At 43.9% G+C, this 223,623-nt stretch overlaps 2 protein-coding genes across 6 annotated transcripts; one reads left to right on the top strand and one right to left on the bottom strand.

Annotated features, from left to right (window-relative positions):
* The first annotated feature begins 26,105 nt into the window (after positions 1-26,105).
* Positions 26,106-73,472, top strand: LOC132767918 (breast cancer anti-estrogen resistance protein 3-like). Of its 4 annotated transcripts, none has more exons than XM_067464109.1 (11): positions 26,106-26,355; positions 40,220-40,333; positions 48,836-48,963; positions 51,292-51,716; positions 55,579-55,676; positions 57,230-57,792; positions 60,987-61,102; positions 63,567-63,738; positions 67,346-67,457; positions 69,990-70,181; positions 72,652-73,472. In XM_067464109.1, exons 3-11 carry the CDS (start codon positions 48,856-48,858, stop codon positions 72,801-72,803), a joined length of 1,938 nt encoding a protein of 645 aa, XP_067320210.1. In that variant the 5' UTR covers positions 26,106-26,355; positions 40,220-40,333; positions 48,836-48,855; the 3' UTR covers positions 72,804-73,472. The 4 variants fall into 4 exon arrangements, with proteins under 4 accessions (XP_067320210.1, XP_067320209.1, XP_067320208.1 ...); XM_067464108.1 differs by having other exon boundaries at positions 40,204-40,333; XM_067464107.1 differs by lacking the exon at positions 40,220-40,333 and having other exon boundaries at positions 48,839-48,963.
* Positions 73,473-75,205: 1,733 nt separating this feature from the next.
* Positions 75,206-220,363, bottom strand: TRIP10 (thyroid hormone receptor interactor 10). 2 transcript variants are annotated; one of them, XM_060763339.2, is made up of 15 exons: positions 220,214-220,363; positions 138,561-138,676; positions 129,225-129,281; positions 122,812-122,959; positions 118,829-118,891; positions 115,025-115,129; positions 111,309-111,437; positions 105,041-105,187; positions 102,872-103,075; positions 94,103-94,282; positions 88,416-88,525; positions 83,538-83,670; positions 80,240-80,364; positions 79,663-79,793; positions 75,206-76,748 (listed from the first exon to the last, which is right to left on the bottom strand). In XM_060763339.2, the coding sequence occupies exons 1-15, from the start codon at positions 220,235-220,237 to the stop codon at positions 76,600-76,602; spliced, it is 1,821 nt and encodes a 606-aa protein (XP_060619322.2). In that variant the 5' UTR covers positions 220,238-220,363; the 3' UTR covers positions 75,206-76,599. The 2 variants fall into 2 exon arrangements, with proteins under 2 accessions (XP_060619322.2, XP_067320211.1); XM_067464110.1 differs by lacking the exon at positions 94,103-94,282 and having other exon boundaries at positions 220,214-220,351.
* Between the last annotated feature and the right edge of the window lie 3,260 nt (positions 220,364-223,623).

Here is a 223,623-nt window from a genome sequence, read left to right as displayed (position 1 = left end):
CCCTCCTCTCTTTCAGAAGGAAGTTAAAAACCTGGATATGGGACCAGGCCTTTGGGTAAGCTGGCAGATGGACAAAGACAATGGCGACCAGAGTAGGAAAGGACAATGACAATTCTGGATGGATTATGGATTTATGAATTGGCGAACGTTGACCACAAGATGATTTTATTGCTGCTATCGTATTAATTTGATTGTTTTAACTAGTTATAACTGTTGTTGTTATATTGTATTTTGTATATTGTATTAAGTGAACTGTTGGACATCAAATTGTGCTTTTTGTAAGCCGCCGTGAGTCCCCCCTAGGGGGTTGAGAAGGGCAGGGTAGAAGCACTCCAAATAAATAAAGAAATAAATATTCTTTAGCCATATGTTCTCCAATAGTGAGGATATCGGTTTGCAGGTGGAAGGCAGTCCTGGTCAGGGTTGGCTTGACGTGCCTTCTACTTGGCATGTTTCTTTCTTTCGCCCTCCATTCATGTCTCTCTAAATTTTGCAGCACTGCTGGTCACAGTTGACCTCCAGTTGGAGTGCTCAAGGGCCAAGGCATCCCAGTTCTCGGTGTCTATGCTACAGTTTTTAAGGTTGGCTTTAAGTCCATCCTTAAATCTCTTTTGCTGTCCACCAACATTAGGTTTCCCATTTTTGAGTTGGGAGTAGAGGAACTGCTTTGGGAGACGGGGATCGGGCATTCAGACAACGTGGCCAGTCCAGCAGAGTATAGGAGCATCACTTCTGAAGCAATATGACTGTGTAGAAGGATCCTAAATATTCTGGAAGCTAATGGAATAAGAACTTTCCCAAAACTCCAGCATATCAAGCACCTTTGTGCATGCATAATCAACTGTATCACTTCCTATTTCACCAAACCAAATATATCCATGGTAGGAGCCCCCGGTGGCGCAGTGAGTTAAATCCCTGTGCCGGCAGGATTAAAGACCAACAGGTCGCAGGTTTGAATCCAGGGAGAGGTGGATGAGCACCCTCTATCAGCTCCAGTTCTCCATGCGGGGACATGAGAGAAGCCTCCCACAAGGATGGCAAAACATCAAAACATCCGGTCGTTCCCTGGGCAACGTTCTTGCAGACGACCAATTCTCTCACACCAGAAGCGACTTGCAGTTTCTCAAGTTGCTCCTGACACGACTTATCCATGGTTTTACTTATTCATTGGAGCCCCCGGTGGCGCAGTGGGTTAAACCCCTGTGCCAGCAGGACTGAAGACCAACAGGTCGCAGGTTCGAATTGGGGAGAGGCGGATGAGTTCCCTCTATCAGCTCCAGCTCCTCATGTGGGGACATGAGAGAAGCCTCCCACAAGGATGATAAAAAATATCAAATCATCCCCTGGGCAACATCCTTGCAGACGGCCAATTCTCTCATACCAGAAGCGACTTGCAGTTTCTCAAGTCGCTCCTAACACGATAAAAAAACTTATTCATTCAGGGCAGACTGTACAAGCTACTCGCTCTTCTCAGTGACTCCATCATTCATCCCATTAAACATAATAGGGTTCACAATTCCCCATGGTTTTACATATCCACAGGTCCGGGAATTTATCATACTATATGCTGTCATATGGCATTTCTCCATTATGGAAAAAAGGCAAGCATAGGGCTCTTCTGCTGCAATGTTACCCTCATGGCCACAACGGTGGAGGTCCGGTTTGAAAAATAAATAGTGAATCATGAAGAGTAATTCCATAACACAAAATAATTTAAATAGTATGGTTCATTCTGTATTTTATGTAGACTTAATTAAATCAATTTTCTGGTTTCCTACATGGAGGCTGCAAATCCCTCCCTGCCAGTTATGGATGGGTCAGTTTGGTTGCTTCCACTATATCAGCTATTGCTGCAAGTGATGACTGTGACTAAATTGTCAAAATTTGCAAGTGATAGTGCTTGCAGTTCTGGAAGGGCTCATTTCACTTTTGCTTCTCATAGACTTAGCATGGGAATTTGATTAACCAGTTAAAATTCATGAGTAAACCGGGTTTTTTTTAAACCTGAAAATTTTCGGGGGGGGGGGGAGGGGAGGTTGAACCCCTAACCCTCCCTCCCTTGCTACAGCCCTGGTTATCCTGTTAATTTTGTTTTCTTCATAGTGTGTTATAGTGTGTCTTAGAATCATAGAATCATAGAATCAAAGAGTTGGAAGAGACCTCATGGGCCATCCAGTCCAACCCGCTGCCAAGAAGCAGGAATATTGCATTCAAATCACCCCTGACAGATGGCCATCCAGCCCCTGTTTAAAAGCTTCCAAAGAAGGAGCCTCCACCACACTCCAGGGCAAAGAGTTCCACTGCTGAACGGCTCTCACAGTCAGGAAGTTCTTCCTGATGTTCAGATGGAATCTCCTTTCTTGTAGTTTGAAGCCATTGTTCCGCATCCTAGTCTCCAAGGAAGCAGAAAACAAGCTTGCTCCCTCCTCCCTGTGGCTTCCTCTCACATATTTACACATGGCTATCAGATCTCCTCTTAGTCTTCTCTTCTTCAGGCTAAACATGCACAGCTCCTTAAGCCACTCCTCATAGGGCTTGTTCTCCAGGCCCATGATCATTTTAGTCGCCCTCCTCTGGACACATTCCAGCTTGTCAATATCTCTCTTGAATTGTGCGCAGAATTGGACACAATATTCCAGGTGTGGTCTAACCAGAGCAGAATAGAGGGGTAGCATTACTACCCTGGATCTAGACACTATGCTCCTATTGATGTAGGTCAAAATCCCATTGGCTTTTTTTGCTGCCGCATCACATTGTTGGCTCATGTTTAACTTGTTGTCCACGAGGACTCCAAGATCTTTTTCACACGTACTGCTCCCAAGCCAGGCACCCCCCATTCTGTATCTTTGCATTTTGTTTTTCCTGCCAAAGTGGAGTATCTTGCATTTGTCACTGTTGAACTTCATTTTGTTAGTTTTGGCCCATCTCTCTAATCTGTCAAGATCGTTTTGAATCCTGCTCCTGTCCTCTGGAGTATTGGCTATCCCTCCCAATTTGGTGTCGTCTGCAAACTTGATGATCCTGCCTTCTAACCCTTCATCTAAGTCATTAATAAAGATGCTGAACAGGACCGGGCCCAGGATGGAGCCCTGCTTGTGGCACTCCACTTGTCACTTCTTTCCAAGATGAAGAGGAAGCATTGGTGAGCACCCTCTTTCCCATTCACAGGCAACATACATCCCCAAAGATCATGCAGTGTCAACCTGCGGTTGGCCATGAATCCATAGCATGTTTAAGGATGCCTGACTGCCTCTCACATGATAAATATTACACTGGAAGGCCAGAGAAAGAAGAGAGGGCAATCTCACTTCTGCATAAGGCATGAAGCGGTTCTTAGATGTTGGAAACTGGGTTAGACACTATGTCTGCAGAAGTGTCCCTCTGTCGCAATTTTTTTCATGGTGCTTCCTCTGTTTTTGCTGTCTGTACTTATTCAGCATTATAGGCACTGAACGTACCTACATGCACATCCTCATATCAAGATTAATGTTTGAACTTTGGAAACAGTTTTGAAAGTTCCTTGTTTTAAATAATGACAACTATTTGGATACATATAGCTATACTAGCTGTCCCCTGCCACACTTTGCTGTGGCCCAGTCTAGTAATCTGGAAAATAAAGTAATGAGAAAGTGTTGGTTTCTAATTTATTTAATTTCTGTAGGCATGTGGGAAAACAATATTTCTTGTTGTTTCTTTGTCAGTGTTGATGTAGAGATTGTCTGGTTTGCCTATTCTGGAACAGGCAACATATATTGTCCTTCCTTAGGGGCCCCTTTCAAATCTATAATACTATATCTATGTGTGTGTGTGTGTGAATCATATATATCTATCTATATCTATGTCTGGATGGCTCTTTGTCAGGAGGGCTTTGATCATGTTTTCTTGCCCTGGTGAAGGGAGTTGGACTGGGTGACCTTAAGGCAGCATTTCTCAACCTGGGGGTTTTCAACTGGGGGGGGGGGCATTGCGAGGGGGTGTCAGAGGGTCACCAAAGACCACCAGAAAACACAGTATTTTCTGTTGGTCATGGGGTTCTGTGTGGGAAGTTTGGCCCAATTGTATCATTGGTAGGGTTCAGAATGCTCTTTGATGGTAAGTGAACTATAAACCCCAACAGCTACAACTCCCAAATGTAAAGGCCTATTTTCCCCAAACTCCATCTGTGTTCATATTTGGGAATATGGAGTATTTGTGCCAAGTTTGGTCTAGATCCTTCATTGTTTGAGTCCCCAGTGCTCTCTGGATGTAGGTGAACTACAACTCCAAAACTCAAGGTCAATGCCCACCAAACTCTTCTAGTGTTTTCTGTTGGTCAGGGGTGTCCTGTGTGCAAAGCTTGGTTCAATTCCATTGTTGGTGGAGTTCAGAATGCTCTTTGATTGTAGGTGAACTATAAATCCCAGCAACTACAACTCCCAAATGACAAAATCATAATTTTTTGAGTGATGGTCACTCCTTGTGTTGTGAGACGTTTTGTTGCCAAATTTGGTTTGATTTTGTCATTGGTTCTTTTGTTTTTAAGGTACTCATTATGCACAGAGCATTTATATAGATAGATAGATAGATTGGAGCGTTCATCTCGTATCATATTACAGTTGTTGCATATCTTGAAAAATTCACTTACATTCATCCATATTTTGAAATTACCATCGTTGTTAGACCCAATATTAAGTCACACATAAACACAGTCCTGCTATGTACAAACTATTGTGTGACATGCTCATACTGAGCATCTTAAAACTATCTGCTGTTATATTCTGAGAAGGGGTCTGTGGTTTCCACCTGACTGACAGAGGGGTTCATGGAGGGGGAAATGTTAAGAACCCCTGCCCTAAAGGGTGTTTTCCTAGTACAGTACTTATCTTACTTTGACTGGGCAAAGCAGGCACTTGTGATACATAGGAGGAGGAAAAGGAGCCAAATCTATAGGGCAAATAGTTCACTATTATTGGAGTCTTCAGATAGTGATTATTGTCTATTTGTGTACGTTTCTGTTTTTGTCTTCAATGTTGATACAGTCAGTGAACTAATCAATAAACTTTTCTTTGCTTTACAGGGCAAGTGAAGCACACATGCTTTAAGAAGAAACACACAGTATGCCCAGCCCCCAATCATCTCCTAAGGATGGGGCTCTTGTCTGAATGGTCATATGATTCACATGGCAGCCCCATCTTCAAGAGATGGGGCTGGGAATGATGAACTGGATCATCTGCCACTGCCATCACAGATGAACTTCGTCGCCAGTCTGATAGCGGCGGATCAGCGCTACTGGTACTTCTCGACCTTACCGCAGCGTTTGACACTGTTGACTATGATCATTAGATTCACCGTCTTGCCATGTCCGGAGTTCGTGGTCAGGCCCTCAATTGGTTCAACTCATTTCTCCGAAACCGGAGCCAATGCGTGGAGTATATGGATCAAGTCTCTGAAAGATCTCCCCTCCTATGTGGGGTACCGCAAGGTGCAATTCTCTCCCCTCTTCTCTTCAACATCTATGTTAGACCCCTTGCTAGTTTGGCTCGGAGTTTCGGCCTAGACTGCTATCAATATGCGGACGACACCCAACTCCTTCTGCGTTTGGAGTCTGGAGCAACGTAAATACCAGACAATTTCACCCTATGTCTGGAAGCTCTGTCGAACTGGCTACGTGCTAGTAGACTGAAAGTGAACCTGGCGAAGACTGAGATTCTCTGGCATGGCCACTCTATTGGTCTGACCCATTTGCTACCCACCTTCGATAGTGCTGCCCTATCTCCTTTTAAGAGCTTGGGTGTTGTTTTGGATTTGCAGTTGACAATGGAAGCTCAGGTTGCTGCTGCCAACAACAGGCCTTTTTTCATCTACGACAAGCGAGGCAATTGGCACTCTACCTATCTGATGAGGCTCTGGCAACAGTCATCCATGCCACGGTCATGTCTAGGCTGGACTATTGCAATGCCCTGTATGTTGGCCTTAGATGTCTATGACCCAAAAGCTCCGTATTGTTCAGAATGCGGCAGCCAAGCTACTCACAAGAACACCCATGAAATGCCATATAACACCAGAGTTGCGGCATTTGCATTGGCTTCCAACTGACTACCGTGGTCTATATAAGATGCTAGTTCTGACCTTTAAAATTCTTTACAGCCAGGGTCCATCATATCTTAGTGACCATCTCTCATTTTCCCATCATCGGAGGTCGCAACGACCATCCCAACGTGACTTACTCTATATACCGGGTCCTAGAGAAGTGCACTTGGAAAGGACCAGATGCAGGGCTTTTTCTATTTCTGCCCCTGCCTTGTGGAATTCCTTGCCGCCCTACATGAGAGCCATGCGTGACTTAGGGCCTTTTACTCTCGCACTTAAGACCTGGCTTTTTACTAGAGCATTCGATCTCTGTTAATTTTAAATTCTGTATGTATGTATTTTTATCCTTTACAATTTTAGCTTGTAAATCGCCTAGGGCATCTTGGATGGAGGGCGATTAATAAGTAATTAAATGATGATGATGATGATTTTTTTTTTGTCGTGTCAGGAGTGACTCCTGGTGTGAGAGAATTGGCCATCTGCAAGGACGTTGCCCAGGGGACGCCCGGATGATTTTGATGTTTTATCATCCTTGTGGGAGGCTTCTCTCATGTCCCTGCATGAGGAGCCGGAGCTGATAGAGGGAGCTCATCCACCTCTCCCCGGATTCGAACCTGCGACCTGTCGGTCTTCAGTCCTGCCGGCACAGGGGTTTAACCCACTGCGCCACCGGGGGCTCGATGATGACCATGACGATGATCTACCTCCTCGAGCTGGAGCTAGCCTGTGAACCTTCATACAGCAGCTGCGTCCACCAGTTGAAGAGTCCTCCCACTCATCCTCTGAGGACAGCAGGGCTGCCATATGAATGCTCGTGCACCAGCCACATCTTCAGGAGCAAAGCATGGTTCAGCAGAGATCCCTTACCTTTCAAGGATGTCCACATGGCAGACCCAACTTGGGGAGGCACTTGCAGTGGTACAAGCCCACAAATAACCAAAAACACAAAGTAAAGCTTGCAAACATGGAAGTTTGACTGTAATTTGTTAACTGTGGTATACAGGCCCGTAGCCAGGATTTTGATTTGGGGGGAGGGGGGGGGCTCAGGATCTACCCTAGCAAACCTTTTGCATCATTATCCCAATACCCCATGCGTATGGGATATATTGAGCATGGTGATCAGATCATGATATGAATAAACATAACAGTTTAAATCAGGGGTCTTCAAACTTTTTAAACAGAGGGCCAGGTCATAGTCCCTCAAACTGTTGGAGGGCCGGATTATGATTTGAAAAAAACATGAATGAATTCCTGTGAAAACTGCACATATCTTATTTGTAGTGCAAAAAACACATAAAAACAATACAATAATTAAAATGAAGAACAATTTTAACAAATATAAACTTATTAGTATTTCAATGGAAAGTGTGGGCCTGCTTTTGGCTGATGAAATAGGATTGTTGTTGTTGTGTACTTTCAAGTCGTTTCAGACTTAGGTTGACCCTGAGCGAGGGCTGGGTAAATGACCTTGGAGGGCCGCGTCCGGCCCCCGGGCCTTAGTTTGAGGACCCCTGGTTTAAATAATGTACTAGTAAGGCCTTCTCACGGACCACCCTGAGACGACCCAGGCTACGGACCTGGTGGTATACCTCTATAATACAAAGAGCAGTCGTAAAAGGAAAGTTGAAGATGTGCAGTTATGAATTGTTAGAATTTGGATGAAGAAGACTGAAATGCAAATTCAGTGGCATGATGGTAAATGTACTATTTGTTACATGCTATCTGCTGTTGCAAGAAACGTTGTTTCTGTTGCCGTGACCATAGACCTTTATTCTAGAAGGTTTCCCAACACTCCAGAAAAGGTTTTGAGGATGAAAGGCATGTGTGTAAAAGAGGAAAGCATCCCCCTTATTTCCACTAATGGAAACAGTTCTTTTGGCAGAATTAAAGCCACAGATTCCACCCCTTGACACTTGCACTAAATAACTTGAATGTTTAACTTCTAACTGGGGGAAAAGCAATGAATTAGGTATAGTTTATCTAATGACCTGCAGTGTATATTAGCTGAAATTGATATCGAGCAAGAATTTAGGGATCTTTGCCAGGAGGCAGAGACCAGCCAGCCAGACCCATCAAAGAGGGTCCTTTCAGCCCTGATGAGAAAAGAAGCACCCAATAGAGTTTTCCCTGATTTTCCAATAAAAAGTCTCACCAAGTTAAAGGACTTTGTTTAACTTTTCAAGCCATCTAAAGACCATTTCTTCAGGAAAATCCTTGAGGGCCTCTTTCGTGGCGCCTTGGCTTCCCGCTGAGCACAAGGTGCACGTCCTATTTCAAAAGACAATTATTACAGGCCCAATGCATGACCCATGTGTGGCTGAGTTCACAAAAAGGTGACATTTCATATTTTATACAGACATATATGGGGTTCCAGGCCCGTAGCGAGGGGGGGTTTTTAGGGGTTCAAACCCCCCCCGAAATTTTTCAGGTTAAAAAAAATAAACCTCGTTTACTCATGAATTTTAACTGGTTTACTAATGAACCTGGGCCCAGCTGGCTCTTCTCCTGCCGGCGGCAGAAGAAGGGGAGGAGGCTGCGGGTGAAGCAGCTTCGGAGCCGCTTCGTCCTCCGCCTCCCTGGGCCAAGCCGGCTTTTCTGCCTTAAGGGAAGGGGCCACGAGCTGCGTGCATCCGCAGAGCAAAGCCAGGCGGAGCAGCAGCCGCGTCCCGGGTATGGTGCGCCTCCTGAGCCTCTGCCTGTCAGGGCGGGGACTCCATGGGCTTCCCGGCAAGGCAAGGAGCAGAGGGAGGGGGTCAGTGCGGAGGGAGCGAGCGAGGGGTCTCCTTCCACCAGGGAAGCACCCTCCTCCTTCTCCTTCACTGGGAAAGAACCCCCTCCCTTCACTCACTCACTCACTCACTCTCTCTCACACACACACACAGAGAGAGAGAGATCATCTTTGATTTTGGGCTGCATGGCTGTGTTCCAGAAGCATTCTCTCCTGATGTTCTCTCTTTGGTTCCATCCTTCCTTGTCTTTTTCCTTCCCTCCCTCCCTCTTTCTCTTTTTCGTTCCTTCTTTCCTTCCTTCCCTCTTTCACTTTTTTATTTCCTTCTCTCCTTCCTTCTCTACCTTTCTTTCCTTTTCTCCTTCCCTCCTTCTTTCCCTCTCTCTCCCTCCTTCTCTCCTTCCTTCAGTCTCTACCCTTCTTTCTTTCCTTCTTTCTCTCCTTCCCCTTCTTTCTTTCCCTCTTTCTTTCTCTCTTTATCTCCCTTCTTCTCCCTCCTTCTCACCTCCCTTCATTCTCTACCCTTCTTTCTTTCCTTTCCTTTCCTCCTTCTTCCCTTCTTCTTTCCCTCTTTCCTTCTCTCCTTCCTTCCTTCTCTACCCTTCTTTCTCTCTTTCCTTCTTTCTCTCCTTTCCTCCTTCTTTCCCTTTCTCTCTCTTTCTACCCTTCCTTCTCTCCTTCCTTCATTCTCTACCTTTCTTTCTTTCTTTCTTTCCTTCCCTCCTTCTTTCCCTTCTTCTTTCCTTCTCTCCTTCCTTCCTTCTCTACCTTTCTTTCTTTTTCTTTCCTTCCTTCCCCTTCTTTCCCCCTCTTTCCCTCCTTCTTTCTCTCTTTCTCTCCCTCCTTCTCACCTTCCTTCATTCTCTACCCTTCTTTCTTTCCTTTCCTTCTTCTTCCCTTCTTCTTTCCCTCTTTCCTTCTCTCCTTCCTTCCTTCTCTACCCTTCTTTCTTTCCTTCTTTCTCTCCTTCCCCTTCTTTCTTTCCCTCTTTCTTTCTCTCTTTATCTCCCTTCTTCTCCCTCCTTCTCACCTCCCTTCATTCTCTACCCTTCTTTCTTTCCTTTCCTTTCCTCCTTCTTCCCTTCTTCTTTCCCTCTTTCCTTCTCTCCTTCCTTCCTTCTCTACCCTTCTTTCTTTCTTTCCTTCTTTCTTTCCTTCTTTCTCTCCTTCCCCTTCTTTCTTTCCCTCTTTCTTTCTCTCTTTATCTCCCTTCTTCTCCCTCCTTCTCACCTCCCTTCATTCTCTACCCTTCTTTCTTTCCTTTCCTCCTTCTTCCCTTCTTCTTTCCCTCTTTCCTTCTCTCCTTCCTTCCTTCTCTACCCTTCTTTCTTTCCTTCTTTCTTTCCTTCTTTCTCTCCTTCCCCTTCTTTCTTTCCCTCTTTCTCTCTCTCTTTATCTCCCTTCTTCTCCCTCCTTCTCCCCTTCCTTCATTACCCTTCTTTCTTTCCTTCCCCCTTCTTCCCTTCTTCTTTTCCTCTTTATTTCTCTCCTCTCTTCTCTACCCTTATTTCTTTCCTTCTTTCTCTCCTTCCCCCTTCTTTCCCTCTTTCTTTCTATTTCTCTCCCTCCTTCTCGCCTTCCTTCTCTACTTTTCTTTCTTTCCTTCTTTCTCTCCTTCCCTCCTTCTTTGCCTCCTTCTCTCCCTCCTTCTTTCTTTCCTTCCTTCTTTCCCCCTTTCTGTGTATATGTTTTGTGTGTGTGTATGCATAGATATGTGTTTGTGTGTGTGTGTGTGTGTGTGTGGTTTTGCGCATGTATTGTAATGTATTTTTTGGGGGAGGTTGCTTTTTAAGTCTCTTCCACTGTGTTTTTCAGTGTTTTTATGAGTGATAGTCACTTGTTGGCCTGATAGATGTATGTTGTCCAAATTTGGTGTCAATTCGTCCAGTGGTTTTTGAGTTATGTTAATCTCACAAACAAACATTACATTTTTATTTATATAGATTTTTCAAATTATAATCCAGCCCTCCAACAGTTTGAGGGACCGTGACCCGGCCCTCTGTTTGAAAAGTTTGAGGACCCCTGACCTAGAGCTTCGGATAGCTTCTGTTCAACCATCTCAAAGCTCCCTGCTTGAGCAGTAATGGCAGGATCATCAGCATAGATGAAACTTTCTGTCCCTTCTGGCAGTGGCTTATCCCCATGCTAAGTCTATGAGACGCAAAAAATTAAGAGTCCCTCCACAACTGCAAGCACTATCTCAAGCAAATATTGACAATTTATTCACACTGTCATTACTTGCAGCAATAGCCGATGTAGCAAAGCAACCATGTTGGGGGGGGGGGGGGGAGGTGTTGAATGCTCTTATTAAGGAGGCCAGACTTGGTGGAGGTGGTTGACAGGGGCGGAGCTGCAGTCTATTGAAGGCTGCTCTGCCCCTGCTGTGCTCTTTGCTTCAGCGTTTCAACTCCCCCCCCCCCGAAATTTTAACACCTCCCCCTGAAATTTTCAAAACCTCCCCCCCTGAAATTTTCAACCCACCCTGTGAAATTTTCAAAACTCGCCCCCCCCCCAAATTTTCAAAACTCCCCCCCCCCCGAAATTTTCAACCCTCCCCGAAATTTTTTTCTGGCTACGGCCCTGTGGGGTTCATAAGGTATACATTCATAAAAGAGGGAAAAGAAATCATATCAACCCATCCCACCCACCAAAAAGTCAATTGAAAGCTTAAAAATCAGATTGGACTACTGAAATGCGCTCTACATGGGGCCGCCCTTGAAGATGGCTCGGAAGTTCCTACTGGTCCAATGAACGGCAGCCAGGATGTTAACCGGGGCCTCTTACAGAGAGAAGTCAACCCTCCTGTTCAAGGAGCTCCACTGGCTGCCGTTTATATTCCGAGCCCAATTCAAGGTGCAGGTGCTTACCTACAAAGCCCTGAACCGTTTGGGACCAGCCTACCTGCGTGACCGCATTTCCATCTACAAACCCACACGTTCACTTCGGTCATCTGGAGAAGCCCTGCTCGTGATCCCACCTGCGTCTCAAGCGCGCTTGGTGGGGACGCGGGACAGGGCCTTTTCCGTGGTGGCCCCCCGACTCTGGAACACCCTCCCCAAAGATCTCAGACAGGCCCCTACATTGGCAGTGTTCAGAAAGAACTTGAAGACCTGGCTTTTCCGATGCGCCTTCCCAGATTAGGAAATCTCCACTACCAAGTCCCATAAGCACTTTACTAGAACCAATGATTGCTGCACATCGCACTTGCCCTAGAAGCCTCATATACACCTCCTGTCACATCAGCACTTTTAATTCTTGTACCCATTACTCCGGCCTAGCCCAGTTTTATCGTGTTTTAGTGTATTGTTTATTGCTTGTTGTTCTTTTTGCTTATTCTGTTTATAATTCTCTGATTTGCTTAGATTGTATTGTTATTTTGTGTGTTGAGGCCTCGGCCTATGTAAGCCGCATCGAGTCCTCCGGGAGATGCTAGCGGGGTACAAATAAAGTTTAATAATAATAATAATAATAATAATAATAATATCACAACAACAGTATCACAAACAATCGTTTAAAATCGTTTAAAATCACCATTGAAATCCACAAGCATGTGGACAATTTCAACAGAAAGGAAGAGACCATGAAAATGAACAAAATCTGGCTACCAGTATTAAAAAACTCTAAAATTACAACAGCAAAACAGCAGAGAGGAAACAACCAGGCACATCTTAACACCTCTCAACAAAAGATTTTCCCAGGCTCAGGCAGGCCTTCAAATGCTAATGAAGGTAGTCAGTTGAAACATTCACACCTAGCTCTAGCAGAGAAGAGCTCTTTGCCCCACCCCAGCCATTCCACAGATATATAAACCCATTGTCCTATTGCCAACAGACCTCACTACCTCTGAGGATGCTTGCCATAGATGCAGGCGAAACGTCAGGAGAAATGCCTCTAGAACATGGCCCTATAGCCCGAAAAAAACCCACAAGAACCTAGTGATTTCAGCCATGAAAGCCTTTGACAAGACAATCGTTTAAAAACATCACATCCCATAATACACTAAAACATTAAAATACAGTCATGTAATTACATTGGCCAAGTCGTCACAATAAAATCGTAGTTCCTCACCATCCGTCCATGTAGTCGCGAGTTATTGACTCACTCGTCAAATGCCAGTTTCCAGAGCCAGGTTTTCACCTGTTTTCTAAAGGTCAGGAGAGAAGGGGCAGTTCTAATCTCCAGTGGGAGAGGGTTCCAGAGCCGAGGGGCCACCACCGAGAAGGCCCTGTCCCTCGTCCCCACCAGATGCGCTTGCGAGGATGGTGGGACCGAGAGCAGGGCCCCTCCAGACTATCTTAACAATCTTGATGGTTCATAGGGGAGGGCATTGCCATGTGGGGCCATGGAAAGAGCCTTAGGTTCCCACATGGGGGAGAGATAGGGGATTATGGAATCATTCCAACCTGGTCCTTGGTAAAACTACGAACTCCTTGGTTTTGAACCATCTTTTACAGAGTCCTGGGGGGGGAGGGTCACCTCCGATATCAAAATCATGTCCTACGCCTTTCCTCTACACCTGTCTTTTTATACACTGTATTTAAGCACTAGCCATGGTAACTGTAGTCAATCAAGAATTTCATGCAGGAAAGTGAGTAAACTGGCAGATGAGTAGAAATGGGAAGGTGTTAAAAGTAAAGGTAAAGGTTGTCCCTTGACATTAAGTCCAGTCATGTCTGACTCTGGGGTGTGGTGCTCATCTCCATTTCTAAGCCGAAGAGCCAGCGTTGTCCATAGACACCTCCAAGATCATGTGACCAGCATGACCGCATGGAGCGCCGTTACCTTCCCGCCGAGCGGTACCTATTGATCTACTCACATTTGCATGTTTTCGAACTGCTAGGTTGGCAGAAGCTAGGCCTGAAAGCGGAAGCTCACGCTGCTCCCTGGAATCGAACCTGCGACCTTTTGGTCAACAAGCTCAGCAGCTCAGTGCTTTAACCCACTGCACCACCGGGGGAAAATAATGGTGAAAACTAAGGCCGCTTCCAGACAGCAATTTGTCATGGGAGAAGGCCGGTTAAAGTAACGTGTTTTCTCCCGCATTGCTGTCTGGACGGGTGCCCAAAACAAGTGGACTTTCCAGTGTGCTGTCCCACATTGCATAACAGCTCACAATGACTGGGTGTCATAGTGCAATAGAAAACATGCAGTGCACAGCTGCAATGCACAAAGACATTGTATGTGCAATTCTGCTTCTGCTGCTTTCAGCATAGTACATCTGTTGCAGTATGGAAGCACCCAGCTAATGACAAGTTTCACATGGTTGGACTTTGCCTCCTAGTGGTAGTACATCCGTACTGTTCATGAACAAAGGGCCGAATAATGTTGCTTCATGACAATTCATGGATGGATGGATGGATGGATGGCATCCTTGAAGTGACGGGACTGACCTTGAAGGAGCTGGGGGTGGTGACGGCCGACAGGGAGCTCTGGCGTGGGCTGGTCCATGAGGTCACGAAGAGTCGGAGACGACTGAACGAATGAACAACAACATGACAATTCATACTACTTAGTGTCAATGTTGCAACCTCTGTCGATTTGGGGGTTCTTTGGTGGTGTGGGTCTGATGCTCAAAGGGAGCTCTGGTCATGAACAGAAGAATCTCATCTTTCTGGCAACAGCAGGAAGAGGAATCCTGGCTTCAAAAAAAGGTGTAATCTTCCCCTTTTTGCCTCTCTTGCCAGACAGAAGGCGAAGGGAACAAGCTCAGGGATTAACAAAGGGATGAGTCTTTTCACAAGAATTTCTATAGCCTTGGCATTTTATTTATAAGACTAGCCATCCCCTGCCTCGCGTTGCTGTGGCCCAGTCTGGTGATTTGGAAAATAAAGTAATTAGAAAGTGTTGATTTCTAATTTATGTAGTTTATTTATGCTTGTGGGCAAACAGTATTTCTTGCTGTTTCTTTGTCAGTTGGTGGATTATGTCATCTACACATCAAAAATGTTGATTAAACATCTGCAGCAGCAAAACTTGGTCACTTCCAGTATGTTGATTATTGTTGCTATTGCAATGTAAATTAGATAATGATAATGTGAATAAATGATCAAAATTTTGGTTAAAATAGTGCTTGTAGCTCTAAATGATTTGGTTAACCAGTTAAAATGCATGAGTAAACCAGTTTTCTTCTTAATCTGAAAAAATGGGAGGGGGGGGTGAACTTGTAACTCACCCACCCACCCGTCCACACGGCTATGGGCTTGCCTGCTGCCTCTCCCTGTGCAAATTGTTTGTTCCTTTGGCTGAGAGTCAATTTTTTTCATTTCAAGAGCCAACCGGGCAAGTTATATGCAAACAGCTTCTTGGCACAGCGATATTTCACAGAGTTGTGCTGAAGACAAGGTGGGTCCGGTTGGCTGCCTTGAGTTACTTAATGAAAAGTAAGAAGTGCAGTTGAAAATAAAAGGTCTAACTAAATATTAAATATTGTTTTTTGTTCTTTTGTTCTGTGCCTTTGAGTTGTTTCTGATGTACAGCAATCCTAAGGCAAACCTACAAGTTGTTGTCCAAGCAAGGTTTGAGATTTACCTTTACCATCCTTTGAGGCTTGTGTGTGTGTGTGTGTGTGTGTGTCAGGAGCGACTTGAGAAACTGCAAGTCGCTTCTGGTGTGAGAGAATTGGCCATCTGCAAGGACGTTGCCCAGGGTATGCCCAGATGTTTTGATGTTTTACCATTTATGTGGGAGGCTTCTCTCATGTCCACATAGTGGACATGAGAGTGTGCCTTCCCAGAATAAGGAAATTCCAAGCAATATGTCCCAAATGAACTTTACTAGAGATCTAGAATTGCCTGCACGCTCCACCTATCCCTAAAATATCTATCCTATTTCACCTGATCATGCCCAGCACTTTTAAAGGTTTTAATTTTTACATTTGGCCTTGCCACAGGTTTTAATGCACCGTGGTGTTATTGTTAATGTTTTTGCTTGCTTATGAGTTTGTTGTTATTGTAAACAATCAGGCACATCAAATCACTCTCAACAAAAGATTCCCCCCAGGCACTTCCAAGCCATTAAATGCTAATCAAGGTGGTCAGCTGAAACATTCACACCTAGCTCCTGCAGACAAAAGTCCTTTGTCCCACCCTGGTCATTCCACAGATATATATAAACCCTTTTTCCTACTTCCAACAGACCTCACTACCTCTGAGGATGCTTGCCATAGATGCAGGCGAAATGTCAGGAGAAAATGCCTCTAGAACATGGCCATATAGCCCGGAAAAACCTACAATAACCCACTGTTATTGTATTGTTGTTGTTGTGTTTTACTGATGTATTTGGGCTCGGCCTCTTGTAAGGCGCACCGAGTCCTTCGGGAGATGGTAGCGGGGTATAAATAAAGGATTATTATTATTATTATTATTATTATTATTATTATTATTATTACCTCTGCCGGCACAAGGGTTTAACTTTTTACTTTTTAAAAACATTTTCAAGATATGGATGATTGAATCTGTAGATGCAGAATGAGTGGATACAGAGACTGTATACAAAGACTAAGAAATGTCTTGCTTCAGTTATGCAGTATGCAGATGATACCCAGTTACTCTTGCGTCTCGAACCTGGGACAACCGTGATTCCTGAGAACTTTAGGCTGTGTTTGGAAGCAGTGATTAGTTGGCTGCGAGTGAGCAGACTAAAAGTGAATCCTGCTAAAACTGAGATACTCTGGCCCAGCCAGCCGCCAGAATTAATCCAGTCTCTGCCTGATTTCGATGGGGAAGTTCTGGTTCCGTCTTCCACTGTTAAAAGCCTTGGGGTTGTGTTGGACTCATCGCTGACGATGGAGGCCCAGATCACTGCCATAAGTAAGCCGGCCTTTTTTCATCTTCGCCAGGCAAGGAAATTGGCATCCTACCTTTCGGTAGAAGCATTGGCAACAGTAATCCATGCAACAGTCACTATTGCAATGCCTTTTATGCCGGCCTTCCGAAGTCAACAACCCAGAAGATTTGGATGGTCCAAAATGCAGCGGCCAGGCTGCTAGCGGGATCATCTCTAAGATCCCATATCACACCGATTCTGCAACAACTGCATTGGCTACCAATAGAACATCGGATCTCTTACAAGATACCGATCCTGACATTTAGAGCTCAAAATGGCCAAGGACCTTTATATCTTAGGGACCACCTCATTCCTTTTCCCCATCAATGGTCACCTCGATCCACCCAGGAAAATCTCCTATGCATACCGGGCCCTAGGGAGGTACACCTGGAAGCTACAAGGCATAGAGCTTTTTCGACCTATGCTCCAATTCTGTGGAACTCATTGCCTCCATACATTAGAGCAATGTCGGAGTTGCGACCTTTTGTAAAGGCGCTCAAGACTTGGCTGTTTGGTTGTGCATTTAAGTAATCAGATCTAATTTGCCAAATAGTCACTGTTGAATGTTTTTATGTTGAATGTTTTTATATTGTGTAAATGCTATTTTAGATTGTAAGTCGCTCGGAGCACCTTGGTGGAGAGCGACTAATTAAGAAATAAAGTGAAGTGAAGTTAAAAAGTAAAATATTCTATTAATTAAGTCAGCCTGGGTATCGCTTGTTTAAATGAACAATGTATTAAGAAAAGAGGAGGATGGACTTTTCATTTTAAAAAAACATATGTAGGCAGGTGCTTCTGCTTCCTCCATGAAAGCATTTCACATATTTTCAATAGATTAATGATCAATAGGAGCATAGTGTCTAGATCTAAGGAAGTAATGCTACCCCTCTATTCTGTTTTGGTTAGACCACATCTGGAATACTGTGTCCAATTCTGGGCACCACAATTCAAGAGAGATATTGACAAGCTGGAATGTGTCCAGAGGAGGGCAACTAAAATGATCAAGGGTCTGGAGAACAAGCCCTATGAGGAGCGGCTTAGGGAACTGGGCATGTTTAGCCTGAAGAAGAGAAGCCTGAGAGGAGATATGATAGCCATGTATAAATATGTGAGAGGAAGCCACAAGGAGGAGGGAGCAAGCTTGTTTTCTGCTTCCTTGGAGACTAGGACGCGGAACAATGGCTTCAAACTACAAGAGAGGAGATTCCATCTGAACATTAGGAAGAACTTCCTGACTGTGAGAGCCGTTCAGCAGTGGAACTCTCTGCCCCGGAGTGTGGTGGAGGCTCCTTCTTTGGAAGCTTTTAAGCAGAGGCTGGATGGCCATCTGTCAGGGGTGATTTGAATGCAATATTCCTGCTTCTTGGCAGGGGGTTGGACTGGATGGCCCATGAGGTCTCTTCCAACTCTTTGATTCTATGATTCTATGATTCTATGATTAAAATAATTTTGACAGCATCTGGAGAGGCCCTGATCACGATCCCACCTGCGTCGCAAGCGCGTTTGGTGGGGATAAGGGACAGGGCCTTCTCTGTGGTGGCCCCCTAACTCTGGAACTCTCTCCGCAAAGACATCAGACAAGCCCCAACGTTGGCAATCTTTAGGAAGAGCCTGAAGACCTGGCTGTTCCAGTGTGCCTTTCCAGAATAGGAAACTCCTGGAATCATGTACCAAATGCACTTTGGAGATTTAGGATTGTCTGCACATTGCACCTACCTCCAAAAAACCTCTATATATTACCTGTCAAGTCCAGCACTTTTAAATTTTGTCAATTACATTTGGCCTGGCTTTTAGATTTTAAATGCGTCATGGTGTCATTGTTTTTAGTGTTTTATTGTTTTGCTTGATGTTTCATTCTTTGCTTATGAGTTTTATTTTTGTATTTGTATGCTGTTGTTGTTGTGGCCTTGGCTTTTGTAAGCTGCATCGAGTCCTTCGGGAGATTTTGTGGGGTATAAATAAAGTTAATAATAATAATAATAATAATAATAATAATTATTATTATTATTATTATTATATTTACTACTCTGAAATTGCACATCAACTCACTCCCTATATGTGTATGAATGTACAAACACACACACATTGAGTTGTCATTAAACGAACAACAACAAAATAAAAACCGTGGCCGCACCTTGTGCAGTCCAGTGTGAGAGAGTCTATGTGTCGGCACGCAGGAACAGGAATTTGTTTGTGCAATCGTTCATGCAAAACTGCAGCTCAGTCCAGCAACAATTCCTATATAATTTACCCTTTTTAAAAAAGAAAAGACAGCAACCTGCATATCGGCAGTTTCGGAAAAATGGTGGCAGGGGAGAAGAATCTGTTCCCTTGATCTTCTTTTGAATCAAACAATTGTTTGGTAGGATTTCAGCTTTTAAAAAGAACGCTGAGGCAGCTTCAACTGTTCTGCGTATGCCTTGACCACTGGATCAAAGCCAGTGCTTGCTGGCTATAACAGAAGTGTGATCCCACCTTTCATGTGAAGTTTTGCCAGAGGTTCAGAAATGATTCACTTCTGATGACTCTTCACCCCCCCCCCCCCCGCCTTCAATATATCATCATCCTTTTGGAAGTACACCTCTGAAAGCAGCAGTATATAATTGAAGCCTTCGGCCCTCTTGATTTGTAGGCATCGAACCCAACAATGTACACCACGGTGAAGTATTTTAAGTATCCAAGCTAGGACATTCTCCAGGGCTGAATCATCACTGTCCGTATTCAACAGAGGAGAGGATGCAACAGCTTGAAGGGCAGAGGTGGAGTGAGTCAGTATTCATGATAGCAGTGGCTGTTGTGAAAAAGGAAAACACCGAGGGAACCAGGAGCTCCAGTTAAACAACAACAAAAAAAAAAAACCAGTTAAACAGTTAAAGAAAGTGTGGCTGGATTTTTAGCCATCTACACAAGTCAGTCTGCGACCAGTCCCAGGCTATGTCCACATTGGGAATGTTAATCCAGTGCAGGCATGTAGCCGAAATTCTCATGGTGGTCTGCGAAAAGGCTTTACTGGTACATTATTTAAACTGTTATGTTTATTCATATCATGATCTGATCACCATACTCAATATACCCCATATGCATGGGGGTATTGGGGTAACGATACAAAAGGTTTGCTAGGGTAGACCCTCTGTCTCTCAGACTCAGCCCCCCCCCCGAAACAAACTCAGCCCCCCCCCCCCGAATCGAAATCCTGGCTACGGGCCTGATCCAGTGTAAATCTCTCTCATATATGCTGAATTCGGAGGGATAGCCAATACTCCAGAGGACAGGAGCAGGATTCAAAACGATCTTGACAGATTAGAGAGATGGGCCAAAACTAACAAAATGAAGTTCAACAGTGACAAATGCAAGATACTCCACTTAGGCAGAAAAAATGAAATGCAAAGATACAGAATGGGGGGCACCTGGCTTGAGAGCAATACGTGTGAAAAAGATCTTGGGGTCCTCGTGGACAACAAGTTAAATATGAGCCAACAATGTGATGTGGCGGCAAAAAAAGCCAATGGGATTTTGGCCTGCATCAATAGGAGCATAGTGTCTAGATCTAGGGAAGTCATGTTACCCCTCTATTCCACCTTGGTTAGACCACACCTGGAATATTGTGTCCAATTCTGAGTACCACAATTGAAGAGAGATATTGAGAAGCTGGAATGTGTCCAGAGGAGGGCGACTAAAATGATCAAGGGTCTGGAGAACAAGGCTTAAGGAGCTGGGTATGTTTAGCCTGAAGAAGCGAAGGCTGAAAGGAGATATGATAGCCATGTATAAATATGTGAGAGGAAGTCACAGGGAGGAGGGAGCAAGCTTGTTTTCTACTGCCCTGGAGACTAGGACATGGGACAATGCCTTCAAACTGAACATGAGGAAGAACTTCCTGACTGTGAGAGCCGTTCAGCAGTGGAACTCTGCCTCGGAGTGTGGTAGAGGCTCCCTCTTTGGAAGCTTTTAAACAGAGGCTGGATGGCCATCTGTCGAGGGTGCTTGGAATGCAATATTCCTTGGCAGGGGGTTGGACTGGATGGCCCATGAGGTCTCTTCCAACTCTTTGATTCTATGATTCTATGAATACAGGGCCATTGTCTAGATGAGCTGGGACCGCATTGTCTAAATGAGCGGAGCTGTCACCTTATCCTCTGTTACCGCTGCTACTCTTAGGCAGCCATGAAGCCATATTTCCTCCGTTGATATCATCCACTGTTTCTAGTATCTGTAAAATGTCCTGGAATATATTCCCCACAACTACAGAGTGTTGTTGTTGTTGTATTTTATTTAATGCACCTTTTAGTTGCCTGATAACCAATAGCTGTACTTCCTTTTTATATTTGACAGGAATAAGAGGCAAAAAAGCAGAATTATTTTCCCCCAATGATGAGTGATTTCAGCTCTGCAAGAATCATGGGTTTGGGGCCCATTGTGCCCTGCTCCAAAGACTGAATAAGACACAGATGGGTTGAAGGCAGTGGTTCCCAACCTGTGGTCCATGGACCACTAGTGGTCCGCAAGAACTAAAATATAGTTTATGGTCTCACTGTTAGTACACCAATGCAACAAAAGTGACTGGTCTTGCAAAGCCCTCAAAAATATGGTTTTCTGTGAGTGACAGATGGCAACTGCAAAGGTGTTTAGATTGACTTGTAGGTCTTCTTCTGAATGTGCACAGACGATGTTGTCAGCAGCATACCAGAGTTCTATAATAGATGATGTAACCTTGGTTTTGGCTGAGGGTTAAATCTATATAAATAAAAATGTAATGTTCATTTGTGATACCATCAGAACTCAAAAACCACTGGGCAATTGACACCAAAAACCACTGGGCAATTGACACTGGGCAATTGACACCAAAATGTCCCTAACAACCCAATGTATGTTCTCCACTCAAAAAAACAACGAAAACCAAAAGCAGAAAGGACTTCTAAAGTGCATGTCCACAAAGGAGAAACTGCATGTCTACAGAGACCCATGGTCATGCCCCCTCCTCCTCCTCGCGGGGGAACAGCCGCCCGTTAAAGCTAGGCGCACGTGCACGGCCACACACCTAAGCGAGTGGAGTGGAGGAGGTGGAGGCAGTCTCCTCCTCCTTTCCTTATTGGAAGAGGAAAGGGCGGATGAGTGCCAGCAGCAGCAACGGAGCAAGGAAGAAGGGGAGGGGGAGAAGGGGGAGGGGGAGGAGGCGAGGAAGGTCCACAGTGCTTGAATGAAGGACCTTCCTTCTCTCCCTTCTTTCCTCCCCTTCCTTCCTTCCTTCCTTCCTTCCCTCCCTCCCTCCTTTCCTTTTCTTCTTTCCTTCTCCTTCCTTTCCTTCTTTCCCTCCTTCCTGTCCCTCCTTCCTTCTTCCTTTCCTTCTTTTCCTCCCTTCCTCCCTCCCTTCTTCTTTCCCTTTCTTCATTTCCTTCCCTCCCTCCTTTCTTCATTCCCCTCCTTCCTTCCTTCTCCTCCCTCCCTGTCCCTCCTTTCTTTTCCTTCCTTCCCTTCTTTCCCTTCCTTCCTCCCTTTTTCCTTCCTTCATGTCCCTCCTTCCTTTTAAAAAAAATATTTATTATTATTTTTTATCGTAGTTAATACATTTGTTATACATTTGTTTTACAGCAGATACATATTATTCAATACACCTAAAATACTTTAACATTTATTATTCTGCTTAAACATATTTTCTATTCCTCACCACTGTGCTTCCCCCCCCCCCCCTTCCCCAAGCCACAACTTTTACATGTCGTCTGTCCAAAATCTCAATTCTTCTTGTGGCGGTAACTTTTCTTCTTTATTTTTTGATCCTTTTACAATAAATTTTCTCCATACATCGTCAAAATCACTTTGTTTCCATATACCTCTTTTAACTTTTAATTTACATGTCAGCTTATCATTTATTGCCAGTTTCCATACTTCCTCATACCACTCCTCTATTTGTATATTTATTTCTTTTTTCCAGTTCCTTGCTATAAGCAATCTTGCTATTGTTAATAAATTTGTTATCACTTCTTTATCCTATTTTTTCAATTGTTTATTGTTATATAATGATAATAAAGCTATACTAGGACGTCCCTCCTTCCTTCCTTCCTTCCTTCCTTCCTTCCTCCTTTCCTTCTCTCTATGTAAGATATAAATACAATATTAAATGGAAGGGACAGTCAAGAAGTAAGGAGAGAAGGAGGGAAAGAGGGAAGGAAGGAAGGAGAGAAGCAGGGAGGGAAAGAAAGAAAGATAGAGAAGTAAGGAAGGAGAGAAGGAACAAAAGATAGGGAAGGAAGTATATAACCAAAGAGCAAAGAAAGGGAGGAAAGAAACAGGTAGAGATGGAAGAAAGAAGAGAGATAGGGAAAGAAAATAATAATAATAATAATAATAATAATACTTTATTTGTACCCCGCTACCATCTCCCCAAGGGACTCGGTGCGGCTTACATGAGGCCGAGCCCAAACACACAGTACAAGCAATAATCACAACAATACAAGCAATTAAAATAAAACATAAACATATAACATTATCAATAAGACAACATACAATTAAAACTGTGGGAAGGCCAAATGTAAAATTAAAATTGGAAATAGTGCTGAACATGGATGAACAGGTGAAAGTGGCATTTGTGGAGAGACATATGGGCAGACCTAAAAAAGAAGAAAGGAAGGAAAGAGGGAAGGAATGAGAGAAAGAGGGAGGGAAGGTTGGCCACAGCAAAGCGTGGTGGGTACAGCTAGTAAATATTATAGAACTGTAGTGCATATGCACCAGATGAAACCAATTAATAGAATCATAGAATCCTAGAGTTGGAAGAGACCTCATGGGCCGTCCAGTCCAACCCCCTGCCAAGAAGCAGGAATATTGCATTAAAATCACCCCTGACAGATGGCCATCAAGCCTCTGTTTAAAACCTTCCAAAGAAGGAGCCTCCACCACACTCCGGGGCAGAGAGTTCCACTGCTGAACGGCTCTCACAGTCAGGAAGTTCTTCCTCATGTTCAGATGGAATCTCCTCTCTTGTAGTTTGAAGCCATTGTTCCGCGTCCTAGTCTCCAAGGAAGCAGAAAACAAGCTTGCTCCCTCCTCCCTGTGGCTTCCTCTCACATATTTATACATGGTTATCATATCCCCTCCCAGCCCTCTCTTCTTCAGGCAAAACATGCCCAGCTCCTTAAGCCGCTCCTCATAGGGCTTGTTCTCCAGACCCTTGATAATTTTAGTTGCCCTCTTCTGGACACATTCCAGCTTGTCAATATCTCTCTTGAATTGTGGTGCCCAGAATTGGACACAATACTCCAGGTGTGGTCTAACCAAAGCCAGGCCCGTGGCCAGGATTTTGTTTCGGGGGGGGGGGGGGGCTGAGTTTGGTTCCGGGGGGGGGGGGGGCTGAGTCTGAGCGAAAGGGGGTCTACCCTAGCACACCTTTTTGTATCATTACCCCAATACCCCCATGCATATGGGATATATTGAGCATGGTGATCAGATCATGATATGAATAAACCTAACAGTTTAAATAATGTACCAGTAAGGCCTTCTCACAGACCACCATCAGAATTTCGGGGGGGGGGCGAAGCCCCCCAAGCCCCCCCCCCTCCGGCTACATGCCTGACCAAAGCGGAATACAGGGGTAGCATGACTTCCCTAGATCTAGACACTATGCTCCTATTGATGCAGGCCAGAATCCCATTGGCTTTTTCCCCCGCCATATCGCATTGTTGGCTCATGTTTAACTTGTTGTCCACGAGGACTCCAAGATCTTTTCACACGTACTGCTCTCGAGCCAGGCATTGTCTCCATTTTGTATCTTTGCCTTTCGTTTTTCCTGCCTAAGTGGAGTATCTTGCGTTTGTCCCTGTTGAACTTCATTTTGTTAGTTTTGGCCAATCATCTCTCCAATCTGTCAAGATCGTTTTGAATCCTGCTCCTGTCCTCTGGAGTATCGGCTATCCCTCCCAATTTGGTGTCATCTGCAAACTTGATGATCATGCCTTCTAGCCCTTCATCTAAGTCATTAATAAAGATGTTGAACAGGACCGGGCCCTGCGGCACTCCACTCGTCACTTCTTTCCAGGATGAAGAAGATACAATTGCAAATTGTATGCTGTTGCCCCAAGGCCGGCCCGTCCATTGCGCGAAGTAAGCGGTCGCAGAACACTTTTTTTTTTACCAGGGGCGCAGAGGCGCCTCTGTAAATGCCCCTCGACCACCACTTGAGGAGCGCCCCCTCAGCTCACAACAGCCCTAGCAGTCCGGGGGGAGCCTCGGCTTTCTTGCCTTGCTGCCGGGCGATCCTCTTCCCAAAGGGGCCGGGCCCTTGAGCCTCGGCTAGCCCCTCTCGTTCCTGCTCCACCCGGCCACCGGGTGCGCGAGCAGAGCCGGCGCTCAATCGTTCTCCACGTTCGATCCCTTCCCCATGACCGGCTCCCTTTCCCGATCCCCCGACGCTCCACCCGTCTCCTCTCCCGCTTCGGGTCCGGAGGCGTGTGTGAAGACCCCAGCGTGCGCACCAAAAGTCGCCTCTTCTCCTGACTTCAGCCATTGAGACCAAGAGAGAGAGAGAGAGAGAGCCCCTCCGGCTGGAGGTATCTCCCACCTCCGCTCCCTCCTTTGTTTTTGCGCCTACCTTCAGAAAAGGTGGGCATCTCCACCTCTCTCTCTCTCTCTCTCTTGGTCCCAATGGCTGAGGAGAAAGTCAGGAGAAGAGGTGACTTTCGGTGCACATGCCGGGGTCTTCAGGCACGCCTCCGGACCCAAAGCAGCCCAGGCAAGGGAGCAAGTGCGGAAACTGTAGTTACTGGGATGTATAGTTCACCTACAATCAAAGAGCATTCTGAACTCCACCAATGATGGAATTGAACCAAATATGGCACACAGCACTCCCACGACGAACAGAAAATATATATCAATGATTGGTTGGGGGGGGGGGGCAAAATACTGTTTGCTTACATTTGAAAATTACCTAGGGCCGCCTCTGCTCCCAGGTATTTGGGTGTGCTGCAATGCTCCAGTGGGATTCCTTCCCAGGTGATCTCCAGAGCTCGGGATGCTTGTCTGTTCTTGAGATGAAAGGCACATGTCTGTGTTTTAGATGGGTTGGGGATCAGCTGGTTTTCCCTGTAATAGGCAGTAAGAGCACCTAGAGCTTCGGAGAGCTTCTGTTCAACCATCTCAAAGCTCCCTGCTTGAGTGGTGATGGCACGATCATCAGCATAGATGAAGCTCTCTGTCCCTTCTGGCAGTGGCTGGTCATTTGTGTAGATGTTGAACATGGATGAAGCAAGCACACTCCCCTGAGGCAGGCTGTTCTTCTGCTTCTCTGGCCCTGGGACTCAACAAAAAAGCTCCTGTTTTGTAGCAGGTTTCCTATGAGGCGGGTGAGGTGGTAGTCCTTTGTGATATTATACATTTTTCTCAGGAGGAGGCGGTGGTTCACAATATCATAGGCTGCTGACAGGTCTATGAAGACCGCCTTGGAGGGAGCCCCTGGATTTGGGCGGCCCAGGAGTGGGAGTGGCTGGAGGGGCCAGGAAGGACCGCCTCCTCCCCGGGAGAGCTCCGCCTCAGACCCAGCGCCTCAGGTGGCGGCAGGGCGGGCTAACCCGTAGGGAAGGAAGGAGGCTCTCTTTCTCGTGGGCAGAAAGCGGTGTCCCCGCGCGGGAACGAGCTCCCCTCAGTCGGACCCGCAGCACGACGCCCTCCCTCTCTTCCTGGCCAGAGGTTTTGACTTCTGAACTGCCTTTCCATTCTGTGGACCCGCCTCAGCCCGAAAGAAGAAGGTATGTTCGCCGTTTCCCTTCCCTTCAGGCGCTGGAAAGCGGAGAGAGAGGGAGGGAGGGGCCCTTTTGTGCGAGGCTGAGGAGGAAAAAGCAACGTTTGCCTCCCTTCAGGAGAGTTAAGGCGTTTAGTGTGTGTAACCTAAGCGCCCCTTCTACACTGCCATATAATCCAGTTGGAAACATGTAATACGGCTTTTATACGGCAGTGTAGATGGGACCAGAGTCTATACTGCCATATAATCCAATTCATACCAGATAATCTGGGTTTTAGATGGCAGTGAGTCTACACTGCCGTATAATCCAACTCAAAGCAGATAATCTGGATTTTATATGCAGTGTAGATGGGGCCTGAGTCTATACTGCCATATAACCCATCTGGAAGCACATAATCTGGATTTTATATGGCAGACCTGAGTCTACACTGCCATATAATCCAGCTCAAAGTAGATCATCTGGATTTTATATGCAGTGTAGATGGAACCTGAGTCTACACTGCCATAGAATCCAGCTCAAAGCAGATAATCTGTATTTTATATGCAGTGTAAATGGGGCCTGAGTCTACACTGCCCTATAATCCAACTCCAAGTAGATAATCTAGATTTTATACAGCAGTGTAGAAATGTCCTGAGTCTACACTGCCATATAATCCAGCTCAAAGCAGATAATCTAGATTTTCTCAGTTCTTGTGGGTTTTTTCGGGCTATATGGCCATGTTCTAGAGGCATTTCTCCTGAGGTTTCGCCTGCATCTATGGCAAGCTTCCTCAGAGGTGAGGTCTCCTGGAGCTGAGAAAAAAGGGGTTTATATATCTCTGGAATGACCAGGGTGAGACAAAAGGCTTTTGTCAGTTGGGCTAGGTGTGAATCTTTCCACTGACCACCTTGATTAGCATACAATGGGCTGACTGTGCCTGGAGCAAACTCTTCTTGAAAGGTGATTAGATGTCCCTGCCTGTTTTTCTCCCTGCTGTTTTTGCTGTTGCAATTTTAGAATTTTTTAATACTGGTAGCCAGATTTTGTTCATTTAAAATCTAGATTTTATACAGCAGTGTAGAAATGTCCTGAGTCTACACTGCCATATAATCCAGCTCAAAGCAGATAATCTAGATTTTATACAGCAGTGTAGAAATGTCCTGAGTTTACACTGCCATATTATCCAGCTCAAAGCAGATAATCTGGATTTTATACAGCAGTGTAGAAATGTCCTGAGTCTACACTGCCATATAATTCAGCTCAAAGCAGATAATCTAGATTTTATACAGCAGTGTAGAAATGTCCTGAGTTTACACTGCCATATTATCCAGCTCAAAGCAGATAATCTGGATTTTATACAGCAGTGTAGAAATGTCCTGAGTCTACACTGCCATATAATCCAGCTCAAAGCAGATAATCTAGATTTTATACAGCAGTGTAGAAATGACCTGAGTCTACACTGCCATACTATCCAGCTCAAAGCAGATAATCTGGATTTTATACAGCAGTGTAGAAATGTCCTGAGTCTACACTGCCATATAATCCAGCTCAAAACAGATAATCTAGATTTTATACAGCAGTGTAGAAATGTCCTGAGTCTACACTGCCATATAATCCAGCTCAAAACAGATAATCTAGATTTTATACAGCAGTGTAGAAATGTCCTGAGTCTACACTGCCATATAATCCAGCTCAAAGCAGATAATCTAGATTTTATACAGCAGTGTAGAAATGTCCTGAGTCTACACTGCCATATTATCCAGCATAAAGCAGATAATCTGGATTTTATACAGCAGTGTAGAAATGTCCTGAGTCTACACTGCCATATAATCCAGCTCAAAGCAGATAATCTAGATTTTATACAGCAGTGTAGAAATATCCTGAGTCTACACTGCCATATAATCCAGCTCAAAGCAGATAATCTAGATTTTATACAGCAGTGTAGAAATGTCCTGAGTCTACACTGCCATATTATCCAGCTCAAAGCAGATAATCTGGATTTTATATGCAGTGTAGATGGGACCTGAGTATACACTGCCATATAATCCAGCTCAAAGCAGATAATCTGGATTTTATATACAGTGTAGATGGGGCCTGAGTCTACACTGCCATATTATCCAGCTCAAAGTAGATAATCTGGATTTTGCATGGCAGTGTAGATGGGACCTGAGTCTACACTGCCATATAATCCAGCTCAAAGCGGATAATCTGGATTTTATATGGCAGTGTAGATGGGACCTGAGTCTACACTGCCATATAATCCAGTTCAAAGTGGATAATCTGGATTTTATATGCAGTGTAGATGGGACCTGAGTCTACACTGCCATATAATCCAGTTCAAATCAAATGATATGGGTTTTATATACAGTGTAGAAGTGTCCTGAGTCTACACTGCCATATAATCCAGCTCAAAGTAGATAATCTGGATTTTATATGCAGTTTACATATAAAATTACTCACATTTGCATGTTTTCAAACTTCTAGGTTGGCAGAAGCTGGGCCTAATAGCAGGAGCTCTCGCCACTCCCCGGATTGGAACCTGCAACCTTTTGGTTTGCAAGTTCAGAAGTTCATTGCTTTAACCCACTGCGCCACCGGGGTCTCCACAATACATATAAGTTTCCTACAATCTTTACTGTGTGAAGTTTGGGGACCCCTCCCATAAACAGTAGTGTTGAACTACATTCATTCTACAGTGTAGGATTCCATAGCATTGAGCCAAGGCAAGTAAAGAGTTGTAGGTTGGTGAGGCACCAGCACTCTTTCACAGAGCAGCCTAAAGACTATGTCAAGCTACAATCCCTATGATTCTATAGCAGTGTTTCTCAACCTAGGGGTCAGGACCCCAGGAGGGGTTGCGAGGGGAGCTTCAGAGGGGTCGCCAAAGACCATCAGAAATCACCTATTTCTGATGGTCTTAGGAACCCTTTGGTAGAGAAGGCTGAAGATCTTGCTGCCTGACCTTCTCTTCCTTTTTGGTGTTGGGGAACTACAACTCCCAGAATTCAAAAACATCCCCCAACCCCACCAGTATTCAATGTTGGTCATGTAGGTAGTGTGCCAAGTTTGATGCAGATTCATCACGGACGGGGTTCAGAGTGTTCTTTTATTGTAGGTTAACTATAAATTCCAGCAACTCCAACTCCTGAATGTCTAGATTCTATTTTCCCCATACTCCACCAGTGTTCACATTTGGGCATATTAAGTATCCATGACAAGTTTGGTCCACATCTATCATTGTTTGATGTAGGCGAACTACAACTCCCAAACTCATGGTCAATGTCCCTTCCAGTATTTTCTGTTGGTCGTGGGAATTTTGTCTGCCAAGTTGGGTTCAATTCCATCGTTGGTGGAGTTCACAATGCTCTCTGATTGTAGGCGAACTATAAATCCCAGCAACTACAATTCCCCAAATGACAAAATCAAAGCTCCCCCCGCCAAACCCAGCTAGTATTCAAATTGGGGTGTATTGGGTATTTGTGCCAAATTTGGTCCAGTGAATGAAAATACATCCTACATATCATATATTTACATGATGGTTCTTAACAGTAGCAACATTACAGGGTTGTTGTAGGTTTTTTCGGGCTATATGGCCATGGTCTAGAGGCATTCTCTCCTGACGTTTCACCTGCATCTATGGCAAGCATCCTCAGAGGTAGTGAAGTTGGTATTAGGTGACCCACCTCACTACCTCTGAGGATGCTTGCCATAGATGCAGGCGAAACGTCAGGAGAGAATGCCTCTAGACCATGGCCATATAGCCCGAAAAAACCTACAGCAACTCAGTGATTCCGGCCATGAAAATCTTCGACAATACATAGCAACATTACAGTTATGAAGTAGCAACGAAAATTATTTTATGGTTGGGGGGGGGAGGGTCACCATATTAGGAAGGTTGAGAAGCGCTGTTCTATAGCATTGAGCCGAGGCAATAGTAACACAATGCGTTAATTCTGCTGTGTAGATGCATTCAGCAACCACCAGTATGTTATTCTGGAGAGGTTAGCCATGCTATGGCCCTGAAGGGTTGCATCTGCATAAAAATGTGTCTTGGAAAATGTTCGTATTTTAAGAGTCCTTGAGTCAGATGGAAACAGTGGACATGACCAAATGTGGAAGCTTTCTTTTAGGCTGTAGGGAAATCTTTATATAGTTCTGCCAGTATGCATGTGAATACAGTACAATGAGCTAAATATATCTTTTGTGGCCTAAGAAGCATAAGATAGAAGTTGGTATTAGGTGACCGACTGAAATGGGGCCCTTCATTACAAAGTGATTGGAGACTGAGTGAAAGTGCAGCACATTTCACACATACCTGGGCATGCATTCCACACACAATGCTTGCTTTCCACACTGAGGGAGCTGTACCAGCTGCTTTTTTGCTCACAATCCCTGGGGTGGGAGAATGGCTGGAGGGCAGATGAGAAGGGGAAACTGTCACCATCATTTCTTCATTGATCCATTGCCAGATCCCATTTTAACCCTGAGTCTGCTACTGTTGCACCTGCTGTAGTTTTCCCATTTAGATAGGAAGAAAAATTGGTGGGGAGCTCCCCGTAGCAGCAAAGGTAAATGAAGAACAAAGTAAGCAAATACAGACAATCCTTTGCATGCATATATTCCTGTGCTGGTACGGCTGTACCAGGAGCTCCAACTTTATTTGCTTTGTATTAAATGTTTGCTTGCAGTCCTAGGTTTCAGGGGTTCTGCAGAAAGGTGGCTTCCTTTGGTTGCAGTCGTAGGGCAAGTCACCTGTCCATCATCAAGTTTTGGTTCCGCCCCTTGCTCAGGGCAATTGGGAAGGGAAGGGAGCCATTTTTAGTTAGTCTCAGCAAGGAAAGCTAATGCAAGCTTCCCCTGTACAAAAGCTTCAACCCTTAAGATTTTCCGGGGGAGAACAATCTTAAGAGCATCCAAAGATCTCCAAAGATTTCCAGGGAAACATCCCTAAAGCTTTGAGGAATTTTGGAGGGTTTTTTTGTCATGTCAGGAGTGACTCCTGGTGTGAGAGAATTGGCCGTTTGCAAGTACGTTGCCCAGGGGACGCCCAGATGATTTTGATGTTTTATCATCCTTGTGGGAGGCTTCTCTCATGCCCCCGCACGAGGAGCTGGAGCTGATAGAGGGAGCTCATCCGCCTCTCCCCGGATTCGAACCTGTGACCTGTCGGTCTTCAGTCCTGCCGGCACAGGGCTTTAACCCACTGCGCCACCGGGGGCTCCATTTTGGAGGGTGAACAGTTTGGAAGACCAAAGAACTCCAGCTGGAGAATCTACTGGCTTTATTGGTAGGTCCACTCGGTGTTCGAGACGCAGTTCGACCCAGTAGCAAAGCTCACATCAGTAAGGATTAGATTACAGTCAGCCTGGGAGAAGTTAAAAAGGGATTTTCCTTTAAAGTAAAGAATAAGTTATTGAAGACAATTGCCTGTCCTTCGTGGACAAGATTAGGAAGCCACCAGTTGCATAAAAACCTGGAATCATTTGTTTAACTTTTTGAAGATGAGAAGTTTCTGTTTGATTGTTCATTAATAAAGGACTTTGTTATACTTCGCAAGCCATCTAAAGATCATTTGTGGTGGAAAACCTCTGAGAACTTCTCTTTGGGGGCCCCTGGCTTCCCGCTGGGCTCAAGTTGCACGTCCTATTTAAAAACAATTATTTACAGGCCCAGCGCGTGACAGAACAATTCCTCATCCACAAATTGAACTATCCACAGCTTGAATATACTTTTTAAAAAATCCAAAAAGCAAACTTTGGCCACAGAGATGCACTTGAGGATCTATAGCAGGCAAGGGCGAACTTTGGCCCTCCGGGTATTTTGGACTTCAACTTCCACAATTCCTAACAGCCTCGGGTCAATTCCTCCCCATCCCTCCCCTCCTTTCATAATAGCTTGAAGACCTGGTGGTTTCAACAAGCCTTTGAAAATGACCAGTTCTAACTCAGCCCTACACATTGTCGAATACGTCCTTATTCTTCCTACCAATTACCCAGATCATTTCCTCTAATCGACCCCGGACTGAACAGCCACAGACCCGTACCTAATATTATTGTTGCCTGCCATAGCATTGCACTTAATTCCCAGCCCCCCTTGAATTTTTGGGCTTGCACAAATCTTGGCCCGGCCTTTTTAAATTTTTAAATTGCTTTGAACAGGCAGGATTCTTTTAATATATGTGTGTTATGGCGACAATTTTTATGCTTCTATCTTGTTTTGTTAATCTTATGGTTATGTTGGTTTTTTTTTACTTTGTATGTTTTGTGATGTTACCTGGGAACCGCTCTGAGTCCCCTCGGGGAGATGGAGCGGTATATAAATAAAGTTTTATATAATAATAACAACACTTTATTTGAACCCCGCTACCACCTCCCCAAGGGACTTGGTGCGGCTTACATGAGGCCGAGGCCAAACACAACAATACAAGCAATAACAACAACAATACAAGCAATTTAAAAAACATAGACAATAAAATACATGACATTATCAATAAAACAACACACAATTAAAAACAGTAGGAAGGCCAAATGTAAAGTTAAAAATGGAAATAATGCTGGGACAAGGACGAAAGGTGATACTAGTGTTTGTGGAAGGGCATATGAGCAGATCTAAAAATATGTAAAGTGCTTTGGAGGACAAAGTGCTATGGGATCATTATTCTGGGAAAGTACACTGGAACAGCCATGTCTTCAAGCTCCTCCTGAAGACTGCCAGAGTTGGGGCCTGTCTGATGTCTTTAGGGAGTGAGTTCCAGAGTTGAGGAGCCACCACCGAAAAGGCCCACTCTCTCATCCCCACCAATCATGCCTGTGATGCTGGTGGGATCGAGAGCAGGGCCTCTCCGGATGATCGAAAGGATCGTGTGGGTTCGTATACAGAGATGCGGTCAGTTTAAGCGGCTGAGGGGGTTATTTCCCCCCTCAGCCGCTTAAACTATACTGAGCGTATCTGCACATCTGAGTTCTTTCTAGGTCTGAGAGCTCAGGTAGTCAGAACTACAAGCTTGTGTAGGTTCTGTCATTCTAAGAACCAATCCTAAATGATACTTGACTCTGAAAGGAGAGAGACTCCAGTTTTTTTTCAATAGGAAACTGAAAACTGAATCAAGGTTAAATTATCAGTGTGGGAGCTGATTCAGACCAGTTGAGTGGCAGGGTGGGTGTCAGGAAGTTTACTCAACTCATTATACTCAGAACAATGTCTGGATTTAGTCCTGGAAGAACTGAGTTCATAAAAAAATTGGGAAGTGCCTTTTTTTGGTTGTAGATGCTTTGTCATGTGTGAAGTATTATTCGCAGTGATGTTAAAAACTACCCCCTCCCCTAACTCTGTCTGATATGTAATCTTCAGGTTGTGGTTTCCCCCTTAACACTGGTTCCATCCAGCTGAGATAGTTGCATTCCAGAAGATGGTGATGATGTTGATAAGGGATCGCAAAAGCCGAAGAGTGCGTAATAATGCTGAAATACGAGATTTACAAACTGGAATTTATTGCCTCAGGGAAAAGAAAATAACTGTGATTCCAGTGGTGATTATAGGTTTTCTGCAATTTCAGATATGACAAAAACATCTGGATGTAATTGCTATAGATAAGATCAACATTCACATTTAAAAACATAACATAACACTATTTGGAACATGCTGCATAATCTGATTTTTTTTGTCATGTCAGGAGTGACTTGAAAAACTGCAAGTCGCTTCTGATGTGAGGGAATTGGCCGCCTGCAAGGACGTTGCCCAGGGGACACCCAGATGTTTTGATGTTTTATCATGCTTGTGGGAGGCTTCTCTCATGTCCCCACATGAGGAGCTGGAGCTGATAGAGGGAGCTCATCCACGCTCCCCCTGGATTCAAACCTGCAACCTGTTGGTCTTCAGTTCTGCCGGCACAGGGGTTTAACCCACTGCGCCACTGGGGTGCATTATCTGATGTTACCTTAGTCATTCTTAACTTCTTTGATTGAACCTAAGTGGTTTAGTGGTGCAAGCATTAGATTACGGCTTTGGAATCTAGCAGTCGAATGTCCAGTTCGTGATGAAAATCCCCCATTGGGTGACCTTGGACAACTCAAACTCTCTTAGCCTCAGAGAAAGGTTTTGTTAGCAGGGGTGTGTAAAGTTATGACATCTCTGGGTAGCTGGATTGGTGTTTCAGGATGGGGACAGATTGACAGAAATATTTAACATCCTGCCTTTGGATATATTCAGGTTTTCAGGAAAGGAAGCCAGTGTATTTTAAGAATATTTGTTATGGCAATGTGTTATATTTTAAAAATAAGCAGAGATTTTAAATGCCTCTCTGAACACAGTGCATACAGCTTTCTGTGTCTCTTTTTTTGTGTCACCCTGGCTGAAGCTACACTGTAGAATTAATGCAGTTCAACACTCAACTGCTTTGGTTCAATGCCATGGAATCCTGGGAGCAGTAGTTTGGTGAGGCACCGAAACTCTTTGACCGAGAAGGCTAAATAATAATAATAATAATAATAATAATAATAATACTTTATTTATACGCAAAGTTTGGTCAGGAAGTATCTTACGTTCAATCATTGAAGGCACATTGGAATAACCAGGTTTTCATGTTCTTCCTGAAGATTGTCAGCATGGGGGCTTGCCTAATGTCTCTGGGGAGTGAATTCCAGAGTTCGGGGGCCACCACAGAGAAGGCCCTCTCTCTCGTCCCCACAAGTCGCACTTGCGATGCGGGCAGGAGTGAGAGAAGAGCCTCTTTGGAAGATGGAAGAGGTCGTGTGGGTTCGTAGATGGAAATGCAGTAAAATCTTTGTAAAACTACAAATCCCATGGAGCCATTACAGTTAAAATAGTTTCCATTTGCGTTCATTCTACAGTGTAGGTATGTCTAAATGATGCTGCAGCTAAAAGTTCAGTCCACACAAATGACCTTCCCGCACCTGCACCTTCTGATATGTCTGTTGATGTTGTGGCCTTCAAGTTGTTTCCAGCTCATGGCCAACTTAAGGCAATCTTGTTGCAGAATTTTCTTGGCCATGTTTGTTCAGCGAGAATTTGTCTGCCTTCCTCTAAGGCTGAGAGAGTGTGACTGTCCAAAATCTCCCAGTGAGCAGTCTCCACATCCCTAGCCCAGCACCCTCCACACTAAGTTGGTGGCTGATAATGGGAATCTATATAAATAAAAATGTAATGTTCGTAAAAATGTAATGTGGGATTAACAGAACTCAAAAACCACTGGACTAATTGACACCAAATCTGGACACAAATCTGTTAGGTGTCCAAATCTGGACACCTAACAACCCAATGGATGTCCTTCACTCAAAAAAAATGATTTTGTCATTTGTGAGTTGTAGTTGCTGGGATTTAAGCTCATCTACAATCAAAGGGCATTCTGAACCCCACCAATGATGGAATTGAACCAAACTTGGCACACAGTTCTCCCAAGACCAACAGAAAATACTGGAAGGGTTTGGTGGGCAGTGTCCTTTGGTTTTGGAGTTGTAGTTCACCTACATCCAGAGAGCACTGTGGACTCAAACAATGATGGATCTGGACCAAACTCTACACAAACACTCAATATGCCCAAATGTGAACACTGGTGGAGTTTGGTGAAAATAGAATCTTGACATCTGGGAGCTGTAGTTGCTGGGATTTGTAGTTCACCTACAATCACAGAGCATTCTGAACCCCACCAACAATAGAATTGGGCCAAACCTCCCACACAGAACCCCCATGACCACCAGAGTGGGCCACAGCAACGCGTGGCATGGGACAGCTAGTAATAAGTAAAATTTAAGAAGAATTTTGTGTGTGTGTGTGTGAGGAGTGACTTGAGAAACTGCAAGTTGCTTCTGGTGTGAAATAATTGGCTGTCTGCAAGGATGTTGTCCAGGGGACACCCAAATGTTTTTGATGTTTTACCATCCTTGTGGGAGTCTTCTCTCATGGCCCCGCATGAGGAGCTGGAGCTGACAGAGGGAGCTCATCCACATGCTCCCGGGATTCAAACCTCAATCTTTAGTCCTGCCAACACAAGGGTTTTAATCAATTGCACCACTGAGGGCTCAAGGAGAAAGTTGTGATGGAAGTATTGAGTGCCAAGAAGCTGCAACAGGGAGCATTTCCTGTCTGTTATGTAGCTCATCCTGTTTCTGTGTGAATTTTGGCTGGTGAGGTTATCAGGCTGAATATCGAGAGCCTGGCAGCAATAAAGATTCATGTTGTAGGAATTTGTGTGCAGAGTACCAAAGAGATAGATGTTAACTCTGTTTCAGGATACAACGGAATAGGAGATGGCAAAATGAAGAATTCGAGCAGCACTGATACATTTTATCATGAACTTTAGTGTATAATGCTCTGAACTTTCAGGTGCATTGATGGAAATGGAAACACAGAAACACGGCTGTATTGGAATTGCAAGGTTGTTTGGGTGGGATCAGAATCTCATAAGGTACAAAAAGATGCAAATTGTGACTCGGGTCATGAACCTTCACAGAGTTTGATGCAATGATGATTCATGTCTCTATTATAGTTGATGCATAGTACTGAGGCATGAAAGCAATGCTTGGAACAATGCTGAGGAAATACTTAAAGCAATACTGAAGAAATGCTGAAGCAATTGTTAAGGTTTCTTATGCAATATCTGGGGCACTGTGTAAGACAATTATTTCAAAAGTCAATCCCCAGAGGATGGGAAATGGTTTTGAAGTGGATCCTTTTGTCTATGTATATATATGTTGTGATGATCCAAATATTAATGTTTAGTAGGATACCATTATCTCTGTTGATACTTCTGCTGATAGATAGCAATTTGTAAGTGTATTCATATTCAGCTGCCCCTCTTGCTAACCCTTTCATGAAATTTGAGAACAGATACTTAATGGTTATATATCCAGGAAGTTTTCAGTATTGTCTTTTCTAATATTAGAAAATGGGGGGCCAGGGGACAGATCCACCTTGTCTCCTGTGCTATGCTAATTTATAATATATAATATAACTAGCCATCCCCTGCCACGCATTGCTGTGGCCCACATAGGAGTTCTGTGTGGGAGTTTTGGCCCAATTCTGTCATTGGTGGGGTTCAGAATGCTCTGTGATTGTAGGTGAACTATAAATCCCAGCAACTACAACTCCCAAATGTCAAGATTCTATTTTCCCCAAACTCTACCAGTGTTCACATTTGGGCATATTGAGTATTCATGTAGAGTTTGGTCCAGATCCATCATTGTTTGAGTCTACAGTGATCTTTGGATGTAGGTGAACTACAACTCCAAAACTAAAGGACACTGCCCACCAAATCCTTCCAGTATTTTCTGTTGGCCATGGGAGAACTGTGTGCCAAGTTTGGTTCAATTCCCCATCATTGGTGGGGTTCAGAGTGCTCTTTGATTGTAGGTGAACTATAAATCCCAGCAACTACAACTCCCAAAGGACAAAAATCATTTTTTTGAGTGAAGGACATATATCGGGTTGTTAGGTGTCTTATTTCCAAATTTGGTGTCAATTCATCCAGTGGTTTTTGAGTTCTGTTAATCCCACAAACGAACATTACATTTGTATTTATTTAGATATAATATAATATATTCTTTATACAAATAAAACTTATAATATTATAATGCAATACAGTATAATACTAATACTAATAGTAATAATATGATATTATAATTATCTATATTTATATTACATGTATTATTACTAATAATCTATATAAATAAAAATGTAATGTTAGTTTGTGGGATTAACAGAACTCAAAAACCACTGGATGAATTGACACCAAATTTGGACACAGTACACCTAACAATCCAATGTATGTCCTTCACTCAAAAAATGATTTTGTCATTTGGGAGTTGTATTTTTCTAGGATTTATGGTTCACCTACAATCAAAGAACATTCTGAACTCCATCAACGATGGAATTGAACCAAACTTGGCACACGGTTCTCCCATGACCAACAGTAAATATTGGAAGGGTTTGATGAGCATTGACCTTGTGTTTTGGAGTTGTAGTTCACCTACATCCAGAGATTACTGTGGATTCAAACAATGATGGATCTGGACCAAACTCTACACGAATGCTCAATATGCCCAAATGTGAACACTGGTAGAGTTTGGGGAAAATAGAATCTTGACATTTGGGAGTTGTAGTTGCTGGAGTTTATAGTTCACCTACAATCAAAGAGCATTCTGAACCCCACCAACAATGGAATTGAACCAAACTTGGCACACAGTTCTCCCAAGACCACCAGAAAATACTGGAAGGGTTTGGTAGGCAGTGTCCTTTAGTTTTGGAGTTGTAGTTCACCTACATCCAGAGATCACTGTGGACTCAAACAATGATGGATCTGGACCAAACTCTACATGAATACTCAATATGCCCAAATGTGAACACTGGTAGAGTTTGGGGAAAATAGAATCTTGACATTTGGGAGTTGTAGTTGCTGGGATTTATAGTTCACCTACAATCACAGAGCATTCTGAACCCCACCAACGATAGAATTGGGTCAAACCTCCCACACACAACCCCCATGTGGGCCACAGCAACGTGTGGCAGGGGATGGCTAGTATTACAATATAATTGTATAGTACAATATAGTGATGTATAGCGCTGATATTGTACTGTGCTCATGGTATAATGTATTGTGTGTGTGTATGTGTGATATATATATATATACACACACATACATATATATATCTCTTGTAAGCCACTCTGAGTCTCCTTCGTGGTGAGAAGGGTGGCATATAAGTAATGCAAATAAATAAATAAATATTAGTGTAGTGTGTATTTGGGAATTACTGACAAAGGATGGCATATATTGTGGGAAGAGCAAGTAAATCTATTTCTGATGTTGTGAGATATGTTATTAGGCCTGAAATGTTGATGGCAGTGTAGATGTACATGAACATGGCATGGCCAGACAATGTTACTGGATAACGTTTTTAACAGGATGACACTGATGATTATACGCTTTAATGGTTTTTATTTATGTTCTATATTGTGATGTTGATTGTTTTTAATGGCACTTTAATGAATATATGGCAAACATTCAATGCCAATTTTGACATACAAACATATACAGACATAGACAGAGGCTATTTAACTTTTTCTGGCCGGCAGGGGAGCTGTCGCTTTCATCGTCCATCTGCAACGCTGATGAAACACTTTCCGCATTCCTCGCATGCTTCCCCGCTGGAATGCTTTGCTGGAGTCTTCTTTATGGCCTCATGAATCAGTTAATTTAGCCTCCCCACACTTTAAGGTAGTACCTTATTTTCCTACTGGACAGATGCAACTGTCTTTCGGGTTGCAAAGGTCGACAACAGGCTACACATAATTGGTTGGAAACCCACTCCAACCCGGGCTGGCTTCGAACTCATGACCTTTTGGTCAGAGTGATCTTAATGCAGCTGACACTCAGCCAGCTGCGCCACAATCCCGGCTCTTGGTCAGGTTTCTTCTAATATCAGAGCTTGGAAGCGTTTTCTATTTTTTATTTTTTTTTGTTAGCACGGAAGCAGTGCGTACAGAAACATCTTGTGCTCAGATCCATTTGACCCAGCTGTCCTCTCCAAAGCATTCCACCAGATGCGTGTGTGTGTTTAGCTTAGCTGGAGGCATGTTTGTCCGAATCAGATCCGTTCAAAGTCTTGATCCTACAGCTTTAACAATGGATGTAGGAAGCGTATTCTCATTTCCCATTGAGGGAAGTGTTTTTGTATTGCAAACTTCAGTAAACAGTTGAGGTCTTGCCAACTCCCTGGAACAGCATCTAAACCCAAATGTAATCGTTTTCTACTGAGGTGGGAGAGTTCAAACAGAACTTCTGCTTTTTTTCTGACACATTTTTGTGACATCCATTTCCTCTCCCACTGACTCTTTTCAGTGCTTTTCTTGTCCCTTTAAAAGGAAATCCTTTCTACAGGCTATTAAGGTGCGAGTACAATAGTAGCTGAGTGACTGCCAGGAAGAAGACCCATTCTGTGCAAAAATGTATCTTAGTGGATAACTGCTGGGAGGATTTGTTTCCCCTAAGAAGGTATGTAACACCTCCTCCTTTAAAAAATCTCCCAAAGAAAAAAGGCTTGCATATTTTCTCGCTTATTTACCTAGAGATGTGTGGAAATGGTTGGAAGATAGCTTGTATCCTGGGTTTTCCAATGTCAAATCTCAGCGTGTCTGTATTTGTGGGCTCCTACATCAAGAATTAAGCAGATTTTAAGGGGAAAACATCCTAGTTTGCATTATAGTTTCTATGATCAACATGACCATTAGCCATGTTTACGGACTAATTCTGAGACTTGTCGCTCTGCCTTAAGAAAGTAATGTTTACAAGTTGTGGAAATGAGGTCCGCTCTCATTTGCCAAAAGATATTCGGTCTAGGATCAAGCTCAAGAGAAAGCAATTCTGTGTGTTTTTTCACCTTAGTATTGGGTTTATTAGTTACCTTTGTGTAGCTTGTTGTAAAGGCAAAAAAAAAAAAAAAAAAAGAACTCAGTGGGGAGAAAACGGTTTGTTTCCCATTTCTTTAAAAAATATATAGAAAAACTTAATTACAGTTGCAATTAGTGACTGAATAAACTGCAGATTTAATATAGGTAAATGGTAAAGGTTTTCCCCTGATATTAAGTCCAGTCGTGTCCGATTTGGGGTGGTGGTGCTCATCTCCATTTCTAAGCCGAAGAGCTGGTGTTGTCTGTAGACATCTCCAAGGTCATGTGGCCAGCATGACTCCATGGAGCACCATTAAGGTATTATTAATAATAATAATAATAATAATTATTATTATTAATAATAATAATAATACCTTAATGGTTATTATTTTTATTAATTATTTTTATTATTATTAACTTTATTTGTACCCCGCTAAAGACTCGGTGAGGCTTACAAAGGCCAAGGCCCTCAATAAAACAACAGCATAACAAATACAACAATAAAACTCATAAAGCAAACCAATAAACATTAAAGCAATAACAATAAAACATTAAAACAATACATCATGACACATTTAAAACTAGGGCCGGGCCAAATGTAATGACTAAAATTAAAAGTGCTGGACATGACAAGTGAAATGTAAGGATTTTAGGGTAGGAACGATGTGCAGGCAATCTTAAGTCTCTAGTAAGGTGCATTTGGGACATGATGCTGGGAGTTTCCTGTTCTGGGAAGGCACACTGAAACAGCCAGGTCTTCAAGCTCTTTCTAAAGACTGCCAACGTTGGGGCTTGTCTGATGTCCTTGGAGAGAGAGTTCCAGAGTCAGGGGGCTACCACAGAGAAGGCCCTGTCCCTTGTCCCCACCAAACGTGCTTGCGACACAGGTGGGATCGTGAGCAGGGCCTCTCCAGATGAACGGAGGGATCGTGTGGGTTCATATACGGAGATGTGGTCACGCAGGTAGGCGGGTCCCAAACCTTTTAGGGCTTTGTAGGTGAGCACCTGCACCTTGAATTGGGACCGGAAAATGAACGGCTCCTTAAACAGGTGGGTGGACCTCTCTCTGTAAGGAGCACCAGTTAACAACCTGGCCGCCGCCCGTTGGACCAGTTGGAATTTCCGAGCCGTTTTCAAGGGCAGCCCCACGTAGAGCACATTACAGTAGTCCAATCTAGAGGTGACCAAGACATGGACCACCCCGGCCAGATAACGACTCTCCATGCAGTCATGATCTTGGAGGTGTCTATGGACAACGCCGGCTCTTTGGCTTAGAAATGGAGATAAGCAGAAACCCCCAGAGTCGGACATGACTAGACTTAATGTCAGGGGAATACCTTTACTTTAATATAACAGACATGATATTTGAGGTCACCAATTTAGATATATTTTATATTTCTAAAGAAACTGTGATTTTCACTCGTAAAGAGTGTTGTGTTTGGTTTTTTCCAATTTTGCCAAAAAAATCTGTTTGCCCCCTCCTAATCTCGGCAACTAACTTTTCCTTTTCCTAGTTTCACGATTTCCACATATTTTATTTCTCACTTTGAACTCTCTCAGTGGGACAAATTCTCAGTTTAAAAGCTTCCCCCCAATAAATGTGATGTGTTTAATATGCACAATTATTCCTTTGTAAACAAAAAGTACAGAACATGCTGGAAAGAAAACCGAAGGTGAAATCTGATATGAAGTCAATTACAGGGTAAAAGGCAGGAAGGGAGAACTGGCCTCATTCCACAGGCCGAAACAAAAACATGCCAGATCCTGTTTTAAGGCACATCTCAAGATCTGTTTTGGGCAGAAAGAAGAGACTCAGTTTGAGTATCACCAGGAATGTAGCTAGAATTGGCAGCACTTTTTTTGAAGTATTGTTAACATATTCCCATTCAAGTCTGCTGAGAAGGTCATCTTATTAAATACCAGCAAAGCCCCCTCTCAAGTAGCCAGATAAAGGTTTGTGGTAATAATGTTTATACTAGATATTGCCTTTTTTCCTATGGTTCTTGCAATTAGTTGGACACATATTTAAAATAGCTGTTTCTCTAGTGACTTCATCTGATGCAAGAAGGTGCTATTGAGCTGTAGGTAGAATAAATTATAGAGAAAAAGTAGGTTTTAAGGCTAGGTTTAAGGAGGTGACTAGGGCAATAGACACAATTGCTCCAGAATGTCCCCTTACAAGTAGCTGAGCTAAACCATTTCCTTGGTTCAATGAGGAGCTGGCAGCGATGAAGCAAAGGAAGAGGAGGCTAGAGTGCGTGTGACATTTGGACCTGAGCGAGTCAAATCAAATACGGCTTTTGAGGGCATATGCTGCGGCAATAAAGGCTGCAAAGAAATCCTCCTTTACAGCCAATATTGTGTCTCCAAAGAACCGCCCGGTGGAGCTGTTCTGGGTTGTCAGAGGACTGTTAAATCCTGTTGTTCAGGACGGGGTCCCTGACAACTCGGCAGCACGCTGTGAAGCATTTGCTTGGTTCTTTGCGGACAAAGTCACTTGGATCCGTTCTTACCTTGACACCATGGCAGTCTCTGAGGATGTAACACGAGCAGCTGCTTGTCCGATTTTCTTGGATTCATTTCAATTGGTGCAACCCGGGGATGTGGACAAGATACTTGGAGAGGTGAGAGCGACCACATGCATCCTAGACTCCTGCCCATCCTGGCTGATAAAGGAAGCCATAGGGGGTTTGGCAGAATATTGCGGGATGGCAATATTTCAGACAGGTTAAAACAAACTTATAAAACCGCTGTTGAAAAAACCATCACTGGACCCAGGCCTGTAGCGAGGGGGGGGGGGTTAGGGGTTCAACCCCCCTGAAATGTTTCAGATTTTTTTTTAAAAAAACTGGTTTACTCATGAATTTTAAGTGGTTAACCAAATCCCCATGCTAAGTCTATGAGATGCAAAAAAGTCCCTCCAGAACTGCAAGCACTATCTCAAGCAAATATTGACAATTTATTCACACTGTCATTACTTGCAGCAATAGCCTATGTAGTGAAGCAACCAAGTTGGCGGTGTGTGTGTTGAATGCTCTCATTAAGGAGGCCAGACTTGGTGGAGGTGGTTGACAGGGGCAGAGCTGCAGGCTATGGAAGGCTGCTCTGCCCTCTGCTGTGCTCATTGCTTCAGCGTGAGTGGTGCTTGGGAAGAGGAATATATCTCTCCTTGTGGTTGTCATAACTTGCTAAGATCTCTCTCACTGCCAACTCCATATATGCTCATTGGCATTTGAATGCTGACCCTTCAACCACATGCAGCTTTCTGACTCAATACAGTCTCCCACTTCTGGTGTACATTATTTTGTTGTATAATCCGAGAGACTGCTTTGATGTCACACTGCCTTTTCGTAGCTTTGCTTATGTGGCAGTGGTAGAAAGTAGAGAGAAAGTTGGACCAGAGCCTGAAAATCAAAAGGTATTATTTCCCTTTAGAACAAACCTCTCACTTCCATTACAGATGTGAGAAAATAAATAAGCAGCTTCCCATCACTGGCACTGAGTGGGAAAAGATATGTGTTCCAACAAAAATCCAGGATAGACTACTGCAACACACTCTACGTGGAGTTGCCTTTGAAGACTGCTTGGAAGCTTCAAATAGTCCAACGAGAGGCGGCCAGGTTAATAACTGGGGCAGCATACAGGGAGCATACAACTCCCATGTTACGCCAGCTCCACTGGCTGCCAGTTTGCTACCGGGCACAATTCAAAGTGCTGGCTTTGGCCTATAAAGCCCTAAATGGCCCCGGCCCAATTTACCTATCCGAACACATCTCCCCCTATGAACTATTGTGGAGATTAAGATCCTCCGGGGTGGCCCTGCTTTCTGTCCCGCCATTGTCACAGACATGATTGGTGGGGACGAGGGACAGAGCCTTCTCGATGATTGCCCCCCCCCCCCCCCGGTTACGCAACTCCCTTCCTGGTGAGATCAGATCGGTCCCCTCCCTCCTGTCCTTCAGAAGGATGGTAAAAACTTGGCTGTGGGACCAAGCTTTCAGCACAGGACAATAAAGCAGCAATAGGAAAGATTACCAGGCCAATTAGATTTAATGCAGATGACCAAGACGGTTTTAAATGGTGTATTTTAATATTGAGATAAATGTTTTTAATATTTATGTATGCGCATATGAATGTTTGCCGTATATAAGCTGTGCTCTGCCCTGAGTCCCCTTCGGGGTGAGAAGGGCAGAATATAAATGTTTTCAATAAATAAATAAATAAAAATACAGGATATGTTACTACAGTTGGCCCTCCATATCCACAGGTTCTGCACCCAAGGATTCAACCAACTGTAGCTCAAAATATTAAGAAAATATTAAGCAAGGCTTGATTTTGCCTCCCACATAGTCCTACAGTGATGTGGAGGCGTACCCCATCATTCCTCAGATCCTCAGGGTCTTTCTGGCACTTGTTAGAGGTGTTTGCTTCTTTGTATACAGGGTGCCATTTTACTACACCATTAAATGTAATGGGACATTACCGTTCACAGTTTTTTGTATTGGTTGGAGGTCCTTTCATCAAGCATCACAGATACAGACGGCCTTCTATATATGTGGCCATATACATACCTAATCAAAATGAGAAACTGTGGGACTTTTGAGATAGGAAGATCATTTATGTTGTGACACCTACCGTATATAAGACGACTGAGCGTATAAGACGACCCCCAACTTTTCCAGTTAAAATATAGAGTTTGGGATATACTCGCCGTATAAGACTACCCCTCTTCCAACACACACCAAATAAATATTTTGAAAGCCTCAGATTTGATTTCAATATGGTAATTTTCCTATTACTGTACCTCCTTCTCTGCCTCTCAGATTTCGCACATGCGCACCTGTACCACTTCACTGCAGTCTTCAGGAGCGAGATCTGAGAGGCAGAGGAGGAGGTACAGTAATAGGATACAAGGGCAGGCCAGACAGGTAAAAGAGGTGTGTTTTTCTGGGCCCAGAGCCACTCTATCTCTTTTTTCCATACCCCGGGTGCCCCGGACGCCTGCAGCCCTTCACTTACACCTTCCCAGTGAGGCGCCCCTTCACCTCACCATCGGGACCGTATTAAGTCCACGGATCCTGATGAATGGATTTTCTTCTACCGTACTTGTACAGCGTCGCTCTTAATGCTTTCATACAGTTGCTGCATACGGCAGGGACGTGGCCACTGCCATTTTTGAGCTCCAACCACATGCAGCAACCACAGATTCTCCAATCCGAATTGGAAGTTTCAGCTCCCGCTCTATAAGATGACTCCCGGCGTATAAGGCGGCTTCCGCATATGACGACTCCCATACATAAAGCTACTCCAGCGTATAGGATGACTCCCGGGTATAAGACAATTCCCACATATAAGACGGCCCCTGACTTTTGAGAAAATTTTCTTGGGTTAAAAAGTTGTCTTATATGCCAGAATATACAGTATTTCTCACTCTTTTTTTCTTTTTTTGGTCAGGATGAACAATGATGGTAATACATATTTACAATGGAAGATTATTTTAACAGAGTCATATTGATAAGTAGGATTGGGCAGGGCATAGCATAACTGTTGGCTTGTGTTTTTTCACCTGCCTTGAGCATGGTTTTGTAGACTACATAGCCTAACTGCCCATGCTTTCCTGTTAATGATTAAATCCTTCCTCCTAAAATAGCTGGCAGAGTTGCACTTGCAAAGCTTGTCACTGCTGTTGCTGTATTGATCCTGCAAGGCCATCCTAGCTGATCTATTGTTATTGGGAAAAACCTGCTTCTTTGATTGCTTGAGATATTATGGAAGATGTTGAGTGCTTCATAAACTGTGTTTCAGACACCACAGCTTTCTGTGACTCCCAGGGGCATCTGTTGAATTTCTAGTTGAATTTCAAGAGAAAACCACCCTGTGCTTTGTAGCTGCTGTGAAGGAATTGAAAAAATCCTGAAACATCAAGATATATTATTGCATACTAAAATTTAGCTGAACCATGCAGTGTTATTTCTATATATGGTTGTGAAAACCAGACTTTTTTTCGTGTCAGGAGCAACTTGAGAAACCGCAAGTCACTTCTGGTTTGTGAGAATTGGCCATCTACAAGGACGTTGCCTAGGGGATGGCCGGACGTTTTACCATCCTGTGAGAGGCTTCTCTCATAGCCCTTCATGAGAAGCTGGAGCTGACAGACGAGAGCTCACTCCACTCTCCCAGAGTCAGAACAAGTGTTTAACCCAGGGGTCCTCAAACTAAGGCCCAAGGGCCGGATACGGCCCTCCAAGGTCATTTATCCGACCCTTGCTCAGGATCAGCCTAAGTCTGAAATGACTTGAAAGCACACAGCAGCAACAATCCTATCTCATCAACCAAAAGCAGGCCCACGCTTCCCACTGAAATACTAATAATTTTTTTATTGGTTAAAATTGTTCTTCATTTTAATTATTGTATTGTTTGTAAGTGTTTTATGCATTACAAATAAGATATGTGCTGTATGCATAGGAATTCATTCATGCTTTTTTCAAATTAAAATCCAGCCCTCCAACAGTTTGTGATCTGGCCCTCTGTTTAAAAAGTTCGAGGACCCCTGTTTTAAAAGATGTATATCCCATCTTTTAGGGTTGTGAATATAGTTCTTCCGAAATCAATTGTAGGTCTGTGAGGCTGTTTAGTTTGAGAGAGACTGGCTGACCCCAAATCACCCAGTGAGCTTGAGAACCTGACTCCTTTCCTTTTTAATTTTTTTAAAATGTATTGTATTGTTAACAACTATTTGTAATACATTTATTTATTATTATTTATTATTTATTATTTATTTATTTACTTTGCTTATATACCTCTGTATCTCAAGCCCGAAGGCGACTCACAGCGGTTCACAAACAGTAAAAACAGTAGAAACAGCAGTGGTTCCATACAACATATAACAATTGACTTAACACATTATCCATAAATTACCAATAATCAATTACAATGCACAATTATTACAAAAAACAACCGTACCCAATCTTCTCATCATCCAAGCGTAGTCCAGGTTCGTCGTCCATTGTTCCATTCCTATGTTCCATTACCAGATTGCACTAAATTACTCAAATGCCTGCACAAACATCCAGGTCTTCACCTTTTTGCGGAATACCATTAGAGATGGTGCTAGTCTAATGTCCGTAGAAAGGGCGTTCCACAGCCGAGGAGCCACCACCGAGAAGGCCCTATCTCTCGTCCCCGCCAGCCGAGCTTGGGAAGCAGGCGGGATCGAGAGCAGGGTCTCCCCGGAAGATCTCAAAGTCCTGGTGGGTTCATAGGCAGAGATGCAGTCAGATAGGTAGCTTGGGCCGGAACCGTTTAGGGCTTTAAAGGCCAACGCCAGCACTTTGAATTCAGCCCGGTAGCAGATCGGTAGCCAGTGGAGTTGGCGCAACGGGGGTTGTATGCTCCCTGCGCTCCGCTCCTGTTAAAATCATGGCTGCCGAGCATTGGACTAGTTGGAGCTTCCGAGCTGTCTTCAAAGGCAACCCCACGTAGAGAGCGTTGCAGTAGTCTAAACGGGATGTAACCAGAGCGTGGACTACCGTGGCCAAGTCAGACTTCCCAAGGTACGGGCGCAGCTGGCTCACAAGCTTTAGCTGTGCAAATGCTCCCCTGGTCACCGCCGAAACCTGGGGTTCCAGGCTCAGCGATGAGTCCAGGGTCACACCCAAGCTGCGAACCTGCGTCTTCAGGGGGAGTGCGGCCCCATCCAACACAGGCTGTAACCCTATGCCCTGTTCGGCCTTGCGACTGACCAGTAGTACCTCTGTCTTGTCTGGATTCAGTTTCAATTTGTTCGCCCTCATCCAGACTGTCACAGCAGCCAAGCACCGGTTCAGGACCTGGACAGCCTCCTTAGTAGCAGGTGGAAAGGAGTGACAGAGTTGGACATCATTCGCGTACAGATGACACCGTACCCCGAAACTCCGGATTTACATTTATTTTTACTTTACATTTCCAGAAATGTCGGTTGTGTTCTGTGTCGGTTACTTGTTTAATACCTCTCTTGCCCCCGCAATCGTCTTTTCAGGGTGAAACAAGTATTAGTCTTAGCTAGGGACTCCAGAATGCCTGTAAATATGAAATTTCACTGACTTTTGATCCGTTTTGATTTCTGCAGAAGGCGTATTTCAGTTGCAAATGGACCTGACCAGCGAGAAGCTAAGGAAGGAGCTTGAGGAGGAGTTGAAACTTGGCACCGAGCAGCTGCGCAGCCACGCTTGGTACCATGGCTGCCTGCCACGTCGGGTAATAAGCCCAAAGTTAGTGTGGGAAGCAGAGGGATAACTCTTCATAATATCTTCCTGAGGCTGAGTTGTTGAAGTATGCTTGAAGTACACTAATTGCTTTAAATGGGTAGGCCTGTTGCTGCCAGTGTAAACTCTCTGGTGTTGTTGATACTTGTAGTGCCTTCCCTATCCAACTTGAATCTTTCTGTTATAAAACATTACCAGAGATGGTAATGGTAATATACCATTAGTATAGCTTGCTTAGTGTGCACCTTCAGCTGGATGCTGGCTAATTATAGTATGGCCTGTTGTGTCGACATCTATTCCTTCAGCATCAGGGGGTTGGAAACGTTATCTGTACCATTTTGATGGTGATTTCCCAAGCCACCCAATGTCTAAAAGGATCCCTTCTCTCTAAGAACCAGCAGACATGGGTAAAATAGGCCACTGCTGAAATAGCTAACCTCTCACAGAAGCAGTATGTCTGTTAGTTAATTCGTGCTGTGCAATTGGCTGCATTCAGGTTTGTCATCATGACTCCTTTGCTGCTTGCAGGACATTGGATGCTGGCATGTGCACACAATTGGCAGCCAACTTGCTCATAGAATAGTCCACTACAGAAATGTGTGACTTTATTCCATGTTCTTTCTGCCCTTTGGGCACTCTGGAAAGATTAACTGTTCAAGCACTGGAACGTTTAAACCAAAACAGGGCAAAGTGTAATCCACAGATTGCCTGTGCACTTTCCCATGGCTGTTTGTAACCACAAGGGCCCCAAGGATCAAAAACTGCAAAAAAAAAAGAAGAAAAAAAAGAAGTTAAAAACCTTTTTTGTTCTAATATGTTGTCTAAGGTTGGGGACATATTTGCCACTTTTTGCCACCTATCTTGGCATTTCTAGGACCAAGACAGGGGACGTGCTGCTCTTCTATATCAATAAAAATGTAATGTTCATTTGTGGGATTAACATAACTCCAAAACCACTGGGCAAATTGACACCAAATTTGGACACAATACACCTATCAGGCCAATGAGTGACCACGACTCATAAAAACACACAAATTAACCCAGCAGAATGGACTTTAAAACCTTCCAAAATAAACCATATATACATACATACAGAGGCTGGATGGCCATCTGTCAGGGGTGATTTGAATGCAATATTCCTGCTTCTTGGCAGGGGGTTGGACTGGATGGCCCATGAGGTCTCTTCCAACTTTTTGATTCTATGATTCTATGATTCTATGATATACACATACATTCATATACATATACACATGCACACATGCATAAAGGCACACACACATATATATACACAAGCACACACAAATATACACATATACACAATATACATATACACATGCATACACACATATACACACATATCTGCATATACACAGGCACACACATATACACAATACACATATACACATGCATACATTCATATATATACACATGCAGACATACTTACACACACATATACATATATGCACGCATACACAAAAAACACATATGCACATACATACATATTTACCTACACACATATACATACACACATATACACACACATGCATATACACATACACAATATACATATACACATATAAACACAGAAATACACAAATATATCCACACTTATACACACACACACACATATATATACACACAAATACAGAAATATACACATATGCACAAATATACACATACACAAAACACATATACACAGACCGGGCCACAGCAACGCGTGGCAGGGGACGGCTAGTATATAATAATAATAATCATCATCATCATCATTATCATCATCATCATAACTTTATTTATATACTGCTCCATCTCCCCAAGGGAACTCAGAGCGGTTCCCAGGTAACATCACAAAACATACAAAGTAAAAAAATAACATAACCATAAGATTAACAAAACAAAATATAAGCATAAAAATTGTCACCATAACACACGTATATTAAAAGTAATCCTGCCTGTACAAGGCAATTAAAAAATTTAAAAGGCCGGGCCAAGATTTGTGCAAGCCCAAAAATTCTAGGGAGCATTTTTACCTTCATTTCACTTCTGCAGAAATGGTTTAAAGTGAAGCGAAACTAAGGCTTTTACATTTAATAGATGAAAGAGTTTTGATGAGTGAAGCTGTTCATATAGTGGTCGGAAAGCAAGGATTACAAAGCTTTAAAAGGTTCAGAAGTCCTGTGTTGTGCCTAATCATGTTGCTAACTATTAGTATCTTTCAGTTGACTCTTAAATCCCTCTTCATAGGCTAAAGTGCTCCTGTCTTGCTGTAACACCAACCCTAGCTTGTCAGCCATACACGTTCTCTCTCTTCTCTCGGCTGCAGGAGGCAGAATCCCAGCTGCAGGATGACGGTGACTTCCTCATCCGAGATTCCCGTTCCAGCCAAGGTGACTATGTCCTATCATGCTCCTGGAGGGGCCAAGCCCTGCACTTCAAGATCATCCGTGTCGTCCTCCGCCCCCGGAAGGGCTATTCCCGCACCCTCTTTCAGTTTGAGCAGGAGCAGTTTGACAATGTGCCTGCTCTAGTGCGCTTCTACGTGGGCAACCGGAAGCCCATCTCAGATGTCTCAGGAGCTGTGGTGTCCCATCCAGTCAATAGGAATGTGCCTCTTCGATGTATCAAGGAGCGCTACAGTGACACTGGCCAGCCCCCTGGACCAAATAAAGAAGATGGAGCACCCTTGAGACGGCTCAGCTTTCGTGCTGCCCCAGTTGGGGAAGAAACAGGAGAAGGGAACCTAATCCGGTGAGATGATTATAGTGAAGTTGCAAGAAAGTTGACAAATTGGTTAGCAGACTTCATGTTGAATTTGACTTATGGCAAGTCTGTGAATAAGAGACGTCTAAGCCAGCATATTCTTAACAACCTGGGGCAAAATTGTTATGATGGATATGCAAGAGTTTTCCTAACCAGTGAATCGATGCATACCAGGTACCATTGAAATAACTCATATCCAGGCTTCCCTTAGCATGTCTTTGGCCTCATCTAAACTTAGAATTTTTATGCTTATATATATATACTAGCTGTGCCCTGCCACGCGTTGCTGTGGCCTATAGTAAAACTTATCAAAGTTGAGGTAGATATCTGGACTATTATGAAAGAGAGGTCCCTACCTATTCCTTCCCCCTTTTCCTCCCCCTTTCTCTCCTTTCTTCCTTCTCTACCTCTTTCTTTCTTTCCTTCTTTCACTACTTGGTTTCATCCTTCTCTCTTTCCTTCATTCCCTCCCCCTTTCTTCCTTTGCCTTTCTTCCCTCCCTGTTTGCTTCCTTCTTTCACTTTTTATTTCCTTTTATTTCACCACCATCATAACAATAACAATAATGCAATGCATTGCCTCTGGGACCTGACACCTCTCCCATTCCCCCTAAAAGGGTCTCAGAGGAACAATAGCATAATAATAATAATAGAAATAACAACCTTTACCCGCCACGTGTTGCTGTGGCCAATCTTCCCTCTTTCTCTCCTTCTTTCCCTCCCTCCCTCCCTCCCTCCCTCCTTCCTTCCTTCCTTCCTTCCCATCTTTCCTTCTCCTCTTCTTTCTCTATCTCTTTCCTTCCTTCTCCCTTTTTCTTTCTCTTCTGCTGTCTCTCTTTTCTTTCCTTCCATCTTTCCTTTTCATTCCTTTTCTTCTTCCTCTAACTTTCCTTCCTTCCCCCTTTTTCTTTACCTCCCTTTCTCTTTCTTCCTTCTTTCCTTCCTTCCTGTCTTTCCTAGATTTTGACAGGGCGGGAAGGGGCGGGGTGGGGTTTGGAGGTGGCGTGAAGTAAAAGGAGGTAAGATTGGGGCAGGGGAGTGATGGAGCGTGGGGTTGCGTGTGTGTGTGCGGCAGCGGGGGGAGTGATGGAGCGTGGGGTTGCGTGTGTGTGTGCGGCGGCGGGGGAAGTGGGGTTGCGTGTGTGTGTGCGGCGGCGGGGGGAGTGGGGTTGCGTGTGTGTGCGGCGGTGGGGGGAGTGATGGAGCGTGGGGTTGCGTGTGTGTGTGTGGCAGTGGGGGGAGTGGGGTTGCGTGTGTGTATGCGGCGTCGGGGGGAGTGATGGAGCGTGGGGTTGCGTGTGTGTGTGCGGAAGGGTGTGTTTGTGTGCAGGAAGCGGCGCGGCGGGGCTTGGAGTGGGCATGGTTTCCGCAGAGGGAACGTTGGCCGGAAGGCCATGTGCGCGCGCCAGGGAACTTGCGGCTGGGCGCCAATGCGCATGCTCAGTTGTTTTGCCATTTTGTGAGTGTGTTGTTGTGTTGTTTTTCATTTTGAGTAGATATGTTTGTACCTTGTGGGTTGTGTTATGGGCATGGGAATTTTGGTTAAGTTTTGTTGGGGTTTTTTTGAGTTTTGTTGTTTTGCCGTTTTGTGAGTGTGTTGCTGTGTTGTTTTTCATTTTGAGTAGATATGTTTGTACCTTGTGGGTTGTGTTATGGGCACAGGGATTTTAGTTAAGTTTCGTTGGGGGATTTTTGAGTTTTGTTGTTTTGCCGTTTTGTGAGTGTGTTGTTGTGTTGTTTTTCATTTTGAGTAGATATGTTTGTACCTTGTGGGTTGTGTTATGGGCACGGGGATTTTGGTTAAGTTTCGTTGGGGGATTTTTGAGTTTTGTTGTTTTGCCGTTTTGTGAGTGTGGTGTTGTGTTGTTTTTCATTTTGAGTAGATATGTTTGTACCTTGTGGGTTGTGTTATGGGCACGGGGATTTTGGTTAAGTTTCGTTGGGGGATTTTTGAGTTTTGTTGTTTTGCCGTTTTGTGAGTGTGTTGTTGTGTTGTTTTTCATTTTGAGTAGATATGTTTGTACTTTGTGGGTTGTGTTATGGGCACGGGGATTTTGGTTAAGTTTCGTTGGGGTTTTTTTGAGTTTTGTTGTTTTGCCGTTTTGTGAGTGTGTTGTTGTGTTGTTTTTCATTTTGAGTAGATATGTTTGTACCTTGTGGGTTGTGTTATGGGCATGGGAATTTTGGTTAAGTTTCGTTGGGGTTTTTTTGAGTTTTGTTTCCTCGTTGGATGCCCCTAACAAATTTATATATATAGATATATATTGTTAATCTTATGGTTATGTTGTTTTTACTTTGTATGTTTTGTGATGTTACATGGAAACCGTTCTGAGTCCCCTCGGGAAGATGGAGCGGTATATAAGTAAATTATTATTATTATTATTATTATTATTATTATTATTATATTAGAATCAAGCCATGTCTTGGCACTACAGGGATTTGTTTTCACATACACTTTAAGTGCATAAGAGGAGCCTGGCTTGGTGAAACCAAAGGTCTGTCACATACAGCATTCTGTTCCCATAGTGGTCAACCAGATTCCTATGGGAAGCATGAAGCAACAGCACCATCTTGCCCATGTTTCTTGTACTGGATGTTAAAAATGCACACAAGCCATTGTGACCAATACACAGGTATAGCTTCCTCTTCTGTGCTAATCTGAGGTAAAACATGTACAACCATGTGCTTACACTTTTGAAATCTCATCAGTATGAGGTCAATGTTTGGGGCGATCTGGTTGCTGCCAGCAGTTCCAGAGTCAGCCCTTTTCTCTGATGGTTTTTTAAAGATAGGTTTTATGGAATAAGGTAGATCAATAAGAACACATAATGCGATGTGCGGGGCTTGGCGAATGAAAGGCTGGGGTAAAAATTGCTGGAAGAAACATTAACAACCTTAGATATGCAGATGACACCACTAATATTTATTTATTAATGTTCATGTTTAATTGTTATATTTGTTATTCTGTATTTATGATGCGGCATTGAATTATTGCCAATTGTAAGCCACCCTGAGTCCCCCCAGGGGTTGAGAAGGGCGGGGAAAAAATGTTCGAAATAAAATAAATAAATGGATGGCCGAAAACAAGGAGGAGCTGAGGAGCCTTCTAATCAAGGTGAAAGAAGAAAGTGCAAAAGCTGAGTTGCAGCGAAACATAAAAAAACCAAGATTATGGCAACAAGAATGATTGAAAATTGGGAAATAGAGGGGGAAAACGTAGAGGTAGTGACAAACTTTGTATTTTTAGGTGCAGAAATTACCACAGACTACAGCCAGGAAATCAGGAGACGCTTACTTCTTGGGAGGAGAGCAATGTCCATAAAATGGTGAAGAGTAGAGACATCACATTAGCAACGAAGATCCGCATAGTTAAAGCAATGGTATTCCCCGTAGTCACCTACGGATGTGAGAGCTGGACCTTAGGGAAGGCTGAGCAAAGAAAGATAGATGCTTTTGAGCTGTTGTGTTGGAGGAAAGTTCTGAGAGTGCCTTGGACTGCGAGAAGATCCAACCAGTCCATACTTCAGGAAATAAAGCCCGACTGGTCACTGGAGGGAAGGATATTAGAGGCAAAGATGAAGTACTTTGGCCACATCATGAGGAGACAGGAAAGCTTAGAGAAGGCAATTATGCTGGGGAAAATGGAAGGAAAAAGGAAGAGTGGCGACCATGGGCAAGATGGATGGGATCCTTGAAGTGACTGGATTTACCTTGAAGGAGCTGGGGGTGGTGACAGCTGACAGGGAGCTCTGGCGTGGGCTGGTCCATGAGGTCACAAAGGGTCGGAAACTACTGAACGAATAAACAACAAGATCAGTAACTTCTCTCTTTCTGTCTCTTCTCTCTTACAGAATGAAAGATCGAAGTGGAAGTGACCCCAGTAGCCTAGACCAGGTCGGACAGAGACCTTCCTTGCAGAGTGCCCAGTCGGACAGCAATTTACTGTCAGGTGAGAGCTGTGGAAACAAAAGAATGAAAATGAGCAGATTGACACAAGCAAAGACATCTAGTTTGAGTTCAGCTTCCTATTTTTTCTGAAACCCAGTTGTCACTAGACTGAAGAGCCATGTGGTTGGATTTTCTTAAAATCTCTGGAAACAAGACGGGTTCTGTTCTTCATGGGACACCTTGTTCCATTGACCTATTTTTCTGTTGGTTGTTTCTGCCTCATAATCCGTACTATTGAGTCTAATTTGAGCAGGGGAACAATGATCTGTGTGAAGAAACAAGTCAGCATGACCCCATAATTTCTCAGTGGGACAGGGAGAGCAGAACAAAACATTCATGAGTCATCTGCTTTGTTGAGTATGGCTAGCGGCAAAATATCGATATCGAGAAGCTACACTCAATTCAGGTTGAAAGATAAGGAGCCAGCTCAAGAGGTTTCATACTAGAGATCTGAGCCCCAGGATGCCAGATTATGCCTTTGAACCCATGCTCTGGCAAAAGATCAATTTCATAGGAATACAAACAAGTTGAGATTAAAGTGAGAGTCAGCATGGTGTAATGGTTTGAGTGTTGAACTACCACTCTGGAGACCAGCATTCAAATTCTTTCTCAGTTACGAAAACCCACTATGTGACCCTTGTAAGTAATACTCTCTCAAACCCAGAAAATGCTTCAATAGGATCACCATAGAATCATCGTAAGTGGGAAACAACTTGCAGACATACTAACATATACAAGTAATTTGGACACACCATTTAAAATATCTGCTTTACAGAAGGCATACTGCTGTGAGTCTCCTGCAGGAGAGATAAAGCGGGATAATAATAATAATAATAATAATAATAATAATAATAATAATAATACACTTGGGAAGTGTCCGAGGTGTGATCCAATTCAACAGCTAGCAGAGTGTCTGCTGTGGACTCATCTTGTTGTGTTTAAAATAATATAATTTACTTTAAAGGAAAATCCCCTTTTTAACTTCTCCCAGGCTGACTGTAATCTAACCCTTGCTGATGTGGGCTCCGCTACTGGGTCGAACTGCGTCTCGAAGCACCGAGTGGACCTACCAGTAAAGGCTTAGATATTCTCCAGCTGGAGTTCTTTGGTCTTTAGGGCTGTTTTCCTGGAAATCTTTGGAGACTCTTAAAACTGTTTTCCCCCTGAAAGTCCTCAAAGCTTTGGGGATGCTTCCCTGGAAATCTTTGGAGATCTTTTGATGCTCTTAAGACTGTTTTCCCCTGGAAAGTCTTAAGGGTTGAAGCTTTTGTACAGGGGAAGCTTGCACACGTCCTGTACATTAGCTTTCCTTGCTGAGACTAACTAAAAATGGCTCCCTTCCCTTCCCAATTGCCCTGAGCAAGGGGCGGGACCAAAACTTAATGATGATGGACAGGTGACTTGCCATACAACTGCAACCAAAGGAAGCCACCTACTTGTAGAGTCCCTGCAACCTTGGACTGCAAGCAAACATCTAATACAAAGCAAATAAAGTTGGAGCTCCTGGTACAGCTGTACCAGCACATAAATAAATAAATTTTCTTTGCTCAACAGGCAGCCCGGAAGCTTCACCTGGAACTCAGGACCGAAGCCAGCTCCCGCCCTTATCTCCTGCGTTCCGCACCGGGAGCGACCCTGTCCTGCGGGCAAATGCTCCATTGCCTCACCTGCTGGGAGGCCCGGCATTGAGTGGCTCTGAAGGGCGGCTCCACTCCAAGGCTCCTCCCAAGCCCCTGAGGGCCTTGTCCGTGCTGGTGAGCGACTACTGTGAACTGGTCCCCAGACCTCCTGATGGCCCACGAAGCCACGTGGAACGACTGCGGTTGGAAGAGAGGTGGCGTGGCCGGGCCCACATTACCGAGACAGCCTTTGGGTTCCTGGACACTGAGCCAAACCCTTCTCCCCTTCCCCACTTGGTGGAGGCTGAAGAGGAATCAGAATTTGAGAGGCCCCAGATGGATGGAGTTTCCTCTTTTCAGCCCCAAAACTTCCACTCGCTCCTTTTGAGTCCCGACAACAAGCCCCTAGAGTCCAGCACTCTCAAGCGCCTCAAGGAGATCTTTGCCCAGCACGATTGCCGCACAACAGCACTTCATGTTCTGCAGATGGACTGCCAGGTGAGGAGACATTTCCTGTGGCTCCCAAAGAGAGATGGTCTGCTGAAGCATTTGTTAAAATGTAACTCAGTGCAGAGGCAAATCTAATTCAGTAGGCTTACTAACTATAGGAGGCAGGCCAATATTCTTGTTAGACTCCATAAAGGGAATTCAGTTTGTATCCATTATACAGAGAACTGTAAAGTCTCACCGTGGAAACTTTAATCTTTTTGTGTTCTCTGCTGAGCAGAGGATACTCCTCCTTAAAACAGTAGGTCCAAGATTTGGCAGGGATAGAATCATAGAATCCAAGAGTTGGAAGAGACCTCATGGGCCATCCAGTCCAACCCCCTGCCAAGAAACAGGAATATTGCATTCAAATCAACCCTGACAGATGGCCATCCAGCCTGTTTAAAAGCTTCCAAAGAAGGAGCCTCCACCACACTCCGGGGCAGAGAGTTCCACTGCTGAACGGCTCTCACAGTCAGGAAGTTCTTCCTCATGTTCAGATGGAATCTCCTTTCTTGTAGTTTGAAGCCATTGCTTCGTGTCCTAGTCTCCAGGGCAGCAGAAAACAAGCTTGCTCCCTCCTCCCTGTGACTTCCTCTCACATATTTATACATGGCTATCATATCTCCTCTCAGCCTTCTCTTCTTCAGGATAAACATGCCCAGCTCCTTAAGCCGCTCCTCATAGGGCTTGTTCTCCAGACCCTTGATCATTTTAGTCGCCCTCCTCTGGACACATTCCAGCTTGTCAATATCTCTCTTCAGTTGTGGTGCCCAGAATTGGACACAATATTCCAGGTGTGGTCTAACCAAAGCAGAATAGAGCATGGGTAGCATGACTTCCCTAGATCTAGACACTATGCTCCTATTGATGCAGTCCAAAATCAATTATAGGATAGAGAGAACCAGTTTGAATCTATAATTTAGAAAATTTACTTTTGTAACTCCCAGATTTCACCAGCTAGTGTTTCCAAGCTCTGTTATAATTCATAGTATTAGATAGAGTTTGAGGTGACCTGCCTTTTTCTGTGGATTTTATTAATTTAAGAGTAACACTGTCACCTAGTTATGCAATGTAGAATAATGGGACTTCAGTCAATCATTTACTGGCCACCTTTCTGCTGCAATGGGGCCCAAGGTGGTTCATTAAAGACTAGGTTAATACCTAATAATATAGTTTTAAAAATAATTAACATAATCACATTTAAAACAGTATAATTGCAAAAGTTTGAAAATAAATAATCACACTCCAGTAAGAAGCCTTCCTATGATTATACATTAAAAGCCTGCTTAGACAAAATGTATTTGCCCGCCAGTGAAAAGAGAGCAGTTAGCGTGCCAGCCTAGCCTTCTGTGTAAAGGCATTTTGGAGCAGCCACTGAGAGGGCTCTCTCCATGTCCTCACCAAGTGAGCCTGTAATAGTGCTTGGCAAGGGAAATCACTGTTGTTCCACCCCGTGAAGACCCAGGGCAGGCAGAGTAACGGTGATGTTTTTTCTGCATATATGTGCTTAGTTCTTCCATATTAAGGCAATAAAACTGTGTTTCTTTAAAGTGGTAAGCTTCTCAAAAAGGTTTTTACAGAAACCTAGGAAATCCTTAGAGAAAATAAAACATGAATTGTGACCATGTGTGTAGATTATCACAGTGAGAAAGAAGCAGAGAAGGTCATCTGGTCAACCTCTGTTGGTTCATTTGGAAAGAGGATGGGGAATGTTCTTTGTTGCAGCTCTCTGTGATAGTCAGCAAAATAGTTTGCTTCCTAAATGTTTTGATGGCTCAAAACATCTTTGAATCAAAAATGGATATTTATGATGCCATAAGCCAGGCGTAAATACTGAAATTCACATTACTGCAACTGAGAGTCTACCCAAGAACCCACTTTAGAAGCCATTCATAGGGATTTTCAGCCCCAAAACTTCCACTCGCTCCTTTTGAGTCCCGACAACAAGCCCTTCGAGTCCAGCACTCTCAAGCGCCTCAAGGAGATGCCAAGCCAGAGACTGAGCTAAGATGCCTCGAACTTTCTCATGGCAGAAAATTATGTTGCTTATACCTGCTGGATCCAAAGTACCTTTCTGCTGGGAAGTGATAGCATGCTTTTTCACTTAGTTCCCTGCTCACCAGTGCCTCGGAAATCTCAAATTTGGTGCTGCCATCTAGTGTCCAAGGTGTTGCATCAGGAAATGTGTCTGTGACAAAGAACATCATGGCTATGTCACTTGATGCAGGATTTTGGTTATTTATTTACCATTGGTGCTTGAGGGATCACTTGATGTTTTTCTTTTGCAGCCGGCACAGCTGCTTTCTATAGCAAGCAGTTTTTCTAACTTACCAACCTTGTGGGAAGGATGTGCGCCAGCTGCGCCTGTACCTTGGGAAGTCTGACTTGGCCACGGTGGTCCACGCTCTGGTTACATCCCGTATAGACTACTGCTACGCTCTCTACGTGGGGTTGCCTCTGAAGACTGCCCGGAAGCTGCAATTAGTCCAACGAGCGGCAGCCAGATTACTAACAGGAGCGGGGTACAAGGAGCATACTACTCCTCTGTTGCGCCAGCTCCACTGGCTGCCAATTAGCTTCCGAGCACAATTCAAAGTGCTGGTGTTGACCTATAAATCCCTAAACGACTCCGGCCCAGTTTACCTGTCCGAATGGATTCTCCCCTATGAACCATCAAGGTTGTTAAGATCTTCTGGAGGGGCCCTGCTCTTGGTCCCACCACCCTCCCAATCGCGTGTGGTGGGGACGAGGGACAGGGCCTTCTTGGTGGTGGCCCCTTGGCTCTGGAACTCTCTCCCACTGGAGATTAGATCTGCCCCTTGTCTCCTGACTTTTAGAAAACTGGTGAAAACCTGGCTCTGGAATTTAGCATTTGATGAATGAGTCAATAACTCCTGACCACACGGATGGATGGCAATGAATTGTGACTTCATTGTGACGATTTGCCATTATGTAATTATATGATTGTATTTTAATGTTTTAGTGAATTATGGGATGTGATGTTTTAAACTACTGTTTATGAATCTTTTGTTGTGAACCGGACTGAGTCCCTCTGCGGAGGTTGAGAAGACCGGTATATAAAAGTTCTAAACAAATAGATAGATAAATAAATGTAAGCTGCAAGAGAAATTTCCCTGGGAAAAAGGTGGAAGGAAGGGCTCCACTATCTCCACTTCTAATCCATTGTCCCATCCATTCCTCAGGCTGCCAAAATCATTGGGGTCTCCAAGGAGCAGCGACGAGCAATGGGGGTGAGCTCAGGCCTGGAACTCATCACTCTGCCTCAGGGGCATCAGTTGCGCCAAGACTTGCTGGAAAGGTATTGCGTTGTGTATGTGTTGTGGCTGGCTATAGGTGTGTGGTGGCTAGTGACACTGCCTAAGAGGAGGGTGTAGTTTTTAGTTCAGTTGCTTCTAAGAATCAGTTTTCTGAGGCTGAGGTGCATGTCAGGGTAATCAGTTCAATGAGAATATTACAAAATTTCCAGAAGAACTTGTTGGGAGGTGGAGCAGTTATTAAAACACTTTAAATAATTAAAGGGGGTATCAAATTCTAAGTGTTATTTCGCCAATATGTAGGAGAAAATCTAATGGTCAAATTTGAGCATACTATTTTATGAATTAGAGTAATTTGTATTGTCGAAGGCTTTCATGGCCAGAATCACTGGGTTGTTGTAGGGTTTTTTTTTTTGGGCTATATTGCCATGGTCTAGAGGCATTCTCTCCTGACATTTTGCCTGCATCTATGGCAAGCATCCTCAGAGGTACAGAGGTCTGTTGGAACTAGGAAAAAGGGTTTATATATCTGTGGAATGACCAGGGTGAGACAAAGGACTCTTGTCTGCTGGAGCTAGCTGTGAGTGTTTCAATAGATCACCTTGATTAGCATATAATGGCCAGATAATGCCTGGAGCCAACTTTTGTTGAGAGGTGATTAGATGTCCTTGTTTGTTTCCTCTCTGTTGTTGTGCTGTTCCAATTTTAGAGATTTTTAATACTGGTAGCCAGATTTTGTTCATTTTCATGGTTTGTAGCCCGAAAAAAAACCCCTACAACAACCCATTAGAGTAATTTTTTTCTTAGTATCACAATCTAAATCTTGTTGGTTAATCCCAATTGTTGACAATGAGTCAGCACATTGATAAATCTCTTTAATCTAGCAAATCCACTATAATTGGGACTTTAAGATTCAGTCCAGTGTCTTGAAATATACAGGGTTTTCCTCTTCAGTCAAATATATTTAGCACTGGCTGGTGTGTATTTACTTCTATTCCTTGTACCATGGCTCCCCCTGGTGCCACACAGAGTGCTAGTGATGGAGAAGATTTAAAAACTTTCAATTATGTAGTTTTCACTGGATTGTTATAGGTTTTTTCGGTCTATATGGCCATGTTCTAGAGGCATTCTCTCCTGACATTTCACCTGCATCTATGGCAAGCATCCTCAGAGGTAGAGGTCTGTTGGAACTAGGAAAAAGGGTTTATATATCTGTGGAATGACCAGGGTGGGACAAATGACTCTTGTCTGCTGGAGCTAGGTGTGAATGTTTCAACTGACCACCTTGATTAGCATATAATGGCCTGACAGTGCCTAGAGCAAACTTTTGTTGAGAAGTGATTCGATGTCCCAGATTGTTTCCTCTCTGTTGTTTTGCTGTTGTAATTTTAGAGTTTTTTTAATACTGGTATTTATTTTATTATTTTATTTACAGCATTTATATTCCGCCCTTCTCACCCCGCAGGGGACTCAGGGCGGATTACAGTGTACACATATATGGCAAACATTCAATGCCAATTATAACATACAACATATACAGACACACACAGAGGCTATTTAACTTTTTCTGGCCGCTGGAGAGCTATCGCTTTCATCGTCCATCTGCGACACTGATGAAGTACTTCCGCATTCCCCGCATGCTTTTTTGCTGGAGTGCTTTCCTGGAGTCTTTTTTATGGCCTCATAAATTAGTTAATTTAGCCTCCCCACACTTTAAAGTGGTACCTAATTTTCCTACTTGACAGATGCAACTGTCTTTCGGGTTGCAAAGGTCGACAACAGGCTACACAATTGGTTGGAAACCCACTCCAACCCGGGCTGGCTTCGAACTCATGACTTTTTGGTCAGAGTGATCTTAATGCAGCTGACACTCAGCCAGCTGCGCCACAATCCCGGTGCCAGATTTTGTTCATTTTCATGGTTTCCTCCTTTCTGTTGAATATGTCCACATGCTTGTGGATTTCAATGGCTTCTCTGTGTCGTCTGACATGGTGGTTATTCGAGTGGTCCAGCATTTCTGTGTTCTTCAGTGTTGCTACCTTCCTTGTTTGTGGCTTGTTGGCATTTTTGTGAGAGTTGGTGGAGATTGAGGTTTCTAAACAGAAATGCCAGTGGCTACCTCAGTTGGTTGGAAGTTGGACTAGATATGTCTTTGAGTCCCTTCCAACTCGGTTTCCACAGCTATTCCCCTTTTGCTATTGTTATGTACGTTCCAGTTGGCACTGATCTATGGCAATCCTCTCCTAGGGTTTTCTTGGCAGGATTTACTCCAAGGAGTTTTAGCATGACATCTTACTCTTGAGTGAGACCTGCTCTAAGCCAGCAAGTGGGTTGACTAAGCAAATATTTCCCAGAGTACCAATCCAACACAACACCACACTAGCTGTCCTTTCCATACTTCTAGGGAAAAGTTTTGGAGGAAAATATTCTTAAAAGGTGCTTTGTTTGGGGAAAGGCAGCTGCCTCCTCAACATGATCAAGATCCCTGTCTTCCTTGTCAACCTTCAGGCACCACACCATCACTCTGGGCATTGCTGTGGACATCCTCGGTTGCACAGGAGCAGTGGACGAGCGGGCAGCCACTTTGAGCAAGATTATCCAGTTGGCGGTTGAACTGTGGAGGTCAGCTGGAGACCTCTTTGCCTTCTCGGCTGTGATGAAAGCCTTGCAGCTACCACAGGTGAAGAATGGGTGTGGGGAAGGAAAGAAAGAAAGAGGGGCATAGTCTCAAGGCACTTGTTTGATTTTTCTGGACATCAGATGGGTGGTATGCAAAAAAAAAAAAAGCATAGGTATAATTTTCTTCCTCAGAAATAAGGTTTTAATGAAATGTATGGATATGCCACCTCCATTCAAAGCTGCATCTTTCATATTGGAGCTTTCCAGGCTCTAATCTTCCAGGTGTTTTGGACTTCCCAGAATTGGCCAAGGTACCTGAAGCATTTGGGAGTTGAAATCCAAAATACCTGGAGGATTAGAGTTTGGGAAACTGTTTTAGATAGGACATATTTGATTTCTGGTCACATTTAACTTCAACTGTTGGCACTTTGAGACAGGGTTCTTGCAATTTGTAGTGAAAACATGATCAAGGGTCTGGAGAACAAGCCCTATGAGGAGCTGCTTAAGGAGCTGGGCATGTTTAGCCTGAAGAAGAGAAGGCTGAGAGGAGATATGATTTTATTGTTCATTCGTTCAGTCGTCTCCGACTCTTCGTGACCTCATGGACCAGCCCACGCCAGAGCTCTCTGTCGGCTGTCACCACCCCCAGCTCCTTCAAGGTCAGTCCAGTCACTTCAAGGATGCCATCCATCCATCTTAGCCATGTATAAATATGTGAGAGGAAGCCACAGGGAGGAGGGAGCAAGCTTGTTTTCTGCTTCCCTGAAGATCAGGACACGGAACAATGGCTTCAGACTACAAGAAAGGAGATTCCATCTGAATATGAGAAAGAACTTCCTGACTGTGAGAGCCGTTCAGCAGTGGAACTCTCTGCCCCAGAGTGTGGTGGAGGCTCCTTCTTTGGAAGCTTTTAAACAGAGGCTGGATGGCCATCTGTCAGGGGTGATTTGAATGCAATATTCCTGCTTCTTGGCAGGGGGTTGGACTGGGTAGTCCATGAGGTCTCTTCCAACTCTTTGATTCTATGATTCTATGCCCACGTCTTCCATGTAGAATTTTATCTTGTAAGGGGAAAAATGAAGACAAAAGGGAAAAAAGGGAAAATAAGGGAGAGTTGAAATGAGTTGAAATGTCACTCTAAGGCAGGTTTCCCCAAACTAAGGCCCGCCCTACCCATCTCCCACCCTAAATTTCAGATTTAGAGTCTCCCTAAGTCTGAAACGTCTTGAAGACATATGACAACAACTGGGTTAAGTTTGTTCTTCCTTTAAATATTGTATTTTCCTTTCATTTTTTGCATTATAAATAATAGGCCTGGGCAATGCATGGTTCTAAATGGTTCTAAAGTACTTACAAAACTAAAATTCTGGTGGTGAAAAATTCAAAATTCTAACAAAACTCTCAAAATTTCATTATAAATGGCAGTTCCTAATTGTTTGTCATAAAAATCGACAATAATGAAATAATATTTAAATTTTGAAAGTTTTGTTAAGAGTTCTGAAACTGCAAGTCGCTTCTGGTGTGAGAGAATTGGCCGTCTGCAAGGATGTTGCCCAGGGGACGCCTGGATGATTTGATGTTTTTATCATCCTTGTGGGAGGCTTCTCTCATGTCCCCGCATGAGGAGCTGGAGCTGATAGAGGGAGCTCATCTACCTCTCCCCGGATTCGAACCTGCGACCTGTCGGTCTTCAGTCCTGCCGGCACAGGGCTTTAACCCACTGCGCCACCGGGGGCTCCAGCCTAATAAATAAGATATATGCAGTGTGCATAGTAATTTATTCATGTTTATTTCAAACTATAGTCCATTCCCCCAACAGTTTGAGAGACCATGAACCGGCCCCTAGGCTTAAAAAGTTTGAGGAACCCTGCTCTAAGGTCAACAGAACAATGCAGTCTAGTAGTGGCGATAAAAATTATGTAAAACTGTCAAGTCGAATTGCTTGAAAGCATCATGTATTCCTACTGAGCAGCCTATTCCTTGCAGGTGGAATTTCATGCGGGATTTTCTTGTAAGCCTTGCTAATACATAAGACTACTTGGGTGTCATTGCCACAGTGTATAAGGCCTTGTTCTCTCCCAAGGCTAGCTGTTCACAGTCTCAAATTCCCATATCCTGTACCCTATAATAATAATAAATTTATTTATACCCCGCCACCATCTCCCCAATGGGGAATCGGAGCAGCTTACATGGGGTCAAGCCCGGACAACATATTACAACAAAATAAAACCAGAGCATAAACAATAAACAACATCATCAAAATTACATAAAAGGGAAAAAAGGAAAAAAAAAACCACAGTCATAAAGTATCATTCCAATAAGCACAATCACAATAACAATGGTTGGACCACATGTACAAGATAAAACGATTAAAAGACTCTAATGAGATAAAAGTGGGAGCAAGTTATTTGCAGGGAACTCATAAAAACACACATAGTTGTGAAGCTAAACTTCCCAATTGGAGGGTGTGTATTCCAGTGGGAAGAGCGTTGAGGGGTGCAATGGTGTCATATTATGCACCTACACGCCAAAGGCGCAATGGAAGAACCAGGTTTTAAGGTTCTTTTTGAACGTTTCTAGTGAAGGGTCTTTCCTGATCTCTCCAGGTAATGAGTTCCAAAGTCGGGGAGCCACAGAGGAGAAAGCTCTCTCCCTTGTGCCCACAAGATAAGCTTGTGAGATTGGTAGGGGTGAAAGGAGGGCCTCCCCTGAAGAGGGCCCGGGTTGGTACGTGGAGAAAGATACGGTCATGAAGGTAGGCAGGTCCCAAACCGATTTTTTTTGTCGTATCAGGAGAGACCTGAGAAACTGCAAGTTTCTCCTGTTGTGAGAGAATTGGCCGTCTGCAAGGACGTTGCCCAGGGGACGCCCGAATGATTTGATGTTTTATCATCCTTGTGGGAAGCTTCTCTCATGGCCCTGCATGAGGAGCTGGAGCTGATAAAGGGAGCTCATCCGCCTCTCCCCGGATTTGAACCTGCGACCTGTCGGTCTTCAGTCCTGCCGGCACAGGGGTTTAACCCACTGCACCACCGGGGGCTCCTTTGTATGTGATAACCTGTACCTTGAATTGGGACCAGAAAATAAATGGCAGCCAGTGGAGCTCCTTAAACATGGGAGTCGACTGCTCCCTATAGCTAGCCTCAGTTATTAATCTGGCTGCCGAACGTTGGACAAGTTATAATTTCCGGGCCGTATTCAAGGGTAGCCCCATATAGAGTGCATTGCAGTAGTTCAGTCTAGAGGTAACTAAGGCGTGGACCACCGTGGTCAAGTCAGACTTCAAGAGGTATGGTCGCAGCTAGTCTTATGCCAAGCTTTTCCAGAGTGGAAATTTGAAAAAAAAATTGATTACCTAGCTGAATTAGGCGAACTATGACTAGTTCTGCTTTATAATTATTTCTAAACAAGTAATAATATGAAGTTCAAGCAGCAGTGTGCTCAAAAGAAATTGCTTTCCTTAAGTAGATACTTATTGTTGGAGCAGGGAGGTTATGGCCTTCCAGCTGTTTTTGGTTTCTTGCCCAAATTATTACAGATTATTCAAAGGTTCCCTGTCCCTGTTTGTTTCCATTAAGCTTCAGAATTTCACTAAATTATTTTCTCAATTGGGGTGACATGGACCCGGGATAGTAAATTGAGTTATTTTTCTCTTCCACCTGGTATAGATCACACGATTGGAACAAACATGGAAGCACCTACGCCAAAGCTACACCCAGAGTGCCATCATCTTTGAGAAAGAGCTGAAGCCTCTCATGGGGCGCCTCAACCGGGCTGAAGGTGAGGTGTAATAGACTTTGCTTTCATTTTGACTCCAACAAGCAAGGAAGAAACAAGGGCTAGTTTGGTGTAATGGTTTGAGCATTAGACTATTTTCACAGGCCACTGTGATGTGCACAAGCGACGGACCTAGACCAAATTTGGCACACATAATCCCCATGACCCACTTTACGTGCTGGTGCGGTTTGGGGGAGGTGGACCACTGATTATAGGAATTGTAGCACTTTAAAATTCTTGGGCAACCACAGAACACTGCGGCCCCCACCAATGACAGATCAAGACCAAACTTGGCACACAGAGCCCCCATGACCCACTCTACATCCTGGTGAGGTTTGGAAGAGGACGGATCATGGATGATGGGACTTGAAGTACCTCTACTCACTTCCCAAGACTGCTGCGACCCTCATCCAATGACTGATCAAGATCAAACTTGGCACACAGAGCCCCCATGACCCACTCCACATCCCAGTGCACCTCTAGACTGGACTGCTGCAATGCACTCTACGTGGGGCTGCCCTTGAAAACGGCCCAGAAATTTCAGATGATCCAACAGGCAGCAGCCAGGTTGTTAACTGGGGCGCCTTACAGGGAGCAGTCATCCCTCCTGTTCAAGGAGCTCCACTGGCTGCCATTCATCTACTGGACCCAATTCAAGGTGCAGGTTCTTACCTACAAAGCCCTGAATGGTTTGGGACCCGCCTACCTGCGTGACTGCATCTCTGTATACGAACCCACATGATCTCTTCATCTGGAGAGGTCCTGCTCTCGATCCCACCAGCATCGCAGGCGCGATTGGTGGGGACAAGAGAGAGGGCCTTTTCGGTGGTGGCCCCTCGACTCTGGAACTCACTCCCTAAAGACATCCGACAGGCTCCAACTCAGGAGGAGCTTGAAGACGTGGTTGTTCCTGTGTGCCTTCCCGGAATAATGATCCCATAGCACTTTGTCCCTCCAAAGCACTTTATACTTTTAGGTCTGCTCGTATGTCTTCCACAAACGCCACTATCACCTTTTCGTCCATGCCTCAGCACTATTCCAATTTTAATTTTTTACATTTGGCCTTCCCACAGTTTTAACTGTATGTTGTCTTATTGATAATGTTATATGTTTATTGTTTATGTTCTATTTTAATTGCTTGTATTGTTGTGATTATTGCCTGTATTGTTGTGTTTGGGCTCGGCCTCATGTAAGCTGCACCGAGTCCTTTGGGGAGATGGTAGCGGGGTACAAATAAAGTGTTATTATCATTATTATTATTATTATTATTATTATTATTATTATTGTGGGGCTTTGTTAGATCTATTTGTATGAATAGCTGCACTTGATTTGTTTTGTTGTGTGCTGCCTTGGTTTCTGTATTAGCAAAAAGCAGGCTATAAATTAAATAAATACTGTAATGCTTGAAGATTTTGCATGTAAGGACACCATGGCAGGCTGGTTCAAATGAAAGTGGTACACATGGTTCGGGTTTTGTGTGCACCACCAAGATTTCCTACAAATTAAATCCTGTAAGGGAAAAAGGTGTACACAACCAGCTTACCTCCACTGTGTAGTTGATCCTTCTTTCTCTAGCCCACAGGGAATTCAGTTGCCTCCCCAAAGGAGGCTGCAGTGGCTGGATGTCTTCTAGTTCAGCGTTTCTCAACCTGGGGGTCGGGACCCGGGGGGGGGGGGGGGTCACAAGGAGGTGTCAGAGGGTTCACCAAAAACCACTAGAAAACACAGTATTTTCTGTTGGTCATGGGGGTTCTATGGGGAATATTTGGTCCGATTCTGTCATTAGTGGAGTTCAGAATGCTCTTTAATTGTAGGTGAACTATAAATCCCAGCAACTACAACTCCCAAATGTCAAGGTCTATTTCCCAAAAACTCCACCAGTGTTCACATTTGGGCATATTGAGGATTTGTGCTAAGTTTAGTTGAGATCTATCATTGTTTGAGACCACAGTGCTCTCTGAATGTAGGTGAATTACAACTTCTAAACTCAAGGTCAATGCCAGCCTGACCCTTCCAGTATTTTCTGTTGGTCATGGGAGTTCTGTGGGCCAAGTTTGGTTTGATTCCATCGTTGGTGGAGTTCAAAATGCTCTTTGATAGTAGGTAAACTATAAATCCCATCAACGATAACTCCCAAATGACAAAATCAATCCCCGCCAACCCCACCAGTATTCAGATTTGGCCGTATTGGGTATTTGTGCCAAATTTGGTCCAGTGAATGAAAATACATCCTACATATCAGATATTTACATTACGATTCATAACAGTAGCAAAATTACAGTTATTAGGTAGCAACGAAAATAATTTTATGGTTGGGGGTCAGCACGACATGGAAAAACTGTATTAGGGGGGTCAAGGCATTAGGAAGGTTGAGAAACAGTGTTCTAGACAGACATGTGAATCTATGTTCTTCCTGTGCCCTTGCAGTTAAGGCTTTCTGTTGTGCCATGAAGCTCAAGACCTGAAAGTTGGGCTTCAGTTCACTGACTCATTTATGCAAAGGATCTATGACAATTCCTTTTCTCTTCCCCACAGGGAATTCAGTCTCCTCCCCAAAAGAGACTGCAGTTCCCCACATCCTGCCCCTCCTCAGCCTTATGGAAGGAGAAGAATTGTGGGGGGACAGTGGAGAAACGTGTGATGTCCTTCTAAAAATGTTAGAAGCTGGCCGCTTCATTGCCACCAACGCCAATGCCTTTAGAGTCAGTGCTGAGGCTAAACTCCAAGGTAGGACAACTCTTGGGTTGTTGTAGGTTTTTCAGGCTATATGGCCATGTTCTAGAAGCAGTCTCTCCTGATGTTTTGCCTGCATCTATGGCAAGCATCCTCAGAGGTTGTGAAGACAACTCTTGTCGGGAATAATCTGCTTTGCTCAACTGAGCATATCTTACCAGGCAACTTCTGGAGTTGAGACTGACTGTTCCTTCCTTTGATGTATCTCTGAAGTTGTTCCTGCCAAAATACACGGGGCTGTCTCCTTTTACTTGCATAGCAAAGTAGGCCTAACTGAGAGAGTTTCAGAGCTGCGCATGAATTCATACTTGTGCTTTTTATATCCAAATGCCACCCAACAACATCTGCTCTAATTCTCTGCAATTGTCCTCAGAAGCACTTTACTACCCATTGGGTTGGTCTCCCTACGCCCAGTGTTTATTTTAAAATTTTAAATTTATTACATCTGGCCCAGCCATAACATTTTAAATTCTCTGTGTATTGTTTATATGTAAGGTATATTAATTGTACTGTTTATTTGCTTGCTGTTTTGTTTTTACTGATGTGTTGTTGGGCTTGGCTTCATGTAAACCACCCCGAGTCCCCCTGGGGAGATGGTGGCGGGGTATAAATAATTATTATTATTAACACTTTGTCTGCACCACCCATGGCGGAAGGTTGCTGCTTGAGGAATTAGTATTGCTTTTGCTCGCCATCTTCATCTTGGTCAGATGGGTTCAAGCTGGCCTTTGGTGGCATTATCCTCCATGGCGGTGATACCATTAACATCTCCTTCAATTGCAGATGCAGAACCCATTTCCCCTGCATTGGCTTTAATACAGTAGAGAAGGCACATGAAATTTGTGTTGTCCTAAAGTCAACTGAGAGTAAACTTCTTGAATGCATGAAACTTACATAACTCTGAATGTATTTGTTTCTTATAGATTCGGTGGGTCTGCTTTAGTTTGGATTAATGATCATGTTTAGGCAAAGTGAGAGAAATGTGTAGCCATCCAGATGTTGCTGATGTGTCCCAAGTTGACACTTGCTTAGTATTCCTGGTTTTCAACCTAATAGATGTGTATAGCCAGCCCTCTATCTCCACAAATTCTGCATCCACAGCTGCAACCATCTGTGACTTGCCATTTTATGTAAGGGGTGCCATTTGAGTACACCGTTGTATACAATAGGACTTGAACATCCACAGATTGTGGTATACCAACCCCCAGCAGATACCAAGGGTCCACTGTATGTAAATGAGTCGCAGCCAGTTGAAGGAGAAAAGAACTGTATTAGATTGGAGCATATTATCACTCATTTGTGCATTTGTGTCAAGTCTAAAACAGAATCACAAAGTTGGAAGAGATGTCATGGGCCATCTAGTACAACCCCTTGCCACCCAGGAAAAGCACAATGAAAGCATCCCCAATAGATGGCCATTCAGCCTCTGTTTAAAAGCCTCCAAGGAAAGAGCTTCCACCAGGCTCTGAGGCAGGGAGTTCCACTGTTGAACAGCTCTTATGGTCAGGAATCATAGAATCAAAGAGACCTCATGGGCCATCCAGTCCAACCCCTGCCAAGAAGCAGGAATATTGCATTCAAATCACCCCTGACAGATGGCCATCCAGCCTCTGTTTAAAAGCTTCCAAAGAAGGAGTCTCCACCACACTCCAGGGCAGAGAGTTCCACTGCTGAACGGCTCTCACAGTCAGGAAGTTCTTCCTAATGTTCAGATGGAATCTCCTCTCTTGGAGTTTGAAGCAATTGTTCCGCGTCCTAGTCTCCAGGGCAGCAGAAAACAAGCTTGCTCCCTCCTCCCTGTGGCTTCCTCTCACATATTTATACATGGCTATCATATCTCCTCTCAGCCTTCTCTTCTTCAGGCTAAACATGCCCAGCTCCTTAAGCCGCTCCTCATAGGGCTTGTTCTCCAGACCCTTGATCATTTTAGTCGCCTTCCTCTGGACACATTCCAGCTTGTCAATATCTCTCTTCAATTGTGGTGCCCAGAATTGGACACAATATTCCAGGTGTGGTCTAACCCAAGCAGAATAGAGGGGTAGCATTACTTTCCCATATCTAGACACTATGCTCCTATTGATGCAGGCCAAAATCCCATTGGCTTTTTTTGCCGCCACAAAAACTGTGAGAGCCGTTCAGCAGTGGAACCCTCTGCCCGGAGTGTGGTGGAGGCTCCTTCTTTGGAAGCTTTTAAACAGAGGCTGGATGGCCATCTGTCAGGGGTGTTTTGAATGCAATATTCCTGCTGCTTGGCAGGGGGTTGGACTAGATGGCCCATGAGGTCTCTTCCAACTCTTTGATTCTATGATTCTCTGGAGCTGTAGTGTGCTGTACTTTCCACTAACTGGATGGTATTTCATAGTTGCAGTGACAGGAGCTATGATGATTTTGGGGACAGTCCTTGTCTGTGTGACACTCTTTAGGTTTTACGGATCCTTCATTTTATTGTCTTTCCTCCATTCAGGTTTCCAAGCTACTCCAGAGCTCCTGGAAGCATTTCAGACAGAATTCTCCCTTCGTTTATTCTGGGGCAGCAAAGGAGCCGAGGCAGGCCGGGCTGAGAGACACAGGAAATTTGAACAGATCCTGACTGTCCTTTCTCAGAGACTAGACTAAAAAGCTCATGGAAGACTACTTTAATTCCTCTAGGAATGGAAAAAAGAAACAAAGGGAATAGCTCCCCACTGCTGGAAGGAAATGCACACTGAGCTGAAACCTGGGAGTGTGCCAGGCACTGAATGGTGTAGAGGGTGTTGTTTGCAAGGAGCTGAACACTCACCAGAAATACAGACACTTTCTACAGGAGAAAAAAAATGGCCTTCTTTCCATAGCACCAGGACAGAAATGATGGTGCATTCCTCTTAAACGTGGTGCCTTCTTTTTTGCTAATACTGTCGGGTTCTGCAAAGGACCAGGAAAGGAATAGCCAGCCCTTGATCGGTATGTGGTGTGGAGAGTACCACTGTCTCTACCTGCTGTAGATCAGAAGCTTGGTGGGCTAAGACTACTAGCAATGGCCTTCTTTCCATAGCACCAGGACAGAACGTGGTCCTCTTAAACGTGGTGCCTTGTTTTTTGCTAATACTGTCGGGTTCTGCAAAGGACTCAGAAAGGAATAGCCAGCCCTTGATCGGTATGTGGTGTGGAGAGTACCACTGTCTCTACCTGCTGTAGATCAGAAGCTTGGTGGGCTAAGACTACTAGCAGAGGCCCAAATCTGCCTTGGTAGCAATTGTGTGCATGGATTGTAAGAGTGGAAACAATGACTACTTTGGAAAAGACAGTTTGGTTTAGTCAGTCAGTCAGTCCAGAAAAGCTAGTCACACAAACAAAGGTTCTCAGCTGCTGACAGAGTGGCGGATGAAGAGAACTGAGGCAGTGGCCCCGCCCACCTGCTACTTATACTCACAAGGGGAGAGTGGGCGGGGCTAACCACCAGAAAAGTTTTCAAATCTATCTAGAAGGTTCCGAAGCTGTCTGCTCAGGTGCAGAAACTACCATATGTGCGATTCACAGTTGACCACGATGGGAAAACAATGACTACTTTGGAAAAGAATGGGATACGTTGCATCCAGTGGCGGCCCTAGGTAATTTTCAATGGTAAGCAAACAGTATTTTGGTGCCCCCCCCCCCCAAACCAATCACTGATATATATATTTTCTGTTCGTTGTGGGAGTTCTGTGTGCCATATTTGATTCGTTTCCATCATTGGTGGAGTTCAGAATGCTCTTTGATTGTAGGTGAACTATACATCCCAGTAACTACAACTCACATATGTCAAGGTCTATTTTCCCCAAAGAGCGCCTCAAGAGCGCCCCTGAGCAAAATCAACTATACTGCAAAAGCTTACTTTGCATAATGGGTTGAGCCGCCCCTGGTTGCATCTCTATTAACAGTCTGTGGTTGCAGTTCCACATGTCGACAGTAGTGTTGTTTTCTTTTAAAAAGCAAGTTGCTTTGTGACACTTAAGCACCTTAAGGAGTATACGTAGAAAACGGAATGCACTTTAAAGTGGGGCAGAGTTTGGGCTTTCGTGATCTCCTTTTGTTTCCCAATCGAAAACCTAGAATCCCGCAGCTGGACTTAGATATTAAGTCCAGATATCCCAAGAAGCGAGAAGTAGTACTGAAGAACAATATCTCTTGGAGCATTTGCCCAGTCTAGGTTTAGGTACCAAAAATGGGGTGCGACCATAAATCTCTTATCTCCTCCCTTTTCTACATTTCAGGAACTGAATTTAGGAGACAGACAGGCTTTTTGTTATTGCATAAATGAACCAATTGGCAGTCGGAAGCTGCTTCTAGCCTACATGCTTTTTCTTAACATAGGAAGCTGCCTGTAACTTCTCAATGGTAAAGGAACTTCAAATTACATGGTTTGCTGATGCATTCTCAAGACAATATAAGTCAGGGGTCCTCAAACTAAGGCCTGGGGGCCGGATGTAGCCCTCCAAGGTCAATCCCAATCCCATTGGCTTATTTTTGCCGCCACATCATATTGTTAGCTCATATTTAACTTCTTGTCCATGACGATTCCAAGATCCTTTTCACACGCACTGCTCTCAAGCCAGGCATTGTCCCCCATTCTGTATCTTTGCATTTTGTTTTTCCTGCCTAAGTGGAGTATCTTGCATTTGTCACTGTTGAACTTCATTGTATTAGTTTTGGCCCATCTCTCTAATTTGTCAAGATTGTTTTGAATCCTGCTCCTGTCCTCTGGAGTATTGGCTATCCCTCCCAATTTGGTGTCGTCTGCAAACTTGATGATCATGCCTTCTAACCCTTCATCTAAGTCATTAATAAAGATGTTGAATAGGACCGGGCCCAGGACAGGACCCTGCACCATTAAACAGAAAATAACACTTTCGAACCAGGAACAGAAAAAAAAAATCACATTTTGTTACATAGTGTAATCTACCCCCAATTGGCTGAGTAGAGTGGGATCTGGTGAAATGAACAAAAAAAAAAAAACAGAGGCAGGCAATAGTCCTCCAGCAATTGAATGACAACATACACACTACAATCTAGCATTTTTATAAACATCTTGAAAAACCCACACTTCGGAGGCCAGAGAAACAAAAAAAAAAGTCAACCGTACAGGCACCCACAAGTTACGTCTGTCTACTATTTACATAAAGTGTAAAAAGGCACCTGGAAATACATTCTACATCTCCAGAGCAGGGCTCGGACCCCTTCTACTCTGTCCACCAATGCACAATGGAGTTAGGGCCAGGGAGAGGGTTGGCTTTTACTGATTATGTGAACAAAAAGCTAAACTGAGTGGTAAAATAAAGTTGGTCACTGTACAAAAAAAGCGAATTCATTAGCATCCTCTTCTTTAAAAACACACAAATATGTAAGTGGGGGTGGGAATGGAGGATGGGGCAGGAGAAAGCCAGGACACACTGACCTCCCTGATAGTAAAGGCTTTGAGGGAAGAGCGGGGGAAACAAACTTTTTGTTCGGAGCAGGCACTTTGTAATGGTTGAATGGGCCAGGCCAATCAGATCCAGGGAAAATTAAAGTGCATTTCATGGGAAAATGACCTGGATGTCCTCTGATGCCAGTATGGCATCTGGCCTGTCTTCTACATGAAGATCCTGTCAGTGGTACTTGCACCATAGGATCTATGGCAGGTGATGTGCCCTGCTATGCAAATATTCTCACTCCCTCACCACCTCCATCCCTAACCACACACAATAGGAGAACCCAAAGGCAGACATAGCAGCAACTGTGAGGGTGAAAGTTAAAGACTTTCAACCCAGCTTTCTCCAGACTCATGCTTGGCACCCTAATGCATCAGGAACAAACACACATATGCCCCCTTTCTCAGCGCATGGACACAGTCCCATCCATGTAGAATCGAGCAGTAACAGATCTAGAGGATACAGCTCTGCTCTGACCAGCTTGGCATATGGAAGGGAGGGGAAGTGAGTGTTACTACCACACGGGGGGAAAAAGAGGGATTGATGGATCCATGTTCATGTGCCATAGGGCTGGGAGGAGAGGTGGCTCTCCTTTATGTAAAACTGTAACTTTGCCACAGGAGAGAAGGGTGGCACTCTAGTGTATGTTTCACAAGGAGTATAGTGTAGCTTTGCTTGCCCTGGGGGAGGGGGGAATAATGAGTGGTTGGGTGCCTGGACAAGAAGGTCACTCCCCCTCTTGTGCTCTTAGCCAAGACCATGCTTTGGGTAGGCTACAACCTACTTTTCTTCTATTCAACAAGACAGCTATTCTTGTCTCCCACAGCTCTGCAGTGATGCTTTAAGCACGAGGTTCCTTCCTTTCATGGCGCTCATACACAGTGGGCAATGCAGTTTTGACAACACCACGCCTCTGTCTCTCCTCGTGCCCTGATGTTGTCTCCAAGCTGCAACTCTTGGGATGCCAAAGCCAACTTTCTCCCCACTCAGTTTACATTCACCCGCAGGTAGGAGGTAGGGACGTAACCTTCGCCCCCTTTGCTTCGCCGAACACGTGTCCATCCATCACCTTTGTCTTCCTCCATCAAGCTGAGCTCTTCGCCCTCCATCATGGAGATTGTACCCTCACTGGAACCTGGAAGGGAAAGCAACACTGATAAAAAGATGTGTTCAGTGAAACCACGGTCAACCAGAAGGCAGATCCATATAAATATGCAGATACTCCGTAGCACAGCAGCAGGGAGACCCTTACCATTTTCAAGCCTGGAAGAGCCAGGAGCAACCTAGGCAGACAGAACTACACGGTGAGGCAACATAACTTCTTTTTTTTTAATGCGCGCCATTCAGTTGGTTGAAGACGTAGCGGAGCGCTAGTGGTCTCGTTCAAGAGGTAGGTAAAGGTAAAGGTAGTCCCCTGAATTAAGTCCAGTCATGTCTGACTCTGGGGTGTGGTGCTCATCTCCATTTCTAAGCCGAAGAGCCAGCGTTGTCCGTAGACACCTCCAAGGTCATGTGGCCGGCATGACTGCATGGAGCGCCCTTACCTTCCCGCCGGAGCGGTACCTATTGATCTATTCACATTTGCATGTTTTTGAACTGCTAGGTTGGCAGAAGCTAGGGCTGACAGCGGAAGCTCACGCCGCTCCCCGGAATCGAACCTGCGACCTTTTGATCAACAAGCTCAGCAGCTCAGTGCTTTAACCCACTGTGCCACCGGGGGCTCAAGAGGTAGGAGTATAATAATAATAATAAATAATAACACCTTATTTGTACCCCGCTACCATCTCCCCAAGGGACTCGATGCGGCTTACATGAGGCCGAGCCCAAATACAACAATACAAGCAAAACAACAACAGTACAAGCAATTAAAATAAAACCTAGATAATAAAATATACAACATTATCAATAAGACAACACACAATTAAAAACAGTGGGAAGGCCAAATGTAAAGTTAAAATGGAAATAATGCTGGGACATGGATGGAAGGTGATAGTGGCTTTTGTGGAAAGGCATATGAGCAGACCTAAAAAAAATATAAAGTGCTTTGGAGGACAAAGTGCTATGGGATCATTATTCCGGGAAGGCACACTGAAACAACCACGTCTTCAAGCTCCTCCTGAAGACTACCAAGGTTGGTGCCTGTCTGATGTCTTTAGGGAGTGAATTCCAGAGTCGAGGGGCCACCACCGAAAAGGCCCTCTCTTGTCCCCACCAACCGCGCCTGCGATACTGGTGGGATCGAGAGCAGGGCCTCCCCGGATGATCGAAGGGATTGCGTGGGTTCATATACAGAGATGCGGTCATGCAGGTAGGTGGGTCTCAAACCATTCAGGGCTTTGTAAGTGAGAACCTGCACCTTGAATTGGGTCCGGTAAATGAATAGCAGCCAGTGGAGCTCCTTGAACAGGAGGGTTGACCGCTCCCTGTAAGGCGCCCCAGTTAGCAACCTGGCCGCTGCCCGTTGGATCATCTGAAATTTCCGGGCCGTTTTCAAGGGCAGCCCCACGTAGAGTGCATTGCAGTAATCCAGTCTAGAGGTGACTAAGGCGTGGACCACCTTAGCCAGATCCGCCAGGTTTGGGCCTCTGTCCTCATCCAGACAGCTACAGCGGTCAGGCACTCGTCTAGCACTCGAGGGGCTTCCTTGGAGTTAGGTGGAAAAGAGTAGTAGAGTTGTGTGTCATCTGCATAGAGATGGCACCCAACTCCAAAACTCCGCATGACCTCTCCCAGCGGTTTCATGTAGATGTTATAAAGTTTTGTCCTGACACAATTGAGTCGCCATCATGCATTGGAACCATGAGGAGCGTGCTTTTGCCGTTGAGGCCTACTTTTTGAGCGGATTTGGAGTGGACGGCCCACTCTCCAGATTTGGCCCCTTGTGATTTTTTTCTATGGGTTTTTTTTAATCCCGTGTTTATGTGAATTGTCCAAGGATCCTACCAGATTTGAAGACCAACATCCAGGAAGAAATTGCCAACATAACGCCTGCTATGCTGGCAAGAGTCATGACAAACGCCAGAAATCGGTTTACTCAGTGTATGGAGAATGGGGGACGTTACCTACCTAATTTGATCTTCAAAACTATGTAAAACAAAACTTTAGGTATGCGCCTACATTATAAAAAAAATAATCTGATTCAGACAATGGGTTTTATTAAGTTTTGAAAAAAGGAAGTTATGCTGCTGCACCTTGTATAGTATAGTATAGTATAGTATAGTATAGTATAAGTAAAGGTAAAGGTTGTCCCCTGACATTAAGTCCAGTTATGTCTGACTCTGGGGTGTGGTGCTCATCTCCATTTCTAAGACAAAGAGCCAGGGTTCTCCATAGACACCTCCAAGGTCATGTGGCTGGCATGACTGCATGGAGTGCTGTTACCTTCCCGCCGGAGCGGTACCTATTGATCTACGCACATTTGCATGTTTTCGAACTGCTAGGTTGGCAGAAGCTAGGGCTGACAGTGAAGCTCACGCCGCTCCCTGGAATCGAACCTGCGACCTTTCGGTCAACAAGCTCAGAAGCTCAGCTCTTTAACCCACTGCACCACCGGGTAGTATAGTAAAATTAATATAATGTATTGTATATAAAATATATATTATATATTGTATATATTATATACAATATATACAATATATTATATATATATTGTATATATATTTATAATATTATAACATAGTACAATATAATAATAATAAGATATTATAATTATATATTTTACATTACATGCAATATTACTAATAATATTACAATATAATGGTATATTACGATATAGCAATATATAATATTGATATTGTATGATGCTAATAATATATAGTGTACGTGTGTGTATGTATGTGTATATGTATGTGTTTGTGTGTGTGTATATATACATATACATAAATATACATATATACATATATATATATACATATATATACATACACACACACACACACACACACATATATATATAGTAAGCCGCTCTGAGTCCTCTTTGGGGTGAGAAGGGAGGAATATAAATGTAAATAAACAAACAAATAAACATGGAAACCTTGCTGAGTGCTTACCTTCAAACTGATAGAGGGCCACGCAGGTGCCGACAGGTGATACCAAATCCTCTTCAAAGTCCTCATCAAACTCTGTGTAGATGGGCTGGTTGAGTGTGTCCTGGCTCTCGTCAGAGCGAGTGGTCTCAGGGCTGTCAGGGGAAGACAAACCAAACAACCAGTGTCCTGGGAGGTGTCACCAGAAGGCCTGGTGTCCAGCACTGGCTCTCCAGTTAACCAAAAATTCAGGCCTGCTGGGCTTCATTGTGAACTTCCAGTGAGAAATGCTTTTAATAGGAAGGGGTAGTCACCAAAAAATCAGTACAAATGAAAGTCTCCTTGGCCCCATAACCTTCTGATAAATGGGTTCTTCCATAGATATGTAAAAGATACACTCATGCCGCTTCCCGGATTCGAACCTGCGACCTTTCGGTCAACAAGCTCAGCAGCTCAGCGGTTTAACCCATTGTGCCACCTAGGGATACAGAGATTCAAGTGCTTAAAGCATGTCTACTCTTCTGTCCATACAGAGGGGTTCTTCCCAATGATGCCAAGCGCAGCCACTACAACTCCTGTATTCCCCAAACCCAGCTCTCACCTGTCCTTCTCATGGGAGCAATTGTTGTTGTTCAGGGCACTGGCATGATCCAAATGTCGGCTGTAGCGCGTGACTGTATCAGGCCGGTTACTCAGCATCCTGTTCTCTGCATCTGCCAGCCAAGCCTACATGGAGACAAAGATATGGGTGAGGGAGAATGGACTATTTAGCAGCAAGTAGCCTTACCACAGCTGTAGCTTCTTGAAGGCTGTGGAAAAATGGTTCTGACTTCCTTCATGATTTAACTCTCTACATGTTCTAATTACATGACCTTCAGGGCAGTTTGAAGATGCTGTGCTGTTTGAATGTATAATCGGTGTTTAAATGCGTTATTGAAAATATGTTTTTCAAGTATTTTTAACTATTTTAGGCATGTTTTTGATATTAGATATTATATTTTAGAAAATAATGGCTGTAGCAAATTTCTAAAAATATTATAAATTTATTTGAATTACATTCTAGGCCAAAGGCAAGACATACATTAAATTGAACTGAATGGTAGCATGATCCAGAGTCTGCTCTTGAGCCTCTCTTGTGCATTTTCCGGTGAGTAATTCCATATATTGAGATGATTATGAGCTGGTAAATCCCTAGGTCAAATTCAACGTCAGCTCCAATTGTATGAAGATCCAAAGAAGAAGAAGAAGAAGAAGCAGAAGAAGAAGAAGCAGCAGATGAAGGAGGAGGAGGGCGACTCCCAAATTCAGACAGACAGAGTTTTGGAGCTGAATACTCCTGACCTCACAATTGTGTTAAAAAACAATGTATGGATTGTCAATGTTCCAATCTCAGGTGACAGCATGATTGCAGAGAAACAACTAGAAAAGCTGACACGGTATGAGGATTTAAAGATCGAACTGCAAAGACTCTGGCACAAACCAGTAAAGGTGGTCCCAGTGGTGATCGGCACATACTGTTTGCTTGCCGTTGAAAATTACCTAGGGCCGTCTCTGCATGGATTTTCCTTTGAAAATGTCTTAAACTCGAGTGAATGGTAAAATATGTTATACTTATTTTGTACAAGTTGCCATCTGCATACATATCTAGACATGTTTCATTATTTCTGATTGTATATTTTCTGATTATATATGAGATTGTGTCAAGTAATTAACAAAAAATAAAGAAAAAATACAGCAAAAATAAAATACAAAATGCAGACAACAAATATTACATCAGAATAAAATACATACAGTAGCAAAATAAAATAAATAAAGCAAATTGACATACTATAAAATCAAACACAATGGGCATCTAAACAAGGCCGTGCCCTTCAACCTCAGTCTGAAAGAAGTGAAATGTGCAAGCTGAGAATGCCTTCACTCTGACATTACCATCATTTGAAAGAAATATGAAACCCAGAGATGGTGAAAGCTGGACAACAACTCCCTTCATTCCTCACTATATAGGCTGCAAGGAGATAAAGAAAGCCCCACATAACTGGCTTAACAGCAGAACCCTCATTTTAACCACAAAAAGGCTACACCGGCCCAATTTTTCAAAGCTTCAGCTACTTCCACTGCCCAATTAGTGATATGGTCTTTAGTGACCTATTTTACAGGGCTACAGGAAGAAACATAAACATATAAACACAGTTGACCCTTCATATTGGTGGGTTTACCTTTTGTTGATTAATATGGACTCCAGGTCCATCAATATTGCCTTACGGTCAACTTCCACTGGATGTTGATCATAGAGTTTCACTGGAGGACCTAGAGATTCCTAAAAATACTATCTTATGTTAAAAAATTACCTTTTATTTGTGTTTTTTCCTACTTTTCGCACGGGCCTCTGCCCCTAACTCTAGCAAATGTATAAATAAATTTATAGGGGTTTATTAGCTTCCTTCCTACTAACAATTGCTGCCCAAACTGAGGTACAAATATGGGTAACCTGACAACATATAGGCAGCAGGCTACAGAATAAAACTAGAATATTATGTGTGTGTATACACACACATAATATGCCAGTTTTACGGGTGTGTATATGTATGCAAAGTGTTTCACCTAATTCCAAGGAGGCCTCTCAGGTGCTGGACAAGTTCCTGGCCGCTGTTTCTATCTGGATGAGGAAGAACAAGCTGAAGATCAATCAACAAGACAGAGGTCCTCCTGGTCGATCGCAAACCGGATCAGGGTATAGGGTGGCAACCTGTGTTGGACGGGGTTACACTCCCCCTGAAGCCACAGGTCTGCAGTTTGGGAGTCCTCTTGGATTCATCGCTTACGCTTGAGGCTCAGGCGTCAGCGGTGTCCGGGAGGGCTTTTGCACAATTGAGACTCATGCGCCAACTGCGACCGTACCTCGCAAAGTCTGATCTGGCCGGGGTGGTCCATGCCTTGGTCACTTCTAGATTGAACTACTGTAATGCGCTCTACGTGGGGCTGCCTTTGAAAACGGCTCGGAAATTTCAACTGGTCCAACGGGCATAAGCCAGGATGTTAACTGGTGCTCCTTACAGAGAGAGGTCAACCCTCCTGTTCAAGGAGCTCCACTGGCTGCCGTTTATCTTCCGAGCCCAATTTAAGGTGCAGGCGCTTACCTACAAAGCCCTAAACGGTTTGGGACCATCCTACCTGCGTGACTGCATCTCTGTTTATGAACCCACGTGCTCACTTCGTTCATCCGGAGAGGCCCTGCTCGTGATTCCGCCTGCATTGCAGGCGCGGTTGGTGGGGACACGAGACAGGGCCTTTTCTGTGGTGGCCCCCCGACTCTGGAACACCCTCCCAAAAGATCTTAGACAGGCCCCTACCCTAGCTGTCTTTAGAAAGAACTTGAAGACCTGGCTGTTCCGATGTGCCTTTCCAGAATAGGAAACTCCAATAACAAGTCCCAGAAGCACTTTATTAAGATTGCTGCACACTGCACTTACCCTATAATCCTTACATATCACCTGTCACATCAGCACTTTTAATTCTGTACCCATTACTCTGGCCCGGCCCAGTTTTATAGTGTCTTGATGTATTGCTTATTGCTTGTTGTTTAATATTGCTTTAACTGTTTTTAATTTGCTTTAGGTTTTGTATTGTTATGTTGTGTTTTGAAGCCTTGGCCTTTGTAAGCCGCATCGAGTCCTTTGGGAGATGCTAACGGGGTACAAATAAAGTTAATAATAATAATAATAATTTTGAAAACTGAGCAAAGCACTGAATAACTGTTTAGTTCAGAGTCATTGGAAGGACATCCTTGACTTGGGATGCAGCCACATCTGGGATATGGGCATGATGCTTGAATAACTGCAAGGAAAAGCACACCAGACACACACAAGATAGACCATTCTCCCCCCTCAAGCCCTTACTTCACATTTCTGGATTTCTAGGTGCAATCTCTCAATGTTGCCCAGAGTCTCTGAAATCTTTGGCTCAAGACTACTTGGGTCTCCCATCTGTGGTGTCTTCTGATAAACATCTTTCATTTTATTTAAGGCATCTCTGGAAGAAGGAAGAAGAACAAGAGTAGGTTATTGGGAGGGACAAAGACTTTTTGCACTGTGCTGATTCTTAAGGAAGTTTATGTATTTATGTAGAGCTTTTATAACCCGGTCTTCTCGACCTCCGAAGAGGGACTCAGACTGGCTAACAGCAGGAAATTCATACACAAGTAGGATAAATATAATAGCATCGTAATACATTAATACATAAAATACATTAAAATACAGATCATACAATTACAAAAAGTTGGCCTGAAGCATTTGGAGTAGAATGAACCCACGCTCATATGACTTCTTGGTTCACCGAGGAGCTGGCAGCGATGAAGCGAAAGAAGAGGAGGCTAGAGTGCATGTGGCGCCAGAACCCCACCAATCAAGTCCAAACACATCTGAATGCCTTTCTAAGGTCCTACGGTGTGGCAATAACGGCGGCTCAGAAAACATTCATCACAGCCAATATTGCATCCGCGCAGAATCGTCCAGCTGAGCTTTTCCGAGTTGTCAGAGGTCTGTTAAATCCGCCAAAAAGCGAGATCTCTGATAACTCGGTGGCTCGCTGTGAAGCATTTGCTCGATTCTTCGCGGATAAAATTGAGCGGATTCGGTCGGGTTTGGATGCCATGTTAACGGCAGTCTCTGGGGATGTAACGAGAGCATCTGCTTGTCCAGTTTTGTTGGATTCTTTTCAATTGGTTCAGCTTGAGGATGTGGACAGGATCCTTGGAGAGGTGCGACCCACCACATGCATCCTAGACCCCTGCCCTTCCTGGCTGATCAAGGAAGCCAGAGGGGGTTTGGCAGGGTGGGTGAAGGTGATGGTTAATACCTCCTTACAGAAAGGAGAGTTTCCAGCAAGCTTAAAACAAGCTATTATAAAACCGCTGTTGAAGAAACCATCACTGGATCCCACCCAATTCGACAACTATCGGCCAGTTTCCAATCTCCCCTATTTGGGCAAAGTCATGGAACATGTGGTGGCAACACAACTCCAGGGGTTTCTGGTAGACACTGATTATCTAGATCCGGCACAGTCTGGCTTTAGGCCGGGACATGGAACTGAGACAGCCTTGGTCGCCTTGGTAGATGATCTGCGCAGGGAACTAGACAGGGGGAGTGTGTCCCTGTTAGTTCTGCTGGACCTCTCAGCGGCCTTCGATACCGTCGATCACGGTATCCTTCTGGGACGCCTCATGGACATGGGGCTCGGGGGCACTGCTCTGCGGTGGCTCCGATCCTTCCTTGAGGGTCGGTCTCAGAAGGTGTTATTGGGTGACACCTGTTCGGCCCCACAACCGTTGTTGTGTGGAGTCCCACAGGGTTCAATTCTGTCCCCGATGTTATTTAACATCTACATGAAGCCGCTGGGGGAGATCATTCGGAGTTTCGGAATGAGATGTTATCTCTATGCAGATGATGTCCAAATCTGTCACTCCTTCTCACCTGTCACCAAGGAGGCTGCCCAGACCTTGAATCGGTGCTTGGCTGCTGTGTCGGACTGGATGAGAGCTAACAAATTGAAATTGAATCCAGACAAGACAGAGGTCCTACTGGTCAATCGTAAGGCCGAACAGGGTATAGGGTTACAGCCTGTGTTAGACGGGGTTACACTCCCCCTGAAGACGCAGGTTCGCAGCTTGGGAGTGATCCTGGACTCATCGCTGAGCCTGGAACCCCAGGTCTCAGCGGTGGCCGGGAGAGCTTTCGCACAATTAAAACTTGTGCGCCAGCTGCGCCCGTACCTTGCGAAGTCGGATCTGGCCACGGTGGTCCACGCTCTTGTCACATCCCGGCTGGATTACTGCAACGCACTCTACGTGGGGTTGCCTTTGAAGACTGCTCGGAAACTTCAACTAGTCCAACGGGAGGCAGCCAGATTGCTCACCGGAGCGGCATACAGGGAGCATACCACCCCCCTGTTATGCCAACTCCACTGGCTGCCGATCCAATTCCGAGCACAATTCAAGGTGCTAGTTTTGACCTACAAAACCCTATACGGTTCCGGCCCAGTGTATCTGTCTGAACGGATCTCCCTCTACATCCCACCTCGGAGTCTCAGATCTTCTGGGGAGGCCCTGCTCTCGACCCCGCCTTTATCACAAGTGAGACTGGCGGGGACGAGGAGCAGGGCCTTCTCAGTGGTGGCCCCCCACCTGTGGAACTCGCTCCCCGGGGAGATCAGATCAGCGACCTCCCTTCTCTCATTCAGGAAAAAGCTGAAAACTTGGATGTGGGACCAGGCTTTTGGAAACTCTGGCAGCTAAAAAGAAAGACCATAATGATGGGCAAATAATGAAGAAACCTATTGGACCTATGGAATGCGAAATATTGACCATGAGACTGTTTATTGTTGTGATATTGTTGTGCTATTGTGCTATATATTGATGTTTTAATCTGCTAATTGTTTAATTATTGTAACTGTTTTTATATTTTGTATGTATTTGGATAAGGGCATCGAATTCTGCCCTCTTTTTGTAAGCCGCCCTGAGTCCCCCCTCGGGGGTGAGAAGGGCGGGGTATAAGTAGCAGAAATAAATAAAATAAATAAAATCTGCTATTGGCTTGTACTGCCCTCCAAATACCATTTGGTTTGGCTTAATCCTTTGTTCCCACTCAGACACACATGACAATATCCCAACTTTCCAAAGAGTCTTGTTGTACCCATCAGGTACATGATGACACAATGGCAACAGTCTTGGACAGCAATGGCTCCCAAAGTGACCCATTTAAGGTGGAATCAGGTGTCAAACAGGGATGTGTTATTGCCCCAACTTTATTTTCCATCTTCATCGCTATGATACTTCACCTTGTTGACGGGAAGCTTCCCACCAGAGTGGAAATCATCTATCGGACGGATGGCAAGCTATTTAACCTCAGCGGACTGAAAGCCAAAGCCAAGGTTACATCAACATCAATTATAGAACTCCGGTATGCTGATGACAACATCGTCTGCGCGCATTCAGAAGAAGACCTACAAGCCACTCTAAACAGCTTCGCAGAAGCATACAAGAAGCTCAGCCTGTCATTGAACATTGAGAAAACCAAAGTGCTCTTCCAGCAGTCACCAGGCAATCCCTCTCCAATGCCAGAAATACAGCTTAATGGTGTAACACCACTGGAGAAATTAGACTGTTTAGCCGGTATTGCACCACCTGACACCGCTGGGAAGTAGCAGCCAATAGTGAAAGGACCAAGGCAGTGACATCTCCAGCTCATCCCTTGTTTGGGTATCAGCCAGCACGTCAATGACTTAAATCAAGAAATAGTTTTCTAAGATCTACAGAGACACTCGCTGGAACACCTCCGCAAGCATGAGTCCAAAAGTGGCAGGCTCAAACCCAGAACCTCAATCAGTGGCTGATACCAAATGAGAGACTCCCTCCTAGACACACAAAAAACTGGGCGACTTGGAAGGCGCTGAACAGACTGCGCTCTGGCACCACGAGATGCAGAGCCAATCTTAAGAAATGGAGCTACAAAGTGGAATCCATGACAAGTGAGTGTGGAGAGGAGCAAACCGCAGACCACCTATTACAATGCAGCCTGAGCCCTGCTACATGCACAATGGAGGACCTCCTTGCGGCAAGACCAGAGGCACTCCAAGTGGCCAGATACTGTTCAAAGGACATTTAATCAACTACCAAGCTTGCAAACTTTGTGTTTTGTCTATCTGTTTGTTTGTTTTGTTAAAAATGTAATACAACTGTCTGGTGGCTCCTGACACGAAAGTAAATAAATAAATAAATGGTGTAACATTAGAAAATGTTGACCATTTCCGCTACCTTGGCAGCTACCTCTCCACCAAAGTCAACATTGACACTGAAATTCAACACTGCCTGGGCTCTGCGAATGCAGCATTTTTCCGAATGAAGCAGAGAGTGTTTGAGGACCAGGACATCCGTAGGGATACCAAGGTGCTTGTTTATAGAGCTATTGTCCTCCCAACCCTGCTATATGCCTGCGAAACGTGGACAGTCTACAGAGGTCACATGCAACTCCTGGAACAATTCCATCAGCGCTGCCTCCGGAAAATCCTGCAAATCTCTTGGGAAGACAAGCGGACAAATGTCAGCATGCTGGAAGAAGCAAAGACGACCAGCATTGAAGCAATGGTCTTCCACCATCAACTCCACTGGACTGGCCACTTTGTCCGGATGCCCGACAACAGTCTCCCAAAGCAGTTGCTCTACTCCGAACTCAAGAATGGAAAACAGAATATTGGTGGGCAGGAAAAGTGATTTAAAGATGGGCTCAAAGCCAACCTTAAAAACTCTGGTATAGACACTGAGAACCAGGAAGCCCTGGCCCTTGAGCGCTCCAGCTGGAGGTCAGCTGTGACCAGCAGTGCTGTAGAATTCAAAGAGGCACGAATGGAGGGTGAAAGAGAGAAACGTGCCAAGAGGAAGGCGCGTCAAGCCAACCCCGACCAGGACCGTCTTCCACCTGGAAACCAAGGCCCTCACTGCGGGAGAAGATGCAGATTTAGAATTGGGCTCCACAGTCTCTACGGACCCACCGACAGAACGCCAGGCCTTGGAGGACCATCATCCTCGGACTACAAGGGATCGCCTAAGTAAAGTAAGTAAGTACCCATCAGGTTTTGTGGAGTGGAACTAACTTATCACCGACAACATTACAACGAACATTACATTTTTATTTATATAGAAGATTAATTTCAGTTCTGTTTTGTTTGTATGGGTTCTGTCTTTTCTCCAATTCGAGACAGTGAACGCTGTCTCTGTTTCTCACCTCTGATCTATCTCTTTCTGTAACTCCCGGTTTCTTTCTTTGATCTTCTGCTGGAGCTTTTTCCTCCTCTGCTCTGGCGGCAGGTGGCTAAAGTCTTCCGTGATCACAGTCTGGCAAAAAGAAAAAGACACGTATGACTTTCTTCCTTGCTCCTCTTGGATGTTTCCATGCTTTGTCCTACTGACCTATAACACCCTCCTACATGCTGATCTCCACTCTGCTTAAGGCACATTACCCTCCATAATCCATAACTAAGAGTCTGGAGAAGGCAGCAATCCTCTCAGGACCTGGGACCTGACATTGCATCAGACCTATCGACCTTTGAGGACAGGAGAAGTCAAGCAGAGGTAACCAGTAGTACTTTCAAGCCTCCAAAGGACTTCAAAGTATGGCCTCAACAGACCTTAGAATCATAGAGTTGGAAGAGACCTCATGGGTCATCCAGTCCAACCCCCTGCCAAGAAGCAGGAATATTGCATTGTTGAAGGCTTCATGGCTGGAATCACTAAGTTCTTGTGGGTTTTTTTTCGGGCTATATGGCCATGTTCTAGAGGCATTTCTCCTGACGTTTCGCCTGCATCTATGGCAAGCACCCTCAGAGGTGAGGTCTGTTGGAACTGGGAAAAATGGTTTATATATCTGTGGAATGACCAGGGTGAGACAAAGGACTTTTGTCAGTTGGGCTAGGTGTGAATATTTCAACTGAATATTGCATTCAAAGCACCCCTGACAGATGGCCACCCAGCCTCTGCTTAAAAGCTCCCAAAGAAGGAGCCTCCACCACACTCCGGGGCAGAGTGTTCCACTGCTGAACGGCTCTCACAGTCAGGAAGTTCTTCCTCATGTTCAGATGGAATCTCCTTTCTTGTAGTTTGAAGCCATTGTTTCGTGTGCTAGTCTCCAGGGCAGCAGAAAACAAGTTTGCTCCCTCCTCCCTATGACTTCCCCTCACATATTTATACATGGCTATCATGTCTCCTCTCAGGCTTCTCTTCTTCCGGCTAAACATGCCCAGCTCCTTAAGCCGCTCCTCATAGGGTTTGTTCTCCAGACTCCTGATCATTTTAGTCACCCTCTTCCTGCCTCCATTAATGTGTTCTGGGTTTTTTAATAATGCAAAACAGCAACATGAAGCAGTGTGACCTTGTGCCTTAGATAGTTTAGCTACCCTCACTTTGCAATAGCTGAAGCTACATTTGAACTGGGGGGTTCCCAACACACAGTAAGATTATTGGCCTTCTGGTTGGGTAACAAAACCATCCACCCAAAGACTGGTCAGAAAAGGAGGCCAATAATCTTATCAGTCATTGGCTGTGAGCCAGCTAATGATATCTCAGGTAAGTAATAATAATAATAATAATAATAATAATAATAATAATATTGTCGAAGGCTTTCATGGCCGGAATCACTTGGTTGTTGTAGGTTTTTTCGGGCTATATGGCCATGGTCTAGAGGCATTCTCTCCTGATGTTTCGCCTGCATCTATGGCAAGCATCCTCAGAAGTAGTGAGGTCTGTTGGAACTAGGAAAAAGGGTTTATATATCTGTGGAATGATCAGGGTGGGACAAAGGACTCTTGACTGCTGGAGCTAGGTGTGAATGTTTCAACTGATCACCTTGATTAGCATTTGATTGCCTGGCAGTGCCTGGAGCAAACTTTAGTTGAGAGGTGATTAGATGTCCTTGTTTGTTTCCTCTCTGCTGTTGTGCTGTTGTAATTTTAGAGTTTTTTTTAATACTGGTAGCCAGATTTTGTTCATTTTCATGTTTTCCTCCTTTCTGTTAAAATTGTCCACATGTTTGTGTAATAATAATAATAATAATAATAATAATAATAATACTTTATTTATACCCTGCCACTATCTCCCCAAGGGGACTCGGGGCAGCTTACATGAGGCCAAGCCCAACAACACATCAGTAAAACAACAAAGCAGTAAGCAAATAAAGCAATACAATTAATATAACTCACATATCAACAGTAACACACAAAAATAGTCTGGTCTTTTAGGACTTGATCATCTTGCCACCTTTTGTCTATGGCTGTAACCCCGAATCCCATCAACTTTGCCCTTGGGTTGTGGGTTGAATATCAGAAATTTGGTAAAGTCCCACTATGCAATAGGCGATGGGATACCATATTCTTCTGATCTTGGGAGGGTTAGCCAATACTCCAGAGGAAAGGAGCAGAATTCAAAACGATCTTGACAGATTAGAGAGATGGGCCAAAACTAACAAAATGAAGTTCAACTGGGACAAATGCAAGATACTCCACTTAGGCAGGAAAAATGAAGTGCAAAGATACAGAATGGGGGACAATGCCTGGCTTGAGAGCAGTACGTGTGAAAAAGATCTTGGAGTCCTCGTGGACAAGAAGTTAAACATGAGCCAACAATGTGATGTGGCGGCAAAAAAAGCCAATGGGATTTTGGCCTGCATCAATAGGAGCATAGTGTCTAGATCTAGGGAAGTAATGCTACCCCTCTATTCTGCTTTGGTTAGACCACATCTGGAATATTGTGTCCAATTCTGAGCACCACAATTCAAGAGAGATATTGACAAGCTGGAATGTGTCCAGAGGATGGTGACTAAAATGATCAAGGGTCTGGAGAACAAGCCCTATGAGGAGCGGCTTAAGGAGCTGGGCATGTTTAGCCTGAAGAAGAGAAGGCTGAGAGGAGATATGATAGCCATGTATAAATATGTGAGAGGAAGCCACAGGGAGGAGGGAGCAAGCTTGTTTTCTGCTTCCTTGGAGAGTAGGATGCAGAACAATGGCTTCAAACTATAAGAGAGAAGATTCCATCTGAACATGAGGAAGAACTTCCTGACTGTGAGAGCGGTTCAGCAGTGGAACTCTCTGCCCGGAGTGTGGAGGAGGCTCCTTCTTTGGAAGCTTTTAAACAGAGGCTGGATGGCCATCTGTCAGGGTTGATTTGAATGCACTATTCCTGCTTCTTGGCAGGGGGTTGGACTGGATGGCCCATGAGATCTCTTCCAACTTTTTGATTCTATGATTCCTTAGTTCCTTGATTCCCAAATTCCTCAAATCAAGCACCTCAGCCAGGGGCCAACTGATTTCCACAGTTGTTTCTGGGGAGAAGTCTATCCTACATTGGTTTGTCCATGACTAGGCATGTTGCTGAAGTCATAGCATGGCTGGGAATTATATGACCCTAATACAGTGCTGATTCTACAGGTAGTGTTGGGCTAAAACAGTGGTTCTCAGCCTGTAGGTCCCCAGATGTTTTGGCCTTCAACTCCCAGAAATCCTAACAGCTGGGATTTCTGGGAGTTGTAGGTCAAAATACCTGGGGACCCACAGGTTGAGAACCACTGGGCTAAAACATCACTGGCTAAGGCTGCTGGGACTTGCAGACCAGCAATATCTGGATGACCACATGATTCCCATCCCTGTCCTCCTGGATGTAGTTTGGCCTAGGTGGGTGGTTTAATTTGACCATCTTGGACTATGTTTACTATGTGACCATCTTGGACCATTTTGGTCTCCTGTTTTTGAGACCATCATGGCTTCATGATGCACAGGACTGGGTTGCTTTGCTCTGGCTGGAAGGCTGCCTTCTTATTCCTTCCACCACAAAAAAATCAGTACTAGTTATCAAATAAAAAGCCAACATATCTGAATAATGGGCCCATAGTATAGTCAAAGGCTTTCATGGCCGGAATCACTGGGTTGTAGGTTTTTTCGGGCTATATGGCTATGTCCTAGAGGCATTCTCTCCTGACGTTTTGCCTGCATCTATGGCAAGCATCCTCAGAGGTAGTGAGGTCCGTAGTCTCTGAAGAAAAGCAGCAACTAAGCCTACCTCCAACTTCTATCCCGAGTAAGGCTTCATGGAAGAGGGCATAAAAAGCTATCTTTTCTCATGGTTGCAGACACACAACTTCTGACTCCAACGCTTGTGGTTACATTTGGTTTTTGTTGCAATCTTGAGGCTTACAGTCAGTATAATATACTTGGTTTACTTTTCTGAAATAGACTTTCAATGTTTCACATTCACAAACATGTTACTTGCTTTACACACTCTTGACTGAAATTATTTTCTGACTAAAGCACCACTGGCTTTCTTTATGTTCCTAAAACTTGAGCTCTATTTAGCTAACTACTTCTATATATATATCAGAAGTCTTTAACACATCTTCATACGTGCTTATTTCTAACTGGATTTCCTAACTCTTTTCTCTCACAGAAGTTCCTAACTGTCTCTCACAAACAGGAATCCCTAACTCCCTTCACAAACAGCAATCCCTAACTAACTCTTTTGACTCTCTAACTGCCTATTTTTAAACCTTGGCTCCGCCCCTTTGGAATGTTCAGCTCTTCTCTCTCCCCAACTGTCATTTTAGCCTAGCAACCTTTTCAAATCCTGGGCCTACGCTAATCTGCATATGACCAATCGGCTGCCATATGCAAATGAATCCTATCTCTGCTGTTGCTACCCTGTCTGTGCCTATTCTTCCCTATCTGCCATATGTAAACATAGAGCTATACACCAAAAATTTAACATAGAGTAGCAATTTCGCTACACCCTGTCTCTCGTTCCCATCAGACGCACCTGTGAAGGTGGCGAGACCGAGAGCAAGGCCTCTCCAGACGATCTTAACACTCTTGATGGTTCATAGGTGAGAATACGTTCGGATAGGTAAACTGGGCCGGAACCTTATAGGGTTTTGTAGGTTAAAACCAGCACTTTGAATTGTGCTCAGAAGCTAACTGGCAGCGAGTGGAGCTGGCGCAACAAGGGAGTTGTATGCGCCCTGTACCCCGCTCTTGTTAGTAACCTGGCTGGCGAGCATTGGACTAGTTGCAGCTTCCGGGCAGTCTTCATAGGCAATCCCACGTAGAGAGCGTTGCAGTAGTCTATACAGCAGTGGTTCTCAACCTGGGGTCCCCAGATGTTTTTGGCCTTCAACTCCCAGAAATCCTAACAACTGGCAAACTGGCTGGGATTTCTGAGAGTTGTAGGCCAAAAACATCTGGGGATCCCAGGTTGAGAACCACTGCTATACAGGATGTAACCAGAGCGTGGACCACCATGGCCAAGCCAGACTTCTCAAGGTATGGGCGCAGCCGGCACATAAGCTTTAACTGTGCAAAAGCTCTCCCGGCCACCACTGAGACCTGGGGTTCCAGGCTCAGCAATGAGTCCAGGATCACTCCCAAGCTGCGAACCTGCGCCTTTGGGGGGAGTGTAACCCCGTCAAGCACCGGCATAGGGTGGTCCTATGCCCTGTTTGGTCTTACAACGGACCTTTTCTCGAGACCTTGAGGCTAAAAACACAAACTCAGAGGAGATGCCTTAACAGAAAAGGGGCCACCACAGAAAAGGCCCTGTCTGTGTTAAAATAGCTGTTTCTGTGCCAATATGGCATATCTAAATCACAGCTTGTGAAGTTTTTGGATTAAGGCTCCCAGAAGTCCTAGTAGTCATGTCACTGTGGGTTTCTGGGAGATGAGATCCAAAAAGACACCTTCTCAGGCTCTGGCCTAAAGGGAGCTAAACTGAGCTGATTTTCCAATGTGCACTTTCTCTTCCCAGTAATCTGCTCACTACCAAACAATGGCTATATTGAAGACATAACCGAGGGCTGTGATTTTCTCCCTGGCAAGAGCCTTTAGAAGCAGCAGACGCACGAGGTGGATTTAGCAAACGAAATCATCCACTTACCCCCCGTTTGAGGCTGCGGAAGGACGTGATGCGGGGTTTGACTGTCTTATTGATCTCGTTCAAACAGTAAGACAAGGGGTCACGGGTGAATTTGGGGGATGGAGGTCCATTGATGGCAGATGAGGAAGGGGAAGATAAAGAGGAGGGGCAATTTAAGGGGGAGAAGGGAGGGGGCGGGAGCTAGCGACAGACAAGGGCCGTGAACAAGAAACGTAAACACACACAGAAGAATGGGGAAAAAAACTCTGTAAGAAAATAAAAAGGCACGCGCACACACAAAATCCCAAACAAGAACAAGGAGAATTACAGTACATTCCATCTATACTGCATATGTTTACAACAGGAAGCAAACCGGATGGCCGATTTTGACCTTTTGGGGTAACCTTTTGCCCTTAAAAGCAAGTTTACTTCCTACGTGTACTGCCTACCTCATTCACCTGACTAGACAATCTGGCAAGACCAATATAACAGGAATGCACTGTAATAGACAAAATAAAAACAAAAACCAAGAATACGAAGCGGAGGAAGAAGGTAGGAGGCAGCAGCATGAGCTACAGAATAGCATCCCACAACCAGGGAGCGCAGCGGAGAGAATGAAAAAGGCAAAGATGCATGGGGACCCCTTGTTGCAATAAGTTCTAGAAAGAATCGAAAATTCCTGCTCCTATGATTTCCAACCTGTGTATGTGAAGGGCTAAATTGACCCTAAACAGGCCCGTAGCCAGGATTTTGATTCGGGGGGGGGGGGGGGGGCTGAGTTTGATCTGGGGGGACTGAGTCTGAGTGAAAGAGGGTCTACCTTAGCAAACCTTTTGTATCGTTACCCCAATACCCCCATGCATATGGGATATATTGAGTATGGTGATCAGATCATGATATGAATAAACATAACAGTTTAAATAATGCACCAGTAAGGCCTTTTCGCGGACCACCATGAGAATTTGGGGGGGGGGGGGTCTGAAGCTGACCCTAAACCTAAGTGCCACATATAGTCCTGAGTATGAAGGGATGTAGCGCTGGTATTGAGAAGAGAAGCTATTCTCCTGTCACGACCTATCACGAAGTTTAAGATCTTCAGGAGAGGCCCTGCTCTCAATCCCACCACTATCGCAAACATGGTTGATGGGGACGAGAGACAAGGCCTTCTCAGCAGTGGCCCCCTACCTATGGAACGTCCTCCCTAAAGATATCCGATTGGCCACCTCCCTCCTGTCTTTTAGAAGGAAAATCAAGACCTAGTTATGGGACCAAGCGTTTGATCAGTGAGCAGCAAGTGGAAGAAAATCACACAACTTATGGCAAGGAATTGACCCAGACTGGTTTTTGGATTTTGATTTTAATGGATGTGTCTTAATTAATTGTTTTAATTGTTGTTTTAATGTATTGTCGAAGGCTTTCATGGCCGGAATCACTGGGTTGTTGTAGGTTTTTTCGGGCTATATGGCTATGGTCTAGAGGCATTCTCTCCTGACGTTTCGCCTGCATCTATGGCAAGCATCCTCAGAGGTAGTGAGGTCCGTAGTCTCTGAAGAAAAGCAGCAACTAAGCCTACCTCCAACTTCTATTCTGAGTAAGGCTTCATGGAAGAGGGCATAAAAAGCTAGGCAAAAGGGTTTATATATCTGTGGAAAGATCAGGGTGGGACAAAAGACTCTTGTCTGCTGGAGCTAGGTGTGAATGCAGACAAGAGTCCTTTGTTTCACCCTGGTCATTCCACAGATATATAAACCCTTTTGCCTAGTTCCAACAGACCTCACTACCTCTGAGGATGCTTGCCATAGATGCAGGCGAAACGTCAGGAGATAATGCCTCTAGACCATGGCCATATAGCCCGAAAAAACTTACAACAACCCACTGTTGTTTTAATTTTTTGATTGTACTGTGATTGTTTCTATGATGCTAGCATCGTATGATGCTTTTGTTAGGCCGCCCTGAGTCCCCTTTCAGGGGGGAGAAGGGTGGGGTATAAATATAGGAAATAAATAAATAAATAAAATATTCGGAAGCTTTGAAAGCGCCGGCCAGAGGGAGCAGGAAAACTAGAGAAGCTTCTGAGAAGTAGAGGCCCCATTCCCTCATCTCTCTTCTCTCTGTCTCCATTGAGACCCCTCCGCCTCCCCCCCGCCAATACACACACTTCTCACACCTTAGCCCCAGACCCCTTCCCGAGAAATTGTGTTTTATGCATTGGTTGGAAGTCATGCCAAAAATGAATTCATATTCCAAATATGCACAATGTAATATTATCTAGATTATGTGATTTTAATTAATGTTACTGTTTTTAACTTTGCTATGTATGATGATTTTATATTATATTACTGACTAACTGTACCTACCACGCGTTGCTGTGGCCAACCTTCCCTCCCTCTTTCTCTCCTTCCTTTCCTCTACTTCTTTCCCTTCCTATTTATCTTCTTCTTTCTTCCATCTCTACCTGTTTCTTTCCTCCATTTCTTTGCTCTTTGGTTACATCTTTCCTTCTTTCCCTTTCACTTTTTTCTTCCCTTCTCTCCTTCCTTGTTTCTCTCCCTTTCTTTCTTTCTTTCTTTCTTTCCTTCCTTCCTTCGTTCTTTTCTTCCCTCCTTCCCCTTTTCCCTCCTTCATTCCTTCCCCCTTTCCCTCCTTCTCTCATTACTTCTTGACAGTCCCTTCCAACTCTATTCTGCAAGTCTATTTAATTTGTATTATATAGTAATATATAATAGTAACGTATTATATAGTAATGTATATAACAATATATAAAATATTGTATTTATATCTTACATAGAAAGAAGGAAAGGAAAGGAATGAAAAAGGAAGGAAGGAAGGAAGGAAGGAAGGAAGGAAAAGGGAGGGAGGGAGGGAGGGAAAGAAGGGAAGGAAGGAAAGGAAAGAAGGAGGGACAGGAAGGAAGGAAGGAAAAAGGAAGGAAGGAGGGAAAGGAAGGAGGGGGTGAAGAAAGGAGGGAGGGAAGGAAATGAAGGGGAAGGAAATGAAGAAAGGGAAAGGAGGAGGAAAGGAAGGGAGGGTGGAAGGAAAAGAAGGAAAGGAAGAAGGAAGGAAGGACAGGATGGAAGGGAAAGAGGGAAAGAAGGAAAGGAAGGAGGGAGGGACAGGAAGGGAAGGAAGGAAGAAAAGGGGGGAGGAAAGAAGGGAAGGGAGTGAGGGAGAGAAGGAGTGTGGCAGAGGGAGCTACCTCCCGGTCTGGATGTTAATAGAAGAGAGAGAGTTAAATGTGTGCTCGTGTTGCCGGAGACAGATCTACAGAAATGAGAGAGAAGGAGAGGGAGGAAAGAAAGAAGGAGTTGGAGGAGGAAGAAGGGAGCAGGATGCAGAGGAATGGGAGAATTCAAAAATAAAACTTGTTTCTGCCTTGTCAAAGGCTTTCATGGCTGGAATCACTAGGTTCTTGTGAGTTTTTTCGGGCTATAGAGCCATGTTCTAGAGGCATTTCTCCTGACGTTTCGCCTGCATCTATGGCAAGCATCCTCAGAGGTAGTGAGGTCTGTTGGAATTAGGACAATGGGTTTATATATCTGTGGAATGGCTGGGGTGGGGCAAGGAGCTCTTCCCTGCTGCAGTTAGGTGTGAATGTTAGCTAATCACCTTCATTAGCATTTGAAGGCCTGCCTGAGCCTGGGAAACACCTCCCAGCAACAGATTTTCCCAGGCTCAGGCAGGCCTTCAAATGCTAATGAAGGTGATCAGCTAAACATTCACACCTAACTGCAGCAGGGAAGAGCTCCTTGCCCCACCCCAGCCATTCCACAGATATATAAACCCATTTCTCCTACTTCCAACAGACCTCACAACCTCTGAGGATGTTTGCCATAGATGCAGGCGAAACATCAGGAGAAATGCCTCTAGAACATGGCTCTATAGCCCGAAAAAACCCACAAGAACCTTGTTTCTGCCTCTTTCTTTCTTTCCTCCTTCCAGCAGTGAAGGGAGGGAGGCAAGGAAGAGTTGGTGAAGAAGGCAACAGTCTCTCTTCCTTCCTCCCTCCCTCCCTCCTGCCTGCTGCTTCCACCGGGCATCTTGGAGGAATTGGAGGCGACGAAAGGGGGGGGGGGCAGCCAAGAGGAAAAGGCTGCTGCTTCTGCTGGCAAAGGAGGGACTTAGGAGCCCATCCACCATCTTCCTCCTTTTCTTCCTCACTCCTAAAGCGGTGGTGGTGCAGTTTCTGATGAGGAAGGAGAGGAAGTGGAGGAGGACAGTGGGTAGGCTCCTAAAGTCCCTCCCCCACCCGCCGGCCTTCCTCGCGCAAGACTCCACCTCCACTCCCATGGTGCCCATTCTCACTTGTGTGTGCGTGTAGCCATGCACGCGTGTCTGGCTCCTCATGCTTTAGCAGCCGGCTGGGTGTTTCCTCGCGAGGAGGAGGGGGCGTGGCCATGGGTCTCTTTGTGGGCAATGCAGTTTCCCCTTTGTGAACATGTAGTTCAGAAGTCCTTTCTGCCTTTTTGTTTTCATGGTTTTTTTTTGAGTGGAGAACATACATTGGGTTGTTAGGTGTCTTGTGTCCAAATTTGGTGTCAATTGGTCCAGGGGTTTTTGAGTTCTGTGAATAGCACAAATGAACATTTCATTTTTATTTATATAGATACTAGCTTGGGGACCCGCCGTTGCCCGGGTTATTAGAGAAAGTGGTAATGGCGGTTCTGTATGCCAAGTTTGGTCTTTATTGGTCTTTGGATAACGGCTGCATTATTTTCAGGAAGTGAGTGAAGGTACTTGAAGTCCCATCATCCATGGCCCATCCTCCTACAAACAGCAGCAGTTTATAGAGTGGGTCATGGAGGCTCTGTGTGCCAAGTTTGGTCTTTATCAGTCATTTTTTGGACATGTGGACCTTTCCCCGAAAGGTCCACATGTCCAAAAAATCAGTCATTAGATGAGGGTGGCAGTGGTGTCAGTAAGTGAGTGAAGGTACTGCAAGTCCCATCATCCAAAGTCCATCCTCTTTCAAACTGCACCAGGATGTAGAGTGGATCATGGGGGCTATGTATGCCAAGTTTGGTCTTGATTGGTCATTAGAAGAGGGTTGTAGCAATCTTCGGAAGGGAGTGGAAGTACTTGAAGTCATTAGAAGAGGGTTGTAGCAATCTTCGGAAGGGAGTGGAAGTACTTAAAGATATTGTGGCATTGAATTGCTGCCTGTGTTAGCTGCCCTGAGTCCCCCCTCGGGGGTGAGAAGGGCGGGGTAGAAATGGTGTAAATAAAAATAAATAAAAGCTTCTCTAACAACTTAATGTTAAAGTTAACCTTAATATTTTGGAGACCACTTACACTACCGCTAAACGATGTAACCAGGTTTTCCCATCGTGGTCAACTGTGAATCGCACATATGGTAGTTTCCACCATATATGCGAATTCACAGGTGGCCACTCGGGAAACTACGATTACAGGTAAGCAACCTATATTTATTCCCAGTTTTAAAAAAAAACCCAGAAAGGTCCACATGTCCAAAAAATGTGTGATGGTCACTAATTGGACATGTTTCCGTTTGGCTAAAATGTATGTTTTCCACAAAATGACAAGTGATTTTTTTTTTCATGTCTTCAAAATTTCCAGAAATTTCATAATTCTAAGCTCATGTGCAAGTTGTAAAGGAGCTACTTTGAGAAATAAGTAGGAAAAGCAAAGACCTGCTGAAGTAAAGCTTGGACCTTTTCCATAACCATCTGCAGCGTATAAACACAGAGGTCAACTAGGGACTGGAGGGGAAAGCAACACCCGTCTCTGAATGAGAGGCACAGCTGGGAATTACTGTCCCAGGGACAAAGATATTTGCAGCCTTCATAGTGGGAGGCCATGAAGTGCAGGAAGCCGGAGAGAGGCAAAAAAGGGTTCAAGAAACCAAGAGAGCTGCCAAAAAGTATTACCCACAGGGGGGGAAAAAACCTATATTCTTGGAAAGCACTGGCGAGGCCCAGAAGGTTGGAGGAGAAAGCTTTTTCATGAGGACTAGTACAAGCAGCCAAAAGGAGACAGGAGGCAGCCAGAGCAATGGAGAAAGCAATGGCACCTTGCCAACTGGCATGGAGTATGCCTCACTCGCTGAGCAAACTGATCACATCTCCAGGGTTTGATAGGCAAGGCTTACCATGATAACACTGGCCAACACACATTTTGGTGTCTCGAATGTTAGCCCTCTTTCTGGGTATATTTGACCTGCTGATTCCAAAGATGGCACCAGTTATCCTCCATCAGCTCTAGTATTTGAGGTACAAAACATATAGAATCAAAGAGTTGGAAGAGACCTCATTGGCCATCCAGTCCAACCCCCTGCTAAGAAGCAGGAATATTGCATTCAAATCACCCCTGACAGATGGCCATCCAGCCTCTGTTTCAAAGCTTCCAAAGAAGGAGCCTCCACCACACTCCGGGGCAGAGAGTTCCACTGCTGAACGGCTCTCACAGTCAGGAAGTTCTTCCTCATGTTCAGATGGAATCTCCTCTCTTGTAGTTTGAAGCCATTGTTCCGCGTCCTAGTCTCCAAGGAAGCAGAAAACAAGCTTGCTCCCTTCTCCCTGTGGCTTCCTCTCACACATTTATACATGGCTATCATATCTCCTCTCAGCCTTCTCTTCTTCAGGCTAAACATGCCCCGCTCCTTAAGCCGCTTCTCATAGGGCTTGTTCTCCAGACCCTTGATCATTTTAGTCGCTCTCCTCTGGACACATTCCAGCTTGTCAATATCTCTCTTGAATTGTGGTGCCCAGAATTGGACACAATATTCCAGGTGTGGTCTAACCAAAGCAGAATAGAGGGGTAGCATTATTTCCTTGGATCTAGACACTATGCTCCTATTGATGCAGGCCAAAATCCCATTGGCTTTTTTTGCCGCCACATCACATTGTTGGCTCATGTTTAACTTGTTGTCCACGAGGACTCCAAGATCTTTTTCACACGTACTGATCTTTTTCACACGTACGTATATGCCATCTACCAGTTGTCATCTGCTCACCCATAGCCGGTATTATATCACCTGACATCCGCCAGGAAGTAGCAGCCAATAGTAAAAGAACCAAGGCAGTGACATCGCCGGCCCACCCCGTTTGGGTATCAGCCAGCACGTCAATGACTTACTGTATATACTCGAGTATAGTTTTTCAGGCCTTTTTTGGGCTAAAAAAGTCCCTCTCGGCTTATACTCGAGTCAAGGTTATTTATTATTTTACTCTGTTATAGATACGTAATAAATGTATTATTATTATTATTATTATTATTATTATTATTATTATTATTATTATTATTATAGCTTGGAACCCCAGATCTCTGCGGTGGCCGGGAGAGCTTTTGCACAATTAAAACTTGTGCACCAGTTGCACCCGTACCTTGGGAAGTCGGATCTGGCCACAGTAGTCCACGCTCTTGTTACATCCCAAATAGATTACTGCAATGCACTCTACGTGGAGTTGCCTTTGAAGACTGTTCGGAAACTTCAACTAGTCCAGTGGGCGACAGCCAGATTAGTCACCGGAGCGTCATACAGGGAGCATACCACTCCTCTGTTATGTCAGCTCCACTGGCTGCCGATCCAGTTCCGAGCACAATTCAAAGTGCTGGTTTTAACCTACAAAACCCTATATGGCTCCGGCCCATCTCCAAACGCATCTCCCTCTACATCCCACCTCGGAGTTTGAGATCTTCTGAGGAGGCCCTGCTCTCGATCCCACCTCTATCACAAGTGAGATTGGTAGGGACGAGGAGCAGGGCCTTCTCGGTGGTGGCCCCTCACATGTGGAATTCACTCCCCGGGGAAATTAGGTCATCGACATCCTTCCTCTCTTTCAGAAGGAAAGTAAAAACATGGTTGTGGGACCAGGCTTTCGGGCAATCTGGCAGTTAGATAAGGACAATGACGACCAGAATCGATAGTACTTGACAATGTGGAAGGAATTTACAGACTCTGAGATGGCGAATGCTGAGCATTAGATTGTTTTTCCTGATTTTGATGTATATACTGACTGTTTTAATTGTTATAATTGCTGTTTACATGTTTTATCCATTGTTATGTTTATGCTGGCATCGAATTGTGCCTTTGTAAGCCGCCCTGAGTCCCCCCTCATTATTATTATTATTATTATTATTATTATTATTATTATTACGTTTATTATTTTACTCTATTTATTTTTATTGGAAGGGTACGTAAGCACATTTACATTGAAGAAGGTCAGAATGGTTTAATCAGAGTTGAACAGTCTTACCTTAAATTACAGTTTTATGTAAATATTCAAAAACATATTTGGCTTATATTCGGGTCGGCTTATACTCAAGTATATATGGTAAATCAAGAAATAGTTTTCTAAGATCTACAGAGACACTCGCTGGACACCTCAGCAAGTGAGAGTCCAAAAGTGGCAGGCTCAAACCCAGAACCTTAATCAATGGCTGGTACCAAATGAGAGACTCCCCCCTGGGCACACAGAAAACTGGGTGACTTGGAAGGCTGACACGATAAATAAATACCCATAGAAAACCATGATAACTTTATCTCATAAACTAGAGCTGACAGTTTACCCAATACAATTTTCTGAATCAGCACCCCAAATAACTCCAGGAACAAGCCTAAAAACCAAGACACCAAGAAAAACAATTAGGGGCGTTGGCCTGTGTAATCTATGCCATACAGCACACTTTGCTGTTGTACTTACCACGTGGTTTCCTGTATTGAACCCTCCCCATTAATGTACTCCTACTTAATTTCCAGAGTTATCTAGAGAACCCAGAAGCTCAGAGGACCAAAAACACCCACCACCCTTTCTCCTCTATGTTGGTCCCAACCTTATTTTTCCTGCTGAAGGGCCAGCGTTTTCCCTTGTTCTTGCTCAGCAGGCGTGGATCCAGTCGGCCATCTAGGGTGCCACGGGGATTGCCGAGGCTGCTATCGGATGAAGTGCGGTTGATTGGCTGGCTGAAGTCTTCAAAATCCATGTCTGCTGGCCTCTCGAAACCAGATTTGTGCAGTTCAATTAGGATCTGGGAATCCTGAGAGAGAGAAACATCCTTCTGAGTGGCCCTCAAGAATAAAACCATGTGAAAGATCCACAAACCAGCTTTAAATCACAGCCAAGCATACACATAGCATGCTTTGGAGGCTTTTAAACAGAGGCTGATTTAAAAACAATTTTTTACTGATGAGCAATCAGCATTTGAGGCCCAGGTTGTGGCGCAGCTGGTTGGGAGTCAGCTGCATTAAAATCACTACTGACCGAGAGGTCACGAGTTTGAATCCAGCCCAGGTCGGAGTGAGCTTCTAGCCATTTGTCTAGCTTGCTGTCGAACTTTGGAGCCCAAAAGACAGATGCATCTGTCAAGTAGGAAATTTAGGTACTGCTTATGTGGGGAGGCTAATTTAACTAATTTACGACACCATAAAAATCACTAGCAGTGTGCAAAAGAATGAGGAAGTACTCCATCAGTGTCACAAATGGATGGTGAAGCGACAGCTCCCCTGGTGGCCAGAATTCAAAAAGCATATCCTCATGAAGATGGAAAGTTATATAGCCTCTGTGTCTCTATCTATTAGGCTTGAGCGGTTTCGTTCGTTAATTTTGTAATTCGTTATTAATTCGTATTTAAATTAGCTTACGATCCAATATTGAGCCATGCAGGACTACTGTGAGGAGTAATTAAAAATCGAAACAATTTTCCAATTTATTTTGTATTGTTTCATAATTGTTTCGTAATTGTTTCATAATTGTTTCGTAATTATTTCCGTATGTCTGGTGCAAGTTTTATAGTTGTTGTTTGATTTATCAGTGATAAAAAATAAATTATCACACCAACAGTCAACAACAGAGGGAGAGGGAAGGTTCAGAAGTTCCCCCTGTCCCATCTGGAGGGTTTTTTAGCATATTGCGCAATCGCGTCCGCCATTAACAAATCGATTCGTAATTTTACGAAATTTCGTATATTTCGAACTTTTTTAAAGGAAAATTTCAGAATTCTTTAAAAAAACGAAACGCAAGGCCCCCCCCTAAAAACGAAACGAGTTTAGAACCAAATTTTTCCGTAGTTACCCAAGCCTACTATCTATATATGTTGTGTTTCTGACACTGAATGTTTGCCATGTATACGTGCATTGTGATCCGCCCTGAGTCCCCTGAGGGGTGAGAAGGGCAGAATAGAAATACTGCAAATAAATAAATAAATAAATTTGCAAGGATTGCTAAACAGGCCGATTGTCCTTTTCGTGGAGTACAGATGAAGCATTTTCGACAGAGTTACCTGTAAACCCTGGACGTTGTTGTTAACGTATCTGTGTGTATATATACATAAAATATTTATAATATTATAATGTAATGCAATATAATAATAATAATAATATATTATAATTACATATTTATATTACATGTAATATTACTAATAATATTACGATATAATGGTATGGTGCAATATAGCAATGTTTAATGCTGATATTGTACTATGCTAATAATATAATATATTATATGTCATATAGACCTTGTAAGCTGCTCTGAGTCCCCTTTGGGGTGAGAAGGGTGGCATATAAATGTCATAAATAAATAAATGGCTGGTGTTCAGAAACCATTTACCATTGTCAAATATTTTGCAATCTCAATACTAAGCTAAGGGGACCCTATTTCAGGTTGGGACCCACAGTTTAAGAAACAATGAGCTAGACAGTTCTAGCCTGGTATTTTTTTGGATGCTTTCAACTACAGAATTCGTGATATTGTAAAGATACTGGAACTTAGTTCCTTCTGCCTGCATGGTTTGCCCTCTATCACTAAATGATGTTTCTGCTCCAGAAAGCAACGCACTTGCTCAAAACGGCCATGCTGGCTAGGAATAGTTTGGAGAGACATCACGAAGGCGAGAGGGGGCACCTACTTTACCCATTCCCATTAGGTGGCACGCAATCTATTTTTCCACCTCTAAGCCACTGGGCAGAATGGAGGAAGTACTACAACCCATTACGCAGACACCCACGTGTTTCTCATCAACCACGTCTGCAGCTCCTTTCATGCCTTCCAGGCACTTGCCAATGATGGGTGTAACCTGCTGCTCTGTCTCTGAGAAGATGCTATAGCCTTCCTTGAGACGCCGCGTCCTCCGTTCATCCATCTCCTGCAGTTTCTAAAGGAAGGAGAAATGAAGAATGTAAACCTAAATAACAGTCTGACTTCAAATATTAGTAAAGAAGGCCATGGCGCCATCTTCTGCCACTGTGTAGTTTAAGTAATACAACTGTCAGAATGAAGATAATTTTCTGTTTATTTATTCTGTTCACCTTAAAGCGGGCTTGTCCAACATGTGGCCTATGGGACATAAACTTACTTTAAACATTCATAGTAATAATAATACAATATTATAATTATAATTATATATTTACATTGCACGTAATATTACTAATAATATTACTAATAATATTACAGTATAATGGTACCTCTCCCCCCCAGCACTAACTGCCGCTATAGGCCAGAGTGAAGAGAGAGGGGCCAGGGGACAGTTCCATTGGTAGGAAGAATAAGGCCGAATTCGACAATGTGTAAGACTGAGTTAGAACTGGTCATTTTCAAAGGCTTTTTGAAACCACCAGGTCTTCAAGCTCTTACGAAAGGAGGGGAGGGATGGGGCCTGTCTTATTTCCCTTGGAAGGGTGTTCCGGAGGTGTAATAAGAAATTCAATGTGCAAATTTGATAAATGAGAATTTAATAATGATGTGTGGGAATGAACGGAAGAATGGAAGGATGTGTGGTTGGAATTAATAATTTTGGAAACGCCAGTATAATATTAAGGCCTGCAATGACTAACTACCTGCTTGCTGCTTTGTGATTAAAACCTGTTAATGAGATCTGAAGAGTAAACTCTGATAAGAATGGGACAGTGATAAAGGAAATGTTTGCAACCTTCCTTATGTTAAGAAGGAAGTTAACATAAGATCAACACCAATCAAGAAGATCAACATCTGGCCAGGAAACTGGGATGGATCCAGGATGGAAGACGTCTATCATTAATTTACAACTTTGGGACTACATCAACAGAATTTTCCTATAAAAGACCAAATCTAATAATGCTCAAATCGTGGCAGACCGAGGAGTCTGTTCCACCCGCCATGCTCTGCTCCATGGAAGGAGAGAGATGGTGTATTCAGATAGTGGCAGATCTGCACGGGAGCAGTCTGGTCACTTTGGGGCTTCTTTCTCAAGGGAAGAGGAAGAAGTGCGCTTTTGGAGTCCTGGATTTAGTGCAGGGAATCAGGTTCTGCTGTATGGAAAACAGAGATCTGGTCCTTGGCACTGTTCTTAGGGAAAGAAGTTTTGGCATTTCAGCGTTTTGAAGTTTTGGCATTATGGAAGTTATGGAACTATGCATTGGTAGGCTGCAGGAAAGCAGGGTTTGGCCTAACAGGTGCTTCCCCAAGGAGGGAGAAAGGATATGGTAATATTTGGATGCATGTGGATGAATGTGTATACATGTGGTGTGAATGCTGAGTGAAAATGTAATTCCCCTATGTTTGTTTGTTAACCAATGTAATTGTGAATCCAATGTAGTTGCATAGAATCTGTATGTTTGTATGTCCAATGTCAGTTCTTTGACTAAATGTTTTCTATAATCTGATATACCTTCTCACACTGGAAATTGCAATAAAAAGAACCTATGCTTTAAAATCATTGAAAAGTCATTCATGACAGAGGCGGGGGGCCACCACCAAGAAGGCCCTCTCTCTCGTCCCCACCAACTGTCGTTGTGACGGCGGTGGGACCGAGAGGAGGGCCTCCCTGGAAGATCTTAAAGTTATATATTTTAAATATGTTATATTTTAAATATGTTATGTTATATATTTTAAATATGTTATGTTTTAACCATGTAATCCACCTCGAGTCCATTTGGGGATATGGAGGTGGGGTATAAAAGTAAAGTTGTTGTTATTCCAATGTGGTCTAGGGAAGCCAAAAGGTTGGGCACCTCTGCCTTAAAGACAACAGGTACAGCTAGATTCCACATTTAAAAAATTAGAGCTCCCAATATCAGTACCTGTTCAATGTTTTCTCTTGTTGAAATGTTATAGAACAGGGGTCCTCAAACTTTTTAAACAGAGGGCCAAACTATTGGAGGGCTGGATTATAATTTGAAAAAAAATGAATTCCTATGCATACTGGACATATCTCATTGTAGTGCAAAAAAACACTTTAAAAATTCAATAATTAAAATGAAGAAGAATTATAACAATTATAAACTTATTAGTATTTCAATGGGAAGTGTAGATCTGCTTTTGGCTGATGAGAGAGGATTGTTGTTGTTGAGTACCTTCAAGTAGTTTTAGACTTAAGTTGACCCTGTGCGAGGGCTGGGTAAATGACCTTGGAGGGCCGTATTCGGCCCCCGGGCCTTAGTTTGAGGACCCCTGTTATAAAACATTACATCACATTGCATAAATCTTACAATTCAAAAAATATATATTGACAGCAATTCCTCCCCTCGTTCCAAAAACCCTTTTAACTACAACTGAACCTTTGAACTAAATCTCTCCTCTGCCTCAACCAAAAGTTGAGCTATTGATGATATTTTAAATGCAAGTATGTGGTAATCCACATACCCGCACTATATTTTGGGGAAGATCTTTGGTATAAGGCAAAGAAGAGCAAAGAGAGAGGGAAAGAGAAATAGAGAATCACATACTAAGGAGTGATCTAGCACAAGCAGGAACAGGTTGGAGCAATTTTCCTAATTGGATGATTTCAGTTTATCAAGTGTCTACTGCCTAGTGTAACATTCATTGGACTGTAATCTGTAAAGACATAATTGGTATGGGCTGACTTTAAACTGGCGAGGACAAATTTTGATTGGCCAGACCATGAATAGACTTGTTTATTTTTCAATCTGCAATGGAAAAAGCATCAAAAGATCTTTCAAAACAGACCTATCTTATTTATGATTCGTAACTCTGATTTATTTATTAAGTGGATGTGACAGAAGGAGTGGTCATACTCTGGTGGGTCAGCAATAGCACTGACTCCTGTCAACTCCAACTCAACTCTGCCCACCAAAAAGCCACCGGCACATCTGCTGCTGTAGCAAATTCAGCAGCTGGGGGCAGGGAGTACTGTGGGTCAGTAAATCAGACAAGGAAAACATGAAAACACAAATTACGAACTCTTTCGTTTTTGGAATCCAGTTCCATATGTTGTTGTTCATTCGTTCAGTTGGTTCTGACTCTTTGTGACCTCATGGACCAGCCCACACCAGAGCTCCCTGTCGGCCGTCCCCAACCCGAGCTCCTTCAAGGCCAATCCAGTCACTTCAAGGATTCCATCCATCCATCTTGCCCTTGGTCGGCCCCTCTTCCTTTTTCCTTCCATTTCCCCCAGCATAATTGTCTTCTCTAAGCTTTCATTTCTCTTCAAGTACTTCATCTTTGCCTCTAATATCCTCCCATCCAATGAGCAGTCGGGCTTTATTTCCTGGAGTATGGACTGGTTGGATCTTCTCGCAGTCCAAGGCACTCGCAGAACTTTCCCCCAACACCACAGTTCAAAAGCATATATCTTCCTTCGTTCAGCCTTTCCTAAGGTCCAGCTCTCACATCCATAGGTGACTACGGGGAATACCATTCCTTTAACTATGCGGATCTTTGTTGCCAGTGTGATGCCTCTACTCTTTACTATTTTATCGAGATTTGACATTGCTCTCCTCCCAAGAAGTAAGCGTCTCCTGATTTCCTGGCTGCAGTCTGCATCTGTATGGGGGACAATGCCTGGCTCGAGAGTAGTACGTGTGAAAAAGACCTTGGAGTCCTCATGGACAACAAGTTAAACATGAGCCAACAATGTAATGTGGTGGCAAAAAAAGCCAATGGGATTTTGGCCTGCATCAATAGGAGCATAGTGTCTAGATCTAGGGAAGTAATGCTACCCCTCTATTCCACTATGGTTAGACCACACCTGGAATATTGTGTCTAATTCTGGGCACCACAATTCAAGAGAGATATTGACAAGCTGGAATGTGTCCGGAGGAGGGCGACTAAAATGATCAAGGGTCTGGAGAACAAGCCCTATGAGGAGCGGCTTAAGGAGCTGGGCATGCTTAGCCTGAAGAAGAGAAGGCTGAGAGGAGATATGATAGCCATGCATAAATATGTGAGAGGAAGCCACAGGGAGGAGGGGCAAGCTTGTTTTCTGCTTCCCTGGAGACTAGGACGCGGAACAATGGCTTCAAACTACACGAAAGGAGATTCCATCTGAACATGAGGAAGAACTTCCTGACTGTGAGAGCCGTTTAGCATTGGAACTCTCTGCCCCGGAGTGTGGTGGAGGCTCCTTCTTTGGAAGCTTTTAAACTGAGGCTGGATGGCCATCTGTCAGGGTTGATTTGAATGCAATATTCCTGCTTCTTGGCAGGGGGTTGGACTGGATGGCCCATGTTGGCTCTTCCAACTCTTTGATTCTATGATTCTATGTAGTCATCTTTGCACCTAGAAATACAAACCCTCTACGTTTTCTCCCTCTATTTCCCAGTTGTCAATCATTCTTGTTGCCATAATGTTGGGTTTTTTGAAGTTTAACTGCAACCCAGCTTTTGCGCTTTCTTCTTTCACCTTGATTAGAAGGCTCCTCAGCCCTCGCTTTCGGCCATCAAAGTGGTGTCATCTGCATATCTAAGGTTGTTAATGTTTCTTCCAGCAATTTTCACCCCAGCCTTGCATTTGTCAAGCCCCGCACATCGCATGATGTGTTCTGCATACAAGTTAAAAAGGTTGGGTGAGAGTATGCAGCCTTGCCGTACGCCTTTCCCAATCTTGAACCAGTCTGTTGTTCCGTGGTCAGTTCTGACTGTTGCTACTTGGTCCTTGTACAGATTCCTCAGGAGAGAGACAAGGAGGCTTGGGATGCCCATCCCACTAAGAACTTGCCACCATTTATTATGATCCACACAGTCAAAGGCTGAATAGTCAATAAAACAGAAATAGATGTTTTTCTGAAACTCTCTGCCTTTCTCTATTATCCAGCGGATATTGGCAATTTGGTCTTTGCTAAACCCAGCTTGTACATTTGGTAACTCTCCATGTATTGCTGGAGTCTTCATATAACCAGTTTCATATAACCAGTTTGAAAAGAGATGGTTACATCAATTTAAAACAATTTTAATTATTTGATAGTCTTTAACAGACAAAAGCACACACCGGGGGGGGGGGGGGGGGCAAAGTCTACTGGGTTTGTGGCGCAGTTGCATTAAGATCACTCTGACCAAAAGGTCATGAGTTCGAAGCCAGCCCGGGTTGGAGTGGGTTTCCAACCAATTGTGTAGCCTGTTGTCAACCTTTGCAACCCGAAAGACAGTTGCATCTGTCAAGTAGGAAAATTAGGTAGTACCTTAAAGTGTGGGGAAACTAAATTAACTAATTTTATGAGGCCATAAAAAAGACTCCAGCAAAAAGCATGCGGGGAATGTGGAAGTACTTCATCAGTGTCGCAGATGGATGATGAAAGCGACAGCTCCCCTGGCGGCCAGAAAAAGTTAAATAGCCTCTGTCTATGTCTGTATATGTTGTATGTCAAAATTGCCATTGAACGTTTGCCATATATGTGTACACTGTAATCCGCCCTGAGTCCCCTGCGGGGTGAGAAGGGAGGAATATAAAAGCTGTAAGTAAATAAATAAATAAATACTGGGAAGGAATACTAATAAAAGAGACCTAAAGGAAAAGTAAGGTGACTTCCACCTTCTTTCGTGTAACACCTCAGAACTGGCCTGAAACCAAATCAAGGGGAACGTCCCCTCTGCTTTTTCTCTTTCCTCAACGCGGAACATTGACAGATGGAAAGAGTCAAACTCTTATGACACTTGGAATCCTTTCCTCAGATGAGAGAAGCCTTCCTTGAGATGAAGGATTGCAGTAGTCCAGGATGGATTTATGAACAAAGAGAGCTGTCATGGACTGACAGTCTAACAACATTTGAAAATACCCATGGAGAATTTCTTCTGCTATAAGGGTAGCTCCAGAGGGATTTATGAGCCCTGCTAACTTGGGGTTTACTGATTCCATTTCCTCTCTGGCTGTTTTGCTAGAGGATTTTGTACTTTCACTCTATATTTGTGATATTTTAAGATCGCAGTGCAAAACTGACTTGAAATTACTATTTTATTATGACTTTGGGGTTTGTTGCAAGTTGCCTTGAGGGACTTCTTAGTGTAGAAGAGGAGCAAAACCATGTCTAAACTTAAGAAAAAGTAGAAGCTATTTAAAAGGCATACATTGAAGATCTGTGGCATCTCCAGGAAGTAGAATTGGCTCTGATTGTGGTTGAATTTCTGCAGATATGAAGCGTATTCATTCTTGCTCTCCTCAGCCATGTGGCTACGTAGATTGGCCTGCTGCTTTGCCTGGAAAAGATTTTTAAAATAGATTATTGGGATGATAATGTCACAGTAAACTCTACAGCAGGGGTCCTCAAACTAAGGCCCGGGGCCCCTCCAAGATCATTTACCCGGCCCTCTCTCAGGGTCAACCTAAGTCTGAAATGACTCGAAAGTACACAACAACAACAATCCTATCTCATCAGCCAAAAGCAGGCCCACACTTCCCAATGAAATACTAATAAGTTTATATTTGTTAAAATTGTTTTTCATTTTAATTATTCTATTGTTTTTAAGTGTTTTTTGATTTATAAATAAGATGTGTGCATGGGAATTCATTCATTTTTTTTTCCAAATTATAATCCGGCCCTCCAACACTTTGAGGGACTGTGACATAGCCCTCTGTTTAAAACGTTTGAGGACCCCTGCTCTAGAACGTGGCCATATAGCCCGAAAAAACCTACAACAACCCAGTGATTCCAGCCATGAAAGCCTTCAACAATACAGCAATTTTATTATTTGCAACTTTTCACCTTTCTGTGTTCCAGTCCCAACAAAAGTGAAGAACTGACTGTACACTGTGATATTTTTCCAAATAGATTGAAACAATTTACACTTTGAGGCCAAGCAGCCTCCTTATCCAAAAGGTTTACAGGGCTAGATCTGCTTAGATTGAACAGCAGGAAAGGACAAAGAACTCTTGACTGTTGGAGATAGGTGTGGACAAGTGCTACTCCACTTAGGCAGAAAAAATGAAATGCAAAGATACTAAATGGGGGACAATGCCTGGCTTAAGAGCAGTACATGTGAAAAAGATCTTGGAGTCCTCGCGGACAACAAGTTAAACATGAGCCAACAATGTGATGTGGCGGCAAAAAAAAGCCAATGGGATTTTGGCCTGCATCAATAGGAGCATAGTGTCTAGATCCAGGGAAGTCATGCTACCCCTCTATTCTGCTTTGGTTAGACCACACCTGGAATATTGTGTCCAATTCTGGGCACCACAATTCAAGAGAGATATTGACAAGTTGGAGGGTGACTAAAATGATCAAGGGTCTGGAGAACAAGCCCTGTGAGGAGTGGCTTAAGGAGCTGGGTATGTTTAGCCTGAAGAAGAGAAGGCTGAGAGGAGATATGATAGCCATGTATAAATGTGTGAGGAAGTCACAGGGAGGAGGGAGCAAGCTTATTTTATACTTCCCTGGAGACTGGGACGCGGAACAATGACTTCAAACTACAAGAGAGGAGATTCCATCTCAACATGAGGAAGAACTTCCTGACTGTGAGAGCTGTTCAGCAGTGGAACTCTCTGCCTCGGAGTGTGGTGGAGGCTCCTTCTTTGGAAGCTTTTAAACAGAGGCTGGATGGCCATCTGTCAGGGGTGATTTTAATGCAATATTCCTGCTTGGCATCCAGTCCAACCCCCTGCCAAGAAGCAGGAATATTGCATTCAAATCACCCCTGACAGATGGCCATCCAGCCTCTGTTTAAAAGCTTCCAAAGAAGGAGCCTCCACCACACTCCGGGGCAGAGAGTTCCACTGCTGAACGGCTCTCACAGTCAGGAAGTTCTTCCTCATGTTCAGATGGAATCTCCTCTCTTGTAGTTTGAAGCCATTGTTCCGCGTCCTAGTCTCCAGGGAAGCAGAAAACAAGCTTGCTCCCTCCTCCCTGTGGCTTCCTCTCACATATTTATACATGGCTATCATATCTCCTCTCAGACTTCTCTTCTTCAGACTAAACATGCCCAGCTCCTTAAGCCGCTCCTCATAGGGCTTGTTCTCCAGCCCCTTGATCATTTTAGTCGCCCTCCTCTGGACACATTCCAGCTTGTCAATATCTCTCTTCAATTGTGGTGCCCAGAATTGGACACAATATTCCAGGTGTGGTCTAACCAAAGGGGTAGCATGACTTCCCTGGATCTAGACACTAGACTCCTATTGATGCAGGCCAAAATCCCATTGGCTTTTTTTGGCGCCACATCACATTGTTGGCTCATGTTTAACTTGTTGTCCACGAGGACTCCAAGATCTTTTTCACACGTACTGCTCTTGAGCCAGGCATTGTCCCCCATTCTGTATCTTTGTTTTTCCTGCCAAAGTGGGGTATCTTGCATTTGTCACTGTTGAACTTCATTTTGTTAGTTTTGTCCCATCTCTCTAATCTGTCAAGATTGTTTTGAATTCTGCTCCTGTATTTCTCATTGTATTGTCAACATCCGTCTATGTTTACTGTGCCTCAGGGGAGCGTGCTTGCCCCATCCATGTTCAACATCTACACAAATGACCAGCCACCGCCAGAAAGGACAGAGAGTTTCATCTACGCTGATGATCGTGCCATTACTGCTCAAGCAGGGAGCTTTGAGATGGTAGAACAGAAGCTTTCCGAAGCTCTAGGCGCTCTTACTGCCTATTACAGGGAAAACCAGCTGACCCCCAACCCATCTAAAACACAGACATGTGCCTTTCATCTCAAGAACAGACAAGCATCCCGAGCTCTGAAGATCACCTGGGAAGGAATCCCACTGGAGCATTGCAGCGCACCCAAATATCTGGGAGTCACTCTGGACCGTGCTCTTACCTACAAGAAGCACTGCCTGAACATCAAGCAAAAAGTGGGTGCTAGAAACAATATCATACGAAAGCTGACTGGCACAACCTGGGGATCACAACCAGATACAGTGAAGACATCTGCCCTTGCGCTGTGCTACTCTGCTGCTGAGTACGCATGCCCAGTGTGGAACACATCTCACCACACTAAAGCAGTGGATGTGGCTCTTAATGAGACATGCCTCATTATCACGGGGTGCCTGCGCCCTACACCACTGGAAAAATTACACTGTCTAGCACCACCTGACATCCGCCGGGAAGTAGCAGCCAATAGTGAAAGGACCAAGGCAGAGACATCTCCAGCTCATCCCCTGTTTGGGTATCAGCCAGCACGTCAACGACTTAAATCTAGAAATAGTTTTCTAAGATCTACAGAGACACTCGTTGGAACACCCCAGCAAGCGAGAGTCCAAAAGTGGCAGGCTCAAACCCAGAACCTCAACCAATGGCTGATACCAAATGAGAGACTCCCTCCTGGGCACACAGAGGACTGGGCGACTTGGAAGGCACTGAACAGACTGCGCTCTGGCACCACGAGATGCAGAGCCAACCTTCAGAAATGGGGCTACAAAGTGGAATCCTCGACATGCGAGTGTGGAGAGGAGCAAACCACTGACCACCTGCTGCAATGCACCCTGAGCCCTGACACATACACAATGGAGGACCTTCTTGCAGCAACACCAGAAGCACTCCAAGTGGCCAGATACTGGTCAAAGGACATTTAATCAACTCTCATACTCAGAAATGTAACATAATTTGACTGGTTGTTCTGACACGACAAATAAATAAATATGTTTACTTTTTGTCTATGTCATTCACCAATAAAAATAAATTGTATGTATGTATGTATGTATGTATGTATGATCAAATGAACAGAGCTCCATTACTGGGCATCAGCATAAGGGATTCTGAAGACTGGTCTCAACTTTCAATGCAAAATTACTTCTGGGGTCTGCTAAACACCAAGGAAGTTGGAAATGCCACCTCTTTCTGGGGAAACTCTGACCTTCTCCACATCTGCCTTGGTGGCATTGATGTCCTGGTCCAGTTTTTCAGCTGTCAGGACAGCTTTCTCAGCCTCCCTGCAGTCGCGTTCAAACTTGCGTTTGCTCTGCAGGGAAAATAGTAAACCAAGTGAGATAGATTAATGGGATCACACACTTATACTGTTAATTCAGCTCTCAGTGCCTCGCATCACTCAAACCTATGTGATTAATCTCCACAGCACAGATAGGAATCAACACTCCCCCAAAATAAGCAAACGATTTGATTAGCCAATTTGGGCTTCTAAATATGAGCTGGAATAGAAAAATGGCAAAGGCTGCTGACTTTGCTTTTAAAGCATCATAGAAATAACAACAAACATAAAGTACTTCAAATAAGAGAAGAGAAGCTTGCAGAATTACAATCTATAGACATAAGCAAACATTTACTCAAGGAGTGGGTGGAGAGAAGCTTATTAGTTCTGCTTATGTGAACACAAAGCAAAGGTGTGCAAACAAATATCTAAGGGACACTTTACTAACATATATAATTAAACTATGAAGAGAAAGACATCAATTATTTTTCTCAATGTCCTGTTGTTCTTTTTTAAAAAATAATTTTTATTTGGTACTAGCTGTCCCCTGCCACGCGTTGCTGTGGCCCAGTCTGGTGATCTGGAAAATAAAGTAATGAGAAAGTGTTGGTTTCTAATATATGTAATCCCTTTATGCTTGTGGGTAAACAGTGTTTCTTGTTGTTTCTTTGTCAGTGTTGATGTGGAGAGTGTCTAGTTTGCCTACTCTGGAACATGCAACATATCATAGTCCTTCTTTAAGGGTCTCTTTCAAATCTATGATACTATGTGTGTGTGAGAGAGAGAATCATATCTATCTATCTGTCTATCTATCTATCTATCTATCTATCTATCTATATCTATATCTATGGCTGGATGGCTCTTTGTCAGGAGGGGTCTGATTACATTTTCTTGCCCTGGTGAAGAGAGTTGGACTGGATGGCCTCAAGTATTTTCTGTTGGTCATGGGGGTTCAGTGTGGGAAGTTTGCCCCATTTCTGTCGTTTGTGGGTTTCACAATGCTCTTTAATTGTAGTGAACTATAAATCCCAGTAACTACAAATCCCAAATGTCATGGTCTATTTCCTCCAAACTCCATCTGTGTTCATATTTAGGCATATGGGATTTTTGTGTCAAGTTTGGTCCAAATCCATCATTGTTTGAGTCCACAGTGCTCTCTGGATGTAGGTGAACTACAACTCCCAAACTCAAGGTCAATGCCCACCAAACCCTTCCAGTGTGTTCTGTTGGTCATGGAAGTCCTGTATGCCATGTTTGGTTGAATTCCATCATTGGTGGAGTTCAGAATGCTCTTTGATTGTAGGTGAACTATAAATCCCAGCAACTACAATTCCCAAATTTCAAGGTCTATTTCCCTTAAACTCCTTCTGTGTTCATATTTGGGCATATGGAATATTCGTGCCAAGTTTGGTCCAGATCCATCATTGTTTGAGTCCACAGTATTCTCTGGATGTGGGTTAACTATAATTCCCAAACTCAAGGTCAATGTCCACCAAACCTTTCCAGTTTTTTCTGTTGGTCATGGGAGCCCTGTGTGCTACGTTTGGCCCAATTCCATCATTGGTGGAGTTCAGATTGCTCTTTGATTTTAGGTAAACTATAAATCCCAGCAATGACAATTTCCAAATGACAAAATCATTTTTTTTTTAGTGGAGGACATAAATTGGACTGTTAGGTGTCTTGTGTCCAAATTTGGTGTCAATTCCCCCAGTGGTTTTTGAGTTCTGATGGTAGCACGAATGAACATTACATTTTTATTTATATAGATAAAGAAAAAAAGTATAATTTCCAAGTAAAGTGGGGGAACATATTATTTTGAAGAAAAGTGGGAAAGTAAGAGGATAGAGGTGAAGAAGAAAAAGGAAAGAAAAGAAAAGAAAAGAAAAAGAAAAAGACAAAAAAGGACACACACACACACACACACACACACATATATAATTATATTAAAGATAAAAGTGAAAATAAAAATGAAAAAATAAATATAAAGTTACTTCCTTCTAATCCTAAACGGGTTCAACTTTATTGTCTATGTGATCTTTCTGAATTTTTCTTGATTGTCCACTCTTGTCCACAACCCTAATAATAATAATAATAACGATCTGTCAACTGCAAAAGGCCACCTTACTTGGATCTGCATGCATCATTCGAAAATATATCACACAGTCCTAGACGCTTGGGAAGTATTCAACTTATGATTTTGTGATACGAAATCCAGGATATAGATCTCGTTTGCTGTGACATACTGTGCTTTTGTGTCAATAATAATAATAATTAGGTTCTTGTGGGTTTTTTCGGGCTATAGAGCCATGTTCTAGAGGTATTTCTCCTGACGTTTCGCCTGCATCTATGGCAAGCATCCTCAGAGGTAGTGAGGTCTGTTGGAATTAGGACAATGGGTTTATATATCTGTGGAATGGCTGGGGTGGGGCAAGGAGCTCTTCTCTGTTGGAGCTAGGTGTGAATGTTTCAACTGACCACCTTCATTAGCATTTGAAGGCCTGGCTGAGCCTGGGAAAATCTTTTGTTGAGAGGTGTTAAGATGTGCCTGGTTGTTTCCTCTCTGCTGTTTTGCTGTTGTAATTTTAGAGTTTTTTAATACTGGTAGCCAGATTCTGATGCTAATGAAGGTGATCAGTTGAAACATTCACACCTAGCTCCAGCAGGGAAGAGCTCTTTTCCCCACCCCAGCCATTCCACAGATATATAAACCCATTGTCCTAATTCCAACAGACCTCACTACCTCTGAGGATGCTTGCCATAGATGCAGGCGAAACGTCAGGAGAAATGCCTCTAGAACATGGCCCTATAGCCCGAAAAAACCCACAAGAACCTAGTGATTCCAGCCATGAAAGCCTTCGACAATACAATAATAATCATAATCATAATCATAATAATCTTTATTTATACCCCGCCACCATCTCCCCGATGGGGACTCGGGGTAGCTTACATGAGGCCAAGCCCAAACAACAAATTACAGCAAAATAAAACCGAAAATGCAAACAATAAACATAACGATATGAAATTACAATAAACACAATCACAGTGACAATGGGCGGGCTACATGTAATGATTAAAAGAAAAACTAATTAAAAACTGATTAAAAACTCAGGAGAGATAAAGGAGAAGCAGGTTATTTGCGGGGGGGGGGGGGGGGGGGGCTCATGAAAACGGGGGTTGTGGAATCAAACTTTCCCACAAGAGGAAGGGGGACGTATACTCCAATGAGGTTGTATACCTACTCACCAAAAACTCATTGCAACCCAGTGATTCCGGCCATGAAAGCCCTCGACAACACAGGTAAGAGGTTCTTGGAAACATCCAAAGATCATACATCCAAAGTATGATCTTTGGAAACATCCAAAGATCATACTCTGTGGCCAAGGCCTAAAGTCAAGCTATAGTGCTTGCTTTACATAAGATGTGAACTTTTCTATTCTCTTCCCTTGGCCACACCCACCAATCCCAAAGGTTGTTTTAAAGACTGGATAGAGGAAACATCTTTGGAATAAAAAACTCCTTTCTGTGCTTTCGTCACATCCTCATCCATGAAATGCTTGAAGAATTCTATGGGGAACAATGATATCCACAGCTGTGTTCCTACTCTGAACATTGGCCAAATCAATAGAAATAGTTTTAGGCCTTCCAAAGTTACGGTCCCGCCAAGCTTATGTCCACTGTGTCCAGAATTAGGCTAACGTTGAAAACACACATGCAAAATTTGGAGAAACTCACATTTTCAAGTTGCTTAAAGGAGTTCTCCAGCTGCTGTTGAGCCCGTCGGCCCTCTTGCAAGTGCTAGAAAAAGAAGGAAAGAAAAAGAAATGAAATGAAAGCTTTCATCAGAAGAATCTCAGTATGATTTTTAGATCCCCACCAAATGTTTTCCACCTAACTCCAAGGAAGCCCCTCGAGTGCTGGACGAGTGCCTCACCGCTGTGGCTGTCTGGATGAGGACGAACAAGCTGAAGATTAATCCCGACAAGACAGAGGTCCTCCTGGTCCATCGTAAACCAGGGTGGCAACCTGTGCTGGACGGGGTTGCACTCCCCTTGAAGTCACAGGTTCGCAGTTTGGGGGTCCTCCTGGATTCTTCACTTACGTTTGAGGCTCAGGCATCGGTGGTAGCCGGGAGGGCCTTTGCGCAATTAAGACTCGTGCGCCAACTGCAACCGTACCTCGGGAAGGCGGATCTGGCCAAAGTGGTCCACGCCTTAGTCACCTCTAGACTGAACTACTGCAATGCACTCTACATGGGGCTGCCCTTGAAAACGGCCCGGAAATTTCAGATGATCTAACGGGCGGCAGCCAGGTTTTTAACTGGGGCTCCTTACAGGGAGAGGTCAACCCTCCTGTTCAAGGAGCTCCACTGGCTGCCATTCATCTACCAGACCCAATTCAAGGTGCAGGTTCTTACCTACAAAGTCCTGAACGGTTTGGAACCCGCCTAGCCGCGTGATCGCATCTCTGTATACGAACCCACACGATCCCTTCGATCATCCGGAGAGGCACTGCTCTCGATCCCACCAGCATCGCAGGCACGCTTGGTGGGGACGAGAGAGAGGGCCTTTTCGGTGGTGGCCCCTCGACTCTGGAACTCACTCCCTAAAGACATCAGACAGGCTCCAACTCTGGCAGTCTTCAGGAGGAACTTGAAGACGTGGCTGTTCCAGTGTGCCTTCCTAGAATAATGACCCCATAGCACTTTGTCGTCCAAAGCACTTTACATTTCTTTAAGTCTGCTCGTATGCCCTTCCACAAACACCAGTTTCACCTTCCATTCATATCCCAGCATTATTTCCAATTTTAACTCTACATTTGGCCTTCCCACTGTCTTTAATTATGTGTTGTTTATTGATAATGTTGTGTATCTTATTGTTTATGTGTTTTTAATTGCTTGTACTGTTGTTATTATTGCTTGTATTGTTGTGTTTGGGCTTGGCCTCATGTAAGCCGCATAGAGTCCCATGGGGAGATGGTAGTGGGGTACAAATAAAGTGTTATTATTATTATTATTATTAATAATAACAGAAGTACCTCAAAAAGATCCACAAGCTACCTACAAGTTCAGGAATCATAGCATAGCCATTGCTACCAGGCTTCCTTTACATAAAATAAAATTTAGCTTAATGTTGGACCCCTCAATACTTCAAATATTCTTTGTGAACAAAATATTTCACCAGAATTTTTAGAATACCTATGAAAGAAAAAGAGCCAAATTTATTAGCATCTAGTCATCAAGCAAAAAACAAGATAGGGCTTTTGTAAAATTAATAGATGCTCAAAGACAGAATTTCAACAAGTGTTGCTTGCCCACCATGCCCACCTCCTGCAATAAAAGTGATAGAGCAAAAAGTTGAGATGCCAAAGAGTGTTTAGGCGTCTAAATGATATATTTATATTGATTAGGCTTGCTGTTTAAGATTATGCTGTCTAGATATAATATTTATGTCTTTTTTCCTGAATTGCTGTCAACAGGGAGCTCTGGCATGGGCTGGTCCATGAGGTCACGAAGAGATGGAAACGACTGAACGAATGAACAACAACAACAAGGGCGGGGGGAAAGTGCCTCATGAGGATGTAGCAGTAGTTGTGTTATTGGACCTCACAGCAGCATTTGATATGGTTGATCACAATCTATTGACCCACCGCCTAGCCATGACTGGGGTTAGAGGGATACCCCTTAAATGGGTGTCCTCCTTCCTCCAGAATCGGGGACAGCGTGTGGCGAGGGGAGGGAGGGTTTCCGAGAGATCTCTGCTAACTTGAGTGGTCCCGCAGGGAGCTATTCTCTCTCCTCTACTATTTAACATCTATATGCGACCGCTTGCCTGACTGGTGCAAAGCTTTGGGATACCAGTATGCTGATGACACTCAGCTCATTCTGAGGATGGAGGGCCGGCCGGACTCTGTACCCGAAAATTTCCATCAGTGCCTTGAGGCCGTTACTGGATGGTTGTGTGCCAGCAGGTTGAGGGTGAACCCAGCGAAGACGGAGATCCTTTGGCTGGGCCGTCCGGGTGGGAGGGAGGTCCAGCTGCCTAGCCTGGATGGCGAGACACAACGTCCGTCATCTTCTGTAAAAAGTCTTGATGTCTTATTGGACCCTCTGCTCACAATAGAGGCCCAGGTCTCTGCTGTGAGCAGATCTGCGTTTTTCCATCTGCATCAGGCTAGGCGACTGGCTCCCTACCTATCTAGGAATGACCTGGCTACGGTGATCCAGGCGACGGTCATCTCGAGGCTTGACTACTGTAACGCCCTCTACATTGGCCTTCCTTTGTCAGTGATCTGGAAACTGAAGCTGGTGCAAAATGCGGCGGCTCGTCTTCTCGCCGGGGTGCCGGCAAGGTGTCGTATCACCCCAATTCTACAACAGCTGCACTGGCTACCGATTGAGTACCGAATCACTTTCAAGGTGCTGGTACTAACTTTTAAGGCCTTATATGGTCTGGGGCCGGCGTACCTGAGGGCCCGCTTATCCCCCTACCAACCCCAGAGATTACTTCGGTCTGAAGACCAAAATTTGCTTGAAGTCCCCAACATCCGGACTTATCATCTGTCCTCTACTAGGCAGAGAGCCTTCTCGATTGTGGCCCCTTATTTATGGAATGCCTTGCCAGCTGAAACCCGATCTATCCGAGACCTACTTGCTTTTCGGAAAGCCTGTAAAACCTTTCTCTTCTGACAAGCTTTCGATGGGTGAATAACTCGGGACTATGTCTGTTCTTGTTATTATTGTATTCTAAAGTTAAATGTATTGTTTTAATTTACTGCTGTAAACCGCTCCGAGCCAAATTGGGAGTAGCGGTATACAAGTCAAATAAGTAAATAAATAAATAAAAGCTGCCAAGGTAGGGACTTGCCTAATTTCACCAGGCAGTGAGTTCCAGAGCTGAGGGGCCACAGCAGAGAAGACTCGCCTTCTTTGGAAGCTTTTAAACAGAGGCTGGATAGCTATCTGTCATGGACACTTTGTGCTTTTCCTGCATGGCAGAATGGGGTTGGACTTGATGGCCCATGTGGTCTCTTCCAACTCTATTATTCTATGATTCTACATCACAATATGAATGCCAGCCCTCTGGCACAAATACATCTCCAAACTGTTGGTTGGCCGGTGAGAATGGGGGTAGCATTGAAATATGTAGAGGAACACAGTTTTGTTCCTTAAAGCCAAGGGCAAAATGATCAGGACCCAATTTGTTCCTGATTCACTCTGGATATTTTGTAGCTATTATTATTTATTATTTAGAGCTTTTATAACCCAGTCTTCTCGACCTCCGAAGAGGGACTCAGGCCGGCTAACAGCAGAAAATTCATACACACATAGAATAAACACAATAGCATCATAATAAATTAATACAAAAATACATTAAAATACAGATCATACAATTACAAAAGCCAGGTCGTCAGAGTAAAATCACAAATTCATCACCATCCGCCAGTGTAGTCAGCCGTTATTGACTCAATCATCATTCTGCAAATGCTATATTCCAAAGCCAAGATGTTACCAGCTTTCTGAAAGTCAGGAGGGAAGGGGCAGATCTAATCTCCAACGGGAGAGAGTTCCAGAGCCGAGGGGCCACCACCGAGAAGGCCCTGTCCCTCGTCCCCACCAAACGCGATTGCGAAGGAGGTGGGACCGAGAGCAGGGCCCCTCCAGAAGATCTTAACAACCTTGATGCATTGTTATTTGGCACAACTTAGGATTTCTTTACCAGTTTCCTCTCCTGCTTGAGCTCCTGTGAATACTTGGCAAGCTCCACGCAGATCCGTGTCAGAAGGTTCTCTGCAACGATCTCTCGCTGGCCGGCAAAGTCGTTTAGTTCTTTCACCACCTGAAGGAAGGCCTGGTATTGACAGAATCTGCAATGTGAAAGAAAAAAACAGGAAATGCTTGTGATTATACTCTTGACCTGAGACACAAGGATCTACTGCCTCTTCCACTGCCACTCACATCCTCGTCCCATGCAGAGGTGGGATAATGACTCCATTTTCCTCACCCCTCAAGCACAATACTGGGGTTTTAAACCAGTGTTTCCCTCAATGCTTAGACACTGTTGTCCCTGTGCTTGCCACTGTAGTTATATCTCCATCTCTTGTCATTGCTGACCTTGCCCCTTAGGGACTAAAAAGTGGAATAGGCTAAGTTAAAAGATACTAGGCTTGTTTGAGAAATGTAGGGGGATGTAGGGGGCACTGGTGGTTCGATTCTAATTCTGATTTTCACAGAAAAAAACTGTTCAAAACTTTTCGAAACTTCTGAGACTTCCGAATCCTTTCGTTAATGGTTTGAAAGTGTTATTTCCTGTTTCATTGGGTGTTCTTTACTTTGAAAGTAGTTGTTTTACTCCAGGAGTGGGGAAAAGCAGCAGGAGGAAATTTAGCCTTCCCTGGTTTAAAACTGGCTTCTCTGGCTTGAGGCAGAAGCGGGGAAAGCAAAGGGAGCAAATTCAGCCTTCCCCGGTTTAAAACTAGCTTCTCTGGCTTGAGGCAGAAGCGGGGAAAGCAAAGGGAGGAAATTCAGCCTTCCCGGGTTTAAAACTGGCTTCTCTGACTTGATGCAGAAGCGGGGAAAGCAAAGGGAGGAAATTCAGCCTTCCCGGGTTTAAAACTGGCTTCTCTGACTTGATGCAGAAGCGGGGAAAGCAAAGGGAGCTAATTCAACCTTCCCCGGTTTAAAACTAGCTTCTCTGGCTTGAGGCAGAAGCGGGGAAAGCAAAGGGAGGAAATTCAGTCTTCCCCGGTTTAAAACTGTATTCTCTGGCTTGAGGGAGAAACGGGGAAAGCAAAGGGAGGAAATTCAGCCTTCCCTGGTTTAAAACTGGCTTCTCTGGCTTGAGGCAGAAGCGGGAAAAGCAAAGGGAGGAAATTCAGCCTTCTCCGGTTTAAAACTGTATTCTCTGGCTTGAAGCAGAAGCCGGGAAAGCAAAGGGAGGAAATTCAGTCTTCCCCGGTGTGCAGAAGTCATTGATACTGTGTATATGTTTAACTGTTAGAATATATTCGTGTTGGTAACAGTGGCTGAAAACTAGAGTTAACTGGTTGTATCCACAGGAGGTTGCCGAGGAGACCAGGCAGGAGAGTGAGAACTGGGCGGAGCCAAGCAAGAAAATGTTATCTGCGTATTTGAAAAGAAGCAGTTCAGTTGAGAGTTTAGAGTTGAGAGTCAGAGTTAGCAGTTGAGAGTGGAGAGTGGAGAAGCAGTGTGTGTGAATAGCCGGAGGTTTCTTCAGTCTAGGAAGGCTGAAGGGAGAAACCTAAATAGTTTCTTTAGTCAGAGAGGACTAAAGGGAGCTCGTTTAGATCACTAGTCAGGAAAGGACTAGAGATCTGGGATTTGATCAAGAAGAGATCAAATTGGAAGGCCATTCACATTAGGAAACATTGTTTAATAAAGTGCTTCTCCTCAGTAAAAGTCAATCACAAGTTGTGTCATCTAGAAGAATGAACTGTATTGCAAACCAAGTGTTAATCAAAGTTCAAAGCTATTCAGAGTTATTTAACAGCCTGCAACCATACGCTTTGAACATAATAAACTTATTAACTTTTGTTGAAGACCGTGTCATCTCCATTAATCTGCGTCTGGGGAGCCAGTTCTCATAGGCGATACCTCACGTTGGTAGCAGTTACCTTAATTTACAAGTAATAATTGGCCTCCCCTATAACAAATTCTTATCAACAATTGAGGCCTGCGATTAATTACATCCATAATCATCCACACCTGTATAATTGGTGGCAGAATTTAAGAACAGTCTGTGCAATTGGTGACAGCGGGTGGGTTCTTTAAAGTTAAAAACCCTATACCCTGTCTGTTGTTGGATTTGCAGCACTTTCGCAATTGGCACAATTGTACAACTGGTGCGTGCAGACTTCGCACCCAGTTTAAAACCGGCTTCTCTGGCTTGAAGCAGAAGCGGGGAAAGCAAAGGGAGGAAATTCAGCCTTCCCCGGTTTAAAACTGGCTTCTCTGGCTTGAGCCGAGGCCAGGGACCAGAATCATTTCCGACTCACTTCCTGAGTCAGAAGAAAAATGGCGAGACTAGCTTCGGAAGGGCAAAGGGACTTCCAGTTTCCTAAAAAGTTCAAAATCGCTTCAAAAAGGTAATTTTTTCTGAATTTATTCCGAATTACGAAGATTCTGACTGGACCGAACCATGCCTACAAGATACTGCTATAACATTCTGCAAATATAGTGAGACCTTTGGATCAGCGGGATCCAGATCTGTGATATTCATCAACCGTAGATCATCATGTCCCATATTAGTAAATGGTGGTGATGTGAAAACAGATATGCTTTAATAATACAGGACATGATTGTTTGCATGATTGTTTGCCTTTTCATATCAGTAATGGGTCCCAGAACTGAGCCTTTGCAGATAAGCTGGGACCACTGTATCAGCTGACAGAGTAGAAAGAAATGAAAAATGTAGTCAAAAAGCCCAACGATGGTACAGGTCCCTCTGGAACACTAGAAAGAAAATCTTGGCTCTCTCATCAGATGACTTGGCAGATAGGAACAGATCTAGCAAAATGAATAATTTCCAGCAATCACATAGTTCCTCACTTTCTTCTTTTAACTTTCTTGCTGTAGTTACCAGAAAGCTTAGTCATCACAAAGGCATATGGAGGGGATTCCCTGCCCACAACAAAACGAGGAAAGTCCTTATTATATAACTGATTTGAATGACTTAGAATCATAGAATCATAGAATCATAGAATCAAAGAGTTGGAAGAGACCTCATAGGCCATTCCAGTCCAACCCCCTGCCAAGAAGCAGGAATATTGCATTCAAATCACCCCTGACAAATGGCCATCCAGCCTCTGCTTAAAAGCTTCCAAAGAAGGAGCCTCCACCACACTCCGGGGCAGAGAGTTCCACTGCTGAACGGCTCTCACAGTCAGGAAGTTCTTCCTAATGTTCAGATGGAATCTCCTCTCTTGTAGTTTGAAGCCATTGTTCCGCGTCCTAGTCTCCAAGGAAGCAAAAAACAAGCTTGCTCCCTCCTCCCTGTGGCTTCCTCTCACATATTTATACATGGCTATCATATCTCCTCTCAGCCTTCTCTTCTTCAGGCTAAACATGCCCAGTTCCCTAAGCCGCTCCTCATAGGGCTTGTTCTCCAGACCCTTGATCATTTTAGTCGCCCTCCTCTGGACACATTCCAGCTTGTCAATATCTCTCTTGAATTGTGGTGCCCAGAATTGGACACAGTATTCCAGATGTGGTCTGGACTTCTTCTGACAATAAAACTTTTGACTTAACTAATCCTGAGGAGTGAGGTTGAATGGGCCTTAAGAAGCATTGCTAACAACAAGGCAGCAGGAGATGATGGGATCCCAGCTGAACTGTTTAAAATCTTAAAAGATGATGCTGTCAGGGTGATGCATGCTATAGGCCAGCAAATATGGAAAACACAAGAATGGCCATCAGACTGGAAAAAATCAACTTATATCCCCATACCAAAAAAGGGAAATGCGAAAGACTGCTCCAACTTCCGTACAGTGGCCCTTATTTCTCATGCCAGTAAGGTAATGCTCAAGATTCTGCAAGGAAGACTCCAGCAATACATGGAGCGAGAGTTGCCAGATGTTCAAGCTGGGTTTAGAAAAGGCAGAGGAACGAGAGACCAGATTGCCAATATCCGCTGGATAATGGAGAAAGGCAGGGAGTTTCCGAAAAACATCTATTTCTGATTCATTGACTATTCTAAAGCCTTTGACTGTGTGGATCATAATAAATTGTGGCAAGTTCTTGGTGGGATGGGCATCCCAAGCCACCTTGTCTCTCTCCTGAGGAATCTGTACAAGGACCAAGTAGCAACAGTCAGAACTGATCACGGAACAACAGACTGGTTCAAGATTGGGAAAGGCGTACGGCAAGGCTGCATCCTCTCACCTAACCTTTTTAACTTGTATGCAGAACACATCATGCGATGTGCGGGGCTGGATGAATGCAAAGCTGGGGTGAAAATTGCTGGAAGAAACATTAACAACCTCAAATATGCAGATGACACCACTCTGATGGCCAAAAGCGAGGAGGAGCTGAGGAGCCTTCTAATCAAGGTGAAAGAAGAAAGCGCAAAAGCCGGGTTGCAGCTAAACGTCAAAAAAACCAAGATTATGGCAACAAGAAGGATTGACAACTGGGAAATAGAGGGAGAATATGTGGAGGCTGTGACAGACTTTGTATTTCTAGGCGCAAAGATTACTGCAGATGCAGACTGTGGCCAGGAAATCAGAAGACGCTTACTTCTTGGGAGGAGAGCAATGTCCAGTCTCAAGAAAATCGTAAAGAGTAGCGACATCAGACTGGCAACAAAGATCTGCCTAGTCAAAGCCATGGTATTCCCTGTAGTAACCTACGGATGTGAGAGCTGGACCTTAGGAAAGGCTGAGCGAAGGAAGATAGATGCTTTTGAGCTGTGATGTTGGAGGAAAGTGCTGAGAGTGCCTTGGACTGCGAGAAGATCCAACCAGTCCATCCTCCAGGAAATAAAGCCCGACTGCTCATTGGAGGGAAGGATACTAGAGACAAAGTTGAAGTACTTTGGCCACATCATGAGGAGACAGCAAAGCCTAGAGAAGACAATGATGCTGGGGAAAGTGGAAGGCAAAAGGAAGAGGGGCCGACCAAGGGCAAGATGGATGGATGGCATCCTTGAAGTGACTGGATTGACCTTGAAGGAGCTAGGGGTGGTGACAGCCGACAGGGAGCTCTGGCGTGGGCTGGTCCATGAGGTCACGAAGAATCGGAGACGACTGAACGAATGAACAACAACAATTCTGCACCAAAAATAGTCAATTCAAACATATTATTGTCAAATACCCCCCTCCCCCCGTCTTTTAGGTGTCAGAAATCAAACTTATACAGTCGACAGAAACATACTGAAATACAAAAACCTCATTTTTGTACCTCATTTTGTAACATATATCCATATCTTGAATGGAAACTCCCTTTTCCATGGTTACAGTGGCTAGGGCCAATGAGAACTACAGTCTATAATCTGGAGACCATGGCATGGACTATCTTTGTGCCAGATCTTGTTCATAACTTGGGCACTGCCTGTACCATTATGCAAATACAGGTATTCCAAAAATGTTTTAAAATCAAAATTCAAAACAATTTGGATACCAAGCATTTTGGATAAGGGTTGGTCAACCAGAAATGACTTCCTGCATATTTATTAAGTTTCAAAAGTATGAAGAGGAACCAGAGTTTCAGCAGATACTGCTTGTTACCTGGTTGAGTGACACTTAACACCTGCTTAATTCCATCTTCTACTCAACCATTAAAGGTACCCCCTCCAGTTTTCACTTGATGAATACTAAATGATACTGAGGACACTGAGAATAGGGCTATACTAGCAGAACCATCGGGAGGAGCCCCCGTTGGCACAGTGGGTTAAAGCACTGAGCTGCTGAGCTTGTTGATCGAAAGGTCGCAGGTTCGATTCCAGGGAGCGGTGTGAGCTTCCGCTGTCAGCCCTAGCTTCTGCCAACCTAGCAGTTTGAAAACATGCAAATGTGAGTAGATCAATAAGTACCGCTCCGGCGAGAAGGTAACGGTGCTCCATGCAGTCATGCCGGCCACATGACCTTGGAGGTGTCTACGGACAACGCTGGCTCTTCGGCTTAGAAATGGAGATGAGCACCACACCCCAGAGTCAGACATGACTGGACTTAATGTCAGGGGACTACCTTTACCTTTACCTTTACCAGCAGAACCATCGGAGCCCCTGTGCCGGGGAGAGGCGGATGAGCTCCCTCTATCAGCTCCAGCTCCTCATGTGGGGACATGAAAGAAGCCTTCCACAAGTATGATAAAACATCAAAACATCCGGGCGTCCCCTGGGCAACATCCTTGCAGACGACCAATTCTCTCACACCAGAAGCGACTTGCAGTTTCTCAAGTCACTCCTGACATGACAAAAAAAAATCAAAACCATCAACACACACTGCTTAGGGCAATATATCCTAATCCATGACATAACCACTTCCTATATGCCATTTCCTGACTAAATTGTTTGAATCACTAACACTGAAGGGCCAATAGTTTGCCCAGGCTTTGTTAAAAGAAAGTTCGGAAACAGCCAAATTAATATATGTGTGATCAAATCAAGCTTCCTACTTTGACTCTGGATCTTCTCGTGTAGTTCTCTTGGGGAGATGCTTTTTTACAAGGTTCCTGCAAAAGAGGAAAAGAAAGAGAGAAAGTATGAATGAATACATAACTTGAAGAAAATCCACAAACTGAACCATATATTTATTCCTCACTCCATTCCCTAGGACATGAATTACATCACATATAAGTTCCAGCCTTCGTCTGCTCCCCTTAATCCTTCCAGCTTCGCTGCATAATAGGACCGGTAGGGTCAAATAGATGAAAAAATAAACATTTTTTGAGATACAGGGTTAGTCAAAATGCATAGGCCAATAAGCCATTCAATTCAATGGCTTATTGGCCTATGCATTTTGACTAACCCTGTATTTCAAGAAGTTGCTTGAATCAAAATAATTTGTCAGGGGAAATGCCAATACACAGACTCAAACAACTAATCACCCTATTCATTTCAAATATGACAAAATGTTTAATTAAATGGATAATGATTTGTAACAACCAATTTTCAGCAATATTGGATACTCAGTTGATGGCTATCACACATCACATTATGGAAAATGTTTCCCTGCAACCTTCTTAAGAAGAAAATTGCCATTCATGAAGTGTTGGACAGTGAAAACTAATACCCCAGAGCTTCCGCTGTCAGCCCTAGCTTCTGCCAACCTGGCAGTTCGAAAACATGCAAATGTGAGTAGATTAATAGGTACCGCTCCGGCGGGAAGGTAACGGCGCTCCATGCAGTCATGCCGGCCACATGACCTTGGAGGTGTCTACGGACAACGCTGGCTCTTCGGCTTAGAAATGGAGATGAGCACCACACCCCAGAGTCAGACATGACTGGACTTAATGTCAGGGGACTACCTTTACCTTTACCTTTAACAATTCCTTGAGATGTCAGATCTACTTGTAGTGATACCTGGTCATGATTACATCCTATATATATATTACCCCAACACACTCAATGTGTGCCTTGCAAACTGTTTGGAAACATCGGTGGGTCTAAAATGCTGAGGCCAGGCTGTTTACTGGGACTGGATCTAGAATCTAACTCATTTGTTGAAACAGTTCCAGTGATTACAAGTTCCTTTCCAAACAGAATTCAAAGTGCTTTGGGGTCCAGAACACATCTCCTTGTAGAACTCCCCTCCTAAGTTTTAAGATCTGTGGAGGACAGCTTTCTCTTCATCCACAACTATCAATTTGTAAAATTAATCCTATTTTAATATTTATATGCTAGAGATTTTTAATCGTATTTTTAAACTGCTGAACTCTGCTTTGTGACTCAACTACAGAGATAAAAGTGGGATGATGGTGGTGATGATGATAATATTTATTTATTCATTTATTTATTTATTTACAGCTTTTATATTCTGCCCTTCTCATCCCGCAGGGGACTCAGGGCGGATTACAGTGTACACATATATGGCAAACATTCAATGCCAATTTTAACATACAACATATACAGACATACACAGAGGCTATTTAACTTTTTCTGGCAGCCAGGGAAGCTGTCACTTTCATCGTCCATCTGCGACACTGATGAAGTACTTCCACATTCCCCGCATGCTTTTTTTGCCAGAGTGCTTTGCTGGATCTTTTTTATGGCCTCATAAATTAGTTAATTTAGCCTCCCCACACTTTAAGGTGGTACCTAATTTTCCTACTTGACAGATGCAACTGTCTTTCAGGTTGCAAAGGTCGACAACAGGCTACACAATTGGTTGGAAACCCACTCCAACCCGGGCTGGCTTCAAACTCATGACCTTTTGGTCAGAGTGATCTTAATGCAGCTGACACTCAGCCAGCTGCACCACAATCCCTATAAGACTACTCCCGCCGTATAGGACTACTCCCATGCATAAGGCTACTCCAGCGTATAAAAGCGAGGAGGGATAAAAGCCTAATTTTCCCCGGGGAGCAAATTCTACAGGCGGTGGACCACCACCTAGAAGGCCCCACCCCTCGTCCCCGTCAATCGCGTTTGTAATAGAGGCAGTGACGAGAGCAAGGCCTCCCCAGAATATCTTCAGCTCCTAGATAGGATGTAGAAGGAGATACATTCGGACAGGTATGCTGGTCCGGAACCGTATAGGGTTTTATAGGTCAAGACCAGCACTTTGAATTGTGCTTGGAACTGGATCGGCAGCCAGTGGAGCTGATATAACAGCGGGGCGGTACGAGATGGCATGAATTGCAACAAAATAGGTCTTGCTACCCCAGCCACAGGTTCCAAATGCCTCTATAACAGTGGTTCTCAACCTGTGGGACTCCAGGTGTTTTGCTCTTCAACTCCCAGAAATCCCAGACAGTTTACCTGCTGTTAGGATTTCTGGGAGTTGAAGGCCCAAACATCTGGGGACCCACAGGCTGAGAACCACTGCATATTATTATTATTATTATTAATTATTATTATTATTATTATTATTAACTTTATTTATACCCCGCTAACATCTCCCGAAGGACTCGATGCGGCTTACAAAGGCCAAGGCCACCAACAAAACAACAGCATAACAAATACAACAATAAAACTCATAAAGCAAATAATAAAGCATCAAGCAAAACAATAAAACACTAAAAACAATGACACCATGATGCATTTAAAACCTAAGGCCTGGCCAAATGTAATGGTCAAAGGGATCGTGTGGGTTCATATATGGAGATGCGGTCACACAGGTAGGCAGGTCCAAAACAGTTTAGGGCTTTGTAGGTGAGCACCTACACCTTGAATTGGGACCGGAAAATGAACAGCAGCCAGTGGAGCTCCTTAAACAGGAGGGTTGACCTCTCTCTGTAAGGAGCACCAGTTAACAACCTGGCCATCGCCCGTTGGACCAGTTGGAATTTCTGAGCCATTTTCAAGGGCAGCCCCATGTAGAGCGCATTACAGTAGTCCAATCTAGAGGTGACCAAGGCATGGACCACCCCGGCCAGATCAGCCTTTATGAGGTACGGTCGCAGTTGGCGCATGAGTCTCAATTGTGCAAAAGCCCTCCCGGCCACCGCCGACGCCTGAGCCTCAAGGGTAAGTGATGAATCCAGGAGGACACCCAAACTGCGGACCTGTGACTTCAGGGGGAGTGTAACCCCGTCCAGCACAGGTTGCCACCCTATACCCTGATCCGGTTTACGATCAACCAGGAGGACCTCTGTGTTGTCGGGATTAATCCTCAGCTTGTTCATCCTCGTCCAGACAGCCACAGCGGCCAGGCACTCATCCAGCACCTGAGGGGCTTCCTTGGAGTTCGGTGGAAAGGAGTAGTAGAGTTGTGTGTCATCTGCATAGAGATGGCACCTAACTCCAAAACTCCGGATGACCTCTCCCAGGGGTTTCATGTAGGTGTTAAAAAGCATGGGAGACAGAACAGAGCCTTGCGGGACCCCACAGGTCAAAGGCCAGGGGTTCGAGCAGGCATCTCCCAGCTTCACCTTTTGGGATCGACCCTCCAGGAAGGACCGGAGCCACGACAGGACCGTGCCCCTGAGACCCATCCCAGAGAGTCGTCCCAGAAGGATACCATGATCGATGGTATCGAAAGCCACTGAGATGTCAAAGAGAACCGACAGAGTCACACTCCCCCTGTCCAGCTCTCTGCAGAGGTCATCCACCAAGGCAACCAAGGCCGTCTCGATGCCATGGCCAGGCTTGAAGCCAGACTGTGACTGATCCAGGTAATTGATGTCATCTAGAAAACCTTGGAGTAATTTCAGAGAAAGGACAAGAGCAGGACAGCACTTGCTGTGCAAACACTTTTAGTTATTTCCCAGGGGGAAGAGTTGAAGGCCTGTGTGTAAAGCAGTTCCACTCGAGGTGGAAAATTGGACGCCATGTACTTTTTGTCTTTTGCGATTCTATGACTCAAGACTGGAGAAAGAGCCAGGCAAGTAACCCTTGATTTAATCCAAAGAGTCAAGCACTCAGAAGGGGGAAGGGAAACAGAGTCACCAATTATGAAGCAACGTCACCGGCAATTCCAGGAATCAAATGGGAAGTAAGGTTTTAGCCGAGACCTACCTGGCAGACGGAGTACTCAAGGATTCCTGGGGGGTGGGGGTGAGGAGGAAGGTGAGTGGGAAGAAGGCCAATTTAGTCTGGGAAGAGCATGAAAAAAGGCCTTTTGTTCCCTTTTGTGTTGCCTACAAATCAAGAGTAGATCGATGCCAGCAGACTGGTGGGGAATGAAGGGAGAGGAAGAAAGGAGTCACGGCTAAAGAATCCAGCCAAAGGGAGACAGAGACTTGGATGACTCCTGAAGCAGCTGGACAGCTAGAAGTTTTAGACTTTCTGGATCATGGAATAACAGAGCTTTTTGATCAACTTCAAGGATACTTGGAAAAAGGTTCCTTCGGGATCAATCTTCCTATGAAAAGGAAGAAACTTTTGAGAAAACAAGAAGTACTGAGAAAACAGCAAGCAGGATTTAAAGGTAAGGGAGAGCGAGGAACACAAGTGCTTCCTTGAAGACTGGACAAAGCTATCTGACTCAGTGATTTTTTTTTTCGTGTCAGGAGCGACTTGAGAAACTGCAAGTCATTTCTGGTGTGAGAGAATTGGCTGTCTGCAAGGATGTTGCCCAGGGGACACCCGGATGTTTTGACATTTTACCATCCTTGTGGGAGGCTTCTCTCATGTCCCTGCACAGAATCATAGAATAATAGAGTTGGAAGAGACCTTACGGGCCATTCAGTCCAACCCCCTGCCAAGAAGCAGGAATATTGCATTCAAAGCACCCCTGACAGATGGCCATCCAGCCTCTGTTTAAAAGCTTCCAAAGAGGGAGCCTCCACCACACTCTGGGGCAGAGAGTTCCACTGCTGAACGGCTCATGTTCAGATGGAATCTCCTTTCTTGTAGTTTGAAACCACTGTTCCACATCCTAGTCTCCAGGGAAGCAGAAATCAAGCTTGCTCCCTCCTTACTGTGACTTCCTCTCACATATTTATACATGGCTATCATATCTCCTCTCAGCCTTCTCTTCTTCAGGCTAAACATGCCCAGCTCCTTAAGCTGGGCATGGGGAGCTGGAGCTGACAGAGGGAGCTCATCCATGTTCTCCCTGGATTCGAACCTACGACCTGTCGGTCTTCAGTCCTGCCAGCACAAGGGTTTAACGTATTGCGCCACCATTCTGTGAATGAAGACAGGAGCAGAATTCAAAACAATATTAACAGAATAGAGAGAACTGGCCAAAACTAACAAATGAAGTTCAACAGGGACAAATGCAAGATACTCCACTTAGGCAGAAAAAAATGAAATGCAAATATACAGAATGGGGGACAATGCCTGGCTCGAGAGCAGTGCGTGTGAAAAAGATCTTGGCGTCCTCTTGGACAACAAGTTAAACATGAGCCAACAATGTCATGTTGCGGCAAAAAAAAAGCCAATGGGATATTGGCCTGCATCAATAGGAGCATAGTGTCTAGATCTAGGGAAGTCATGCTACCCATCTATTCCGCGTTGGTTAGACCACACCTGGAATATTGTGTCCAATTCTTGGCACCACAATTGAAGAGACAAATTGACAAGCTGGAATGTGTCCAGAGGAGGGCAACTAAAATGATCAAGGGTCTGGAGAACAAGCCCTATGAGGAGCGGCTTAAAGAGATGGGCATGTTTAGCCTGAAGAAGAGAAGGCTGAGAGGAGATATGATAGCCATGTATAAATATGTGAGAGGAAGCCAAAGGGAGGAGGGAGCAAGCTTGTTTTCTGCTGCCCTGGAGACTAGGATGCAGAACAATGGCTTCAAACTACAAGAAAAGAGATTCCATCTGAACATGAGGAAAAACTTCCTGACTGTGAGAGCTGTTCAGCATTGCATATATATTATTTTTAATATATATTAAAAATAATCCTGCCTGTTCAGAGCAATTCAAAGGCTGGGCCGAGAATAATAATAAAACCACCAAAAGCCTTAAAATTAAAAAAAAAAACATGAAAGTTTAATGGGGTATGGGCCCTGTGGGGAGTCTGTCCTCATAGCTCAATTCACTTCTTCGGGCCACATGAACCCAGAGAAGTGAAGAGGACACCCATCCCCTTCCCAACCAGCCCACCCCAAACCTTAAAAAAAATGTAAACCGTATCAAGTCGCTATGAGGCTGCTCTAGCAACCTTCCTGTTTTTTTTGTTTTGTTTTTGTTTTTTTTGTTTTTTTGTTTTTGTTGTGTCAGGAGCAACCCGAGAAACTGCAAGTCGCTTCTGGTGTGAGAGAATCGGCCGTCTGCAAGGACGTTGCCCAGGGGACGCCCGGATGATTTTGTTGTTTTATCATCCTTGTGGGAGGCTTCTCTCATGTCCCCGCATGAGGAGCTGGAGCTGATAGAGGGAGCTCATCCGCCTCTCCCCGGATTCGAACCTGCGACCTGTCGGTCTTCAGTCCTGCCGGCACAGGGGTTTAACCCACTGCGCCACCAGGGGCTCCAACCCTCCTGGTGCATAAACAGGATGCACCAGGAGGCTGGGGGGGGGGGGGGGGGAGAGAAGCAATTACCCACAGTGAATAAAAGAATTCTAAGTGTGAACCATTTTCAATGTGCAATACAGTGGCGCAGTGGGTTAAAGCCCTGTGCCAGCAAGACTGACAGGTCACAGGTTCGAATCCGGGGAGAGTCCTGATGAGCTCCCTCTATCAGCTCCAGCTCCTCATGCGGGGACATGAGAGAAGCCTCCCACAAGGATGGTAACACATCAAAACATTCGGGCATCCCCTGGGCAATGTCCTTGCAGACGGCCAATTCTGGGCATGAAGACAGCAATTATTACTTTTTATCACCAGCACGTGTGTGTCCTCTAGACACGTTGTAGTCCGCAAATTACATTAAGTCAAGGAGGATGGGTTTAAGCAGCCATGATAATTACCAAAGCTACATCTTACAGTGGTGAATTTCATAATTATTCATGGTGAAATTCCCTTTGCCTGTCTTCAATGCACTATTAAATGAATTTCGTTGTTGACTCCGAGAGGGAGAGAACAGTCTGTTCCTATCCACTGGTCATGAATTTATGAGACACTGAAGAACAGCCCAAAAGGAGTCCAAGTTTTTAATTCTTGATCAGTGCTATGCAAACACTCTTTTTCCATAACCAAGCATAAACTGAATTCGGGGTTATGTCATCTCCCCTTCTTTTGCTTTATACCCAAGCCCTAAAATTTAAACTTTTAGGGCTTCATACCACCTGCATCCATATAAATAAACATGTAATGTTCGTTTGTGGGATTAACAGAACTCAAAAACCACTGGATGAATTGACACCAAATTTGGACACAAGACACCTAACAACCTAATGTATGTCCGTCACTCAAAAAATTGATTTTGTCATTTGGGAGTTGTAGTTGCTGGGATTTATAGTTCACCTACAATCAAAGAGCATTCTGGACCCCACCAATGATGGAATTGAACCAATCTTGGCACACAGGACTCCCATGACCAACAGAAAACACTAGAAGGGTTTGATGGGCATTGATGTTCAGTTTGGGAGTTGTAGTTCACCTACATCCAGAGAACACTGTGGACACAAACAATGATGGATCTCGACCAAACTCTACACAAATACTCAATATGCTCAAATGTGAACACTGGTGGAGTTTGGGGAAAATATATTCTTGACATTTGGGAGTTGTAGTTCCTGGGATTTATAGTTCACCTGGAATCACAGAACATTCTGAACCCCACCAACCAGGGCTGTAGCCAGAAAAAAAATTCAGGAGGGGTTGAAATTTGGGGGGGGGGGGGTTTGAAAATTTCGCGGGGGGTTGAAACCTGCCTCCTAGCTCACGCTGAAGCAAAGAGCACAGCAGGGGGCAGAGCAGTCTTCAATAGTCTGCAGCTCTGCCCCTGTCAACCACCTCCACCAAGTCTGGCCTCCTTAATGAGAACATTCAACACACACACCCCACAATGACAGTAATAATAATAATAATAATAATAATAATAATAATAATAATCCTTTATTTGTACCCCGCTACCATCTCCTGGAGGACTCGGTGCGGCTTACAAGAGGCCGAGCCCAAATACAACAGTAAAAACAACAACAACAATACAGCAAAATAACTCAAAAACAAGGCAATAACATTAACAACACACCACGATGCAATTAAAATCTGTGGCAGGGCCAAATGTAATAATTAAAATTAAAAAGTGCTGGGCATGACCAGGTGAAAAGGGTAGGTGTTTGGAGGGGGATGGGCATGCAGTTATCCTGGCTAGGGCTTGCCTGATGTCCTAAGGGAGAGAGTTCCAGAGTCGAGGGGCCACCACCAAGAAAGCCCTATCCCTCGTCCCCGTCAATTGCACTTGCGACGCAGGTGGCATCGTGAGTAGGGCCTCTCCAGATGAACGAAGAGATCGTGTGGGTTCGTACATAGAGATACGGTCACGCAGATAGGCGGGTTCCAAACAGTGCGAATAAATTGTCAATATTTGCCTGAGAGAGTGCTTGCAGTTCTGGAGGGACTTTTAATTTTTTGCATCTCATAGACTTAGCATGGAGATTTGGTTAACCAGTTAAAATTCATGAGTAAGCCAGGTTTTAAAAAAAATCTGAAACATTTCGGGGGGGGGGGGATTGAACCCCTAACCCCCCCCCCTCGCTACAGGCCTGCCACCAACTATAGAATTGGGCCAAACCTCCCACACAGAACCCCCATGACCACCAGAGTGGGCCACAGAAATGTGTGGCAGGGGACGGCTAGTACCTAATAATAATAATAATAATAATAATCTTTATTTATACCCCACCACCATCTCCCCAATGGGGACTCAGAGCGGCTTACATGGGGCCAAGCCCGGACAACAAATTACAACAAAATGAAACCAGAGCATGAACAATAAACAACATCATCAAATTACATCAAGAAAAAAAATTATAAACACAGTCATAAAATAACATTCCAATAAGCACAATCACAATAACAATGTGCGGGCCACATGTATAGGATAAAAACGATTCAAAGACTCTAATGGGATAAAAAATAGGAGCAAGTTATCTGCAGGGAACTCATAAAAACACACATAGTTGTGAAGCTAAACTTCCCATTTGGAAGGCATGTATTCCAGTGGGAAGAGCGTTGAGAGGTGCAATGGTGTCATATTGTGCACCTACTCGCCAAAGGCACAGCGGAAGAGCCAGGTTTTAAGGTTCTTTTTGAACGTTTCTAGAGAAGGGTCTTTCCTGATCTCTCCAGGTAATGAGTTCCAAAGTCGGGGAGCCACAGAGGAGAAGGCTCTCTCCCTTGTGCCCACAAGGCGAGCTTGTGAGATTGGTAAGGGTGAAAGGAGGGCCTCCGCCGAAGATCTATGGGCCAGGATTGGTACTTGGAGAAAGATACGGTCATGAAGGTACCTACCTCAATTGCTTTGCATATGACTGCTCGATCTCTGTCCGCTCTTTCACAAACTTGACATATTTGTCCATCAGATCCAGGCCCCACTGTGTGTGCCGCTCGACTATGTCAAACTGATCCTGGAAGAAGGAAGGGAGAGGGATCATTACAAAATTGAGTTTGGCAACATGTTCTATATTTGTTTCCCAAAGCCTGAGACACAAAAACACATTTCTCAAGAAGATAGTAAAACTACATCTTGCAAAGTTGCAAGCTGCCAGGGCCAAAAAGTTTGCAAAATCTGTGTTTTCTTTAAATCTGTTTGTTTGTTTTGTTCTGTTAGAAATGTAATACAATGGTATGGTTGCTGATGACACGATAAATAAATAAATAAATAAATGATAGGGACAAAGTATGATAGTCTCAGTTTAGTCCTCTCAGCTTCTAGAAAAATATCAGGCTTGATTGTTCCAATTTTTTTAAAGTTGCCTTTGGTCTCTTGGCAGAGGAAAAGCAGAATATAGAACAATACATCATCTTTCATAAGAGGTCAGGTTCAGACCAGGAATGGAGAGGACCTGGCCCTGCAGATGTTGTTAGAACGAATGTTCCCATCAAACCCTACCACTGATTAATTTGTGATAAAATTGATGGAAGTTGCAATCCAGACCTACCCTGCTCTCTAACCTTTCCAAAGCATTCAATGTTGTTTTTTATGTCATGACATTTGTTTTTAGTGTTGTGTGCCTTCAACTTGTTTCTGGCATTTGGTGACCCTCATGCAACACTGTCATAAGATTTTCATAGCAGAATTTGTTTAGAAGGACTTTGCCTTCCTATGAAGTTGAAAAAGTGTGACTCGTCCAAGGCCACCCTGGACATTTCCATGGCAAGTGGGGATTTGAACCCTGATCTCTAGAGTTGTAATTGCTAATCAAATCATTACACAATTCTGGTGCTCCATCAAGGACTTCCTCCGTAATTGGTGTAACAAAGAATTGGAGGCAATGCTATCAATGTACTGATGATGATGATGATGATGATGACGACGACAACAACAACTACTACTACTATTACTGCTACTACTACTTTATTTATATCCTTTGGGCTGATATGGGCAGGATAGAAAGGGTATAAATAAATAAATAAATAACTATCCCACCACAATCTCCCAAAAGGAACTTTGGGCAGCTTACAGCTTAGTTGTAAGCTGTAAGCTGCCCCAGGACTGTGGCACAGCTGGCATTAAGATCACTACTGACCGAAAGGTCATGAGTTCAAAGCCAGCCCACATCGGAGTGAGTGTCTGACCAATTTGTGTAGCTTGCTGTCAACCTTTGCAGCCCAAAATTCCAAAGTGGTCAATTCAATTTACGTTGCTAAATCAGTTTAGATCACAACAGTTGCATCTGTCAAATAGGAAATGTAGGTACCACCTATGTGGGGAGGCTAATTTAACTACTTTACGATGCCATAAAAATCTCCAGCAAGCCAGCAAAGAATGAGGAAGTGCTTCATCACTGTCACAAACAGACGGTGAAGCAACAGCTCCCCTGGTGGCCAGAATACCCTCATGAAAAGTGGAATGTTAAATAGCCTCTGTGTGTCTGTCTATATATGTTGTGTGTAATCCGCCCTGAGTCCACTGCAGGGTGAGAAGGGTGGAATATAAACACTGTAAATAAATACGGAGCAGCACATAATGATGTCTCACAAAACACATAAAATACACCAGCATGCATAAGTATAAACAGAGGCAGCCCAAGGTAATTTTCAATGGCAAGCAAACAGTATTTTGGTGCCCCCCTCACCACCAACCAATCACTGATATATATGTTCTGTTCGTCATGGGAGTTCTGCGTGCCATATTTGGTTCAATTCCATCATTGGTGGAGTTCAGAATGCTCTTTGATTGTAGGTGAACTATACATCCCAGTAACTACAACTCGCATATGTCAAGGTCTATTTTCCTCCAAGAGCGCCTCAAGAGTGCCCCTGGGCAAAATCAACTGTACTGCAAATGCTTACTTTGCATAATGGGTTGAGCCGCCCCTGAGTATAAATAACAACACCATTTCACATAAAACAACATTTAGAGAAATTAATTTAAAAAACCACAATACCATGTATTGGTATTGTGGTTTTTTAAACATTTTCATGAAGGAAAATGTTTTCTATGGATCTATGTGAAGTATCTCTTCCCAATAATCTTTTGGTACGTAGCTACTATGAGTGGGCAGTGAAGGGGTGTTTGAGCTGCAGACTCATCCAAAAAATTCCAAAGTGGCCAATTCCATTTACGTTGCTAAATCAGTTTAGATCACATCATATCTTGCCACAGATGGAGGCGAAACATCAGGAGAGAATGCCTCTAGAACATGGCCATAAAGCCCGAAAAAACCTACAACAACCCAGTGATTCCTGCCATGAAAGCCTTCAACAATACACACAACATATCAGTTTGGATCACAACACATCAAGCTATTTTGTCTGCCTTCAACCTCACAAAAAAACAGCCACAAATGTAGTCTTTATGCCCAATATTCAGATAGATTGATAACAAAGACACAGAACAATGGCTTCAAACTACAAGAAAGGAGATTCCATCTGAACATTAGGAAGAACTTCCTGACTGTGAGAGCCGTTCAGCATTGGAACTCTCTGCCCCCGGGGTGTGGTGAAGGCTCCTTCTTTGGAAGCTTTTAAACAGAGGCTGGATGGCCATCTGTCGGGGGTGCTTTGAATGCAATTTTCCTGCTTCTTGGCAGGGGGTTGGACTGGATGGCCCATGAGGTCTCTTCCAACTCTATGATCCTATTATTCTAAGGGTGCAACACAGGTTGCAGAACAGGAATGCTGTATATCTATTCTTCCCCACCATTCCCCATAACATCAGCCAAACTAGTTACCCTTTTTACTATGTTATCAACTGAGTTGTGCAACAAATCTTTCCTTAGCCAACCTCAGATGTCTGACTTGCAATCATGTTACCTTAGGTTTAAGGCTTAGGAATCTCATTAGTCTGTTTTGAGAACATCCGTAATGAAGTCGTCAATCCTGAATATTTTAATATTAAAAAACTGAATATATTAAGTTGTCCTATACTGAATGAAGCCATCTAACGCAGAGTGTTTTACATCTACGTGGCAGGTTTCTCTCTCACACACACTAATGTTTAATTAATTGTAATCACACAGACAGTTCATCAGTAATCCATTAGTAACATCCATGACTGCTTATGGCATATGATTAACACTGACTTCAAAGACTTGACCAAAGTATACACATACTCTCTTACTTTAAATCCCCAGCCACTAATAGTAGCTTTTAAGGAAACATTCTGGCAGGAGTTTGCTTCACATAAGAGTGGGCAAGACTTTATGACAACTTTGTAGAGTTCAGCTCAGCTGGTGTGTCATCTTTTACTTCCTCAACTTGGCACACAATATGTGCCAACCTGCAATTTGGGCATGGCTGAGGAAGCTTTCCGGCATAGTAGCACTGCAGCTTTCAATTGCATACATGCCTGTATGCTGGAGGATGGTAAGAACACTAACTCCACCTCAGACATCAGAAGAGCTGCAAGACCAAGAACAAGGCACGAGAGTAAAGACAAAGATCCACCCAGAGGAAAAGTGTTCTTGCCATACATCAAGGGGACCACTGACCACATATGGAAGCTGATGAGGAAACACAACATACAAACCATCTACAGACCCACCAAGAAAATCCAACAAATGCTACGTTCAGCAAAGGACAAGAGGGATCCTCTCACTTCTGCAGGAGTCTACCATGTACCATGCAGCTGTAGACAAGTCTACATAGGGACCACCAAACGCAGCATTGGCCAAACATGAATCAAGGGACATGAAAGGCACTGCAGACTACTTCAACCAGAGAAGTCAGCCAAAGCAGAGCACCTGATGAACCAACCTGGACACAGCATTTCATTTGAGAACACAGAAATGCTGGACCACTCTCACAACCACCATGTCAGACTACAAAGCCATTGAAATTCACAAGCATGTGGACAATTTCAACAGAAAGAAGGAAACCGTGAAAATGAACCAAATTTGGCTACCAGTATTAAAAAACTCTAAAATTGCAACAGCAAAACAACAGAGAGGAAACAATCTGGGACATCTAATCACCTCTCAACAAAAGATTTCCCCAGGCACTAACAATCCACACCAAACAACAGCCAGGCCATCAAACGCTAATCAAGGTGGTCAGTTGAAACATTTGCACCTAGCTCCAGCAGACAAGAGTCCTTTGTCCCACCCTGGTCATTCCACAGATATATAAACCCTTTATCCTAATTCCAACAGACCTCACTACCTCTGAGGATGCTTGCCATAGATGTAGGCGAAACGTCAGGAGAGAATGCCTCTAGAACATGGCCATATAGCCCCCAAAAAACCTACAACAACCCACTAACTATACTGTTTCAAAGCCTCTTGGGATATACAGTATTGCAAATACTTAGTGGTCTGCTGTTAAAATGTAACTATACAGTATTGCATTATATAGGATGATTCCAGTACTTTGCTTGAAACCCACAGCAAGCCACAAACTCAGAGGCAACAGGCTAAGTTCCGAATTTACTTTAGTCAATGTGTCTGCTCCAACCATATTCTGTGACTTGCACTCTTTCTTTTCCCTCTTTTACATGTTCTGTATAACTCCAGGACAGGAACCGAGACAGCCTTGGTTGCCTTAGTTGACCACGGTATCCTTCTGGGACGCCTCGCCGGAATTGGCCTGGGAGAGTCGCACCCAGAAGGTGTTGTTGGGTGACTCCTGTTCAACTCCACAACCATTGTCTTGTGGGGTTCCTCGGGGCTCAATACTGTCCCCCATTTTGTTTAACATATACATGAAGCCACTGGGGAAGATCATCTGGAGTTTTGGGGTGTGGTGTAATCTGTCACTCCTTCCCACTTTCTACTAAGGAGGCTGTTCAGGTCCTGAACCAGTGCTTGGCCACTGTGACGATCTGAGTGAGAGCGAACAAATTGAAACTGAATCCAGACAAGACAGAAGTACTCCTGGTCAGTTGTAAGGCCGAACAGGGCATAGGGTTACAACCTGTGTTGGATGGGGTAGCATTCCCCCTGAAAGTGCAGGTTCGCAGCTTGGGTGTGATCCTGGACTCATCGCTGAGCTTGGAACCCCAAGTTTCGGCAGTGACCAGGGGAGTATTCACACAGCTAAAACTTGTGCGCCAGCTGCGCCCGTAACTTGGGAAGCCTGACTTGGCCACAGTAGTCCATGCTCTGGGCATTGAATTGGTAGCAAACTGGCAGCCAATGGAATTGGCGCAACAGAGGAGTTGTATGCTCCCTGAGTGCCGCTCCTGTTAGTAACCTGGCTGCCGTCCGTTGGACCATTTGAAGCTTCCAGACAGTCTTCAAAGGCAACCCCATGTAGAGCACATTGCAGTAGTCTATACAGGATGTAACCAGAGTGTGGACTACCATGGCCAAGTCAGACTTCCCAAGGTATGGGAGCAGCTGGCACACAAGTTTTAATTGTGCAAGTGCTCCCCTTGTCACCACCGAAACCTGGGGTTCCAGGATAAGCCAAGAAGGGATTCAAGCCCTAGCCTCCAGATTTGTAGTCCAAAACTCAAGCCACTACACCATGCTGGCTCTAAATATCTTGTGTAGGGTCACTGCCATTTTCTTACTATCACTGCTTTGTCAATAACAAAGAGACAAGAAATACTTTAAAGAGTATAGTGCAAGCCTTCAAAGCAAACAACTCAACAAAGAATGCCACTTTCCAGGGCAGTCCCATGTTTTCACTCAAATACATCAAGAAATAGTTTTCTAAGATCTACAGAGACACTCGTTGGAACACCTCAACAAGCAAGAGTCCAAAAGTGGCAGGCTCAAACCCAAAACCTCAATCAATGGCTGATACCCAATGAGAGACTCCCCCCTGGGCACACAGAAAACTGGGCAACTTGGAAGGTGCTGAACAGAATGCGCTCTGGCACCACGAGATGCAGAGCCAACCTTAAGAAATGGGGCTACAAAGTGGAATCCACGACATGCGAGTGTGGAAAAGAGCAAACCACAGACCGCCTACTGCAATGCAACCTGAGCCCTGCCACATGCACAATGGAGGACCTTCTTGCGGCAACACCAGAGGCACTCCAAGTGGCCAGATACTGGTCAAAGGACATTTAATCAGCTACCAAAGCTTGCAAACTTTGTGTTTTGTTTGTTTGTTTGTAAAAAATGCAATACAACTGTTTGGTTTGCTCCTGACATGATAAATAAATACTCAATGTATTGTCGAAGGCTTTCATGGCTGGAATCACTCAGTTCTTGTGGGTTTTTTCGGGCTATATGGCCATGTTCTAGAGGCATTTCTCCTGACGTTTCACCTGCATCTATGGCAAGCATCCTCAGAGGTGAGGTCTGACGTCACCTCTGAGGAAGCTTGCCATAGATGCAGGCGAAACTTCAGGAGAAATGCCTCTAGAACATGGCCATATAGCCCGAAAAAACCCACAAGAACTGAATAAATACTCAAATACATTTGTGCTCAGTGCACCAAACAATAAAAACAAACTAAAAAAAAATACAACCCTGTTATATAATAGTAACATCTAGCTTAAGTCTGACAACAAGGCAGTATTTTGGCCAACAGGAAAGCACAAATAATCCTTGCAATGAGCCGTGCGAATCATTGTAATGGCTTGCTTTTCATGCCATTTTCCTGAGTAATTTCATCACTTCATTCTGGACTCTCCCTACAGTACAATGCAATACAGAGACGTGGACAGAGCAAATCATGTATCTTGCCTCAAAAAAGAAATGCAAAATACACAAGCACCTAAAGTGGAAAAAGAAAATCATTTCTTATTCATAAGCCAAGATGAGCTGTTCAAGGGGAGAAGAAAAGGGGCATAGAGTTGTTGGCTACCATCCGTAGTAATTTCTTTATGTACACTTGTGAACACGACTGTCTACAACACAATGACTCATCCAATTCACTTTGTAACTGGAACAAATAATCCAATCTTGCAGTATATCATCTTGTAAGCAGGATGTCCGACAAAAAAACCCAGATATGACAAATATGCAGGCATCGTATGTCTATTCCCAATACACAGAGAAAGAAGAGCTTTTCATACACCACAATTATAGTGTTATGGTTCCATACTTTAATGTTATGTTGTTTATTTTCTTGTAATTTTCTATTTTTTGTATTGTATTTTGTTGTTCAGGCTTGGCCCCATGTAAGCAGCTCCAAGACCCGTTGGGGGAGATGGTGGTGGGGTATAAATAAACATTATCATCATCATCATCGTTATTATTATTATTATTATTATTATTATTATTATTTTAGCTGCTCTAAGAAAAACCTTGGGAATTGTAGTTTGGTTGAGAATTCTAAATATCCTTCCCAAAACTGCAAATCCCAGAATCCTTTAGGATGTTGCCATAGCACCAAAGGCGTCCCTAGGTAATTTTCAACAGTAAGCAAAAAGTATTTTGGCACCCCGCACCCCCAACCAATCACTGATATATATTTTCTGTTCGTCATGGGAGTTCTGTGTGCCATATTTGGTTCAATTCCATCATTGGTGGTGTTCAGAATGCTCTTTGATTGTAGGTGAACTATACATCCCAGTAACTACAGCTCACATATGTCAAGGTCTATTTCCCCCCAAGAGCACCTCAAGAGCGTCCCTGGGCAAAATCGACTATACTGCAAATGCTTACTTTGCGTAATGGTATAGTAGCACTATGACTGTGTAGTGTGAATGTCCCCAGCATTACTGTTCAGCCATTGAGGGGTTTTTATACTTCTTTAGAGTAAATCCTTTAACATAGTTGGCAACAGTAAGCAAATCTAAGGCAGTTCCCCTCTTGTGGCATTTACTACAAGAGGGATTAATTTCATGGACAATAATTTTTTAGGAAACTAATTGAATTCACACATCCCCGGTGGCTCAGTGGGTCAAACCACTGAGCTGCTAAACTTGTTGACCAAAAGGTCGCAGGTTCGAATCCCGGGAGCGGCGTAAGCTTCCGCAGTCAGTCTCAGCTTCTGCCAACCTAGCAGTTCGAAAACATGCAAATGTGAGAAGATCAATAGGTACCGCTCCGGCGGGAAGGTAACAGCGCTCCATGGAGTCATGCTGGCTGCATGAACTTGGAGGTGTCTACGGACAAAGCTGGTTCTTCGGCTTAGAAATGGAGATGCGCACCACACCCCAGAGTCGGACATGACTGGACTTAATGTCAGGGGAAAACCTTTACCTTACCAAAAGTAATTGTTTGTTAATGTGTTATTCTCATAAAGTACTCAAAAAGTACTGTATATACTTGAGTATAAGCCTAGTTTTCAGCCACCTTTTTAGGCTGAAAAAGCTCCCCTCGGCTTATACTTGAGTCAAGGTTATTTATTATTTTACTTTGTTATTAGTATTAGTTTTATTACATTTATTATTTTACTTAATGTGTTATTACTATTATAACAATATTTTACCTTATTATTATTATTATATTTATTATTTTACTCTATTATTATTATTACATTTATTATTTTACTCTATTATTATTGGAAGGATATGTAAGCACATTTACATTGAAGAAGGTCAGAATAATAGTTTAATCAGAGTCGGGCAGTCTTATCTTAACTTACATTTTATGTAAATATTCAAAACCATTTAACCTGCTGATTCCTCAATTACTGTATATACTCGAGTACAAGCCTAGTTTTTCAGTCTTTTTTTAGGTTGAAAAAGTCTCCCCCGGCTTATATTCCAGTCAATGTTATTTATTATTTTACTTTGTGGTTATTATTATTATTATTATTACATTTATTTTTTATTATTACATTTTTTTATTTTACTCTATTATTGTTACATTTATTATTTTACTATATTGTTATTGCATTTATTATTTTACTCTATTATTACTGTTATTACATTCCAATATTTTACTTTATTATTATTATTATTATTATTATTTTACTCTATTATTATTGGAGGATATGTAAGCACATATCAGAATAATAGTTTAATCAGAGTTGGGCAGTCTTATCTTAAATTACATTTTATGTAAATATTCAAAAACATTTAACCTGCTGATTCCTCTATTAATATACTTTTATTGATATCTATTTTTATTTTGAAATGTACCCATAGCGGTTACATTTCCCAACCTTGGCTTATACTCGAGTCAATACGTTTTCCCAGTTTTTTGAGGTGCCTCGGCTTATATTCGGGTCAGCTTATACGGTATGCATACAATTTATCAGGGGAGTTGTATCGGAAAATGCATGTACAATACGACCCCTGTATCCACATGGAATGCATTCCAAGATGTCCCTGTGGATACCTGAAACCGCAAACAATAGCAAACCCTATATATGTATTGTGCTGGGGCTGGACGCATATCATAGAACCACATCTAGAGCATATCATAGAACCATATGACGCATATCATAGAACCACATCTAGAGCAAGCATGGGCAAACTTCGGCCCTCAAAGTGTTTTGGACTTCAACTCCCAGAAATCCAAAACACCTGGAGGGCCGAAGTTTGACGATGCCTAATGTAGCTACAGTGGTCCACGCTCTTGTTACATCCCGAATAGACTACTGCAACGCACTCTACGTGGGGTTGCCCTTGAAGACGGTCCGGAAACTTCAACTGGTCCAGTGAGCGGCAGCCAGGCTGTTCATTGGGGCGACATACAGAGAGCACACCACCCCTCTGTTGTGTCAGCTCCACTGGCTGCCGGTTCAGTTCCGAGCCCAATTCAAGGTGCTGGTTTTGACCTACAAAACCCTGTACGGTTCCGGTCCAGCGTATCTGTCCAAACATATCTCCCTCTACATCCCACCTCGGAATTTAAGATTATCTGAGGGGGCCCTGCTCTCGACTTCACCGCTTTCCCAAGCGAGGCTGGTGGGGACGAGGAGCAGGGCCTTCTCAGTGGTGGCCCCTCACCTGTGGAACTCACTCCCAGTGGATATCAGGGCATCGACATCACTCCTGTCCTTCAGGAGGAAGGTAAAGACGTGGTTGTGGGACCAGGCCTTCGGGCAACCTGCTAACTAGGAAGGACAACCAGACAAATAGGACCGGCAGGACTGATAAATGCAGACTGATAAATGTGGAAGGAAACTCTGAACTATGAGATAGAGAACATTGACCGGCAATAAGGAGTAATTGGTTTGTATCGGTTTGTATGAAATTTTATTGGTTTTATTGGTTTCAGTGGGTATAGATGTAATGTATTGTTGTTGTTTGCTAATTTGCGTTATTCCGTTTTATTGCTGTTGTACGTTACGGGCATCGAATTGTGCCTTGGATGTGTAAGCCGCCCTGAGTCCCCTTCAGGGTGAGAAGGGCGGGGTAAAAGTAAACCAAATAAAATAAATAAATAAAAATAGAGACACCCAAAATATTTTCAGGGGGATATTTTTTGGAGCGTGGATAAGTAAATCCATGGATATCCAATCCATGGGTATCATTGTCATACTGCAGTAGGAAAAGCTGTATATCAAAATAAATTGAATATTATGTGAAGTTTTAATGACTGAAGACTGGTCCAGTAATGGGAACAAATAGATTTTGAGATGAATATGTACAAACTTGACAGAAATTAGATCTGTAAAGGAAGCTGCTGCAAGGAAACCAGGAACCTCTCAAAGTCTGCAATCCAAATAAACTACTTTATGGTACAAGCTCTACATGTTGAGGAAAGGGAGGTAGAAGTGCTAGTCTGGAACTTGAGGAATTTGGCCAAAGTCTCCTGTTAATCTATATGCACACTGCAAGCAGACCTTTAGACAGAAATTGTGCAACTGCTGGGTAAATAACAAGAGAACATCAATGCAACAGAAGCAGAAAGGGGTTAAAGACAAATGATCTGGAGCTGAATTCCTAAGCACATTTTTTTTCTCAGAATAGGAAGGCAGGCTTAGTTTTACGTAAACAGGCTTAAGAACTGTGCTATCAGTTTGTGAAATAATTTCAATGAAATGTTAAAAATGTGCTAAGCACTTGTCAAGTATTCCTTGTGCCCTTGCGTGCATTGCTCAAAATGCAAAAAGGTTGGAAACAGGTTTAATTCCAACCTATTTCTGACCAGGTGTATCTCTGTAAAACATGTTTCTGTATTAAGATACAAATATTTTGTAATACTTGAGAAAAGTAAAAAAAAATTAAAAGGAGCCTGGAATATGGGTACTAGGAATATTTATTTATTTATATACGACATTTATAAGCCGCCCTTCTCACCCCGAAGGGGACTCAGAGCGGCTTACAAGGTATATATACATAATATATATTATTAGCATAGTACAATATCAGTTTTAAATATTGCTATATTGTACTATATCAATTATACTGTAATATTATTAGTAATATTACATGTAATGTAAATATATAATTATAATATCACATTATTATTATTAGTAGTATTATTATATTGCTTTACATTATAATATTATAAATAATATATATATATATATATATATACACACACACACACACACACACACATACATACATATATACACACACATTAAATATTATATTATATTATATTATTAGAATAGCACATAGAATATGGGTCCAATTCTGGGCACCACAACTGAAGGGAGATGTTGACAAGCTGGAATGTGTCCAAAGGAGGGCAACTAAAATGATCAAGGGTCTGGAGAACAAGCCCTATGAAGAGCGGCTTAAAGAGGGAATGTTTAGCCTGAAGAAGAGAAGGCTGAGAGGAGATATTATAGCCATATATAAATACGTGAGAGGAAGTCACAGGGAGGAGGGAGCAAGCTTGTTTTCTGCTGCCCTGATAACAAAGACACGGAACAATGGCTTCAAACTACAAGAAAGGAGATTCCATCTGAACATGAGGAAGAACTTCCTGACTGTGAGAGCCGTTCAGCAGTGGAACTCTCTGCCCCGTAGTGCGGTGGAGGCTCCTTCTTCGGAGGTTTTTAAACAGAGGCTGAGTAGCCATCTGTCGGGGGTGCTTTGAATGCTTCTTGCTTCTTGGCAGGGGATTGGACTGGATGGCCTATGAGGTATCTTCCAACTCTATGATTCTACCATAAAATCCAGATAACCATATCTAAGAAACTAGAGCTGATGCAGTCTATCCAATGTAATTTTCAGATATGAATTCTAGATTTTAAGAAAGCTGATTTCAGTAAACCAGGGAAATGGTGAAAGGAGTTCAGTGAGATGGTGAAGGCACAATTTTGAACAATTCTAATGAGGAAAAATGCGGGAAACTACAATATTTAAACAGACATAAATATGATAAACTACAACCATTACTGGATGGCCCATGAGGTCTCTTCCAACTCTGTGATTCTATGATTCTATGGCTCTAATGTAAGACCTGGATTGAAAATCAAAATCAACAGCACAACAACAGAGAGGAAACAAACAAGGACATCTAATCACATCTCAACAAAAGTTTGCTCCAGGCACAGTCGGGCCATTGTATGCTAATCAAGGTGGTCAGTTGAAACATTCACACCTAGCTCCAGCAGACAAGAGTCCTTTGTCTCACCCTGGTCATTCCACAGATATATAAACCCTTTTTCCTAGTTCCAACAGACCTCACTACTTCTGAGGATGCTTGCCATAGATGCAGGCGAAACATCAGGAGAGAATGCCTCTAGATCATGGCCATATAGCCTGAAAAAAGCTACAACAACCCAGTGATTCCGGCCATGAAAGCCTTCGACAATACAATATAGGAATTCTTTTGGGATATTCCAACAACTGGACTTTTAACACAGAGAGTATGTTTCCTACTACAAAAGTGAAGAAACTGGGAAGTTTCAACAGCAGAACAAAAGATCTCCCTAAAAAGTTATTAGATTGTAAGACTGCCATCTCATTGACCAAGAGCATATGGCCCCAGAACACCCAAACTGGCTTTGGACACATCTTCCATTGCCATATGTAGCCTACAGGTTCAAATTCTCTGGTTCACAACCTACACGTCAGCCTTTCTCTGTTCAAGTATCTACATGCAACAACTTCCCAAAGCACTGAGGACAGAGAGATGAAAGGAAAGGGAAGGTGGCCCCTAGGACTTTTACTGACCTGGCCCTCACTCTAAAAGCATTCCAGCAGCAGATTGTTCTAACCCGCTAAAGTCTGCCACCCATTCGTTCCGTAGTCTGGCTGGAATGAGATGTTCCTCAAGATAATATAGCCATTCAAGTACAAGCATAAAAGTTCTCGTGATAATTTTGCATAATTAAAGAATGTTAGGTGAGTGACTGCTCAGCACCTCAAATTCCATCTGAATAACACAACATTCTTTTTCAGGAAAGGTTATCTATCTATTTATATACTAGCTGTACCCTGGCCACGTGTTGCTGTGGCCTCAGAAAACAGGAATCCCGGACATGAAACAATCTGGGCTAGAGAACACCTCCCCACAAAGATTTCTTGTAGGCAGGAAGAAGCCAGGCTTTTAAGCTGACAGGCTATTCAAAGGTTATGAAGGTAGGCAATGTATGTGTATATGTATATGTGTATATATACATATATACACATATACATGTGTATATATGTGTATATACTGTTAGCATCCTGGCTGCTGAGCGTTGGACCATTTGGAGCTTCCAAGGAGTCTTCAAAGGCAACCCCACGTAGAGAGTGTTGCAGTAGTCTATACGGGATGGTGACATAGGAAATCCTGATGATGTATATATGTGTATATTTGTGTGTGCTTGTGTATATGTATATATGTGTGGTTTGCATGTGTGTATATATATGTGTGTCTGCATGTTTATGTATGTGCATATGTATATGTGTGTGCATGTGTATAGATGTATTATGTATGTGTAGGTGTATATATATATGTATGTATGTGTATATGTATATATGAGTGCATATGTGTTTGTGTAGATATCTGCATGTGTGTGTTGTTTGTATATGTGTGTAGGCCTGGGCTTACTTGGGCCCTCCAGACATTTTGGACTTCAGTTCCCACAATTCCTAACAGCCAGAACAGCATGGCTGTTAGGAATTGTGGGAGTTCAAGTCCAAAATGCTCTGGTTACATCCCGTATAGACTACTGCAACGCGCTCTACGTGGGGTTGCCTTTGAAGACTATCAGGAGGACCCATTGCTTGCTTCTTTGCTCCGTCTGTCCTTCTCCCTCTCCCTCCCTCTCCTCTCTCTCTCTCTCTGAGAAGGCTCTCTAAATGCTGCTTTTCAGAGCCGCTTTGCTGGGCTGTTCACTGAGTGCCACTCCTGTTAGCATCCTGGCTGCTGAGCGTTGGACCATTTGAAGCTTCCAAGGAGTCTTCAAAGGCAACCCTACGTAGAGAGTGTTGCAGTAGTCTATACGGGATGGTGACATAGGAAATCCTGATGATGACATAGGAAATCCTGGAACCATTTTGAAACTCAGACGGTGATTACACAAACCTCAGAATGATTACACAAACCTTCTTTCATGTGCTTTTGTGGGTGTTTGCTGTGGGCCTTCACAATTTGAAGCTAGCTCCATTAAATAATCAGTGAAGATGGGGCTTATATCACCTCTACATTACAACTACATACTAGGGTTGAATGAAAAGTAATGCCTCCACCATCATAACTCCTCAACAGATGGCAGTAGTGGTATGCGGCAGGTACTGGCTTGTTCAGTAGACTCTCCTCTACAATTCTATTTGGGTGGGAAGCCTTAGCATTGAATGGTTGTGTTGTTAGAGTGCGAAGTATAGAACCCTGCGCAGACAGTTGGTTAATGCGACTTAAACAATGTGCAGTCATTAAATTCTTGACAGAAGAAGGTGTCATTCCAAAGAAGATTCATCAGAGAATGCAAACTGTTCTTGGTGATTGTGTTGATGTGAATACTGTGCATTGTTGGGCAAGTAAGTTTAAAGATGTTGAGGTGGGATCATTTGACTTGCATGACAAACGAAGATTTGGACGTCCTGTGACAGCAACCACCGAGTTTCATAAGCGAAAGGTTGACAGATTAATTCAGGGCGATCGTCTTAATAATAATAATAATAATAATAATAATAATAATAACAAACCTTTATTTATACCCCGCTACCATCTCCCACAGGACTCGGTGCGGCTTACAAGAGGCCAAGCCCAATAAGAGTGAGTCTTATCACTCAGAGAGAAATTTCAAGTATAATCAGCATTTCACAAGAACGTGTTGGTCACATTATTGCTTTGCTTGGCTATCGGAAGATCTCTGCACGATGGATGAGAAAACTGAGATGCTAGTTGCGCAAACAGGGTTGGGAGGACAATAGCTCTATAAACAAGCACCTTGGTATCCCTACGGATGTCCCGGTCCTCAAACACTCACTGCTTCATTCTGAAAAATGCTGCGCTCGCAGAGCTCAGGCGGTGTTGTATTTCGGTGTCGATGTTGACTTTGGTGGAGAGGTGGCTGCCAAGGTAGCGGAAATGATCAACATTTTCTAATGTTACACCATTAAGCTGTACCGCTGGCATTGGAGAGGGGTTGGCTGGTGTCTGCTGGAACAGCACCTTGGTTTTTTCGATGTTCAATGACAGGCCAAGCTTCTCGTATGCTTCTGCGAAGGTGTTTAGAGTGGCTTGTAGATCTTCTTCTGAATGCGCACAGACGACGTTGTCATCAGCATACTAGAGTTCTATAACAGATGTTGTTGTAACCTTGGTTTTGGCTTTCAGTCTGCTGAGGTTGAATAGCTTGCCATCTGTCTGATAGATGATTTCCACTCCGGTGGGAAGCTTCCCATCAACAAGGTGAAGTATCATAGTGATGAAGATGGAGAATAAAGTTAGGGCAATAACACATCCCTGTTTGACACCTGATTCCACTTTAAATGGGTAAATGTTGAAACTACAAGGCAAATGATGTGCACAACAGAAGCTCATGGTAACTAAAGGGACATCAGAGGTATCAGCTGACGAAAGCAAGCAGTACTTTGAAATACGAAATCTTTGGGGGAAAAAGACGTCGCTGAGAACAAGATGTTGCTTCCAGGGAATTGGACATCTGGTAGGAAGAGATGGCTGGTTGGCTGGCCAGCGAATGAAGGCTTGGCCGAGAACAAGCCTTGAGTTGGGATCCTCCCAGAGCTCAGATCCTATGGGGGGATTACAAGAGGAAATACCGATCCTCCCACTCACAGCAGCATTCAGAGGGAAAATAACTGGAAGGAGGGCAGGATGTTTACTGAGTATAAATCCCATCACAAAAGAAGACTGCTAAATAGAAGACAGCTTGTCCTAGGAATGAATAGAAAACATACCGGTCTAGGATGAGCTGGAACCAAAACAGGCAGGATGCAAGCTGTCCAGAAGTCAAACAAATGCATCTGTACATCTGGCCACAGTAGTCCACGCTCTGGTTACATCCTGTATAGACTACTGCAACGCGCTCTACGTGGGGTTGCCATTGAAGACTGTCCGGAAGCTTCAAATGGTCCAACGAATGGCAGCCAGATTGCTAACAGGAGCAGCACTCAGGGAGCATACAACTCCTCTGTTATGCCAACTTCACTGGTTACCAGTTTGCTATCGGGCACAATTCAAATTACTGGCTTTAGCCTATAAAGCCCTAAACAGTTCTGGCCCAACTTACCTATCTGAACGCATCTCCCCTTATGAACCATCTAGGACAGGGGTCCTCAAACTAAGGCCCGGGGCCCGGATGCGGCCCTCCAAGGTCATTTACCTGGCCCTCGCTCAGGGTCAAGCTAAGTCTCAAACGACTTGAAAGCACACAACAACAACAACAACAATCCTATCTCATCAGCCAAAATTATGCTTAGACATCCAAATGAAAACTGAAGTCAGTGTGACAATGGGAAAGAAAACAATGGGAAATAAAACATGGGACACTTCCATACAGGCCTTAAATCAGCCCGAGGGCCGGATACAGCCCTCCAAGGTCATTTACCCAGCACTTGCTCAGGGTCAACCTAAGTCTCAAATGACTTGAAAGCACACAACAATAATCCTATCTCATCAGCCAAAAGCAGGCCCACACTTCTCATTGAAATACTAATAAGCTCATATTTATTAAAATTGTTCTTCATTTTAGTTATTGTACTGTTTTAAAGTGTTTTTCTCTCTACAAATATGTGCCATGTGCATAGGAATTCATTAATGTTTTTTTCAAATTATAATCTGGCCCTCCAACAGTTTGAGGGACTGTGACCTGGCCCTCTGTTTAAAAAGTTTGTGGACCCCTGATTTAGGACCTTAAGATCATCTGGGGGGGGGGCTCTTGTTACCGCCTTCGTCACAGGTACGTTTGGCGGAGACGAGTGACAGGGCCTTCTTGATGGTGGCCATTTGGCTATGGAACGCCCTCCCTATAGATATTGGACCTTTTAACATTCCGGGAAAAAAGTCAAGACATGGCTTTTTGATAAAGCATTTGCAAATGCAGAGTATTTAACATAGGACAACAGAACGAGACCAGACAACATTTTTAACAAAGAGACACTATGGATTTATATTTTACTAGCCGGTCCCTGCCACGCGTTGCTGTGGCCCACATGGGGGTTCTGTGTGGGAAGTTCAGCCCAATTCTATCGTTGGTGGGATTCAGAATGCTCTGCGATTGTAGGTGAACTATAAATCCCAGCAACTACAACTCCCGAATGTCAAGATTCCATTTTCCCCAAACTCTACCAGTGTTCACATTTCTGCATATTGAGTATTCGTGTAGAGTTTGGTCCAGATCCATCATTGTTTGAGTCCACAGTGATCTCTGGATGTAGGTGAACTACAACTCCAAAACCAAAGGACACTGCCCACCAAACCCTTCCAGTATTTTCTGTTGGTCATGGGAGAACTGTCCACCAAGTTTGGTTCAATTCTGTCGTTGGTGGGGTTCAAAATGCTCTTAGATTGTAGGTAAACTATAAATCTATAAATCCCAGCAACTACAACTCCCAAATGACAACATCTTTTTTTTTTTTTTTAGTGAAGGACATACATTGGGTTGTTAGGTGTCTTGTGTCCAAATTTGGTGTCAATTCGTCCAGTGGTTTTTGAGTTCTGTGAATACCACAAACTAACATTACATTTTTATTTATATAGATTTATTCTGTTTAGTTTTTATTATATTTATGTTTTAATTGTATTTATGATATTGTATATATTGAATTTTACCCTGTAAACTGCCTTGAGTCGCCTGTGGGCTGAGAAAGGCGATATACAAATAAAGTAAATAAATACATGTGTGTTTAAACCCTCTCACCACACCTACACACATACACACACCAGCCAAGACCCTGGTTCTTGTTCTACCATGAGGAGTCCACTATTGCTCCACTTTCATTCAGACAGGGGAAGGTACTGCCTGTCCAACTTTGGAAGCAGCATAATTTTGCTTGAAGACCTCACTGTTTCAAATGAAGGGCTGTATCAAGCTAGGTGCTTTGTTTCATATCATAGAGTTGGAGGAGACCACAAGCATCATCCAGTCTAACACCCTGCCATGCAGAAATCAAAGCACCTGAAGTAATTATATGACCTGTAGTAATTATATGTTCTTACTCCAGGTAACTGCTCTCAGATTTGTCTTTGAGGAACTGTCTACGAAAGCTTGCAAATACTGGAAATGTGCCATATATATATATAAATGTAATGTTCGTTTGTGCTATTCACAGAACTCAGAAACCACTGGGGCAATTGACACCAAATTTGGACACTATCTCCCTAACAACCCAATGTATGTTCTCCACTCAAAAAAAACAATGAAAACAAAAAGCAGAAAGGACTTCTAAACTGCATGTCCACAAAGGAGAAACTGCATGTCTACAGAGACCCATGGCCACACCCTCTCCTCCTCCTCGCAGGAAAACAGCCGGCCGTTAAAGCCAGGCGCACGTGCACGGCCACACACACACACACAAGCGAGTGGAGTGGAGGTGGAGGCGCGCCGCATGCAGCCCCTTCTCTTCCCCTCCTATGTCAGGAGAGGAGTCTCCTCCTCCTTTCCCTGTTGGAAAGTGCTAGCAGCAGCAACGGAGTGCTCCACGCAAGGAAGAAGGGGAGGAGGAGGAGGAAGTGAGGAAGGTCCACAGTGCTTGAATGAAGGACCTTCCTTCTCTCCCTCCCTTCCCTTCTTTCCTCCCTTTCCTCCTTCTTTCCCTTTCTTCATTTCCTTCCCCTTCATTTCCCTCCCTCCTTTCTTCATCCCCCTACTTTCTTTCCCTCCTTCCTTCCTTCTCCTTCCTTCCTGTCTCCCTTCCTGTCCCTCCTTCTTTCTTTTCCTCCCTCCCTTCTTTCCCTCCCTCCCTTCCTTTTTCCTTCCTTCCTTCCTGTCCCTCCTTCCTTCCTTCTTTCTTTCCTTCTTTCTTTGTAAGATATAAATACAATATTAAATGGAAGGGATAGTCAAGAAGTAATGAGAGAAGGAGAGAAAGAGGGAAGGAAGGAAGGAGAGAAGGAGGGAGGGAAAGAAGGAAAGAAAGAAAGATAGAGAAGCAAGGAAGGAGAGAAGGAAATAAAAAAAGTGAAAGGGAAAAGAGAGGGAAGGAAGGAGAGAAGGAACAAAAGATAGGGAGGGAGGGAGGGAAGGAGGGAAGGAAGGAAGTAACCAAAGAGCAAAGAAAGGGAGGAAAGAAACAGGCAGAGATGGAAGAAAGATGAGAGATAGGGAAAGAAAAAGAGGAAAGGAAGGAAAGAGGGAAGGGAGGAGAGAAAGATGGAGGAAAGGCTGGCCACAGCAACACGTGGCGGGTACAGCTAGTGTGTGTGTGTGTGTGTATGCTTGAAAGAGAAGCCAGCCAAAAATAGGAACATAAGGGCAGATGACAAGAACTGCAAGACACAGTCAAACCTGCAGCTCTGTCAACAATCACAGCAGATAATGATGAAGAAATGTTTTCGTCCAAAATTAAGGCACTAAAATTCTGTAATTATCTCCGAGGCATCTCTGGGGATCCCATGCCAAACTGCACTGTAGAAATTGAATTTACCTTCCCGCAACCCCACAACCAATTCCTGTAATCTGGATGTCACTGCATGAGTCATGATGTGCTTTTCTAACCCCCCGATAGGCCTCATATATGTGGTTACTAAACTGGAACCAGTGATATGGAGCAGAAAATTCTTCTCTCCCAAATTTTTCCCATGTAAAACTTTCCATTTCTAAAAAGGCATTGTTTCATCAAATTTAATTAGTAACATAATGAATAGAAACAATAGCATTTAAATAGGGCGGCTTCGAAGTTGTAATTAACTTTGCTCAGGTGACTATTCTCCAAGAGCATGCATGCATATATAATTCAAAGAGGCAATGCTCTTTGGGCGCATTGAAATTAGCATGTTGACAGTTTTCAAAGCTTTTTGTTTCCCTTTATAGTTAAATAAAGAATCTAATGACAATGTCTGAAAATACTTAGTTTCTTCTTGTTTCTGTGTCAGTGTTGATGTGGGGATTGTCTGGTTTGGTTACTCTGAAACATGCAACATATAATTGTCCTTCTTGGGGTTCCCTTCAAATCTATGATATTATATATCTGTGTGTGTATGAGAATCATATATATCTAGGTATATCTATGGCTGGATGTATCTTTGTCAGGAGGGCTTTGATTACGTTCTCTTGCCCTGGTGAAGGGAGTTGGACTGGATGGCCTTGAGTATTTTCTGTTGGCCATGGAGGTTCTGTGTAGGAAGTTTGCCCCAATTCTGTCGTTGGTGGGGTTCGGAATGCTCTTTGATTGTAGGTGAACTATAAATCCCAGTAACTACGACTTCCAAATGTCAAGGTCTATTTCCCCCAAACTCCATCTGTGTTCATATTTGGGCATATGGAATATTTGTGCCAAGTTTGGTCCAGATCCATCATTGTTTGAGTCCAAAGTGTTCTCTGGATGGAGGTGAACTACAACTCCCAAACTCAAGGTCAATGCCCACCAAACCTTCTGGTGTTTTCTGTTTGTCCCAATTCTGTTGTGGGAGTTCTGTCATGGGAGTTCTGTGTCCCAAGACTGGTTTAATTCCATAATTGGTAGTGTTCAGAATGCTCTTTGATTGTAGGTGTACTATAAATCCCAGCAACGACACTTCCCAAATGACAAAATCAATTTTTTGAGTGAAGGACATTCATTGGGTTGTTAGGTATATTGTGTTCAAAATTGGTGTCGATTGGTCCAGTGGTTTTTGAGTTATGTTAATCCCACAAACGAACATTACATTTTTATTTATATAGATGTTGCAAGTCGCTTCTGGTCACTTCTGGAGTGAGAGAATCAGCCGTCTTCAAAGACGTTGCCCAGGGGACGCCCGGATGTCTTACCATCCTGTGGGCAGCTCAAGCAGGGAGCTTTGAGATGGTTGAACAGAAGCTCTCCAAAGCTCTAGGTGCTCTTATTGCCTATTACAGGAAAAACCAGCTGATTCCTCATCCATCTAAAACACAGACATGTGCTTTTCACCTTAAGAACAGACAAGCATCCCGAGCTCTGAGGATTACCTAGGAAGGAATCCCATTGGAGTATTGAAACACACCCAAATATCTGGGAGTTACCCTGGACCATTCTCTGACCTACAAGAAGCACTGAATGTATATCAAGCAAAAAGTGGGTGCTAGAAATAATATCATATGAAAGCTGATTGGCACAACCAGAGGATCACAACCAGATACAGTGAAGACATCTGCCCTTGCACTATGTAACTCTGCTGCTGAGTATGCATGCCCAGTGTGGAACACATCTCACCACGATAACTACCACTATTCACTTTTCCACATAATCACCAGACAATTGAATACATTTCTGCCAACAATGAACAAGTTTTCTGAAGCCGTCATGGAAGAAATTGACACTCTGTTTCCGCAACCCATCGTGCACAGATCTTCCGATAGCCAATAATGTGACCCACACATTCTTGAGAAATGCAGATTATGCTTGAAATTTCTCTCTGAGTGATACGACGATCGTCCGGAATCAATCTGTGAACCTTTCGCTTGTGAAACTCGGTGGTTGCTGTCACAGGACGTCCAACTCTTTGTCATGCAAGTCAGATGTTCCCACCTCAACGTGACCGCATCTCCGTATACGATCCCACACAATCTCTCCGATCATCTGGAGAGGCCCTGCTCACGATCCCACCTGCATCGCAAGCACGATTGGTCGGGATGAGGGACAGGGCCTTCTCCGTGGTGGCCCCCCGACTCTGGAACTCTCTCCCCAAGGACATCAGACAAGCCCCAACGTTGGCAGTCTTTAGGAAGAGCTTGAAGACGTGGTTGTTCCAGTGTGCCTTCCCAGAATAGGAAACTCCAAGCATCATGTCCCAAATGCACTTTACTAGAGATTTAAGATTGTCTGCACGTTGCACCTATCTCCAAAAACCTATCCATTTCACCTGTCATGTCCAGCATTTTTAAAAATTTTAATCATTACATTTGGCCCGACCTTAGTTTTAAATGGGCCGTGGTGTTATTGTTTAATGTTTACTGCTAGTCTTTTAATGTTTATTGTTTTGTTTTTATGAGTTTATTTATTGTTGTATTTGTTATGCTGTTGTTTTATTGATGTGTTGGGCCTCGGCCTCTTGTAAGCCGCACCGAGTCCTTCGGGAGATGTTAGCAGGGTATAAATAAAGGTTTATTATTAATATTATTATTATTATCTTGAAACTTACTCGCCCAACGACACACAGTACTCACATCAACACAATCACCATAAAAAGCTTGCATTAACTGATGAATCTCCTTTGGGGTGACACCTTCTGATGTCACGAATATAATGACTGTCCGTTGCTTAAGTTGCATTGACCGACCGTCTGCACAGGGTTCCATACTTCGCACTTTAACAACACAACCATTCAATGCTAAGGCTTCCCGCCAAAATGGAACTGTAGAGAATAGTCTACTGAACAAGCCAGTACCTGCCGCAAACCAGTACTGCCATCTGTTGAGGAGTTACGAAAGTGGAGGCATTACTTTTCATTCAACCCTTGTACTTCCAGCATAATAAAAGATCCAATGCTCTATGCTTAGCTAGCAATGAAAAACTTCAAGAGTGCTCCCCAGGATATCAGACGTGCTGTCAATCCTGAAAACAGTTTCCCCACCATTTCTTTATTTGAAAACAGAATGGTCCAGAAGAGCTTCCTTTCATCACTGTGGTCACAAGAAGTTCCTGTGGCCAATTTTAGAAGAACCCAGATTTTTCTGGCTTAGATCCTACTGAGATAATTAATTTTGATCCTGCCTCCATTGTCCTCTGTTGCAGGAAGATCAACTGATTAATGGACGCAGCAAGCCAGCTCCGGGCAAAGGAGGATCAATGTGGCATCCAAGCCAGCCCTGTCCTTTGCAAAATTAGAAGACTTTCCAGTGGCCGTAGAAGTTTGCAATCTGCCTAATCCTGAGCTTCTCACTTTCTTACAAGCGGTCTATCCTTCATGCACTCATAAACAATCTCCAGTAATCTTGGCAAGTCTCTGGGGCTTTAATCTTCTCCTTGCATGCACCCAGCAACCTCCATTGCTCCCAGTCATACATGCAACCATTTAACTCTCCAACACACAGTGATGAATGATATCATTGCCAAGGGCAGGCAGAAAAATGACAGCGAGCAGATTCATAGCAGCAGACAGCAAAAAGTCTTCCCTCTGCTCTGAAAAAGTCCGTGCCTCTCCCTCAGCTCTGAACTCCTTAGATCACGGGTCCACAAACTGTTTAAGCAGAAGGTCGGTTCTGGGCACCACAATTCTAGACACCACAATTGAAGAGAGATATTGACAAGCTGGAATGTGTCCAGAGGAGAGCGACTAAGATGATCAAGGGTCTGGAGAACAAGCCCTATGAGGAGCGGCTTAAAGAGCTGGGCATGTTTAACCTGAAGAAGAGAAGGCTGAGAGAAGACATGATAGCCATTAGGGCTGGGTGGTTTCGTTTCGTAATTTCGTAATTCGTTAAAAATTCGTTATTTTTTTAATTTTTTTGGTTACGAAGCGATAACGAACCATTCAGGAGCATCTAAAAAACGAAACGAATTTTTCAATTCGTTTCGTAATTGCTTCGTATTTGTTTCGAAATCGTTTCGAAATCGTTTCGTTATTATTTCCGCATGTCTGGGGCAAGTTTTATAGCTGTTGTTTGTTTAATCAGTGAAAAAATAAATAAATATCACACCAACAGTCAACAACAGAGGGAGAGGGAAGCTTCAGAAGTTCCCCCTGTCCCATATGGAGGTTTTTTAGCGTATTGCGCGGTCGCAATGGATGAGCCTCACCCTGGGAAAACCACCTTCGTGATCATGGTGTCTCCCCTGCCAGGTAAATATTATCCAACTGTATGTCCCCCAACAGAAATGATATTCTGACATCCCTCTTGCAAGGGCAGGAAAGATCCAACATAATCAGAGTAAGCCTTTTTATTCTGAAAGCTATTAAGAAAAGAGCAGATTTCCTGAAAGAAAAACCAGGAAAATAAGATTCCGACTATAAATTGAAGGTCAGCTGCTGTCCTCACCTTTTTGCCTTGTTTTTTTACTGATGTTCTGTCAGGTTTTACAATGTATTGTAATGTAATATAGCTGAGTCATGCACTGCTAATAAGCTTCTATTGGAAATGCTGAGTCATGCATTAACTGTATATAGCACTTCATTTAGGGAATGTGTTCTGGCCTAGTCCAGGTGATTGTGAATGATGCAATCCTGGGTCCGAGTTAAGTTAATGAGTTGGGAACCAATCAGAGATTGCTATGTGTAATTGTATAGAATTGTATATAAGGAAGTCATGTAGAGTGTATACTCTCTCCATGTGCTATGATGCTGTTCGTCAAAGGCTCTATGTAATTCATCATCATTATCATCATTTAATAACTTATTAATCGCCCTCCATCTGAGAATGCTCCAAGCGATTTACAGCTAAATTACAAAAGATAAAATACATTAAAATCAACAGTGATCGAATGCTCTAGTAAAAAGCCAGGTCTTAAGTGCGAGAGTAAAAGGCCCTAAGTCACACATGGCTCTCATGTAGGTCGGCAAGGAATTCCACAAGGCAGGGGCAGAAATAGAAAAAGCCCTGCGTCTTTTAATTGATTAAAAGAACCTGTCTGCTAAGACAAGATATAACCGTGTGCTGTGGTAAGTTTGTAGTGTCATCTAGATTGGAGGGGAAAACAATAGTAAAACTGACAATGGCCTGGCATGTGCTCAAGTATCTGTAAACGAGACACAGTTTGTGGGAGCAGTTGACTGAAAAAACTGTGCAGGAAGAAGCTACTGGAAAGCGCTGAGGTTGTGCAACTGATCTGCTGTTGAATTGTGAAATTAATCTCAACATGTTCTATTTTGAAATGGTCATATGACTGATCAAATAAATAAATAAAAAAAATATTATTATAGGTCCACAAACTGCTTAAGCAGAAGACTGGTTCTGGGCACCACAATTCTGGGCACCACAACTGAAGAGAGATATTGACAAGCTGGAATGTGTCCAGAGGAGAGCGACTAAGATGATCAAGGGTCTGGAGAACAAGCCCTATGAAGAGCGGCTTAAAGAGCTGGGCATGTTTAGCCTGAAGAAGAGAAGGCTGAGAGGAGACATGATATAAATATGTGAGAGGAAGTCATAGGGAGGAGGGAGCAAGCTTGTTTTTTGCTGCCCTGGAGACTAGGATGCAATGGAACAATGGCTTCAAACTACAAGAAAGGAGATTCCATCTGACCATGAGGAAGAACTTCCTGACTGTGAGAGCCGTTCAGCAATGGAACTCTCTACCCCGGACCTCAGATTTGTGCTGGGGCATCTACAGTTTTCTAGGGAGATCACTTCTCTAGAGATTGGTAAGTCCTCCTGTGGCAGTGGTTCCCAACCTTTGGCCTCTAGTTGGTTTGGACTTCAACTCTCAGAAATCCCAGCCAGCTTACCCGCTGTTAGGAATTGTGGGAGCTGAAATCCAAAACACCTGGAGGACCAAAGGTTGAGAAGCACTGTCCTGTGGGATTCTATGGTCAACTTCAGCTAGATGACCTAAAAATTCCTAAAGAGGTGTTGTATTAAGTTAAACAACAATATTTTATTGTTTTTTCCACTTTTGCAAGGGTTATGTGTCCCTAACACAAGTGAATGTGTAAGGCCAACTACAGTAATAAATATTTCCTCCATGGAAGCATCTATCAAGGACAGAAGATATATATATAGATATAGATATATATATATATATACACACACACACGGGTCCCATAAAAGTAAAAAATATATATGAATAATTATTTTAAATATCTTTAAATTATTTCTTGTCTGTTGTAATTAATTAATTGTAGAGTTGCACCAGAGGACCTATAAATTCCTAAGGTAAAGGTTTTCCCCTGACATTAACTCCAGTTGTGTCTGACTCTGGAGGTTGGTGCTCACCTCCATTTCTAAGCCAAGAGCTAGCGTTGTCCATGGACACCTCCAAGGTCATGTGGCCAGCATAACTGCATGGAGCGCCGTTACCTTCCCACCAGAGCAGTACCTATTGATCTGCTCACATTTGCATATTTTCGAACTGCTAGGTTGGCAGAAGCTGGGGCTAATGACAGGAGCTCACGCCACTCCATGGATTCGAACCTGCGACCTTTTGGTCAGCAAGTTCAGCAACTCAGCATTTTAACCCACTACACCACTGAGGGTTCCTAGAGAACATTTCAATTAAATCCATGAACAAACTTGCAAAAGTCAAAACCACAAAAGTGAGAAAGGGGGCATATAAATATTATAAACTAGCTGTACCATGTGTTGCTGTGGCCAACCTTCCCTCACTCTTTCTCTCCTTCCCTTTCCTTCTCTCCTTCCTTCCTTCTCTTCCTCTTTCCTCCCTCCCTTTTTCTTTTCCTTCCCTTTCTCTTTCTTCCTTCTCTGCCTCTTTTCTTCCTTTGCTTTTTGCTTCCATCTTTCCTTTTGTCTTTCCTTCCTTCCCTCCGTCTTTCTCTCTCTTCTTCCTTTGCTTCCTCTTTCCTTCCTTTCCTTTTTTTCTTTCCGTCTCTCCTTCCTTCTTTCTCTACCCATTTCTTTCCACCCTTCTTTTCCTCTTTCTCTCCTTTCTTCCTTCTCTACCTCTTTCCTTCCTTCCTTTGCTTTTTTGCTTCCATGCTTCCTTCTCTCTCTCTCTCTCCCTTTTCTTTCTTTCTTTCTTTCTTTCTTTCTTTCTGTCCCCCTTCCTTCCTTCCTTCCTTCCTTTCTGTATGTCATTTATCTTTGTTGTTTTTTTGGGGGGGGGGGGTTAAGTCCTTTCCACTGATTTTTTTTGAGGGGGGGGGGGTTATGAGTGATAGACACTCCTTGATCTGTTAGGAGTCTTGTGTCCAAAATTCGTGTCATTTAGTCGTGCCATTTATATAGATTTCGAAATGGGCATTCTACCTGGGGGTTTTCCCCTGGTATTAATGCTTTCTAAACATCTACAAACAAAAATCTCACTTCAACATGCAATTTTTGGATTCAACTAAATGGCAAACTCCTTTATAGTAAATTTCTTCCCACCTTGCTGCTACCACAATCTGTAGTGGATAGAAATCTGGATTTCGAGATAGAAGACCTGGGTTCAGATTCCACAATTTTGATAGGCTATCTATGGCTTAACAAAAGAAGCATGGCAACAACACTGGCTTATTTTAGAACACAGGGAAAACTAAAATGATGTCAGCTTCACAAATTACATAGTGTTATCCAAATAATAAGAAGCAGAAGCAAAGCAGTCCCACACCATGTTTCCCGGAACAGCTGGTCCTATTCAGGTTAACGCAGGGAAGGGCAAAAATATGAATTCAGTTCATTCAGTTCAAAAAGATGCTTGGAAGTGCATAAACAACGCCTGGCAAATCCCCAAAGTCAGCTGAATCTGGATAAGACTTCCAGCAGCAAATGGGCTGCTAAACATTCTTTCCAATTTCTACAAGATTTGTGTAATTACTTCTGCCAGAATGTTGTAATGCACATAAACTAATACAGAATTTAGAAGACTTGGATTTGGGTGAAGAATTACACTTTTTTGAGTGCCTGCACAAAGAGGTGAATGGTCTGTAGCCGGGGGGGGGGGGGGGGGGGGCGTAGGGGTTCAACCACACACACTCCCACCCAAATTCATTAGTAAACCCAATTCATTAGTAAACCTGGGTTTTTTTAAACCTGAAACAATTGGGGTAGGAGTGTTGAACCCTTAAAACCCCTCGCGCCACTCTGGACACAGGCCTGGGATAGCATGTTATGTTATTCTGTGACACATCAAATGTATGGAGGGGTTGAATGATGGATCACGACACGTATCTTCCCCTATAAACCATCAAAGGACTTTAAGATTATCTGGAGAGGCCCTTATTTTTCCTACCAATTACCCAGCTCATTTCCCCTAATAGGCCCCGGAAATAATAATAATAATAATAATTATTATTATTATTATTATTAACTTTATTTGTACCCCGCTAGCATCTCCCGAAGGACTCGATGCGGCTTACAAAGGCCAAGGCCTCAATACACAACATAACAATACAAAACCTAAAGCAAATTAAAGCAATATTAAACAACAAACAACAAGCAATAAACAATACACCAAAACACAATAAAACTGGGCCGGGCCAGAGTAATGGGTACAGAATTAAAAGTGCTGATGTGACAGGTGGTATATAAGGATTATAGGGCAAGTGCAGTGTGCAGTGTGCGGCAATCTTAGTTCTAATAAAGTGCTTCTGGGACGTGGTATTGGAGATTTCCTATTCGGGGAAGGCACGTCAGAACAGCCAGGTCTTCCAAGTTCTTTCTAAAGACTGCCAATGTAGGGGCCTGTCTAAGATCTTTGGGAAGGGTGTTCCAGAGTCAGGGGGCCACCACAGAAAAGGCCCTGTCTCGTGTCACCACCAAACGCGCTTGCAACGCAGGCGGGATCACGAGCAGGGCCTCTCCAGATGAGCGAAGTGAACGCGTGGGTTCGTAAACGGAGATGCGGTCACGCAGGTAGGATGGTCCCAAACCATTCAGGGCTTTGTGGGTAAGCACCTGCACCTTAAATTCGGCTCGGAAAATAAACAGCAGCCAGTGGAGCTCCTTGAACAGGAGAGTTGACCTCTCTCTGTAAGGAGCACCAGTTAACATCCTGGCCGCCCCCCGTTGGACTAACTGAAATTTCAGAGCCGTTTTCAAGGGCAGCCACACGTAGAGCGCATTACAGTAGTCCAATCTAGAGGTGACCAAGGCATGGACCACCCTGGTCAGATCAGCCTTCGCGAGATACGGTCGCAGTTGGCGCACAAGTCTCAATTGTGTGAAAGCCCTCCCAGACACCGCCGACGCCTGAGCCTCAAGTGAAAGCGATGAATCCAAGAGGACTCCCAAACTGCGGACCTGTGGCTTCAGGGGGAGCGTAACCCCGTCCAACACAGATTGCCACCCTATACCCCGGTCAGGTTTACGATCAACCAGGAGGACCTCTGTCTTGTCGGGATTGATCTTCAGCTTGTTCCTCCTCATCCAGATAGACACAGCGGCCAGGCACTCGTCCAGCACCCGTGAGGCCTCCTTGGAATTGGGTGGAAATGAGTAGTAGAGTTGTGTGTCATCTGCATAGAGGTGGCACCTAACTCCAAAACTCTGGATGACCTCTCCCAGCGATGAGATGAGATAGGATTGTTGTTGTTGTGTGCTTTCAAGTCATTTCAGACCTAGGTTGACTCTGAGCGAGGGCCGGGTAAATGACCTTGGAGGGCCGTATCCGGCCCTCGGGCCATACTTTGAGGACCCCTGAAGTAGAGTAATAGGAAGAAGGAAAATATTAAGTAAAATAATAAGAAAACAAAATAAAAAGAAAGGAAAAAATCTCATCTCAGATACAAGACTTAAGATAAGAATGTAGCGAGAAGTTACAGGAATATTATACTAAAAGAATACAAGCTTCCTGTGAAATGGACTGGAAGCTTACCCTCCCCCCCCCCCCCCCCAACTTATCCTCATTCCCCATTCCACACCCCATTCTTACCAAACCCCATCGTAGCTCCATGTTTCTTTTTTCTCTATTTTTCTTCCCCCACTCCCTCCTTCGTACTCTACTCCACTTCCCTTCCCTTTCCCCGTTTCCATATCTTAGTCCGACCCTCTCCCATTCCCCCCACCCCCCACCCCCATGGTGTTATGACGTATGGTACTCCACTTAGGCAGAAAAAACGAAATGCAAAGATGCAGAATGGGGGACAATGCCTGGCTCGAGAGCAGTACATATGAAAAATATCTTGGACTCCTCGTGGACAGCAAGTTAAACATGAGCCAACAATGTGATGTGGCGGCAAAAAAAGCCAATGGGATTTTGGCCTGCATCAATAGGAGCATAGTGTCTAGATCTAGGGAAGTAATGCTACCCCTCTATTCCGCTTTGGTTAGACCACACCTGGAATATTGTGTCCAATTCTGGGCACCACAATTCAAGAGAGATATTGACAAGCTGGAATGTGTCCAGAGGAGGGCAATGATCAAGGGTCTGGAGAACAAGCCCTATGAGGAGCGGCTTAAGGAGATGGGCATGTTTAGCCTGAAGAAGAGAAAGCTAAGAGGAGATATGATAACCATGTATAAATATGTGAAAGGAAGTCATAGGGAGGAGGGAGCAAGCTTGTTTTCTGCTTCCCTGAAGACTAGGATGCAATGGACCAATTGCTTCAAACTGCAAAAAAGGAGATTCCATCTGAACATGAGGAAGAACTTCCTGACTATGAGAGCCGTTCAGCAGTGGAACTGTCTGCCCCAGAGTGTGGTGGAGTTTCCTTCTTTGGAAGCTTTTAAACAGAGACTAGATGGCCATCTGTCAGGGGTGCTTTGAATGCAATATTCCTGCTTCTTGGAAGGGGGTTGGACTGGATGGCCCATGAGATCTCTTCCAACTCTATGATTCTATGATCCTATGGTTGTAAAATATTTGAAATAAAGATTATTAGCTATGCGCATGACCCAAATCTGAACCACTTTGGCTAGCAATCTTTTCAGGAACCAACCTTCACTTCCACTTCCTGCTTCTGCTTGTTTGAAAGCGCAGGCAGTGAAGAATGCAGCCAGCCTGGTTTCCCCAGTTGGGAAAGAAAAAATCAATTTGGCAACACCCAGAGAAAAGATGGCAGATGTATGCTTGAATGTGTGATTTGGAGGGGCGGGGGGGTTGATCTTAAAATCTTTTGCAAAGTATCAGGAAAGATGCACAGACAAAAAATGAATAAGGAATGAGGAAAGTACTGAAATTTCCCCATTTCTGAACTATTAATATTCGTTTGTGGGATTAGCACAACTCAAAAACCACTCGACGAATTAACCCCAAATTTGGCCACAAGACACCTACTAACCCAACGAGTGACCATCACATACACAAAAAAATTAATGTTGTCATTTGGGAGTTGTAGTTGCTGGTATTTATAGTTCACCTACAATCAAAGAGCGTTCTGAACTCCACCAACAATGGAGTTGAACCGAACTAGGCATACAGGACTCCCATGCCCGACAGAAAACGCTAGGTTTTGGTGGGCATTGACCTTGAGTTTTTAAAATGATCAAGGGTCTGGAGAACAAGCCCTATGAGGACCGGCTTAAAGTTGTAGTTCACCTACATCCAGAGAGCACTGTGGACTCAAACAATGATGGATCTGGACCAAACTTGGCATGAATATTCCATATGCCCAAATATGAACACAGATGGAGTTTAAGGGAAATAGACCATGACATTTGGAAGTTGTAGTTACTGGGATTTATAGTTCACCTACAATCAAAGAGCATTCTGAACCCCACCAATGACAGAATTGGGGCAAACTTCCCACAATGAACCCCCAGGACCAACAGAAAATACTTAAGGCCATCCAGTCCAACTCCCTTCACCAAGGCAAGAAAACGTAATCAAAGCCCTCCTGACAAAGAGCTATCCAGCCATAGATATAGATGGATAGATATGATTAACACACAAAGAGATATAGTATCATAGATTTGAAAGGGATCCCAAGAAGGACAATTATATGTTGCATGATTCAGAGTAGGCAAACCAGACAATCTCCATATCAACACTGACAAAGAAACAACAAAAAATACTGTTTACCCATAAGCATAAAGGAATTACATATATTAGAAACCATTACTTTATTTTCCAGATCACCAGACTATGCCACAGCAATGCGTGGCAGGGGATGGCTAGTTTTTATATAGCCCCAACTACTTCTGACCAAGAAAACATGACTCCATGTGTAAAAGGAGAAGTTATTTCATCGTCAATAGCCTGTGTCCCCTCCTCCATCAACCAGATGCTCAGGAAGGCTGAATCCCAGAGTGTTGTTACAGTTCTTGTTGTTGAACTATCTATACTGCAGATGGTAGGGCTTGAGGCAGGAAATCCAAATGTTAGCCTAGTGATATAAGAGTAAAAAAAAATACTGCACTTTCATGCCACTCTAAAATCTCCTGCCCAAAGCAGAATTATGAGAGTGGCTTGAGAGCTAAAGCTAAGAGAACAGTAGCTTGCCTAAAGCCATTAAATTAATTCATGACTGGCATGAAATGTGGCAGCGGGACCATAGGTTCATTTTTAAAATGATGCCAATGAGCATTTGCAGCATGCAGAAAAATACTGGCAACAGCAGCAAAAGATCCTTCAGATTTTAAATTCTAAGTCAGGCTTTAACAAATCTTGGGGTCCTCGTGGATGACAAGTTAAACATGAGCCAACGATGTGATGCGGCGGCAAAAAAGCCAATGGGATTTTGGCCTGCATCAATAGGAGCATAGTGTCTAGATCTAGAGAAGTAACGCTACTCCTCTATTCTGCTTTGGTTAGACCACACCTGGAATATTGTGTCCAATTCTGGGCAACACAATTGAAGAGAGATATTGACAAGTTGGAATGTGTCCAGAGGAGGGCGACTAAAATGATCAAGGGTCTGGAGAACAAGCCCTATGAGGAGCGGCTTAAAGAGCTGGGCATGTTTAGCCTGAAGAAGAGAAGGTTGAGAGGAGACATGATAGCCATGTATAAATATGTGAGAGGAAGTCACAGGGAGGAGGGAGCAAGGTTGTTTTCTCCTCCCCTGGAGACTAGGACGCGGAACAATGGATTCAAGCTACAAGAAGGGAGATTCCATCTGAACATGAGGAAGAACTTCTTGACTGTGAGAGCTGTTCAGCAGTGGAACTCTCTGCCCCGGAGTGTGGTGGAAGCTCCTTCTTTGGAAGCTTTTAAACAGAGGCCAGATGGCCATCTATCAGGGGTGCTTTGAATGCAATAGTCCTGCTAATTGGCAGGGAGTTGGACTGGATGCCCCATGAGATCTCTCCCAATTCTATGATTCTAGGATTCTATGAGGGAGCGAACTTGTTTTCTGCTCTCCTGGAGACTAGGATGCAATGGAACAATGGCTTCAAACTACAAGAAAGGAGATTCCACCTGAACATCAGGAAGAATTTTGTGACTGTGAGAATTGTTCAGCAGTTGAACTCTCTGCCCTGGAGTATGGTGGAGTCTCCTTTTTTGGTGGCTTGTAAACAGAGGCTGGATGGCCATCTGTCAGGGGTGCTTTGAATGCAGTTTTCCTTCTTCTTGGTAGGGGGTTGGACTGGATGGCCCATGAGGTCTCTTCCAACTGTATGATTCTATGATTCTATGAAATCACCACCACATCTGAGCACCTGTCTGATGGAGTACCATCCAATACCAGAAGTGAACTATCGAAAATGAAGTACCTCTCAGTTCAAATATACAAATAGGCTGTGATGGAAAGGAATACCAAAGTACAAGAAATGAGGAGGAAATTATTGCACAAATGGTATCGCACATCCTGCCAATTAGCATACTACTATAAAAAGGGGAGTAGTCAATGCTGGCATGGATGCCACCAGAAAGGGCACTTTATGCACATGATGTGGGAATGTGAATATGTACAAGATTTTTGGCAGACTATACAAGATGAGTGAAATCAAATACTAGGAAGTAAGTGGGTCATAGAGCCCCCGGTGGCGCAGTGGGTTAAAGCACTGAGCTGCTGAGCTTGTTGATCGAAAGGTCGCAGGTTCGATTCCGGGGAGCGGCGTGAGCTTCCGCTGTCAGCCCTAGCTTCTGCCAACCTAGCAGTTCGAAAACATGCAAATGTGAGTAGATCAATAGGTACCGCTCCAGCGGGAAGGTAACGGCCCTCCATGCAGTCATGCCGGCCACATGACCTTGGAGGTGTCTACGGACAACGCTGGCTCTTCGGCTTAGAAATGGAGATGAGCACCACACCCCAGAGTCAGACATGACTGGACTTAATGTCAGGGGGACTACCTACCTTACCTTTTAAGTGGGTCATAATAAAGGAAACGGCGGTACTAGGGAAAAGAAAGGAAACGGGAAATAAAAGAAGCACTAATAGAACGTGCACAAGCAGTAATAGTATTAGGGTGGAAAGATAAATCAAAATGGACAATAAATAAATGGTACCACTATATGGTGGAGCAAATGGAATTTGAAATTATAAATGTGAAATTAAATGATTTAAAAATCAACGAAAATAGAATGAGAGAAATGGAAGATAGATGGACAAGGGTAAAGAACTATATTATGAATCATTCCGGAGATGAAGCCATAAGAAATAAGATACAAATGTTATATAGCATACAGGATGGAAATGTATAAAGATAAAGATATAATGATTGTCTCAAAAAGAAATGAATATGTGAAAGAAAATAATTCTCATGTTGGTGGTGGGAATTGTAAATGTTTTGTGTGTGCACGGTATGCATTTTTTTGTATTGTAAAAATAAAAATTCGTTTAAAAATATACAAATAGGCTATCAGGTGGTAACTGAAGTACGTTTCTCAGCCATTTGAAGGGAGAAGAGTAATAGTAACAGTACTAACATCTATGCATGGTTCACCATGAGGAGGTTTTCTAGCTGTGTAGGAGACAGTTGAGATTATCCAGTTGAGATTATTATACCATCATGGTCAGCTTACATGAAACCTATCTTGAATGCAAATATGCAGCTGACCCCTACACTCCCAAAGTTTTAATGTTTTGGGCTTCAAAATTATTAATAAATATTTGCTTAGTGGTCATCCAGGAATGGAAAAAGCAAACCACCCAGCAACAAAAGCCCCCTTTGTGCTTTCTAAAAGGAAATATCTTACAGTTTGAGCTGCTTTATGAAGAGGAACCATTTCCAGTTTGCAGCCAGTTGCAGTCAAGGCCAAGCCATAGGAGGGCAGGGCTGTCCTGGGCCATTTGTGGGTCAGTCAAATATTTTCATGCTCAAACACCGTCAACTGTATCATAAATGAGTAGTATTAGAATTGCTAACTGAAATTATCAAGACTTTACCCTAAATAAAAAATACCATACGCATGTCCAATAACACCTGGTGTCAACTATGTAAAGTAGAAGCCCTTTTATTTATTACAGTCATCATCATTAGCAATACTAGTAGTTCTCTGAATAGCTAACACATATATGACCCATGTGTATCAACCATCATTTGCTAATGTAAAAAAAGCCCTTTTGATCAGTAGCAACTAAGTCCAAGAGTGAAAGCAGTTCAACTTCCGGGAGATTAATATCACTCACCAACACACGTTGCGGTGCCTCAAATGTTATCCCTGATTTTGGATACATCTGAAAATGGGCATGATTTTTCCTCTATTTGTTCTAGTTATTCAGACAAAGAACATATTATTAATTTATTTACGACTTTTAGATGCCGCCCTTCTCACTCTGAAGGGGATTCAGAGCGGCTTACAAGTAAAATGTAAATACATTATATTATATTATTACCATAGCACAGGGGTCCTCAAACTAAGGCCCGGGGGCCGAATGCAGCCCTCCAAGGTTATTTACCTGGCCCTCGCTTAGGGTCAACCTAAGTCTGTAATGACTTGAAAGCACACAACAACAACAACAATCCTATCTCATCAGCCAAAAGCAGGCCCACACTTTCCATTGAAATACTAATAAGTTTATATTTGTTAGGATTGCTCCTCATTTTAATTATTGTATTGTTTTTAAGTGCTCCTTGCACTACAAATGAGATATGTGCAGTGTGCATAGGAATTCATTCATGTTTTTTTCAAATTATAATCCGGCCCTCCAACAGTTTGAGGGACTGTGACCTAGCCCTCTGTTTAAAAAGTTTGAGGACCCCTGCTTTAGAGACTAGAGCACCTAAACATTAGGAAAAAGTTCCTAATGACAAGAGATCTTTGACAATAGAATATGCTGCTTTGGAGTGTGGACGAGCCTTTTTCTCTGATGGTTTTGAAACAGAGGCTTGATGGCCAACAGCCGGGAATGCTTTGATTCTACATATATTCCTGCATGGCAGAAAGGGGTTGGACTGGATTGCCCGTGGGGTCTTTGCCAAGTCTAGGATTCTATGTATGCTACAGGCTAAGAAGTTTCTATGCCCTGGGGCCAGAGATGGATGAGGGGCAATTTGGAGACAAACCTGCGAGCACAGTGTCTCCAGCCCTCTCGTTGCAGCGACACTGACTGACGCCTGGAATGCACTTCGCCAGCCTGGAAAAACAGAGGAGGAATTCTAATGAGGCCAACCTCGAACTGAGTCATGGGATTCCATTGTTCTGGCAACCCCAGACTAATCAGCTCTCTCATCCCCTCGCCCCAAAGGCTGGATATGTGGCTTGAGCTTCCAAATGAGGTTCTGCGATGCTGGAAAGTTACTGCAAAAAAGGTATAAGATATTAAGGGGCTCAATTTAAAGCAGCTTTAATCTAGAAACTTAAACAAGTGCTTGGCAAATAAGAAACTCATTCTGAGCAAGCAGGATGGTGCAAACAAAATGAAATGACGTCTGTCAAAAGTGCCTAATAGTCTGTGTATCCCTGGAGGTAATATTATACTCAATATTTTTAATAACGTGGTGCATAAAACTAAGTTTGTGTCTGCTGAATGATCGGAAAGTAAAGGTGTTACAATCACTGCCATCCATATAGAACTACGAGGGGTATTTTTTAAGTAAGGTCCGCTGGAACATAAGTACACAACGAAAGTTTGTGTCAAAAAAGTAAATTTATTTTCAGAAAGTACATACTTCACTCTATTTTTCGACATAGCTGCCAAGTTTGTTCAAACACTTATCATACCTCTGAACCAATTTTAAAATACCCTCTTCATAAATCCTCGCTTCAACTGAAGCCACCAAATTGTCTGTAATCAAAGAAGGGTGACCGGAGCGGTCCTCATCATGGACGTTGTCACAGCCATCTTTGAATTGTCGTACCCACTTACGCACTTTGCTTTCACTCATAACAGTATCACTGTACACTTCACAAATCTGTCGATGAATTTCTGCAGCAGGCAGGTTCCTTGCTGGCAAAAACCATATCACTGAGCGAACCTCACATGCGGCGGGTGAGTTGATAGTCTTAAACATTTTTAAAGCACAGAACAGAACCATACAGGTTAGCTACAGAGCGGAAACCAAGCACAGTTGTTCCCGAGGCATGCCGGTACACGACACACATGCTCGTTGCGGTATCATCATAATCATCATCATTTAATAACTTATTAATCGCCCTCCATCCGAGAATGCTCCAGGCGATTTACAGCTAAATTACAAAAGATAAAATACATACATACATACATACATACATACAAAAATTAAAAATCAACAGAGATCGAATGCTCTAGTAAAAAGCCAGGTCTTAAGTGCGAGAGTAAAAGGCCCTAAGTCACGCATGGCTCTCATGTAGGGCGGCAAGGAATTCCACAAGGCAGGGGCAGAAATAGAAAAAGCCCTGCGTCTGGTCCTTTCCAAGTGCACTTCTCTAGTAAACTACTAGTGTCTACAAGTGTCTACAAGAAAATGGACCTTACTTTAAAAATACCCCTCATATTTTGAAGTTTGGAGATTTTTGAATTTCAGAATTCCTGGTGATCAATGCTCAATTTATATAAAAAATATCACAGCTAGGCCCTGAAATCCGACTGCTCTAATGGTTACTGCTGCACATGACTGCACCAATGGCATTCACATACAAATGTTTTTGTTAACAGAAATATAAGTGAATTTTCACCAGTTTCCATATGGAATGGTGCAGTGGAGAGAAGCAATGGGAATGAAGGAGTGTTGCCAACTCTGGAGAAACAACAAAGTTGTCGAGTTATCTTGAAACCCTTAAAAGCAGAGTTTATCACCTATTTCTTCAAACAATAGGATTTTTAGATACTCTCAAAATCCAACAAAGATCACAAGGGAGACTGTACTCACTGCACTCATACATTTTTGGCTCCTTACATTTTCCAAACAGACCCTACAAGTTATAATGTACCAAATTTCATTCAGGAATCTCAATGTGGGAAAAAGACATTTTGTTATAAGTAAAGACACAGCAAAATGACAAGTCTGTAAGTCGATTCACATGACCAGAAGCAGTTATAGTGAGAATACTGACAGTTGAAAACACTATCAAGACATCCCTCAAACATATCAATGTGCAAGTGATTGTGTTAGATCACTATAGGAAGTAGAATTTGGGTTAGGGTTGTGTGGGTTTTCAAGACATGTAGAACCGGGACTGTGGCGCAGCTGGCTGGGAGTCAGTTGCATTAAGATCACTTCTGACTGAAAGGTCATGAGTTCGAAGCCAGGCCCGGGTCAGAGTGAGCTTCCGACCAAAATTGTGTAGCTTGCTGACACCCTTTGCACCCTGAAACACAGCCGCATCTGTCAAGTAGAAAATTTAGGTACCACTTATGTGGGGAGGCTAGTTTAACTGATTTGTGAGGCCATAAAAATCTCCAGGAAGTATGCAAAGAAAGAGGAAGTACTTCATCGGTGTCACAAACAGACAGTGAAGCGACAGCTCCCCTAGTGGCCCGAAGCTGGATTGTTAAATAGCCTCTGAGTCTATATATGTTGTGTGTCTATGGCATTGAATGTTTGGCATGTATATGTACATTGTAATCCGCCCTGAGTCCCCTGCGGGGTGAGAAGGGCAGAGTATAAATACTGTACATACAAATAAATTAATTAATAAAGGCAGAATGAAGGGAGTTGGACTAGATGGCCTAATTTACGAGGCCATAAAAAAAGACTCCAGCAAAGCACTCCAGCAAAAGCATGCGGGGAATGCGGAAGTACTTCATCAGTGTCGCAGATGGATGATGAAAGCGACAGCTCCCCTGGCGGCCAGAAAAGTGGAATATTAAATAGCCTCTGACTGTCTGTGTATATGTTGTGTGTCTTTAGCATTGAATGTTTGCCATATATGTGTACATTGTAATCCACCCTGAGTCTCCTGCGGGGTGAGAAGGGCGGAATATAAATACTAAATAATATAATAAATAAATAAATAAATAAACTCACGAAGTAAAACCCAGCACTAAAACGGATTAATAATCTTTTGCATAGGAAATCAATGCAAACTATATAAATAAAAATGTAATGTTCATTTGTGGGACTAACATAACTCAAAAACCACTGGACGAATTAACACCAAATTTGGACACAAGACACCTAAAAACCCAATGTTTGGCCTTCACTCAAAAAAATTGATTTTGTCATTTGGGAGTTGTAGTTGCTGTGATTTACAGTTTACCTATAATTAAAGAGCATTCTGAACCCCACCAACGATGGCACTGAACCAAACTTAGCACACAGTTCTCCCACGACCAACAGAAAATACTGGAAGGTTTTTTTGGTGGGAAGTGTTCTTTGGTTTTGGAGTTGTAGTTCACCTACATCCAGAGATCACTGTGGACTCAAAACAATGATGGATCTTGACCAAACTCTACAAGAATACTCAATATGCCCAATTCTGAACACTGGTGGATTTTGGGGAAAATAGAATCTTGACATTTGGGAGTTGTAGTTGCTGGGATTTAGTTTACCTATAATCAAAGAGCATTCCGAACCCCACCAACGATGGAATTGAACCAAACTTGGCACACAGTTCTCCCATGACCAACAGAAAATACTGGAAGGGTTTGGTGGGTAGTGTCCTTTGGTTTTGGAGTTGTAGTTCACCTACATTCAGGGATCACTCTGTACTCAAACAATGATGGATCTGGACCAAACGCTACACGAATACTCAATATGCCCAAATGTGAACACTGGTGGAGTTTGGGGAAAATAGAATCATGACATTTGGGAGTTGTAGTTGCTGGGATTTATAGTTCACTTACAATCACAGAACATTCTGAATCCCGCCAATGATAGAATTGGACCAAACCTCCCACACAGAACCCCCATGTGGGCCACAACAACGAGTGGCAGGGGACGGCTAGTAACTAATAATATTCAATAAGGCGGCTAGCTAAAACAATACACATCCTGAATCTAAATCCATCTATATCACATATTCAAAAAACTCTGAACCCCCAAATCTCCAGAAACATCTCAAATTTATCTCTGCAAAAAAAGCATTCACAGAGATTAATCATGAAGGCCAGAGCCAGAAGAATTGCAAACACCCACACTAACTAAACATGATGCCACCACCTAAGAATACTTTCCTCCAGCCCTGATGAAGTAACAGCCCCAGTTTTATCTAGTGAAACGTGAAATGTCTGAAGTTGTAATTGGATAAAGGACATGCAGGATACAAGCAAGACAGCATCACAGGCACTGAAACATTGGCATCACTGCAAAGCTTGTTTTTCTACAGTTTTTTTTTTCTTTTGGATCCAGGCCATGTCATGTGGGAGGGGATTACAGGAAGAGAGAAGGGACAGAACAAGGCACGCATCCCCACATGATACACAGCTCTCCTCTGAAGAGCTGTACAGAATCTTGCCTTCTTTGAAAGTCGCTTGGCAAGTTGGCCACGGAAACCCCTACTGCTTCTCTCTCAATTCTAAGCTGCTGATCATTTGGAAGGGGCATTAAAACAGAAGGGCATTCAAAGTTACCCTTCGAAGCTGGCATTTGCTGCATGATGCTCTTGCCAAGTCACTACTTCCACCATGGATTATTTTTAGGATTCAAGGAGGTTGAGTGGCACAGAAAGGCGAGAAGTTCAGGCGTAAATCCAAGGCAGGGCAGCTGTTGTAAAGAGTGGAGATTTAAAAGAGAAATAATAGACCCGTTAAACCTTTCAGTTCACGTTGCAAGCCATTCTTTCCACCAGTCCACATCTTTCAATCCAAGGACCACGGACAGGTATCCTGCAGAGCACACTGGAACCTACCCATCAATCTATATAAATAAAAATGTAATGTTCGTTTGTGGGATTAACACAACTCAAAAACCACTGGGCGAATTGACACCAAATTTGGACACAAGACACCTAACAACCCAATGTATTTCCTTCACTCAAAAAATTGATTTTGTCATTTGGGAGTTGTAGTTGCTGGGATTTATAGTTCACCTACAATCAAAGAGCATTTTAAACTCCACCAATAATGAAACTGGGCCAAACTTAGCTCAAAGGACTCCCATGATCAACAGAAAACACCAGAAGGGTTTGGTGGGCATTGACCTTGAGTTTGGGAGTTGTAGTTCACCTACATCCAGAGAGCACTGTGGACTCAAACAATGATGGATCTGGACCAAATTTGGCACGAATATTCTATATGCCCAAATATGAACACAGATGGAGTTTGGGAGAAATAGACCTTGACATTTGGGAGTTGTCGTTACTGGGATTTATAGTTCACCTACAATCAAAGAGCAAGCTGAACCCCACAAATGACAGAATTGGGGCAAACTTCCCACACAGAACCCCCATGACCAACAGAAAATACTTAAGGCCATCCAGTCCAACTCCCTTCACCAGGGCAATAAAACGCAAACAAAGCACTCCTGACAAAGAGCCATCCAGCCATAGATATAGATAGATATGATTCACACACACATAGAGATATAGTATGATATAAAGGGATCCCTAAAGAAGGACAATAATATGTTGCATGTTCCAGAGTAGGCAAACCAGACAATCTCTACTCACAAAGAAACAATAAGAAGTACTGTTTATCCACAAGCATCAAGACATTACATATATTAGAAACCAACACTTTTTCATTACTTTATTTTTGAGATCACCAGACTGGGCCACAGCAACGCATGGCAGGGGACGGCTAGTCTATATAAATAAAAATGTAATGTTCGTTTGTGGGATTAACACAACTCAAAAACCACTGGGCGAATTGACACGAAATTTGGACACAAGACACCTCTCAGGCCAACGAATGACCATCACTCATAAAAACGCTGAAAAACACAGCGGAAGAGACTTAAAAAGCTAAAAAAAAATAAAAAATACACTACAACACATGCACATAGCCACATTGTTCCCCTGACATTGAGTCCAGTCATGCCCGACTTGTGATGGGGTTGGTGCTCATCTCCATTTCTAAGCCCAAGAGCGGCATTGTCCGTAGACACCTCCAAAGTCATGTGGCCGGCATGACTGCATGGAGCACCATTACCTTCCCCCCAGAGAGGTACCTATTAATCTACTCACATTTGCATGTTTTTGAATTGCTAGGCTGGCAGAAGCTGGGGCTAACAGTGGGAGCTCATGCCCTTCCCCAGATTCAAACCTGCGACCTTTCGGTTAGCAAGTTTAACAGCTCAGCGGTTTAACCCACTGCGACACTGGCGGCTTCGGCATAAACACATGTGTATTTATGCATAACCACATGAATACACATATACACAAATATATAAACACACATATACACATATATAAACACACAAAACACATATACACAGACTGGGCCACAGCAACGTGTGGCAGGGGATGGTTAGTATAAATGAAAATGTAATGTTCATTTGTGGGATTAACAGAACTCAAAAACCACTGGACGAATTGATACCAAATTTGGACACAAGACACCTAACAACCCAAGGTATGTCCTTCACTCAAAAATTGATTTTGTCATTTGGGAGTTGTAGTTGCTGGGATGTATAGTTCACCTACAATCAAAGAGCATTCTGAACCCCACCAATGATGAAATTGGGCCAAACTTAGCTCAAAGGACTTCCATGACCAACAGAAAACACCAGAAGGGTTTGGTTGGCATTGACCTTCAGTTTGGGAGTTGTAGTTCACCTACATCCAAGAGAGCACTGTGGACTCAAACAATGATGGATCTGGACCAAATTTGGCACGAATATTCTATATGCCCAAATATGAACACAGATGGAGTTTGGGGAAAAGAGACCTTGACATTTGGGAGTTGTAGTTACTGGGATTTATAGTTCACCTACAATCAAAGAGCATGCTGAACCCTACAAACAACAGATTTGGGCCAAACTTCCCACACAGAACCCCCCTGACCAACAGAAAATACTTGCCATCCGGTCCAACTCCCTTCACCAGGGCAAGAAAACGCAAACAAAGCCCTCCTGACAAAGAGCCATCCGGCCATAGATATAGATAGATATGATTCACACAGAGAGAGAGAGAGATAGTATGATATATTTGAAAGGGACCCCTAAAGAAGGACAATAATATGTTGCATGTTCCAGAGTAGGCAAACCAGACACTCTCCACATCAACACTGACAAAGAAACAGCAAGAAATACTGTTTACCCACAAGCATAACGACATTACATATATTAAAAATCAACACCTTCTCATTATTTTCCAGATCACCAGACTGGGCCACAGCAACGCGTGGCAGGGGATGGCTAGTATCAAAATATAATAAATACACTACTTACAAACATGTTTATTTCTATGGGTGATTCTGAGTTGGGTGGATGCCACTGCAAAACTAAATACATTAACCAGGTCTGACTTAACCGAACTAGTCAGCAAGTATATAATTTTTTCTCTTAAGGCTAGCTTCAGGCTCTAAACATCACAGCAAACATTTATCTCTTTGATTATCATATAATTTACAGTGTACTATGTAATGTATTATGCCTTCGGCCACTTGGTTTCCTCATATACAGAGGAAAATATTCTTATAGCTACCTTCTATAGCGATTAAAAGAGCAATTGCTGAGGATTAACTTTTACAAATAGTTTAAATAACGAATTGTACGGGAGAAGATAATCCTGTAAATAAACTGGTTCCAAATATTTGGAGAAACAGGAGAAAACTGTATTTCAGGGAGAGGATAACCCTGTCTAGAAATGGTTGACACACTTTCAACCCTAGGTTAGGACCCTTAATGGGAAGCACCTCTGTCTTACCTGGATTGAGTTTCAATTTGTTTTTCTTCATTCAGCCCATTACCCAGGCATTCATTTAGAGGAGAAACACTATATATCGCTAAGGTTGTTTTTGGAGGCATGCAGAATACATTTGGGTGTCATCAGTGTACTGACAGCACCCCGCCCCATGTCTCCAGATGATCTCTCCCAGTGTTTTCATGTAAATGTTAAAAAGCACTGAGGACAGAATGGCACCTTGTGGAATGCCACATAACTTCTCCTTTTTTGAGGACCAGCTGTACCCAAGCTCCACCATCTGAAACCCACTTGGGAGGTATGATGGGAGCCACTGCAACACAGTTTCTTTGATTCTTAGCCACTCCATTTATTCCAGAAGGATAACATGGTCAATGGTACCAAATGCCGCTGAGAGACCTAGAAGCACCAACAGGGATATACTCCCCCTGTCAGCGTCAACATACACCTCATCCACTAAGGCAACCATAGCAGTCTCTCTATATCCTGCTCTGAAGCCGGTTGGAAATGGGTTAAGGAAGTGTGTATCATCCAAGACTGCCTGGAGTTGGAGACCAACTGCCTTCTCAATCACCTTGCCCAAAAAATAATAATAATAAACCTTTATTCAACCCCGCTACCATCTCCCGCAGATGCAGACTGTGGCCAGGAAATCAGAAGACGCTTACTTCTTGGGAGGAGAGCAATGTCCAGTCTCGATAAAATAGTAAAGAGTAGAGACATCAGACTGGCAACAAAGATCCACCTAGTCAAAGCCATGGTATTCCCTGTAGTCACCTACGGATGTGAGAGCTGGACCTTAGGGAAGGCTGAGCGAAGGAAGATCGATGCTTTTGAACTGTGGTGTTGGAGGAAAGTGCTGAGAGTGCCTTGGACTGCGAGAAGATCCAACCAGTCCATCCTCCAGGAAATAAAGCCCGGCTGCTCATTGGAGGGAAGGATAGTAGAGACAAAGTTGAAGTACTTTGGCCACATCATGAGGAGACAGCAAAGCCTAGAGAAGACAATTATGCTGGGGAAAGTGGAAGGTAAAAGGAAGAGGGGCCGACCAAGGGCAAGATGAATAGATGGCATCCTTGATGTGACTGGACTGACCTTGAAGGAGCTGGGGGTGGTGACGGCCGACAGGGAGCTCTGGCGTGGGCTGGTCCATGAGGTCACGAAGAGTCGGAGATGACTGAACGAATGAACAACAACCATCTCCTGCAGGACTCGGTGCAGCTTACAAAAGGCCGAGCCCAATTACATCATTAAAACATAACAACAATACAACAATAAATAACTCATTACAAAGCAAAAACAATACAGTAATGACACGACGCATTTAAAAACCTGTGGCAGGGCCAAGTGCAAGGGTTAAAATTAAAAATGCTGGCCATGTCCAAGGGAAATAGGATGGATATTTTAGGATAGGTAGGCGTGCAGACAATTCTAAGTTTCTCATAAAGTGCATTTGGGACATATTGCTTAGGGTTCCTTATTCTGGGAAGGCACACTGGAACATCCACGTTTTCAAGTTCCTTCTAAAGACTGCCAATGTTGGGGTTTGCCTGATGTTCTTGGGGAGGGAATTCCAGAGTCACGGGGCCACCACTGAAAAGGCCCTGTCCCTCGTCCCCACCAATCGCGCTTGCGATGCAGGTGGGATCTTGAGCAGGGCCTTTCTAGATGAACGAAGAGATCGTGTGGGTTCATATACAGAAATGCGGTCACGCAGGTAGGTAGGTCCCAAACCGTTTAGGGCTTTGTAGGTAAGCACCTTCACCTTGAATTGGGCCCGGTAAATGGAGCTCCTTAAACAGGAGTGTTGAGCTCTCCCTGTAAGGAGCACCAGTTAACAGCCTGGCCGCCGCCTGTTAGACCAACTGAAATTTCCGGGCCGTTTTCAAGGGAAGCCCCACGTAGAGTGCATTACAGTAATTCAATCTGGAGGTGACTAAGGCATGGACCACCCTGGCCAGATCCGCCTTCACGAGGTACAGTCGCAGTTGGCGCACCAGTCTCAATTGTGCAAAGGCCTTCCCGGCCACCGCCAACGCCTGAGCTTCAAGCGTAAGTGATGAGTCCAGGAGGACACCCAAACTGCGGGCCTGTGATTTCAGGAGGAGTGTAACCCTGTCCAGCACAGGTTGCCACCCTATACCTCAATCTGGTTTACGAGCGACCAGGAGTACCTCTGTCTTGTCAGGATTAATCTTCAACTTGTTCCTCCTCATCCAGATAGCCACAGCGGCTAGGCACTCGTCCAGCACCCGAGAGGCTTCCTTGGAGTTCGGTGGAAAAGAGTAGTAGAGTTGCGTGTCATCTGTGTAGAGATGGCATCCAACTCCAAAACTCCGCATGACCTACAGGTTTCATGTAGATGTTAAAAAGCATGGGGGAACAGAATGGAGCCTTGCGGGACCCCACAGGTCAAAAGCCAGGGGTCTGAGCAGGCGTCTCCCAGCTTCACCATCTGGGAATGGCCCTCCAGGAAGGACTGGAGCCACGACAGAACCGTGCCTCCAAGACCCATCCCAGAGAGTCGTCCCGGGATGGGTCTTGGAAAGAAAGTCAGTCTATAATTACTGAACTCCAGGGGATCCAGGAAGGGCTTTCTCAGCAGTGGTCTAACTACTGCTTCTTTTAAACTGGATAGAAAGAAGTAGGCTTGGGCGGTTTCGTTCGTTAATTTCGTAATTCGTTATTAATTCGTATTTAAATTAGCTTACAATCCAATATTGAGCCATGCAGGAATAGTTTGAGGGGTAAATTAGATTCGAAACAGTTTTTTCAATTTATTTCGTAATTATTTCGTAATTATTTCGAAATTATTTCGTAATTATTTTCGCATGTCTGGTGCAAGTTTTATAGTTGTTGTTTGTTTCATCACACCAACAGTCAACAACAGAGGGAGAGGGAAGCTTCAGAAGTTCCCCCTGTCCCATTTGGAGGTTTTTTTAGCATATTGCGCAATCGCGTCCGCCATTAACGAATTGATTCGTAATTATACGAAATTTCGTAAATTTCGAAAATTTTAAAAGGAAAATTTCGGAATTCTTTAAAAAACGAAACGCGATGGACCCCTAAAAACGAAACGAGTTTAGAAACAAATTTTTCCGTTGTTACTCAAGCCTAGAAAGAAGCCATTGAAATACACAAGCATGTGGACAATTTCAACAGAAAGGAGGAAACCATGAAAATGAACAAAATCTGGCTACCAGTATTAAAAAAAAAACCTCTAAAATTGCAACAGCACAACAGAGAGGAAGCAGGCAGGGACATCTAATTACCTCTCAACAAAAGTTTGCTCCAGGCACAGTCAGCCGATTGTATGCTAATCAAGGTGGTCAGTTGAAACATTCATACCTAGCTCCAGCAGACAAGAGTCCTTTGTCTCGCCCTGGTCATTCCACAGATATATAAATCCTTTTTCCTAGTTCCAACAGACCTCACTACCTCTGAGGATGCTTGCCATAGATGCAGGCGAAACGTCAGGAGAGAATGCCTCTAGACCATAGCCATACAGCCCGAAAAACCTTCAACAATACATGAAAGCCTTCGACAATACACCTGAATATTATTATGCTGAGATATTGGGTTTCAGTTCATAATATCAGGACAGATCTCTCAGGCTGCAAACAGAATCAGGTTCCAATACAGTCTGCATCACAAATCTCCTTTTCCCAAACCATTTCCCCCTCATAAGAATACCTAGGAAAAGATGGAACAACTCTGGTTTAAGGCAAGTGCTCAATTCAGCCAAGCAAGACCAAAAAAAAAGCCTTCAGGAAAATCAGTGTCTTTTCACTGAAGTCATGCCAGGGCTTTTATCACCAAGATAAAGGTCTATAACATTACTAATAAAGTTGCTCAATAGAAACAAAAGTCAAACACAATGGCACTAATCCTATCAACAAGAGCTACCTAGAATGACCAGATTAGAAAAAACCCTGAGATTACATACTTGTAGGTCAGCCACAGAGCACCAGTGGCGTCACACAGGGAAGTATATTGGGGTGTGGAGAGGGATATTATTTACCAAAACCAAGCAAAAAGGAAAGGTAGCGGTTTGGAAACCAATATTTATTCGAGGTGTGCAACATTTTTATCTTTACTGTTTTTAAATGATTTCAGAATTTCAAAACCTTTTTTTTTTTTGTCGTGTCAGAAGTCACTTCTGGTGTGAGAGAATTGGCCGTCTGCAAGGACGTTGCCCAGGGGACGCCTGGATGATTTTGATGTTTTTATCACCCTTGTTGGATGCTTCTCTTATGTCCCCACATGAGGAGCTGGAGCTGATAGAGGGAGCTCATCCGCCTCTCCCCGGATTCGAACCTGCAACCTGTCGGGTCTACAGTCCTGCCAGCACAGGGGTTTAACCCACTGTACCACCGGGGGCGCAACATGAAGACATGTTAATAGTATTTTATTAAGTTATCATCTGGTTTAAAGATTTATCTTCTTGTTTCCCATGTTGAAAAAAAGTGAGATATAAATAAAATAAATTATTTTTATGACTCAGGCTATTTGGTTTTCTCGGCAGTACTTAAAAAATGAAATAAATATTTAAAGCCTTTCCTATAACAGGCTGCCTTGCCCAAATGCCTCCTCAAGTCCGACTTTTCCTGAGGTTTTCAGCATTGGATCATATAGAGTTCTCCACATTTGCTGGGGTTAGGGACAGAGAATCTCTGCAAAAGTGGGGAAACCATGGATTTTTTTTTTTGAAAAAATTTTTACATGAGAAAACACTTTTATACGATTCTCTAGTTCAGGGGTCCTCAAACTAAGGCCGGGGGCCGAATACGGCCCTCCAAGGTCATTTACCTGGCCCTCACTCAGGGTCAGCCTAAGTCTGAAGCGATTTGAAAGCACACCACCACCACCACCACCACCACCACAACAACAACAACGGGTTGTTGTAGGTTTTTTCGGGCTATATGACCATGGTCTAGAGACATTCTCTCCTGACGTTTCGCCTGCATCTATAGTAAGCATCCTCAGAGACGTTTCACCTGCATCTATGGCAAGCATCCTCAGAGGTAGTGAGGTCTGTTGGAACTAGGAAAAGGGGTTTATATATGTGGAATGACCATGGTGGGACAAAGGGCTCTTTTCTGCTGGAGCTAGGTGTGAATGTTTCAACTGACCACCTTGATTAGCATATAATGGCCTGACATTGCCTAGAGCAAACTTTTGTTGAGAGGTGATTAAATGTCCTTGTTTGTTTCCTCTCTGTTGTTGTGCTGTTGTAATTGTAGAGTTTTTTTAATACTGGTAGCCATGGTAGTTGTGAGAGTGGTCCAGCATTTCTGTGTTCTCAATTTGCTGTGTCCAGGTTGGTTCATCAGGTGCTCTGCTATGGCTGACTTCTCTGGTTGAAGTAGTCTGCACTGCCTTTCATGTTCCTTGATTCGTGTTTGGGAAATGCTGCGTTTGGTGGTCCCTATGTAGACTTGTCCACAGCTGCATGATACACGGTAGACTCCTGCAGAAGTGAGAGGATCCCTCTTGTCCTTTGCTGAACATAGCATTTGTTGGATTTTCTTTGTGGGTCTGTAGATAGTTTGTATGTTGTGTTTCCTCATCAGCTTCCCTATGCGGTCAGTGGTTCCCTTGATGTATGGCAAAAACACTTTTCCTCTGGGCGGATCTTCATCTTTATTCTCGTGGTTTGTTTTCGGTCTTGCAGCTCTTCTAAGAACACAGAAATGCTGGACCACTCTCACAACCATGTCAGACTACACAGAGAAACCACTGAAATACACAAGCATGTGGACAATTTCAACAGAAAGGAGGAAACCATGAAAATGAACAAAATCTGGCTACCAGTATTAAAAAACTCTAAAATTACAACAGCACAACAACAGAGAGGAAACAAACAAGGACATCTAATCACCTCTCAACAAAAGTTTGCTCTAGGCACTGTCAGGCCATTATATGCTAATCAAGGTGGTCAGTTGAAACATTCACACCTAGCTCCAGCAGACAAGAGTCCTTTGTCTCACCCTGGTCATTCCACAGATATATAAACCCTTTTTTCCTAGTTCCAACAGACCTCACTACCTCTGAGGATGCTTACCATAGATGCAGGCGAAACGTCAGGAGAGAATGCCTCTAGACCATGACCATATAGCCCGAAAAAACCTACAACAACCCAGTGATTCCAGGCATGAAAGCCTTCAACAATACCTTGAACAACAACAAACCTATCTCATCAGCCAAAAGCAGGCCCACACTTCCCACTGAAATACTAATAAGTTTATATTTGTTAAAATTGTTCTTCATTTTAATTATAGTACTGTTTTAAAGTGGTTTTTTTGCACTACAAATAAGATATGTGCAGTGTGCATAGGAATTCATTCATTTTTTTTTTCAAATTATTATCCAGCAGTTTAAGGGACTGTGAACTGGGCCTCTGTTTAAAAAGTTTGAGGACTCCTGCTCTAGTGGATGTTGACTACTAGTCATATCACTAGAAAAATAGTCTTTTCGTATTAATCAAATCAATGAATAATCAGATCTGCAAGTCAAACCTTCAAATGTGAAGGGTTGGCTGTACAGAATGCCTACTGGAACTACAGAACATGCATTACCAGATCTCTTAACATTCTCTATTTTAGAGTTCAAAGCATTAAATGGCAAATCTTATCCATGAGATAAAATAGCAGTTAAGTTTATCTAAATTAGAAAAAGGAGGACTGGTCTCATTTATTAAAGAAGAATAGATGGGAAACTCCAGTCTCCCTAACAATCTGTTTCTAGCCTCATACTGGCCATTTTTTTAAAATAAGAGAACTTCAAACACAGGATTTCAACAGGAAATGGATGAGCAAGAATTCATCAAGAGATTTAACTCTTATCTCCTGTGACTTGAATAGAGACAAAAGTTTTTATCTTCCTTTGTATGTTAGTCAACCTAACAATGCAGAGGTGTGTGTGTGTGTACTAACACCCTACTCCTATTTGTCAAATGGCTGCTACTAGGGGCAATGAGTCTATGTTCTCTCTCCCAGTCTTAAACCTGTCCCTTCCCCGTAATTGTATTTCCACCTGTTGAAAGTAACCCAGACTTTGAATTGAGGGAGCTCGGCTGCATGACATCTCCCTGAGGATGGGAACCTCTACAAGCAAGCCAGTAGTTGGTTTAGGAAGGCATCTGCTGGTGGCTCTGAAGTCCACCAAGGTTGCCTCACTCAACCTTGAAGGTGAAGACAAGAACAAAGTCAGATGTGACTGAGCAGGAGGCTGTCCTTCCCAAACTTTTGAAGTAGATACTGCTCAGAACACAACAATGCCAAGGGGAAGCGACTGTGGGGTACAGAGCCATCATGTTGTCTACATGCACTACTTAACTCTCAGCCAGAGGCGGCCCTAGGTAATTTTCAATGGTAAGCAAACAGTATTTTGGCGCCCCCCCCCCCCCCCCCAAAATCAATCACTGATATATATTTTCTGTTCGTCATGGGAGTTCTGTGTGCCATATTTGGTTCAATTCCATCATTGGTGGAGTTCAGAATGCTCTTTGATTGTAGGTGAACTATACATCCCAGTAACCACAACTTGCATATGTCAAGGTCTGTTTTCCCCCAAGAATGCCTCAAGAGCGCCCCTGGGCAAAAGCAACTATACTGCAAAGGCTTACTTTGCGTAATGGCTTGAGCCGTCCCTGCTCTCAGCAGTCCTCATCCCTTGATATCCTGGCTAAGGCTGATGGGAGTTGCTATTCAGCACCATTTGGACAGGTGCACTTTGCCCAACCTACTATATAGCTCATGTAAATGATGGCTTATGCCTCCCATCTAGTAAATCCAGCCTTAAGTGGCTTGGAATACCATACCAACATACGGCCTATATACAGGAAACTATGGAAGACATTTGCACTCAACAACACTGTGTTGAAAATGGTGAATGACAGATTACTTTAATCCAGCAAAGCAACTGAGGAGAACACAAGAGACCTGTCACAAATGAATCATTTCCAGTGAGATTCATAGTCAACCTGTGCCACTCACTATAATACACTCCTTGGCAATAGTGAAGGCGTATAAGGCAATTTCTCTTTTCATGGCCTGCACAACCATTTCAGATGTGAGACTTCTTCTACAGCTTGTGCTGGGGAAAGTGAGATAATCATCTTCAAGGCACTATAGGAATGGCAGAGGAAGGATGACAGATTCTTGATGAAGCAGTACAGTACAGATGTTTCTGAACAGCTATACAGAGATTTCTCTCTTGAATTGCTGTGCATTCTGCAAACAAAGTGCAGTGACCACAGAATGCAAGCTCTCTCCAGCAAATATAAATGTCAGCAGGCCATGAAGACATTGATTTAAATTATAGCTTGAAGCACTGGCTGAACATCTTGCCCCATATTTCATGGATTTCTGAAATATCACATCCTCATAGAATAGTTGGATGAGACCACATAGCCGATCTAGTCCAACCTCCTGTCATGCAGGAAAAGCATGATCAAAGCACCCTGATAGATGGCAATCCAGCTTCTGCTTAAGGAATCATAGAATCATAGAACCCTAGAGTTGGAAGAGACCTCATGGTCCATCCAGTCCAACCCCCTGCCAAGAAGCAGGAATATTGCATTCGAAGCACCCCTGACAGATGGCCATCCAGCCTCTGTTTAAAAGCTTCCAAAGAAGGAGCCTCCACCACACTCTGGGGCAGAGAGTTCCATTTCTGAACGGCTCTCACAGTCAGGAAGTTCTTCCTAATGTTCAGATGGAATCTGAACAGAAAACAGGCCTGCTCCCTCTTCCTTATAACATCCTTTCAAATATTTAAACATGGCTATCATGCCTCCTCTCAACCTTCTCTTCTGCAAGCTAAAAGTCCCCAGTTCTTTAAGACACTCCTCATAGGGATTCATGGTCTCCAGACCTTTGATCATTTTAGTTGCCCTCTTCTGGGCACCTTCCAGCTTGTCAATATCTCTTTTAAATTGTGGTGCCCAGAACTGGACACTATAACCCTTTTGATGCAGCCCAAAATCTCATTGGCTTTATTAGCTGCTGCATCACACTGTTGGCTCATGTTCAACTTGTTGTCCACCAAGACTCCCAGGATCTTTTTCAGATGTACTACTGTCAAGCCACACATAGTGCATTTTTCCTTGTTGAAGAATTCTCAGATATTATTGCCAGTGGTTCTGAAATGACTTCTGCTGGTTCCTTCAATACTCTTGGATGTAGTTCATCTGACTCTGGTGACTTGAATTCTTTGAGTAGCCAGGTATTCCTGGACTACTTCTTTACTTATTTTGGGTTACATTTCCCCTATTCTCTTATCCACTCCATATAGCTCAGGTTGAAAATCGATTTCCTTTTGGGAGAAGACAGAAGCAGCTAGCAATTGAGACCACCTCATAGATCCTCTAAAGCAGAGGTCCTCAAACTAAGGCCCGGGGGCTGGATACGGCCCTCCAAGGTCATTTGCCTGGCCTTCGCTCAGGGTCAACCTAAGTCTGAAATGACTTGAAAGCACACAACAACAACAACAACAATCCTATCTCATCAGCCAAAAGCAGACCCACACTTACCACTGAAATACTAACAAACTTATATTTGTTAAAAATGTTCATTTTAATTATTGTATTGTTTTAAAGTGTTTCTGCACTACGAATAAGATATTTGCAGTGTGCATAGGAATTCATTCATTTTCTTCATTTTAATAATTGTATTTTAAGTGTTTGTTTTTTGCACTACAAATAAGATATGTGCAATGTGCATAAGAATTCATTAATGGTTTTTCTTTTCTTTTTTTTCTTTTTCTTTTTTCTTTGTCACATTATAATCCAGCCCTCCAACAGTTTGAGGGATTATGACCTGGCCCTCTGTTTAAAAAGTTTGAGGACCCCTGCTCTAAAGCAAAACACTTGAGTCTTCCCTACTGTGCCAGGCTTGATGCAGTATATATTGGATTGTTCTCACAAACTAGTCCCACTTTTTCAAAAGTTGTTCTCCCACACTAGTCCATGTCTTAGGTGACTAAGGCATGGACCACCCTGGCCAGATCCGCCTTCACAAGGTACAGTCGCACTTGGTCGCAATCCTGATGAGATAGGATTTTTGTTATTGTATTGTCGAAGGCTTTCATGGCTGGAATCACTAGGTTCTTGTGGGTTTTTTCGGGCTATAGAGCCATGTTCTAGAGGCATTTCTCCTGACGTTTCGCCTGCATCTATGGCAAGCATCCTCAGAGGTAGTGAGGTCTGTTGGAATTAGGACAATGGGTTTATATATCTGCGGAATGGCTGGGGTGGGGCAAGGAGCTCTTCCCTGCTGCAGTTAGGTGTGAATGTTTAGCTGATCACCTTCATTATCACCTGATGAACCAGCCTGGACACAGCATATTATTTGAGAACACAGAAATGCTGGACCACACCAACAACCACCATGTCAGACTACACAGAGAAGCCATTGAAATCCACAAGCATGTGGACAATTTCAACAGAAAGGAAGATACCATGAAAATGAACAAAATCTGGCTACCAGTATTAAAAAACTCTAAAATTACAACAGCAAAACAGCAGAGAGGAAACAACCAGGCACATCTTAACACCTTTCAACAGGGGATTTTCCCAGGCTCAGCCAGGCCTTCAAATGCTAATGAAGGTGATCAGTTGAAACATTCACACCTAGCTCCAGCAAGGAAGAGCTCCTTGCCCCACCCCAGCCATTCCACAGATATATAAACCCATTGTCCTAATTCCAACAGACCTTACTACCTCTGAGGATGCTTGCCATAGATGCACGCGAAACGTCAGGAGAAATGCCTCTAGAACATGGCTCTATAGCCCGAAAAAACCCACAAGAACCTATTGTTGTTATTGTTGTGTGCTTTCAAGTCATTTCAGACTTAAGTTGACCCTGAGCAAGGGCCAGGTAAATCACCTTGGAGGGCTGTATCCGGCCCCCGGGCCATAGTTTGAGGACCCCTGGTCTAGAATAATGGGAGCTGTGGTTTTACAAGGTCTCTAGCCTTCTCTGCCAGAGAGTGCTGGTTCCTCCCCAAACTACAGCTCCCAGGAGTCCATAGAACTGAGCCATAGCAATTAAAGGGGGGCCAACCTTCATTAATTCTTGAGTGTAGGTGCACTCCAAGGCACTGATTCTGCTACTCGGAGTCTGAGAGTTAGAAAGCCTTTTGGAAGTGGCTAGAATTAATGACAAGCAAGCCAGCAAGCAGGCGGCTTTCTTACCAAGAGGCCCAGCCCTCCCACTCCATCCTAAATTACTCAATCTTTGGCGTCCTTCGACCCCACTCCCCAGGGGGATCCAGTTTCCTCCACTTCACAGTCAAAACACACATCAGCCTCTCCACCTCGATTCCTTCCCCTCCCTCGCCAAGGCCCTAAACTGCAAGCCAATCGCCATAGCAACTAAAGGCTTCACTCCAACAGACTAGGCCGGCTTTGAGTTGGAAGCAGGCGCAGAGACACACAAACACAGACACGCACATGTACACACACGGAGGGTGGTGGAGGAAGAAAAAGGAGTAATGTCAGGTGAACAGGTTCTCGACAACCGGGGCATGCAGCCACAAGCCGCCGTTTATTTATAACCTACTCTTCTTACAATGGTATTTAGAGTGGCAAGACCAGAATGAGACTAAGAGATTAAACGAACCCTGAGCTGCCCAATGACAGCACAGGGACAGGCAGTCCCGGGGTTGACAACAATATAGCTTCTATAGGTGTGTTCCTAAGTTGAATCTGTATGTAAGTCAGAACACGTATGTCTTTAAAGTGTAACTCTAGCCTATCTATATAAATAAAAATGTAATGTTCGTTTGTGGGATTAACAGAACTCAAAAACTACTGGGGGAATTGACACCAAATTTGGACACAATACACCTATCAGGCCAACGAGTGACCATCACTCAAAACAATTGATTTTGTAATTTGGGAGTTTTTGTTGCTGAGATTGATAGTTTGTTTGTTTTTTTGTCGTGTCAGAAGCAACTTGAGAAACCGCAAGTCGCTTCTGGTGTGAGAGAATGGGCCATCTGCAAGGACGTTGCCCAGGGGACGCCCGGATGAATGGATGTTTTTATCATCCTTGTGGGAGGCTTCTCTCATGTCCCCGGATGAGGAGCTGAAGCTGATAAGAGGGAGCTCATCCACCTCTCCCCGGATTCGAACCTGCGACCTGTCAGTCTTCGGTCCTGCCAGCACAGGGGTTTAACCCACTGCGCCACCGGGGACTCCTATTTATAGTTTACTTGCAATCAAAGAGCATGCTGAACTCCACCAATGATGGAATTAGAATCATAGAATCAAAGAGTTGGAAGAGACCTCATGGGCCATCCAGTCCAACCCCCTGCCAAGAAGCAGGGATATTTAAAAGTTTCCAAAGAAGGAGCCTCCACCACACTCCGCTGTTTGAGAGTTCAGTTTTCCCTCAGCTGTTTGAGAGTTCAGTTACTAGAGATCTGGTTAAATGAGAGTCCACTGTATATATGTGTTGGGTTTCCTTTGGAAAACCTGGAGGCTTCATCCAATCGGGCACACAGGAAGTTGCTTCAGCAATGTGGATTCGGTTTGATGGTGCTGACACATCAGCTGTCTATTAGATATTCGATAATAGGGGGGGGGGGGGGTGACACAATACTGGGTGTTGGTTCATATGAACTCATCATTGCCACACTCAAAAGTGGAAGCTGTACTCACCCTCAGCTCCCTGGATAACACTGGGAATATTCTTTAGGGTTGCACATGGGTTTGGTGAGTATTACCAAAAGATTTTTTTAAAGTCAACACATTAAAGAACCCGCAAAGAAGACAAGAATGTGAACAATTTGAATGATAAATGCAATGCCCCAAAAGTGCTCACTGTCTCTCAGTTCCTTCCTTAGCTATGGCAGAGGGATTCCTAGCAGAAATTCATTAAGGAACAGCTATCTGAAACTTCACTTTCTGAACCAATAACCTTGGAGTCAGAGTGGGGGGGGGGGGGGGGGGGGGGGGATGACAACGACACACATTACTTTCTTTATTCTCTCGTGCAAACGCTGAATTTATTTATTTATTTACTAGCCGTTCCCTGCCACACATTGATGTGGCCCACATGGGGGTTCTGTGTGGGAGGTTTGGCCCAATTCTATCGGTGGGGTTCAGAATGCTCTGTGATTGTAGGTGAACTATGAATCCCAGCAACTACAACTCCCAAATGTCAAGATTCTATTTTCCCCAAAATCCACCAGTGTTCCCATTTGGGCATATTGAGTACTCATGTAGAGTTTGATCCAGGTCCATCATTGTTTGAGTCCACAGTGATCTCGGGATGTAGGTGAACTACAACTCCAAAACAAACCCAACACATATATACAGTGGAGATTCCACCTGAACATTAGGAAGAACTTCCTGACTGTGAGAGCCATTCGGCAGTGGAACTCTCTGCCCCAGAGTGTGGTGGAGGCTCCTTCCTTGGAAGCTTTTAAGCAGAGGCTGGATGGCCATCTGTCAGGGGTTATTTGAATGCTATATTCCTGCTTCTTGGCAGGGGGTTGGACTGGCTGGCCCATGAGGTCTCTTCCAACTCTTTGATTCTATGTTTCTATTCTATGTTTCTAAAGGACACTGCCCACCAAACGCTTCCAGTATTTTCTGTTGGTCATGGGACAACTGTGTGCCAAGTTTGGCTGAATTCCATCGTTGGTGAGGTTCAGAATGCTCTTTGATTGTAGGTGAACTATAAATCCCAGCAACTACAACTCCCAAATGACAAAATCATTTTTTTGAGTGAAGGCCATACATTGGGTTGTTAGGTGTCTTGTGTCCAAATTTGGTGTCAATTCCCACAGTGTTTTTTGAGTTCTGTGAATATCACAAACGAACATTACATTTTTATTTATATAGATTTACTCCATTTATATACCGCTTTTCTCAGCCCTCGGGCGACTCAAAGCGGTTTCTAGTAACAAAATTCAATGCTTGAACATCATAAAACAGATTAAAACAATTAAAAACCATAGCATCAATATACAACATTATAAAGTCAATACTACATAACTCATGGCGTCTCTTAATTAAAATCAAGATCCAATCTCGTCATCCAGTCGTTTCATTTTCCAATAGTTCTTACACTGCCTTTTCGAATGCCTGCTTGAATAACCACATCTTAACTTTCCTACGAAATGCTAACAGAGAAGGGGCCGATCTAATATCTCTGGGAAGGGCGTTCCATAGCCAAGAGGCCACCATCGAGAAGGCCCTGTCTCTCATCCCCGCCAAACGTATTTTTGACACAGGTGGGATCGAGAGCAGGGCTTCCCCAGACGATTTTAACGTCCTAGCTGGTTCATAGGAGGAGACGCGTTCGGACAGGTAAGTTAGGCCAGAACCGTTTAGGGCTTTATAGGCTAGAATTGTGCCCGGTAGCAAACTGGCAGCCAGTGGAGCTGGCGCAACAGAGAAGTTCTATGTTCCCTGAGCACCACTCCTGTTAGTAACCTGGCTGCCGCCCGTTGGACCATTTGAAACTTCTGGACAGTCTTCAACGGCAACCCCACGTAGAGAGCGTTGCAGTAGTCTATATGGCAGGGGTCCCCAAACTACGGCCCACGGGCCCCTTCTGGCCCGCCAAGGGCACTTATCCGGCACGCGGAGTAGGAGCGCCCCCCACACACTGTGCCCCTCCCTTGGCTGGCTCACGCTATCCGTCAGGCCCGATGAACAGCGTGAGCCAGCCAAGGGCAGCTGCTCCTCACGGCCTACTCTTGTGTAAAGCACCTCGCGAGGTGCTTTACACGCGATTAGGCCACGCGGTGCTGCTCCTCCCTTGGCAGGCTCACGCTGCCCATCGGGGAGGCTGCCCCAGCACTCCATGCAGTCATGCCGGCCACATGACCTTGGAGGTGTCTACGGACAACGGCGGCTCTTTGACTTAGAAATGCAGATGAGCACCACACCCCAGAGTCAGACATGACTGGACTTCATGTCAGAGGAAAACCTTTAACTAGAAAAATTGTGGAAGATCCGGGTGGGAGAAAGAACTCTTGTCTGTTGGAGGTAGGTATCAATGTTTCAATTGGCCACGTTCATTACCATTTCATAGCCTGACACTTTTAGGGAGAGGTGATTAGCTGGCCCTGATTGTTTCTTGTCTGGAGTTCCCCTGTGTTTGAGTGTTGTTCTTTATTTACAGTTATAATTTTAGAGTTTTTTTAATAGTGGTAGCCAGATTTTGTTCAGACTAGAAATAGGAAGATTTCCCATTCTCTGCTCCTGGAATTACTGCCTAAAGAGGGCTAGAAAGAACCCCCTCTAAGGGCCCTTCCACACAGCAAAATAAGATATGTGCAATGTGCATAGGAATTTTTTAATTGATTTTTTTTTTTAAAAAAAACTATAGTCTGGCCCTCCAACGGTCTGAGGGACAGTGAACTGGCCCCCGGTTTAAAAAGTTTGAGGACCCCTGCTATACGGGATGTAACCAGAGTGTGGACTACCATGGCACAAAACCGAAATTAGTGGGGGGGAAGTGATTAAAAAAGAGATTCTGTGAGAGATATTGACAAGCTGGAATGTGTCCAGAGGAGAGCGACTAAAATGATAAAAGGTCTGGAGAACAAGCCCTATGAGGAGCGGCTTAAGGAACTGGGCATGTTTAGACTGAAGAAGAGAAGGCTAAGAGGGGATATGATAGCCATGTATAAATATGTGAGAGGAAGCCACAGGGAGGAGGGAGCAAGCTTGTTTTCTGCTTCCCTGGAGACTAGGACGCGGAACAATGGCTTCAAACTACAAGAGAGGAGATTCCATCTGAACATAAGGAAGAACTTTCTGACTGTGAGAGCCGTTCAGCAGTGGAACTCTCTGCCCCGGAGTGTGGTGGAGGCTCCTTCTTTGGAAGCTTTTCAACAGAGGCTGGATGTCCATCTGTCAGGGGTGATTTGAATGCAATATTCCTGCTTCTTGGCAGAATGGGGTTGGACTGGATGGCCCATGAGGTCTCTTCCAACTCTTTGATTCTATGATCTAACTAATATATGTATATACACACACACACAAAATCTACAAATGTCTGTCAGGGGAAGTACCCTCTATGACTATTAAAAACAGTACCATCACCCCCAAATATGCCTACAGCACAAAATATCAGTTTATTCATACAAAGCCATTTCCTGGAGATTTTCATTTCTGGTTTCAACGCTATGAAGTGTTCACCACTTTCTTCATGCTCCATGCACCTATTAGGAGGAGGATCTAACTTTAGAAGAACAAAACAAAATTGTATCCAAGTCAACACAAACAAAAAAAGGAATGGCGGTTACTGCCAGAAAGTCAGCTGGCTTTAAGAAAATGCCAACATATTAACAGGAAATGCCGCAGGCTTAAGTGGCCAAGGATGGCTGTGGGTTTTTCTTTTTTCTTTTGTAGATAGGGCAAATATGCCAGCTTCAGAGGGGAATTTTATCGAATATCTAATAGACAGCTGATGTGAGTGTCAACACCATCAAACAGAATCCACATTGCTGAAGCAACTTCCTTTACTATTTTCAAATGAGCAGTGAGAAGAAATGAAGCAAAGTCACCCCATATTACAAATGTATTTTAGACCAGGCGGTTCAGTCCAAAGTGCCCTTGCACCCAGGATACTCAAAACAAGAAAACTGTGTAAATAAAAACAAGACAGTAAATAAAAACAAGACATCTGAACATTAGGAAGAACTTCCTGACTGTGAGAGCCGTTCAGCAGTGGAACTCTCTGCCCCGGAGTGTGGTGGAGGCTCCTTCTTTGGAAGCTTTTAAGCAGAGGCTGGATGGCCATCTGTCAGGGGTGATTTGAATGCAATATTCCTACTTCTTGGCAGGGGGTTGGACTGGATGGCCCATGAGGTCTCTTCCAACTCTTTGATTCTATGATTCTTGTGGGTTTTTTCGGGCTATAGGGCCATGTTCTAGAGCAGGGTTTCTCAACCTTCCTAATGCCGCGACCCCTTAATTCAGTTCCTCAAGTTGTGGCGACCCTCAACCATAAAATTATTTTTCTTGCTACTTCAGAACTGTAATTTTGTTACTGTTATGAATCATAATGTAAATATCTGATACACAGGATGTATCTTCATTCACTGGACCAAATTTGGCAAAATACCTGATACACCCACATTTGAATACTTGTGAGGTGGGGGGGGGGGGGGGATTGATTTTGTCACTTGGGAGTTGTAGTTGCTGGGATATATAATTCACCTACAATCAAAGATCCTTCTGAACTCCACCAAAGATCATTCTGAACTCCCATGACCAACAGAAAATACTGGAAGGGTTTGGTGGGCATTGACCTTGAGTTTTGGAGTTGTAGTTCACTTACATCCAGAGAGCACTGTGGACTCAAACGATGATGGATCTGGACCAAACTTGGCACGAATACTCAATGTGCCCAAATCTGAACACTGGTGGAGCTTGGGGAAAATAGAGCTTGACATTTCGGAGTATAGTTGCTGGGATTTATAGTTCACCTACAATCAAAAGCATTCTGACCCTCACCAACGATAAAATTGGGCCAAACTTCCCACACAGAACCCCCATGACCAACAGAAAATACTGTGTTTTCTGATGGTCTTTGGCGACCCCTCTGGCACCCCCTGGCGACCCCTTTAGGGGTCGCGACCCCCAGGTTGAGAAACACTGTTCTAGAGGCATTTCTCCTTGGCTATCGGACGAGAAATGCCTCTAGAACATGGCCCTACAGCCCGAAAAAACCCACAAGGAGAAATGCCTCTAGAACATGGCCCTATCGCCCGAAAAAACCCACAAGAACCTAGTGATTCCAGCCATGAAAGCCTTCGACAATACAAAAAAAACAAGATAGCTACTCCCCTATTCCTTACAAAACAGCAATGATGTGTTCAGGTGGTAAACCTCTTTATATGCAATAATATATTTATTTTGACATCCAGAACTACAATCAGTGGGACTCACTCCGAGGTTAAGTACGAGGGTTGAATGAAAAGCAATGCCTCCACCTTCATTACTTGGGTTTGGATGGCAATACGTTAATAAATCAAATGCAGAAATAATCCTTAGAACGTGTTCTTTAACTACCACTTTCACTTTTCCATATAATCGCCAGACAATTGGACACATTTCTGCCAACAATGAACAAGTTTTCTGAAGCCGTCACAGAAGAAGTCGACACTCTGTTTGCGCAACCCATCATGCACAGATCTTCCGATAGCCAAGCAAAGCAATAATGTGACCCATATGTTCTTGTGAAATGCCGATTATGCTTGAAATTTCTCTCTGAGTGATATGACGATCGTCCTGAACCAATCTGTCAACCTTTCGCTTGTGAAACCCGGTGGTTGCTGTCACAGGACATCCAACTCTTTGTTTGTCACGCAAGTCAAAGCAAATCAAATCATTTATTTCGGTCATTGACCAGCACAGGAAATAGAGTCACATTTTCATACAAACTTGGTATGTTTGGTACATTAAAAATATAACTACTGGAGCACAATTTGGGTGAGGGAGCGGAAGGGGAAACAGGGTAAAAACATACAATGCCAGATCCATCACCAAATTGTAGATTCAGGGAAGAAGATTACTGGACAAACAGTTAACTTTTGGGACTAGTCATGCAAGTCAGATGTTCCCACCTCAACATCTTTAAACTTACTCGCCCAACGACACACAGTACTCACATCAACACAATGACCATAAACAGCTTATTTATTTATTTATTTACGGTATTTATATACAACTTTTCTCACCCCTGACTCTCAGGGACTGACTCTCTGATGAATCTCCTTTGGGGTGACACCTTCTGCTGTCTATACGTTGCTTGAGTTGCATTGACCGAACATCTGAGCAGGGTTCTATATGTCGCACTTTAATAACACAACCATTCAATGTTAAGGCTTCCCACCAAAATGGAACTGTAGAGGAGAGTCTCCTGAACAAGCCAGTACCTGCCGCATACCAGTACTGCCACCTGTTGAGGAGTTACAAAGGTGGAGGCATTATTTTTCATTCAACCCTCATATATGATATATGGGATTTTAAAGTAAGAAAAATGTAAGAAAGCAAAAGATGAAAGATGCATCTAGACTTAATTCAGTTTGACATCCTGTTCACTGCTGTGGCTCAATGCTACAAAATCGTGGGAGTTGTAGTTTGGTGAGATGCCAACACTCTAATACAGAATGCTGAAGACCTTGTAAAACTACAGCTCTCATGATCCACAACACTTAGTCAGGCCCTACAAATATTTGTTATTCTCTTTTTAATAATTTGTATTCAATGAAAAATAAAATTAAACAAGAAAGGAATTTTGGAGATATATCAACACTACAAGTCTACAATGAAAAGTGTATTAGAATCATAGAATCATAGAATCAAAGAGTTGGAAGAGACCTCATGGGCCATCCAGTCCAACCCCCTGCCAAGAAGCAGGAATATTGCATTCAAATCACCCCTGACAGATGGCCATCCAGCCTCTGCTTAAAAGCTTCCAAAGAAGGAGCCTCCACCACACTCCGGGGCAGAGAGTTCCACTGCTGAACGGCTCTCACAGTCAGGAAGTTCTTCCTAATGTTCAGATGGAATCTCCTCTCTTGTAGTTTGAAGCCATTGTTCCGCGTCCTAGTTAAAAATACAAAAGCTAAACACACAGACTCACATACATGTGAAAACAAAACAAATAAGCAAAACGGATCTATACACTTCCCGTTCTCTAACTGATCATAGAATCCTAGAGTTGGAAGAGACCTCATTGGCCATCCAGTCCAACCCCCTGCCAAGAAGCAGGAATATTGTGTTCAAATCACTCCTGACCGATTGCCATCCAGCCTCTGTTTAAAAACTTCCAAAGAAGGAGCCTCCACCACACTCCGGGGCAGAGAGTTCCACTGCTGAACGGCTCTCACAGTCAGGAAGTTCTTCCTCATGTTCAGATGGAATCTCCTTTCTTGTAGCTTGAAGCCATTGTTTCACGTCCTAGTCTCCAAGGAAGCAGAAAACAAGCTTGCTCTCTCCTCCCTGTGGCTTCCTCTCACATATTTATACATGGCTATCATATCTCCTCTCAGCCTTCTCTTCTTCAGGCTAAACATGCCCAGCTCCTTAAGCCGCTCCTCATAGGGCTTGTTCTCCATACCCCTGATCATTTTAGTCGCCCTCCTCATGATGATTAGAGTAAAGTAATTTGGGGTCATTTCAGTGCTTGTACTATAAGTAATTTGGCACACAGGCTATTCACTATGAACTGTAGAGAGTTAAAAGAAACTTCAAAACAGAAATAAAATGGAAAGCAGACAATAACAATAGAACATGTTAAAGAAACAAACAATATACTGCCAAACACAAACAAAACTGGCTGGATGATAAATACTAGATTGTTTGCTCCCACCCAGTTCACCAATATAAACAAGACATTTTCATTTCTATGCATTAAAAGACACATGATCTTCATTTAAGGGTGAATAATACATCCTAGAGACCACACCCTGATCCCACACAGAAGAGCATGAACAACAGACAACAAGTTATACTGATCAGATCTAGAGAGGAAAAATACAGACCTCTTCATCTTCTGCTTCAAAGAGCAATGCTACAGAAGGTAAAACTATGTTGGTAAACAAGTTATTGATTTATTTATTTAGAACTTTTATATACCAGTCTTCTCGACCTCCAGAAAGGGACTCAGGCCAGTTTACAACAAGATCCATAAACAGTAGTTTAAAAACATCACACCGCATGACACACTAATACATAAAATACATTAAAAGCAATCCTATAATAAAATAAAGCCAAGTCGTCCAAAAATGAAATCACAATTCATTACCATCCGTCCATATGGTCAGAAGTTCTTGACTCACTCATCAAATGCTAAATTCCAGAGCCAGGTTTTCACCAATTTTCTAAAAGTCAGGAGAGAAGGGGCAGTTCTAATCTCCAATGGGAGAGAGTTCCAGAGCTGAGGGGCCACCACCGAGAAGGCCCTGTCCCTCGTCCCCACAAGATGCACTTGCAAGGATGGTGGAACCGAGAGCAGGGCCCCTCCAGAAGATCTTAACAACCCTGATGGTTCATAGGGGAGAATCCTTTCGGACAGGTAAACTGGGCCGGAGTCGTTTAGGGATTTATAGGTCAACACCAGCACTTTGAATTTATTTATTTACCTTACTTATATACCGCTGTTCTCAGCCCGAAGGCGACTCACAGCAGTTCACAACAAATACGAACAGCAAAAATTCAGTGCAATTGTTATCTACTTTTTTAATATTCATGCCACTTAGGCAGAAAAAACGAAATGAAAAGATACAGAATGGGGGACGCCTGGCTCAAGAGCAGTACGTGTGAAAAAGATCTTGGGAGTCCTCGTGGACTGGGGAAAATGGAAGGAAAAAGGAAGAGGGGCTTTTTTTTGTTGTGTCAGGAGTGACTTGAGAAACTGCAAGTCACTTCTGGTGTGAGAGAATTGGCCGTCTGCAAGAACGTTGCCCAGGGGACGACAGGATGATTTGATGTTTTTATCATCTTTGTGGGAGGCTTCTCTCATGTCCCCGCATGAGGAGCTGGAGCTGATAGAGGGAGCTCATCCGCCTCTCTCAAGATTTGAACCTGTGTCCTGTCGGTCTTCAGTCCTGCCGGCACAGGGGTTTTACCCACTGCGCCACCGGGGGCTCGGAAGAGAGTCTGACCAAGGGAAAGATGAATGGATGGTATCCTTGAAGTGACTGGCTTGACTCTGAAGGAGCTGGGGGTGGTGACGGCCAACAGGGAGCTCTGACGTGGGCTGATCCATGAGGTCATCAAGAGTCGGAAACGACTGAACGAGTAAACAACAACAAGTACAAAATATAAACCCAGCAAAAAGGTAAATACAGATAGTAGATGCAGTAAACAACTGCTTAGCATTTGCCGCCTATCAGCAAATCAAATGGTGGGAAAATAGTTTGTATAAATTCACCTGAAGTTATTTAGACTATAGAATACTTCCTCAACGCCCACTACAAGCAACATTCCTAGGTGGAGAAAAAGCATGCTAAATGACAGGGCTATATAGCAGAACAATCACATACACACGGACATAACAGGTTCGCAGCTTGGGTGTGATCCTGGATTCATCGTTGAGCCTGGATCCCCAGGTTTCAGCGGTGACCAGGGGAGCATTTGCACAGCTCAGGCTCGTGTGCCAGCTGCGCCCGTACCTTGGGAAGTCTGACTTGGCCACGGTGGTACACGCTCTGGTCACATCCCGCCTTGACTACTGCAACGCTCTCTACGTGGGGGTGCCCTTGAAGACGGCCCGGAAGCTTCAGCTAGTCCAGCGCGCGGCAGCCATGTTACTAACTGGAGCAGGACGCAGGGAGCATACAACGCCCTTGCTGTTCCAGCTCCACTGGCTGCCGATCTGCTACCGGGCCCAATTTAAGGTGCTGGTGTTATCCTACAAAGCCCTAAACAGTTCCGGCCCAAAATACCTTTCGGACCGCATCTTGGCCTATGAGCCCACGAGGACCTTGAGATCGTCTGGGGAGGCCCTTCTCTCGATCCCGCCTGCCTCACAGGCACGTCTGGCGGGGACGAGAGAGAGGGCCTTCTCAGTGGTGGCCCCCCGGCTGTGGAACACCCTCCCTGCTGACATCAGACAGGCGCCCTCCCTTATGTCCTTCTGTAAGAGCCTGAAGACATGGCTATTCGACAAGGCATTTAATTAAGTGCTACAGTAACTGGAAATGACAACTGGAACGGAATATGACTACGAGACGGATTATGATTCTACGATAAGACGAAGCGGATTATTTTAGTGTAATTAGATGTCTGTGTAATAGTGATATGTTAGTTTTTGTCATGTTGGCTCATTGTAAACTGTCTCTTTTTGTATATTGTACACCGCTGCGAGTCGCCTCAGGGCTGAGAGCGGCGGTTAATAAATGCAGCAAATAAATAATAAATAAATAAATAACAAACACACAAAGTCTTGCTGCACATGATAGTTGATGTACCTGGAAAAAAAAGCCATGGTTGAATTTAGGAGGCGTAAACACTTCTGCCTTGGTAGTATTAGCAACATACACAGTTTGCATGGTTTTTCCTACAGGCAAATGCTATCAGTGCAAGTAATTAACTAAATAAGAATCAGATTGTGGGTTGAAAACAAAACAAGCAGCCCCAAACTACATCTACGGATCTCAACAACAATTCAAGAAACTGCACTGTAGACATACGTTTATAATTAAGGATAATCATACATGATAAGAACTTAATCTCCTAATAGCTCTCAAAGTGAGACCAGAATGCAGGATAACAAACCCAGTGAGTAAACTCATATTAAGTGCTGTAGAAATGAGAGGAATCAGTTCAGTTGCAGAGCCAGCAGTGTTTCTCTAATGTTGTTGATATGGCGCACCCTCAAGTTGTTTCCAATTTGGGTGCCCCTGAGGGAACTCTATCATGGGGCTGGTTGACCTTAAGGCAACTCTATCACTGGCCGGGTGTGACATCCCCAAAGTCACCCAGGCAATTTCCATGGCGGAGGGATTTGAACCCTGGCCTCCATTATCGTAATCCAACACTCAAATTACTACTACACGCTGGCTTTTCATTTCCTTGCAAGGATAGATGCAAGGTTAGATGCCATAAATAGCCTGCCCTACTCCAGAAACCCAGGCGAGTGTTAATCTCTTCTCTAACTAGATTAGACACATCGGTTTTGCCAAAGGGGTGACAAAGACACCTTTAGGATCCTGTATCTTCCATGAGCAAAAACTAAGAAAGATGCAAAAGAAAGGGCTGATTATTATAGGATATTATTATTATTATTATTATTATTATTATTATTATTATTGGTGCCCCCGGTAGCACAGTGGGTTAAAACCTTGTGCCGGCAGGACTGAAGATCAACAGGTCGCAGGTTCGAATCCAGGGAGAGTGCGGATGAGCTCCCTCTGTCAGCTCCGGCTCCCCATGCAGGGACATAGAATCATAGAATCAAAGAGTTGGAAGAGACCTCATGGGCCATCCAGTCCAACCCCCTGCCAAGAAGCAGGAATATTGCATTCAAATCACCCCTGACAAATGGCCATCCAGCCTCTGCTTAAAAGCTTCCAAAGAAGGAGCCTCCACCACACTCCGGGGCAGAGAGTTCCACTGCTGAACGACTCTCACAGTCAGGAAGTTCTTCCTAATGTTCAGATGGAATCTCCTCTCTTGTAGTTTGAAGCCACTGTTCCGCGTCCTAGTCTCCAAGGAAGCAGAAAACAAGCTTGCTCCCTCCTCCCTGTGGCTTCCTCTCACATATTTGTACATGGCTATCATATCTCCTCTCAGCCTTCTCTTCTTCAGGCTAAACATGCCCAGTTCCCTAAGCCGCTCCTCATAGGGCTTGTTCTCCAGACCCTTGATCATTTTAGTCGCCCTCCTCTGGACACATGATTCCAGATGTGGTCTAACCAAAGCAGAATAGAGGGGTAGCATTACTTCCTTAGATCTAGACACTATGCTCCTATTGATGCAGGCCAAAATCCCATTGGCTTTTTTTGCCGCCACATCACATTGTTGGCTCATGTTTAACTTGTTGTCCACGAGGACTCCAAGATCTTTTTCACAAGTACTGCTCTCGAGCCAGGCGTCACCCATTCTGTATCTTTGCATGAGAGAAGCCTCCCACAAAGGATGGTCAGGGGTGCTTTGAATGCAATATTCCTGCTTTCTATGGGGTTTTTTGAAAACCCGTGCTTATGTGAACCGTCCAAGGACCCTACAAGATTTGAAGACCAACGTCCAGGAAGAAATTGCCAACGTAACGCCTGCTATGCTGGAAAGAGTCGTGACAAACGCCAACGTCAGTGTATGGAGAATGGGGGACATCACCTACCTAATTTGATCTTCAAAACTACATAAAACAAAACTTTAGGTATGCGCCTACATTATAAAAAAAAATCTGATTCATACAATGGGTTTTATTAAGTTTTGAAAAAAGGAAGTTATGCTGCTGCACCCTGTACGTTTCCAAATCTTTTGCTTGAGCTCAGGTTTTGACAAAAGTATTAGCTGACTTCGCCTAACACGAAAGTCTTCTGTATGTAGTATGAAAACTATGACTGGTATCTTACATTCAAAACCAGACCCAGCTGCATTGTTATGATTACATTTTTTGTCCTCTAAAAATTCTATCCTTTGCTGTATTCTACTTGGGCACAAATTAATTCTTTACCCATTCACCAACCATTTTCACTTAAAGTATCACAAGACAAGGAAAAGGATAGACTCTTGAATCAAAATATCGCCAAAGATTTCTTGAGGAAGAGTACTCCTGAACAGATGATCTAATCCAGCCAACTAGTTTATGATATTTATTTATTTACTAGCCGTCCCCTGCCATGCATTGCTGTGGCCCACATGAGTGTTCTGTGTGGGAGGTTTGGCCCAATTCTGTCATTGGTAGGGTTCAGAATGCTCTGTGATTGTAAGTGAACTATAAATCCCAGCAACCACAACACCCAAATGTCAAGATTCTATTTTCCCCAAACTCAACCAGTGTTCACATTTGGGCATATGGAGTCTTATTGGTCCAGATCCATCATTGTTTGAGTCCACAGTGATCTCTGGATGTAGGTGAACTACAACTCCAAAACCAAAGGCCACTGCCCACCAACCCTTCCAGTATTTTCTGTTGGTCATGGGAGAACTGTGTGCCAAGTTTGGTTCAATTCCATCGTTGGTGGGGTTCAGAATGCTCTTTGATTGTAAGTGAACTATAAATCCCAGCAACTACAACTCCCAAATGACAAAATCATATTTTTGAGTGAAGGACATACATTGGGTTGTTAGGTGCCTTGTGTCCAAATTTGGTGTCAATTCGTCCAATGGTTTTTGAGTTCTGTGAATGCCACAAACGAACATTACATTTTTATTTATATAGATTTACTATATTTATATACCGTCCCTCTCAGCCCAGAGGCGACTCGGAGCAGTTCACAAATTGGCAACAATTCGATGCCTCAACAATTATAACAAATAAGAACAATCAAAAATTTATGTTAAAAATAATAGCATGTGATATAAAAAAAATTAAAACCGTACAAAGCTTTAAAACATTATCGTGAGCGTCTCCATGTCAAATCATTATTCCATTGCATTATCAATTAGTTCCTTAATTTCGTTTAGCTATGCCGTATTTGGGAAGGCCTGCTCAAAAAGCTAGCTTTTCACCTTTTTTCGAAAAGTCAGGAGGGTGGAGGTTGATCTTATATTTCTAGGCAGGGCATTCCAAAGTCGAGGGGCCACCTCTGAGAAGGCCCTGTCTCTCGTCCCTGCCAGACGCATCTGTGAAGAAGGCGGGAGCGAGAGCAGGGCCTCCCCAGAAGATCTTAACATTCTAGATATTTATTATTTATTTATTTACAGCTCTTATATTCCGCCCTTCTCACCCCGCAGGGGACTCAGGGCGGATTACAGTAAACACATATATGGCAAACATTCAATGCCAGTTTGACAGACAACATTTAACAGACAAATACACCGAGGCTATTTAACTTTTTTCTGGCCGCCAGGGAAGCCGCTGCTTTTCATCGTCCATCAACGACACCGAAGAAGTTCTTCCGCATTCCACATTCCCCGGAGTCTTTTTTCTTTATGGCCTCATAAATTAGTTAAATTTAGCCTCCCACACAAGGTGGTACCTTATTTTCCTACTTGACAGATGCAACTGTCTTTCGGGTTGCAAAGGTCGACAACGGGCTACACAATGGCTGGACACTCACTCCAGCCCGGGCTGGCTTCGAACTCATGACCTTTTGGTCAGAGTGATCTTAATGCAGCTGACACTCAGCCAGCTGCGCCACAATCCCGGTGCGCAGCTGGCTGAGTTCATAAGGAGAGATACGTTCGGATAGGTAAGTTGGACAGAAATCCGTTTAGGGCTTTATAGGTTAAAATCAGCACTTTGAATTGTGTCCGGAAGCATACAGGCAGCCAGTGAAGCTGGCGCAACAGAGGAGTTGTGTGCTCCCTATTACCACCCTGGCTGCCGCTCATTGGACCATTTGCAGCTTCTGAACAGTCTTCAAAGGCAACCCCACGTAGAGTGCGTTGCAGTAGTCTATACGGGATGTGATCAGAGCATGGACTACCGTGGCCAAGTCAGACTTCCCAAGGTACGGGCACAACTGGCACACATGTTTTAATTGTGCAAATGCTCCCCTGGTCAATGCCGAGACTTGGGGCTCCAGGCTCAGCAATGAATCCAGGATCACACCCAAGCTGCGAACCTGCGCCAACCTTTAGGGAGTCTACCTGGAGGAAATGAATGAATGAATGAATGAATGCAAACACAAGAAAACGAGAACATCCAACAGAACCTATGCGTGAAACTAACATCTCAGTACTTTGAGGTGATATCTTCATCTTGTAGGTACTTGTCCAATCCTTCTCTACATCATCCAAGTATGTAGTAGTGATTAAATATTATGGAAGGAACCCTTCCCTTTTCTGTTTTAAGCCCTCCAGTTTCGCTTCACTGGATGAGCCTGGCTTCCAGTATCATAAGACACAAATGCTTTTCCATATCCACTTTCGTCAAAACGTGAATAACTTTACCTCCATTATGTTAGTACTTGGATGCTCCAGGCTATATTTCAGAGCAAAGAACTGGCACAACCACTTCGGAACATACGTGGACTTCAAAAGCCCTTTGAAATTCATGGGGTTGCCTTAAATCAGGGGTCCCCAAACAAAGGTCCGCAGACCGAATGTAGCCCTCCAAGTGCACCGGGATTGTGGGTGCACCGGGATTGTGGCGCAGCTGGCTGAGTGTCAGCTGCATTAAGATCACTCTGACCCAAAGGTCATGAGTTCGAAGCCAGCCCAGGTTGGAGTGGGTTTCCAACCAATTGTGTGTAGCCTGTTGTCGACCTTTGCAACCCGAAAGACAGTTGCATCTGTCAAGTAGGAAAATTAGGTACCACCTTAAAGTGTGGGGAGGCTAAATTATTTATTTTTTTTATTTACTTACTTACTTACTTTATTTGTATACCGCTCTTCTCAGCCCTTAGGTGACTCAGAGCGGTTTACAACAATTTAGGTATACACAATACAAAATCATTAAGCATTTAAAAGCAATAGCATCACAAATCATTAAACATCAATATCAATACATCACTACATCAATATAACAAATCCATCAGGTCTCATCAATGAAATCAGAATCCAAACTCGTTATCCAATATTCCGTGTTCCAATAGTCAGTCAATCAATCACACTGCTAAGTCGAATGCCTGTTCAAACAGTCAGATCTTTACTTTCCTCCGGAATGCCAGCAAGGTGCGGGTCGATCTAATATCTACAGGAAGGGCGTTCCACAGTCGAGGGGCCACCACTGAGAAGGCCCTGTCTCTCGTCCCCGCCAGCCGTGCTTGTGAAGCTGGCGGGATCGAGAGCAGGGCCTCCCCAGACGATCTTAATGTCCTAACTGGTTCATAGGAGGAGACGCGTTCAGACAGGTAGGTCGGGCCAGAACCGTTTAGGGCTTTAAAGGCTAAAGCCAGCACTTTGAATTGTGCCCGGTAGCAAATTGGCAGCCAGTGGAGCTGGCTCAGCAGTGGAGTGGTGTGCTCCCTGAGTGCCGCGCCTGTGAGCATCCTGGCTGCCGATCGTTGGACCATTTGAAGCTTCCGAGCAGTCTTCATAGGCAACCCCACGTAGAGAGCGTTGCAGTAGTCTAAACGGGATGTGACTAGAGCATGGACTACCGTGGCCAAGTCAGGCTTCCCAAGGTATGGGCGCAGCTGATTTATGAGGCCATAAAGAAGATTCCAGCAAAGCATTCCAGCGAGGAAGCATGCGGGGAATGCAGAAGTGCTTCATCAGCGTCGCAGATGGACGATGAAAGCGACAGCTCCCCTGGCGGCCAGAAAAAGTTAAATAGCCTCTGTGTATGTCTGTATATGTTTGTACGTCAAAAATTGGCATTGAACGTTTGCCATATATGTGTACATTGTAATCCGCCCTGAGTCCCGTGCGGGGTGAGAAGGGCGGAATATAAAAGCTGTAAATAAATAATAAATAAATAATTTGCCCACCCCTGGCCTGAACTTAAAACTTAGGGTTGCCCTAAGTCTGAAACAACTTGAAGGCACACAACAACAACAATTAACTTGACTCAGTTCTTGTGGGTTTTTTCGGGCTATATGGCCATGTTCTAGAGGCATTTCTCCTGACGTTTCGCCTGCATCTATGGCAAGCATCCTCAGAGGTGAGGTCTGCTGGAACTGGGAAAAAAGGGGTTTATATATCTGTGGAATGACCAGGGTGAGACAAAGGGCTTTTGTAAGTTGGGCTTACAAAACTTGACTGTCTCATCATCCAAAAGCAGGTCCACACTTGCCACTGAAACACTGGTAAGTTTAAGTAAAGGTAAAGGTTGTCCCCTGACATTAAGTCCAGTCATGTCCGACTCTGGGGGTTGATGCTCATCTCCATTTCTAAGCCGAAGAGCCGGCGTTGTCCATAGACACCTCCAAGGTCATGTGGCCGGCATGATTGCATGGAGCGCCGTTATTTTAAATATATGTGCTATTGTGGTTTTTAATGCTTATATTGTGGTTTTTAATAGTTTTTAATGCTTATATTGTCTTGTTAATTTTATGTTTATGCTGTTTTCTTTGTTATGTATTAATTCTGTCACTTGGAAACTGCTCTGAGTCTCCTTGAGGAGATAAAGCGGTATATAAATAAAGTTTTGTTGTTGTTGTTGTTGTACCTTCCTGCCGGAGCGGTACCTATTGATCTACTCACATTTGCATGCTTTCAAATGGCAAGTTGGCAGTAGCTGGGGCTGACAGTGGAAGCTCATGCCGCTGCCCGGATTCAAACCTGCGACCTTTCGGTCAACAAGCTCAGCAGCTCAGAGCTTTAACCCACTGCGCCACTGGGGGCTCCAAGTTTATGTTGGTTAAATTGTTCTTCATTTTAAATATCATATTGTATCTTATGTGCACTACAAATAAGATAATGTGCAGTATGCATAGAAATTTGTTCATACTTTCTTCAAACTATAGTCTCCCCCCTCCCCCAACAGTCTGAGGAAACGTGAACCAGCTCACCACTTATTTATTTATTTACTTACTGTATTTGTATACCACCTTTCTCAACCATATCGGCGACTCAAGGCGGTTTCCAACAAAACACTATACAACAGTCGGGTTGTATGTTCCCTGAGAGCCGCTCCAGTTAGCAATCTGGCTGCTGTCCGTTGGACCAGTTGGAGCTTCCAGACAGTCTTCAAAGGCAACCCCACGTAGAGAGCGTTGCAGTAGTCTATATGGGATGTAACGAGAGCGTTGCAGTAGTCTATACGGGATGTAACAAGAGCGTGGACTACCATGGCCAAGTCAGACTTCCCAAGGTACGGGCGCAGCTGGCGCACAAGCTTTAATTGTGCGAATGCTGCCCTGGTCACCGCCGAGACCTGGGGTTCAAGATCATACCCAGACTGCGAACCTGCGTCTTCGGGGAGGGGGGGTGTAACCCTGTCCAACACAGGTTGTAACCCCATACCCTGTTCGGACTTACGACTGACCAGGAGTACCTCTGTCTTGTCTGGATTCAATTTCAATTTGCTTAAAAAGTTTGAGGACTCAGCCTTACGTTTACAGGCAACTTGAAGGCACATACATCATGTCTCCTCTCACCCACCTTCTCCTGCTGCTTAAGAACCACGACATTGTATTCTGTGCCCACGGGGGGCTACTCCGGCCCACTTTAGCTGTCCTTTTCTGAACCTCTTCCAGCTGTACAATAGTCTTTTTGAGATGCAGTGACCTGAACTGTACACAGAATTCCAAGTGTGGGTGCAGCATAGTTTTGCTTAATTCCAGTTCCTTTGCTAATGATCAATGTTTTTTCCCCTTAGACTATCCACTACAACCCCAAGATTTCTTTCCTGAACCAGTCTCTGCCACCTCGGCCTCATAAGCATGAAGTTAAGAGCTTTTTTGGTCCCAAAGACACACAAAAAAACCCTATCATATTTATGTATATTGAATCACATTTCGAGAACATTCTTTCTTACTGCTCCACAATCCTTTTTTATTTGTTTGTCTTAATCATCCTCAGGAATGTGGTGTCATCAACAATCATACTAATGGCTGAATATGCTTGCCCAGTGTGGAACACATCTCACCACGTTAAAACAGTGGATGTGCATCTTAATGAGACATGCCGCATTATCACAGGATATCTACGCCCAACACCGCTGGAGAAATTATACTGTTTAGCCAGTATTGCACCCATAGAATCATAGAATCAAAGAGTTGGAAGGGACCTCATGGGCCATCCAGTCCAACCCCCTGCCAAGAAGCAGGAATATTGCATTCAAATCACCCCTGACAGATGGCCATCCAGACTCTGTTTAAAAGCTTCCAAAGAAGGAGCCTCCACCACACTCCGGGGCAGAGAGTTCCACTGCTGAACTGCTCTCACAGTCAGGAAGTTCTCCCTAATGTTCAGATGGAATCTCCTTTCTTGTAGTTTGAAGCCATTGTTTCGCGTCCTAGTCTCCAGGGAAGCAGAAAACAAGCTTGCTTCCCTCCTCCCTGTGGCTTCCTCTCATATTCTTTATACATGGCTATCATATGCAGATGCAGACTGTGGCCAGGAAATCAGAAGACGCTTACTTCTTGGGAGGAGAGCAATGTCCAGTCTCGATAAAATAGTAAAGAGTAGAGACATCACACTGGCAACAAAGATCTGCATAGTCAAAGCCATGGTCTTCCCTGTAGTCACCTACGGATGTGAGAGCTGGACCTTCGGGAAGGCTGAAGGAGCTGGGGGTGGTGACGGCCGACAGGAAGCTCTGGCGTGGGCTGGTCCATGAGGTCACGAAGAGTCGGAGACGACTGAACGAATGAACAACAGCAACATCATATCTCCTCTCAGCCTTCTCTTCTTCAGGCTAAACATGCCCAGCTCCTTAAGCCGCTCCTCAAAGGGCACCCAGCCAATAATGAAAGGACCACCTGACACCCAGCCAATAATGAAAGGACCAAGGCAGTGACATCTCTGGCCCATCCTCTGTTCGGATATCAGCCAGCAAACCAATGCCTTAAATCAAGAAATAGCTTCCTAAGATCTACAGAGATACTTGCAGGTATACCTCAGCAAGCGAGAATCCAAAAGTGGCAGGCTAGAACCTCAATCAGTGGCTGTGGCCAGATGAGAGACTCCCTCCTGGGCACACAGAAGATCTGGCGACTTGGAAGGCACTGAACAGGCTGCGCTCTGGCACCATGAGATACAGATCTAACCTTAAGAAATGGGGCCACAAAGTGGAGTACACGACATGTGAGTGCGGAGAAGAGCAAACCACAGGCCACCTACTACAATACAACTTGGAGCCCTATCACATGTGCAATGGAGGACCTTCTCACAGCATCACTGGAGGCACTCCAAGTGGCCAGCTACTGGTCAAAGGACATTTAATCAACTACCAAGCTTGCAAACTTTGTGTTTTGTTTGTTTGTTTTGTTGGTTTGTTAAAAATGCAATACAACTGTTTGGTTTGCTCCTGACACGATAAATACATAAATAAACTCCAAGTGGCCAGTTTCTGGTCAAAGGACATTTAGCATAATGTCAAGTTTTTAACTTTGCTTGTATTTTAAATACATTTTAACTATAGAATCATAGAGTTGGCCATCCAGTCCAACCCCCTGCCAAGAAGCAGGAATATTGCATTCAAATAACCCCTGACAGATGGCCATCCAGCCTCTGTTTAAAAGCTTCCAAAGAAGGAGCCTCCACCACACTCCGGGGCAGAGAATTCCACTGCTGAACGACTCTCATCAAAACATCCAAGCGTCCCCTGGGCAACGTCCTTGCAGACGTCCAATTCTCTCACACCAGAAGCGACTTGCAGTTTCTTAAGTCGCTCCTGACATGACAAAAAAAATCTTTCCACATTTTGATTTTTAAAATACTGCATTTTATCAATTCTAAGACACAATTGATTCCAAGATGCACACTAATTTCAGTATCAACAACAAAAAAAGTCACACGCACACACATATTCACAATTCAGACACAATTTTTCAATATGGGGGAAAAAATGTGTCTTAGAATTGCTGAAAATCAGTACTTACAAATCTGTAAGAGGCACTCCTTTCTCAATGATAGCTAAGCTTGCTCCTGAGTTTTTGTGGAAGAACTGTCTTATAACAACGTCTTGTGCAAATTCAAGTAAACAATGTTTACTCGGCAATCCCAACCAAATGTTTATTGGCACTCCCCTGGCAGCAACAAAATTGGCCTGCAAATGTATAATCAAACCAAACAGACTATAGACATCTCGCCGGCAAGAGCAAAACAGCACACAGCTCCAGGCCTCCTCGGCGTACACAGTGTTGCTGACGAAACTGGGGCACGCAACTCAAAAATCACAACACAACCGTCCAATCTTGGGACCCTGGTGGTACAGGAGTAGGGCCTAAACTCCCCAAGTTTGTCCGCAATTCAAAGAGAGTGCGTAGCTCACAAATCACTGTCATCAAGACATGCAAAACACCATGATTCTACTTTTCCCTCTGTCTCTCCCTCCCCCACTCCTCTGATAAAAGAGACAAAGTGTTTCTGGGACTGGCCGAAAAGATAAGTGTCCCCATTAATAGTATGGAGGTCTTGTGATGGGTGTAACTCCAGCTTTCGAGATTGAAAAAATGTGAAAACAAGTCTGCTTCCTTTCACTTGAGCTGGCTCTGCTTGGGGAAAAGAAAATTACATCTGTGCTAATAATAATAATAATAATAATAATAATAATAATAATAATAATCAACTTTATTTCTACCCCGCCACCATCTCCCCGGTACTGTGATGCTATGATACTGTGAACCACCGCCTCCTCCTGAGAAAAATGTATAATATCACAAAGGACTACCACCTCACCCGCCTCATAGGAAACCTGCTACAAAACAGGAGCTTTTTTGTTGAGTTCCAGGGCCAGAGAAGCAGATGGCGGAAACAGAAGAACGGCCTGTTTCAGGGGAGTGTGTTTGCTCCATCCATGTTCAACATCTAGACAAATGACCAGCCACTGCTAAAAGGGACAGAGAACTTCATCTATGCTGATGATCGTGCCATCACCGCTCAAGCAGGGAGCTTTGAGATGGTAGAACAGAAGCTCTCCGAAGCTCTAGGTCAGTGCTTCTCAACCTTGGGTCCCCAGATGTTTTTGGCCTACAATTCCCAGAAATCCTAACAGCTGGTAAACTGGCTGGGATTTCTGGGAGTTGTAGGCCAAAAACATCTGGGGACCCAAGGTTGAGAAGCACTGCTCTAGTTGCTCTTACTGCCTACTACAGGGAAAACCAAGTGATCCCTAATCCATCTAAAACACAGACATGTGCTTTTCATCTCAAGAACAGACAAGTATCCTGAGCTCTGAGGATCACTTGGGAAGGAATCCCACTGGAGCATTGCAGCGCATCCAAATACCTGGGAGTCACTCTGGACCGTGCTCTGACCTACAAGAAGCACTGCCTGAATATCAAACAAAACGTGGGTGCTAGAAACAGTATCATACGAAAGCTGACTGGCACAACCTGGGGATCACAACCAGACACAGTGAAGACATCCACCCTTGTGCTATGCTACTCTGCTGCTGAGTATGCATGCCCAGTGTGGAACATATCTCACCACACTAAACCAGTGGATGTGGATCTTAATGAGACATGCCGCATTATCACGGGGTGTCTGCGCCCTACACCACTGGAGAAATTACACTGCTTAGCCGGTATTACACCACCTGACATCCGTCGGGAAGTAGCAGCCAATAGTGAAAGGACCAAGGCAGAGACATCTCCAGCTCTTCCCTTGTTTGGGCATCAGCCAGCACGCCAACAACTTAAATCAAGAAATAGTTTTCTAAGATCTACAAAAACACTTGCTCGAACACCTCAGCAAGCGAGAGTCCAAAAGTGGCAGGCTCAAACCCAGAGCCTCAATCAATGGCTGATACACAATGAGAGACTCACCCCTGGAAACACAGAAAACTGGCCGACTTGAAAGGCGCTGAACAAACTGTGCTCTGGCACCATGAGATGCAGAGCCAACCTTAAGAAATGGGGCTACAAAGTGGAATCCACAACGTGCGAGTGTGGAGAAGAGCAAACTACAGACCACCTGCTGCAATGCAACCTGAGCCCTGCCACATGCACAATGGAGGACCTTCTTGCGGTAACACCAGAAGCACTCCAAGTGGCCAGATACTGGTCAAAGGACATTTAAACAACTACCAAGCTTGCAAACTCTGTCTTTTGTATATTTGTTTGTTCTGTCAAAAATGTAATACTCGTGTTGCCTGACACGATAAATAAATAAAATAAATCTCCCCGATGTGGACTCGGAGCGGCTTACATGGGGCCAAGCCCGGACAACATAATACAGCAATGAAATCAAAGCATATACAAGAGACAACAACAACATTATCAAAATGACATTAAAATAATAATAATAATAATAATAATATAAATAAATAAATAATACACATATTCCCTTTACAAGCAGATTGCATATCCCATCAAGTGAGGTGGGAAGGCCACGAATTGGAAGTGGAGCCCACCTATGCCCTCTCGAAAAGAAAAAAGGCACATGGGGGGCAGAGAAAGGAAGGAGAGAGAAGACAGCGAGCCAAGGACAGAAATGCATTCAGGAGAAGCTCCTACACTGTAGAACGGATGCAGTTTGGCACCACTTTGAACTGCCATAGCTCCATCTGAAGAGGTGTCCTTTGGTGAGGCACCAGTATGGTAGAGAAGGCAAAATACTTGATAAATCTCAACTCCCATGATTCCATAGCACGCAGCAATGGCCTTTCAAGTGGTGCCAAACTGGCTCAAGGCTACAGAACCCCGGGAGTTGCAGTTCAACCAGGTCTTCAGCCTTCGCTGACAAAGTGTGCTGATTCCTCATCAAACTACACCTCTCTTGATCCCGTAGCATGGAACCATGGCAGTTGAATGTGTGTGAAAGTGCATTCATTCTGCAGGAAGGGAGGGAGGGAGGGAGGGAAGAAGGGAAGGAAGGAAGGGAGAGAAGGAAGGGAAGGAAGGAGGAAAAGAAGAAGGAAAGAGGGAAGGAAGGTGGAGGGAGGAAGAGAGGAAGGAAGAAAGAAGGAAAGAATGAAGGACAGAAGGAAGGAAGGAAGGAAGGAAGGAAGGAAGGAAGGAAGGAAGGAAGGAAAGGAGGTGAGGAAGGAAGGTGAAAGAGTGAGGAAGGGGAGGAGGAAGAAGAAAGGAAGGAAAGGAAGGCAAAGAAGAAAGGAAAGAAGGAAGGGAAGGAAGTGAGGAAGGAAGGTGAAAGAGAGGGGGGAAGAGAGGAAGGAAAGAAGGCAGGAAGGAAGGCAAGAAGGGAGAAGGGAGGAAGAGAGGAAGGAAGGAAGGCAGGCAGGCAAAGAAGAAAGGAAAGAAGGAAAGGAAGGAAGGGTGAGGAAGGAAGGTGAAGGAGAGGGAGAGGGAGAGAGGAAGGAAAGAAAGAAGGGAGGGAGAAGGGAAGGAGAGAGGAAGGAAGGAGGGCAAAGAAGAAAGGAAAACAGGAAGGAAGGGAACGAAGTGAGGAAGGAAGGTGAAGGAGAGGGGGAGGGAAAGAGGAAGGAAAGAAAGAAAAGGAGGGAAGGAGGCGGGAAGGAGAGAGGAAGGAAGCCAAAGAAGAAAGGAAAAAAGGAAGGAAGGGAAGGAAGTGAGGAAGGAAGGTGAAGGAGAGAGGGAGGGAGAGAGGAAGTCAGGAAGGCAGGCAGGCAGGCAGGCAGGCAGGCAAGGAAGGAAGGAAGGAAGGAAGGAAGGAAGGAAGGAAGGAAAGGTGAGGAAGGAAGGTGAAGGAGAGGGGGAGGAAGAGAGGAAGGAAAGAAAGAAGGAAGGAAGGAAAGAAGGGAGGGAGAGAGGAAGGAAGGAAGGAAAAGAAGAAAGGAAAAAAGGGAGGAAGGGTGAGGAAGGAGAGGGGGAGGGAGAGAGGAAGGAAAGAAAGAAAGAAGGAAGGAAAGAAGGGAGGGAGAGAGGAAGGAAGGCAAAGAAGAAAGGAAAAAAGGAAGGAAGGGAAGGGTGAGGAAGGAAGATGAAGTAGAGGGAGAGAGGAAGGAAAGAAAGAAGGAAGGAAGGAAGGAGGAGGAAGGAAAGTGAAGGAGAAGGAATGAGAGAGGAAGGAAAGAAGGAAGGAAGGAAGAAAAGGAAAGAAGGAAGGAAGGAGGTGAGGAAGGAAGGAAAGAAAGAAAAAAGGAAGGAAGGAGGTAAGGAAGGAAGGGAAGAGGGAGGGAAGGAAAGCGGGAAGGAAGGGAGAGAAGGGGGAAAGGAAAGAGAGCGAGGGAGAGAGAGAAGAGGGCGAGCCAAGGACCGGGGAGGAAGAGGAGCATTTGGGGCGGAGTGGGGAAGGGAACTCGAACAAATCCGTGCCTGGGAAAAGCCAAAGCTTTGAAGGCAAGAGCAGGGCGCCTGGCGAGGGCTTGCTCAAGAACCTGGGCGAGGGAGGCGAGGCAGAGTGGCTGGAAGGAAGCCGAGGGAAGAGGGCCAAAGTCTGGGGGTGGCGGGGGGGGAGCGGGGCGAGGGCGCTGGGCGCAGAGCCCCCCCCAGAGCAGGGGAGCAGGGAGCCCGCCCAAAGGAAGCTTACCCATAGCTCCGTGCCCCAGTCCATGCTGGCAGCAGCCGCGTCCTCCCGAAGCCCCAGCCGCTTCCACCGCCCTCCCGAGAAGGAGTCCCACTCACTCCCGGGGCCCCACCAGCTCCGCCGCCTGCCCCGGACACGCCCCGAGCGGCGGCCTTAAAGGCGCAGGCAGGCCCGAGCCGGGGCTGCCTTGCCTGGCCAAGGGGAGGCCCTCCCTCAATCTCTCCCTCCCTCCCTTCCCTTTCCCAAGAGGAGAGCCATGCCAATGGAGGGGGCTCCGTCCTTGGGGAGGCAACTTCCAAACTCTCCTTCTCTCTTCCTTTCAAAGCTCAGCACCACCACTTGGGCTCATTGGGAATCAACAGTCTCTTTGGGGGAGCCTGGATCCTTGGGCTTCAAAGCCTGTTGAAAGGTGGTGGTGGGGGGAGCTATTCATGACCAGAATCACTGGGTTGTTGTCAGTTTTCCGGGCTCTCTTGCCACCTTCCAGAAGCATTCTCTCCTGACGTTTCGCCCACATCTATGGCAGGCATCCTCAGAGGTTGTGAGGTTTGCTGGAAACTAGGCAAGGGAGGTTTCTATATCTGGGAAGACCTGGCCCTTGAGCATTCCAACTGGAGGTCAGCTGTGACCAACAGTGCTGTGGAATTCAAAGAGACACAAATAGAGGGCGAAAAAGAGAAGTGTGCTAAGAGGAAGAAGGCATGTCAAGCAAGCAGAGGTAATTTTCAACGGTAAGCAAACAGTATTTTGCCCCCCCCCCCCCCACAACCAATCTTCTATATAAATAAAAATATAATGTTAGTTCGTGCTGCCATCAGAACTCAAAAACCACTGGGGGAATTGTCACCAAATTTGGACACAAGACACCTAAGAGTCCAATTTATGTCCTTCACTCAAAAAAAATTGATTTCGTCATTTGGGAATTGTCGTTGCTGGGATTTATAGTTCACCTATATAAATAAAAATGTAATGTTCGTTTGTGGGATTAACATAACTCAAAAACCACTGGATGAATTGACACCATATTTGGACACAAGACACCTAACAACCCAATGCATATCCTTCACTAAAAAAAATTGATTTTGTCATTTGGGAGTTGTAGTTGCTGGGATTTATAGTTCACCAGCAATCAAAGAGCCTTCTGAATCCCACCAACGATGGAATTGAACCAAACTTGACACACAAGACTCCCATGACCAACAGAAAAAACTGGAAAGGTTTGGTGGACATTGACCTTGAGTTTGGGAATTATAGTTCACCCACATCCAGAGAGTACTGTGGACTCAAACATTGATGGATCTGGACCAAACTTGGCACGAATATTCCATATGCCCAAATATGAGGGAATAGACCTTGACATTTGGGAGTTGTAGTTGCTGGGATTTATAGTTTACCTACAATCAAAGAGCATTCTGAACTCCACCAATAATGGAATTGGGCCAAACTTAGCACACAAGACTCCCATGACCAACAGAAAAAACTGGAAAGGTTTGGTGGACATTGACCTTGAGTTTGGGAATTATAGTTCACCCACATCCAGAGAGCACTGTGGACTCAAACAATGATGGATCTGGACCAAACTTGGCACGAATATTCCATATGCCCAAATATGAACACAGATGGAGTTTGTGAGAAATAGACCTTCACTTTTGGGAGTTGTAGTTACTGTGATTTATAGTTCACCTACAATCAGAGAGCATGCTGAACCCCACCAATGAGAGAATTGGAGCAAACCTCCCACACAGAACCCCCATACTTAAGGCCACCCAGTCCAATTCCCATCACCAGGGCAAGAAAAGCTCTCCTGACAAAGAGCCATCCAGCCACAGATATTGATAGATATATATGATTCACATACACTCAAATATAGTATTATAATTTGGAAGTGACCTCTAAAGAAGGGCAATTATATGTTGCATGTTCCAGAGCAGGCAAACCAGACAATCTCCACATCAACATTGACAAAGAAACAACAAGAAATACTGTTTACCCACAAGCTTAAATATATTAGAAACCAACACTTTCACATTACTTTATTTTCCAGACTGGGCCACAGCAACACGTGGCAGGGGACAGCTAGTCAACAATAAATTAAACACATGTAGACTAAAATACATAAAAGTCAGTTCATCAAGATAAAATCATGTCCAACTCAGTCCACATATGTGGTTGACTGCACTGAAATGACCCCAAATTACTTTACTCTAATCATCATGAGGAGGGCGACTAAAATGATCAAGGATCTGGAGAACAAGCCCTATGAGGAGCAGCTTAAGGAGTTGGGCATGTTTAGCCTGAAGAAGAGAAGGCTGAGAGGAGATATGATAGCCATATATAAATATGTGAGAGGAAGCCACAGGGAAGGTCAGGAGGGAGGGAGCAGAACTGATCTCAATCGGGAGAGAGTTTCATAGCCCAGGGGCCACCCCATAAAAGGCCCTGTCTCTCATTCCCACCAGACGCAACTGCGAGGGTGGTGGGACTGAGAGCAGGGCCCCTCCAGAAGATCTGAACAGCCTTGATGATTCATAGGGGAGAATATGTTCAGATAGGTAAACTGGGCCGGAGCCATATAGGGTTTTGTAGATTAAAACCAGCACTTTGAATTGTGCTCAGAAGCTAATTGGCAGACAGTGGAACTGGTGCAACAGAGGAGTTGTGCGCTCCCTGTACCCTATTCCTGTTAGAATCACAGAATCATAGAATCAAAGAGTTGGAAGAGACCTCATGGGCCACCCAGTCCAACCCCCTGCCAAGAAGCAGGAATATTGCATTCAAATCATCCCTGACAGATGGCCATCCAGCCTCTGTTTAAAAGCTTCCAGAGAAGGAACCTCCACCACACTCCGGGGCAGAGAGTTCCACTGCTGAATGGCTCTCGCAGTCAGAAGGTTCTTCCTCATGTTCACATGGAATCTCCTTTCTTGTAGTTTGAAGCCATTGTTTCACGTCCTAGTCTCCAAGGAAGCAGTAAACAAGCTTGCTCCCTCCTCCCTGTGGCTTCCTCTCACATATTTATACATGGCTATCATATCTCTTTTCATCCTTCTCTTCTTCAGGCTAAACATGCCCAGCTCCTTAAGCCGCTCCTCATAGGGCTGGTTCTCCAGACCCTTGATCATTTTAGTTGCCCTCCTCTGGACACATTCCAGCTTGTCAATATCTCTCTTGAATTGTGTTGCCCAGAATTGGACACAATATTCCAGGTGTGGCCTAACCAAAGCAGAATAGAGAGGTTGCATGACTTCCCTATATCTAGACACTATGCTCCTATTGATGCAGGCCAAAATCCCATTGGCTTTTTTTGCCGCCACATCACATTGTTGGCTCATGTTTAACTTGTTGTCCACGAGGACTCCAAGATCTTTTTCACACATACTGCTCTCGAGCCAGGCATCGTCCCCCATTCTGTA

The sequence above is a fragment of the Anolis sagrei genome, chromosome 2 (assembly GCF_037176765.1).
Source record: "Anolis sagrei isolate rAnoSag1 chromosome 2, rAnoSag1.mat, whole genome shotgun sequence".
Classification (NCBI taxonomy): domain Eukaryota; kingdom Metazoa; phylum Chordata; class Lepidosauria; order Squamata; family Dactyloidae; genus Anolis; species Anolis sagrei.
Note: the sequence above shows the minus strand (reverse complement) of the source record. Positions and strands in the feature narration are given on the sequence as shown.

Bases quoted from the DNA above. Each gene is read 5' to 3' on its own strand.
- TRIP10 (XM_060763339.2), bottom strand. From the start codon at position 220,237: ATGGACTGGGGCACGGAGCTATGG. The intron at 122,960-129,224 runs GTAGGAAGCTTG...TTCACATTGCAG, and splicing joins CGAGAAGATCCAGAGTCAAA to ATTCTGTCAATACCAGGCCT. The intron at 115,130-118,828 runs GTGAGTTTCTCC...TTTTCCCTGCAG, and splicing joins CCTTTAAGCAACTTGAAAAT to AGCAAACGCAAGTTTGAACG.
- LOC132767918 (XM_067464107.1), top strand. From the start codon at position 48,856: ATGGACCTGACCAGCGAGAAGCTAAGGAAGGAGCTTGAGGAGGAGTTG. The intron at 55,677-57,229 runs GTGAGAGCTGTG...TTTGCTCAACAG, and splicing joins GGACAGCAATTTACTGTCAG to GCAGCCCGGAAGCTTCACCT. The intron at 63,739-67,345 runs GTGAAGAATGGG...CACCTGGTATAG, and splicing joins AAGCCTTGCAGCTACCACAG to ATCACACGATTGGAACAAAC.